The sequence below is a fragment of the Amblyomma mixtum genome, chromosome 5, assembly GCF_055824585.1.
Source record: "Amblyomma mixtum isolate Tamu chromosome 5, ASM5582458v1, whole genome shotgun sequence".
Lineage (NCBI taxonomy): Eukaryota > Metazoa > Arthropoda > Arachnida > Ixodida > Ixodidae > Amblyomma > Amblyomma mixtum.
The window spans coordinates 168,459,113-168,747,470 of NC_143016.1; the positions used below are offsets into that span (position 1 = coordinate 168,459,113).

At 47.5% G+C, this 288,358-nt stretch overlaps 6 protein-coding genes and 1 non-coding gene across 7 annotated transcripts; 4 read left to right on the forward strand and 3 right to left on the reverse strand.

The window, feature by feature from the left end:
• Positions 1-9,138: 9,138 nt before the first annotated feature.
• Positions 9,139-10,790, reverse strand: LOC149344624 (uncharacterized). Its single transcript, XM_089542642.1, has one exon. It carries the CDS (start codon positions 10,616-10,618, stop codon positions 9,383-9,385), a length of 1,236 nt encoding a protein of 411 aa, XP_089398768.1. The 5' UTR covers positions 10,619-10,790; the 3' UTR covers positions 9,139-9,382.
• A 7,935-nt stretch (positions 10,791-18,725) lies between these two features.
• Positions 18,726-18,915, forward strand: LOC149344625 (U2 spliceosomal RNA). The gene has a single exon (XR_016283356.1). It is a non-coding gene; the product is annotated as a U2 spliceosomal RNA (small nuclear RNA).
• Positions 18,916-32,424: 13,509 nt separating this feature from the next.
• On the forward strand, positions 32,425-173,985 carry LOC149344626 (sodium/nucleoside cotransporter 2-like). The gene is made up of 8 exons (XM_089547270.1): positions 32,425-32,508; positions 39,371-39,535; positions 58,147-58,293; positions 63,858-64,019; positions 163,970-164,095; positions 167,931-168,058; positions 172,726-172,894; positions 173,809-173,985. Exons 1-8 carry the CDS (start codon positions 32,440-32,442, stop codon positions 173,983-173,985), a joined length of 1,143 nt encoding a protein of 380 aa, XP_089403396.1. The 5' UTR covers positions 32,425-32,439.
• LOC149344627 (uncharacterized) lies at positions 90,942-102,837 on the reverse strand. The gene is made up of 3 exons (XM_089542806.1): positions 102,829-102,837; positions 95,793-96,016; positions 90,942-91,356 (listed from the first exon to the last, which is right to left on the reverse strand). The coding sequence occupies exons 1-3, from the start codon at positions 102,835-102,837 to the stop codon at positions 90,942-90,944; spliced, it is 648 nt and encodes a 215-aa protein (XP_089398932.1).
• On the forward strand, positions 114,752-124,168 carry LOC149344628 (uncharacterized). The gene is made up of 3 exons (XM_089542807.1): positions 114,752-115,122; positions 116,303-116,506; positions 124,064-124,168. The coding sequence occupies exons 1-3, from the start codon at positions 114,985-114,987 to the stop codon at positions 124,166-124,168; spliced, it is 447 nt and encodes a 148-aa protein (XP_089398933.1). The 5' UTR covers positions 114,752-114,984.
• A 22,882-nt stretch (positions 173,986-196,867) lies between the features above and the next one.
• On the reverse strand, positions 196,868-197,524 carry LOC149344629 (uncharacterized). The gene has a single exon (XM_089547271.1). The coding sequence runs from the start codon at positions 197,522-197,524 to the stop codon at positions 196,868-196,870; it is 657 nt and encodes a 218-aa protein (XP_089403397.1).
• Positions 197,525-238,019: 40,495 nt separating this feature from the next.
• Positions 238,020-275,807, forward strand: LOC149344630 (uncharacterized). The gene is made up of 7 exons (XM_089542643.1): positions 238,020-238,231; positions 257,254-257,325; positions 261,001-261,143; positions 265,043-265,136; positions 266,521-266,548; positions 270,358-270,606; positions 274,638-275,807. Exons 1-7 carry the CDS (start codon positions 238,184-238,186, stop codon positions 274,904-274,906), a joined length of 903 nt encoding a protein of 300 aa, XP_089398769.1. The 5' UTR covers positions 238,020-238,183; the 3' UTR covers positions 274,907-275,807.
• Positions 275,808-288,358: the final 12,551 nt, after the last annotated feature.

The window sequence follows — 288,358 nt, forward strand, 5'->3', positions numbered from 1 at the left end:
CTCGATAAGAAACAAGGCCGACCACTTGCCCTATCTCTTAGCACACCTTCAACATAGTTTTGATGTGCTGTTGTTCACAGAAACGTGGGCGGTGAATGAAATTGATTTTATAAACCTTCCTGATTATTCTCTTTTCTATTTGAACCGAAGCACGCGTGGTGGCGGTGTAGCCATTTACGTCAAATGCGGTCTTAAAGCAGACCTGCTACCCGAGTTTTCTGTTATGAAGGATGATTTTGAGATACTTACAGTCAAAATTGCTGGCAGTATTGTCTCAGTGGTATATAGGCCCCCGTCAGGTTGCACTGATACCTTTATTGAGTTTTTTGATGCCTTTCTTGACTTTTGCTCTCGGGAAAAATCTACGCTTATTGGTGGCGACTTTAATCTCAACATTGAAGATAATAGTCGTAACAGCAGTGCCTTTTTAGAAGCTGTCTGGTCCAATGGATTTTTGAATTTAATAACCACACCTACCAGATTTACAGCTACTTCTTCGAGTACACTTGATCTTTTGATTGTTGACATCGCTTCGTATGTCAATTGTGCTGGAACTATAGTTTCGGATATTAGTGATCACTGCGCTGTATTTGCTTCTGTTGTTGCCCAAACACCTGCTGTCAATTGTGAACATAACGTCTTTACTTACCAGTGCATTAATGAAGAATCCCTTAACCGTTTTAGGCTGTCAATACTTTCTGAAGACTGGAGCTCAATTTTCAATTACTCTCAGCCGGACGATTGCTATAATCACTTTCTTAATAAATTAAAAGTACACTACACACGCTGCTTTCCATGGAAGACAAAAACTAAAAAATCTAAGATCCGAAAACCATGGGTAACCCCCCTTCACATGAAAATGATGAACCGCAAAAGTAAGCTTTTCAAGCGTTTTATGCTCACTAAGGATCCTGCTGATTTAGTTTCATTCAAAAAATATCGTAATAATCTAACAAGTGAGCTAAGGAGCGCTAAGCAAGCTTACCAGCAGCGCTTAGTTAGTAATAACAAGCACAATCCCCGACAGCTATGGAAAGTTTTGAATGAAGCTTTTGTCCACAAAAAACATAACAAAACACTAGGTGAACTATTTGTCGAAAATGAGCTTTTATCCGGGGCCTCCCTTGCAGAGAAATTTAACTGTTTTTTTACTGCCTTTAAGCCAACCGGAGATGTAAAACCTGCCACTAGTACAATTAGCAATATGCCTAATGAATCACTAGTCTTTTATCAAACGGATTCGGAAGAAGTGTTCTCAGTATTAATGAATCTGAAATCAACACGCTGTGTGGATTATGATGGGCTGCAAATAAAACCGCTGAAGTTTGTTGCAGACCTAATAGCCCCGTATCTAGTTTTCATTTTTAATCAGTCCCTTTCATGCTCTATTTTCCCTAATGAAATGAAAAATGCCAAAGTAACAGTTATCTTTAAAGGAGGTAATAAAGCCGTATTAACCAACTACCGCCCGATTTCCGTACTTCCGGTTTTTTCGAAGGTATATGAGAAGATTATTCTAAAAAGAATGGATAGCTTTTTTACTAAACACAGCTTGCTAACAGATTCACAGTTCGGGTTTCGAAAAGGACGCTCTACCGAATCTGCTCTCCTCTCACAAAAAGAATTTATCTTGCAAAATTTTGAACATAAATGTCTAACTCTCGGTATCTTTGTTGATTTCAGTAAGGCTTTTGACTTTCTTAACCACACTATTTTGCTTGCTAAACTAGAAATGTATGGTGTTCGAGGAATGTGTCTCCATCTTCTACGGTCATACCTCACTGATCGAAAACAGGCTGTTTTCTGTGATGGACATGGATCCACTCTTCAGGCTATAAACTGTGGAGTGCCTCAGGGCAGCCTTTTAGGTCCTTTTCTCTTTAACGTATACATAAATGATCTCGTAAATATTGACAGTAACGTTAAATTCATTCTGTACGCAGATGACACCAGTATTTTCTTAACGGGCTCCTCAACAGATCAGTTATTAAATCGCGGTAATGCTGTTCTTAAAACTTTGCATGCGTGGTCCGTTCAAAATGGGTTGTCTATTAATACCAATAAATCTAAAGCTGTTTTTTTCAGGCCTAAAAACGTCAAAATTAACTTAAACGATGATCTTCAACTTGGGAATCATAAAATAGAAATCGTGGACACCTTCAAATCACTCGGTGTAATTTTTGACGCCTGTATGAGCTGGACCGCACACGCAATACATCTTCGCAAGAAATTAGCTCCTTCCGTTGGTTTTCTTGCTCGATACCGCACTGAATTTCCTCCCTGTATAAAACGAATGATTTATCATGCCCTATTCCAATCACACATTAACTATTGCCACATAGTTTGGGCTACCACATCCAAAACAAATCTACAGAAAATTTTAATTCTCCAAAAGAAAGCTATCAGGATTATCGCAGGTGCCAGTTTTACTGCCCATACGGCTGAATTGTTTACTAAGTATGAAGTAATTCGTGTCAATGTTTTTCTTGAGTACCGCCTATTATACTATCTCAAATTTTCTTCACCATCAATATGTAATTTTTTGCTTAATATCGCATTGTTAAAGCCCATAGAAAAGTATGTTCAAACCCGATCAACTGCAAAATGGACACTTCCACGAGCTAGAACTAACTATGGTAAACAAGCACTTAACTTCCTTATACCTAATGTTCTAAACAGCTACGAATCTAACCAGCTGAGCATGTATAACCTCCGACCTCATGATTTAAAAGTGTACTTTGTAAATAATATTCCATAACTTCTTTTCATATATTGTAGTTTGTGTATGTATCGGTGTCATTTTCCCCTTTGTAATCAACCCAGCAGTGTATAACTTTCAAATGCATTTGTTCAGTTTTAATTGTTTTTTTTCTAGTTTCAAACTACATCTCTGTGTACCCATCAGTTCAATCGTAAATATTATAAATTCTTTCTACAGTGTACTCGTATGCGATCTGCCACCGTCGTATGCATGTGTTTATTTTATTATTTGTAATGGCTCTTAGATGGGCCACAGGCATTTTCAAGCTATTTTCTTTAGCTTTTGGCCTGTGGCTCATCCTAAAGACTGTATGCACATTTGTAAATAAATAAAGTTTGGTTTGAAAAAAAAAATCCTGGCACAAATGTCGGGAAAACTGGCGCCATATTGAGGCCAGCCAGTGATGGATTAAATTCTTTAACTTCCTGATGCTGAAATTCTTAGTCAACGCCTCTTTGATTTCAGAGCCAACTAGTTAAGCCAACTTTGGCATGTCAAGCCATTTCCTCCAGCACCTCCCATTGGGCCCTCCTATTGCGTCTGCGTCCTGCCTGCTAAGCGCGAGAGGAGCACAGTATCCCACCAATAGTGGCGTAGCACGGGACATGGGAGAAAAAGATTTTATTCTTTTATTTTAGTTTACTTCGCGAGAAAGAGCCTTCACCATTCATGCCTAGAGTCATGCCAATAGTTCGCGTTATGATGGAACTCCCCAATCCCCTTTGGTAGCGCCGCATTGCGACGAGTAAAGGCCCATCTCCATGGACACATCGGAGGCGCACCAGCGCAGCGCTTACGCGCCCAGCGCCGCACCGCGACAAACGTCGAAAAACACATGCAACTCGATGGCCTGTCGCTGCTGCCGCGTTCAGCTCGGCTCGGCGAAGCAAACGGCGCGAAGGGCCGTACCGGATGCCGAGAGAACTGCGTTCTCTGATTGGTTACACCGACCGCAAACCAGCGAGTCACTTCCGGCGCCGGCGCGAGCGAGGCGCGAGCGAGGCGCGAATATCTGACATGGACAGATATTTGCCAAGCGCCAGCGCCGGCTCGCGTCGGCGCGTCGCGCATGCGCAGTCCGGCTCCGGCGTACGCTGGTACGCGTAGGCGCTGCGCTGGTGCGCCTCGGATGTGTCCATGGAGATGGGCCTTAAAGGAACAAAAGCGTCTACGACGCAATGTGACGCTAGCGATTTGGCTGGCATTGACGCAGATGTAGGATACAGAGCGCTATAAAACAGAGGAGGAATGGGCTTAGGTCTGCGCCCCTCTTTCCTAAGGAACGGCCGCGAGGGCGTTGAATCGAGCGGGTAGAAAAGCCTGCCCTCAACGACATACCGAGTCGACACACTCCCTACTCGTTGCACACAACTGACGCCGCGCCGGCAGAGGCAGCTAAGGTCGCCCAATGAATCATAATATCGAGAGCGACCCCACGCAACTCGGCGGCCCTGATTTGCGAGCGAGTGAAGCGCCGTCACCCCGCCGGCGCACCTCCGCCCCGCTCTGGCGCGTGCGAAGAGTGGTCTTGAAAACGAATGCGGCCTCCCCCTCCTCGCGTGGTCTCGCTTCGCTGTGCTAATGTGCGCAGCGCACGAGGCAAGAACGCGAGAAAACGCGTGTTCCGCGTGGTTTACAGGCTGAGTTAGGAGCGGTAACACGCGCGGTTACGCGTTCAAAACGAGCGAGAGCGTAATGCACCTTCTCGGTTGTTGGCATCGTCGCGAGGCTTTGATGCCAGCGTGTTGACAGCCTTTGACGCCGAAAAGGGCCGCTTGCAAACCGAGGTTCTGCGCTGCGCTGTTCGTGTGCGCGACGGAAACGGCAGACAACTGCACAGCTTCGCTGTCTAATACCTGAGTCAGCCAACTTAGACTTTGCCTTTGATCCGGGGAGTGTGGAGTATGGAAAGCAAAGCTGATTTCCGATTTCAAAATTCATTTCGACGCCGAAATTTGTCGCTTACTGGTTAAGATTTCGCAAACGATGTATTCTTCGCTTCTTCCGTTGTTTATGCTTCAACAGAGAGCAGTCGATTCATACCCACATTTTTCTTTTTCAAGAGAAAGCATGGACGAACCTACGGCGCAACGCACCCTTTATCTGGAAAGCACTCAGCCGTTCTGAAATCGAGCGCTTCGGACAGCCGTGGTCATTCCGGCCCCATCTATCAAGTGTGCGTCCTTACAGCTTCCACCCTTCGGTTCCTATCTTTTGTTGCGAGCGATAATTTGTCCCATAAACAGTTTCCTTCGGAAGATACCTTTCACCCGCATCCCGCACCTTCAGGCCTACTAGCGTTTATTCTTTCGCATCTCCGCCGCCACGGTGGCTCAGCGGTTATGGTGCCCGGCTGCTGACCCAAAAGACGCGGGTTCGATCCCGGCCCCGGCGGCTAGAATTTCTTTGGAGGAGAAATTCTAGAGGCCCGTGTACTGTGCGATGTCAGTGCACGTTAAAGAACCCCAGGTGGTCGAAATTTCCGGAGCCCTCCACTACGGCGTCTCTCATAGCGTTAGTCGCTTTGGGACGTTAAACCCCATAAACCAAAACCAACCTCTTTCGCATCTCTTCTGTCCTTGTCTCTTCGGGCTAGTTAATACGTCTGGATCCAGTTACCAACCAGCCTAATTCTGTGCCTTAGCTCCCGCTCTAACCGCCGTCCCTTGATGTTTACTCTAATAACTAGAGAGTTTTTGGAATCACAGTCTTTTTTTTTATCGTAAGTACTACGCATTACTTGTGTGTGTGATCAAGAAGAGTGCGGTGAGGGGCTAGTCGGTGCGACATTATGAGAACAAAGGATAAGTGAGCAAAAAGGACTGCGTTTGTCCCGTGTGGTTCTTCTTCTCTCTTGTCCTGTTCTTTTTGCGCAGTTATTCTTTGCGCATATATCTATATATATATATATATATATATATATTGTTACGGGGATGTTACGGCGGTAAGTCTGTGTTGGCGGCTGCTCTGAGATGGCCAGCACTCAGCTCAGACACCGAGGGCCCAGCTACCAACGGTCAACGTCGTCGTCGTTCAGCGCACCGCCACTTCTTCGTTCACGGTCCATCGGTAACACTATCCCCCTCGGCTGAAGGCAACGTCCCGGTGCGTGTTAGGCGTGCGATGTCGATATGGTGGGTGATAGGGCTTGAGGCGAGCTACATGAACGACTTCGGACTTCAGTGGAGCGGACGTCGACTTTGGGTGCAGCGGCGTGATCTCATAGGTTACGTCGGTCACTGCCCGTAATACACGATAAGGACCTGTGTAGCGCGGCAGAAGTTTTTCACATAACCCCACACGACGGGATGGGAGCCACAGCAAGACGAGAGATCCGGCAGGGTAGCGCACATCACGGTGCAGGCCATCGTAGCGGTGTTTTTGAGCCTCTTGGGAGGCGGAGAGCTTGTGACGAGCAACCTGGCGGGCGGCGTCTGCTCGGGCGATAGCGTCATGCGCATATGTAGTGACAGGGCCGGCTGTGGGCAGCAGAGTGTCGAAGGGCAGTAAGGGGTCTCGTCCAAAGAGAAGATAGAAGGGCGAGTAACCAGCGGTATCATGGCGCGAAGAGTTGTAGGCGAAGGTGACAAAAGGCAAGCTTATGTCCCAGTCCCGGTGGTCGTCGGATACGTACATGGCGAGCATGTCTGTAAGCGTGCGGTTGAGACGCTCCGTTAGGCCGTTCGTCTGAGGATGATAAGCAGTGGTGAACTTGTGACGAACGGAGCACGAACGAAGGATTTCGTCAACAACTCGGGAGAGGAAGCAGCGGCCACGGTCGGTAAGGAGTTGACGGGGAGCGCCATGGTGTAATATGACGTCGTGCAGAAGGAAGTCAGCGACGTCAGTGGCGCAGCTGGTTGGAATGGCGCGAGTGATCACGTACCGCGTGGCATAATCGGTGGCGACGGCAATCCACTTGTTCCCCGAGGAGGACTCCGGGAAGGGCCCAAGTAAATCTAGCCCAACACGAGAAAACGGGTCGGTTGGGATGGGAATCGGCTGCAGGTGTCCAGACGGCAGGACAGCGGGCTTCTTTCGGCGCTGACAGACGTCGCAAGCGGCAACGTAGCGTTGGACGGAGCGGTACAGACCAGGCCAGAAGAAACGCCGGCGCACGCGGTCGTACGTACGGGAGACACCAAGATGACCAGCCGTAGGTGCGTCATGCAGTTGTTGGAGGATAGTGGAACGTAGGTGTCGGGGAACAACGAGCAAGTGCTCAGCGCCATCAGGTCGCATGTTGCGGCGGTACAGCGTGTTCCCGTCGAGCAAAAACCGGGCCAGAGAAGTGTCGCGCCGGTCGGTGCTGACGCGGTCGATGAGAGAGGTGAGGGCGGGATCCAAGCGCTGTTCGTCGGCAATGTGGGAGAGGTCGGAGATGGAGAGGACACAGGCATCCGACTCACAGTCTGTAGGAGGAGGATCGACGGGATAGCGTGACAGGCAGTCTGCATCTTGATGAAGGCGACCGGACTTGTGAACCACGGAAAAGGTGTATTCTTGCAATCGCAATGCCCACCGGCCAAGACGGCCAGTAGGGTCCTTGAGAGAGGAAAGCCAGCACAGGGCGTGGTGGTCGGTGATAACAGTGAATGGGCGGCCAAACAAGTATGTGCGGAATTTTCCAATGGCCCAAACAAGAGCCAGGCACTCGCGTTCTGTGATGGAGTAATTCTTCTCGGCGGAAGAAAGAAGACGGCTGGCGTACGCAATCACGCAGTGCTGGCCGCGTTGTCGCTGAGCAAGGATGGCGCCAATTCCGTGACCACTGGCATCAGTGCGAAGTTCAGTCGGGGCAGACGGGTTGAAATGGGCCAATACAGGAGGGTTAGTGAGGACGGCGATAAGGCTGGAGAATGCAGTAGCCTGCTCTGGGCCCCAGGAAAAAGGAACGCCTTTCTGCAACAGATTGGTGAGAGGGCGAGCGACGGCTGCGAAGTTCGGGACGAACCGGCGAAAGTAGGAACAGAGGCCGATGAAGCTGCGGACATCGCTGGGCGAGCGGGGACAGGGAAAAGCACTGACGGCACGAACTTTATCAGGGTCAGGTTGTATGCCACTCGCATTCACCAAATGGCCGAGGACTTTGAGTTCGCGGCGGCCGAAAGTACATTTTTTTTGAGTTGAGTTGAAGACCTGCGCGGCGGAAAAGTGCCAAGATGGACGAAAGGCGAAGCAGGTGGGTTTCAAAAGAGGGCGAGAAAACAATTACATCATCTAAGTAACAAAGACAGGTCGTCCACTTGAAGCCCCGGAGTAACGAATCCATCATCCGTTCAAATGTGGCAGGGGCGTTACAAAGGCCGAAGGGCATGACCTTAAATTGGTAAAGGCCATCAGGGGTGACGAAAGCTGTTTTCTCGCGGTCTCTTGCGTCAACAGAGATTTGCCAATACCCGCTACGAAGGTCGATGGAAGAAAAGTAGCGGGCACCATGTAAACAGTCCAAGGCATCATCTATGCGCGGAAGGGGATAGACGTCTTTCTTCGTGACCTTGTTGAGATGACGATAGTCGACGCAAAACCGCCAAGTTTGGTCTTTCTTTTTCACGAGCACGACAGGAGATGCCCAAGGGCTGTTTGAAGGCTCGATGATATCGTTGGCCAACATCTTGTCCACCTCCCGCTGGATGACCTGGCGCTCTGGTAGCGACACACGATAAGGCCTCCGGTGTATAGGTCTTGCATCGCCGGTGTCAATGCGGTGAGTCACTACCGATGTTTGACCCAGAGGAGCAGAAGCGAAGTCAAAAATGTCGGTGCAGGACACCAAAAGGTTGTGAAGATCCTGTGCATGCTCGGGGCTCAGGTCAGAAGCAATCATCGCAGAAATGGATTGCGGAACGTTGGACGGGATGTCGGGCGCTTGAGAGACAGTAGAAGGCGGTCCAGGTGAGAGAGCAGTGACGGTACAGTCGGTGAGAGAAGACAAAGTAGCAAGCGATATGCCTGCAGGAAGAACTTGTGGTGACAAGCTGAAGTTGAGGACAGGGAGGTAGGTGCTGTTCTTGGTGACGCTCACGATAAGGTGCGGAAGAACAACATTGCGAGAGAGAACGACATCGGCGAGTGGGCAGGCAAGATAATCCCCATCAGGAACCGCAGGAAATGGTGACATAGGCAGATAAACGGCAGAGTCGGGGGGCAGGCGAGCGTACTCAGTGGAGCGAAGGCGGGGCGTGGAGCTTGAGGGTGTGTCGGCTGAGCTGAGAGGCAGGTCCAATCGTAGAAGGCCACTGGAGCAGTCGATAAGGGCAGAGTGAGCGGTTAGAAAGTCTAGACCAAGGATCACATTGTGAGGGCAGTGTTCGAGGACGGTGAACAAAACTGGGATGTTATGACCGGCAAGAGTGACGCGGGCAGTGCTCAAGCCAGTGACGGCAGCAGTGCTGCCATCGGCAACGCGAACGGTGGGCGAAGCGGCAGGGGTCTGAACTTTTTTGAGGCGACGGCAAAAGGATGAGCTAAGAACCGAGACTTGGGCACCAGTGTCAATGAGGGCAGAAACAGGAACACCGTCCACAAAAACGTCGAGCAGATTACAGGGCGAAGGCTGGGTCAGTAGAGGATTTTCAGGTCGGGGCACCAATGCAGCATCACCTCCGGGAGCTGCACTGGCTAGTTTCCCGCGAAGCGGCCTGCAGAGGACGGTGAGTAACTGCGGTGCGGAAGAGGTGAGCGGGAACGGTGGGCTGTCGGAGAGGGAGAGCGGCTGGTTCTGCGAGGAGGCGGTGTGGACTCGGCGCTGGGTGGGTCATTCCGAGGCGTGAAGCGACGGGGTCCATAGTCATAACGACGGTCGACGTAGGGCAAAGGTCGGGGAGGTGCGGACCAACGGCTGCGGCAGTGGCGAGAGATGTGGCCTACGCGCGAGCACGTAAAGCAGATCGGCCGGTCGTCAGGAGTACGCCACTCATCGGGATTGCGATACCTTGTGTAACTTGGGACGAAGGTGTTGCGGGCCGTAGCAGAAGCGACCACGGGAGAGATGGGGCTCGCACTCCGTGGTTCGACGGGACGATGGCTGGAGGGCATGCCCAAGTTGGCGACCTCCTGGCGGACGACAGCTTGAATAAGGGATATTGTGGCCAGGGTGTTGTCCGACAAGGGCGCGTTGGTCGTAACAGGAGCCAGGGCCTCCAGTTCACGGCGCACGATGCGAGTCACGTTGTCGGGGTTTGAAGGCTGCCTCAGTGTCGGCAGATCCTCGCACGTGGAACTGGCAGCGGTGTTAGGCAGGCGATCAAAGCGGTGTGCAATGCGCCGGTGCTTGGCCTGCTCGAAGCGTCGACACACCTGCAGAACGGAGTCAACCGTAGAGCAGTCCCGGCATAGAAGAAGGTGGAAGGCATCGTCGGCAATGCCTTTAAGAATGTGGCCTACCTTATCGTCCTCGGTCATGTTGGGATCGACCTTTCGGCACAGTGCCAAGACGTCTTGAATGTATGTAATATATGATTCGGTGGCCGTTTGGGCGCGAGCTGAAAGTTCTTTTTTGGCAGCAAGCTGACGGCCAACTGGTTTCCCAAACAGGTCGCGGAGCTTCTGCTTGCAGGCATCCCACGTGGAAATCTCTTCTTCGTGGGTTTCGAACCACACGCGTGCTGTGCCGGCAAGATAAAATATCACATTGGCCAGCATCAGCGTGGCGTCCCACCTGTTGTGCTGGCTAACACGCTCATAGAGCGAGAGCCAGTCCTCGACATCCACGCCATCTGTACCGCAGAATGTGCCCGGGTCGCGAGGGTGGGCTACGACGACAGTTGGCGTGGCAGGCGCAGACGGAGGGGCCGGGTCGGTAGTCATCTCGCCCGTTCGGCCCGTCGCCTCGTCGGCTCGTCGGGTCGTCGGCATGTCGGCTCGAACCCGCGACCTCCACCAAAAGATGTTACGGGGATGTTACGGCGGTAAGTCTGTGTTGGCGGCTGCTCTGAGATGGCCAGCACTCAGCTCAGACACCGAGGGCCCAGCTACCAACGGTCAACGTCGTCGTCGTTCAGCGCACCGCCACTTCTTCGTTCACGGTCCATCGGTAACAATATATATATATATATATGAAAGAAGCCAACAGCCACAGAAACCAAGGGGCATAGGGGATTTTTTTTTAATTAATTGATTTATTTTGTGGTGTTGATCAATTTAGAATATTACTGAACATGTTATATAACATGTTCATTCTTGAAAAAGACCAGTCCCTGGTCGAAACGTTGAATAAATCTGTTAAGTTTTTCAATGTGACTTCCCCAACTTATTATATATATATATATATATATATATATATATACTTTGCAATACCTTGCAGTCGTGCAGCGTGTGAAAAGTACAAGCGCGGGAACACTAGACTGCCTATGCTGAGCCACGAGATACCAGGTCTGTCATGGCAAGTAGTAGGGCTTGATATTTTCCATCACGATGACCAGTCCTACCTAATCCTCGTGGATTTCTACTCGTTCTTTTTCGAGGTTCAAAAGCTACGTCAGACAACAGCGACAGCGGTAAACAGTGCATGCATGCTCGTATTCGCGACTCATGGAATCCCGGCAAATCTGTGCAGTGATAACGGCCCACCTTTCATCAGCGCCTGTTTCCGCTCTTTTGCTGCGCAGCTAGGAATTGCCCACGTAACGTCTAGCCCGTACAGCCTGCCAAATCTTTAGCTATCGTGCGTGACGGCCGCTTTTTCTGTGCTCCTGCTCTTTACAGCGAAGCAAACTTGCGGAAAGCTCAATATTAAGCACGCGCTTAGTGAGCCTGTGCTTAAATTTGATATTTTCGCAAGTTTGCTCCGTCACAAACTCTAGGAACACGGAAAACGCGACCGTCACGCACGCCAGCTAAAGATTTGGCCGGCTGTACTATCCTCGTGGTAACGGCATGGCGGAGCGTGCAGTGCAGGAGGCGAAAAAACTGCTAACGAAGTGTCCTTTCGCAACCCTGGAATTTTACAGCGCCCTGCTGGAGTGGCGAAACGTGCCAAAGGACGCGCAACTGAAGTCGCCCGTTCAAAGGTTGATGGGCCGCCAAACAAGGGCCCAGTTGCCGGTTCTCCCCCAGCACCTCGAACCGCAGACTGTGCCATCATAATCCGTTCGCAATCGCCTTCAGGAAATAAGAGAAAAGCAGCGGGTCTTCTACAACCGAACGGCTAAGCGTTTACCACATCTTCGCAGCGGGTCTCCAGTATCAGTGTACGACACCATACACAGAACCTGGTCGCCAGCTGTGGTTGTAGGCCCTGCAGGCACACCTCGGCCATACACCGTACGTACAGACAGCGGACAAGAGCTGCGGCGCACCAGGGAGCATCTCAGTTCCAAAGAAATGCAACCAACGTCGGACCCTGAAGCGACCATTTCTGCGGAGTCGGTATCCCAGCCTGACCAGATGGTGGAGCTACAACCTGAGGGCATCCTTCGTAGAAGTGACCGTCTGCGTAGACCGCCACAACGTTACCCCCTGCCAGAGAGACCGCAGCATTAGGTCCCTGACATGTGAATTTGGAAACTTTTTTTTTCCTTTTTTCTTCTTTCTCTTCGAAAAGAAGGAAGATGTAAGTATTTGCACTGTCATGTTAACACGTGCTCTTACGGCACCGAGTGCGCATGTTCATGCTTGTACCTGTCCTTATATAAGCAGCCCCTTGTCTGATAATAAACACACTTTGTTCCCTGCTGGTGCTCAGCTGCTGACCCGAAAGACGCGATTTCGATCCCGGCCGCGGCGGTTGAATTTCTTTGGAGCAGAAATTCTAGAGACCCGTGTACTGTGCGATGTCAGTGCACGTTAAAGAACCCCAGGTGGTCGAAATTTCCGGAGCCCTCCACTGCGGCATCTCTCATAGCCTTAGTCGCTTTGGGACGTTAAACCCCTTAAACCAAACCAAACTTTGTTCCCTGCCTCCTGGCCGTTCAAAGTTTGGTCTTTCCTAAACGCCTTCACCAGAAGGCCTTTGACCTTAGGACATCACCGAAGAGGCCTTTCATACATTAGTACTGCTTACTAATAGTACTAGCTAGTCAACAGATATAGTTAACTAGTAACCCACGATGACACACAAATTACTTCGCATTCACGGCATATAATGTAATTTTCCCGAAGGTCTCCCCTACCGCACCTTTCTCTCTTTCTGCTTTCTCTCCCACCTTCTCCCCTTCCCTCGCAGCGTGGTTGAGGTGCCCACCGAGATGTGAGACTGTTGTTGCGCCTTTCATTTCGTGATAACCAATGGTCACATGTGCCTCCTGTTACGTTGGCCGCTTTCGGGTGGGATGAGTGCTGTACCGTGATTTCGTGTCCGTCATGCACGCAGCCCGTTCTTCCCGCCTCGAGGACGCCGCCAGTCGCTTCCAAACGCATTTCGAACGCTGCAAGTAGCAGCGAGGTCGGAGCCCATAAACAATCAGCAGGTCGAACACGCACTCGGGACGCTTCCTGATAGCACTCGAAATATCAGAGTAATGCCAAAGTCACAGAAAAAAATTACTGGCGGTTTATCATTGGTATAAACGAAATATTGTACGGAAGCAGGTTTTTGTAAGGGGACAACTATGCCACGTACCTGAGAGCGAGATTGAAAGCGCGTTTCCTCTCTTTTAGATCCCCGCCGCGGCGGTAGAATTTCGATGAAGGCGAAATTCTAGAGGCCCGTGTACTGTGCGATATCTGTGAACGTTAAAGAACACCAGGTGGTCGAAATTTTCGGAGCCCTTCACCACGGCGTCCCTCATAGCCTGGGTCGGATTTGGACGTTAAACCCCAATAAACCAAACCGAATCAAACCGGAAAAAAATTTCTTACACAGCCTATAGCCTGACCATAGATTTTTATCGATAAAGTCTATTGGCTTTATATACAAAAATTCGATAGAAGAGTGTACAGAAAATACAGAAAGTCTACATAGAATGTATAGATTTATGGGCAAGCAGCTTTAGTTTACTTTTGCTGCAGCTAGGAACAAACAGTTAAATGTCTATAGAAAGGCAATAGAACCTGTAGGAAGTCTACAGGAACTGTCTAGAATATTTTTATAAGGGCAGCAACATAACCGGAAAAGACAATAATAAGACTCTTAGGCATGTGGGTGCAATTCAACCAGCGCAGTGCTGGCACTTTCATCCTGCTCAAATCAACAACGCTACAAGTCGCACGCATGATCACCCGCATCACCAAAAGGCGACACGGCATGTGTGAAGAGGACACACTAAAACTAGTCAGAAACCTGGTAGTTAGCCAAATCACGTATACAGCCTACCCAACCAGTGCCTCAACAAGAGCGAAATACAACAAGCGGATGCCCTGCTACGCAAAGCATGTAAGACAGCGCTCCGACTACCGCGTAACACGTCTGCTGAAAAACTCATGGCTCTGGGATTGCAAAACACCTTTGAGGAGCTACGAGAGGCGCAGCTTGAGTCGCAAAAACTCAGGCTGTTGCAAACAACGACTGGAAGAGCGCTCCTCCAGAGGCTTGGATACCACGAGCAGATGCTAGAAATGACGAGGACGGAAACGATCCCCTGCGAGCTTCGCAAATTCGTCAAGGTAGCGCCAATGCCAAGGAACATATGGACCCCAACCTCCACCGATGCAGAAGAGAAGCGAGGGCCGAATTCATCGAGAAAACATAAGCGCGTCAGGACACGACCGTGTATGCAGACGCGTCCTGGAGAGGAGGAGACACTAAAATCGCAGTGGTGGCGGTGGTCGATTCATCTCTACGCGAAATTACCAGCGCGTCTATGCGAGACTGCACGGCTGCAGAGGCCGAGGAAGTAGCCATTGCTCTAGCAGTGGCGGAGGGCTATAGAGCCGGGCGGCCGCTAACAATACTCACGGACTCTCAGTCTGCCGAAATTACATGAATGGCAGGATAGGTCGTCACGCGCTCCGTATACTCCTCGCACCGAGCGACAGAATTAAATATCACGAAGAAGAAAACGACAAGACCACACGCAAAATTGTGTGGGTACCGGGACACACGGGGGTGGCAGGGAACCAAGAGACATACAGGAAAGCTCGAGGATACATTACTTCCCGAGCATCCGACGAGACCGCGGAACTCGCGCCAGCACCCAGGGAATACTCGACCATACTACAAAACTATAGAGGCAGAAGAATGCGATATCCCCCGCCGCACAAATCGCTCAACACAGGGGAAGCTGTCACTCGGAGACAATTGCAGACAGGCTCTTACCCAAACCTACACATACTAAACAAAATGCACACTACGATATACGCGGATCAATGTTCCTGGTGGGACGAAAATGCCACTCTATATCGCATCACATGGGCCTGCCAAAACATAGACGTGGTCCCCAAAATACAAAACCCGAGTGCGGAGCAATGGGAGACTCAGCTGTCCAGCGACCGCTGTGAAGACCAACAGGGTCCGGTACAGCGAGCTCAACGGCCGGCAGCGGCCAGCGGTGCCCTTGACTGAGGGCAACCGACCATTGTTTAGAGGTGGACGACGTCGACAGAGAAGGCTCGTAGGGTTACAACCAAGGAGAGAACATCTCTGAAGATGCCCGAAAACTGCAGAAAAAAGAATCACTAGAGTATAATGAAGTTTTCCTTCCTTCCTTCGTCGACTACACGACCTGTTTCTACAGCTATGGTTACGCAAATTTAATTAGCACCCCTACGCGTTGTACTGACCATGGCTCGCATTCATTACTTGATCATATTCTTTAGAATTTTCCCACTGCTCCACCGGTTGGCGTGATAGAATGTGATGCCACTGATCATTTTCCGGTATTTCTTTGCGCACTATCATCTCGCTGTAGTAACAACGTGTCTACAAGGAAGTCAGTTTTTGATAGCGGAAAATATTTTGAAGCCATGTCTAATACTGATCTTTCATACATTTTGGGTCTCTCGAACCCAGAAGTGGCTGTACTTGAGCTGTCAAAAATAATTTCATCAGCAATCAATAAATGCACATCGCTCCAATCATCCACGAGAAAATCTGTTACTCCCATTTCCCCATGGATAACTACTGCTCTGTTAAACTCTTTGAAGAAAAAAGAAAACATGTATAAGAAAGCTAAACACCAGCCGTTCAATCTGCGTCTTAAATTGAGATATAAAAGGTATTCCAGTGTACTAACATCGCTTCTAAAGAAAGTTAAACGATGTTATTATGAAAACCAGTTATCCAGACATACTAACAATTCTAAACGAAAATGGCAGCTGCTTGACAAATTTCTGAACATTCGTAAGTCACCTAATGTTGTTAAATCTGTTTTCCACGGTGGTGTTACTTTATCTGATCCCAAGGAAATGGCGAATACGTTTAGCAATTATTTTTTCAATTCACCTAATTATCATTTCTCTTCGTTATGCACACCTTCTCTTGAGCGCTTCCCTCACTCCTTTCTTCTCAACCCCACGTGTCCAGACGAAGTTCTATCTGTAATTGCTAATTTAAAGACGACCGGCCCCGGCGTTGACAATATCCATGGAAAGCATGTGAAAAGTATCCGATCATTGCTTGCACCAGTCCTCAGCCACATCTGCAATCTCGTTTTTATATCTGGCACTTATCCCAAGCAGCTCAAGATAGCGAAAATAATACCGGTCTTCAAAAAAGGTAATCCAGCTTTGCCAAATAATTATCGTCCGATTGCAATTCTTCCTTTTTCTGACAAAATTTTAGAAAAACTAATTGAAGTAAGGTTGTCTAGTTATATTGAAAAATTTAACATATTGACAGATAGTCAACACGGCTTTCGGCGCGCACTATCTACAGATACTGCAATAGCTTCTCTCATAGATTACGTTAGGCTGGCAATTGATAAAGGAATGTTCTCAGGAGCAGCTTACATAGATTTTAGCAAAGCATTTGATTCCATTGATCACTCCATCTTGTTTCCCAAATTGGAATCCTATGGTATCACTGGACCTCCCCTAATGCTTTTGAAGAGCTTTCTCTGTGACCGAGAGCACATAGTCTCTATTAATGACCATACATCTAACATAGCTTTAATTAACAAGGGTGTTCCACAAGGCTCAATTCTCGGCCCTGTATTGTTTTTACTCTACATTAATGATTTACCATCCTGTTTAAAGAATTGCAATAGTATACTATATGCAGATGACTCTACCTTGCTATCATCGCACCAGGACATTAATCAGCTGATACTTAACCTACAGAATGATCTTAATTCTCTTGAGCGTTGGTGCCACATTAACCGCCTGTCCGTGAACGTCACTGAAACTTGTTTTCATATTTTCCGTCCCCCTCAGAAGCCATTGCCCATCACACCACTTCTATGCCTCAATTCTGCTGCTATTTCGTCGCAAGATCGAGTTTCTTTTCTGGGTGTTATCATTGACCCTCACTTAAAATTCCATCATCATGTAGCTGAAACGTGCAAGCAAATTTCTTATGGGTTACGCGCACTAATTAAAGCCCGGAGCTATTTTCCAGTACAAACTTTATTATCTCTTTACTACGCATTCATCCACAGCCACTTAAACTATGGAATCTCATCTTGGGGTAACGCCTATCATATTCATCTCTGGCCTTTAATAAAACTGCAAAAGCAAGCCATGCGCATCATAACCTACACCCCTCGAATGTCACCCTCCCGCATTTTGTTCATAGATTGAAACGTTCTACCTATCTCGGCCCTTCATTTTTACAACATTGGCATCCTATTCTTTAAGATTCTTCATCATCGTCTCCCGCTAAGCATATTTTCTCCCGGCACGATCATGAGCAACATCGTCACACGTTTTGCGCTGCGTAATAACTTTTTACTACCTAAGGTCAGAACTAACTACGGGAAACAATGGCTTCATTTTTCATCCGTATCATTTTGGAACTCTTTGAACGTAGACATCAAACAAACTAATACACTTTCTTTATTCAAGGTCAATCTAAAGCTTTTCCTTCTTAATTTGTAACTTTTTTTTGTTACCGATCCTATGTATCGCGGCATCTGTCAGTGTTTTACTGTACATTATCCTGCCTTACATTGTTTGTATTTAAATATTTCAGTAACTAATATTACACTATGTACCTATATTTATTCTGTGCGGCACTAATTAATGTGCTGTGTATTTTATATTATGTTGCATATTGAAATTTATTTTCATGGGAGGTCCCGCCCGCGGTCTTGTACCATGGGACCTCTCGCTGTATACAATTGTAACTTTGATTGTATTCAATAAACTTTCAACTTCAACTTCCTTCCTCCCTGCCTTCTTTCCGTCCTTCCTTCCTTCCTGCCTTCTTTCCTTCCTTCCTTGTTTCTTTCCTTCCTCCCTGCCTTCTTTCCGTCCTTCCTTCTTTCCTTCCTTGTTTCCTTCCTTCCTCCCTGCCTTCTTTCCGTCCTTCCTTCTTTCCTTCCTTCCTTCCTGCCTTCTTTCTTTCCTTCCGTCCTTCTTTCCTGCCTTCTTTCCTTCCTTCCTGCCTTCCTTCCTTCCTGCCTTCCTTCCTTCCTTCCTGTCTTCCTTCCTGCCTTCTTTCCTTTCTGCCTTCCTTCCTCCCTGCCTTCTTTCCTTCCTTCCTTCCTTCCTTCCTTCCTGCCTTCTTTCCTTCCTGCCTTCTTTTCTTCCTTCCTTCCTCCCTGCCTTCTTTCCTTCCTTCCTTCCTTACTTTTTCCTTCCTTACTTAATTACTTTCCTTCCTTCCTTCTTTCCTTCCTATGAGGGCAACAAACAAGATAAGCAGGACGCGCCTGTGCGCCGACAGGTAACAGCATCAGCACTTTTTCATAATCAACCGTAATTGTAAAAACGCGACTTTATATTAGATTATGCTATTTATAAATGAACAGAATACCGCGTTTAAATAAACAATTTCGGCGTACCTGAGCGCAGTATTTATCACAGCTTTCAAATATCAATGTGATAACGTCATTGCTTTCATAAATGTTGACTTTTCGCCAGCTGTAACCTGCATTTGTTGCCGGTGCGTTCTGGATGGGGTCCAATGTCGCGACCGAAGGTCGGCATCGCTTCTCGGCCTGTTGGCTTAGACCGTTGCGTAGTTTCTGTTCTTATCAGCTTAATATCTGATATGGCCCTTATCGGGTCCTAGGTATTGAACTTATTTTTGTGAGTGGGCGCTGTTGCGGGGCTTGCTTCCACGGCGCCACGGGTTGCCCTGGCATTGCACTATCGCCAGGTTCAGCCCACCCCCCTGGGGGCTTGTGCAAAATCAAAAGAAAGAATCTGTATGCACATATTTTACTCGCCGAATTCTTGTGACTTTTGTCGTCGTATAATGACTGCTGTGCTGTGCAGTTTAATACTTCGGTTAACGAGTTTCTTTTATGCGAAGCATATTACTAGAGGTACACTACAGCCCTTCGCCGTGGTTACGCGCCGTGCACACCACGTGGTACAGTGACGTCACACCACGTGACACATGACGTCACGACAGAGGAAGACGGAGGTACACTACAGCCCTTCGCCGTGGTTATGCGCCGTGCACACCACGTGGTACAGTGACGTCCCACAACGTGACATACCACGTGACACATGATGTCACGACAGAGGAAGATGAGGGTCCACCTCGCGCCGTCGCTGTGGTTGCACGCCGTGCAGACCACGTGGTACAGTCACGACACACCACGTGACACATGACGTCACGACAGATCGCCGTCACGCGCTGGGAGAGGGAGAACGATGCCATCGCACAGACACCGGAATGTCCTCGAGCGGCATTCCCGCGCATTTCGAACGCGCGTTCACACTCGGTGTAGGTGAAACGCTCGCTCCACCGGGCAGGCGGACGCGGCTTCCGTGGCAATCCAGGCGCCCCACGACGAAGGCTTCTAGTGGTTGTATTAAAATGACCAAGTATTCAACCAAGGAAAGTCATGTATTACCAAGCCTAGCCATCAATATGCTTCGCATCTGACTAGGGTTAACCAAGTTAAGCCTCAGCCATTTTTTGTATGAGTTCACTGATAAACTGTTTCACTGATATTAACTTCTGTTTTTGCGACGGTGTAAAGCGAGGCCTCGTCAAGCAGTCTGCATGAGAGCTTTTTGTGCAGGCCTCCAGCATCCTGTACGTTGTACTTGATGCAAATAAACATCGTTAATATCAAACAAGGCACGACGTCGACTGTCTTAGTTGAACAGCATGCTCGGCTCCTTTCGCCCGTTTTGGTGTGCAGCGCCAGAACGCACAGCACAGAACGCTGGGACCTTCGTCTTGGCCGGGCTCCTCGTCTTCGGCTCTTCGCTTTCCTCGTGGCTCGGTTGCGGTGTCCACCGAGAAGTGGACAGTTGCATACTGCGCCTTTCCTCTTCTCAAAACAAATATATCGAGGCCCAGTACGAAGAGATGCAATTGCACGTTAAAACCAGGATCGCATCAAAATGCAGATCTTGAGGAGAGAAGGCAGACCTGTACCATATGGTTTCCGCCTGCCAAAAAAAAAAGCCAAGTCATTGATATTATAACTCAGCCAACGCGGGAGGGGTGCGAGACGGCACGGTCTAGCTCGGGATGAGGAGATCAACGTCATCGCATCGAGCGAGCAAGGGCAGCAGCTTACGCCCATGGAGTCCCGGACTAAGGACACCACCCTCCTCTTCCCCAGCCTGTACCTGTACTACTAAAATTAATATTTTTATCATCATCATCATCCCTACCATGCGGAGCAGTTCAGGTGTCCACTGAAAAGTGAGCCAGTACCGGTTCCTGTCAGTTCTTCCGGCTCAGGTTCAGCTACAAAATGACGAAGAAAATGCGAGTTTGGCTCGGTTCCGGCTGCCGCAAAAGCGCAGGTTCGGTTCGGTTTCAAATCTGGTTCAAAACGGTGGTTTTAAAAATGCCGAATGCGCGTAATTGAGATCGAAACTTATTTCCAGGGTGGGGGTGGTGGTGACAACTTTTTAATGAACAAAATGCGAGTTTGCAGGCCCTAAGTGGAGTCCTTAGTCCGGGACCCCGCTGGACGAGGCCGCTACTCGCTCCCGTTGGACTAGAGCCCTTTGAGACTCCAGCCCCGAGCAGTTGAGCAAGGCTGCCCCCATGCCTCTCAGGAAGGGGAAGGGTTGGGGGGAAGGGAAGGATTATTCTGACAGGCCCAAACCATGTGGAAGGTATCGGATACTTCCCCACAGTGAGGGCAGCGCCCATCAATTTTGGGGTCGAAATCTTTCGCTATTGCAGGACACAACAGAGTGTGGGTCTGCAGGCGCCTCAGAGTTCGCTCATCGGCTTTACTCAGGCCCTTAGCAGGGACCGGGAAAAGCCGATGGAGTTCGCAATAGTCGTCCAGAATTTCCCTGAACCGCAGAAGCGGTTGCACAATCTATGAGCCGGAAGAGCCTGGATGAGGTGCCCGGTAGGTAAGCCGGGGGTGCAACTATGTGTCTCTCATATTCGCTGTCTCATGAATTGGGTGGCATTTTCCACCGCTTAGCCGTGCTCTCCGTGTCTATAAATATCCGTGGTATTACCTCTCATTTTGTCTGCAAAAAAAAAAGCCAGGAAAGATAGGCATGCTGTTTTGCGCAAAAAGTGGGGGCTGAACCGTGTCCTGAACCGGTTCGGGTTCAGCCCCAAGATGGCGAAAAGTATGCTTTCGATTAAGTTCCCTTTTTTGGCGAGACATACGGATTCGGTTGTGGTCTCTGGTTAGTTTCCAGTTCTGGTCCGACTCCCTGATTAAGACAGATTCGCATCTACCCAGTTCTCGCGATTCACATTACCACTCTGTCCGTTTCGCCGGCTTTTTCAGAAGCTAGAAAGACCGATGGCGGACTCGCACAGCTCTGCTCGCTGTGGCGACCAACAGCAGAACAGAGGCACCGCAAGTGCTTTGTGGCAGGCGTAGATTGGCAGACTTTCTTTTATCTTATGCGAACTCGAAAACTACGCGCAGTTCACAGTCGCAATCACGCACGGGGCTCATTCGGTCGATTTATGTCGTCATAGGTCTCGGGCGCTCCTCTGCTGCCCGGCTACCATGTTGCAGCGACTGTCGCCGCCACCGCGTCTGTGGGCACGAATCAGCCCGATAAAGAGCTCGTTTTAGTGACGCCTTTCTGCTCGTCTGTCGCTCCTGGCGTTCTCAGTACCACGTGACAGTATCGTTGAAGAGAAAGTTTAACAGTTCAATTGAAAAGTATTCGCTGCACCAAATAGGCTCCTATTTTGCCCAGTTGATCCCAGATGCATAACGAAAAACATGGAATAAACAGCCTGGGCCTGAAGAAAAGTGTCATGGACGCTTAAGAACGCCCTAAAAATATTTCGTGCTTCGAGACATCTGGGTCAGTGCAGTCCGAAACCGCGAATTTAATCATCACTTCGGAGAGTTTTCCCCGATACAATAATGACAAATATTTCCGCAACATATGTCAGCCCTCAAGATATGCAGGTTTAATAAGGCACAGCAAGGGGGGAAAACGTGTGATGCGCAACAGTGACGTCCTCTCATCCGCGCACTACAGAGGTTCCCGCAAAAATCTCGCGTATGGCATGTGGTATTTAACCCACTCCCCCCCCCCCCCCCCCCCCCCCCCCCGAGCTGCACGCTGGCTTTGAGACGCCGTAGATGCGAGCCGCGTATTACTTTCGACCGCGCTGTTTTTTTTTTAACGTGCTTTGTAATCGCAGAGCCCATAGGCACCTTTTACGATTTATTTTCACCTAAATGCTGGAGCCCCATGCGGGATACAGTCTCGTCGCTTTAGTCTCAGTGCGAACTCCAAATCCAGCTAGCCACTGCCGTGGGTTCCATGAGAATTTGCCTGCGCACCCTGTCTGCAAAACGTAAGTGGGCGTTGAAATTTCTCTTATTTCCTGCCTTTGCGCTATGCGCAGCTAAACGCAAAAAAAAAGGGGGATTTATCAGTGAGCAGTGAGAATACTTGTTTGTGAACGCCCCGAGGATACCGTGCCAGGAGCCCCTCTTTCTCGAGAACCCGGCTGAATGAGGCCCTGATCTCTCCTGCAGTACGTAGCACTTCCTCCTAAACACTTGCGCTCCGCATCTTCCCCGTACTAATCCTCTCAGCAACAGTACGCAGATGCTCCTACCAGTACGCCAACCGTTTTTTCTTTCTTCTTTTTAGAGCGCACATGGGCGTCCGGAGGGGTGGGCAAGGGGGGGCGGCTGCACCCCCCTGGAAAATCACTCACTCGAACCGTGAGTGATGGCCGCACGCCAGGGGCGGTGGTGCGCTCAGTCAAAAGGGTAAAAGCAGCCCCGCATGGTCACATCTGCGAAATGCCGCGTCCGGGCGTGCGTCGTTCCGCCGTTTTCAAACCACGCCATCGTTAGCTCTACTGAAGGGCGACCTGTTCCAGACATACAGCGGCACCGGCGAGCATGTGTTTCGAGCCGCCTTGAGATGGGTGTCTGTTTCTTTGATCTCTAGAGAGATAGCGACACGGAGGCAGACAGTGCACGGGGCATCTTGTTTTCGCCTATCGTTACGCCGGTCACCGATGAATTCTTAAGGAGGGAAGGTAAAATCAGCCGTGTCCACCCCCGCTTTGTCGGGCTGCTCAGGGGCAAGCGGGCGATGAGTTGGCGCCGCCGCCGCTCGCTGTCTCCTCCGATCCACGGGTAGCGCAGTTCGGTAGAAGCGCCGCTTTCAGAATCTCCGGCAAAGGGGATTAGCTGCTTTTGTTCACGGCGACGCAGTCTCCCGAGGCGCCCCCACACCAGCGTTCTTTGCGTCTTCTGCGAAAACCAGCGCCTTTGGTCAACGCAGCCCGATGGCGCCTGCCTGGCTCGCCTGTCACCTCTGGCTGGGCCTCAAATCACAACAGCGCCCATGTACTGTGCGTGTCAGTGCATGGTAAAGAGACCCAGGTGGTCGACATTACCCGGAACTCTGTACTACTCCATCCCTCATAGCCTGAGTCGTTTTGGGGCTCTGAACCCCATAAAAACACAAAAACAAATTTTCCGACTGAAGTGGCGAGTGTCCCTTCCCCTCGGAAGTTGCGCGGCGTTCCTTTCACCCCCAAAGTGCGCATTCGGGGATACTGCGGCAAGTAAGCCCTTGCACGTGTGCGCGCCTCTGTGTTTGTGCTTGGGTGTTTTTAGTGGCCGGTTGTCAGCGAAGCTGAGAACAACCAAGACAGCGGACGAGAAAACGACGAGCGGAGAGCAGTGTGTGTGCGGTTGCTCGACTGTGCGGATGCGCAAGCAAGATGGAGCGAGGTGTATGAAGCGGCGAGCGTGCATTTATCTTGTAAATAAGTTTTCGTTGTATATATAGTCATCTTTTGTTTTCAACGTACGCGTTCAACAGTTTTTCCAATCAATGTGTATGATGAGTGTGCACCGAGAGCGTGTAATGAAGCACAGAAGTGAATTTATCACACGTGTAATTACGCAATTCGCCCAGAAAAATCCGAGGCGCCTACAGTTGCTGTTCAAGGAAGACTGACTGAGTGACTGTAGTTGCGTGTTTGTGAACATATTGTGCTGTGTGCTGGTCATCAATCCGGGTGAGTCGAGAACCCGTATGCAGCAAGACTGAGCACTCTTCTCCACGAAGTGATTAGCATCTTTTTGCATTTTTATTAATTTTAGTTGTTTCTTCGTTGATAAACTCCAATGTACCTCTCCTAGCCGCGCTTTAATTTGCTGTTTGTAATTTTTCTTTCATGTGTGCATTTTGTTTAATTTTTATTTATATATAAATAAATAAATTTACTCCGCAAATAGCGCCTTTCTGCTACGAACATACCCCCCCCCCCCCCCGGGGCACCAACGGGCCCCCCCCCTGCAAAAAATTCTGCGGACGCCCTTGAGCGCAGCTCTTTGGCGTCCGTTCCTGGGTTTCGCGTCGTCGTCGGCGTTGTCGTCGGCTTCGTAACCAGCTCCGCCCCCCTTTCATCCCCCCAGCGCTAGCAGCGACCGACTGATACCGCTGGATGCCGCTGACGCCGCTAGAGAGTCAAGATAACGTGACTGCATAGAACACCGTCGCCGCCATGCAGAAAGAGGAGGAAAGGGTCCCCCCCCCCCCCTGTTCTTGTGTGGCGGATAGGGTGCTCTTCAGTTGCCGACGCGCCGGTTATTTCACGTAGGCCCCGGCACGTCGACGAATACGTGACCACCTTCCCACGGCTAGGCCTGGTTCTTAGCGCTGCGGAAGCGAGGGTATCATATTGTTTGTGTCGGCATCGGCGGCGTTGTCCCTGAAACCAACTCCGCAGCTGGGGTTGACTCACTATCGGCGTCAGCGGCATCAGTCAGTCGCTGCTATCTCTTCCCTCCTCCCTTTATCGTGTTGTCCGCTTGCTGCGCGCGCTTCTGCCCCCATCGTTTGCCGCTGGGTGTACACGCCGCCCCCCTCCCCCCTCTTCCTGCGAAAAATAAAAAAAAATTCTGTGATAGCGCATACATGTGTTGCTCGATTTCTTTGCCTCAATATATCGAAAAGGTGAAACAGCTTATTTGCTGCGCTCAAATTTCGCATTAGGAAGTAACGTAATCGTCGGTAATTTTTTCTTCAGAGAGTTTAACAGAGCAGTAGTTATCCATCGGGAAATGGGGGTAACATATTTTCTCGTGGATGATTGGAGCGATGTGCATTTATTGATTGCTGATGAAATTATTTAAACTGAGCAGCGTCGTAAAGTAGGATGCCTCCGCAAACAGAAAGAGGGAATTCACACGCGCATATCAACCAAAGTAGCTTGTGCTCAAATCAGATCGATGTGCGTGGACTCCGGTGATTTCGGAGCGAGTTCTTTCATAGCAAGGACCACAAGCAAAGAATGATAATGCAGACAGATTTAATGGACCCGCTGCCCCTGCTACGCCACGCGTTGGGATCGACGGCACAGCTCGATCGTATCAATGCTTGCAGCTTGTTTTCGTGAACGCTCGGTACACGTACCTGTACGGGAGCGCGTATCTGTGCGAAATTATATTGTCAGCCGGAAGGCGTTTAGAGCGAGAAAGAGTGAAGTTCGTGTGCAATTTACGCGTAGATGTTGGATAGAAAGAACGCGATAAAGTGGCATCGTGTCGACGTTTTTTGTGCGACACTGAGCAGTGCATTCAAGTTTACTGGATGTAATAAATCGAATCGCAACCTTTCAGGCCTTACCAAAGCAAAGCATTCGTATTTTATTATTTTTTTCTGGCGCAGTCCTTCTCACTATAAGCAAGAAGATTTAAGCGCCGCGGAAACTGTTTCCCAAAAGTGCTTAGCGTCGTGATTCTCTTACGTTGGCCACACAAAAGGTCATTACCGCACATAGTGTTTTTGGAGCTTCGACGCAAAATGATCCTGCGAAGAGCGAGTAGGCCCGGAACCCTTTTCCAAAGCATTTTATCCCTCACAAGCCGAGCACCCGGTCGGGGGACCCTTATAAAAATTGTCTATAGACAGACTATAGACTTCTTATTGACTCTATTGACTTCTTATATATATTGCTTTTTGTCTATTGATTGTCTAAAGACTGTCTATAGACAAAAGTCTACTGAAAGTGTATGGCCATAAATCTATAGATTGTCTATAGACTGTCTATGGCATTTCTATTGCCTATAGACTTGTCTATAGACAGTCTATAGACTTTGTAGACAGAAGTCTATAGACACTGTATAGACTGCCTAAAACTTTTTTCGTAAGGGGAAGCTTATAACCGGTGGGTACCCGGCGACACAGGTATCGAACCCAGCACCTCCAGCATGCGAGGTGGTTGCACGAAAATCTTAAGGCACAGCTGCGGTAAAGCCTCGATTACCAGAGCAACAGCATCAACAGCATTTTCAGTGTTGTTGATGCTACACTCGTTAGTCCGGTGTTAAAGTAGAAAACGTTTGACTCTAAAGCCCGTGTCTTGTCTGCAAATACTGTGGAATGAAAACGATCTCCCTTCACTATTCTGTAGTTGGTGCTGTAAGAAGTTGTGCACTTATATGCGTGCTGCCCTCGGGCTATATTCTTGTGATTTTGCAAAACCCATAAGCACTTTCACGTTATACGTCTTAGCTTTTAGCCTGTAGTCTATTCTGAGCGTGTATACGCTTCAGAATAAAGATATTCAACTTCAAAAAAAAAATCACAGGAATACGTAATTCCTTGTGTTGGCAATACGAGAGAGTTCGATGCTGTTGATTCTTTTGCTGGTGGAGCTTGAGAGAACCAGGTTGCTGTACCCGAGCTCCTCCCGTGCAGCCCCTGTCACGGTTGGCAGGGGCCAGGTGACACAACCCGCCACCTGATAATTAAGTAATGCTGCTTTTTTTTCCTCATGAGGCCTTTACTGCTACCATTAAAGAAAGGAAAGATACGATGAGGCCGTTTCCATTCCACGCTCCTGCCAGCGCCATGCTGGTCTTGCTGCCAGGGCAGCTTCTGAGGTCATATACAAAGCATTTGCGGTCACGGCTTCCGACTCACGCCTCCCTGGAATGTGTGAACATCTTTTGCGTACCGCACGCTTGAAGGCCACGACGCGCGGGCCGAGTTGCGGTGTCCAGCACAAAAGGAATGTTTCCTATCGCGGAAAAGGCACGCTTTGTTATGTCCCCATGAGTTAGGTATATAACTAAGGTGACGTGCGGGCGACAGTGAGTGCCTGCCCTTCTAACAAAAGTTGTCCGGCGTGGGCGTCGGCAACCGTTTGAAGCCTTGCAGCCGGAGCGGCCACAGCACGCAGATGGAATGCGGTGCCTTGACTCTGAGAATGGGTCCACCACCATAATATTGCCGCACTTATTTTAGACACTCTACCGCCGCCCCCGTGTGGTCTGTTGTTGTTGTTGTTGTCCTCTAGATAATGGCGCGTACCCACTGCGGGGGATTGGCCAAGACACAGGCGGCAACTGATAGGTGCACAAAATGTTAAACAAGAAAATAATGGTTGGGAAAAATAAAATAATTATGAAAATAATAGCAATTAGGAAATAAATGAAAGGATCTGTCTTCGTCCTTTGTCGCGCGCCGGACTTCGTCCTCTTCTGCTCGGTGCTAGGGTTGGTCGGCTGCGCTCTGCCCAGTGCGCTTGCCAGGTACTGTTCTACCAGGGAGAACGTTCTACCGGCGTCCGGTGACATTTTGGTGCAGCTGCTGTGTAGCGATATGGAATGCAAAACCAAGCAATGTGCGCCTGTTGAAACACGCTAATTCTTTGGGAGCTTCCTCTTCGTCAAAACTGGCTGCACAGTGCAAATCCTGTCTATGCACTCCGTACTTTGACAACACTGTTGTGCTGTATCGCCATAAAGAGCAACTAGTACGGGAAGTAGTAGAGGCGTATCATATCTGCACAGAAGTTGGCTCATGTGTGAGGAGCACTTCGGTGGCCTTGTCTAAGCGCGAGATATATCTGTTGGAAAAGCGGGGGAGCCTGTAGGTGCTTACATTTCGGCAAAGGTTATTTCCCTTCTTCTTATGTTAGTAGTTTGCGATGACGACGTGAGGCTGTGACGCAGCGATTAAAGATTATTTATATGCGGTTTTCCGATTAAAACAGTCATTTGTAAGTCAACGCGTGTTCGTGTCTCTCTTTTTCTGGTCCTTCGTTTTAGTTGCGCAGTTTCGTTCCTTAAAGATGCTATACCAACTCGCCCACTATGCTATGTTGCTTTAATTTATAGCCCCTCCATATGTCAACCTCGAACGTTCGACCCCGTAGGTGTTCTTGCACGATACGCAAGTTGCGAATGTTCCTTTTCACAGATATGACTGACGGTCAAATGGACTCCAACCCGTTCTTATTCTCTTTGTTTCTTTCTCATGATCTCAGTCGGCCGTGATTCATTTGGCTTGGCAGTGAAGGGAAGTATGCAATGCAAATGTGAACACGCTAGCTTGTGCCGATACGACTGCATCTCTTCTACAAACTGAACGCATTAACCATGAAATTTTTACTGGGCTCGAAAATGGAGGAATGTACCAGTTCTTTTTTCCTTTTTTTTTTTTGATAGACACATTAGCGCGATCGCAAACCGTAACTGGAAAGCCATAGGTGCGATGGCAAACGTAGCAATTAGATCCGGCAGAGTCAAGTTAGCGGAGGAGACTGGGCAGTTCGACCAGAAAGGGTGCTCATGGCTGCTGCAGGGCAGTGTTGTTTGGGCAGACAGGAGAGGTCCTTGTCCTGCAATGTGCGTATAGTTAAGGTGACGATGATGACAGGCGCGCTTTCGGCCCGCACCGACACGCGCCGGCACGTTCGCTTTGATGCGGCTTGCACCTTTTCTTGTCAAAGGAGTATAGACGCCTAATTTTGGTGGCTTGTTTTCTTCTCTACAGTAATGCGGAAGACACTGCTATGCGTGAATCACCACGTGGAATTCGCCTACGACTGCTAAATAATTTATAATCAAATTTTTCTGTCATGCTATTTTGGTTTCAACAGGTGAACGATGACTGTGACGTCAATGCGTGCTTATAGGTCACCTTATACATACAAAAACTGAGATATAATCACTGTTTCGTCGTTTTAATTCTCTATAATGCTACAGTTCTCCAAGAGCCAGAATGGCAAGAAATTTACAAGCAGCGATTACACTGCAGTTTTTTTTTGTGCTTCACGTCACCTATAAGCATCCGCCGACGTCTTATGTTCATCGTTCGGCTGTTTAAACCGTAACAGCGCAGGAAAGCATTGCATTATAAATTATTTAACGGTCGTAGGAGAATACCACTTCGTAATCCATGTTTAACAATGCCTTACACATCGTTGCGAAGAAGAAAACATGCATGCAAAAGCTAGGTGTCTATTCTCATTTTACTACTTTCGATATGTTTTGCCGATATGGTTAAATTTTCTAGCGCTAAACTGATGATGATTAGGTTACATTCACTAAGCCTACGCCGGCATTTTAAGTGGCCTTAGTGCGTGCGCTGTATTAAACTGGAACACCTCATTAAGCCGGAGGTGGAGCAAAGCAAACTTCGAGTCAGAAATGCGGCATCAGTTCTGTCTGTATGAGCTGCTCATGCCTTCGTAAGCGTTCGAAGTGCTTGCAGGTCGTTAGGAGGACAGAGCCCGCCCTCCCCTCAAAGCCCAAGAGCCTGGAAGAGCGCTCCGTGCTCTTTTAGCGCAACGCAACTACCGGCACGATTTCGAGCGGTGGGCTATTCCAACCAAGCCTTCCATGCATGGACATGGCTGACTCAGCCGCTGACACTGCTGAATGTGTTGTTGCGATTTGGCGCAAATGAGACCTGCACAGATCATCACGGCCCATCCGCTTCGATGGCTGTAGCGCGCTTTGATGCCAATGCGCGCACCGCTGCCCGACTGAACCGGCGCAGAGACGCGTCGTCATCATCCACCGAACGTGAAAGGGCGCTCGGGGTCAGACTTGACGCGCTCGATCCTTCGACGGATCAAACAGAGGTCAGAGGTCACGAGCCGACTGCGCGCAGGTTCTACGCGTTCGACGATCCCCGCCCACAGCTGCTGCCGGGATTCGCGTAACACGTACGTGCGCGGTTTTTGCAGGCGGGCGCGGCCCCGGCAGCCGGTTTCCACGTAACCGTCTTGTCGAGAAGCCGTGCGCGACCACGGCCGACTCTCACGTGTCGATGTAACTACCGCTCCTATCTGCTCTGACCGATCTTCCTGTCAAGAAGGCCGAGAGACGGGTTAACCGGTAACCTTGCACTGAGCTTCAAGCCGCCTAAATGGGACGGAGGTTTAAAATGGGACGCACGAGGGAGAACTTATACGCGATCTGCCTCGGAGCTGACGTGCATATATATATATATATATATATATATATATATATATATATATATATATATATATATATATATATATATATATATATATCGAGTATTATCGGGTCTGTATTGACTGAACATATCCCTTGTTTGGTAATTTGTCGTCTAAAAGTTGTGCCGGATTTAATCACTTTTGAAGACTACATCACTGCTGCGAGATATCACATTCAAGTGGCGTTTTGGGGGCTCCACACTACAGTTGGCAGTACTAAGCAGCTTTTTGAAAAAAAAAATGAAAAGTTACAGATTGATTAGCATATTGATTACTTTGCTAGTTCATTGCTCACAAGGTGTTTACTGGGGTGATCGCCGATGCAATTGTTACTGCAACCTTCCCTCGGCCAAGGGGCCAGACCATGGCTGTATTCGACAATTAAGAGACCACACATTGTCAATCCGTTTATAGAGAAGCGCACCGAATATAACCAGCCGTTATATAAAGCCTTCAGAGATCACGTAAAATCATCTGATTCACTCGAAACATCAGCAGCCATGCAGGAATTGCGTAACCAGGGTGTGCAATTTAAACGCGCTGGAAAGTAGCTACACTGCACAGCGACCGTAGCCAGTCACAGAAAAAGTGACTTAACAGCTATCAGCAGGACCCCATCGCAGTGTCTTAGTGCTTCTGACGTTCAGCTGCTGTTTTTCCCAAGGACGCGCAGTCGATTCCCGGCGTCTGAGTCAGCATTTCGACGAAAGTGAAATGTAAAATTTGAAGGGGACACTTGAGCTCCACCTTAAGGATATGACGACAGCGTTAATGGATTAATGGCGCATATGAGGAATTGGTCATTGCCTATCCTTCGTAGATCCCTGGGAGTCCTCATACCTCTCCTGACGCAGTGCTGCAGCTTTAAACGATGCGCCATTGCTCTGCGGTGGCAGGTGCTGCCACGGTGGTCACTTTGCTCACAATCCGGTGGGGGGCAGGTTGTGATGACGCCACAAGGTCAGGTGACCTAGCTGGCCCACCTAGGTTGCTGCTGCGGGGATTTTTCGCTCACAACACCGACGCCGCAGGATTTTCTACAGAACGGAATCCCGCTGTCGCGTTAAAACCGTAGGCGTGCTGTGTGATGCCTCACGTTAAAGGACTCCTTTTAATCCAGAGAAATCTGCAATGGGCGCCTCTCGTAGCCCATGTACAGGTGGACCACCCCATACCACCAATCAGGAAGGGTGTCAGGGAGGAAGACACAAGCTCTCTGTTCACCGTGTGTTCGTAAGAAGTATTCAGAGAGTTGCATTGGGAAGAGCCGAACAACTCAAGGGAGGAATTACTGTTCATGACTGAGGACTTAGACATGCAAAGCAGTATGGTGCGGCTAAAAATTTGCATGAAACTATGTGTTCAAAGTTATGGAAAGGGAACAGAAGTTTACAATTGGCAGTGAGCTATTGGAATTGGGAAGAGAATACATCTACATAGGGCAACAATTGGCTGGAGGTCGGACCATGAGAAAAAAAAAATAGCTACAGGCGAATAATAATAGGGTAAAGTGCATATAAGGCAGGTACTCCGGGGTCAAGAAGAGCAGCTGACCAGCACCCATCAAGGCGTGAATGGAGTCATGGCCAATAGTTTACAGGACGCAAGGTCGCGAAACTGATTTCATTTGCTTTACGGCAGATGCGGCAAATGTGGCGAAGTTAATTGAAAGCCTGAAATGTTCTTAATTGTTAGGACCAGCTGAAACTAGCAAACAAGCTCTAACCAGAAGATTCTCAGTTGGAAAATTTCACCTGGGTGGCATCGCACAGCACACGAGCGTCTTTTGCGTGTCGCCTCTATCGAAACGCGGACTGCATGGCCGGATTCGAACCCGGGTAGTCTGGCTCAGTAGCCCAGCGCCGTAAAAGCATTCGTAAAAGCAGCATATTAATGCTATCGTAAAAGCGAAACCAAAATCTGGCAAAAACTCTTCTTTTGGCACTTGGTTAAGTCGGAAAGAGTCAACGCTATCCAATCCACATTAAAAACAAGCATGGCGCCGTCTGCTAGTGCCGATTGTCTCAGCTTGCTCTCGAAATTCCCTGTGGAGAAAGCTGAAAAGGTGAGATGCTCAGTTTTATTCTAGCAAGAGATTCTATGAGACTTATTTAGTTGACTGTATAAATTCGGTGCCTGTTTAAGGATGCCATAAGTGTGTGCTGTCGAGTTTCGTTGGCGTTGACATCGCCGGTTTTAGCGCCGCTGTCGATTACCTAGTGATCACAAAGCTAGCTGTTTACTGGCGCGTTCTCACCATTTAAAATGACCCAGCACTTAATACTAGCTTTAGAGCCCTTGTGTTGCTTCTTTATTTTTCGCTTCGGCTTTAATGTTTGTGTGGAGGTAGCCTATGGAATAGGACAGGTTGTGGGCGTTGCTGATCTAGTTAAACCAAGTGCGCGAGCATTGCCACTACACTCCGCCACTTCTTTCTGTACGGCTTCGGGCAAAGTATTGAGTTACCAGCAGCAACAACGCAGTAAAGAGGAATGGCTGTCGTCCGTTGGTACCGTTTTGCTGGAGGATCTTTGTTATTTTACTTGCGGCGCAGTGGGGCTCTGTGGACCTCGAAATTAGCTTGAGAACTGCACGAAGAGCTTTTCTGCTTGTCGCGATTGTAAGACACTTAGCGGATGTAGTACATTGTCTCAGCATTTAATTGTTTGTAAATACTGCTGTATCAGATCTCAGTCTTTACTGATGTGATTCGAGAGTTAAAAAAACAAAAACAAATGAAATCAACATGACACGGAGCGTGAGACTCACTTTGCGGGCTGTGTATGTGGTAGACGCTACAGCGAACCATCAAGGCTATGCCGTGGGACAACTGTGCTGAACCTAACCGTGGTCTGCTGTATGTACTCCCTTTGTCAAAAGTATACAGCACAAGGGGTTTGCTTCTTGGCCTTACTTTGTGATTCGTGGTGCATCGTGAACTTTTCAATTCTTTTTAAGGCTAGAGGAATCCTTGTACTATCACCTCTGCTAGTCAGTACTTCTACAGGTGCTATAAGAGCTTTGGTATATCACTTAGAAGCAAACCCCTTATGCTCTTTACTTTTGGCAAAGGCTGCAAATACTAAAATAAAAATTAAATAAGAAGCTTATGTTAGTCAAGAAATGAACTGAATGCTTTGTGTACCTTCCTGGCACTAGTTTAATGTAAGATCACAAGCATAGAGTCACCAAAGCCCAGCTCAGTTCTGCACATTTTTGTAGTCGTGCAGCAGCAGAGGACTGAAGTAGCCAAGACGTCATCATCCTCAGGTCGAAATTATGCGTCTCCCTCCATATGTGCCCACTTCCTCACTGGTAGACATCCGTGACAACTTCATTGTGTACGTAGCAGTCGTCATGGATTTTATGTCATCAGGACAAAATAAATTCCTCGCCTTGACCACTGCATGGTGGCACCATCATCAGAGAATGCTCACTACACTTCTCGTGAATGGTCCATGCTGCTAGTGTGATAACTGGAAGATCAGAATCAGCCATGGGAGGCATGTCTAGAAGCTGAATTAAAGTGCAGCTTGTCAGTACTGAGGGCCCGTTTCATGATGAGGATAAGGTACTTTTCTTTGATGGGCTTAAAAGCATTTATGAGCACATACATAAGTAGTACTTGCTTGGCAGTTTGTTACCTTATGATGAAGAAAGTGCGTTGAAAGCATAACAAGGTATAATATAACATTACCTGCTACATGTATGTAAGTGCACTTTTACATGTGTGAACAGGGAGATGGGCTCGAAGCTGTCTGTTTAACTTGATTCTGTTGTGCTAGATTAGCTTACAAGCTGCTCTTTAAAGCAACACATCCAACTGAGCAAGGCATAAATAACATGATATCCATTAACCTGTTATGTTATGTGATCATTGCACTGGAGAGTTGATGGAGTTGCCTAGGCTTTCTCAATTAATGTATTTTGCAAACCGGTGACCACTCGGAGCCCTGCCAAATGGTTTAGGAGGCTCTATCAGCTTATTGTAAACATGCAGCTGTAGTCTAGAATAGATTCAGACTTCTTCAAGCTACAGGTCTTGTCATCATCATCATCATCCTGTCTACGCCCACTGCACAGCAAAAGCCTCTCCCATGTCTCGCCAATTAACCCTGTCATTTGCCAGCTGCGACCACGATATCCCCTCAAACTTCTTAATCTCATCCACCCACCTAACTTTTCTGCTGCGCTTACGTTCCCTTGGAATCCACTCCATTACCCTTAAGGACCAGCGGCTATCTTGCCCCTTTGCATTACGTGCCCTCTGAGAAGTAGAGTCTTGTCATATAAGAGTACGACAGCATCAGTGAAATGCGTGTTGGGCGTGGGTGCTTGCACAAGGGGAGCCTTTTGCTCCATGTTTGGGTCGTGTACTCTGTAATGGTTGTCTTTTTATTTATTGCAATTTATTTATTTATTTATTGCAAGTACCTACAGCGCCCATGAGGCATTACTGTAGGGGGGATATTACTACATACAATAACACATGCAAAGAAGATATTGGGAAACATGTCAGCAAGGATAGCACAACATACTAAAAGAAGACTAAATGAGTTCACAAGTAGTATGAGTGATAACACATGTGTGATTAAAATGATTGGGGGCTCTCATTTTAGTGAATCGCTGTTGGTTGCTCTGTTTATTTGTTCCCTTGGTCCTTCAGTCTGCGTACACCTGAAGGCACCTGCCACTATATGCCCATAAAAAAAACTTAAGGGGCACTTTACTCCACCTTAAAGATATGACTTGATAGCGGTAATGAGTTAATGCCCATATATGCGGAATTGGTCATCCTCCAGTTTACATTCATGTACTCCGTTTCATACATAGCAGTCAACGCTGCCAAAGGTATGAAAGTAGTCCGCAGCAAAAAACAAGTGAAATGTGTCTGTCCGCCTCACGTCGTGGCTGAGTGGTACAAAGCGTGCGCCTGTCCGTTCATTTTATGAGGGCTCAAGGTTCGACTCCCGGCTTGGCTGTATTTTTAAAATTTTTTTTATTGGTCTTAAAAGATTCATAAGGTAGAAATTCGAAACTGTCAAACTCTAATACCTACATTGAAAAACACAGCGCTGTTTACTTGTTTCGAAGGGAAAAGGTAGTGTAGTGTACGGCATACATGCGATGTAACTTGAGTCGGATGGCATTGAGTGCAAAGCTGTCATATTTAACACTGCGAGAGCTAGATATTGTCACCTTGCTAGGTCGTTTTTGCGGTGCAGTAGAGAGACCTTCTTTCTTGAACCTCGCAACTGTCCGAGGGCTCACCCCCGTCATCTCGCCCACAGTTTCGAGAACTTCACGCACAGTGTTCTCCGGGAAGCGCTTCCTTACGCTAGAGTAAACGTTGACAATCACCTGCTAGCAGTCTCTCGAAATTTTCTGAGGCTTCAGCTTGGAGAATAGGCGAGCAGGAGATGTTTTTGAAGGCGCAGTGGGCGAAGAAAACAAGCGAGTAGGAGATAGCGGTGCATTTTCGCAGACTCAGAAACCGAAAGGCGAAAGCAGACGACATCACCGGCTGCCCTAGCAGCAAAAACCTGATAAAGGAGGAGCCGGAAAAAAACCAGAAAAATAAGGCACTCTGGTTTGAAGAACATAAAAGAAAAAGCAATCTTTTTGCAAAATAAAACACTTTTATTATTATACTACAATGTCAACCAACATTTACTTTAATTTTAAGTTCATTACTCTTTTCATTTTCGACGCACTACATAACGATGCGGACGAGGAGCGCGAACAGGCGCCGCAGCCTTTGCTGCATTGACTGCTATGTATGAAATGGAGTATAGATCCCTGGGAGTCCTCCTACCACCCTGGTACAGTGGTGCAGCGGTTAAGTGATGCGCCACTGTCCCTACTCTTCCCGAGCAACCTGTTGTGATCAGTCGTTAATTTAACAGCCACCTGCCACGGTGGTCAGTTTGCTTATAATACGGTGAGCAGGTTGTGATGACACTGCAAGGCCACATGACCTTGGTGGCTACCTAGGTTGCTTCTTTGGTGGGTAGCCACTTGGGCCACCTGACGCCACCCTATTGTTCATTCACAATGGTGACAACGCCGATGCCGGGTTTTCTGGGTAACAGGGCCTTTAATGCTGTCGCGTTAGAGACTGGAGGGTGCACTTTAGCTCTGCGGCAGCGTTAATAGGCTGATGGCTATATATGCGGAATTAGTAATCCCTGGCGTTACATTCATAGATTATAGCTGGGAGTCCTCATACCACTCCTGGCACAATGATGCAGTGGGCACTAACATTCTTGCATTAAGTCACTCACTCGGAGCATGGCCTTGAGAATGGTACCTGCAAGCTGTTTTTGCATCCTGTGCATTCACTTGGAAACCTGGCCTTCGCCAGTTGGGCAGTTTACATCTGTGTGTGATTGTGCATCTGTTGCATTTGGCTTCACGTTCGGGACACAGCATGAAGGGCTTTTACGAGCACCTTTGCATGCTGCCGGTATTGTGCAGAGTGCCTTCCTGAGGCTTCATCTGACGGCTATTCTTTAGCTGTTTGTTGTCATTCAATGCCCCTTCTGGTGCGTTAGAAGGGGGTGGGGGAATGCTGTGTCACCAAGGGAGAAAGACATCACGATTTCCATCAAACTTGGCCCCTGCATGCTGGAATTGCAGCATAAAAACATGCCTGTAGTGATGCTGTGTCTCATCTTTTCTTTCTTTTGGAGACACAAAGAAGAAGAGAGGTTTGCATCTGGAGGAAAGAGACAAATATGGTTATTCTTGTTGGCCACACAGTAAATCATACACACCAGTACTGCAGTAGTTATCACTTTATTTAGTAAAGACCCCGCCGCGGTGGCTCAGTGGTTACGGTGCTCGGCTGCCAGTCCGAAAGACGCGGGTTCGATTTCGATGGAGGCGAAATTCTAGAGGCCCGTGTACTGTGCGATGTCAGTGCACGTTTAAGAACCCCAGGTGGTCGAAATTTCCGGAGCCCTTCACTACGGCGTCTCTCACAGCCTGAGTTGCTTTGGGACGTTAAACCCAAAATAAACTAAAAACTTTATTTAGTAAAGATTAATGAGAATAATTTGAAAGCTTAGAACCTGACAGCTAATAAATCAGTATTCATAAATATGCCTCGCCAAGATGTCCAGTGGGGCAGGCAGTCCAGCCTGAGAAGCAGTGCTCTGTATTTGTGGTAGAATTTTGGTAAAAGATCTGCAGTGATTAGAATAAAACATCTGCTATGCATATGCCCTATGGGCTGAGAGGAATATAATAAAATTTGTGCTTTTTACCAGATGCTGCCACAGCTGTTTTGCAGAAGCACCATGAACACGTTGAGGTACAGGATGCAGCCTAAAGAAAAGCATTCATGCGTAGCTTTAAAGTTGGTGCATGTAGCTGGGTGGTGGTGCCAGAGTCTTCTTATTTGGAGCACCAGAAAATCTGGATGAATGTTTAGGGATCAGAACAGAACATCAGAACATGGCTGCATCTTTTAGTACGTGCCACTGATTCCACTTCCTGAGGCCTCATCTGACAACTGTTCTTTAGTTGCTTGTTGTCATTCACTGCCCTGCATTAGAAAGGGGTCCTTTCTAGTCAATGCATGAAGGAATTGAATAGAAGCGTTAAGACATTGCAGATGCAAGACATTCGTCACGCAGAATTAGAGTGTGTAAAGGCGTCTCTGTTATGCATCATCAGTTTATACGGAGAACATTTCGTTGTTGCAAACGCGGACTCTCACAGTCTCGTACGGGAGTCGACATCAGAAGGAAAAGAAGATTGCAAGTATTTTCAGTGAAAGCAGATTTTTTCCATGAATAAAAGTAAATGAAAACAAATGTTGCATCATGTGACTTCAAAGAAGTATTTGTTTGCTGTAGCATGGGCATATTAAGTGAGCGTGAAAAATATTTCTCCAAAACAAAGGTCTCCCCTGTGTCTTTAAACTGGTGCACTGAGAGCCCTTGTTTGAACTAACTAACTAGGGTAGAAGGATTTGTCTCATGACTTGGTGAGATGAAGAAAGAATTTCATTGCTTTCTTGGCGATTAGTAGACGATGGTGCCCCTAGTGGTGATGTCTCGGAACTCGCAAGACGTTCTGGATAGGTTCCCTGGCCATTAAAACTTAACTGCAGTCGGTGGGCCTTAGTAACACAAACAGGCAGGAGTGATATTATGGCGGAACCTTCTGGATCCCCATACAACAGGAACCCACAGTTCCAGGACACCCATCAGACTGCTTTAGAGCATTGTTAACTTTTCTGTCATCTGCCATGCTACTGCCCTATATATCTTGTATATGTGGCGATTTGTACAGGCATCAAGGGTACCAAGTCACACTAAGTCGCATCGATGTAATGTGAGACATCAGAGAGAGAGAGAGAGAGAGAAAAAATTTATTGTTTGGACAGGCTGGCCTTAGATAGCAAAATAATGTAGTGCTCTCTCTTATCTGCTACATCTTGTTGCACACCTCTGGCCATGTCAATTTATGCGGTCATTTTTCCCCTTTCTCTATTTCACTCCCCGTAATCTCTTGTGCTGATCGTTTTTTTCTCTTCTCTTACCTCTTCATCCTTACTCTGGACGGTACATATGTCTTTTTTTTTCACTTCTTTCTCACGACAAACAATTATTTGCTTTCGTGATTGGTTATTGGTCTAGTCTGGTTCACTTGCAAGCGTTCATGAACAGGATTTGCACTGCACGTTGTTGTTCCGTGAGAAATAGCATAAGTGCCCATGTTTTAGTTCCTGCCTTTACAGAGGTGGCATCGTTCTTTTCTTTATAAGAGATGCTTGCAGCATAGAGTGCAAGGATGGACAGGCTCCATCTTGTCCTCTGCACAGATGTGCTGAGGCTTGCTAATGCTATATTGTGCCAAAAGGCCTAAGCAAATGTTCTATTATCTTGCTGAGCTGTCCTTTGTTGCCTCCTGTCTAGTACCTGGACACAGTGGTGAGCAGCCTGTGTGGGCAGAGGGGGCCGTCCTTCGACCACTGCTCCAAGGTGTGGTCCCTCACCGAGTTCTGGGAATCCAACGATGCCTGGAGGGCCTTCTTCCGTTCGCGTCCCCTGCTGACGGCACTTTCCGAAGGCGGCGATGCGGTAAGGACGCACAGCGGCGCTCTTCTCCGCCAATCTTAACCCTTTCAGGCGCTTTGTACACAGTCGTGTATACAGCAAACTCGCAGCTTTTTCTGCGAGACTGGTGCACCTAGCAGTGATTTCATTGTTCCAGTCGAATTGAGCACCCTTCTTGTCGCAAATAAGTTGGTTTTTTGTGCCATGTAGCGAATGCAGTAAACAATGTTTCACTCAACGGGGAGCTGGGTAGCACTCTAGCCACCATTTTGTGCTGATGGATTTTGCTGGGAGTGAAAACATTGATTGTTTTTGCTCAGTTTCGGGCGTAATGTGAATCTTTGAAACGCAAAGTCATTCCGATTCCTTGGGTGCCTACCTGACACATGAGAACATTTCGATGTTACTATTTCTAACAAATGTGAGACTTTGTACGGAATTCTCCACATCGTTGCAATAACTTACCCTCTGGTCTTTCACCCTCAAAAACTAACAAATTCCCCTTTTTGAGGCCTGAATATACTACATAGTTGAAAAAAATAACTGATTTCGATAAAAAAAAAAAAAGGGCACCTGAAAGGGTTAATACTGCTCTCATGCTTCGTGACAGGCACAGCAGCACTGTTTCAAACCCTGTATGAGCAGAACAGCTGAAACGAAGCAAAGGACACAAAAACACGCTTATTCATTTATTTTTTAAATACCCTCAGGTGTTACAGAGGGGAGTGGGAGGACATAAATGGATAACGTACAGTGCAGCAAGAAGAATATTGTTACGTGGCAGGAGGCGTTCACAGCCCGCAGAACACTGGTGCACTCACACTGAACAGAACACAAGCACAGGGCGCACCGGACATCAAGACACAGGCCACTGCACAGGATTCAGAGCCCGAGCACGCGCCAAGCGCCCTCTCACTTCGTCTGCCTCATCGTCTCTGAGTCGACCCGTAGCATGACCCCCGGGCGTGAAAGCACCGTCGCGGTGCGGCTCAGCGAGGGTCAGAAGAGGGTAGGTGGTAGGGCTTAAGGCGCGACACGTGCACAATATCGGAGGGTGGAGTACGGAAATTGCACTCGGGGAAGGCAGGCTCAATCTCGTATGTGACGGCTGTGACTTGGCGCAGCACGCGATACGGGCCCACATATCGAGAAAGAAGCTTTTCCGAGAGCCCTACATGGCGAGAAGGCACCCAGAGCAATACAAGGGACCCAGGCAAGAAGGCACTGTCTAGGTGGCGGCGGTTATAGTGCTCTTGCTGAGAAGCTTGGGAGGCTTGCAAGCGGGAACGGGCGACTTGGCGAGCATGGTCAGCATGGGCAATGGCTTCACGGGCGTATTCAGAATGTGCGGGAGGAGACGTTCGATACAATGTATCAAGCGGCAGTTGAGGCTCACGGCCATACAAGAGGTAAAACGGAGAGTATCCGGCAGTGTCGTGGCGGGAGGAGTTATATGCAAATGTAACGTATGGGAGTGCGACGTCCCAGTCTCGGTGATCAGAGGAGACGTACATGGCGAGCATGTCAGTGAGCGTCCGATTGAGTCGCTCAGTGAGGCCATTAGTTTGGGGGTGGTAAGCGGTCGTCAACTTGTGCTTAGTTGAGCACGCGCGAAGAATGTCGTTTACCACAGCGGAAAGGAAGGTGCGGCCACGGTCAGTGAGCAGTTGGTGGGGTGCTCCATGATGAAGAATGACGTCCTGAAGAAGAAAGTCGGCGACATCAGCGGCAGTACTCGTGGGGAGCGCACGCGTTATCGCGTACCGGGTGGCATAATCTGTGGCGACTGCAACCCATCTGTTCCCAGAAGTGGACTCAGGAAATGGGCCGAGAAGGTCCAAGCCGATACGGTAGAACGGCTCCGGAGGGATGTCAATGGGCTGAAGAAAGCCAGTGGGAGCAGACGCAGGGCGCTTGCGACGCTGACACTCATCGCAAGCACCAACGTAACGGCGCACTGAGCGGTAGAGGCCAGGCCAGAAGAACCGACGGCGGATGCGGTCGTACGTGCGAGTAACGCCTAGATGGCCAGCAGTCGGGAGGTCATGAAGTTCGTGGAGAACGACTGTTCGTAAGTGCTTCGGGACGACGAGGAGAAGGTCAGGACCAGTTGGTTGAAGATTCCGGCGGTATAAAATACCATCAACGAGAGCAAAGCGGTTCAGTGAAGGGTCGGTTGGGGCGGACGTTAGGCGATCGATGATGGAGAGAAGCTCCGCATCCCGACGCTGTTCTTCGCCGATAGTTGTAAACGGAGTTACAGAGAACAGGTCAATGGTGCTTGCGCTCGTCACAGTATGAGAGTGGGCAACAGGGTAACGAGAGAGACAGTCGGCATCTTTGTGCAACCGGCCAGACTTGTAGATCACAGCGTAGTCATATTCTTGGAGTCGTAGCGCCCAACGACCGAGGCGACCAATAGGATCCTTCAGAGAAGAAAGCCAGCACAGTGCGTGATGATCTGTCACAACTGTGAATGGCCTGCCATATAGGTAGGGACGAAATTTACCAACAGCCCAGACGAGGGCCAAGCACTCTCTTTCGGTAATGGAGTAGTTCTTCTCGGAAGGGGATAGGAGACGGCTAGCATAGGCAATTACACGATGTGTGCCGCATTGACGCTGGGAAAGGATTGCACCGATGCCATGGCCACTAGCATCAGTACGGACTTCCGTAGGAGCGGACACATCGAAATGGGCCAAGACCGGTGCAGTGGTAAGCTTTCTTATAAGGTGGGCAAATGCTTGATCGTGGGAGGACCCCCAGGAAAAACTAACATCCTTTTTAAGAAGATCGGTGACCGGCTGAGCAATGTCGGCAAAATCTTGAATGAATCTACGAAAGTAAGAGCAAAGGCCCAAAAAACTTCGGACGTCATTGCTCGAACGGTGTACTGGGAAGTCTTTTACTGCTCGGATCTTGTCTGGATCGGGACGAACCCCCGTAGCATCGACGACATGGCCTAATATATTGAGCTGGCGACGCGCGAAACGGCATTTTGAAGAGTTGAGCTGCAGCCCGGCATGGCGAAAGAGGGAAAGTACTTGTGAAAGGTGGCCCATGTGGGACGAAAACGAGGTCGAAAACACAATTGCATCGTCTAAATAGCACAGGCAAGTGGACCACTTAAATCCTTGCAGCAAGGAGTCCATCATGCGCTCGAAAGTGGCTGGGGCGTTACATAAGCCGAAAGGCATAACCTTAAACTGGTATAAGCCATCAGGAGTAACAAACGCAGTCTTCTCCCGGTCCTGGTCATCCACAGCAATTTGCCAATAGCCAGATCGGAGGTCTATGGAGGAGAAGAATTTGGCTCCGTAGAGGCAGTCTAAGGCATCGTCGATTCGAGGAAGCGGATAGACATCTTTTTTAGTGATCTTATTCAAGTGACGGTAATCCACACAAAAGCGCCACGAGCCATCTTTCTTCTTGACCAAGACGACGGGCGAAGCCCAAGGACTGTGAGAGGGCTCAATGATGTTCTTCTCCAGCATTTTTGTCACTTCCGCCTGGATTACCTGTCGTTCGGCATGGGAGACCCGGTATGGTCGGCGGCGGATAGGAGGAGCATCGCCGGTGTCGATGCGGTGCGTAACGGTAAGAGCTTGGCCGAGGGCGCTGTTATGGAGGTCGAAGATGTCGGAATAGGACTCGAGAAGCGCACGCAGCTGAGAAGATTGGGCAGGGAGCAAATCGGAAGGCATCTATGCCGTGATCGCGTCAGTCGAAGTGGGATCGTGAGCAGGGTCTGCAGGAGCTGATGCATGGGCAGTGTCCAATGGGGCAACTTGGCAGGAGCCAATAGGTGCGAAAGTTGCCACGCATATGCCAGGTGGAAGGACCAGGTGCCAGGTGGAGATGGAGAGCGGGAAGAACGACGTGGGCGGGAGCTGGTGAGATCGTTGGCCGAATCTGATTGGTCATGAGGTGGTCGGGGCGGAAAACGGCGGGGAATATCTGAACGGTTGTCGTAGGAGAGCTCGGTGCGAGGAGTCGGAAACCATCTATTGCGGCAGTGCCGGGAAATGTGGCCGACACAGGAACAATTGAAACATATGGGGCGATCATCAGGCGTGCGCCACTCTGCTGGATTTCGGTAGCGACGAAAGGTCGGAGCCCTGGTACGGTAAGCATTCCTGGTTGGAGGCCGGACGCTAGAGTTCCCGATGGAACAGATGGCAGGTGAGAGATTCAAATTTGCGAGTTCCTCTCGTACGACGGCTTGAATAAGGGACACATCGGGCAACGGGTGACTGGGGATGGTAGGTTGGAGGGCCGCAGGTGCACAGGCCTCCATTTCGCGGCGAACGATCCGGGTGACTGTGTCGTTGATGTTGTGAGGCGAAGTGGGAGGTGGGCTAGTTGGCGGCTGCTGCAAAACACACGAAGATGTGGCGGCCGTATGGGGAAGTCTTTGAAATTGTGGAAATATGCGCCGGCTCTTTACTTGCTCGAAGAGACGGCACTCCTTAATAAGGGCATCCACGGTATCACTGCCTTTGCAGAGAAGTAAATGAAAAGCGTCGTCCGCGATCCCCTTTAGGATGTGGCCCACCTTTTTCGATTCCGACATGGAGTTGTCAACCTGGTGACATAAGGCAAGTACGTCTTGAATATACGTGATGTAACTTTCACAGGTGGACTGAGCACGCGAGTCAAGATGTTTTTGGGCTGCGAGCTTCGAAGCATCTGGAGGTCCGAAGAGAGCGCGAAGCTTTTCTTTAAAGGTGTCCCAACTCGTTAATTCGTCCTCATGGGTTTCGTACCATTGCCTCGCTGTGCCAGACAAATAGAAAATGACGTTGGCCAGCATGACGGTGGGGTCCCACCTGTTATGGGCGCTGACGCGTTCATACATCAAGATCCATCTGTCGACGTTTTCAGTTGAGGCACCGGCGAAGATGTCGGGGTCACGGGGATGAGCCATGGCCATGAATGTAGTGGCAGTGGGACTTGGCGAGTCGCCGGGCTGCGTCATTGTAGCGGTCCCGGTGTAGCGACCGCTGCGAAGCTCCGTGATGGAATAGGCCAGAACGAGAGGAAGGGGAAAGTCCTCACCTCCACCAAGATGTTACGTGGCAGGAGGCGTTCACAGCCCGCAGAACACTGGTGCACTCACACTGAACAGAACACAAGCACAGGGCGCACCGGACGTCAAGACACAGGCCACTGCACAGGATTCAGAGCCCGAGCACGCGCCAAGCGCCCTCTCACTTCGTCTGTCTCATCGTCTCTGAGTCGACCCGTAGCAATATTAATTGATTTAAGGCTAGTATTGTATTAACTGGTGCAAGGTAAAAAAAGAAAAACAGCTAAGCCTAACAAGGCAAAAAAACACTTTTGAGGTGAAAAATAATGACACTGAACACAAATGCAAAGGAAATTGACAAAAAATTTATAAAGGGACATTACATACAACAGTATTAAAAGTATTAAAGTCAGTGATGTCACCTACATTCCTGGGAAGGTGGTTCCAACAGGTGTCCTTCCACAAGATTGGAAAGTTGGTAAGATCATTCCAGTCCCCAAAAAGGGCTCACCTGTTTCATGCAAAAATTACCGCCCCATTTCCCTCACAAGCGTCTGTTCGAAACTAATGGAACATATTATTTATTCACACATAGTCAAATTCCTTGTCTCCGTAAAATTCTTTCATACTAACCAGCATGGCTTTTTGAAAGGACGTTCATGTGACTCCCAATTGGCTCTCTTTATTAATGACCTAAGCTCCAACCTTGACTTAAACATTCCTACTGACACTCTCTTCCTTGATTTCGAAAAAGCTTTCGATAAAGTACCGCATAAAAGACTGCTACTAAAGTTATCGTGTCTAAATCTTAATTCGTTAGTATTAGAACGGCTTTCTAACTTTTTCACTAACAGAGAACAATTTGTCTATGCTAACAATCATTCTTCTGCACGTAACCCGGTCATTTCAGGTGTTCCCCAAGGTACAGTCCTAGGACCTTTGCTTTTCCTCATATATCTCCCTTCCAGTATTTCCTCTACCATCCGTTTATTTGCTGACGATTGTGTAATTTACCGCCCAATCGCTAACGGTACTGACGCTGGCATTCTTCAGCAAGATCTTAACCGAATCCAAACTTGGTGCGAACGTTGGTTAATGCCTCTCAATATTTTCAAAACATGTTTAATCTCATTCCATCGTCGGCAGATGCATACTCCTTATAATACACTCTTTTCGGTTCAGAAGTATCGTCCGTCTCTTCCTGTAAGTACCTGGGTATTACTGTAACGCAAAACCTAACATGGTCATCTCATATCACGAACATCACTAACGAAGCTAATCGTACCCTTGGTTTCATACGGCGCAATCTGTGTTTTGCCACCCCATCCATCAAATCATTAGCATACATAACTTTTGTCCGTCCTAAACTAGAATATGCTTCGGCAATATGGGATCCTCACCAGTCTAACCTCTCTTTAACCTTAGAAAAAATACAAAATCGAGCTATCCGTTTCATTTATTCTGACTATTCGTACTACACTCGTGTGTCTGCCTTAAAAACTAAAGCTAACTTACCCAGCCTTGAAACGCGACGAAAAATTTCTCGATTGTGCCTCTTTCATATGTTTTATCATTCATCTTTAGGAGAATCAGTCATATCACCTGCTTATCGCCTCTCAAGCCGTATTAACCACCATAAGGTCGTCTACGCCCCCACCGCAAGAACTACCGCTCATTCTCGATCTTTTTTCGTCACGTCATCCCGGGACTGGAATGATCTGCCACAGGACGCCGTGCATCACATCAACGCCATCCATTTTAAGAACGCCATCAAGACCATTATTGTTTAACTGTCATGCCCATCCCTCATGTAATGCCCCATACCAGAGGCCTTTGAGGTATCAAAAAAAAAAAAAAAAGTTGTGTGGACAAATGAATAAAAAGAATGCCTAGTATGACAAGAAGGAGCACCTACTTTGTGCAGATGATCAGTGGGGCCTGAACCATATGCAAGGGTAGTTAGTAGCCAGCCTTTTAGGACAGGATTGTTATAGTAGATCTTATGTTGTTTTTATAATAATAATAATAATGCTTTCTTTCCACCAAATCAAATACAATTTGATGGAGGAGGGGAGAAAAAAGCGGCTATCCGCTTGACGGAGTTCTCCTCTCCTGTTCAGACGGCAGTGACAGAAAACGAAGAACTAAATTGAACATCAAGTCATCATGTCAATAAGAACATCAAACGAGGAACTAAATTGAACATCAAGTCATACATGAATAAAAACATCAATATAAGCAATGTCTATAACCGAACAGAATACGCAGAAATCAGCAAGGGGTATCAGCAACGAATAAGGGGTATCAGCACAGTAGACGGCCAGTCATCAAATAACAAATAGGGTGGAGAGAAATTCATAAAACAGGAGTTGATGTATTAGCATTTAACCAAATGAACAATCATACCACGCAGAGAGGAGATGGTGTTTGCACGGAGGTTTACGCCTGCTTCAATTAACTGGTTTTGTAAATACGGTAGTTGGTAATTAATTCTTTTACGACCGTAGCTAGTTCTTGTGAATGGTAAAACCTATTGTGGTTTGTGGCGATGCGGATATGGTGAGTCGGACTGATGCAAAGGAGCCATAGAGGAAATGGTGTCAATATGGCGCTTTTGCTCAACTGTATACACACGCAGCAGTCTGTAAGCATAGAGGTTTAATATGGTAATAATGTTGAGGTTAATTATCAAATCCTGAGTTGTGTGTCTAACGGGCAAGTTGTAAACTATAAGAAGGATTTTTTTCTGAAGCACGAATACCTTGTGTAAGTTAGTATGTGTTGTTGTTGCCCACACTAATGTGCGGCAATTTAGGTGTGAACAGAATACGGAATTATATAAGACAAGTTTGACTGTCTGTGGTAAAATATGTCTGTGGCGTGATAGAAAACCTATAACCTTGGATGTCTTCAACATGACATGACTGACATGGTCATCCCACAGCATATTTTCGTGAAAGTAAACACCAAGTGATTTGAATGGTTTTACTATATAAATTTCTTGTGATTTATAAGAGAGAGCTATTTCTGCACTACAAGTTTTATTCTTCGGACGAAAAATTACAGCTTTGGATTTTGACACATTTATTGAAAGAAAATGCCGCTGCGGTGGCTCAGTGGCTATGGTGCTCGGCTGCTGACCCAAAAGACGCGGGTTCGATCCCGGCCGCGGCGGCTGGAATTTCTTTGGAGGAGAAATTCTAGAGGCCCGTGTACTGTGCGATGTCAGTGCACGTTAAAGAACCCCAGGTGGTCGAAATTTCCGGAGCCCTCCACTACGGCGTCTCTCATAGCCTTAGTCGCTTTGGGACGTTAAACCTCATAAACCAACCAACCAAACCATTGAAAGAAAATATGAGTCTGACCATTGCTCTAGATTGTTTAATATGCGATTAGCATGCATGTTTAGATCGTTACAGGTATCACCAGGTATAAGGATAGTAGTGTCATTGGCATAAATGATAAAGCGGGCGGAAGTGTCAATAGTTACAATATCATTAATGTAGAGATTGAACAGCAGAGGGCCGAGGATGCTGCCCTGAGGGACACCGGTATTAACTGAGCGTTGTGATGATTTGAAGTTTCTAATCTGAACATATTGTTTTCGAGATGAGATTTCAAGAGATGCAAAGCTTGTCCTCGTATCCCGTATAGTTCAAGCTTTTCCAAAAGAATACTGTGACTAATCCTGTCTAACGCCTTCGTGAAATCCACAATTATGCCTAGTACTAACATTTTGTTTTCAAAATGTTCTAATATATATTCCTTTTCGTGAAGAAGGGCAAGCTCTGTTCATTTATTCTGTCTGAATTCATACTGTGAACTAGTAATTATGTGCCCACTTTGCTTGGTTCACTACTCACTTTGTTTAGAGTTGCCCTCTTTCTGATCTGGTGCACATCATATTGCAGCGCAGTACTTGTAGTGTTACGAAAGCAAAATTATTTCCAACTAAGAACACGGAGTTTAGTATTTTTATGACATCACATGTATTTATTAACGCCACACCTTTCTACAGGGCCACCGCGGTGGCTCAGCGGTTATGGTGCTCGGCTGCTGACCCGAAAGACGCGGGTTCGATCCCGGCCGCGGCGGCTGGAATTTCTTTGGAGGAGAAATTCTAGAGGCCCGTGTACTGTGCGATGCCAGTGCACGTTGAAGAACCCCAGGTGGTCGAAATTTCCGGAGCCCTCCACTACGGCGTCTCTCATAGCCTTAGTCGCTTTGGGACGTTAAACCCCTTAAACTAAACTAAACTAAACTTTCTACAGGGCACCTTCATTTAGAATGACATGCTCTTGACTGCCGGATGTTTTTTGGTTCAGTTGGATTGCGTAAGCATATTATTAAGGCGGAAGCCTTTAATGTCTCATCGTTGTAAGCAGCAGTTGTCGACAGAAAATGTCACGCTTTTCAATTGGTGGAAACGGTCGTGACGTCACAGTGCGCGAATTTCAAACGGGGCCAATTATACTTTGGCTAGTAACCATGCAACCAATTGAAGGGATCGTATAGTGATGCTCCAAGTAAGTGGGACTGAGCTTAGTTAATTGGTTAATTACCCAATTAGCCTAATTAACTTTACTAGTCAGGCCATATAAATAAATAAAACCGATTAAGAAATTGGTCGAGCTCGGGAATCGAACCCCGGTCTTCGGCGTGAGAGACGAGCATGCTATCCACTCCGCCATGCCAGCTCGACGGTTTGGAATGAACAAAGGCGCGTCTAGTGAATACGGTGTCTTCACTCACTCTCATCCTCCTCCATTCCCTTCAGGCGAGGTTTAGGTGTCCACCGACAAATGAGAGACAGATACATTTCCTTTCCTCAAAAACCAATTTACTGACGAGCGAGGCGTAGAACCGAATGGGCGATGGCGTTCTGTGGACTCCCTGGCAGCGTTGCAAGACGCTGTCGCGTTCCACTCTTAGGGGCGAAGCTTAACATCTTAACCACACATCAGTTCATGATGAAGTTTAGCGCCAAAAACGAGGACAAAGAAGGAGTGAAGACACAACACGAGCGCTTTTTCGCAACTGAAACTTTAATGGAAGAACACATAACATATATACCCATCTCGTGAAGTAAATCAAAAAGAAGAAACATATATGATATGGTCAAGATAAACCTTAGAGGGCGATACATCTGAAGAGTGCTGAGGGTGCAAAAGGTACATAAAGGGTGCAAAAACAGGAAACTTCATGGTCACAATCACAATCACGAAGGCGAAACCAAAATACCAAAAAAACCAAAAAAGGGGGGAAAGGAAAAGATATTAATTCCACGTGTGATCCAGGTATGCCAGCTCTTTTTCTGTTAAAGAAATGGACGGTGCGCTTATGCATGAATTTCCCTGTCGCGAAATATAAAAAGCCTCGGTAATTTCGCGCTGGAGGCGTTCTCTATGATGTGACAGAATTTCAGCCTGCGCATAAAGTGGATTGCATTTTTTCTTGCACACTGGGCCACATTCCGGCACACAATCCGGCTTGCACTCCTTACATTCTTGGCAATGGTCAACCAAATGCGAGGACTTCGACCCAGAGAGCGATTTCTCGTGTTCTTTTAGCCGCACGTTTACACAACGCCCTGTCTGACCTATGTAGGTCTTGCCACAGGAAACAGGGAGTTCATATACCACACCCGTTTTGCACGGGATGAATCCCGAAGGATGGCATGTCTTCTTCTTAATTTTATTTTGTCCTCTCTGATTCCCTATTGTTCTGCTTACTAGGCCGCACACTTTCTTGAGCTTGTTTGGGGCCGAGAAGATTACCTGTACGTCAGAGCGCCTGGCCACATTGGCAAGGTTGTGCGAAAGTTGATGCTTATATGGTATCACCACTTTTTTCTTCTTTATCTTCTCGTCCTTTTCCTTCTTTGGGGCAATACCTTTTACCCAGCGGATAAGTTTTTCGCATGCAAAACCAATTGCGCTGTCCGGATAGCCTGATGTCTTTATTCTATTTACTTGTTCATGAAAACTTTTAGCCATGCCGTGCGTGCAGGACTTTACCAGGACTGAACGTAGGCATGAGAGTACAATGCCATTTTTTACAACTTTCGAGTGGCCTGAGGCGCAATGCAGTAGGGGTTTTACTGATCGCGGATGATAGCGCCAGCAAACATGAGTCTGGTTGAAAGATAGCAGCACATCAAGAAACTGAAATTTATCTCCGGCTGGTAATTCGAATGTGAAAACGAGACCATGTCCACACTCCCGGAAGACCTTCAAAATATTCACAACCTTGTCGGTGAAGCGTGCACTGTCCACAAATACCAGATAATCATCCACGTACCTAAACACATGAGAACACATGTCGTTCACACGGTTTTCAAGACATCTGTCCACGCTACTGAGGAAGATGTCTGAGAGTACGGGCGCCACACATGAACCAATACATACACCTGACTTCTGTATGTACGTTTTGCCTTCCCAGGTGGCATAGGTAGACTTCAGGTAAAACGAAAGCAATTCAAGGAAAGACTCCACCGGGATTCCTGTACTGTTTCTGAATATTAACTCATCATTTGATTCACAAATACAGTCCTTCACGCTATGCATAAGGGCCGAGTGAGGCAAAGAATAAAAGAGGTCGGTTACATCAATGCTGAAAGCTTTGCTGCTACCAGGGTTACACTTCAGCAACACATCTACCAGTTTTTCAGAGTTTGGAACCAAATATGGGTCATTAATATGTAGGCCGGACAAGAACTTTACTAGATAGCTCGAGATGGCATGTTGCCATGTGTTTCTTTCTGTAACAATCACACGGAAAGGGATATCTGGCTTGTGCGTTTTCGCCGAAAAGAACATATCTAAATGAGTTCTTTTCGCATTCGTGACTGCTGTGGCAAGTCTGTGCAGGTTCATGCCTTTAAGTAGCTCAATAGCTTGCTTTTTAACCTTCGAGGCTTTCACGTCTACAGCGTTGAAATTCTTTACGATCGCCTCCTGTCCTTTGACTGCATGCATGCTCTCGGGAATAACAACGAAGAAGCCTTCTTTATCCGACAGAAGTAACCGTAGCCCGGAATTGACAAGGAAGTTAGCTAAGCCATAGCTTGGATCAGACTTACAAGGTCGTGTCCCCGGGTCAGTTCTTGCAATCACGTCGCTCGTGTTCTTGCAATCAAGCGCTCGTGTTGTGTCTTCACTCCTTCTTTGTCCTCGTTTTTGGCGCTAAACTTCATCATGAATAAGATTCAACTCGCCCAACTTTCCACCTTACTACTGTATATTTCTTCTACAACGGGCTCTCTTGCGTGTTTTAACTCCCACTTTTCTAGTCCGGCCTCGGTGGCCACACTAATAGCTGTCTGTGTGGTGAAGGCAAGGATTGCTTCATGGTACGCAAGATCGGGCAGCTGCCTTCCGGAAGTCCTCAACCTGAGCGGTGGCCTCCCACTTTCAACCGGGCATGCCCGACGGGTGAACCGTATCCTAAGCTCGGAATTTTGGAGGCAGGTCAGGTACTACAAGGACCGGCTACGTCTGGCGTGTGACCTGAATATTCCACGAAGCCAACAAGCCCGGTTGTACAGGGAGTGGTGCGACACAGCACAGCAGACCGCGGAGTTTATCTGGGCAACCATCCGGCATCGCTTACCACCAAAGAAAAAACGAGGGCCCCAGCCCCAAGAAAAAGTCCTCGTTATGGGGAACCAGTGCCTTCCAGACCGACACCTAAAGACCCTTCAGCAGGGACCGAAGTTCGCCTACCAACCGTCCTGGACACCCATCGACAAACTGTCATTTGGTAGAACCATCGCCCAGTGCGTGCCTGAACAGACTCGCCTCAGGTGTGTAGAGGAATGTGTCGACGTGATTGCAAGAACTGACCCGGGGACACGACCTTGTAAGTCTGATCCAAGCTATGGCTTAGCTAACTTCCTTGTCAATTCCGGGCTACGGTTACTTCTGTCGGATAAAGAAGGCTTCTTCGTTGTTATTCCCGAGAGCATGCATGCAGTCAAAGGACAGGAGGCGATCGTAAAGAATTTCAACGCTGTAGACGTGAAAGCCTCGAAGGTTAAAAAGCAAGCTATTGAGCTACTTAAAGGCATGAACCTGCACAGACTTGCCACAGCAGTCACGAATGCGAAAAGAACTCATTTAGATATGTTCTTTTCGGCGAAAACGCACAAGCCAGATATCCCTTTCCGTGTGATTGTTACAGAAAGAAACACATGGCAACATGCCATCTCGAGCTATCTAGTAAAGTTCTTGTCCGGCCTACATATTAATGACCCATATTTGGTTCCAAACTCTGAAAAACTGGTAGATGTGTTGCTGAAGTGTAACCCTGGTAGCAGCAAAGCTTTCAGCATTGATGTAACCGACCTCTTTTATTCTTTGCCTCACTCGGCCCTTATGCATAGCGTGAAGGACTGTATTTGTGAATCAAATGATGAGTTAATATTCAGAAACAGTACAGGAATCCCGGTGGAGTCTTTCCTTGAATTGCTTTCGTTTTACCTGAAGTCTACCTATGCCACCTGGGAAGGCAAAACGTACATACAGAAGTCAGGTGTATGTATTGGTTCATGTGTGGCGCCCGTACTCTCAGACATCTTCCTCAGTAGCGTGGACAGATGTCTTGAAAACCGTGTGAACGACATGTGTTCTCATGTGTTTAGGTACGTGGATGATTATCTGGTATTTGTGGACAGTGCACGCTTCACCGACAAGGTTGTGAATATTTTGAAGGTCTTCCGGGAGTGTGGACATGGTCTCGTTTTCACATTCGAATTACCAGCCGGAGATAAATTTCAGTTTCTTGATGTGCTGCTATCTTTCAACCAGACTCATGTTTGCTGGCGCTATCATCCGCGATCAGTAAAACCCCTACTGCATTGCGCCTCAGGCCACTCGAAAGTTGTAAAAAATGGCATTGTACTCTCATGCCTACGTTCAGTCCTGGTAAAGTCCTGCACGCACGGCATGGCTAAAAGTTTTCATGAACAAGTAAATAGAATAAAGACATCAGGCTATCCGGACAGCGCAATTGGTTTTGCATGCGAAAAACTTATCCGCTGGGTAAAAGGTATTGCCCCAAAGAAGGAAAAGGACGAGAAGATAAAGAAGAAAAAAGTGGTGATACCATATAAGCATCAACTTTCGCACAACCTTGCCAATGTGGCCAGGCGCTCTGACGTACAGGTAATCTTCTCGGCCCCAAACAAGCTCAAGAAAGTGTGCGGCCTAGTAAGCAGAACAATAGGGAATCAGAGAGGACAAAATAAAATTAAGAAGAAGACATGCCATCCTTCGGGATTCATCCCGTGCAAAACGGGTGTGGTATATGAACTCCCTGTTTCCTGTGGCAAGACCTACATAGGTCAGACAGGGCGTTGTGTAAACGTGCGGCTAAAAGAACACGAGAAATCGCTCTCTGGGTCGAAGTCCTCGCATTTGGTTGACCATTGCCAAGAATGTAAGGAGTGCAAGCCGGATTGTGTGCCGGAATGTGGCCCAGTGTGCAAGAAAAAATGCAATCCACTTTATGCGCAGGCTGAAATTCTGTCACATCATAGAGAACGCCTCCAGCGCGAAATTACCGAGGCTTTTTATATTTCGCGACAGGGAAATTCATGCATAAGCGCACCGTCCATTTCTTTAACAGAAAAAGAGCTGGCATACCTGGATCACACGTGGAATTAATATCTTTTCCTTTCCCCCCTTTTTTGGTTTTTTTGGTATTTTGGTTTCGCCTTCGTGATTGTGATTGTGACCATGAAGTTTCCTGTTTTTGCACCCTTTATGTACCTTTTGCACCCTCAGCACTCTTCAGATGTATCGCCCTCTAAGGTTTATCTTGACCATATCATGTATGTTTCTTCTTTTTGATTTACTTCACGAGATGGGTATATATGTTATGTGTTCTTCCATTAAAGTTTCAGTTGCGAAAATGCGCTCGTGTTGTGTCTTCACTCCTTCTTTGTCCTCGTTTTTGGCGCTAAACTTCATCATGAATAAGATTCAACTCGCCCAACTTTCCACCTTACCACACATCAGTGACCACACTTTAGGTCAAAAAAGTGCCCCCCTGTTTTGTGAGACAGTTACTGCGTAATTTTCTTTCTATACGGACGCCTCCATGTACGTACATGCAGGGAAGCGCTTATCCGCTACGGTGGTAGTTAATAGCACAGGAGACATGGCCACATGCGCCTCAGTGGAGGTCGTGGGCATAACGGAGGCCGAGGAAATTGCCGTCGCGCTGGCGGTAGCAGAAGGCTATAGGAAAGGCCGATCCCTAAACATCTTAACAGACTCGAAAGACACGTGTAAAAACTATACGAAGGGCAGAATTAGCGGCATGGCCCTCAGGATAATCAGTGGGGCAGCAGCCTCTGCTGAGAAGACACCCATACAACACATAATCTGGGTCCCAGGCCACGCAGGCGTAGCGGGGAACGAAAGAGCAGACAGCCTAGCTCGAGGGCTTACATACCGAGCAGGCATGTCAGATGTTCTGGAGCTTCAGCTACTAGCATGCGAGGGGGGATACACAGAGACATTACAACTATACAGGGGGACTAGATTCAAGTACCCACCACCACACAAAGCCCTCACGAGGGAGGAAGCAGTCGGCTGGCGTAGGCTACAAACTCCTTCCCCAACTTGTACATCTATAACAAGATGTCACCAACACAATACAGAGCAAACTGCCCCTGGTGCGGCGACACACCCACACTATACCACATCACATGGGAGTGCGAACGAAATAAAGCATTCCACCAACACGAATTCCCGAGTGCGGAGCAATGGGAGAGCCGGCTCACCAGCAGCGAGCTCGCGGCCCAAAGGGCCTTAGTGCGGCACGCTACTGATGCAGCGCGACTCAGTGGAGCCCTGGACTAGGGGCCCAACCTTGCTGAAGAGAAGCCTCAAGTCGCCGGCGCCACGAAAGACGACGGAGGCTTCGAATCCGCGAATCTCTTAAAAGATCTCAATAAAAGTTTTCTACTACTACTTTCCTCAAATACAATTTTCATTTTCTTCATTACGGCTCCTCTTTATCTATCTTCTTTCACTCCCACTTCCTCCCTTCCTCTACGGTGCGGTTCAGGTGTCCACCGAGATGACAGAGAATTACTGCGCCATTTCCTTTCCTCAAAAAGCGTTGCGTTCAAAGGGCAAGGCATCGCGCCGAACGGGTCGTGGCGTTCCGTGGACTCCCTGAACAGCACTACAACGCGCTGTCCCGTTCCACTCCTAAAGGCGAAGCTTAAGTGTCATTAATTAGCAGTTAATTAGTATTCACGCATTAATCAGTAATTAACAATTAATTACTCATTTGTCATCACTTAGTAATTAGTACTCAATTATATGTGACGCCACCAGTGCCACAGAAACAGCGAAGGTGGTGCGGAAAACGCTTCCGCCTCTACCCACTTTAGACATTCAAAGTGCCCCCTGAATTTTTCTCCTCCACCGAATGCTTGTGCAAAGGCAGATGATGTATTGCTGCACTATGAATGAAAGTGACCTAAAGGATTCTGTATGGGTGGCAGGACAGTGTTTTTAGCCTGTGCTTTAGGGTGCACAGTATCAGGCTAAGGGCTTATTTTGCAGTTGCTATGCTTATTCCTGTTTACTTATTCCTGTTTAGGTATAATTTTAATGACTGTGGCACTAGTCACAAGGACAAGAGCCATGCATGGAGTTGCATCGCATCTAGGACCAGCAGTTCTTCCAGTGTGAGCTTTTAACAGAATGTGCTCTCATTCTAATCAAGCATGCCTTTCATATTAAAGGGAAAGTAAACAAGAAATCTGATTAAAAAAAATTATAGTTTTGGCACTGCGGGTAACCAAAATAACACTCTTTTGCAACCGAAATGAGCACAATATAGTTATTTCAATGAATATTTTTCCAACTGCCACATGTAGCGGCCGCCTGTGGAAACTCTCGCAAGACAGGATGTGACATCAGCCTTACCTGTCTCAGGCTATCGCCAGCACGGACCGCACAAAAGTCAACATGTTTTCGCTTCATTGTACAGTTCATTTCATTCAGCTTTCTTGCGTCTATGCTTAAAGGTTCCTTGCCTGCACCTTGTGGTTTACTTTGGGTGGCTACTTGCCTGGTTTGGTTAGAATTAATTGGAAACCCCAATGTCTGCAGCGACAGCGAGGTATAAAAGCAACATTTTGCAGAGGTGATACTGGTAGTGCCATCTTGTGCCCACCAGAGGAATGAGCGGGTGGGAATTCTTGAACTGCACGTCTCTCCAATTGACCCTGTCCTTCGCCAGTTGTGGCCGCTGTAGTCCTGCAAACTTCTTAATCTCATACGCCCACCTAACTTTCTGCTGCCCCCTGCTACGCTTGCCTTCTCTTGGAATCCACTCCGTTACCCTTGAGGACCAGCGGTTATCTTCCGTTCGCATTACATGCCCTGCCCAAGCCCATTTCTTCCTCTTGATTTCGGCTAGAATATCATTAACCTGTGTTTGTTCCCTTAGCCACAAAATATCTTCGAGTATTTTCTCATGAGACTCTTCTACGCCCTGACTCCACAATGGCTGCATGACTGCTGAGATCTCCACTGAGTCAAAAGCACATTTGATCAGTTCTTGTGCGTGAAATCTCAAGGGCTCTTATCAGACATGTCAGGAGTGGTTTTTTTGCATTAATCCCTTGTGTGCTCTCTTTGTCCCCCGTCTCAGATGCGGGGTAACCAGCTGGACTCATGCCTGTTCAACCTGTCTTTTTTACTGCGCACTGTTAGTGTGCAAAATGAAATAGGTAGCCATATGGAAGTGCGAGTCAGGCGTAAAGCTTTGCAGCTAGCAAAATATGACTAGTGTAGCAGTTGAACCTCAAAAAAATTTATGCGTCACAACAGTTTTCAATGCCAAGTGCATACTGTTCAAGCTGTTTGCATGAGTGGCTCCAGTAGCCATACAATGACGGAACAAGTTTCACTGGAGTATGTTTTGATGAGCAAGTGGTTTACCATCTGAGGACTGTCAGCCATAGATGTATACGACATATGGGATTTTGGTGAAGATGTCACTTAGTGGTGAGCATGAACTAGTCATGAGCGGTGCAAGTTGGAGACTGAATGATGGAGTTTGCTGCAAAGCCATGAAATACACAAAGTATGCAGTTTACTCATTTGAATGCAGAAAACAGGTCATTTTTGGAGTGTCTCAACTGTTTTCTTTGGCATTTCGGGGCAAAAGCTTCTAGCATCTAGCATTTAGGAGCATAGCAGGGGGCGGCAGAAAGTTAGGTGAGCGGATCAGATTAAGAAGTTTGTGGGGATAGGGTGGCCGTAGCTGGCAGAGGGCAGGGTTAATTGGAGAGGCCTTTGCCTTGCAGTGGGCATAGTCAGGCTGTTGATGATGAGGATGATTTAGGAGTTAATGTTGCTGTCATTTTATTCATTTTTCTTGCCACGACATCTCATTCTCCACTGCTTGGTTAACAAGCTTAGCCTTTCAGTATGCGAAGAAAAGTTGCGTCCAAAAGCTCGTTTGATTCAGTGAGCAAAGAAAACAGCACTTACGCTGGATGATATGGCTACCATGTCTAGCTGGCCATCCAGCCCTGCCACACCCTTTTGCTTCTTCTCTTTGTCAACCTGCCCAGGAGGTCTTGGAGTTCCTTCCCGCCAGCCACAGGTCTGTCGTGAAAAAGGTCGCCGTGAATCGGCAGGAAGACATTGCCCGTCACCTGCTGGACGAGACGGATGCCATTGGTGGTGCAGTCCTGGCCGACTTTGACTGGAACGTCAAGGTGAGGCTGCCACACATCCACGTTAAAGGTGCACTGAAGAGGAATCTGAACTCGTCTTTTTGCTGCAGGAACTCGATCTGCACGTTCCAAGCATTCTTAGAAACTTCGATTTATTACAATGTGCGGCCGATTTCCATAATTAAATTGAATTAACATCCGGCTCCCTCTTTTTCTTTTTAATTTTCTGCATACGGTGGGAGGAGTCGACCAATGCATGCAGTGCCTTTCAGGCAGTCGCGTGGCGACTTTGCTTTTATTTTGTTTCTTTTGGGTTTCCTTGAATAAATAGGTCTAGAGACTACATAGCAGCAAATTAGGCCCACAAAAATAAAAATGCGTGTGGAATCTTTGCTTTCGCCAATCACCACATATCACTCCGCCGATGGCAGTGCAGCGAATATGCTCCGACGAATATGCTGCAATCTCTATGACTTTGACTGCCATGCTGAGCAACTAAAGACAAATCTTTTGCTGATGGAATATCCCGCTTGCATGGTGGAGGACGTTATCCTGAAAGCTCGCAGTCTAGACAGGAATAAAATGCTCAGTTCCCAAAAATTGTAGCATGGTGAAAGGCAAACCAACCTCGTTCTCACACATTCATCAAACATGCTACGTGTGAACAGTATCCTCTCTAGGCATTTTAACATTACCTAAGGAGTCACTTGTTTCTCAGTTTTAAATAGCCACCAAGAGCGGTATACCCGCGCAGTGGGAACTTCAAGGACATTTTAGTTAAATCCGAAACAATGTCGAATACTAACCATAACCCTGGGTGTCCAACATGTCGAAAACCATGCTGCAAGGTTTGCAGTCATGTGCAGACAACAAACATTGCAAAAGGTGCCTTCTCTGTCTTTACCTTCAGGATCAAAGGAACCCTAAATTGCTCCAGTGCAAATGTGGTCTACATGCTTCACTGCGGTGTGTGGGGCATACATTGACCAAACAGAAACGCTCTTCAGGTTGCAATTTAACAACCACAAGTCCCACATTCACGCACTACCGAACCTGCCCTTTACTGAGCACCTATGTCTGCCACAACATACATTCGAAAGCATCCAGGTCGTTCCCTTCTCCAGTCAGGCTTCAAATAAGTGGCCAAAGAGAACAAAGAGAGTCATATTTCATACACATATTTCGGACATTAACCCATGCCATCAATGAGAACTTGGGCAATTTTGTCTTCCTCAAAAACCTGTCTAACTGAAAGAGACGAAAGAGGCTCCTGCCTTTTCCACTTTCTACATAGTTCTGCAGTCTGCTTCTTTTCCAATGAATGAATCCAGTGATTCATTCAATGATTCAAATGCAGAAGGTGAATGAATCCACCTTCTGCATTTTTTGCCCGTCATTTAAAGCTCTTTATTTTTCCCATTCTTGTTTTCCTGCATACTTGCTGGTCAGTTTGCTAGACCTTTTCCGCACTTTTTTAGCCTCCTAAACAGCCAGCGTGCCCAGCGAGATGAAATTCTGGCCAAGGCCACTGCAATGTGAAGCCTCCAACTGGAGCTTAGGCCTGTGCTTCTGGCCTCTGCCCACCTCCACGTCATGTCAGCAACCCAAATTACCATCCCTGAAAATGCGCTTTTCAGGAGAGTGTTGTGTAACAGAGTGGAGTTTCAGGGAGGCCACAATGGGTTCAACATCCTGAGCTTGTCTGCAACACAACGCGAAAAATGGCTTGCGTTATCCAGTAGGTACTCTAGTAGGTATGGCTTAAGGGGGGAGCCTGGTCTTGAAAAGAAAATTTTATTAATCTAGTCATAGTTATGAAATTTTCAGGGCACATGTATTTTTGTGCGCTGATTCGAGATATGTCATTTGATTTCATGTAAAACAATTCCTTGAGCTCTCCTGCACTTTTGGTGCAAGTATTTTGAGAAGAGTTTTGAAGGAAATTTGCTGCAGGAAACTCGCTGAAATGTATGCCATTGGGTTCCCTTGATACCAAGGAATGCAATAAGGGTAAAATTATCATCCTGGCTATCATAGAACTTGAGTAATAGGGTACTGTAGCTGCCTCTTCAGGAACAGGAATACGCACTTTTCTTCTCATTTCTGAAGCAGCAACTTCAAAACTCTGTAACTTAAGTTCTACGATAGGCAGGAAGACAGTTTTACCCTCATTGCATTCCTTGGTGTCAAAAGAACCCAATGGTATACAATTCAGCAAGTTTCCCGCAATAAATTTGTTTCAAAGCTCTTCACGAAACACATGCATAAAAATTACATAAGAGCTCAAGGAATTGTTTTACATGAAATTAAATGACATATGTAGAATCGGCACACAAAAATACATATTCCCTGAAGATTTCTTAACTGTGACTTCATGAATAAAGACCAGGCTCCCCCCTTAAGTTGCCTGCCAATGTGGTAGATTTAACAAGGGCAGGATCAGGGATTGGTGGGAGCCACATTTAATTTGGCTGCATTTTAACAAGCTCCGCAGTAGTTTTCATTGAAGTGTAAAGATTCTCTTTTATATTAGCAAGCACCTTCTGGTGTGAGATCATTTTTCCAGCATTCTCTGGACACACAGATGGGGAGGGCCAGAAGTTCCCCATTGATGGCTTTCTCTCTCCGCCATCATTCCTAGCTCACTGGAAGCTGCAGCTTTCCACTGGAAAAGGCATTGCTTTCCCCAATCACATGACAGTTGCTGGCATCTCACTTTCTCACGCAACACACACCTTAAGCACTCAGCAGATACATTTTTTTTTTCACCCCCTTGCTTGACTGTGTGCTTTACGCTGTTCTCCGTTGTGTAATTTTTTTAATTGTCTGTTACTCTGCTTGCTTTGACCCCTGGCATTCGTGAGCTAGCCTGTGGCATTGATCGATGCCAGCCAACAACTGTTTAGACTCATGTGCTCACTCGTGTCACTCAGAGATGGCCGGTAATTTAGATTACATTTTCCTTGCGCTGTGCAGGGGTGTTGCATTTGACTGAGATGCCAGTGACAGATAGTCTGCTGACTGGGCAGGATTATTTGCCATCTTCAGAAAGTGTATCCAGACCTCTTAACCCTTTCAGGCGCCATTGTTTGTTTTATCAAAATCAGTTATTTTTTTCACCTATGTTGTATATTCAGGCCTCAAAACGGGAAATTTGTTAGTTTTTGAGCATAAAAGACTGGAGGGTAAGTTTTTGCAACGATGTGCAGAATTCCGTACAAAGTGTCACATTTGTTAGAAATAGTAACATCGAAATGTTCTCGTGTGTCAGGTAAGCACCCTAGGGATCGTGGAATCATTTTGTGTATCGAAGATTCACATTACGCTCGAAATTGAGCAAAAAGATTCGATATTTTCACTCGCGCCAAAATCTATCTGCACAAAAACGGTGGACAAAGTGCTACCTAGCTCACTCTTATGTGAAATATTATTTACTGCATTCGCTACATGGTACAAAAAAGCAATTCATTTGCAACAAGAAGGGTGCTCAGTTTGACTGAAATAATGAAATCACTGTTAAGTGCTCCAGTTTCTCAGAAAAAGCTTTAAGTTTTCCGCTTACGAAATTGTGTGCAAAGCGCCTGAAAGGGTTAAGAAAGGATGCGAGTTTGAAATCACGAAAAATGACCGAAAAATTGGTTTCTTGAAAATTATTGTATCTCCTTGTATGACTCATTTCATATGCTCTCCCGAAGTTTCATTGCTGAAATCCTCCGAGAAATACTCTAAAGATATTTTGTTTCCTGAACCACGGGGGTAGTGCATATCAGTGAAATGCTCAAAAAATAGGCATTTTTTTGCATCGCAGTTTTCTGACTAGATGCTCACTTTGTGCAGCAGATTTCTTCTCATCTAGTTTGTCTATTTTGGCGCGCTTGTTTTACTCACAGAGCTCTGCTTTATGCAGTGACGTTATTGCTTTTTCACTTTGATGGCTTGTAGATTTTTAGTGTGACATCTTGTTTGCAGTTTAGACATGCCCATGCCAACTGCTTTGCATAAAATGAAAAAAAAAAATAGGAAATTTGTTTCGCAAAAAAAAAAGATTGAAGATTTTCATCATACATAGCATGCATTCAGAAATGCAGCAAATGTTGAACCAGACTTCTACCGCTTTTTATCTAGTTTGTAGGCATTTCACAAGGTGTAGAAGAGAAAAGATTTGTATAAAAAGAGTTATCTAGATATAATGCTGCTACTTTGTGCGCTTTACTGTGAAAGCATTAGTAACATGCAAAAAAAGTTTCATCGGAATTCATCTAGAATAAGAAAACTGATGTTGAAAACCACATCTCCCCTTAAGCAGGTTCATATCGATGGACTTTTACTAAGCTGATGTGACTTTTGTGGTGTTTGCTCACTATTACTTATATAATATGTAGATTTGTGTCAGCAGTGTGGCCATAATGCTCTGGAGAAGCCTCACTAAGAGCTATATTATGTGTTCTCTTTCTGTCTGATGCCGTTTCCAATGTGCTGAGGTGAACAGGTGGAGAATCATTCTGCCCTGTTGGCACGGATTGATTTTGGACACATATTATCCACATCCCTTTTGTACTAGGTTTGGGGGGCTGGAGCCCTCTTGCCTGTCAAATCTAGGGATCCAATTAGGTAAACCTGTAATGCCCAGTGTATCACCTGTAATGTGGGGTGTAAAAATGGCAGTAATTTTCACTTGAGCACGCAGAACTACATGAATTGCCAACATATGCACTAGCAGTAAAGGCCTTTGTTTCTCAATGCAAGGTCAAAGTGCCAGCTTCAAGATGTGCAGGAGGTCTGCTGAAAAAATAAACTCTTGCAAAAGTTAGTCGTAATGCCCAAAGAGTATAAAATTTCTTTGGTCATAATGCCTCATATGCAGGTGACTTAGCAGTTTTGAATTTTCCCTCAACTTAATCTCTGTCCCTGTGTGTTAGTGCACAGATTTATTTTCCGCAGACATTTATAAATCATCAATATTAGGTAATTTAATTATGCTGTCATCTTTTCTTCATAAACCTCCCAGCTTTTTACGTTTCTGCGATGAATGGACTATTAATGATGAGATCCTGGAAGTCTATATCTTATCCGATGTTTTCAATGCCTGGCCATTACTGAGTTAACGCCCATGTTGATGCTGGTGTAGTTGACAGCAAGAGGAACATTTCTGTAACATTTGCCCCATCCTGACCAATCACTGCATCTGATAGAGTGAAGTGGCCACTTTTAACGCGTCCTAGGTGGTTTATGTCACAGTTGTGATCTATCTATGACTATATTTATTATGTCTCCTTTCTTCCTTTAAGCTCTATCCTGTTATGGTTCTCTGCCATTATAAATAACCTATCAGATGCGGTTTCGATCTCGTCCACGGCGGCTAGAATTTCTTTGGAGGAGAAATTCTAGAGGCCCGTGTGCTGTGCGATGTGAGCGCACGTTGAAGAACCCCAGGTGGTCGAAATTTCCGGAGCCCTTCGATCACTGCGGCGTCTCTCATAGCCTTAGTCGCTTTGGGACGTTAAACCCCATAAACGAAACTAAACCAAACTAAATAACCTATCTTCTTCATTCTGTTGCCGTGAGCTGTGTTGTGTTGATTTCTCTGTGGTGGTCTCTGGTCACAGCTGGTGCTGGGCAGTGACAGGGTGGCCACCCTGGGCATCCCCCTGGCCAACCTCACCCTGGCACTGGGTGAACCGGGTGAGCAGAAGCGGCGGGAGGTCTCCCTCGAGATGGGCCTGGCCGAGGTGGAGAGACTCATTGCCGCCCTGGAGGTGGCACACAAGGTGACTGACTGACCTTGTGACATACCACAAATGTCGTCAAAGACTAGCATAGTTGGGCTGAAGTGACAGGACCGTCTTTTTAAAATGACTCATCTCTCGCTTTTTGCATATGCAAAGCTCTAGTTGTCTGAAGGACAACATACAGAAGAGTGACTATTACTGGAACAGAATTTCCGTAACAGCATTTCGTTCTTCACCGATTACGAGAACAATGGACATAAAAAAACAGGTGAATAATTTGGATGTTACTTAGTGATTTATTATACGATAGCATAGAAGCCTTGCCGAAGCAAACACCCGGCACTGTCCAGCATTGTCCAGAAAAATCCCGATTGGCTGATGAGCAGTGATGTCACCAGCACGGAGGGTGCTCATTGGCCGGAAGAACGCGACGTCACCAGACCAGATGCATCTGTGGGAAGCCTCCTCGCGGCCATGGCAGGGGTGTTTGGGAAGAGCAGCATTGGTCTCACAAGTCACACGAGTCAGTTCTGGTCAAGGCGTGAACAGCTCCGGATGCTATTGCATTGCCAACACATAGTGGAATTAGGTGACCCTGAGTTTTTTTTTTTTTTATCTCTTTAGTAGGCTCTTTACAAGTTAGGTGGTTAAAAAGGGCTGATTCTTAGTGGCACCATTGGGGGGTCGATGTATTTTCGGTGTCTGTCGGTGTGGTGGTGTCATAGGTAATATTGGCCTGTTGTGTCCTGGGCTGTTGCGAAGTCTTGTGTGAAAAATCCTTAGCCCAGGCAGCAGTGGTTTGCCCCACCTGCGTAATAAAGACAGGTTAGTTGCTGAGTCTACACTGGTTATACCATTGAGGGATGGATTAGGTACATTATGAACTTGACATGTTTATTGCCATAGATTCTTTGTGGCATGAACTGACAGAGGGCAGCTTGGCCTTGAAATATTTCTCTGCTGAGATGGCACCACTTTTAACCAACAGTGCTAAAATTGTAGTAGCAACTATTTTTAGTTTGTTCTTGGGGATAGTACTGTAAAATGGTTTTGGTTAGGTGAAGCAAGATAGATCTGTTTTTTCTAGGTATGTGTGGGACCAAGAGTAACAGGACGCAACATAAGGCCATGGTTAAAACACCTGGGCGTGCAATCTTGCATGGGAAGTGATGGGAAGTAACTGAACCTTGATGTCCTCTACATTGCAGTCTTCTTTGCAATTTGTTTAATTACGGTACCTAAAGCTGTTTAACAAGCGGCATTTCACGAGGGCTGCTTTAATGTTTACTTGTGGAAGATGGGCCACGTTCTGCACCAAAAGATGCAGTTAGGGAGCTGCATCAGGTGAGCAGTAAAATGTGTAAGAAAAGGGAAAGCCTCATCCTTTTATGTCATGACTTGAGCTTTGCATGATTTGAATCCTATTGCTCAGTTTGTGTCCTGATAGTGTCAGATAAGTTTTGAATTCTGCCGCAGACAAGGCAAACTGCATGCTGCACTTAACACTATCAAGGATGCAGCTTCATTAGTGATATCATCAGTGGGTCATGCGTACCAACTCAGGTTGTGGCATGACGCTGGATCTGGCCACCAAGTTCACAGGACATTGGAGATCGCATTGCTGAATCTCAGATGTTCTTATTCGTTGAGTGATAAGGGCGCCCCTGATATGAAATTCTATTGACACGCCGGAAAATGAACACTCATTGTGTGCACTGCACCGCAGTTGTTCAGTAGCTGAGGCGTTCAGCTGCTGACCTGAAGGTCATGGCAGTAGGCTACATTTTTGATGGTGTGCAAACGTAGTATATGATACCCATAGCTTTGAGAACCCCTGTGGTGAAAGTTAATCTAGAACCCTCCACTGCGGTATCTATATAATGGCCGACGTGCAGTTTCGAGACAATAAATCCCACTTACCATACCAATACGTACCATTTTTTTTTGTATGAAAGCACAATTCTGATGGGTAAACCCCGAGCAAGATCTTGCGAGTTTGTGCCAAGTATCTTGTGATGTTTGTGGGTTTGTGCCAAGCGAAATAAATAAATGAAAATAAATCAAACAGATATTGCCATTACTGGGATTCAAACCCGCAGTGGCATGAACAGATCAGCTTTGCTGGCCAGTGCCTGAGAGCATAGGACTATTGCTGCAGTTGAGCACTCTTCATGTTAATTTGCAACGCACTCTCACACTGTGCATTGCACATGGTCGTCTTCATCAACTTTAATCTGTGGCGGGAGAGAATTCTCTGTCTTTATCATCGTCATTTGCATTCATGCAATTCTGCTTTCGCATGTTTACGGAATTTAGGCAAAAATTCTGTCATTTTTATTTGCACCATGCATCCACGTGAGGAAACTCATTGCAATACTATTAACTAACAAGTTTTATTCAAGGTAAGGGGTATGAGGGGCTCGTTATAAGAGAGAAGCCAACAGCCACGGAAACCAAGGGGCACAGGGAATTTTTTAATTAATTTATTTATTTTGCAGTGTTGATTAGTTTAGAATATTATTGAATATGTTATCGCTTAAAGCTAATTGATTAGAAAAGCAGAAGAAAAAACAACCACATGCCGCCGGTGGGTTGGCTTCTCTCATAGCTCTAAAATGCTGGTGCACCTGCCATGCACTACAGCTCCCACACTGGTGACCACCATCATCATCATCATCAGCCTGACTACACCCACTGCAAGGCAAAGGTCTCTCCCATGTCTCTCCAGTTAACCCTGTCCTTCGCCAGCCGCGGCCACCATATTCCCGCAAACTTTTTAATCTCATCCGCCCACCTAATTTTCTGCCGCCCCTGCTACGCTGCCTTCTCTTGGAATCCACTCCGTTACCCTTAAGGACCAGAGGTTATCTTGCCTTTGCATTACATGCCTCGCCCAAGCCCACTTCTTCCTCTTGATTTCAACTAGGATGTCATTAACGCGCGTTTATTCTCTCACCCACTCCGCCCGCTTTCGATCTCTTAACGTCACACCTATCATTTTCCTTTCCATAGCTCGCTGCCTTGTCCTTAACTTAAGCTGAACCCTCTTTGTTAGCCTCCACGTTTCTGCCCCATAGGTGAGTACCAGCAAGATATAGCTGTTTTATACTTTCCCCTTGAGGGATGTTGGCAAACTGCCATTCATGATCTGAGAGAACCTGCCATATGCTCTCCACCCCATTCTTATTCTTCTAGTTATTTCCCTCTCATGATCTGGATCAACGGTCTCTGCCTGCCCTAAGTAAACATCTTCTTTTACTGTTTCCAGCACCTCGCCACCAATTGCGAACTGCTGTTCCCTTGCTAGACTGTTGAATATTACTTTGGTTTTCTGCATGTTAATTTTTAGCCCCACCGTTCTGCCCACTGGTGACCATGAGGCAGCATATGTCAGATGGCAAGATTTACCGGGCGGCAATATGACTGGAGCAGCTTAGGGCAGTGCGTGATTGCATTATGAGGAGGTCTATTTGCTCACTGTGTCCAAATGGAGCTGAGTGATAGTCATCAGCTGTCCCGCTTCCATCTGTTAGTGTTTCACTTTGGGGTAAATAACGCGATGCTATGAGAACAGGTAACTCACAGTAGTAGTTAACACCAAGGCTGTATTTGCTGATACTGGCAAACTTTGCACTTAGAATTGCTGTGCTACACAGGTGCACAGACTGGCACACAAAGTCGCATTCCCAGCCCCCTTGGCATCACTCAGTTTACCTGATGGGTCTCCCCATCAGTCTTATTTCTTCCACGTGCACATACAGAGGACCTACATGCACACGCACATGCTGGTTTCCCCGAACGTTGTGAACCGTCCCAAGGTCGTGCGAACTTCATGTCTGTCCGTGATTTGAAACCAGGCCTTGGTGATGGATGCAAGCCTTAGCAGAGCTTTGTTTTTCTGGCTTGAAAAAAAATAACACAACAGAATAAGGGAGTGCTTGCTTGCACATTGAGAAGTCTTCACACAGTGCGTCTGGCAGGATAAGGTATGCTATGTATATATCTGCATCTCTTTATCCTCTTGGACTTCTGTTTCTAATAATTCCTTTATCTGGCTTCGATGGCACTACACAGCACGGTTGCGCCGCCGCGGTGGCTCAGTGGTTATGGTGCTCGGCTGCTGACCCGAAAGACACGGGTTCGGTCCTGGCCGCGGCGGCTGAATTTCTTTGGAGGCGAAATTCTAGAGGCCCGTGTACTGCGCCATGTCAGTGCACGTTAAAGAACCCCAGGTGGTCGAAATTTCCGGAGCCCTCCACTACGGCGTCTCTCATAGCCTTAGTCACTTTTGGACGTTAAACACCATAAACCATCTTTGCTTCATGAATGGCACATGTTTGGCATAACATTCCTGTAGCGACTGAATGGTAATCTGCATTAACAGCCAGTCAAGTTAGGCTATTTGGTTCGATTCTGGAGCGTTGCCCTTGTCGTGTGTTGTTTTGTATTTTAATGTAAAGTGTTTGTTACTTGTCTATAATTTGAGTTGTTTAGCAGAAATTTTGTTGCGTACCTGCAGGCCTTCTTTTTTTCCTTTTTTTCATTGTTTCCTGTTCACAAAGCACTGTGGAATTGTATCCCCACTCCTGCCTTGGCCACCAAAAGGCGGCTGGCAGTATTGAATAAATAAATAAATAAATAAACGGAGTTGTTTGGAATCAACAAATGTTTGAGAGCAATGGAGGAAAGTGTTGAGGTTATCTCCATCCCAGACCCTGAAGGACAAGCTGTATCAGTTGTTTTACAGAAGAGTGTGAAACATTGTAGCTGCTGCCTTCACACTTGAGCTGATTTGCTCAGATAGAGAAAGCGATTGGAGCATGCTGAGGTGTTAGTGGAACCTAATATGTAACTATATTACAGCTTTCACAAGAATTCACAGCATTACATCAGTCACATTCTAATGATAGCCTCGTTACCCCTTGGTGGTCTCTTTTCAGAAAAAAAAAAGAGAAAAAATGAAAATACGAATGAAACACTGTGGCCGCTGACACACAGTCTCACGGAAAATGTTTATTTCTACCATTTTAAACATAGTCGCTGAATCTCTGAAGACTAGGGTCAGTGGGCATGGTTTGCTGTGTCTAAGCTTGCTATAAATGAGTGCACTGTAATCATGGGGTAAGTGCTGAGCCACCTGACACTGCATTGTTCCTTTTTTGCAGGCTGTGGTGCAGTTTAAGGCGTGACAGGCATGTGGAACCCTGCTGCCTAGTAACCGGCCATGAGTGCACGTGAGAGTGGGTGGATCATTGCTGCTGGAAGGCTTCCATCAACACTGTACAGAGACAGAAAATATACAGCATAGCTCCTTGATATTACCTGTGAAGCTCTCTGAACCCCTTCTTTCAAAATTTTTTTTTTCTCTGAGAAGTGTGAAGTTTTAGTATTTGCATTCTTTTGTTCCACTTGTTTCCGCATAATGAACTGCTGTCAACTCCAGTAGGTAGAACGGCACCATTAATAGATAACACTAAGGTTCATAGGCAGTGGCTCTGTCATCTAGGCTTTCAAATCTAGCCATCAAAAACACCCATATCACAAATTAGAGTTCTGTGAGTGGTGGGTTCGAAGGTGTTCTGAACTTCCTTCCCTTGCCTCACCCCCCTTTCCCTCAAGCTTGGTAAGGTATCTCATGGGACATGTAGACTGTGCTGCCATGAATACATCAGCCGGGACCTAAATACTGTACATTTACTTCCTACATTCCTGTGGAACGTTTACAAAATTTATTTCAAAATGACGTTGCTTATAAGCTGCACTGTAGTCTTCAAGGTATTTCCCAAGGTCTACAAGAGGGTCGTTCAGAGCTCATTTGAAGAACTGTGGATGTATAGAACATGTTTCTATTCCTTTTTTTGTTACCATTGTCACTGGCTTTTCATGTAAGCTTTGTACCTCAATTGCCAGTCATGTCACAGAAATGCTTTTGCCTATTGTGTGCAATGTTTTGTATTCAAAATGTTCAGCAGTGGCCTGTCTTATTTTCTGAAACCAAATGATTAAAGGGCTGGTAGCATCAAAATTCTCACAGTTGCTTTTTTCGCTTATAGTGACAGAAATACTTTTGCTGAAAACCCGATGTAATGTCAAGCATCTGAAAACACACGAGCCAGCTTGTAATGGACACGAGCATCAGGGAGCATTTATTTTCTACCGTATCTCAAAGTTCACAAGAAATGACCGGCCGCACACAAAGCCGGCATCATCAGTTCCAACATCTTGCTGTGTACAGCTGGTGACGGCAGGCTCAAGTTCTTTTAATGCCACAACATGCTCCCCTCCTAGGGCCTTATGTGTGCAAAATTCTTAACCCTTTAAACGCCACATTATGAAGCAATGTTTCAATTGCGAAAATTCTTAGTGCCGATTCTTATATGCTTTCTAAAATAGCCGTGAAAAAAAATGTCATATTAACTACGACTAAGCATGTTTTTTTCCATGTTACATTTTTGGAACATTGGCATTTCCGATGTACAGAATGCAAATGGTGTCTGAAACTGGTCTTAAGGTTTGCACAGTGCCAGTTTCTTCTTCTTACTGTAGAAGACAACCTTATAGCTGCCTGCATTGTCGTAGTAAATTATAGAGACCAAATTACAGTGGAATTGAGCGATGCCGCGAAAGGGCGGGCATTTGTAGTTCAACGACTGATGAGCACTTTTGTTGCTTACGCCGCCACCGAGTGATTCAGCTCTTTATTTGGGCTGACTAGCGGCCGCAACAGAACTGAACAGCACGGGAGCGGCGTAAGCAACAAATGTGCTCATCACTCATGGAACTACGAATGCCTGCCACTCGCGGCATCGCTCAATTAAAGGCGGCAAGGAAACTTCGCGATGACAGGTCAAGATCATCTACAGTAATCTGGAAAAACATAGATGCAGCTCTTCATGGCTGCGATCAATCGACATTAGTCCGGTCGCTTCTCGCGTCACAAACAAAAATGATAACACCCCTTTCCTGGGGCCTTGAACGCGAACAAACGGACGCTGCAATTACATTGGAAACCACTATGATTGAATAACGTTTTTTGTCACTGTGCGAGCTGTATTGCATTCAATGCTTCAGAAGCCGTTATAGGCAGGAACACATTTCCTGAGCAATGACTTTTATAGCACAGCTACGGTACTCACATCCCTCGACGACCCACATCTGACTCTCTTCTGTGATCACATGACCACACACTGCATGTGCCTTGTGCTGCCTTCGTCGTCTTCAGGTGGGGTGCGTGCTGGGGGGAGGGGTGCTACACCTTGCATCATATGCCCTGCCTTTTGCTTCGGGCAGTCTTTGCCACCAAGTCATCAGGTTAGACGCACCAAACACTTCGAAACCCCTCTCAGATGGCCGGTTGAGAACCCGAACACGTGCGGCGGGTCCAAACATGGCCCAACATACATAGCGTATGCTTGGGATGGTGCCCACGAACACGCTGCCGGACAACATCCTGAAATCTATGCCCACACATCTCATAGACAGAATGGGAAACTGTTTATACTGGCCGGCATAATGTGGAACTCTAAGATAGGAATATCGCCTATCTTTGCATTTTGCTACTGCCAGATGCCAATCTTCCGTAAAAGGAACATTTTCTTAAACCGCACTGCCAGTGAAAGTAGCATAGTATTGAGCTCTTTATTTTTCTTTCATGCAGTCATCAACTGTTTCTCATGACTTTGGTTCTGCTTTGTTCATTTCTACATTTTTTTTGTTCCTACGAAACAGCTGCGCAAACACTTGGCTGTCCACCATGTGCTGTGCGATGTTAGCGCACGTTAAAGAACCCCAGGTGGTCTAAATTAATCAGGAGCCCCCACCACTACAGCGTCCTTTGAAGCCCACGCTTTACTTCAGGACATTGAACTCCAGTTTACAATATTGGTTACCACTGCATAACACCAGTTTCAGCAACAATTAATATGAGCTGGTGAATATATTGTTTATTCATTATTTCTCTCTTTGTTTGGTACCGTGTGCGTGACGTCACTATGTTGTTACCAGAGGTGGACATCCTCACGAGGGCTCGCACTCGTGATGACTTGCTCACCCTCGCCTCATGAGGATTTCACTCGGTGAGAGTGAGGGAGGATGGGTGCATGACAATTCGTGAGCACGAGGGTGAGGGAGGAAAGACGTGGTGCAGTGAGGGCGAGGGAGAGAAGATATGATGAGATGAGGGTGAAGGAGAGCAAAATGCTGTGTCTTAGGGCAAGGGTGGTGGCCTGAACCGTACTCCAGACTATTGTTTTTTGTCTGTGTAGCCCGTTATGAATTCCTGTTTAAAAGCACTAGTTCTTAGGGTGAAGGTTCCCAGGCAAGACATATTTTGTGTAGTCTGTAGGTACACGAGGCAAACTTGAAAGGCGGGGTGCCACATGCCTTCTCGGTCGCCACGATGTATTACGCCGCTGACACTGCTATGCCAAAAAAAAAAAAAGCTCTTCTAAATCCAAAAGCCTATTTTTTAAAATTGTGTAAAGTCTTAGGCGAAACACCCCGTATAGTGTGCTAACAAGGGGGCACTGACTGGGCTGTGCGGGTGGCCACCGATTCAACAGGAACTGAGGTACCACAGTCAACATTTTCATTATCAGCCCCAAGTCTGTCAGATGATCACAGTGTAGAGCAAAACATGCAGAAATTGTACCTAGTAAGGCTGTTGGATTCCGAAGTTCTAAGCCTTGTTTCATGGAACGAAGTCCGTTTTTAGCTCCGTGAGGTTTCAAAGAACTGGCTGCAGTGCAGAAAATGCTTCTGGGAAATTCCACTGTCAAAGCCCATTGGCGTCGTTGGTGTGGAATTATATTGGTTTGGTTTGGTTTATGGGGTTTAACGTCCCAAAGCGACTGAGGCTATGAGAGACGCCGTAGTGAAGGGCTCCGGAAATTTCGACCACCTGGGGTTCTTTAACGTGCACTGGCATCGCACAGTACACGGGCCTCTAGAATTTCGCCTCCATCTAAATTCGGCCGCTGCGGCCGGGATCGATCCTGCGTCTTTTGGGTCAACAGCCGAGCACCATAACCACTGAGCCACCGCAGCGGCATTTACACTCAGAATAGTTTAGTATATATGTATCCTCTTTCTATTTCTATTTTCGCTGGAATTGTGGTATAGGAAAGTGGTGCCACAGTGTGGTGGGCAAAGCCAACCACTGTAGTCCTACCATGGAAATAAAGTAGCAGCATAGCCACCTTGGTCTGCTTCGCCTTGCAGTGTATGATGTGCTAAAAAACAAAAAGTTGTATTGCTCTCCAAATAACAGGAACATCTCTTGGTTTATTTCTGTCTCTGGTCAGACGTGTGACCACGTAATCGCACGCCTGATTTTATGAACGAAATTTCTTGCAGGCATAGTAGTAGTAATAGTAAAAGACCTTTATTCGACCATAATTTATTGGCCGAGCATGTCGACCGCCTGGGCGACCAGTCGAGCCAGGTGGTGATGGATAGAGAGGGTGGGGGTAGGAACCTGACTGCTGAGCAGCCGGGCAATAGAAGAGGAAATTGGCCAGGTCTGCATAGATACAGGGGCAGTTGGGACAGGAAGGGTCCGATCGATAGCGATAGAGAAAGAGGCGAGACAGGGTGATAACTGCATCCATTTGGATGTGCCGAAGAAGGCGAGACTCCGGCACCATGAGTGATGGATGAGGGGGAGGGTAAAGGCGTTTGTCGAGGCGGAGCTCAAGGTAAACCTCTTTTATGGTGCGGCGAAGGGTGTCTCTCTCAGCGTCCTCCGAGGGCTTGGGCCAGGGGTTCAACGGTGCCCGGAAAAGTGTGTCGCGGGCGAGCTGATGGGCCAGCTCATTGCCGTCAATCCCTGAATGCCCAGGGACCCAGCGGAGGAAAACGATGGAAGGCTGCAGTGCGGAGACCGCTCGTTCGACCTCCTGTTGGAGAGAAGGGGTCAGGGTGCGTTTCTGTATGTTGTGTATAGCGACTTGTGAGTCTGAATAGAATGTGTACTCTTGGAGAGAGGGAAGGAGGGCAAATGACTGGAGGCCATGCGCAATGGCGAGGACCTCGAGGGACAATGCGTCCGGAGGGTGTAGATACGGCCCGCTGGTGTGGGTTTCAGGAGCAGGGAGGTGTGGATGGTACAGGGCGTAGCCGCAGGAACCTCGAGGAGCCACGAAGGAGGCATCCGTGTAGGCTACACCCTGGGTATCAAAGAGAGGGGAATGGTGCTGCACGGCCGCATGACGACGGCCGGCGTGCAGGACGGGGGACATATTGGTTGGTAGGGGGAGAATACGAAGATTGGGAGCGGGGGTGGGAATAGGAGAGGTAAACGGGGAGATTGGAATGGGCGAGATACCTGCTTGAGTCAATAACCACTGACCCTGACGGGTAAGGGAAAGCCGGGCAAGCTGCGAGTCACGATGGAGACTGAGAAGAGAACGAAGAGGATGGAAGAGGCCTGTGGCAAAGAGCTTAGCGGTAGAGGTAGTGATAGGGAGGTTGAAAGCTGCCTTGTAGAGGCCCACAAAGGGCAGTCTCGAGAGCGTTGAGTCTGAGTGAAGGAAGCATAGGGTGCAGAGTACAAGACCTTGTTGAGGGCCAGCGCATGGGCAACTCGGACCGGGTGAGCCTCGTGGAGACCTGAGCGTCGAGTGACCACGCGCTGCAGGAGGTGAGTTACCGAGTGGCAGGTGGTGACAGCGCGGTGGAAGGCTTGCACATTCTTGGCCGCATGCAAAGGGAAGCCAAGAACTTTGCACTGTGTGACGACAGGAATGGGAGAGCCAGAAAGGTGGAGAGAGACGATGTGGTTGTGTGAGCGCTGGTAGGAGGAATGGAGAAGCTCGGATTTCCCAGGAGCAGGAGAGGCCAGCGGTGGTGAGAAAGGAGACGATGAGAACTAGGCCACGTTGCAGGGTGTCCTGTACGTGACCGGGAGAGCCAGATGAACATCAGAGAGTGATGTCATCGGCGTAAAATATATGATGCAGGTCGGGAATTTCAGCTAGCTGGGAGGCGCGAGGGGCCATAGCGAGATTGAAAAGGGTTGGAGAGAGAACAGCACCTTGAGGAGCGCCACGGGTGAGGTGGTGTGGGTCAGTCAAGTGGGTGTCTACTCAAAAGCGAGCCACACGTTTAGAGAGGAATGAGCAGATATAAGCGTACATGCAGGAGCCACAGTCCAAAGAGGCAAGTTGAGAAAGGGTGTGATCGTGGCAAACACCGTCGAAGGCCTTGCGAACATCGAGGGTCACAAGTGCGTGAATTTGAGTGGGTATAGGTGGCAGGAAGTTTTTCTGAAGAATCAGAAACATGTCCTGTGCATAGACGTGGCGTCGGAAGCCAATGAGAGAATGGGGGAAGAACTCCCGTGCCTCAAGAAAATCAGAGAGGCGAGTCAGAGCCATTCGCTCAAGTGTCTTGCCAATGCACGACGTCAGGGAGATTGGGCAGAGGTTAGGGAGAGAGGGAGGTTTTCCCGGCTTTGGAATCATAGAAATAAGGGAGGATGTCCAGGAGCTCGGCAAGGAGCCGCTCTCCCAGGCCTCATTGTAGGTTTGAAGGAGGAATTCTTCAGGAAGGTTACGAAGTGTGGTGTATGTAATGGCATCCTCACCGGGAGCCGAGCGTGTAGCATTAGCAGCCAGAGCAGATTCAAGCTCCTGGAGAGTGAAGGAGTGGTCCAGATCGAGGTTAGGCCCACCTGAGTACACCGGGGCAGGAGAGGGGGCGGGAGGTAGATGAGAGAGGCGAGTTGATCAAAAACGTCACAGGGCTGAGTGAGGGCTTTAGCTAGAGTGGGAGCAAGGGCAGGCTTAGTGCCAAGGAGGGATTCAAAGAGAGACCATGCGGATCGCGAGTGCAATGCAGAGTCAAGGCTATCACAAAGAGCACTCCAACGAGAGTGCTCGAGGGAGGCGCAGTGGGCGACGATCTCGGCCCGCAGAGCAGTGATCCGGGAGGAAAGTTGGGCATTGTGGGGTTGGGAGCGAAAGGAGCGTTAAAGACGTTTACGGCGACGCCATAAACGGAGAAGGTGAGGATCTTGGTCTGGGACTGGGTGACGAGAGCGAAGGCGACGGCTACTGGACGTGAGCGCTGCAGAGATGCGCGGCGTCCAGTCGTCGTAGGATTGAAAGGAGTCGGAGGCGAGATTAGTGCGAAGAGCATGCCAGTTAGTGTGAATAACCAGATGACAGCGAGGGGTGTGGGAAAGAGAGGTGGTAATACGGATAAGAAAGTCACTGAGAAGAGTTTCGGCTGTGCCAGTGAAAGGAAAGTGAACCCCGAGAGAAAGTGAGGTCGGGTGTCGTGTGGCATTGTGAGGCAGTGCCCGCTCGAGTAGGGGATCCAGTAGTATTAAGAAGGGTGAGGTGGCGTTCCTGGGCCAGACAGTGGAGGAGGCAGCCGGGTTTGAGGGTTTATGGGTAGCCCCTAGCATTTGGCAATGCGTAGATGCGCAAGCAAAAAAATCACAAGTGGTTTAGCTTGGGGTTACCACGAATTCGTGCGCTAGCACCATTAGCCGAGGTTTTGTGTGGTTTATCTTAACTTGCTATGCTTTTGCTTCCCAGTCAAAAGAAACCATTGGAACCAATTGGATTTACAATGGGTTCCACTTGGTTCCAATTGGACGAGTTCAGTTTCCAGTTGGTTCCAGTTGGAATGGTGTTCCAATTGGATGGTCCAAAATGACTATCCAATTGGACCATTTGGGTTCCCAATTGGTGAGCCCAATTGGTGTTACCCATTGCATCCAATTGGTCCGCCGAACTGCACCCAATTTATCCAATGAATGTTTGCATGCTTGACGAAAAAGGTAGAACTAATATGGTACTTACAATAAGAGTTATCAGCAGCTTAGCCTAATAAATTGTACTCATCACCTACACCACCACTGGAGCTGAAATTAAATTAAATATCTGCGCTCAGTGGGCAAGCGCCACCGGCCCCAGCATGAGAGCCTCATGAACTGGGTATATAATTTGGAGCAGAAGTGTGTTCTCTGGATGTACTGTCAGCAGCAAAAGTTTGCGGGATCTCCAGCGCGTGGCGGAGCGACGCAAAACTGCATTGCTGCGCCATCTGCCGCAACCGCGCCTGATGACGAGGCTCGCGGCACTTCCGCGCCAGTCATTCTTTGCGCATGCCTGTCCTATCTTTGCTATCAGGCATGTCTCATCGCTGGCTTCCCCCGGGGTGCGCTTTTGACGCTCGTCACAGCCGCTGGAGCGTTGTGGAACCGCCGCCGCGCGTCTGCTTCGCCTGCTGCGATGGTGGACGTAGCGCCTGAGCATCTTTTGCACGGCGCGCTATATTCCCTGAATAAATGTTATCTTCCAAGACGCGTTGCTGGACTAGCAAGCATTATTTTCGACTGATAACATGAGCATCGATAAGATGTCATTGCGACCCCCAATTCCTGTTCGTCGTGCATTATTCCTGAAACCAGAATTGAGGTTGGTGTCTGTAGTGCAACGATGGTGCCTCGTGTTCCGGAGGATGAAAGACGATACATCGCACGCCTCTTCGTGGAAGGTGTGCCCCAGAAAGAAATATGTCGCCTGACAGGAAGGCCTAAATCGGCAGTAACACGAGTGGTGAAAGCATTCCGAGACGATCAAGGACGAATTGCTGACGCCCACCGCAGTGGACGACCGAGGGTCACTGAGGAAGAAGACGACGGACTGATTATTGCCGCTGCTGTGGTTGATCCCTTCTTGGGCGCCAAAGAAATCAAGAAAGAGCTCGGCATTCATGTGTCATGCGATACAATTAGAAGGCGCCTCAAAGAAGCGGGATTAAAAAATTGTGCCGCAGCACAAAAGCCCTATTTGACAGAGAACCAACGCCGGCAGCGGCTGGAATTTGCTAAGGCGTACGAGCACTGGGGTGTTGAAGACTGGGGCCAAGTCATCTTTACTGATGAATCCACGTTCTGCACCAGGTGGGACCAACAGCAGCGTGTGGCGGCCTCTCAACTGCAGGTATGACTGAGGTTCATGTTTTTAACATAAAGTATTTAAATCTTAGATACAAATCCGTACTTTAAAATGAAGAGGAATCCGCATTTTATCTTTGGCGAGCAGCTTACTGTCCAATGAAGTGTTCAGAATATACCAGCCGGATCTGTTCACCAGCCATCCTAGAGCAACTGAGTAACTCATATAGCAGCATTCTCGTCACGTGAGCTTTCTTTTTTTAACTCGGACATTTTTTCTCAAAAGCCCTATTTCTTATAAGGCAAACAAACATAACAGTTTACAATATTTTAAGTTTCCTTTTCGTGCGCCGATTCGGTTTTCGGCAACTTATTCTCAGTGATGACAGCGGTTGTACTTGCCGCAGGTATGGCGTAGCTCATAATGATAGTTCTTTTTCTCGTTTGTTTTAGATACCGACCGGAGTACACGCAGTGCGTGCTATCGAGTGGCCGCTGCAGCGTTGCCGTCTGGGGAGCCATCAGCAAAGATGGACTCGGCCCTTTGGTCCGCATCGATGGAACTTTTAATGCTCCATCATACTGCGACATCATTAAGAAGACACTGGTGCCGTATGCCCTGGACGGCCCGTTTCCTGACGGCTTTTACTGGCTGCAGCACGACCGCAGTCCAGTACATACTGCGCGCCTTACGGAAGCTACACTTGACTCTTGTGGTGTGCTGCGACTGCCGTGGCCTCCGAGCGGCGCGGACCTGAATCCTATCGAGAATTTGTGGGGACTAATGAAAAGGCGCCTCGCTGCCCAAAGGCGCCACATCCCCAACGCCGATGCTCTTTGGAGAGCAATTGAAGAGGGCTGGAGCGCACTGAGCACAGAAACTGAAACTGTGAGGGCTCTGTACGCGTCCATGCCGCGGAGAATCGCTGAAGTGATAGCGTCAGAAGGCCACTATACCGGCCACTAAATGGTACCTGCCCTAAAGCTCTCTTTATGATCTTTTGTTCGTTTTTGTTTTTCAGGAAAGCACCTCAATTTAAATATATCTCTTTTTCACCACCATCGATTGCGTGCTTCTTTTTCATATTTTCATAACCCTTGGTGTAGCCTCTTGTTCGAAATCAAGCCTGGACACGTAATTTATACCATTTCTCATCGAACGCCACCATGTAGGTTTGGAGGAGTATACATTCTACAGTTAAGCATGGTGACATGATAAATTACAGTGGCAGTATTCTTTTTGCGGGAGCGGAGGCGAGAACCCATGGGCCATGCGATGACATGAAACGACTGTAAATAAAAGATATGACTCAGAAAACTGCAGACTACCTCCACGTTCATGCTCATAATTGAAGCAAAACTCGGAAATGTCACGCCAGGCAAGCAGCCAGCAATTGTTTTTCGGGAAGGAATCAGGGTGATTTTTGGGTCAAGCAAGTTAGGTGGTACCATTGTGTGGCACGTGTCCATGAACAACACTGGCAAGCGAGCGGGAGGTAGAAGCTCGATTTCGGTGGTTATTTGGGGCCGAGGGGGGGGGGGGGGGGGGACGACACGCCTCTCGTATACGTTCGTAGGAAATAACATCTCAATTCGTGTTAGGTTTTTCCTGTGTTAACGGAAAGGTGTACTCGTTGTAAATGGCTGAACACACATCTTAACTGAGTCGAAAGGACTCGAATTACATTTAACGCTCAAGTCATTTATTCAGAGAATATAGCGCGCCGTGCAAAAGATGCTCAGGCGCTACGTCCACCATCGCAGCAGGCGAAGCAGACGCGCGGCGGCGGTTCCACAACGCTCCAGCGGCTGTGACGAGCGTCAAAAGCGCACCCCGGGGGAAGCCAGCGATGAGACATGCCTGATAGCAAAGATAGGACAGGCATGCGCAAAGAATGACTGGCGCGGAAGTGCCGCGAGCCTCGTCATCAGGCGCGGTTGCGGCAGATGGCGCAGCAATGCAGTTTTGCGTCGCTCCGCCACGCGCTGGAGATCCCGCAAACTTTTGCTGCTGACAGTACATATTGAGCTAATGTATGCTACTAGTGCCTGAATGTGCAGGGTTGCTTGCGTGTGATGCAAGCATGGCGTGTGATGCATGGCTTTGATTTCCATAAAAGCATGTAAATGTTGATTGGCACTAGGCAGAGTGTCTCCCCGCAGTCCTCATAAATCAGTTTTCCTTTTGCACGTTACAATGTGTTAAGTTGTAGAAATATTCATCCAAGATCCTAGAGCATATTATTCAAACATTTAGCTACCTTTCTGAATGAACGTAACATATTTTGTGAATATTTTCTGGGTCAAATAACTGCCTGGCCTAATGGGTCCAATTGGCTAGTCCAGTTGGATCCAATTGGTTGGGGGCTAAAAACACAACTGGAACCAATTGCATGCAATTGGGAAATCCAATTGGAAGCAATGGGAATGTCCATTTAGTTCCAACTGGAATGTCCAATTGGTTCCAATGGATTTTTTTGACTGGGTTGACATGGATGGTTCTTTGGTTGACACTTGAAGAAAACAGCGCAGCAACAGGGACAAGAGAGAAGAAGACGGGACAGGTGCTGACTAGAAACTGAAGGTTTATTGCAAGGAACACGAAAAATATACTCTCCTAAAAACTAGGAGCACGCATGATCTACCCCAACAACACTGATAAGATGTCAAAGTCAGTCATGATGGTCAAGATGCGATATTTCTCTCTTGTCCCTGTTGCTGCACTGTTTTCTTCAAGTATGTACCAACTCGCTCAACTCGCCGTTTTACTTTGGTTGATATATCATATGATGTAAGTTTGCATGATACTGCATCATTTCAGACTTGGTCATTCTCTACATTAACAGATCCCTGGGAGTGGTGATTCTGCTCGTGGCGCAGTGTGCGGCAGTTAAACTACGCGCCACTGCCCTGAAATGGCAGGTGCTTCCATCGGTGGGGCTTGTGAGACCCATGTTGCTCCAGAGGAATCTCTTGTGACTAATCATTAATTGAACTGCCACGGTGAGCAGTTTGCTTGCAATCTGGTGGGCAGCTTGTGGTGACATCACAACGTCACATAACCAAGGCGGCTCACGTGCTAGAAGCAGGCTTCGGGCAGACAGACAACCGCTTTTCAGCGGAGTGGAAGCGCTAGGGCACTAAAATGACAACCACAGGAATCGTGAACTGAGACTCGGGGAGTTAGTGATTATAGGGACGACCATTATTCAGCCCAAATGCTGCATTTTAGTGACTCGTTTGATTTTTAAGTGGCCTGAATGATGTTGTATTTCAAGCGACAGCAAAGAGCCTCACTGCACTGGTAACCCGCATCGCACTGGGGGAAGACACTAAAGAAATAAACACTTCATATAGCTGGGGGAGCGGGATCTGAACCCACGGCAGTGCTAAAAAATCAGTTCCGCTGGCGGGTGCTTCAGGCTACTACGTCATCGCCACAGCTTTTTTAAAGCATGGTATTTATTACTTTGAAAATAGATTCTATTTACATCATCATCATCATCAGCCTGACTGCGCCCACTGCAGGGCAAAGGCCTCTCCCATGTCTCTCCAATTAACCCTGTCCTTCGCCAGCCGCGGCCACCATATTCCCGCAAACTTTTTAACCTCATCCGCCCACCTAATTTTCTGCCGCCCCTGCTACGTTGCCTTCTCTTGGAATCCACTCCGTTACCCTTAAAGGGACACTGAGGAGAAATTGAAGTTGACTTGCATCGACAGAATACCAGCTCCTGATTACAAAAACGCCATTCATACTGACAACAAAGCTCCTGTAACATAGAAAAGAGCAAGAACCAAAATACAGGTATCGCCGCCACAGGCCAAACTCGCAAGTACAAGCTTCATGGCGTCATAGCACAAAACAGTGTTGCTAGAACCAATAGTTCTAGCAACACTAGGACACGAGAAGCTACGAATCACTGAGGCGCAGCAAATGCATGCGCAAATCTCCTTGACGTCGCCAGATGGCGCCACGTACCCGATAGCTACGCGCGCTCCTGCAGCGCCGGGACCAATCAGCGCTTGCTCTCAGCGGTATGGGGGCTCCCGGTATTCCGCTAACGGTAACAAGGTACACGTACGGTATGCTAAAGGCGTCTATTTGCGAGAACTTCGTTGACGACTTCGAGAACGGGATCCATTGTAACGCTGGCAAAACGCCGGTGCAAATGTAAACGAAGCGACGGCCGCAATAGCCGGTAGATGCCTTCAACGTGCGGCCGGCGGTAGCTTTCTTTTCGGCTGCTGCCGCACTGCTGGCTGCCAGAAATCACGGAGTCTGCGTTACGTCATGTGAACGTCATGTTTCACGTCACTTAGTTCTGTGTCGTCATAGCAGAATCCCAAGTTTGAATCAAAGCGGCGCGAAAAACTATTTCAACTTCGAATCCAAATTTCTTAGAAATAAATGCACCTTTCGCTGCCGGCCAAGTGGCAACAAAGCCATGAAATGCCGAACTATCGGATTTTGCTATAAAAAAAAAATATTAATAGTGCTCTCCTCAGTGTCCCTTTAAGGACCAGAGGTTATCTTGCCTTCGCATTACATGCCTCGCCCAAGCCCACTTCTTCCTCTTGATTTTAACCAGGATATCATTAACGCGCGTTTATTCTCTCACCCACTCCGCCCGCTTTCGATCTCTTAACGTCACACCTATCATTTTTCTTTCCATAGCTCGCTGCGTTGTCCTTAACTTAAGCTGAACCCTCTTTGTTAGCCTCCACGTTTCTGCCCCATAGGCGAGTACCGGCTAGATACACCTGTTGTATACTTTTCTCTTGAGGGATATTGGTAAACTGCCATTCATGATCTGAGATAACCCGCCATATGCGCTCCACCCCATTCTTATTCTTCTAGTTCTTTCCCTCTCATGATCTGGATCAGCTGTCACTACCTGCCCTAAATAGACATATTCTCTTACTACTTCCAGCACCTGGCTACCAATTGCGAACTGCTGTTCCCTTGCTAGGCTGTTGAACATTACTTTGGTTTTCTGCATGTTGATTTTATGCGAAGCATACTAGCCGCGCACAACCGAGCTCTTCCTTGCTGCGCCGCGCGCGGCCGAGCACTTGACCTACATCGGCGCACCACGTGATATGACGTCACAACAGCTGTGAAAGCTGGGGCTCAACTCGTGCGCTCGCTTGCGGACGCGCAGCTTCGCCGGCGGTATGCTTCGCATCCTAGGCTTAACCATAAGCTAAGCCAGGCCATTTTTTTAGCCCAACCATTCTGCTCTGCCTGTCTAATTCATTGATCATGCTTTGCAGTTCATGTCCTGAGTGACTTAGCAAGGCAATGTCATCAGCGAATCGCAAATTACTTAGGTATTCTCCATTAACTCTTAACCCCAACTGTTCCCATTTCAGGCCCCTGAATACCTACTGTAAACAGGCAGTAAATAACATAGGCGAGATCGTGTCTTCCTGCCTGACATCTTTCCTTATTGGAATTTTATTGCTGACTTTATGGAGAACTATGGTAGCTGTGCAATCGTTATAAATATCTTCCAATATTTTCACATAACACTTCTACACCCTGCATGATTCCGCAATGCCTGTATGACTGCTGAGGTTTCTACTGAGTCGAATGCTTTCTCGTAATCAATGAATGCTAGATATAGGGGCTGGTTATACTCTGCGCATTTCTCTATCACCTGATTGCGTGAATATGTTCCATTGTCGAGTATCCTTTACGAAAGCCTGCCTGGTCATTTGGTTGATTGAAGTCTAAGGTTGTCCTGACCCTATTAGCGATTACCTTAGTAAATACATTGTAGGCAACAGACAGTAAGCTGATTGGTCTGTAATTCTTCAAGTACTTGGCGTCTCCTTTCTTATGAATTAAGATAATGTTAGCGTTTTTCCAAGCTCTAGGTACGCTCGAGGTCACAAGGCATTGCGTATACAGGGTGGCTAGTTTTTCGAGCACAATCTCTCCTCCATCCTTCAACATCTGCTGTGATCTGATCCTCACCAGCTGCTTTCCCCTTTCTGCATTGCTCCTAAGGCTTCTCTACTTCCTCCGTTACTGGCGGGATGTCCCATTGCTGTGCTCTACTGCCTCTCTCAGTAACATTCTGATTACATTGGCTACTGTATAGATTTGTGTAAAACTATTCGGCTACTTTAACTACCATATTGCTAATGACATTGCCCTCTTTGCCTCTTATCGCATCCATCTGGTGTTTACCTATGCCTAGTTTTCTCTTCGCTGCTTTTAGGCTACCTCCGTTCTTTAGAGCATGCTCGATTTTCTCCATGCTAAACTTCCTGATGTCCCTTTTCGACTGCGTGTATCGGTTCGAATGGGTCAACAAACTGCGGGTATCCATTTCCGCGCGCTCTTAATTGTTTAACCAATTCACGTCGTAATGCTCTTTTTCATCACATAATTCATTCCGAAACTGCTTATATTAAAAGCACATCATTACCTCTAAGTTTGTTTAGGGCTAGATATTTTTGGAGAAAGGAGGAAAAATATGACAGAATTTTTGCCTATAAACTCTATAAACGTGCGAAAGCAGGAGCGTGAACGATATCGACGACCATGAAGATGGAGAATTTAGTGTCATCGCGCCGTAGATGGAAGTAGATGGAGACGACGACGTGCAATGCACAGCGCGAGTGTGTGCTGCAGTTTAGTACGAAGAGTCCGGCTGTTGTGATAGCAGTCTGATAGCATAGTACGTGCTTTATTTCACACTAATATGTGTTCAGAGCTAATAATGTTCACTTCTCAGCCCTGTGCACAATATTTACAGCCGAACGTGCACTCGCGTGTGATCGCTGGACGATCGTCCAGATAATATTTTATTCTCCGTTAACGTTCCGGCATCCAAAAGAAGACAACATGGACGTTGTTCAAAACAAGCTCTCTTGCTAGTTCTCTTGCTAAGCTCTCTTGCTAAGTATAAGACTGAAAACTGCTCTGGAGTTTAGCACCCGCAGATACAGCCAGCTGGAATACGTTGAAATATACAAAGTCCTGCCATGATAAATTTCACTACTGTCCAGTTCATTAGAGTACTTCTGTAGACCTTTGCATCGAGCGAGGTCGAAACGCCCTCTGAGGATCGACTGTCGCAAACCAGTTCCGCTGCCGCTTCCCCAGTGAAAGAGTGCTAGTGTCAAGTGCGCACAGCAGTGTAGTGAGCACTATGCCGACGCCGAGGAAGCAGTTATTGCAACGGTCTAAAAAAAGCATCGGTTATATTCGATGTATTTGATCAGTGTTTGTCAAAAGTGAGCAAGGTTACAGACATGCATTGACTTTCCTCCTTCGCACGATGAATTATGAATGTGGTCCGTACTAATAGCTGCAAGAAGATGCTGTTTAACTACGCAAATAACACGGTGACGTCGCAACGGTGCAATGTATGTTGCTGTAGAGGTATCCTATCAGCTCGATCCGGCATTCCTGAAGCTGCTGCCGGCACTGAAGTAAGCTGGTGCGTGGGGTTTGTGTTGTTTCGTAGAACAACACATTAATGTTATGTTCTTCTAGAAAGCAGCACGAAATCGCGGGACACCTAATCGAGAAACCGCGGCTTGTACCGTGAAGTGCGCCATATTAAACCCCGTACGTAATAAATATATGTACATCTATTTTTCCGCTAATAGACCACAGAGACATCAACTCTATATATTAATTCAACAAAATGCGTGACATCCGTACAACAGCTGGGTTTATATTATCACTTGACGTTCTTACATAAGCTGCGCAGCAGTACGTGTTTCGCACTGCGCCCCGATGCTGTTAGCAACGGCTTCGAAGGCCAGAAATGGCAGCCTAGAGTTCTTGGACAGAGCAAACTGCTCACTGTAAACGGTCTATAGCTGAGCCATACAAAATAGAAGCAGCAACGCGTTTCTGTGAGCAAGTCATGTGTTGCCTACACGACAGTGCATTTGCTTCCACGTGCCTTTGTTTTTTTTTTTGCCTCGGGGTTTTCCATGCAGTGGGCAGGTGTGATTCGTTGACATATAATCTATATCGAATAAATTTCACTTGATTGCTTAGCGATTTTAGTGTTTTTTCTTCTCCTCGTCATTAAATACTAATATGCGATTCTCTGAAAACTATTTTCGTTGCGCATGAGAATTAAGGTGTATTGTTATCTAGAGCGGGAGGGGTAAGAAATGAGAAAAGCCGTGCCAACGGATCGCAACGAAGAAACAAAACTTTCAAGCCTATCTCTCAATACGTAGCGTGGTTCTGTTGCCTGCCGTTCCGACTAATGGTCAAAGCTACGAACCCGCGGCCTCTGTGAATGGACGAATGCTGAATGAACGCACTGCTGCTTCCAGGGAAGAGTATCAGCAGTGGGTGGCACGCTGAAGAGGGACCCTCTCCAGTTCAAACGAGCAGGTATTCGTAACGGCCGCTCCCAGTCACAGGCGAGCCAGTACAAGCGTCACATCGCAGTGGGAGCGGTGCCGCTAAGTCGAGCCCGGATATTTCGTCTTACTGTCTGTAACGAACAAACATATCATCCGCTTTAAAATCCCGTGTAAAATGGTACGAAACTCGCGCCTTGTAACGAAATGTGATTTCGTTGGTCGTTCGAAATATATCGAACTTCACTCCGAGCTCCTGCAAGCGGCGCTTCTCCTAACGGCGCTCTACGATCACTTTCCGCGCACCTAGACGAGTCGGCTGCACGGCCTTGGGCTCCTCCTCGCAGTGCTAACGCTGTGAAACCGCGTGGCGACGTGCACGTATGCTGTGCTTGAGGGTGGTCTTCGTTCTTTTGTAAAACGAGCTTCTGGGCAAGTTGGTTGCTTAGCTTGGACGTAACTGCAGCGCGAAAAAAGACAACTGTTTCGTGCCTGTCTAATCTAGGATGACTCTAGTAACTGAGGACTTCTTTTAGTTGGGGATTATTGAACGTTTATTACAGTCTGGGCTACATAGGTCTGATTAGGAGGAATACATGGCTGGGTCTGCTGCGTAGCTGTTCAAGTGGGGGCGCCGCGGAATCCGAGTCGTCTGCCACTTGTCCATAAGAGGGTGAGGAGGACGGCGGCCGTCGGGCCCGTGCGCTCGGCGCATCGGCGCATTGCCTGCGGTGGTGGCAGGCTGCTTCTCCGACAGCGGAGGAAGCGGCGGGTGCGTTGCCGGTACGGCTGGCGCCATCTACAAGAGCGTCTTGTAACATCCTCCCTTTTTTGTAGCTTGCCGTCATCCAACCAGGTAATCGTGAAGTCGCTTTGGGAGCATTCTTGTTCTTTGAGGTCGTGCCGGCGTGCGAGTCACATCAGGGCGCTGCTGGGTTTCTTGCTGTTCAGTGTCATTGGTTTGGTTGTCTCCCGTTTCAGCATTTCCTTCTTCGGACTCAAGCTCTCTCTGTTCTTGTTCCTTGTTGCTGGTTGCACTCTTTGGTGGGCTTCTTATAAACACGCGGTTCCTTCTCAGAACGCTGTCTCCCACGTTGACTTCATACGATCTGTCATCAACTCTTTTTGTCTCGGTTCCTTTAGACCATGGTCCGCTTCTAATCGGTCGGACAGTCACACCTTGTCCTTCTTTCAGTGTTGGCAGGTCCTTGGCATGTTTGTCATGATAAAAGATTGTTCGTTGTCTTCTTGCCTGCCTCTTGCCGGTCACGTTTATCGTTTCGGGTTCAAGCAGCTTTGCTGTGGTCGGCAGTGTCGTTCTGGTGCGGCGACCCATGAGCAGTTGTGCCGGGCTGGCGTTTAATCCTTGCAATGGTGTATTTAGAAAATCTAGGAATGCCAATTGCGGTTCTGACTTGCTTTCTTCCGCTTTTTTGAATAGCATTTTTGCCGTTTTTACCGCTGATTCGGCCATTCCATTCGAACGTGGATAACCTGGACTTGACGTTTTGTGTTCGAAGTTCCAGCTTTTCGCAAACCTTTCAAACTCCTCGCTCGCAAACTGGGGTCCATTGTCGCTCACCAGAATTCTTGGAATCCCGTATCTAGCAAAGTGAGCTTTCAGCTTTAGGATCACTTGGGTTGAAGTTGTCGTCTTCAGCTGATCTACTTCCCAAAAGTTGCTGAGATAGTCGACTGTGACGAGAAAGTTTTTCCCCTTATACTCGAAGATCTCGCATCCGACTCTTTCCCACGGATAACTCGGTTCCGGATGAGGGATGAGTGTCTCTCGTTGTTGGGAATGCGCATGCTTCTGACACACTTCGCACCTTGCGATGTAATCCTTCAGTTCTGTGTTCATCCTGGGCCAGAATACACACTCGCGTACCAGATGTACTGTTCCCGGCAGCGTCCCCAGTGCTTCTCCAAAGACGTCTGGGAATTTTTCCACTATGCGCTTTGTGAAGTCTTCCTCTGGAGCGTTAACTGTAGCTACCAGATCATAATCGATTGTTATGAGACCCATGGTTTCTGCTGTATTCCTTCCAATGAGAGGTGTGAGCTCATCAGCAACAACTACGAATTCCAGGACATGCTTCTTTCCATTTTTGGCAGTGACCTCAAGTTGGGCTTTGCCTTTGGAGCAAACTTTGCTTCCGTTCCATGTCCGCAGTGTCGTTGCGCTCGCTCTCAGCTGCTGTGGCTGGACGTATTTGGCTGTAATCACATCAACTGCCGCTCCACTGTCTACTTGAAACTTTACTTTGTTTCCGTTCACTTCCAACAGCGTGTAGACTGAGCTGGGCTTTTCGCTCTTAACTGCCAAAATGTCCCCTTCGTCGCTATCGACCTCCAGACTAGCCACTGCCCTGCTGCCTTTGCACACTGCTGCGAAGTGGTTTCGCTTTCTGCACTTAACGCACACTTGTTTCCAAGCTGGGCAGGCTGTTCTTTTGCGTTCGTGGCTCCTTCCGCAGTACTTGCATTTCGGAAGATTCGCCATCAACGGAGGTTTCCTTTCTTCTTTTAGACTTTTACTGGCATAGTTGCGACGGTGCTGCTTTTTCACAGTGTGAACTTCGCTGTTGCTTGCAGCTGATCCCTCTTTAAATGCTTTCATTTGCTGTTTTGTAGCCTCATGAGCAAGACACACTTTGACAACTCTCTCGAGGGTTGGGTCATCGAGCTTTAGAATGTCCGCTCGCGCTCTCTCGTCGTAAATTCCACAGACGATCTGGTCGCGGATCAATTTGTCTCGTTCGTTCCCGAACCCGCAGTCGCGCGCTTTCAATTTCAGGTCGGTCAGAAAGTCATCGAACTGCTCTTCCTGTTGCTGCATTCGTGAGCGGAAGACGTATCGCGAGTATAGTTCGTTATGCTTCGGTAAGAAATGCGCGTCGAGAAGGCTTATCACATGCGTGTAGTCAAATTCTGGGTGTGGTCTTGCTCCTGTTGGTTTCCCGAAGTCCAAAGTGTTATATATGTCAAGAAGCGTGGAGCCTCCGACGGTCAAAAGAAGTGCTACTTGCCGGTCGGACGGTGCTTTCGCTGTGTTGGTTGCTTTGAGGTACAGCGTTAAGCTCTGCTTGAAGGCTCTCCATTGTTCCGCTGCGTTGCCAATGGTTTCGAATTTCGCAGGTGGTGGAATCTTCTCCATGTTGAGGCGTTGGCGGTAATTTTACACTTCTGACACCATGTTTCGTGCCTGTCTAATCTAGGATGACTCTAGTAACTGAGGACTTCTTTTAGTTGGGGATTATTGAACGTTTATTACAGTCTGGGCTACATAGGTCTGATTAGGAGGAATACATGGCTGGGTCTGCTGCGTAGCTGTTCAAGTGGGGGCGCCGCGGAATCCGAGTCGTCTGCCACTTGTATATAAGAGGGTGAGGAGGACGGCGGCCGTCGGGCCCGTGCGCTCGGCGCATCGGCGCATTGCCTGCGGTGGTGGCAGGCTGCTTCTCCGACAGCGGAGGAAGCGGCGGGTGCGTTGCCGGTACGGCTGGCGCCATCTACAAGAGCGTCTTGTAACAACAACCACATATAGGGAACAAAACAGTGAGGACCACTAGAAGCATAGCATGTAATGAAAAGTGGTGATAACTACGTAAGCGGTACTTCATTTCACTTGTACAAATCGGAATATGACCTTTTCTCTGCCAAAAGATAAGATGTATCACACAATGTAAAATGTTCGAAGTTGTCGTTGGCATGTTTCTTGTATTTGTAGTGTACTGGGAACAGCCAGGTTTAGGCATCCGCTCCGGAAATTTCGACCAACTGGGGTTCTTTAACGCCACTGCCTAGCTGAAGTCGCGGAAAGGTCAGAGTTGACTAGGCTGCGGCTCAGTTTCCTAGAGCTTCTTACACTGCAAGCAACCTCATGAAGCCTCCTTTCATATCTCATCGTCACGGAGTTTGTCATACTCCAGAACAGTTTTGTATGGATACACAGCCGAGGCTACGACCCTGGTAGCTGCATGTGTCGATTCTTCGTGAGCACATAAAAACAGCCTACTTCTGGAGGACGTATCCTCGCGCTCGTCTTCTATGTATTACATGGTCGCAGGAAGTCGTTTCCCGCCTCTAGTCACTTCGTACAAGAATACCTTTGCACTGCTGGTTCGTCGATTTAGTGCTATCGGTGTTATCTATGCCTTTGTAATTTTGATCTGCAGTGCAAAGTCGTAGAGCACAGGAGCGAATATGGACGCTTACAACCCGACCGTTGACACTGTACCCAGACAGGCGCATAAGAGGAATGCAACTCCAACTCCCTGCTTCCTGATAGTAATTAGGGAGAGGTGGGTCATAAGGATGAAGATGCACATATTTACTTCCATCCGTCGGTCAGCGAACAAACGAATGAAGTTCCTGATAGACCAACCATGCCATTCAATCAATTAAGGCAGTAAATATGGGCACACTTGCAGCTTCTCTTTCCGGTGCAGCCCAATTTTGCTTACTCAGAAGGTTGTACAGGAGGCTCCGTTACCAGCTGCGCCACAGATGCGATGAAAAAGTGCAGGATTTGCAAAAAAAACAGAAATAAAAGACAACGCACAGTTGACTTTCTTTTATTTTTCTTCTTTTGACGGAGAGAAGCAGGCAGTAAACACTTCTTCCAGAGCAGGTTGTTCCGCAGTTACTCCACATCCGGCTGCCCTGAAGGATTTTAGCGCGGTGCACTTGGAGAGCAGCCCTGCTCACGCCTTCAGCCCCTCGTGCTCCTCCACTGCATTGTGGCCGGGAGCTTTGGCGGCGTCCTCGAAGTGCGAGCTGCCTGGTCCACTGCCTACGAGCCTCTTGCCGACGTACTGTTGCGGTGCTGAGCGGCGCCTCCTGCGTCGGCCACCGCCGGCAATTCCAGCGTCTGGGTTGCCGTCGGCGGTGGCGCGCTCACGCTTGCGCAGGGCACCACCAGCGGTGAGCGTGATGTTCGCCGACGTCCCTGTGGTGCTGTTGAGTGAAGAGAGGTGGGCCAACAGACTGCCCTGCCTGGCATCGACGGGACTCCGCTGCTTCCCTGCCAACAGCTGCAGTGTCTCCAGACTCCGCTTCTTCCACGTTGCCTGCTCCATAATCTTCGTGTCCACTTCCACAGCCGCATGCCAGAGCGCGCTGCGGAAACGAGATGCGCTGAAACAAGTGCCTCTGCGGGGTGCACGCTCGGATCGAGGAATAAATAAAACAAAACAAGAAAACACGAACTATGCATGCCCAAGGACATACTGAACCTTGGGCAATAACAATTTTGTTGAGAAAGCAGCACTACGCGAGTCGCCGAGCCATTTCGCAGAGCTGACGAAAGGCCATACTGCGCATGTGCGAGCAGCAGCGACGTCACACGGCGCACAGCTGGCGCGCCGTCGCTACGCGGGTGACTCGTAGGTGCCGCCGCCGCGCTCGCTACTTGCGCATGCGCAGTAGCGGTGCATAGCTAGCGTGCCGGGGCAAAGCCTCCTTTGGGCTGGCTCGCTTGTCCCAAGCAACAAATCCACAAAATCTTTCTCTCGATATACCAGCCTCGATGCTTGACTTGTGTTTCTTAAAACACTGCGTCCGCGGCATAATGCGCGTGGCTAATGTTGGCCTGGTTTAGTTTCAAGAAGAACACAACTTCCCTGTTGAACAACACGCGCAAGCCGTGACAAAGATACATGAATATGGTGCGGCCTGAAGACAACTTTTTTTCCTAGTTGTTTTTACGTTTTTTACCCACAGGGATAACCCTATAGCTTCACTGCTAAATGTTTATAAATATATGATACAGTGAGAAACCAGCAATATATTGCATTAGGTAGCTGTGATATGAGCGACTGCAAATAAATGATTTCTTAAGAGCTCTCGGATTGGCTGCTGCTGGTCAGCAGTCGCAGCCTCGAAGCAAGGACCTGGCAGAATATTCAAACGTGTACTACACGCATATAGTGAATGTTTAGCTTCTGTGGACACGCAGAGACAGGAAAAAAAAAAAACCTCTCGCACTGTTAGTTGCCATCACAAAATATGACTAGAAGACATGCCGCTTTGTGGGGAATGCGCACTCCGACGGTGCCGCGCGAGTTTGTCTCAAGCGCACTTCGTGCTTTAAATAAATCAACACTTTAAGCAGTTATCTGCGGGGCTTTAAAACCGCAGATTTTAACTTTCAAGAATATTATTTAAAAAATTTAGAGGCATATTCTCCTCGCGCAAGAACATCTGCCCTCCCCATGCATATATCACAACTCCCGGCTGCGGCATAACATCAGTGAAAGTTAAGAACCCCCATGATGTCGAACTGATACGGAGCCCTCTAGCCTCTCTTTCATAGGCCACGTGCAGTTTTGGGACATTAAGCAGCACATACCATACCAATTAACTACTACTGGGCCGCCGCGGTGGCTCAGTGGTTACGGCGCTCGGCTGCTGACCGTCGAATTTCTTTGCGGTCGAATTTCTTTGGAGGCGAAATTCCAGAGGCCCATGTACTGTGCGATGTCAGTGCACGTTAAAGAACCACAGGTGGCCGAAATGTCCGGAGCCCTTCACTACGGCGTCCCTCATAGCATGAGCCGCTTTGGGACGTTAAACACCCATAAACCACACCAAACCAATTAAGACATGCACTGGGTATACATATAGTACACGGCCTCAGTGAAAGAACACTCGTAGCTTGTTTCATTAGCGCATTCGTATTAGATATCGATAACAAGCACTGATTTAAGGTCGTAATGTCCCATTTTAAATTCGCCTTCGAAAAAAAAAAGGAAACGCGGACAGGGGCCAGCTCTTTTGCATACGCTGTGCATGCAAAATTTATCTTAACGTTCTTCTTCTGGTATATGTGTTTTCATGGCAGCAGCACTTGACGGCCAGTAAGACTTGGTGCAGTGAAAAATCTGGACACAGCCTTTAAAGCAAAAGCCTGTTATCGCAAAAAGTTTGCCTTGAAAACGAAATGAGTGCAGCGATGAGGTCTCGCTTCTCGTTTCGGCGACCGTCGCCATAATCCCCGTCGCAAAAAAGGTAGGATAGGGAAAGCTATAGTGTATTGCTTGATCAAAATTTGCCGCTAATTCCACATTTTCTTGGGTAAATTTGCTGAGAAAGTAAACTGCTTATCCATCCGGTGCCTTTGAAGGCCTATCGCTGACAAATCGTCTCGAATATTTGTTGCGCCGTTCCAAGTGACATCCAACAATGGCCAAACTTATCCATTATTTCTGCACTGCTGGCTACCCATACTAAACAGTTTGCTACGGCGATGGAAATACACTAGCAAACATTGTAAAGCATTACTTGCCAGTTAAAATAGCCTGCCAAGATTATATACATCTCGGGGTAACATTAGACACGTGTTGGCGTACTCTGGCCGACGTTGCCTTTCATTTGGGATACATTAGAGACCTTTAGCAAACAGTGTATACCGTGTTACCGTTGTCGTTACCGAGAGCCCGACTGCGCATGCGTGGCTACGTACCATATAAAAAAAAAACACTGCAGAAGAGGCTTTTAGCAAACCATAATCAAGTGCTTGGTAGAACAGGCAGTCGGATCAGCTACACAGGCGCCGCTGTTTCTAGCTCATCGGCGTGCTTCATGGTTGGTTGGTTTGGTTTTATGGGCTTTAACGTCCCATTGCGACTCAGGCTATGAGGGACGCCGTAGTGGAGGGCCCCGGATATTTTCGACCACCTGGGGTTCTTTAACGTGCACTGGCATCGCACAGTAGATGGGCCTCTAGCATTATTGAACTCTGACCGCCGCGGCCGGGACCGAACCCACGTTTTTCGTGTCAAGCAGTCAAGCACCATAACCACTGATCCGACATATTTGTCGGTACATTTGTAGCACCATACATCGCCGCTGCACTGACAGCGGCGCTACTCGATTTGTTTAACCCTGGCTAAAGGCACAGAAGATAAAAAATGTTTTGGTGCTCCGTTAGCTTTGTTTTCTGCCTCCAGCTTAGTTTCTTAAGTTTCGGAACCCAGTGCGACCGAACTGGGAAGCAGTCTTCGTAATCGCGAGACGATGGCTTCCGCGCAGTCACTTGTCACCTACTCGGCCTGAAAGCCGAACGCCCTCGTACGGGAAACGCAGCGCACGTAGTCTATGGACCAGTAAAGTTTGTTTCATGCATATCAGGTGCAACGCTCTCAAAGCTAGCGCGTTTGTTTGCACTGTCTACATCCGCGATCAAAAAGTAGTGCGTTCCTTGTGGTGAGCGAAAAGCAGTAAATGCTTTCTCCGCAGGCTTATTGGATGATACATTCGTCATGAGCTTGAGTAAATGCGCTTTTATTGCTGACGACATGCTGTCGCCTTATCGTGCCGTATATCACTCTGCCACAGAATAACCACGGAGAAACACCTCTCCCTTTGGTCAAATCTCTAGGGGAATCCATCAAGGTGGAGTAACTTTGTAATAGGGGAGTAATTACTCATTGGCACCCACCCGAGCGCAGCCATACGGCTACAAAGGAAAGCTAAACAGCTTTCTCAGAAACTTCGTAGTTAAAGAAAAATTCGTCCTGGTCCGGGGTTCGAACCCGGGACCACCGCTTCACCGGAGCAGTCGCTCTACCAACTCAGCTAACCGGGAAGGCAAGCTTATGGTAGGGCGAGAGCGAATTGATCAATAACTCGAAGTGGGAACAGAGTTGGTCAAATGTTTAGGGGAATCCCCCGAGGTGGAGTAAATTTGTAATAAGGGAGTAATTACTCATTGGCATCCACCCGAGCGCAGCCTTACGGCTACAAAGGAAAGCTATACAGCTTTCTCAGAAACTTCGTAGTTAAAGAAAAATTTGTCCTGGTCCGGGGTTCGAACCCGGGACCACCGCTTCACCGGAGCACTCGCTCTACCAACTCAGCTAACCGGTACGGCAAGCTTATGGTAGGGCGAGAGCGAATTGATCAATAACTCGAAGTGGGAACAGAGTTGGTCAAATGTTTAGGGGAATCCCCCGAGGTGGAGTAAATTTGTAATAAGGGAGTAATTACTCATTGGCATCCACCCGAGCGCAGCCATACGGCGAATTTTCTTCAAGGGTGAATTTTTCTTTAACTACGAAGTTTCTAAGAAAGCTCTATAGCTTTCCTTTGTAGCCGTATGGCAGCGCTCGGGTGAATGCCAATGAGTAATTACTCCCTTATTCCAAATGTACTCCACCTTGGGGGATTCCCCTAAACATTTGACCAACTCTGTTCCCCCTTCGAGTTATTGATCAATTCGCTCTCGCCCTACCATAAGCTTGCCGTCCCGGTTAGCTCAGTTGGTAGAGCGACTGCTCCGGTGAAGCGGTGGTCCCGGGCTCGAACCCCGGACCAGGACGAATTTTTCTTTAACTGCGAAGTTTCTGAGAAAGCTGTATAGCTTTCCTTTGTAGCCGTATGGCTGCGTTCGGGTGGATGCCAATGAGTAATCACTCCCTTATTACCTCTCCCTTTATTTTTTCTCGCGGACTACTTCCCTACCTTTCATAGCGTTGCACCTGATGTATGAAACGGAGTATAGTGTTGCACTGAGACTGAACAAGCAAGGCCTTTTGTAAGTGCGTGTCCCTTACTCAAATTCTTCCTCTCTGACTGGCTCGTTCTGTGGGTTGACGTAGATGGACAGGACGACACATAAGATACTCAATATGATGACGAGAGCCAGGAGAAGCCATCTCAGTCGGTCCTCGGAGATGCTGCCTTGTCCGCCCACTTCACGCTGGTGAATGGCAAAAGACAAAAGGAAATAATTACACGCAAAAACAAAACAAAGATGTTTGTTCGTCGCAGATTCGTTCTGGCACCCAGAAGCTTTTTACCACAACTGATCGCTTCAGGTATACTTCTATCGCACACCCTTTATATACTATAAAGGGTGTGCGATAGTAGACAGCTCACGCCATTTTTGTTTTCATGTAGGCGCATTCGTGTTTAGTGTAGTATGGGCACTGAGAAGAAAGTGCCAACCCCAGTAAGTCGCAAGCAAAGCAATCTCGCTCCGCTTATTTCGGCGGTGTCGACTGTGTAGCACAACCTACATGTATCTCAAGCAAAGCATTTTTTTCAAAAAGGAGAAAGTAGCTTCTTTGCCCCGTAACTCCGTAAGATTGCACACCACTTCTGAACAGTGCTAGGGCGCTATGCTGGAAGGCTCGAGTTTGCTGAAACTCGGAATCTTCCCGAGCTCTGGCGACGCCCTCAGATGAGTGAACTAATGGTAGCTAGACAAAATCCCACCCTCGTCACGCCTCCAACTTCATTGGGTTATCTGGATATATTCCGTGCATTATCATCACATCGGCGCCACCTCATCGGCTTCTTGGGCGGTCTACAAAGAACGGGTCACGTAAGCCAACCGCCGGTGCACTTTTCATTTGTGTGTCGCTCCACCAAGTGCACTGCGTGTGCAATTAGACAAACATGGTTTGTTGAATTTTATAATGCACTTAATACACCTTTATAAGCATTTTATAGTGTGCAAGATTTGGATTTAAAGCGCTTTGGAGTGATTTATGCATTATTAAATTTTGCTTTGTACCGCGAGGGAACGCTACCAACGCCCGTGATCAGCTGACGGCCAATGGCGACGAGGTACATGTGCAACGCTACGGAAGTAGCACGCAAAAAAAATAAAGAGAGGTGTATCACTCCGCGCTGTTCTGTGGCCGTGTGGTCTAACGCGTCGCTCCGGAGAGTCGACAGGCAATGGGAGCGCGTGGGTTCAAATCCCGCATGGTGAAACTTTTTTAGCACACATTTTTTTTTTCATCGCAAGTTGAATTTCGCGTGACTTGAATGAGAAAACTCGGTTTGTTCAGAATCGCTTGAATATTATGCCGTGTTCTGAAATGAACTGCATGCATCTGTTCATTTCATGCATACCGCGTTAATGTGAGCTGTCCGAAATTCGTTGTCAATGAGCTCGCACCGGCTTTTGGTCAGCAGTGGCGGTTATCTTCCCGATTCTGCAGCATTGTGACTATACTTTTTAGATGCAAGTGAGAGGTGTGTGCGAAAGATGACATTCATTCGTCGGATTTAATTAATTAGCACAGTGGTGAGTGCTCTGCAGTGGCCCGATTAACAAGTGGCCATCTGCAACTTTCGATTTCGCCGTTGCCGAGGAGCCCACTTTTTTTTTGTGGGCCTCTCTTAAGGTACCTGGCATGTTATGAATTGTTCTGTGGAACCGGTTAGCGGCTGATCCAGTCTTCGCCAAAAGAGTCTGGGACCGACTTTGGCACTGTGCTGTAGAGATAGCCCAAAGGACTTGGCGAGAACAATTATCTTTTTTTACTGATTGCAATGTTCAATGCATAATGTGCCTTCCTCGTGAAATAGTTGGCCTTCACCATGTCAGGGCTCGACTTCGAAGGGGCCTTTACGCCAATGTAGGTCCGGTGGACGCATCCCACGACGTCTGTGATGCCGCCGCGCAGAAGGAAACGCTCCTCAACATACGCACGTTCGGCCGCAGTCGTGGGCAATGCGAGCCACCGCTTCTGCACAGCCGCGTCGATAAGCGCGTTGGAGATGTCCCTCACACAGCGGCTCACAGTGCTTTATTGGCGTCCAATAAAGCGGTCTGCGCCGACGCTCCCCTGGAAGCTCTCAGTCGCGAAGAACCGTAGGGCGCAGAGGACTTGCTCTTCGACCGAAAGCGAATGAAGCCCGGTACGCACTCTCCGCAGGCGTGGGTCGTCGCCTAACTATTTACACAACCATCGTACCGATTTTTTGGAGAGGCGAAAAGGTCGCTAGAATTCGTCGTCGGCCAAGGCAGTAAACGGGTCCAGCCGTCCGTACTGACATTTCCCTTCAGAGGAAGCGATTACCCAGGCTGCTGCTGCTGCCGCCATGACAGTCCCGAGATGAATTCGGGGCACTTCACCGTTCACGAGTGTAGCTCCGAGTTCACCTGTCAATCAAAACCATTGGTCACGCCCCCGGCGTGCCGTACATAAATTATAGGCGTACGCGCTATGGGTGGGCCACTCCCAACATCCCTGCCGGCTACAGGTATGCTGCGCGGCTGTGCTGATTGCTGACAGACATCGACGATGTTGACCATCGAAATATAACAGGCAAAACGGACGTCATCGCTGATAAATCTAAGCACCTCTGCGAAGGACACGCAACGTGGCGAAAGCCGCCGATTTCTTCGCTCGCATACCAAGATTGCACAACACTATAGCCTGTTGCAACCACGTAAGACACAGCACAACGCTGAAGGCGCGTCACACCTGCTTGCAAGGCGTCAAACACGGAGCACGACGATGAACCGGTGCTTGGAGCACGTCCTACTCCAACAACATCGCATCACAGGTGTTTGGCTTGGCCGTCCTTTCATCGGTGATAAAGCTCAGCATCAATGTGTCAAATACATCTGGGATCGACAAACGATCGCTGCTCCAGACCCAGTGCAATAAAGTGTTTGTAATTTCTAGCATGCAAGCACTGCGTACTTCACAACCGTAACACCTTTCTCTGTTATAAGTCCGATTCCATTATTACAAACAGGATCTCTCAGCTGCCCGAATGATATTAATGCGATGTCCCTGCGGTGTACAACGGCGATCGACGTTAGTGACCAAACCAGTCCGCAAAACCTTGAAGTGCGCGACGTTAACAAATACTACGCAGATACGCGCGCCACCCCCTTCACAGCTTTTAGTCAGCGTCTGATGACATAGGATGAGTTGTGTCGCTGGGTAGCACGCTCTTCGCATCCGCAGTGCACTAAAGAGGCGTCACACACAACAGGCATACGTAATGAATCATTGAACACAGCCAAACAGCAATTTTTTTTTCTCACACCGCATCACAGCCGCTCGCACGGCCAATTTCTACCGCTGAGATTCGCCAAGAGCGTACTAAAAGCAATGGTTGGCCATAGCGGGGTGCGGCAGCGGCCGTAGCAGCGGAGAGCTCCACCTGAGGTCACTGCAGAGAGCAGCAGTGACGCGGGGGTGCAGTGAAGCTCAGTTTTTTGCTTTTGTTTATTATGCAAGCCAGAAGATGCATGACTGTTATATTTTGATAAACGACACAATAAAATATATTATCGCAATGGCCGAAAAATAAGACAGATTCAGCGTGTAGTAGTTGCCCAGTCTTTCCAGTCGAAGGCCGCGCTACCGGCGGCGTGTCAGCGCAGGAGCTCTCTCGTTTTCGACACGGTGGGCTGCCGCTCTAGTTCGTATGCAAGCCACGCTGCAAGCAATTGCCTCACTATCGCCTCTAGCGGCAGAAAGTGTCAAATCTTTGTTAATTTCCTAAAGCTATGCTTTTCGACAACGCTTCATTGGATTCAGATTTTAAAATACATTTAGAAATGAACAAAATGTTCACAATATTATCTGTTGCCTTTTAACGTATTCGAGAGAAGAGAAAGGGTTGATACAAGAGTGCACCTAGTGCGCACTGTTCGTCTTCGGAAATGGAGAGACAGACAGAGCTGAAAGAGAAGACACGCCTTTGACGCGCCCGAAAAGGCGTGTCGAACAGCTAGCGGCGAGTGTGCAGATAGATAGCAGAGAAGTCACGATTTCACGATTGCTGATATGGCGCTGATAACTTCAGGTAGCGCTGCGGCCTGGTATTGCGCAGTGTATTGTGTTTGAAGTGTGAAACAGGCGCGCAGGGTGCGCTTGTATCGCCTTTACGTGGCTTTATCTCTACATTTTATTGTCCGCTGCCTGCGCACGTTCCGCGCTATCTTCGTTCACTGACTGCCGTCATCGCAAACTCGGATGAAACTCGGGCGAGCGCCAAACTCGGGCCTTCCGGCATAGCGCCCCTAGACTGCATTTGACATATACGGCTAACTCACTTCTTGTTGACTTTGTATAGCTGATTAGGTAGCTATAGTTTCGGCAAAAGTACAGTGATTTCATGTGCGATGCCTTATAAATGCAGATCAGAGCACTTGATGCACCTGTGACTTCCTGTGGTTTGGTTTCGAAAAACAAGGTGCTTGATGCCCGCTTTTCGCCGCTGGCAATGAGTGCTGCTTTCTACTGTTCCGCTTTTTTAAAGAAAACTGCGCTGAGCAGTACGCGAAAGCCGTTTTTAGGCACGTCGGTTATGCAGACAAGCAGATGGAGAATGAGAGGGTAGTTATCACCGCCTCTTTCTATCTTGATTAGCTAGGCAGCTCTTGGATGCTGGAGCTACCGGACCCGGTACAATACTAGGTATACAATGGATTTCATGCGTTCACCCCGGTTACCGCAGACCTTCGGTTGCGTTTGAAATCGGCGCTTCGTTACTGCATGCAAGTTTGTACAAAGTGTAGACGACAAATGTACAGTCCCCGTCAAAAGTATACAGTCCAAGAGGTTTGCTTCGAAGCTGTTTAGCGTGGCTCCCTGGCGCATCAAGCTGTCCAAACCTTGGGAGGATTGAGAACGCAATGCCTCTCCTCTTTAGAGAGATCACGGTTACTGAGGATGCATAATGAGCCATGCTGAGGGCCTCACAATCAAACCCCTTGGGCTGTATACTTTTGACGGGGGGTGTACATGGTAAGGAGAAAGAAACTTAAAGGTTCTTCTCAGTGCATTTCAAGGAGACAATGTACAGTCTTTGTCAAAAGTAACCAGGCTGCATGGTTTGCCGCTAGCTCGTACAGTGGAGCCCTTACAGCTTCCCTGAAGCTGAAATGGTCGTTAAAGGTAAGGACTGGGGGTCTTATTACCTTCCAATACGTTTTGATCTTTAGGAAAGCCACAAGGGCTCCACTATTCAAGCTAGAAGCAAACCATGCAGCCTGGTTACTTTTGACAGACCGTACATGTCCAGAAATGGGCAAAGGCTTATGCGATGTGGATTAGCGGGGAAACAATTATTTCGGCAAGGCATCGATCTGCAGTCATAAAGGTGGTTCAACAGCGCAAACACACAGTGCGCGTGTGTGCGCTGTTGAACCACCATTATGAATCTACACCAACTAGCCCGATCTGCAGTTCATCTGTAGTCAGTCAGCTGGTATTCTTCCAGAGGATGGAGCAAGCATGCCTCCTTGCACTTCAGTGCTTTTTGTTAGCCTACTTTGTAAGACCGTACAGTAATAATTTTTTTCGCAAACCTGCATCCCGCAAATGTTTGTCTAGTATTGTGTTTCTGCACGCTGCTGTTCTTGCTGCCACGCACACGCGTTTCCACCTGTCCGCCTTCGCAGTAACCCGAATTTATGTGCTGCGTTATAAAGTTGCTACCGTTTCTTTACAGTCTTCAATCTGCTAACGCTGCGCTTCAGATGCTGCTTCAAGCTAGAAGAGCTCTTCATAGAATTTTTCGCGGAGATTTATCGCTCCAGCGTCTCTGAACGTATCACCGAGACACTTTCTCATGAAATCGCACCTCAGCACCACGTAGGCTGTTCAGCTTGCGACCGGCCCGGCAAGACATAGGTGGGACTTGACATAAAGGGAACGGCGGTGAGGAGTGCGAGGCAATGAGACCCAAAGGGAGCGGAAGCAAATTGTTCGGGAAAGGAGATGGGCAGCGGGGCGGCTCTCTCTCCGTGTTTCAAAAGCCTAGGGCTCTCTCAAGGGGCGAGTGCACGAAAGCATTCGAAGTTTCATTAATCACTTTTTGAGGAACCAAAAAAGCATACGTGCTGTACGATAACGTACAATAATAGCAATAACGAGTTCCTTAAGTAATTGTTCTTTTGAAGGTTTAAGAGACTAACGAAATCCTTTGTCAAGAATGGAGAATTCCTGGCCGTTTTGATGGTTGCAAGGAGCAACCGTCGAGGACCAATCGCTATGGCGTCGGCGACATCGACACGGCTGCGCTCACCAAATGCGCAAAGTCCGCATGTCCGGACGTGTCAATGCACTGGCGACCGCATCACATCCGAAGCTCCCCATCACGATGTCTTCTATAGCGCCGGCGTTGTCTCAACGTTAAAGTATCGGTCTTTGTTCTTTCAACGCGACAGCGTAAGGAACCCGCGTCGCAAAAAGTCGTCGTCGGTGTCTATCGTCAGTCGGCGTCGGCGTCGCTGACCTTGAGCAAAAAATCTCCGAAAGACCCCCGAGAAGCAGCCTACGTGGCAGGTGGGCCACCTATAGGCCAAGTGGCCTGATGGCGTCATCACAACCTGGCCTTTGGATTGCGAGCAAACTGCCCAACGTGGCAGGTGGCAGTGAAAATAATGATTGGTCGCGAGGTGCTGCTCAGAAAGAGCAACTCTTGGAGGCACAAATCCCACCTGTGGCAGCGCCTGCCACCGCCGGGGCAGTGGCGCATCGCTGAACCGCTGCACCACTGTGCCAGGAGTGGTGTGAGGACTTCCAGGGGTGTATGAATGTTAAGAAGAGAATGACCGGTATATTTGGGCATTAGCACTACCGCGTCATACTCTGGAGCCGAAGCTTAAGCCTTCCTTCAAATTTGAATACCGTTATATCAGCGATCGCGTGCAAGGTTTAGCACGCCCCTTCCAAACACACATTTTTTTGCCATTCAGCGCACTATCGCCCTGGCCTAAGCGCATTCTTCGCTTACGCATCATGTTAGAGACCGCAGAGGCGGGGTTGCTGACGGCTTGCCTTCCGCGAGCCCTCAAGGCACCAGTTCATGCTAGTGCGGACTTACCCGAGCCATCCTGGACGCTTTCTTCGTCGTCGTCCTGTGTCAGCCCTTCCTGTTCGCATGGCGCCATCCTCTGCGCTTTCATCTTTCTCTTTATTGACTTTTCGAAATAGAACTTTTTCGCCTAAAGATTTGATCCGGTAAAAAAAAAATGCCGCTATCTTAATAAGAAAACTTCACCAAGTGAATTAACCGTGGAGCAGTTATCTTTCAGCACTCAAGACGAAGAAAAGGGGACTACCTTACGACGTCACGGAAACTGCATAATGCTAGACACGGTTCATAATGCGAAATTTTTGCGTTCTATCTCTCTGGCTTTCGGCTTCTTAGCTGAAGATGGAGGGTTTGATAACTAAGGCTGCATTCGGAAGGAACAGAACTGCTCCAGGGACTGCTCCATGACGGAAGCCGAGGAGACAGCGATTGTTCTCGTCATCGCCGAAAGCATAGGTCTCTCACAGCAATTTCCGACTTCCAAACGACCTCCCTTAATTTCACTAACGGCAAGCTTTACAAACTAACACTGGCTATACTGAGTCAAGTCGAACAGGAGGAAGTGCAGTGCACCGTCACTAGGCCCCAGGACACGCCGGCTTAACTGAAAACATAGTAGATTTCCTATAGTATACAGCGAACCCAAATTATGCCTTTATGGAAAGTGTTTTAAATAAATAAAAAAAGCATCCGGCGCCATAGCTCCCTGCAGCGTCAACCGAGCAGCTGACCGCGAACGGCAATCCACTCCGGTCATACACTCTATACTCTACAAAGGAGTAAAAAGGAAGAAATCTGTCCACTAGCGCCCTCCCTTGTATAAAATTGTGCTAGAGGACACCTTACTCCCTTTTTACACCCATATAGGTGTATTCGTGTTTAGGGTGTACAGAGATACGGTGCAATCCTGGAGAATTTCCGAGAAGGCCGCCAATGCTACTTCCCTACTCACTCAAAAGCGGGGAGCAGTCGGTCCGCTGCAGACATTCACAAACCGACGCATTCCAACACTTCTTTGACTTACACAAAACTCATCCTCCCGGAACACCTGCCTTTGGTGCGGGGACTTACCAATCGTTTCTGACATGACGGGGCTGCCACAAATAACGGCAGTCTCTCACCTACCAAACTCCAGAACGTATCAGTGGGAGGCACTGCTGTGTCGAGATCACCTGGGATATCAGTGTAGACTGACTGACCGACAGGGCCAGTATCGCCGTAGCATGGGCAGAAACACCAGATTAGGTGCTCTAACCACCAAGCTCGCTACGACCTCTACCGAGCCGCAAAGTTTTTCATTCATCCATTGAAGCCAGAGAAATGCGAAAATGCCCTTGTGCTGATACTCTGGTACGGGTTGAAAGCCCACACGTGGTCGGAAATGAATTTAGAACCCTTCAATGGACAGGGAGCCATTGGAATCTGAACCTCGCAACGTTTAACGCCAGAACCTTATCCAGTGATACTAGCCTAGCAGTGCAGTTCGAGGAATCAGTTGGTATTGAATGGGATGTCATAAGGCTTAGTGAGGTTTGGAGGGCAGATATACAGTACTACAGGGCGGGCACGTACTGCGTATATCGTGGTTTAGCGGACAGACGAGAACTAGGTGTGGGATTTCTCATAAATGATGATATATCTGGCAACATAGGGGACTTCTATAATATTAATTAGAGGGTGGCAGCTATCGTAATTAGGCTTAATAAGAGGTACAAGCTGGCAAGTTGGTAAATTGGTTTTTGAGGAAAAAAAATGGCGCAGTATCTGTCTAACATATAACGGTGGACACCTGAGACACTCCGTAAGGGAAATTTTTTGAATTTTTGTTCGAGATTTCTTTCATTAATTAACTCTGTATGTTTCCGATCTGTGTGCTGACCTATCTCGTGCTGCCAAATGTCGTCAAATAGGGGGGGCAGTCGCCGCGTCAAGCTGCTGTTTGATGGAGTGAGTGAGTAGAAACTTTATTGATTTCTAAGATTTAGCCTGCGGTGGAGGTCTTCTTCAAGTCTTCTCTTCAAGTCTTGAGGTTGCCTCCTTAGCCTTGGGTGGTACCCTAGTCCAGGGCTCCACTGAGTCTGGCCACCTCGCTTGCGTGTGCTATGAGTGCCCTTTGGGCCTCTAGCTCGCAGCTGGTGAGCCGGCTCTCCCATTGCTCCGCACTTGGTGTGTCGTGTTTGTGGAACGATATGTTTCTGTCGCATTCCCATGTTATGTGGTATAGTGTTGGCCTCGCTTCGCACCAAGGGCATGTGGCGGGGTATTGTGTCGGGAACATCTTGCTTAGTATATATAAGTTGGGGAAGGAGCCTGTCTGTAGCTTCCGCCATTTTGCGGCTTCTTCCTTGCTTAGCTCTTTGTGTGGTGGGGGGTATTTGTATCTTAGCCCCCTGTATAAACTTAGTGTTTCAGAGTGCCCAGCCCCTAGGCTAGTCCAGAGCTCCTCCGGGGCTTGTGACCCCCCAGCTCGGATAGTAAGCCCTCGAGCTAGTTCGTCCGCCCTTTCGTTGCCCCAGACCCCCGCGTGGCCTGGTATCCAAATTATGCTATGTTTTTCTCTCCTCCCCGAGGGTGTCCCCTCGCTGAGGATCCTGAGTGTCGTTTTGCCTACCCTTCCTTTTGTGTAGTTTCGACACGCTTCTTGTAAGTCTGTTAAGATATTCAAGGGTCTCCCCTTTCTATCCCCCTCCCTCATTGCTAGGGCTATCGCTATCTCCTCCGCCTCTGCTACATTTGATGCCCTGGCCGTGAGGCTCGTTATGTGTTCTCCCTGGTGGTTGACGACTACCGCCACCATTTTATTTCCTCGTTCACCATAGTACGGGGAAGCGTCGGTGTATACCGTGCTGTCCCTGTGCCCTATTGTTTTTTCATAGTATTCTGCCCTGGCTCTCCTCCTGCTGGCATGGAGGTTTGGGTCCATGTTGCGGGGGATGGGTTGTACGCTTATGTTTCTTCTTAGTGCGTCTGGTATGTTTGCCCTGTTGTTGTGATGGTTCTCCGTCTCCCGACCCAACCTAGTCAGAAGTGCTCGTCCGGTTCTTGTGTCGCTGAGTCTTTGAAGTTGTGCCTTTATTTGGCATTCACTCAGCTCTTCAAAAGTGTCGTTTAGCCCTAGTTGCATTAGCTTCTCGTTGGACGTGTTCCTTGGTAGATGTAAGGCCATCTTGTACGCTTTGCGAAGGATAGCTTCTGCTTCCTCTCTTTCAGCTTTGATGGTTACGTGGTATGGTAGTGAGTATGTTATTCGACTGACTATGAGGCTGTTCACCAGTCTGATTGTGTCTTCTTCCTTCATGCCATGCCTTTTGCTGGCTACTCTATTTATCATTCGGCCTACTTGCTCCGCCGCTTTGCGTAGCAGGCTGAGTGTGTGGCTGCATTTCCTGCTACCTTGCAGCCACATACCGAGTATTCTTATCATTCTTTGTTCCGGTATGTTCTGCCCTTCTAGTTTCACCTCGAGGTTAGCCTCTGTAGGGTGCCTTCCTACTCTGAGAAGTTCGGACTTTTCGGTGGAACACCTTAGTCCCCTCTTCTTCATGTATCCTTCAATGCAGGTGGCTGCCGCTTGTAGACTTTCTTCTTTGCTTCCTAGCGAGCCTTCGCTGGTCCATATGGTGATGTCATCCGCAGACATTGCGTGTCTGATTCCTTGTATCTGGCTGAGCTCTTTGGCTAGGATGATCATTGATATGTTGAAGAGCACTGGTGATATCACTGAGCCTTGTGGAGTTCCCCTGCATGGTGTTTGAAAGACCTCGCTTCGTAGGTCTCCCAAACCCACCGTTGCAGTTCTGTTTGTGAGGAAGCTTCTCACGTAGTCGTGTGTTTTCTTTCCGCAGTTGGTGGCGTTGATGCCTTCCATGATTGCTGCGTGGGATACGTTGTCGAAGGCCCCTTTGATGTCCACGGCCATGACTACGTTTTCCCCTTTGCTTGGCATTGTTTCTAGTACTTCTTCTTTGAGTTGAAGCAGCACGTCTTGGGTCGATAGATGTTCCCTGAAGCCGAACATGGTGTTGGGGTACCATCCTCCGTCTTCTAGGTGTCTTTGTATTCTTTTAGTGATGATTCTTTCGAAAAGCTTGCCCAGACACGATGTTAGCGAGATAGGTCTGAGATTTTCTATCTGCAGTTTTTTGCCTGGTTTGGGTATCATAACGACTTCCGTGTGTTTCCACTCTTTCGGAACCGTTCCCTCTTCCCAGAGTTTGTTTAAGTATTTTGTGAGCTGTTCTACCGCTTCATCGCTGAGATTTCTTATCAACGATTTCTGGATCTTGTCCGCCCCCGCTGCCGTGTTCTTTGTCGTTGCCCTTATGGCTTGAATAACTTCTTCTCTTGTTATCGGTTTGTCCATGTCCTGGTTTTCTTTCCCTTGGTATTCTTCTTGGTAGGCTTTCACCTGTTCTTTTCCGTAGCATTTCTCTTTTACTGCTTGGATTAGCTGCTCCTCCGTCCCTTCGTATTGGTGGATCAGTCTTTGTATCGATTTGTTACTTTCTGCTTTGTTCTTCGATGGGTCCATGAGCTTCCTTAGTATTTGCCACGTTCTGGCCGTGCCTAGGGTGCCATTCAGTGTTGTGCTGAATTGTTGCCATCCCTGTCTAGCCAGTTGTGTTGCGTATTCTTCCGCTCGCTTGGTGATTTCTGCTATCTTCTTTTTTAGTTTCCTGTTAAGCTTCTGTTTCTTCCAGCGTTTGGTTAGGCTTTTCTTTGCCTCCCATAGGCCGAGGAGTCGTTTGTCTACCTCTGGTGCCTGTTCTGTGCGGTTAACTTCTTTGGTATATGTATCTCTTATTTGTTTAAGTTGTTGGCTCTATTCTTCTAAAGACGTGATGTCGCCTTTGATGCTTTTGCAGTGGGTGCGGAAAGCGTCCCAGTCTGTCAGTCTTGCCTTGCCTATTTTCCTTCTGATGCTTTCGGCTTCAATGGCCACTCTGATTATAAAGTGGTCGCTGCCTAGGTTCTCCTGTGTGTTTTCCCACTCTGTTTGTTTAGCTCCTCTGACAAAGGTTAGGTCGGGACACGTGTCTACGCTTACGCTGTTGCCTTGCCTTGTGGGTTGGCTCTCATCCGTAAGTAGCTCGCAGCCTGTGTTTTCTGCTGCTGTACATATGCTCCGCCCTTTTCTGTCCTCTTTTTTGATGCCCCATTGCGGGCTTTTCGCGTTGAAGTCTCCTGCTATAACTAGGGTGTTCTGCCCTGCAAGTTTCTTTGCCTCCGCGAAAAGCTTGATGAAGTCTCCCCTGTTTTTAGGTGGGCTATATATGTTTATAACAAATGTGCTTTTTGCTTTCCTTTTCCTTTTGGGAATTATTTCAGTTATCACGTGTTCTAGGTGTGTGTCTGCTATTTCCCCATGATTTATTGCTGTTATTTTGTCGCTAATGAGTGTTGCTGTTCTCCCTGTTCTTTTTTTTTTTCTGGGGGATTATAAGGTCTTCTGCCTTGTATCCATGCCCGGTGGCTGCAACCACCGCTCGCGCCACTTGGTGTGTTTGCAGCTCTCGCACTGCTAGTCCCTTTGGCCTCAGGATCACCTTTAAATCTTCTTTCGGTAGGGGAGGGAGTCTCCTCTTCGGCGCTCCTTCCCTCTCGCCTTGATTGGTTGTGCTTTGTTTGTCGCCTGTGCTTTTCCCTCCGCTTGAGGGGCTCGGATCCCCCGTCACGTGGCCTGCCGTCGCTTCCTGGCTCTTCCGTATTTTCTTGCGCCGCCGTTGCGACATGGCTACTGTCCAGTCTGAGTCCGAATCGTATTGAGCTTTTTTGCGGTTGCTCCATTCCTTGCTGAGGGAAAATAAACGCATTATTATTTTTATTACTGCTCTTGTTATCAATATTGTGACGAAGACGAAGCTGGCAGTGGCGCGGGACGGAGCGCTCGCGCTAGGCCAGCGGCCATTACCTGATCTCAATTCCCGGTTTGAGCTTATCACTGTGCGGACATTTTTAAGGTCTTTGGAGCCTGTTCCTGGATTGGCTAACCCTATATTTACAACGAACCCAACTCTCTTCTTTGGTACTCCCTGGCCTCGGTATAAGCTCCCTCAGGTGGTGTTCACTAACTCCCTGCTGTCAAATATTTCTGTATCAGTGAGATCTTTAGTACTGGTCAACCACAGGCGGGCTGACACGGCGGTCTTCTTTGACAACACCCTCCCAAGGAATGCTAAGAACCTGCCCGCCAATATGTTAAATGGGCTCATAGAGGAGTACCTAGACAATTTTCCTAACCATATTGCCGTCTATACAGATGCCTCCCAGCAAAATGAAAAGGCCGCTATTGGTATTTACTCAAGGGCTCTTGATTGGAGTTACTCATTTCGGGCCCCTGACTATACCCCTATTTTTGTAGCTGAGTTTCTGGCCATTGAGTTGGCCTTAATAAGGATTCCCTGCAGTGTCACTCGGGTTATTATACTCTCAGACAACCTTTCTGTTTTGGCAGCGCTCGAAACCTCGAGTGATACTCCTATGAGCCGTTCCCTTCAATTTTTTATTCCTCCACATGTTTCAGAAGTTCGCTTTCACTGGGTCCCTGGGCACTGTGGCATTGTTTCTAATGAGAGGGCTGACTTTTTAGCGAAGTCTGCCCTTGATGGTCCTATTGTCCCTTTCGTCCCAAATACTATTTACTTGACTCTAGCACGCTTTCAGCGATTCCAGCGTTTCCACACCTTGAGCCATGAGCCTCTCCTCGCTGCAGCGGATTTTCAACACCTGGCATTTCCTTGGAGTGTGCGGATGTGCAGTTCGAGGCAATGTGAGGTGTCCATGACCCTTTTGCGCTGCAGGATACCGCGGCTAAATCTTTATTTATGCCGATCGGGGCTTTCGATATCCAACCTTTGTGAGTCTTGTGGCGAAATTGAGTCTATAGAACATTTTTTCCTCTCCTGCAGGCGGCTCGCTGCTCTCCGTAGAATTTGCTTGGAGATCCCCCTCGCTCGGCTTGGGCTTCCTCTATCTATTCCAATTCTCTTATCCTTCGGGGCAAGCGCCAAGGGATATGCCCTGAAACCAGTGTTCGATTCTATTCACAATTATATAATTTCATCTGGTAGATTCCTCTGCAAGAATGTGAATTCACAACTTTTCTTTCTCCGTATTTTTTGTATTGTACAAATTCTAGCTCTGTGTCCCAAATTTTAGATTTAATTATACTCCATTCCCTGTACTTGAGTGCGTTTGTATCCGCTATGCACCCTGGCCAATCCCCCGCCGTGGGTATGTGCCATTCAGCCCGAGGACATCATCATCATCATCATCATCATCATCAAATCATCTCATAGCCATGGTTCACCACGTCTCATTCTTCGGCTGGCCGCCGCGTAACATTTGGTGTGAGGTGCTGGGGTCCCTTCATCGCCATCCTGGTCACGGAGCTTCGGTGTCCTGGGCCTGCCGTGGACGTCGGCCGTGAGTACCTGGTCAGCGCCGCACGGCCGTGCCCCAGCCCGCCCGACCTGAACCGACCTCGACGCTCACCCCAGCCCCGTCCCCCGCCCGGACCACACTATACGACGACCCAAGACCCGACGGACCCAAGACCCCACCGACCCAAGACCCCACTGACCCCACTGACCCAAACGTGAAGACACCGTCCCCCTGCCTCTGCCGTTCGGTGCGTCCAGAGACCTCGGCCGTCAGCTCCTGGCACCCTACGGCCCGGATGCTTCGTGGACCGGGACTCATTCTCTCATCCTTCTCATCGTGGCGGCCAGCACTGCACCATCTTCTACATATTGTTCGATCCTTCACTCAAGACCATCGCCATTTCGCCGTCTGTTCGTCACCGATCGGGACGATCGCTCGGAGGCCCCGGGTAGTGTGACGAAGACGAAGCTGGCAGTGGCGCGGGACGGAGCGCTCGCGCTAGGCCAGCGGCCATTAAATCATCTCATAGCCATGGTTCACCACGTCTCATTCTTCGGCTGGCCGCCGCGTAACAATAATAATATTCTTATTACTATTATTATCATTATTATTATTAGCACACTCTTATCACCCGGTGATGATGAGTCCAGTAAGATAAGCCGCTGCGGTGAGTTAGTTTAGTTATGTTGATCGGCTGCTGGCCCGTAAGAAGCATGGTTCAATCCCGGCCGCGGAGGTTCCACTTCTATGGGGGTTGAAATGTTAGATTGCCGTGTTTCGTGCGACGTCAGTGCACGTTAAAGAACCTCAGGTGGTCGAAATTCATCATCATCATCATCAGCCTGACTACACCCACTGCAGGGCAAAGGCCTCTCCCATGTCTCTCCAATTAACCCTGTCCTTTGTCAGTTGCCGCCACTGTATCCCCGCAAACTTCTTAATCTCATCCGCCCACCTAACTTTCTGCCGTCCCCTGCTACGTTTGCTTTCTCTTGGAATCCACTCCGTTACCCTTAAGGACCAGCGGTTATCTTGCCTTCGCATTACATGCCCTGCCCAAGCCTATTTCTTCCTCTTGATTTCAACTAAGATGTCATTAACCCGCGTTTGTTCCCTCACCCACTCCGCCCGCTTTCGATCTCTTAACGTTACACCTATCATTTTCCTTTCCATAGCTCGCTGCGTTGTTCTTAACTTAAGCTGAGCCCTCTTTGTTAGCCTCCACGTTTCTGCCCCATAGGTGAGTACCGGTAGGATACAGCTGTTGTATACTTTTCTCTTCAGGGATATTGGTAAGCTACCATTCATGATCTGAGAGAACCTGCCTTATGCGCTCCACCCCATTCTTATTCTTCTAGTTATTTCCCTCTCATGATCCGGATCCGCGGTCACTACCTGCCCTAAGTAGACATATTCTCTTACTATTTCCAGCTCCTCGCTACCAATGGCGAACTGCTGTTCCCTTGCTAGGCTGCTGAACATTACTTTGGTTTTCTGCATGTTAATTCTTAGCCCCACCGTTCTGCTCTGCCTGTCTAACTGTGATCATGCTTTGCAGTTCTTGTCCTGAGTGGCTTAGCAAGGCAATGTCATCAGCGAATCGCAAATTACTCAGGTATTCTCCATTAACTCTTATCCCCAACTGTTCCCATTCCAGTCCCCGGAATACCTCCTGTAAGCAGGCAGTGAAGAGCATTGGCGAGATCGTGTCTCCCTGCCTGACACCTTTCCGTATTGGAATTTTATTGCTGACTTCATGGAGAACTATAGTAGCTGTGCAATCGTTATAAATATTTTCCAATATTTTCACATAGCACTCTTCTACACCCTGATTCCGCAATGCCTGCATGACAGCTGAGGTTTCCACTGAGTCAAATGCTTTCTCGTAATCAATGAAGGCTATATATAGGGGTTCGTTATATTCTGAGCATTTCTCTATCACTTGATTGATAGTGTGAATGTGATCTATTGTCGAGTATCCTTTACGAAAGCCTGCCTGATCATTTGGTTGACTAAAGTCCAAGGTTGTCCTGACTCTATTAGCGATTACCTTAGTAAATACCTTGTAGGCAACGGACAATAAGCTGATTGGTCTGTAATTCTTCAAGTCCTTGACGTCTCCTTTCTTCGAAATTATTCCACCTTATAGATGTTTAGAGGCTTACTGCATCTTAGGGCTATCGCAAGTAAACTCCCGGCCCTAAGCGGTCTAAAGTTTTCAAAACGTTGAAAATTTTATATGAATCTGATAATTGCCAAACAAAGTGGCAAATTAACATCTGTTTCGAAAGTTATACCTAATATTCTGAATGATACTACGGGACCACGTCTATCGCGTTCATACACCTATTTCATCTTACTCCGTGCTCATTCGTGCTATAGTTTTGCTGTGATTTTAGGAAAATCACTTTCCACTGATTCGCACCGAGCCTACCAACTGAGCAGCAAGAGGTTTTTTACTGCTGGCTACTATACCTCAGAATAGCTTGAAAAAAGTGATGGTCGATATGCGTAGTTATGCGAATTAGGTGAGCTAGCTGTGCGGTTTTCACTTCGTTTCCTTGCATTCAGATCCAATGTTCACGAATGGCAGCCCTTCGGATAGCGATAACGAGTTAGTGTCCATATTGTTACGGGCTCACGGGACCGTACAGCAGAAACCCCTAAGAGATGCAGTAGCCACGACAAAACCCGACCGGTGTCGGCGATTCTCCTAGATCTCTCTCGTGCTCGCACCGTGCGCTCGCTCCGCGCTTTGTTTCGGGCGCAGCGCCCTCTTGGACGACGCGCGCCGTACGCCGCAACCTGCAACATTTATCCACCGGAGGGGGGGGGGGGGGAGCGTAAGGCCATTCCGAGTTCGGCAAGGCAAGCGATGGGCATGGCCGCCTCAGATGACAAGTCCTAGGGCAATGGCCGCAGGCTCCACTGGAGCGGGGCGTGGAATATCTGCAGTGGTCACGTTATGGCTTTGCATATTATGAAGAAGGCATCGAGGTCTTCCAGGTAAAGGATGAGGCATTGTGGGTTTAGGTCCCTCGCCGACACGTAGCTTGGTGCGCTGCAGGCATCAACGCGTAGAGGAGACATGAAAGTTCGGTCGGGCACCAAACTATTCAGGCAAAGTTCAAAGCAGCTCCTGGGTGGCCCTGCGGCACAGATGCAGGTAGCACAAGCGTAACGGGCGGGAATCTGCGCCACCTCACCGGACAGTGTTCCTGAATCTTGAGCGCTGCTGACACATCGCTTGATATGCGAAACATGCTCCGAAAAGATTCGAGAAGTGAGGGCATAACGGAATGAGCCGCGGTTTTTCCTGCCGGCTCTCCAAATGGGCCCATTCACTTCAAATAGATCACCGCCAGCCCTCTTGACCAGTTGAACGCTTGTTGGCTTGCGAATAAAGACGACGGTCAGGCTGTCGGCATTCGGACCCCTAATGAGCATTGACCCCCAACACCCGACCATTCCTTGCGCCATAGCCTCTTGCTCAAGCGCCACCGGGGTCCCACATAGGGAAGATGTCGCCGGAGATAGCGCCCCTCCGGAGACGCGCAGTGCACTGTCACAACAAGATCGCAACGGAAGAGCAGTTCACAACTGGTAGCGAGGTGCTGGAAGTGGTAAGGCAATACGTCTACTTAGGGCAGGTAGTGACAGCTGATCCGGATCATGAGAGGGAAATAACCGGAAGAATAAGAATGGGGTGGAGCGCATATGGCAGGTTCTCTCGAATCATGAATGGCAGCTTAGCAATATCCCTTGAGAAAAAAGCATACAACAGCTGTATCTTACCGTTACTCACCTATGTTGCAGAAACGAGGAGCCTAATGGAAATGGTTCAGCTTAAGTTAGGGACAACGCAGCGAGCTATGGAAAGAAAAATGATAGGTGTAACGGTAAGTGACCGGAAGGGGCAGAGTGGGTGGGTGAAGAAACGCGGTAATGACATCTTAGTCGGAATGAAGGGGAAGATAGGGGCTTGGGCAGGGAATGTAATGCGAAGGCAAGGTAACCTCTGGCCTTTAAGTGTAACGGAGTGGATTCGAAGAGAAGGCAAGCATAGCAAGGGGCGGCAGAAAGTTAGGGGGGCGGATGAGATTGAGAAATTTGCTTGTATACAGTGGTCGCAGCTGTCAAAGAAGGGGGTTAATTGAAGAGGCCTTTGCCCTGCAGTTGGTGTAGTCAGGCTGATGATGATGATGCACATCCATCCATTATGTGGGTCAGGGTGAGTAAAAGGGCACTTGGTCGACAACTCAGAATGCTACTTGTGCACGTCAGGGGCTCCTTTGCCTATCTTAACCTTGTAGTCCAATGATTTTCGCTGATGTGCGGATTTTTAAGACTTATCTGTGTATCGACGTTTGATGTTGCATAAATTGTCGCTAATAGATCATGTAAAACACATAACCCAGCTTCATAAAATGGACTTTCAATTCACGACGCCATACAGTGGCCCATTTCGCCGGCTTAATTTCAAAGGCATATTCGAAGCAGTATAACGATATTTAGAAACACAGTAGCGCTGTCGGGTGGCTTGCGTGCATACCGCGTACTCGACGAAGTCGAAGAATAGGAGGGCGCGAGAAGTACTGTGGAGAAGAAGAAGAAGAAGAAGGAGAGAAGTGACATCATCCATGTTCTGAACGCCTCCGTCCAGGGCAAGAACTGTGCTGGGGCAGGTGCGGACCACCCCCGATTGCCTTGTGCTCGCGAAGTTCCTGGAACCCGCATTTGTGCTCTCCGTGCCGTGGCGGTGAGCAGGGGTGGCTGCGAGCGATGGCGAGAAAGAAGAGGGGCAAGAAGAAACCCCACGTCACGTCTCGCCGCAGCGATGAGAACACGCAGGTCCAGCAGACGGAGTCTGCGCCTCCCAGCCCCGCGACTACCACAGCCACTCCCACACCATCCAGCCAGGTACTGGCATCGAGCTGTACTCTTCCTTACGACCGGTCGCGGAGGCATTGCACGTGTGGCTAGATTATTTTTCCTACATAATTCACCGCTGAAGTTCACGCAATTGCAAGGTAAAGAAGCTCCTATACGTACCACTCTCTCACGACGTGAATATTGATAAAGATAACCTCATGACAACCGCTTCCCTGCTTCCTCAAATGGAGGGCCTATTTCTGAGCTCGAAACTAGCGTCGTATTTGACTAGCCTGAGCTGGGATAGGGATAAAAGTTAGTGAGCAGGAAAGGGCAGGTGATAGGGGCAGGAATCAGCTTAATTCATGATTTTCAGGTGATATAACAGGCATTGATATTACGGGAGGCGTTGTAAAGACCTTGAAGCGTAGCATGTCTGGTTATACTGAGTCTCACCTCAGCAAGCGGACAGTCTCCGGATTCGTGACAAAGGCGGCGCCGGCTTCTAGGCGGCCATAGATTTTTAGCACTGCATGAATCGCCAGAGGCACCCACTTGAAAGAACTCTAGGTGGTCGAAATTAACCCGCAGCCCTCCACTACGACGTCACTTATAGTCCATGTCGCTTTAGGACGAACTCTATATACCATGCCATATCATACTAGAGAGATTTAGCATACCGGAGACGTATTAGCGTAGACGTATACCGGTTTACCGAACGCCGGTCGCGCACGCGCACTAGAACCGCCTGGCCGCACACTTGCCACTGCGCATGCGCAGCCGGCGTCCAGTAAACCGGTATACGCCTACGCTAATACGTCTCCGGTACGGTAAATCTCTCTAATATACCGTACCGCACCATCCCACGCCATTCCGGCAACCCGATAGCTTGCGCCACTTTGGGATGTTCAACCCCACAAAAAATTAAACCCAACCAAACCAATCCGAACCATGCCATTCCGTACCATACCATACCATACCATACCATACCATACCATACCATACCATACCATACCATACCATACCACTTGACCAGGGAGCCAAGAGTGCATGCGCAGCGGCATGTGTGCATTAGCACTCGTCGCCTTGGGTGACCGCGTAAGCGCATGGTGGGGGGCTAAAGTCACCCGCGTGGCTCTCGCCTATTGTCTATTGCGACACCTACGCTGCACTGCCGTCCGTAAGCTTGGTTGGACTACTTCAGTTGACAGGACCCATGCTTTCGCAGGATCCCGCCACAGCCGAACCAACCGACGCACCCCAGGCGTCCAGTGCTGTAGGCGCACCGTCGCCAGTGTCCCTCGCTCACTCCGCCAGCGCCCCGCCCTCCCCTCAACCAGAACCGGACACGGTGCCTCAGACGAAGCCTCAGCATCTTCTCCCTGCCTATGCCGTCCAAACTCAGCCAGAACCATTGCTGCCACAGCCTTCGGTGAGCGCCTGCTCCTCTCCGACTGAACAGTCGCTCTCAGGGCGCACTGAGTCGTTTAACCGCGAATGTATACACTGAGAAACTGTAGCTGCTGCTTTAGTGTGCTTAACGGCGGTTCTCTGCCATCTAAAAACGAATTTCGGCTTGCCAATTGAACTACGTAGACTGCAGCTGATCGCAAAGGTGCGGTACCAAGGTCGTTTCATTACTATCCTTTAGCGCTGGCTGCAGGCAGAGCAGCGCGCGCTGAAGACAGCGAGGCAGAATGGCGTGGAACTCTGCTTATTCGCTAATGCTGGGGCCTCAAAAGAAGCAAAAAATTAACTTGGCGCTACGTCCCTTCATACGCTAAACACCGCAACAGGTGAAATGCATGTGCGCGTTGGCATTGCCTCTTTTGCTACTTCGCGTCGAACCCGTTGCATTCAGCGCGTACACATGCCGCACCTGCTCGGCGCGGACGCTCCGTGGCAGCGTTTGAGTCTTACGTACTTTCCATCAGGCAGCGAAGCGAAAGAAATTAACATAAAGGCCTCGTGACGCCCCCTCGCTCTAGTGCTCCTAAGGACCAGATTCTTTTACCCGCGCACTCAAGCTGCGGCCGCATTCCTACTCTCGACACCAGTCGCCATCTGTCGGCTTGCGCGGCCTGGTGGACTGCGCGTCGCACCGGCGCCGCGCGTAGAAAGCGTGTTTACGTATTCTTCGCTTCCGTCGTTGATGCGCTCCATCACCTACGTACGTGGGTGTGTGCTGTGCTTCACTACTCACATTTTCTCTCTGCCAGACAGTAATGCGGTTAAGCTGTCACGACTCAGCCTGCGACTCGCGTTTGACCACGGTGGCGGCCACAGCAGCGGAAATTTCGAAAGGTCGTTTGACCCCACGATGACCCCACCATAAATGATGGCTGGCTGGGAAGTGGCCGATGGAGTCATGGGCGTCCGGAGGGGGGGGGCAAGGGGGGGCGGCTGCACCCCCCTGGAAAATCACTCACTCGAACCGTGAGTGATGGCCGCACGCCAGGGGCGGTGGTGCGCTCAGTCAAAAGGGTAAAAGCAGCCCCGCTTGGTCACATCTGCGAAATGCCGCGTCCGGGCGTGCGTCGTTCCGCCGTTTTCAAACCACGCCATCGTTAGCTCTACTGAAGGGCGACCTGTTCCAGACATACAGCGGCACCGGCGAGCATGTGTTTCGAGCCGCCTTGAGATGGGTGTCTGTTTCTTTGATCTCTAGAGAGATAGCGACACGGAGGCAGACAGTGCACGGGGCATCTTGTTTTCGCCTATCGTTACGCCGGTCACCGATGAATTCTTAAGGAGGGAAGGTAAAATCAGCCGTGTCCACCCCCGCTTTGTCGGGCTGCTCAGGGGCAAGCGGGCGATGAGTTGGCGCCGCCGCCGCTCGCTGTCTCCTCCGATCCACGGGTAGCGCAGTTCGGTAGAAGCGCCGCTTTCAGAATCTCTGGCAAAGGGGATTAGCTGCTTTTGTTCACGGCGACGCAGTCTCCCGAGGCGCCCCCACACCAGCGTTCTTTGCGTCTTCTGCGAAAACCAGCGCCTTTGGTCAACGCAGCCCGATGGCGCCTGCCTGGCTCGCCTGTCACCTCTGGCTGGGCCTCAAATCACAACAGCGCCCATGTACTGTGCGTGTCAGTGCATGGTAAAGAGACCCAGGTGGTCGACATTACCCGGAACTCTGTACTACTCCATCCCTCATAGCCTGAGTCGTTTTGGGGCTCTGAACCCCATAAAAACACAAAAACAAATTTTCCGACTGGAGTGGCGAGTGTCCCTTCCCCTCGGAAGTTGCGCGGCGTTCCTTTCACCCCCAAAGTGCGCATTCGGGGATACTGCGGCAAGTAAGCCCTTGCACGTGTGCGCGCCTCTGTGTTTGTGATTGGGTGTTTTTAGTGGCCGGTCGTCAGCGAAGCTGAGAACAACCAAGACAGCGGACGAGAAAACGACGAGCGGAGAGCAGTGTGTGTGCGGTTGCTCGACTGTGCGGATGCGCAAGCAAGATGGAGCGAGGTGTATGAAGCTGCGAGCGTGCATTTATCTTGTAAATAAGTTTTCGTTGTATATATAGTCATCTTTTGTTTTCAACGTACGCGTTCAACAGTTTTTCCAATCAATGTGTATGATGAGTGTGCACCGAGAGCGTGTAATGAAGCACAGAAGTGAATTTATCGCACGTGTAATTACGCAATTCGCCCAGAAAAATCCGAGGCGCCTACAGTTGCTGTTCAAGGAAGACTGACTGAGTGACTGTAGTTGCGTGTTTGTGAACATATTGTGCTGTGTGCTGGTCATCAATCCGGGTGAGTCGAGAACCCGTATGCAGCAAGACTGAGCACTCTTCTCCACGAAGTGATATAGCATCTTTTTGCATTTTTATTAATTTTAGTTGTTTCTTCGTTGATAAACTCCAATGTACCTCTCCTAGCCGCGCTTTAATTTCAAATTCAAATTCTTTATTTCTGCCTTGTAAACATACAGACAGCGGAGGCGCAGAAAAAGCTGAGAAACAGCTTGACTAAGCCGCAGCCCCCTTTCGCTTGGCAGCAGCTTGACAGCAAGACTTTTAATACAGAAGGTGATAACAAGTATACAATACAAGAGAAAACGAAAGAACATTATACAATATTGACACAATATTCACATTGGGTAGACACAGGTAATGAAAGCAAAGGAGAGAAAAAAAAAACAAAACAAAAATCCTACATGCTAGCATACAAATCACGCAAAGACCTGTTTGACGAACTGAAAAGGTCAAAATTATTATGTATATACGCGTTTAGCAGGGACGGAAGAGTGAACTGCAGGCGTTCTCTACCCGAGTTTAACCGTGGGGTCGGGACTATCCACGTCTCCGCATGCCTTGTTGTGTAGCTTGCATCTCGGGTATGCAGTTCAGCTAGTTTACGTATGTGGTTTACGTTTCTACGTGTTTCGAGTTTAAACCGGACACTCAAGCGATATTTATACAAGTTGTGTATTTTTAGCACACCACTTTGTAGAAAGAGATCTTTGCTTGGCGAGTCCCAGGGGACATTGTAAACATGACGAAGGAACTTTTTCTGAAAAATGTAGATACGCTGAAGACAGCTAACCGTAGCTGTGCCCCACACTAGATGGCAGTAGTTTAAATAGGAGTAGAAAAGTGAATTGTAGAGGAGTAACTTTACTGTTCTTGGAATGACGTATCTGAGCCGACTTATGACTCCGGTTATTTGAGCCAGTTTCGTGACAATATGGTCCGTGTGGTGTACCCAAGACATGCTGGAAGAAAAAACTACTCCAAGGCATTTAAATTGTTCAACTATGTCTATACGTCGTGAGTTTAGTTTAATCTCGATGGGGGAAGGAAGTACTTTGTTTTTAGGACGAAATATGACAGCTTTTGTTTTCTTCTCATTTATACGCATGTATCTGGATTCGGACCACTTTTGTAATTCACTCAAGGTGTCATTGCATTCCCGAACAAGGAGATCAAGATCATTTCCAGTAAAAAAGATGCTAGTGTCGTCAGCGTAGATAATAAATTTTGCGGCGGAGTTAATGTTGGAGATATCATTTAGGTACATATTAAAAAGTAATGGTCCCAATATACTACCCTGGGGAACGCCAGAAGTAACAAGTTTTAGTTCAGATGTCACATTGTCTATGCTTACAGCCTGTTTTCTATGCGAAAGATATGATTTCAGGATCATTTGAGCCAGTCCACGAATACCACAACGCTCCAAGTTTTTCAGGAGTACACTGTGGTTTACTAAATCGAATGCCTTCGAGAAGTCCACGAAGACACCAATAACAAAGGCCTTATTTTCAAACTGTGTTAGTATATATTCCTTTTGTTCGAGTAGTGCTAACTCGGCAGATTTATTTTTACAAAACCCAAATTGATTAGGTGACAAAAGGTCATGTTTATCAATAAAATCAGACAACCGTGTATAGAGAACTTTTTCAAAAGCTTTCGAGAATATTGGGAGTATCGATACTGGTCTATAATTTCCTAAATCATTGCGGTCTCCTTTCTTATACAAAACCGTTACTTTGGCTATTTGCATTTTTTTAGGAAATGTGCCCGTAGTAAAGCATAAGTTAAATATATCTGCCAGAACAGGGGCAATAACTCTTATAACATGCTTGACAGGCCTCACTTGAATGCCGTCAATGTCACAGCTATGGCTGTTATTTAGGCTTTGTACGACTGATATAACCTCCTCTGTCGTAACTGGGTTCAGAAATATTGTGTCCCTATTGTAAGAGCTAAAATAGGTGTTGAAATCACTTGACGGGGTGTTATGGGCAAGAGTGGTAAAAAAGTTGTTGAAGGCATCTGCCAACTCTCTGCCGGATACATCTTTGTTATCAAGCTTTAAAGCCCGCGGGGCAGCCTGTGGTTGCTCACGCCTCAGTAAGAAATTCAACCTTGACCACAACAGATCGTGGCGACCATTTTTAATTTCAAGAAATGTCGCGAAGTATTCCGCACGAGCGAGACGTAGCTTTTTTGTTAATCTATTTCTGTATTTCTTAAAAATGCTTAGGTCATCTGTTGAACGTGTGTTTAAAAAGATTTTGTACAGTTTGTCTTTCATTTTAATTTCTTGGCGCAACTCAGAAGATATCCAAGGTTTGCGAGTTTTACGCTTTATTGCACGCACTTTTAGCGGGAAAGAGGAATGGTAGAGCTGTTTAAATACTCGGAGGAACTCATCGTAAGCCTCATTTGCGTCACTGGTAACGTCAATACTATCCCACTCAACTTGTTCTAGTGAACTGTGAAATGAATTGAGGGTAGCATTGGTTATACTTTGGTACTTCGCTTTCTCCTGTCGGTACTTTACCAGTCTAGTCTTATTTATGCATGCAAACACTGGAAGGTGGTCACTGATCGCACATGATATTACGCCCGACTCAACTATCGGTTGGGAAGTGTTCGTAATCAGCAGATCAAGAAGTGACTCACTTTCTTGTGTTACCCTTGTTGGGTCGTTAATAAGATTAATAAATCCGTTCGAGGCCAAGACTGCGTTAAAGTTTCTAGTAGAGGAGTTATCCTTCAACATATCGATATTAAAATCACCTCCAGCTATTAGAGTGTATTTGTTATCTGTTATAAATGAAAGAAAACAGTCGTAAAATTCCAAAAACCTAACCATATTTCCCTTCGGTGGACGATAGCAAACCGAAAACACGAACCTGCCAGTACAGGCTGATAGCACTTCAAAATCTTCAGTAATAAGACTGTACGAGTCCAACTTGTCGCATTCAATGTCATCTGACACCAGTAAAGCCACTCCACCCCCCCGGAGGCCGGAGCGGTTCAAGTAATAAGTTTTGTAATTGGTCATCCTGAAAACGTCGGAATCATCTGCGCTCCAAGTCTCACTGAGCATGATCAAAGAAAAAGGAAATGAAAATTCGCCAAAGAACTCCTCTAAACACAATATCTTGTTTTTTACAGAGCGTGCGTTCAGGTGAATAGCGTTAAGCGTTGTCAGCGCAACACACGAAGCAGTGCGGTTCAAGTCACTCGGCAGATAATACATCTGCTGCATTTCGATTATGTTTCAAGAAGAAACTCGAAAGATACCATGCTGAGTGCTATAGCCGATCCAAATCGCTCTTTCCCTTCACATGAATGGCACTCATTCCCTCACTTCGCCTAACGAAAACCTTTCCATTGACATACCAAGTGAACTTATAGCCTTTTTCTTTGGCACAGACTTTAGTTGCCTGAAGCAGTTCTCTATTTCGGCGTGTTAAATTTTCTTGCATGAAAATGGGCGGGTCGCTATCTTTTAAGTTCTTCTTATTCTTCAACCAGTTTTCTCTTGTAGCTTGCTTCGCAAAACGCACAATGATGCCTGGCGTCTTATCAAGTTTAGCGGGAAGTCGATGAACAGTTGCTATCTCCGATTCCATCAAGCGAGGCACTCGAAGTTTATCAGCCACGTTATTCAATATGACTGTTAGATCCTCATCCTGCACTTCTTGTATGCCATGCAGTTCCAAGTTCAGCTGCCTGCTTCGGAATTCAAGATCGTGTATCTCCTTTTCAAACTGAGCTTGTGCTGCCTGATTTGAGTCATCCTTTTTCTCAAGCTCCGATATCCTCTTCTTTAGGTCCATGATATCAGCCTCTTGATGGCCGACCTTTTGCTCAAATTCATCAAACTTCGAAGATATGAAGCTAAGAGACTCCTCCATGCTTTCAATTTTTTCTGCCAGGGGCATCAGCCGCTCTAACTTTTGGTTAATTGAGAAGAGCGCAAGTTTGATATCTGTTTCAGAGCCACTACTCTCTTTACTACATGTATTGCTACTTCCTGCACTTCTGCATGATGGGCACTGCCACGCTTTCTTTGTGGCCTCATACTTCGATTTGAAGGTCTTTTCAGTAAGACCAGCACATTTTCCAAAGTGATAGTTGCTCTCGCATTTGGAACATTCCACAAATGGCTCATCCTCAGAGATGATCACATCACACGTGCTACAGGAATCAGACATTGCTTGAAGTGTACAGAAGTACTCGCAAAAGGAATCTCAGTAATGCAAAAAGCATAGCAAATGTCAACAAATGGCAGCAAATGGCAGCAGCAGCAGCAGCAGCAGAAATACTATTAAAATAGATATTATGGAAACATACGCTTACTAACCTGCAAAAGAGCAGTTTTTCAGATGGTGTTCACGGCTTGCTGCCGCTGCTGCCAAGTGACGGGCGGCCGAAGATGCTCCGCTTTTTGTTGGGTCGAGCTGGCTGGGTGCGCATGTGCAGATGACTTCTTGCCAGGAAATCCCTCGTCACTGGGGCGGATCCGTGAAATGTAGAGCCAGAAGTCGACGCAGCGCTTCGAATGCACGTTCGGTGGGGCCTCGAAGTAGACGGCACTGCAAAAGAGCAGTTTTTCAGATGGTGTTCACGGCTTGCTGCCGCTGCTGCCAAGTGACGGGCGGCCGAAGATGCTCCGCTTTTTGTTGGGTCGAGCTGGCTGGGTGCGCATGTGCAGATGACTTCTTGCCAGGAAATCCCTCGTCACTGGGGCGGATCCGTGAAATGTAGAGCCAGAAGTCGACGCAGCGCTTCGAATGCACGTTCGGTGGGGCCTCGAAGTAGACGGCACTGCAAAAGAGCAGTTTTTCAGATGGTGTTCACGGCTTGCTGCCGCTGCTGCCAATTTGCTGTTTGTAATTTTTCTTTCATGTGTGCATTTTGTTTAATTTTTATTTATATATAAATAAATAAATTTACTCCGCAAATAGCGCCTTTCTGCTACGAACATACCCCCCCCCCCGGGGCACCAACGGGGCCCCCCCCTGCAAAAAATTCTGCGGACGCCCTTGGATGGAGTTCTTTCCACGCTCGGCTCGGTGCGAACGACCGTCCATCTTTGCACGTGAGAGGCGACGGACGATGGACGGACGACAGGGGAAGAAGGCATAACCGCGTCTGAGAGGAGCCGGCGCTAATCGGAAAGAGCCAGCCGCAGTGGCGGCGCCAGCGCGGCTCACCTGTGTTTGTTCGAAAGACACGTATGTTGCACCACAGTGCGAAAAAGCTGCGGACTTGCGTTTCCTCCTCGCCAGTTCCCCCACGTGGACTCTGCAACGAGTGCCTCCGCTTGCTGTGCTGTGCCGAACTGTGCCGTCGTGATGAATTGGCCACCGCCTGGTGAAGGGGCGGAGCCTGAGGGTATTTAACCAGCACCCTAAGTGAGAACGAACGCTCTGGGACTTGGCGACAAGGCTCATCCAGTCGGTCGACGCTATGAACGTTTAATTATTGATCGTTTGTTCTTTTGTACAGTATGTAAATAAGTCCACCACCAGACGGGCCTCGGCGGGTAGCAGTCACCGCTGCTGCACGAAGACTTAGACTAATTGCCTGCAGAAGTATGCCAGCAGCTCTCTTTTGCTCACAACGTTGTCTTCTTTTACGCTGACCAAATACGTTGAGGCGTCTCTGAAGCTTAAACCACATGTCCGAGCAAGCACTCAACTCCACTCCGAGTAAACCAGTTCAAAAGAGGGATACAATCTCAGTACTATAGCTGTTGGAGAACAGCTCACACTGAAACTTCTTAGGACCCACGTAAGCTGAGAAAACCAAATCTGCTACGATGCACATTCCATACACTAAAACGCACGAAAAAACTTAGTAGCAATTTCGGTACATGAAGAGCACCACGGACTGCTTAAAAAGAACGGATAAGTGCGTCCGAGTTTCTATTTAAATTGCCCTTCTTGTACTTTACAAAAGGCAAATATCTTCAAAAGCTGCATAACTGAGCGATAATCACGAAGTTTACAAAAACACGAAGTTTACTCAGCACTACCACTGAAAGCTGGGAACTCGTTTGCCTTCACCCGTGTTTTTACAGTGAGTCAATGCAACAAAAAAAAAGGAAAAAACTTATTCTCCGAATTTGCCATTCTTCAGCCGCTTTGCGCGGTCGTGGTCGGAAGGCCAGTCTACAAGCCGGTGCTTCAAAAAAAACTGCGGGGTTGATTAGTTCCGCCTTCGCGCGACATACTGCGGAAGGGGCGCCTCCTTCACTTTTGGATCCCTGCATGTCGCGTCCCCCTCCGACTCACGCGCTCTTTGCGGCGCCCCTTTGTGTGGCGGTCGCGCGCTATTCTTCATAGCACGACGCATGCGTCACGTGCCCAAGGGCAATGCCGTCTGTGTGCCCTCAATGCAGAAGGGTGCTTTCGGCCCGCAAGGGCAGTCAACTTGGCTTTCATCGTGCGCGTCTGCCTTCGGGAAAATTTCACTGTTGGTTTTCCTTTTCCGTCAACACCTGCCCTAGCATTTCTCAAAGGCTTGTCGCGTTCGCGATTTTTCTTGCGTAGCGACGCTACTTGCGCTTTGCTCACAGTGCTAGGCGGCGGCTCAACTGTCGAATCGTCCACTCCTGAGGTTCCGTCTGAGCACCAAAGCTAATTTCCCTGCTGTCTCCCTATCGGAGCGTCATCATCCCCTTTCCGGGTCTCTGTGGCACTTTCCGGCGAGCGTTGCGCTCTTGCCTGGCGCTTCACTGCTGCCGTCAGGCAATTCCCGTTCACACTTTGTGCCTCTGAGTATCGCCTCAAATTCCTGACTGCCAGTGCTCGCCAGCTGCACCAGCGGTGTCCCTTCTCTGGCTCTGTCATTGCATTCACACCAAACCTCACTGCATTCTTTGTGGCGCGGGACCTCTGCCTTATCTGCCAACGCGCCATCTGTCTCAGGGCTAACAGTAAAGGTGTCACACCTTTCTTCGTTGCCCGTGTTTCGTATCAAACCTTCCACTGTGTCTTTATTACGGTTGGCTGTGCTGCAGCCCTCTTTCTCCACCTCTAAATCCATAAATGCTGCCCCTGCAGCTGCCGAGCTGGCATTCCTTTGTGGGCTTAAATCTGCCCTCTCCTTACTCTCCTGAGCAATTTCTGTGTCCCTAGCTGACCAAGCGGGGTTTCTAGGCTGGTCGCTGACACTCTGATGGGAGCGCTGCCCACTGCCAACACTTCGACCTTCGTAGTCGGCCTCTACACGTATGCCAAAATACTCGTAAAGAGCGCTTTTCGCTGTTTGATAGTTGCCGAACTCCTCGTCGGACAGGCACCCTAATACTTCACTGACATCACATGGGAGGATGGCCACCAACATCGTTGACCAGTAGTCTGGGTCTAGCTCCTCCTCTGCGCAAATCTGCTAGAAATTTGCGATGAAAGTTTTGAAACTTTCTTCTCCCCGAGAAACTCTCAAACGATCTCTCGCTCTTTCCCATCTCAGCAACTGAACTTTACGCCTGCGCTCCTGTAGCTCCTGTTCGCGTAGTTTATCCCGCTCAGCCCGTCTCTCACTACACTTCGCCTTCCATTGTCTTTCTTTTTCCTCGCGAAGTTTTCGCATTTGTTCTTTCTCCAGGCGGAGGCTTTGCTGCAGAATCGTTTCACACTTCTCGTCTGCCTCCTTGTTGAGAAGAGGTACCACTTGCTGGGGACAACTGCCCGACCTCTTGCTCAACTCCATTTCTAACTTACGGAGCTGGGCAAAGCGCACGGTCTCTGTGGCTGCTTTCACTGCTTCAGGACTCGCTGCCACCAGCTGGTCCTATTCCAGCTGGACAGAGCATTCTGCGCCCTTCACCCGCTTTTGCTGATTCACCTGGCTCTGCCTTCTGCTGTTTATTTTTTTTTCAGCTGATCAGCGCACTGAGTTTCATTAAAGATTCGCTTCGCTTTTTTCGTTCTGCTGCTGTGATGGTGGTCGTTGCTTGTCATAACAGGTATGCCCCGTCTTCTCGCATCGCCGAATAAACACCTCGATTAGGCCAGATTAAAATGAGACAACAATCTGATTTGGTTTAGCCACTTAAATGACAGAAACCGTGCAGCACGCTTGAAAAATAATACAACTGTACAAAATAGAAAACTTGAGCTTGGCTGCACGCTCGACTTAGTGCGGTTCGTCATCCTAAACCAGCGTGCAGGTGGACGTCCGTCGTCTCCTCAGCTCCGACAAGCCGATCGCTCACAGTTTCTTAGAAGGAAGTTATCGACTAGACATACTGGTCGCACGAATAATGTGACAACGAACAAGACACCAATAGCAGAGGAAGGGGCACACCACTCGAGACTGTCGTGCGTCTCAGTCTTTGTTGTTTTTTTTTGTTTGCAGATAGAGGTGATGTAATCTTACGGAAGCTTCGAGTCACTGTTTGACCTTCGCTACGTGCAGGGCGGTCAAAAAAAGAAAGAAACGGCCAAACGCGTCAGTTGCGCATTTCGTCTGCTTGATCTCGTTTTCCTCCTCTCCCATTTCGAATACTGACCAGCTGGAAAGAAAATTTGCCCAAGCAGACCACCTGACGACATGAATCTGGGATCCCTGCTGCACTCTGCAGTAGGAGACAGCCGCATAAGCATCGGGGCCCCGAGCCGGAACGGTTGCGAACAATTCCTGTGGCAACACGCTGCGTATGCGCCAGCTGGCTGAAAGGTCCATTTGAGAAAACATAGTTTAGAGATGTTAGAACAACACGGGTAAGGAAAACCAGTGCTTCCCACATTTGCGCTAAAGAGAGTTTCAAACATTCCACTCGTACCACACGTTGATGATGGATTCACGATTCACTAGACCTTTAAATCAATATGTGCTTAAAGGCTTGCTGGACCTCGGAGATAACGCCAAACTGCAGCGGCGATTGAAAGAACCAAATTTAAAAATTGTGTGCAACTTTTCTTTGGGATTTAGCGAGTCAAAGCCAGAACCAAAGACGCTCTGGCAAAAAGTTTCCACAATTATAATGATTTTTTCGTGAACCTGGGAATTGGCAAGCAGATTGCCAAATTCGTAGCTCTTTCCAAAACTTCTGTAACTCTCATGAATGATACTACACTACCGTGTCTGTCGCGTTCTTTCGCTTCTTTCATTTCACTCGGCGCTCCTTTATCCTGTAGCTATGCTGTGATTTTAGAAAAATCACTTTGAATTGACTTGCGCCGACCCTTCGAAATGGGCGAGAGGCTTTTTACGGCTTGCTGCTATGGCACTAGTGATGCAAAACTATAGATAGTACTATAGGTGCTATCGATATTTAAGTCACTATCGAACTATTGATCGTGAAAGACTATCGATAGTGCTATCGATAGCGCACTATCGATAGTGTTATCGATAGTTAGTACTTTCGATAGTAGTATCGATAGTACTATTGATGGTACTTCCGATAGTTCTATTGATAGTACTATCGATAACCGCATCGATACTACATGTTAAATATAGTAAGTCTATTCTATTGACTATTGATTTCAGTATCGATAGTCTTGCTATCGATAGCGGTACTATCGCTAGTAATACTTTCGATAGTAGAATAGATACTATTACTATCGATAATACTATCGATAGTCTATCGATAGTAGCACTATCGATAGTTTCGAAAAAACTATCGTTGCTATCGATAGTCAATTTTCTGTTAGCTTTGCATCACTATATGGCACACCAGGACAGCACAAGCTCCGTCGTCGTGCTTCAGAGGTGCGATTCCGCATCGGCAGCCGCAGATGTGAATGAGTCATGACGGCGCCGCAGGAGGGGGCACCGTCGCTCTACCGGGAAGACACCGAGGCCGCGGCGAGGACCCTGGCAACACTGTTCACCACTGAACACGGTCGCACCGGGGAGAGTGCGGGTCACGCGACCTTCACAAACCCCAGCGGCACCGGCGGCGGCGGGACGACCCTGCCGCGAAGCGACATCGCCTACGAGAGCGACCTGCCGCGGCGCGTCCGAACCACGGAGGAATCCCTGGCTGCTCGCGCGAGCCGGTTGTTCCTCGGTGAGCAGGGCGCTGTGCCTTGACCCTGTAGTTGCGTCGTATCGGATCGCCTCGACCATTAGCCACTTCTATGAGAGGGTCTTTAAAGTACCTAGAAGCATGGTTTTCTAACATAAAAAAGTTATGTACGTATTCCTTTCGCTCTAAATGTTGCTTACAAGTTACTATAATGGCCTGGTATCTTACTGAAATGCATCCTTACTCCTTACTCAATAGTTACAAGTGGTTGTCAGTCGTTTATTAGCTCTGCAGATATACAAATATTTCAGTTACACGTAGAGCGTAAGAACAAGATAGGACCTAACCGCGCACTTTAGGAGATGGCGTAGTTCCCAATACGCGCTTTGCAAGAAACCCGAAGGCGATTGGGGCTACGGCTGCTCTTGCGCTTGGGTGTACTGCACTAGCTTTGAGCATTAGGGCAACGCCTAGTGGGGGGCGCCTGCGAGATGCGATTGGTTAAGAAGAAGAGCGTTCTGTTCACTTTCCATTCTTCAGGTGCTTTGTCCAAAGCTTCAGAAGACTGCCTAGAATTAAGCAGGTTTTTCGAACTGCCGCTATTGCGGCTTTGTTTTCATGCTGTAAGGCTCAAGATTTTGCTTTCCTAGGTCAACAACACATCTGGCGGCGATATTAGACTCTGGTTAAGCTCTGATCGTGGTTAAGCCTATCTGAACTGATCGCGCCGCAGATGGATGCTGATGAAGACGACGATGTGGAGCAGAATGCGAGAGTCAAAGAAGTTATTTTATTCTATTTTTGGTACTTAAAATTTGTTTAATTTATTAAAATTTTTCAACAATTAATGCAATTTTTTGCTTTCCAGTTTCAGTCATTCCACTATCCTACTTCGCCGCCACACGCCTTTTTTCCCGCTCAAATACTTCCGCGGTGTTAACCACCGTACCTTGACCAATACCCCCCGCGTAGGTATGTGCCATTTTTACTGAGAGAGAAGAAGAAGAAGAGCGAGAGTTTGTTGCAGTTTAAGTCGAGGCTGCGGCGATAGTACAGTGCTCTCGTGCGGTCGACAAGCGAAACTGATCGGGTCGCGCCGCCGCGGGTTGGAAACCCAGTCGCGGCAGTATTTATTTTATTTCTGCCACCTGAACGCCGAGGATGCCACAAGATTTTTGGTTGAGTTTTACCCAGTTCACTAGTACCTGCGCACTGAAACTGGAGGGGACAGTAGGGCTCCACCTGAAGGGTGTGATTCTGTAGAGTTAATGGGTTAATGCCCATACATGCACAAGGCCGCTCTCAAGTTGGCATTCATAGATCCCTGGGAGGGCTCATACCCCTCCTGGCGCAGTGGTGCAGCGGTTAAGCGATGCGCCACTGCCCTGCGATGGAAGGGGCTGCCATCGGTGAGGCTTGCGCGACACCGAGACACATGTTGCTCTTCCCGAGTAACCTCTCGCGAGCAATAATTAAATTCACTGCCACCTGCTGCCGTGGTTAGTTTACACACAATCCTTGTGGGCCAGTTGTGTCGACGCCACAAAGACACGTGATGTAGGTGGCCCACCTAGGTTACCAGATCAGCACGGAGACTTCAAGCGGTCGACACCGACGCCGGAGTTTTTTCCTACTTGATGTCCAAACGCTCTCTTGCTAAAAGAAAATGCGTACTCTTGTTCACAGTGAGCGGAACATAAGAGGCGGAGAATTTATGTGCAAAGAGTATGACGTGATGATCCGGTGTAGATGCTTGGCATGGGGTCTTTGTTCTTGTTTAAAGCTTGTTTCATGGTCTGCATGATTACTTATTCCAGCAGAAACCACGTCGTCAGGGTGCTTTCTTCGGATAATGTAGAGGCGTTGCCCCAGTCAATCTGGCGGCTAGTGTTGTTTGCTGTTGAGTAGCTCAGCGGTTGAAAAGCGACATGTCTTAAGGGCACGATAGCAGAGTTGGCCCCACTGGAGATACAGCAGAACCAAATGAAAACGGCGGTAAGGTCTAGAAAATATGTGAACAAAGGCATGGACTGCCAAAAGAAAGATGTAATGCTTGCAATATCTAACACTGCTTCATTACTTCTCAACTAATGGACTGTTGTAAAGCGTCCTCTGAAGGCGCAGATCTACGTACATGCGTTACGCTTTGTTCATGCTACATGCGCCTAGGTATTTATGCCTTGCCGATTTAGGCGATGTTCGCGAGTCAATATTGGTAGCACAGACTGAGAAAAACGAATGGAAGCGAGCGAGGGCGCTTGCTTCCACCGCTTACTCCAGGTTGTTACGATGAGAAGGTAGATAGCGAGCACAATGAAATCGAAATCACTTGCTGTGGCTCTCTGCGAGTCGAAGGCATGCGCACTACTTAGTTTTCTCTGCTTATTCATTGTTGCTCATTGAATGACATATCGACATGACCTCCTCTCAGTGCTCACAGCTGGACGCTAGGAATGAGAGAGTCTGGATATCATGAGCAAACTTTATAGAAAGACACTCATTTTCGGATGCTTACGCTGTGATCTATACACCCACATAATGCACGTTGCCGAGGTATAGTGCAGGCTTTGCCAGGCCATTCTTTCTGTCAGCGCTACCGGAGGACCATGACAGCGGTCTGAGCTTCTCTTTACAACCGGAGATCGACCATTACGCCGCGTCTATTAACGATGCTCTCTAGGAAAACGTGACGCATGGTTTCTTTTCCCTCCGGTTTTTTCCTCCGGCTTTTTCCCTCCGGCTTTCTTTTTCCCTCCGTAACGCAATTTCTGGAGATGTACCGTACAATTTGTAGGGTGGGCCGAAAAAGTGACTTTTAGCGCCTACAGTTTGTGGCGATATAAAGGGATGTTCTAAAACTGCGTTCATAAAGCTGCCCCTAACGTTGCATTGCACGGTGCATAAGACAGCGTTGCATCACAAACGCATATATTTCTACAGTGGGATGAAAGTTAGCAACAGACCATGGATGTATTAGGTACTATAAGCAATAACACATGTGAAGGAAACTGATGTTTCTGTGCTCTTCTGTATTAAGCGGGTCAGGGCATCCTTATGCGCCTATAATTTCATATTGCGGTTATTTTTAGAAATACGGGATATTGCCGAATCACGGATATTAACGGCCGGAAGGATGAGCAACGGTAATGGATATTTCTATATAACTTTTCCCGTTCGCTCTCTCTCTGAGATTCTTGGCTTCGTAGACGGTTTCTTTGATTGCGGCTTCACTGAGCAGTGGTGTCGGACCCAGGCGCCGCATCCGACCACGAGGCGCACTGCACGCCGCGCCCTCTGCTGGCAGCGGCCGCCGTTTGGACGGCGTGGCTGGGGGCGCACGCCTACGCCGCCGTGGTCGCCTGGCGCTTCTGGAGCAGCCAGGAGTCGGTGCCGCTGGCCGGTGGCCGCTGCGTCGTCGTCTCCATCGTGGTCTCGGTGCTGGTCACGGCGCAGCTGCTCGCTGCGGCCACCGTCCTCAGGAGATCCCGGCTCTGGGACGGGGTGCAAGGGGTGCTTAACGCCGCCGCCGAAGCCGTCGGCCGCCTGCGCCTCGCCATCGCCTTCCTCAGGCCGTGAGCTTTCTCGTCGACCATCGATGCCTGTTGCCGAGCTGAGCACTTCCTGTTGAGGGCTATAGTTCATACATTCCGAAATCAGAGCAGTTACTATGCGCAGTCGTTTGCATGAACAACACTCGAAGCCGTTGTTGAGGCCCATGTCCAGTTATACTTGCCAGCAGCAAGATGATACTGGAAGATCAGCCAGCGATGCGTCGTGCGCCTGTAGAAAACGTACTAAGTCAAGCCGAGAACAATAAATTCTTTACGGCAAGACTGAAGTTGTTTGCAGCTTCTTATCTAACAGTGCGTTTTCTCCGCCATACTACATTTTCTGCTCTCTGTGCTAATCATATATCATCATAACGACCACATCGATCCTGCTGAATTAGACGACGGGTTGTTCGCCTTTTCGTTCACGCTCTATGAACTGCCAAACATATGCACTTACGATAGTGGGAACTGGAGTGAGATGAGTCGACTCTATCACATGAAAACAGGGTCCGTAATTATCACTTCTCTCTCCGTGCTCTAGTCTTCTTGCGCTTTATGTGTGCCCAGTTCAGATTCGGGTGATAATGCATGCACAGGAGGGCGTTGGGGAATGAATGACGCAGAGAACGAAGAAAAAGCTGTACGTGGGGGAGCAGGAGGAATGCATGCGGTGTCCCGAAGTTTCATACGGACTAGGAGGTACGCACCTTTTTGTAGTGCTACGGAGTAATTTCGACCACTTGGGGCTCTTTGACGTGCGCTAGTTCTGCACAGCACACAGACGTTTTAGCTGTTCGCCTCGATCTAAATGCGGTCGCCGCAGTGCTGGGATTGTATTTCGCGACCTCAGGCTCAGTAGTCCAGTGTCAAAGCAGTTGATACTAGAAATTCTGAAAAGAAAACAAACTTTAGTATGGGCACCACAAAATGAAGCGCAAGAGTGTAAAGTATACAGAAAAAGCTCACAGCGTTTTAGCTGCCATTTGGGGGCATAAAACCAAGAAAGTGAGCGCGAAACTCGTACCACATTCGTCCGGCTCGGATGCCCTCAAACGAAACGTCGTCAGAAGCCGTCAGTCGTGGGTCTACACGAACGCACAGGCATTGGATCGCGACACACCACGGCGAGGGCACTTAGAACTGCAAAGTCTGTTATGGGTTTGTCGTTTAAATGGTAAATTGTGAGCTTTAACGTCCCGACACGACGCGTGGGCTAATTAGGGACGCCGTAAGGAAGGCGCCGGATTAATTAGGACCATGAGGGGTTCATTAACGTGCGCTTAGAACGGACTGCACGCGGGCGGGTTTTTCGTTTCGCCTCAATAGGAATAGAAAAGTGGGTTGAACTGTTTGTGGTTAATGGGGGCTTAACGTCTCAAAGTGACCCAGACTATGAGGGACCATAAATCATAGACCGTAACGGCAAACCATAAACCGTAACGGCTGTGATGACGTAGAAACACGGCAATTCTCTGCAGTGCCACACAGACGAGGTTCGCTGTAAGCATTAGCAGCATGGTCACCATTCTTACTAACAACGTGAAAGGTATGTCATAATTTTGTTGCGATTTATTAAACTGCAAGCAGGGGAAACGATGGCATAGAGTTGTAGCATCCGCCTCGCATGCAAAGCGAACGCGGCTTGAATCGTGTACCCGCACAATTATTCACCGGGTAAGCAAAGAAATTCTGAGTACCATGTTAGTGTAAAAGAACAATTCACAGACATTTATTTGTTTCTGCGTCACAAAGGGCGGATAGTTGAGAAAAGGCCGTGTTGCTTCTTCCGTGTCGAACACCCGAGACTATTGTCTTCACGCGCCGCGCGAGCGCTCGTCCTCCTCATCCTCTCATCACATCACTCTCTCCTCCCACGGGCGGCTCGGGTTGCTCTGACTCAAAGTTCGGGTTGCTCGCCCTCCGGCGAAGGATCTCCGTCGGCGGGGATGAGCTGGCGTTCATATTCGGCCATACTGTGTCACCCAATGTCCCAGTCGGAATCTTCCTCGCGTTCCGATTCTTCAGAACTAGTCTCGTTGAATTCCCGGTCCAAAGCTTCAGCTTCAACCGGTGAATACTGCAGCAAGCTCTTCACCTTTGCCGCGCCTGAGGCACGTTCTCGATCTGGTAGCGGTCGTTGGGAAGCCTTTCTCGGACGATTCACGGTCCTTTGTATTTTTCTTTCAGTTTTCTTGACACCTCACTTGCTGCCGGTTCTCGCTCTACTAGTACAACATCTCCGGGATTGTACGTCGGCACTTCTACCCGCTTACTGTTGTTCCGCTCCTGTTGCTGACGTTGGTCTTCTCGGATATTCTCTGCCGCTGCGACTCGCCTGGTTTCGATCTTATGGTCAAATTCTTCGCCGAGGGCGTTTTCCACGGTGTCGCCGTTGATGCCCCGTGGTCTGAAGTTAAAGAGCGGTCCGAACGGTATAGTTTTAGTGGCTTTGTGGAGCGTGTTGTTTATGCTCCACATCATCTGAGGCAACGCAGAATCCCAGTCTTTGCCGTTTGCACCTTTCGGCAAGCTTGCCACTGTCGGGCTTATTATGAGATTATATCTTTCGACTTGCCCGTTGGCTCGCGGTGTGGCAGTAGCGTTTTTGACGTGCGTGATGTTGTAAGTTTCGCACGCTGCTTTGAATTTGGCACTTATATAAGCAGTTCCACGGTCCGTGATCACCATAGCTGGTGGGCCCAAGATTCCTGCCACATCCTGTAGAAACTGCGCCGCTGGTGCAGCAGATGCGTTGCGGACTGTACGCAACAATACGAACTTTGTGAAGGAGTCGACGACTACAATTGTGTAGGTGCTTCCGGACTTGCTTCTTACAAATAGGCCTAGGTGATCGATGTGTATTGATCGAAATGGTTTGTTGCCCTCGTCAATGCTGTTTAGTTTGCCCGGTCTCTTTCCGGATGGAGTCTTGTGGAAAAGACATTCGACGCAAGAAGCTATGTATCTTCTGACGTAACGCTTCATGCTGGGAAACCAATACCTTTCCCTAAGTTTCTTCAAGGTTTTCTCCACTCCAAAATGGCCAATGGTCATCATGACATGTCCTGTACATGTCACATGACACGCTGTACATGACATGTCATGTACAGCGAGTCTGATTTGGAACTACCCACAGCAGTCCTTCGTTCGAATCGGTTTCTTGGTTCTTCTTGAATACTGTGTCGTTAGGCAACCGGTACTCGTTTTTGACGCGTCTTCTTTGGATAGGTCTTCCTTTTTTTTCGGCCGGCCGCCGCGGTGGCTCAGTCGTTATGGTGCTCGGCTGCTGACCCGAGAGACGTGGGTTCGATCCCGACCGCGGCGGTTGAATTTCTTTGGAGGAGAAATTCTAGAGGCCCGTGTACTGCGCGATGTCAGTGCACGTTAAAGAACCCCAGGTGGTCGAAATTTCTGGAGCCCTCCACTACGGCGTCTCTCATAGCCTTAGTCGCTTTGGGACGTTAAACCCCATAAACCAACCAACCAACCTTTTTTTCTAGCCTTTCCTTCAAAGCTTGAACCTTTGGATCATTCAGCTAAGCAACGGCGAGCACGTCTTCTGTCGCTATGCACGTTGCAAGGTCGTGAAGGCCAGGAACAATATCGGTCTCCTCTGGAGAGTCGTATGCAGAGCGGCTCAGTGCACCAACATGAGTCATTGCCGCCGCCCCCTTACGATATTCCATGCCGAAGGTGAACTCTTACAGTCGCAGCCACATCTGCCAATACGGGGAAGGAGATTCCTTCTGCTCATCGTTGCCCGTACTGCGTTGCAGTCCGGGCACGGTAGGCCGCACATATTCGTTGCTCTTCTGTCTTTTTTTGCACCAGTAGGATAGGACTTGCATAATCCGATTTGGAGTCGGCAGCAATGCCAGCTTGCTTTTGTTCTTCAATAATTTCTTTTGTTTCTGCCCGTTCGGCGAAGAGAGTCGGTAGGGACGAAATTTCACTGGCTGCAGCGTTTCGAGCTCAATGCTCATTTCAGCGGAATTTGTGCAGCCAATCTCTAAAACAGTGGCTGCGAAGCAGTCCCCATACTCAAAAATAAGCTGTTCGCGCTTAGCACGTTGCTCGGGAGCAACACTAGGGCCTACTTGAATCCCTTCGCTCTGTATCATTAAGGGCTGAACAATGCTGGTGTCCGACCCAACCTCGCGTGGCGGTGCATTGTCTGGGTAGCAAAGTTCCGCTCGTGCGACCCGCTCGTTCTCTTTGATGGTCTGTTCATGATTGGAAATGTTCATTATAGGGACGTTTGTGTCGTTGGTGCCGTCAACGCTGTGGACACAGCGTGGTATGCAATGCTCGACCTTCCTGGCACCTGAGCTACACGCCCACGAAGACATCCGAGCGTGGTGCGCTACCTGTGGCGTAGAGCTTAACGAAACCCACTTATTTTGGGGGCACAACCGTTGTTTCCCGCGCCCATAGGCACACAGGTCGTTCTGGGAGCTCTAGAATTTCAATGGCCGGAAGCGTGTCGTCGCTACTGTCCTCGTTCCTCTGCTCCTCAAAAATCCGCACGGTGTTCTTCCGCCTCACAATCGTGACGTGTGGTTGCTCGGTGAAAGGTTGGCCCACAAGTAGGGGCATAGACTGTCACGCGTCTGGCACGACCAGCACGGGAACGTCCGCTGTTGCTTGGTCGAACGTGAGGGTGATGCTCGTTTCCCCACACGGTGTCACATGTCCGGACTCGTAGCCCTCGATGGTGAACGGCTTGGTCAACTTCGTGTAATCGATTCCGATTCGGTTGGCGTCCTCCTTCCGCAGAGTTACGCATTGGCTACCGAGATCGACGTATGCACGTATGTCACAGCCGTTCGCTTTCGCCATCGTAAAGTACTTTTCGTTCGCCCCTTCAGCGGATCGGAAGTCAAAGCCCACCACGTTTTGAGCGACGCGCGCTCCTCTCTCCGTTTTTGCCCTGCACAGACTGCAGTCTTTTTTTCCGTGGCCCACTCGTCCGCAAGCGTTGCATCTCGCCTTTCGCGGTGGTGCCGGGCAGTTGAGGGACACGTGACCATACTCGCTGCAGTTGAAGCAGAGAGGTTCTCCTCTTTCATTCCATGGCGGCTTCCTCCTCGCCTTCGGTGAAAGATTCTTGCGGTCGGTAGTGTACAAGGTCGACGCCATTGCTTCGTTTTTGTTGTCGTGGGCGTTGGCACATGCGGGAAAACGACAACAGTTCGAGGGACCACTTGATTTAGAACTCTTGGAGACAGTGTTTCCCAGTCTCTCTTCAAGGCGTTTGAGGCAGTGAAGAAGGTCTTCCGGCGACTCGTATGTGCGTACGCTCACTGCTCTAATTATCTCGTCGACGTATAGCCCCGTGATGAGATATTCAATGCAAGCTTCATCTGTGAGGTTGCAACGGCGAGCTTCCGAGAGCTTGTCGTAGTAATAACACTCGATGGGCTCACCGCGCTTTTGTCGTCGCTCCTCCATTTCTCGATGGAGTCGTTGGAATCCCGCTGTCGTGGGGAAGGCGCGCTTAATTTCTTCTTTCCATTCCGGCCATGTTTTGTTGTCGGAAGAGAGGGAATGTCTTCGCAGGCCCTTCCAACCTCGAGAGTGCGTTGCCAGATGCCAGCCGGTCGGACCAATGGTAGACTTGTGCCAAGCCGTCCACGCGTCGTATCCACGCGTCTACTGTTGGTGAGCCGGATGACACCGGATCAAACGATGACACTAACCGAGCTGTCTCTCCCGCGCCAATGATGGGTGTGGCCGCTGCTTGTGCGTCTGAAGGAAGGAAATTCCGTTGATCGCTTCTCTCACTGTGGCCTGAACGCTGGCCTGCAGGATTTCCGCCGCGTTGATCGTTGACTGAGGTATCGGAGGTAAGTTGCCACTTGTAACCGCGTCGTCGGATCCGCGTTGGCTTGTGTCGTCGGCGTCGTCGTTCTCGCCATCGCTGCTCGGTCGTCCGCCATCTTCGTTTGCCATATCCGTTGAAGATGCTCCGGTGCGGGTGACGGGCATGGTGGGGCTTGCCGGTTAACTTCGTAAGTTCGGGAGAACGTTGACTCTATCCCCCGTCTGAATTGTTAGAGTAAAAGAACAATTCAGAGACGTTTATTTGTCTTTCCGCTACAAAAGGGGCGATTGGTTAACAAGAGACCGTGTTGCTTCTTCCGTGTCCAACACCTGAGACTATTGTCTTCACGCCCCGCGCGAGCGCTTGTCCTCCTCATCCTCTCTTCACATCACTCTCTCTCTCTCTCTCTCTCTCCTCATGCGGGCGGCTCGGGTTGCTCTGACTCGAAGCACGGGTCGCTCGCCCTCTGGCGAAGGATCTCCGTCGGCGGGGATGAGCTGGCGTTCACAATCGATAGAATTGAATAACGAGGTCTGTGGCGCGGCCCAATGACGGCGACCACAACCGAGAGTGAATTCCCTCGCCATGAAAGGGTATGGCCACCCTGGTGCAGTTCTCGGCCACAGCCTGCTGTAGTAATCAACAGTTAACTCCAGTCCCCAGCGGCTGAGGAGCAAACTGATCATGGCGGCGGTGACATCTGTGAAGCAGCGGATGGGGCTGAATCCGGACAGGCCGGCGTTGGAAATTGAACCTGGCAACGTTAAAGGCTACAACTTTGTCTAGTGAGGCTGGCGTAGCAGCACTGTTGGAGCAACTAGCGGGCACTTAATAGAATGTCATAGGGCACAGTGAGGTTGGGCGGACACATGCAGCACATACAGTGTTAAAGAACGGGCACCCACAATGCTGTCGTGGTTCAGCGGACAGACGAGAGCTAAGTGCAGGATTACACTCAGTCAGCACAGAGCTCGAATAATATTAATAATAATAATAATAATAATAATAATATTTCACAAATTACAAATACAATGGCAGAAATCAGGCTTGCCTAAGCCATCACTAGCTTGTCTCGCGAAGCCTGTCAGTCAACAGCAAGACACTGCCGCAAAATTGACTATATTGAGAGAGAGAAAAGGGGGAAAGCACTAAATAGAAACCAAGCAGGTTGCGAACACTGTAATACTACAAAGTAAAAAGCAGGCAGAAACCAAGATGTTTCAAACTTGCACAGAAATGAAAGTATGTAATACACAATTATTCTAAGCTGTTTCGTCAGGTTTATGCGAATATCACGAATAAAATCGCAGAAATTAATTTCAGGGGGAAGAGCATCAAATAGATTTTGTACATAATAAGCTCGAGCATATTTGCCAAATCTGGCACGTGTGTGAGGAATTGAAAATGCGGGCACATGACGTAAAGGCCGGAAAGCACAATGGGGACTTTAAATGCATCGCTGCAGAAATGTTTCAGTACCGTTGTATGAAATAAAAGAGATCGGAAATTGAGCACCTTTAGCACCTGAGAAAAGTTCACATTTTGCGAAGTACATACGTCGTAAGACTTTTTAACATACATTTTAACGACCTATTTACTCGTCAATGCCAGATACCAGAACAATGAACAAATGTTGTGATTCGATACCTGAGTACACTTTAGGATAATGAATGAACCAATAGTTTCCTGACCGAAATGGGTAAATACATTTTAATACAAGAGAACAACGAAGTTTCCACAATAATACAACGAAGTTTTGCACATATGTAGGATAAGTGAATACGAAAACGAAGATCGGAATTAAACCAAATTCCCAAATACTTCACCAAATACGAAAAATACTGTAGGGCAGGATCAGTTCATCGATCGAGATGTGTGCAATTAAAGGAGTACGAAAGTGAGACGTTCTTGACTGGGGCTGTGGAAGCAAACTAACCTAGATTTAGAATGATTAATATCAATTAAATTCATATCAAACCAGCCTATTAATTTTCTGACGTCATTCTGAAATTCACGTGAGTAGCTGCAAGTGCAGTATAATCTGCATATTGAAATAGATTGCAAGTAGGCAGCACATTGCACATGCATGCCCTTAACGTAAACATTAAAAAGTAAGAGAGACAATATGGAACCTTGCGGTACAGCATTGAGTAAAACACGGGAGCTGCAAATGTTTGAAATGTAAACAAATCGGGAATGATCTGTAAGAAAATTTTGCAGCAACTGAAAAAAGCACCACGAAAACCAGAACTGTAGAGCTCATCTAACAGCATAGCACAGCACACCGTGTCAAACGCTTTTGCGACGTCCAAAAAAAGTGGACATGACACAAGATTTCTTTAAAGTGAAGAAAACAAATGGTCGCTCATTTCTTCTAATAAGGCTTGAGTGCCTCTTTTTTCGATACAACCGTACTGACATTTGGAAAACCCCCGATTTCTAAATGAAGCTGTTCATTACTAAACATATATGTGTTTCTAGAATTTTCGCTAAACGGAGGAGGATAGAAATGGGGGGATAATTATGTGTACACTTAGCATCACCACTTTTAAAAAGGGGCCGAATAACGTCTGTTTGTAGACGTGCAGGAATGCTTCCACTTATAATTATCACGTTTAGGCTTTCTAATAGGGCTTTGTTCAGAATGCCGCATTTCCTGTAAAGATGAAACATGCGGATTTTATCGACTCCTGGTGATTTCTGCCTGCCGAGGCTGCCTAATAAAGAGTAAAGTTCTTCCGTGATAGAGGAAGGCAAGCGGATTCAATTACCGGATTAGTTGTGCTAGCTGTATAACACGATTGCTTGGATTCTCCAGAAAATTTGGCGAAAAATTGGTTAATTTGTTAACGACTGCTGATAATTTGAATCAAAATTATTCTGATCATTGTTAGCCGAGTTTGAAGGTAAACCTCTCACGTCGTTTTTAAGAGACCACGTTTTCTTGGCATTATGACGATATTGATGGAAGCGGTTTCTATTGTACGAACGCTTGGCCGCACAAATAAGGGCATTTACTTTATTTCGAGAAGTTCTAAATAGAGTACGCAGAGAACTATCAATGGGCCTACGTCTGCAGCGTTGCCATATTAGGTCTCATTTCTTTTGATAGCAGACAAAATTATGCCATTTATCCAGGGTTGATTCGAGCGGCTTTGTCTGACGCAAACATTGCTTTCACTCGATTTGTAGATAGATTAAATCGAGCATGAAAATTAGTCTATAGCTCGGACGCATAGGGGGTTTGAAGCATACCTGACCAGTTGCACAAAGCTACAAGTCTATCAAAAGTAACAATATAAGTAACAGATTAGAGCTAGAAATTGATGAAAGAAAAGGAAAGCGCAACTTTTTGTCACCGTCAATAGCAATACAGGTGAGACAGGCCGGTCTAAGCGTTTGGATGGCTTGTAGGACCGTGCCTAAAAAAATACATAGTGACTGAAAAGCATGAAAATGCGTACATAGAGAAAAAAACGAAAAACAAAAATTAAAACAAAAATGAAAAAGAGCACACTAAAAATTAGTAAGTACATACAAAACAAAACTGAAAGGAGCATAAAGGCCCATAATCTGACAAAGCGAAACAGATTGCACTAAACCAAAATCTCTACCATTCATTCTTCAATAATTCTCGAAGCTTGCCTCTAGAACTAGCCGTAAGGGTTTCATTCGGCAGTTTGTTAAAAGTAGCCGGCACATAAGCGCAACGCCTGGCCGCACCATACCTCTTGTTTGAACGGGGAACAATGTAACGACTATGTTTTTTAATATGTCTCGTCGGGGTATATTCCCGTTTAAATTCACTGGAACAGTAATGCTTAAGAACAACTGTATCAATGAACAATGATTCGAAGTTTGGGAGCCCTAGTTGACGGAAGATGTTTTCAGCTGACAAAATGGGTGTTTTATAAGCTACGTTTTTCAGAATATTCTTTAAAATGCAGTCGATCCTGCAAATCCAACGCTCCGAGCAAAAGCCAAAGATAGTAATACGATATCATAACACACTGTACGCCGAAGCATTTACAATTGTTTTTTTACAGATAAATGCACAAAACTTTTGATATTCAACAACAACCATTGCACTGACCTCAATTTAGAACACGCATTAGATAAGGGGTGATGACAGGTTAAGCTACTGTCAAAAGACACTCCTAGATACCTGACACATTCCACATAATCAATAGGTGAACATTTACAAGAAATACAGTTTGAAGTATGAAAGTAAAAAGTGGTGGCTACCGATGATAAGAGCATTTCAGTCGTAAGTTGCCACTGAATGCGGGTGGACATCAGGGGTCAATTTTATCTCCATTGTTGTTTAATATTTTTGTCAATGACTTCCCTTTGGCCATTTCTAAATGCTTGGTGTTCCAATATGCGGACGACACAGCGTTACTGGCAAAGCATTTATCCTACAAAATGGTCTCTAGTTTGTCGCAAAATGACATTTACAATGCCATGCGCTGGTTTGCTGAGAATGGAATTGCTGACAACGCCCAAAAAACACAGCTTGTCTGTTTTCGTTCTCCACTAAAGACAACTGCTATTAACATTCCTATTTTATCTTACTCGCACTAACCTGTGGTTCAGAAACGTGGAGGCTAACGAACAAAAGTTCAACTTGAATTGAGGACATCGCAGCAATCTATGAAAAACAAGGATTGATGTGACGATATGAGAGAGGAAGAGAGCAGAATGTGTCAGGGAACAAACGCATGCTAATGTCATCCTAGTCATGAAGAAATGGGCACGAGCAGGGAGTGAAATGCGAAGCCACGATGACCTGTGGTTGTTAAGAATAGCGGACTGGATTCCAAGCGAGAGTAAGCGAAGCAGGGGGCAGCGGAAAGTTCGGTGTGTGGAGGAGATAACGAAATTTGCGGCCACAAGGTGGTCGCAGCTGGCGTAGGGCATTGTTGGAGGGATATGGAAGACGCTTTTGTCCTGCAATGGACGTAGTTAGGCTGATGATGATTATGATACTGTGAGCAACTGGTACGTGCAGCACTACTTGAGAAGCGCACCGAGGAGCTATTCTCGTGTAATGGCTATCACATCCCTACGGAATTGCCTGTTAGGTTGCGAAGGCTGTTGCTGCACTCAAATGGTCGTTGGCAATCCTTGGCAAGCGCCTCGTCTACGACTACGAGAAAAAGTAGTGCTGATTCAAGGAATTATCCGTGACTAGCGGGTTTATTTGACAGTCATACATGCTAGAAATCAACATCTTGCCTATAATGTACTAAAAACGAGCCTAGCCCACGGCAATAAACCGCAACACAGCTCGAACACTGAAGAAATACTGATGAAATTGAGCTCTCAAGATAAAGGAGATGGGGGGCTCGTTATGAAGGAAACCAACAGCCACCGAAACCAAGGAGCAGAGGAGATTTTTTTTTAAATTGTGTTGGTGATCATTGGGAGATTAAAAGTGTAATTAGTTGATCGCTTAAAGATAATGGATAAAAAAGCAGAATAAAAACAACCATATGGCACCCGGCGACATGTGGCGGCACAAATAAAAAATTTGCCTCCCCTCCTTGGTTTCGGTGGCTTTTGGCTTCCTTCATAACTACGAACTGAGAAGAGTTGTTCATGTGTCAATCAACGTTACTAGATTGCCTGGTCAGTTTACAAACTCCGCTGCAGTTCGGCGGCCAAACGTGGCCCCATTCGGCTCCCTTTCGTAGGTGGCGCTTTCGACGCTGCTGGTCCGCTCCGGCCGGTCTCGTCACACGAACTATCGCTATCAGACGAGCGCGCCGTGTTCCGCGCCACTTTATGCCGGTAATTCCTATTTAACGGAGATATTTCCAAGATAGTGCACAAATATTATTCTGAATGTGCAACTACAGTGTCATTAAGGCTGCGCGAACGGTCTTGGGCGGCAGAGGTGCGATCGGGATGTCTGAATGATTAGCTATTTCGATGAGACGTATGGACCTTGGTCGGGCATAGCTTTTTGTTTCATTTACTTCCCTACAAACTAAATGACTCTTTGCTAATGGCGAGCCACGAAACGGTAGATGAGCCGCATGTTGCCGAAAATATCGAAACCTGAGGTAAAGTACCATCGGTTTGAAGCGAGACAGTCAACGGTGCATACGTGCTTTTTAAAGGGAGATGCAGCAATACCACCATGAAACTTCGACGTTATTAAGGTCATAAAACGCAAAAAATGACGGTAATAGCACAGATCAGATTGTAAGCAGTTTATTAAATTCGTATAGAAAAAAAAACATATAGATCTCAATAGGAGCCACTTACAAGAGACGTGCTTTTTGGTTTGCAACAGCCTCCTTCTCCTTGCTCTCTAAACAGTGATTAACATCTCTAGAGAGAAAGTGCATTCTTTTCGCAATAACAAAGTCCACTATCTCACAAGTGAATGCCGACACGTGCTCAGCACAACCCAAGCGAGCAAGGCTGCACTTCTCTAGCTCTTCCAGCACTTTCCTGAAAATGTTTGTAGCATTGGCGACGGTCGGTGTGAACTGCGGTCGCACATTACGTAGAACGCTGGTCTTGCCTTCGTTTGGGAGCAGACAGGTCGACAGCTCGGCCAGACCGACTCAAGGACGCATAGCTCGGGTGCACCGACGCTGTCGCGCTTCTGTGTTGAGTTGCAGCAGGAGCCAACGCCGCGCGAGCTGCGTCGCTCGAAGCGCACTGATATAAATCTGGCAAGGACAAAGAGGAGCAGCGATCAACTTGCAGCGCAGTTTAACCCAACAAAGAAACGCCTGGCACAAAAACGCTTCGCTATATTCTTCGCTGATGTGGTCAGCGTGGCTACTCTTGCCGAGAAGCCGGTCAAACAGCGACAAGAGCGCCCCCGCTCGGCGGTACAGGCAAGGGCGACATCCGCGGCGTTGAAGTTTGCAAACTGAAAAAGTAATCTAGTAACGGTGGTGTCAATGGCGTATTATGCAGGATAACCACTGGTCCTTAGGGGTAGCGGAGTGGATTCCAAGAGAAGGCAAGCGTAGCAGGGAGCGGCAGAAAGTTAGGTGGTCGGATGAGATTAAGAAATTTGCGGGAGTACGGTGGCCGCAACTGGCGAAGGACAGGGTTAATTGGAGAGACATGGGAGACGCCTTTGTCCTACAGTGGGCGTAGTCAGGCTGATGATGATGATGATGAGATCATCCACACAGTTTCGAGAGCTATCTTCATGTAGTGCCTCGTAATCACCTCCTACCTGGTTGTATAAGTACCCTAAGCCCCGAGTCCTCTGGAGCGAAGTGCAAGTAGCGAAGGGAGAGGAGAGGCCGTTGTGCCGGTACCGAGTAGTGGTGGGTGTTAAAAACTTTGATATTTAGGAAGGGTGACTGGGGGAGTCGTCCTCGTAGACAGGGTCCACGGTCGAGGACTCGGACAGCTGTTTGTGTCCTGCGGGCCTATGCGATCGACCATTGCTGATCACTCAGGCTAGAGCTGGACAAAGTAGCTTCCCATGAGGAGATAGTGGATAGTGGGGTGGGCCATAGTTCATTCCCGGGAGGAAGGGTGGGGGTGTGCTTCTCTTATACCTAATCCCTCACTCGCCAACTAGGAGACATGGTTGGTCAGCTCGAATTTGTACGAACATGGTTGGCTGCTTCTGGGGACCAGGTTCGTTGCTGTAGCCACGCGTTCAGTCACTCATTCAAGACCTTCTTTGCAGACTTACACAGGGATGAGCGGGGCTGATCCTTATGCATTTTTGAATGAAAATGAGCTATTGTATCTATAGACTAAAACATATCATCCATATTTAGTGCAAATACACTGCGTGTGCTACTATGCATATACTTTTTGTTTCTTCAAAGTAACCTTCAGTTGAGAGTGAGCGGTAATGTTGCTTACCCTCTTCCTCCGTCGTCTCTGCGCTGCTCACTTTTAGAATGCCGTACATACTATCTGAGCTGCTTCGGTACCTCTTGTGGTAGCTACTGTTGTACCTAAGGAAACACAGCATAGAAGCTTCGACGAAGCGACAATCGCGTGTGTGCACAACAAGGCGTCATTGTGAAAGGAGATGAAAGTATCACCGAGGATTGAAAGTGTAACATGTCACATCTAACGGCGATGAATACTGGCATGACGTGAAACGCGGATAGTTTAGAACTGGTCGCTACAGATGACACCGTCCATGTCAATGTTTGATCATGACTATAGAGCAACGCTTTCGCGACATTTGGATTTGCTGACGCTTACGCGGGCGACGCAGCCTGTTCTGGGTGGTGTCCTTCGGCCTGCTGGTGGCACTGGCAATGGGGAACGACAGCGGCGCCTTCGAGGGGCTCACGTGTGCCGTGGGCCAGTTGGTTCTGGTGACCGCCTGCTGCATTTACTCTCGGCACCCGAAGAGCATCGACTACGGCACCGCGCTGACCGCCTTGCTGCTGCTGCACCTACTGGCGGTGCTCTTCATCTACTTGGAGGCCGGCCACGAGGCGCTCACCTGCCTCTCCTACCTGGTCGGCAGGTACACTGACTGCCCTAATGCATATGATAACAAGCAAGAAAGCCACGTGCTGTTCGCAAGGCCACGTCTTGCTTACAAAATCATACCTTCCTTTAACACCTAAGTAGCACTTTAGCCTCGAAGCATTTATGTTACGAATAGTAGCTGCTTCGAACACCCCTCCCCTGCCTTATGGTGACATTAAGGGGCGTCTCGTGCTTGACACAGCGAAACAACGTTTTACTGCGTAAGCTGCACCGCACGAAAATGGCGGCGTCTGGCTGTAGCCTCGGAGTGTGAAGCCTTTATTCTCCGGAAGCACCTAGGGGGCTGTACACACGACCGCCGCCGCTCTCGATCCACCTCTTCCCCCTGCAGAAGCGACATCCACCATCAACTCACCTACTTCCACAAAGTCTTCCACAACTACAAGTCAACGCAACGGCGGAACGAAAAAGCGACGGAGTCATCGAATTTGAAGACGAAGTGGGAAAGCCAGCTGCCTTTCAGAAGCACCTCTCACCGTTAACCAGCTGCCTTCACTCCACACATCACCGCCCTCGATCCACGTCCTCACCCCACCATTACTATCCAGAGAAGTTCTGCCACCTCTGCGAAACCTTGGCCTAGTGTAAGATCAATCGTTGGATTAAAAACATTCAAGTATTCCTAGACGGTAAATCCAACTGCTTTCACATAGTTATCGCTCCTATGTCCAATCGCGCCGTAATTTTTTAATCATTAACTGAATTAGACCTTATTGATTCATTACTGCCTCAGTCAATACGGTCTGGAGAAAAGGCGTCTTAGTATAGTTATTTCCTGGTGCAGGAAGCTAGAGCAGGTTATCATTTTCACCTGAACAGTTATGAGCTTACGGCTTGACATATGGATTACTGCTGTAACAGAACAGTGTCTGGTAATTACTAATTAGTGTACATGTGTACAAAATCAAACTGCACTAGTGATGACGATATGGTAAGAAGAAGTAAGCCGAAGCGGATGAAAAAAGCATTTTGTAAAAACCAAAGCGTAGGCGTGCACTATAAACGACCCAACATTAACGACCCGAGTTCATCTTCTGCTGACATGCCTGTAGCGGTCTTTGAGGCTGCTTCATCTGGGCGCCCCATGGTAGCAATGAGAAATGTGTCATTCTCTACGCAGGACAAACGGCTTCTCGCAGGAAGGCGCCAAGCTCGTTCTGGGCTACATGGCCGATGGAAATTTCGTTGATTCGGAACTTTCGGCCCCGCTCGGATTCGCCTTCATGGTAACGAACATCCGCTTCGCGCTTCTCAGCGTTAGAGGCAAAATGCCTAGCCACCAATGCAGGGTGGGTGTTGCGCCTCCCGCTGTCATCTGCTTCGCGTTGTGCGAGCCCGTCAAGACGCCATCTTCAAATCAAATCTTTATTTCCATCAGGTGCTACATATGGAGGGCTACGGAAAAAAAGCTGCCAATTGGCAGCTTGACGAGTCCGCAGCCCCATATATAAGGCAGCGTCTAGACAGCACCAGATAAGGAACAAACGATAAACAAATCAAGACACTTCATCAGTGCAGAATAAAGGAAAAAAGTCCTGAGCTAGGTAAAACAAACATCAGAATAGATGAAAGCAGGTTAGTCAATAGGCAAACACGTCTCTAAGTTTAACAGTGGAACAACTAAATAAATCAAAATTCAGTGACTGACAGTGGTTTAAAAGAGATTGCAGATGCTGGGGGCATTCAGTTCACTCCTGCGGAAACGCACACGCTATTGGAAGAAAGCTTTCACTTGGAAGACGTTGCTACTGCTTCATAAACTGCTCCTTCATACTCGTGCGTCTAATAAATGGAAAACAAAATTAAGAGATAAAGCATATGCCAGCGCAAGTGTCCAGAAGAATAAGAACCTGTAAACAGAAATTCTCTTGAGTTTAAGCATGCATGTATCGATACAAATAGTCATGCAACAAAATTCAGGAGCGCAGTTTTTTAAGTGAGTTTTCAAAGCCTTGTGCTGCCGTGCGTGTCAGCTATATAGAGTAACATCTAAGTAGTCGTAGAACTCGAGCACTAAAACAATCTGCGGACTGGTGTTAAATGTACAGGTGGGCACAAAAGTTTTCGGAGCACCTAAATGACAAAAAAAAATTGTGGGTAATTCAAGCTCCGCCTTAAGGGTATGACGCGTTTGCGTTAATGGGTCCCTTCAGCGGCCAGGGGTTCCCTTTGCATATTACTTCGCAGACACGGAAACTGTCATTTGTTTTATTATTTTTATTTGTTTCTTTCGATATCGATTCTGATTTTTAGTTATCTTTGTTATTATTTACCGGAAGATTATTTACTGTCTGGTTTGTAAAATTTGCACGTTATTACAGTATTTATGGAGGTGTCATGTGTTTTGATAATAATTATCTATTTACTGTAATGACTTTACAAAATATGTAATTCCTAATGTTTCACGCATGTACTGTGTCTGCCCTTGTCCGTATGTAATAAGGGGTGCGAGCTTGTCAAGCTGCCCATAAGGCAGCTTTTTTCTCTCGCCCCCTCATGTCCTTTCAGTGCATCAAATAAATGAAATGAAATGAAAGATACACAAGGCATATATAACAAAGTCGAGCGAATGTCCTTAGTAGCCGAAGGTTAGCGCGTCCAGTTCATGACCGAAGGGGCGGCAGTTCGAGTACTGGCTCGAACGTTTGTCTTTCCAGCGCTGTTGCTTTTATTTGTACAGAGGCACTACGTAACGGTGGTGGAATCACGTCTCGACCCCCTCAACCAATCCAGATTTTCTCGGCATGCCAGCGCCAACTACGACACCGGGTTCTGAGCTGGACAGAATTCTTAACGTAATCCTTTAACAACGCTTAATTTCTTGACAGGTTGTGCATGCTGCCGCGAAGTGAAGGGTCCGCTTTTCCCTTCCCGGCATAACCTGCACAATGAACAGATCACTGCTCGGCGACGCCTATAGGTAGCTGAGATATTGTTTTTTCATGGTTACAGCGCTGCGAGAACCAGTGCGCCAAGTGCGCCAAGTGCGCTTTCACACGCGTTAGGAAATGCTTCGGGAAAAGCTCCAGCCATTGAAAGGGAGAGGCATCCTGCATCAGGAGAGTGTAACAGTGTGGAAGGTGGCAGAGTTTCGGCAGGGTCAGAAACCGTATGCTTTTGAAGTTCAAGAAGTGCATTTTGAAGATGGTGACGAGCAATCTCTGTGGGAGTCCAGCCGTCCAAGGGGGCAAATTTGGTGGCGCTACTTTTGCCAGCTGAACGTCTACAAAGTTCAGAAGCAAAACCGAGGGTGAACAACAGGATAGATAAGCGGGCGAGTTGGTGATACATAATGCAAAAAAACAGCGCGAATAAACGGGGACTAGACGAACAATACACAGGAACAAGCGCTGACTCTCAACTAAAGTTTAATCACAGGAAACACGCTTATAAAAGGAAACAGAAAACAAAAACACCAAAATCAGAACGCATGTGTTACTATGTGATGTCCAGATATGCAACCTCACAGTCACGCAGGAGCAGGGATGGTTTGCTGACACACAATCTTGCTTTCTTTGCCATGTTGTACGCCTCGATAATTTCCCTGGTCAACTGGTCGGGGTGTTTGTACAAAATGTCAGTAAAATGCAACGACGGAAAACATGATTGACACTCTCGGCAATGATCAACTAGATTAGTGGAGCGATTAGATTCTAATGAATTGAGATGTTCTCCGAGTCGTGTGTTGATACAACGTCCCGTTTGCCCAATGTATATCTGACCACAGGATAGGGGGATTTTATAAACTACCCCTTTGGAGCAAGGCACACAACTTTTAGCGTGCTTAACACCACAGGACGCTACAGATTTCTTTGGGTTGCGGGACTTATTTTCTACTGCTGAACAAATTTTACTGAGCTTATTCGGGGCCGAAAAAACCATATCAACTTTATACCTATGGGCCACATTTTTAAGACCATGAGAAAGGCGATGCACATAGGGAAGGACTGCGAACTTTTTCCGTTTCGTTTCTGTTCTTTCTGTGAAGACGGCAGCAATGTCGGCGCTTTAAGCTTTTTAATTATTTTATTGCAACCCAAAGTGATAAGCTCAGCTGGATATCCTGCTTCTTTAAGTCTCTTAGCCTGATTATCAAAGCTTTCTTGCATAGCATGGTGACAAGATTTTGACAACACAGATGACAAGGATGAAACAACAATTCCACATTTCACTACCTTAGAATGATGTGACTTATAGTTCAGCAGCGGTTTGTTGGCCCGTGGCGCGTAATTCCAACACATGTGTCCCTTCACTTCAGTCAAACATAAATCTAAAAATTGTATCTGGTTATCGACCGGTACCTCAGTGAGGTACCTCAGTGAGGCATTATGAGGGTGAACAGGCCGAGGGACAAAGAAGGGCAAAAGGAATTTGAAACGCTTATGCGAGACGTACGCATGCCGGTGGTGTATTGCTCGCTCCCTGAGCTTTCCACCGCGTATGTGACACCATAGTGCAAAGCCCAGCGTGCTGTTGCGCACACTGCCAGCGATGAGGCCATGCTCGATCGCTCCTATACTTCCGTCCGAGGGACTATGAAAACCAGACGACTGTCACCGCAGTGCCTTCCCCATTACAAGGATAAGCGTTTGCTGTATACTTCGCACTAAGCAGCACTGGATTTCTTAGTGATTGGCACCTGCGTAAACGAGGCGATGCTTCTTTCGAGTGTTATTCATGATGCAAAATAGCCTTCAATAACTCCGCAGCGGTGGCTTAAGTATGGCACTGAATGTGCGGTTACCAACCGGAAGAACTGGTATTAATCATTAGCTCTTCGAAGAGGCTTTAATTTATAAACTTTCAATCAAATCCTACTACAGGTAACTGGAGCAGTCAGCAACGTCTTGTTTAACGTCACCCAGCAAGTTCAGATTCCTAGAAAGATTCAGGAAAAAGAACTCCTTATTCTTCTAGGCTGTAACTATATTGGACCTAACTCTCCTACCCAAGCTGCCCCTCCCATGCGCAAACCTTGAGCTCTGATTCTTAGTGTGCTCTGTTACACTATCCACACCAGTCCTTCCTTACCCCTATTCGCCCTCCTGAAGTGCCTGTTTAGCGTCCGCACAAGTGGAGCATAAACTGGTCTTGGTGCTCCAAGCCGTGGAGATTTTACTGCTTTATTCGCGGCCTGCCATCCTTGCCATCCTACCAATTCCATCCTTCCATCGCTCTGGTTTCCTCCAGGTTGGCACTTTCGCCGTGTTTCGGGAGTGACCTTTGGCTAGGTTGGTAATGGTCCAACACTGGTGTAGCACGCCAGCAAATGGGAACAATAAAAGGGAGTTTATTCCAGAGCGCCATAGTATTTATAGAGCTCTTGTAATGCTGACATGCGTAGTATGTGGTTTATGTGCAGATGACCATACACTCAGCCACATCTTCCCTCCCTCCCCAAAAAAAATAAAAACAAGGAAGAAGGAAAAATTGGTTATGTTCGACAATCGGGCAAGGGACACCGTTGTGGTTCCCTGCAGAGGCTCTTACACCTGCGAAGCCCGTCTTCAGGGCTGCCTGAACCGATGTAGAATCTGGCAGTGCTGCTTGGAAAGGAAAACGTGTGACTGGTTCTGTGGCTGTTAAGTGCTTTCTTGTACGCTGTAACTGTCGTACGCTGTCATTATCAATTCTGTATGAACGTGGCGGATGCGCGGAGCCAACCACCATTGCGGAGCCCAGGTTCTGTGCTGGATGTCGTGCAGTGCTACTGAAGACCCGCTTTGACTTTCTGTCAGATTTCTTGAGGACTTTCTTTAGTACTTAGATAACCGCCTACGGATTTGTTTGTAAGTTGTATCGCGAAAAAAAAAGAGTACAAGTCTACTATGATCACGTATTCATTACCACCATGAGTGAAACAAATCCATGTCAACAGCCTGACACAGCAAACTCGACACCGGATGATTGGGTATTTGAAGATTTGCATATCAGTTTCATTTTTGGCATATTGAGCAGGACTTGGCGAGGGCATGCAAGATACGTCTGAATTCCTGCTCGACCAGAACATCATTTTCCTGGTCCTTGCTTTCATTTTTTTTTCCCCTCCGTGGGTTGCGTGAAGCCTTGGTAGGATATCCGGGCGCTTGGTTTGAGGCACGACCAACTTTTTGCTTCGAAGCAGCAGGCCATCCTCGAAATGCAACTCGTCGCGGCAGGCCTAAAATGGCCGTAGCGCATTGCAGTTTCGTCTGAGGCCACTCTGTGCTTGAATCAAGAATCAACTGCGATTGCTTTCCTCGCGAATTATCCGCAGTTGCTGGTCTGAAGAGAAGAGACATTTACTTCAAACTGCCCCGTCTCCTCTTGCGATCGCAACTTACTTCGAAAACGGGAGAGACCGTCAGCTACGCATTGCTCTGTCAATGGTTTGAACTTCACACTGGCTGTAAACTTCTGAAGCACCAGCCTCATGCGTTGGAGGCGCATTAGGGACTCACGCAGATGCTTCTTAAGTATAGTGTCGATTGGTCTATGGTCGTACTCCACAGTTACTTCCGACTGCCCAAACATAATCTTAAGCCTCGTGCAGCCATGAACGATTGCCAAGGCCTCTTCTTAGATTTGTGCCTAGGGCTGTTCTGCTGTGGTTAGAGAACGGGGCGAGTGAGCGATACATTGTCCGTTATACAGCAATTAGGCTCCCCCATCGTACTGGGTGGCGTCAACTGCCAATATCACTGGTTGGTCTTACTGAAAGTAAGCCGTGGCTGGGGTTGCATAATACTAGTTCGGAGCTCTTGAAAATATTCTCCTGTTCGTCTGCCCAACACACCCTGTGTCTTTCTTCAACAGCTCGTTAGGCGTCGCAGATATGGCAAATTTATTAGGGACAAAGCGTGCGACAAAGTTGATTATGCCGCGGAAAACTTCAAGCTTCTTACAATTCTGTGCTGCAAAAAGAGGCAGTTTTTCTTATTTGCCTTCAATTTCGGTTCTCTGCAGCGCAGTAGTTACGTCAAGTTTTTGCCATGCTCTCCTCAAGTTTTTGCTCTAACTTAAACGTGCTCGTACTGACGTCCGTCACAGACTACACAGTCCAAGCCCTCTACTACTCCGTGTATGTCTTGTTGCAAAACTTCTGAAGCCGACTTATAGTGCATGTGGCGGGCTTGGGTCGTAAAACTTGACCTGCCACAACCTCGATTATGCGTCTCTGGTGGAAAAATACTTCACACTAGGAAGACGCGGTACTACATCCCCTAACCTTGGCATGGGGTAGTGTTCATTCAGGATAGCTTTGTTCAAGTCTGACTGGTCTCAGCCTATCCGCACCTTCTCTTTTTTAACCACTACTACCACCATGTGGCTTCACAAGGAACTTTGTTCAGTTTCATTGGCGATTACCCTGTCTTTTCGAAACTCGGTTGCTTGCTCAAAGCGGGACAGTGCGCACTCTCGCGTTTTTCGAAACTGCAACTCAAGCAGTCTTCTTTTTCTTTCATTGCATATATAGCTGCAAAACCTGAGGTACTTACTCTTGCGTCCAGTATTTTATTAAAACATTCCGTATCGCACACCGCTGCAGGACAGGTTTCAACTATGTTGGTGTACTACGGGTTTTCGCAAGAGCAGTCTACCCCGCCGCGGTGGCTTAGTGGTTACTGCGCTCGGCTGCTGGCCCGAAAGACGTGGTTTCGATCCCGGCTGCGGCGGCTGAATTTCGATGGAGGCGAAATTCTAGAGGCCCGTGTACTGTGCAATGTCAGTGCACGTTAAAGAACCCCGGGTGGTCGAAATTTCCGGAGCCCTTCATTACGGCGTTAAACCCTCATAAACTAAACAAAAGGCAGCCTCTGCTGCAGGGCTTTGTCTCTGACCCCTATTATAATTCTTCTTTGCAGCAGCCAGTCTTCGATCTCGGCAAATTCTCACTGTTTTCAAAGCACCCACAGTTCAGTGAGCCCATATTTTAACCAGTCACCGTCTTGCTGGTACATAGAGCTTAAGCAAAATTTGTCTAATGTCATATTTGCGGTAGGCGTGAAGTGCGCGTCAAATTTCTTGGCTATAATATAGCCGTAATATTTGGTTCTCAAAGCTGACAGTGTCGAATGCTCAGCTTGCTTCTTCACTGGGAGCCATTAAAAGCGCAGCGGTTTGAACCTCGGTTGATTCTTAATTTGTGCTGCCATTGCGAACAGGTCGAACCTTCTTCCAGGCATTCCAGCTGATGCTCAACACGTCTCCTGTTATGTCGATCGACTTCAGTGGCGGTGATGCCAAGGTTCGATATGTTTACGGCCGCGTTTTTGGCAGTGCTCTCGCAAGTTAGGTGATTAGGACGGCGACACGAAGGGCGGCACTGCTCTGTGCTGCACTTCTGCCAACATGTAGCACGCCACCTAGTGGGAACGAAAAGAAGGTTTATTCCAGAGGGCCTTAAAACTTATACAGCCCTTGTAGTACTGAAATATACCATGTTGCGCGCTGAAGCAGAGTGCCGCCTTCGTAATGTACGCTGAATAGCTACGCCTTGTGTGCAGGCCGTGCCTCCCCTTCTGTTCTTCGGCTTCCTGGCGAACCTGCTGTTCCACTGTGGCCTGGCGCAAATGGCCGCCACTAAGTTCGGTTGGCTGCCGCACAGCTTACTCGGACTCACCTCCTGCGAGGCCGTCGTTGCCGTGGCTAACGTCTTCATCGGAATGGCGAGTCAGACAGATTTATTCGCACTACGCGCCACTGCGCACCTCTACACACAGATCTAAGTACAAGTATACCTCCGATTATGCTTTCGTGGCTTTAACGCGCGATGCATTTTTTTTTTGTTTCGATGCATTAAGAAATAAAACGCGGCCAACACTTGTCGCCGTTTCTACTGAGCTTCTCCCAACTCTAAACTTCCTTGAGGCGCTTGATGAGAGGTAGCATATTGCAGAAGACTGCCTTTTGTACACTTAAAAATTATACCACGGTCCGCCATCTGCTTCGACGTAGAAGCTACTACCATGATAGGATTGGTTGCCAACTACCAGTCACCAGAAAGTCTGTTTCCAGACACCGGCACTTGCATCCATGGCATGACTGTTTCCATTCTGGGTAGCTGCTTTTATAATGTCCGTAATCGGTGGTATCTGCTGCATGCACTCACTAACGACCGCAACTTTTTATTTTCACGCTTTTGGAGGTTTTGTGGCCCCTACACAAAAGGAGCATTTTTTACCTCAGTTTCCAAATATATTCCGGGCCTGACATTGTATCAGGAACCTGTCAGAATACAATACAGTATGATATTAGGATTATCTATACGTAATAAATTCACGTTTCTATATCGGTATCACTCTCATCCCTTCCCGAGCCCGGCTCCTCTCCGCCCCGCAAATGAAGTCACCTCCGATTCCCACACTGGATTCGAAGTTCCCCTATCTTTGAAACTTGTTACAACGTCTGGGGATACGGCACGTCACGAATTAAAAAAAAGGGCCTCCGCCATAAATGTATGACGGTATAGCGTTAACGGGTTAATACACATATATGTGCGGGATTTGTAAATAAATTAGTAAATTTGTTTCTGAGGAAACGAAAATAACGCAGTATTTGTCTCACACATCTAGGTGGACACCTGAACCGCGCCTTAAGGGAAGGGAGGAAGGTGGGAGTGAAAGAAGAAAGAGAGAGGTCTCTGCAATAGTTTCGCCCACCTAGGGATCTTTAACATGCAGTGACATCGCACAGCACACGGGCGCCTTTTACGTTCCGCCTCCAACACAACACGGCCGCCGCGGTCGGGTTTGCACCCGGGTACTCCGGCTCGGTAGGCGAGCGCCTTAACGACTCAGCCACCGCTGCGGATACGCTTCATTCTCTTCTTTACATCCATAGATCCCTGGGAGTCCTCATACCCCTCCTGGTACAGTGGTGCACCGGCTAAGCGATGCGCCACAGCCCTGCGATGGCAGGTGTAGTCATAGGTGGTGCTTGTGAGACCCAGGTTGCCCTTCCCGAATGACCTCTCACGACCAATCGTTAACTTAGTTGCCGCCTGTCACTGTGGTCGGTTTTCTCACAATCCAGTCGGCAGGAAATGATGACGCCACAAAGTCACGTGACCTAGGTGGTCAACCTAGGTTGCTTCTCCGGGTAGTGTTCGCTGACAACGACGCCGTCGACGACGCCAGATTTTCAACAGAACGGGAGCCTTAACGCTACTGCGTTAAAAACCACGACAAGCTGAGCTGCAGTGATACTCTTGGCCGTCCAATTGCCGTCCCTTCGTGGTCGGCTGCTGCCACCCTGTGCAAGTAGAGACCTCCGCAATCTCCTTCAATGGCGCACAGCTGCACACCCGAGCATTCTCAAACAGGACAGTAGTGATAGAAGTTGTGATCTGGCAACTCCCCAGGGATCGTGTCGCTCAAAAGAAATTTCTACACTCGTGAAACGCAGTTGCTCCTTGGCGGATTTTACTGCGTAAGCCCTAGCAGTGCCACGATGTGGAAAAAAATTGGCAGTGGCTTAGCTGAGCTAGGCCAGGATATACCTAGCGAAAGCAGTTTCACCCACTGACATTTCGGTAGCGACACGCCGTCGTTGTCGTTCCGCAGATGGGCGGAGTCTCTTCGAAAAGCGTTCCTCTCGTTCTTCGGGCGTCTCGACCTCGCGCTTAGCCTTTCTCGCCTCGTTTTCGCGCTGTCGGCTGGCCTTGTACCATGGGACGACTTCTGGATCGGAAGACTCAATTTCACGCAGCCTGTACCGCTGCCGTGAGGAGCACACGGGCACTCTCCTTCTTCCATGGTGCGCGTCTGAGGAGCGAGCACATCGCTTCCGGCTTATACCCCAGCTGCGCGGAGCGCCTCTGCGCATGCGCAGTGCAGCGCAGCGACTGCGGCGCCACAGTTGCCATGGTACTGGTTGCCTTTGGCAGGCACCGCGAAATGCGCGTCTGCTACCCTAGTGTAGCTTTCGCTGCAAAGCCGGCGTCTGGCTGAAGCCTCCGAGAGTGAAGCCGCCTCCCTCTGGAAGCACCACCCATCAGCCACCTCCTCAAAGCCACACCATAGCTAGGGGGCTGCCCACCCATCTACTTACTCTCGCCCTCGACCAAAGTTAGACCACCTTCATCCTCCATTGGATTGGAAAACTATTATTACCGGCTTGAGTAACAAGTGAATTAGTTGATCTTGCTAGGTGGCCGCCAGTGGAGACAGGCGGACATGTACTTGTGTTTCCAGGTCAGAGCTGAGCAGCCAGGTCTCCCACTGGCCCAGGTGCTCGAGCCTCTGAAGCGATATTGGTGGGGAATCTGTCGGACTGTCCCAGAAGATGTGGTCTACAATGGCTTTGCCGCTGCATTTGCTGCACTCCGGCTAAAATCTATCCACGTACATTTGGCTTAGGACAGCGGGATTAGGGAGAGTTTTAATTTGGAGTTGTCTCGACAGTACCTCCTTTTATTTGCTTAAGTTTCTATGCGCAAGTTGAAAGATTAGCCTTTCTAGCCTTTTATGCTGAGTGACCTCACGTTGGGTATTAAGGCAGTCTCTTGTCATTCCGACGTCGGAGTTAGTATCCACAGCTTGGCCCATAGATCTTCGAGGTTTATCGTGGGCTGCTTCATTCTCCGGGTTTGACGAGTGAGCCGGTACCCAGACCAGTCCCCCGTCATTCCTGTCTTTAGGATAATTCTTGAGCATTCTCAAGGAAATGGCAGGTGTTTTTCTGTTGTCAAAATTTTCAATAGCCACTTTTGAATCACTGATAATCACTTGCGCTCTTGGGTTTGTCAGCACTACGGCAATTGCTCCTTTTTCGGCTACTTCTGAAGAGTTTGTGCGTACAGTCGCTTTTGCTACGAGTTGGCCTTCCTCGGTCACCGCGGCTATTGCGTACGCTTTCTCGGATGTTGGGTAAGCGGATGTTGGGTATCTCCCCGTCATTTCCTTTAGTGATCCAGAGGGTTATATTGTCGGCATAGAAAATATGTCTGAAATTTGGGATCGTCTCGAGTTGTTTCAGTAATTCTACGACTTCCAGAGGAAATAGGAACGTCGACAGTACCGAGCCGTGCGGGGTCCCCCGAAACCTCATATGAATGTGATCCGAGATTGTCCTGCGGAGCGATATTTCTGCCGTCTTCTTGTCCATAAACGATCCAGAAACCCAGGTCAGAAATTGTTCCCCATCTACAATGTCTTTATAGCATGCACAACAATGATCAGAATTTTCACACGACATTGCCAACAAGACACTGTGGACCATGGGCGGCAGTGGCAGTGACGGACAATTAATGCCTAACAACAATAAGAAAAGACAAACTAGCCTGCAAATTCAACCAGTTGTATGAGCACCCTTGTGCTGCAACCTGCCTCCGCCATCGCTGCACGGTTTATGAAGGCTGTGGAAGAGTTGCACGGCTTTATAGTCACGAGGAAGAGGCGTAACTTCACGTGATGACAGCACGATATGCAGCCCCACTGGGCGCGTCAGCGAAGCCAGCGGATTGCATATAGCCCTTCATACGGTAGTCTTGCTGGGGACTGCAGCGAAGGAGCTGCAAATTCAAACCGTTGTATGAGCACCCTTGTGCAGCAACCTGCCACCGTAACCACCACCGCTGCCCGATGCAAATGGTGTCTTACGTACAGCGCGTAGCCTACTAAAGCTACATTGCTGCCGATATCGGAACATTATATTTCGTTTTCCTAAGTGATGCGTTTTACCAATATCCCTCAAGAGAATAGTATACAACAGCTGTAACTTGCCGGTACTCACCTATGGGGCAGAAACGGGGAGGCTAACAAAGAGGGTTCAGCTTAAGTTAAGGACAACACAGCGAGCCATGGAAGGAAAAATGATGGGTGGAAGGAGATCGGAAGAGGGTGGAGTGCGCGAAGGAACAAACGCAGGTTAATGATATCCTAGTTGAAATCAAGGGGAAGAAATGGGCTTGGGCAGGGCATGTAATGCGAAGGCAAGATAACCGCTGGTCCTTAAGGGTAACGGAGTGGGTTCCAAGAGAAGGCAAACGTAGCAGGGGACGCAGAAAGTTAGGTGGGCGAATGAGATTAAGAAGTTTGCGGGGATACAGTGGCTGCAACTGGCAAAGGACAGGGTTAATTGGAGAGACATGGGAGAGGCCTTTGCCCTGCAGTGGGTGTAGTCGGTCTGATGATGATGATGAAAGGATGCGTATTCAGCCACTGTGATTAAGCCGTCGCGACAGTGGTCACGGCGCTGTGGACCGATTTTCAGTAGAGTCACTGGAATAACTCTAATTTTTATTTCTCAGCCGGCCCACACACAGGCTTCTTCGCCGACACAGAGCCCCCTGAAGCACTCTAAAATGTTTAACGTTTGTGGCGACGCGCTTCCCTGGCAGCGTAAGACTCGCGAACCGGCAAAAGTGTAGTGGCGGTACGAGGAACCATGCGGCGCTGAAGATGCGGCGAGATGCGGCGCTGAACTTCAAAGATCTTTTTTCCTCGCTTAAAACAATAAATGTTCCGATGAAATTCACTGAGAGAAGTTTCAATGAAACTGGTTATCAATTGGGCTGCATATCATATTTTTACTAAAAACGCCTCTCTACAAAATCTGTGGTCAACAGCGCGGCACAACCACCTTTTTTTTCAGCCAGGCAGAAATTTGGGCGAGTTGGTACGTATTCATGATACTGTTCACAGCGCAACAAGAACAGGAAAAAACGAAAGACGGAAGAGTAACACAAACAAGCGCTGACTATCAACTAGTTTTTATTGAAGAACAAAAGGGGTATATATAGAAACACTTATCAAGCAAACAGACGTTTTCTGGAAGGCACGTGGGAGTTCAGATACCTCAACTCCTCAACTCAACGTGGGAGTTGAGGTATCTGAACTCCCACGTGCCTTCCAGAAAACGTCTGTTTGCTTGATAAGTGTTTCTATATATACCCCTTTTGTTCTTCAATAAAAACTAGTTGATAGTCAGCGCTTGTTTGTGTTACTCTTCCGTCTTTCGTTTTTTCCTGTTCTTGTTGCGCTGTGAATATCACCTTTTTTTTCTAAGTTCGACATTTTTTCAGAAATATACTTGTTTGTAATATAGCTTTAACCATTAATTGAAATCGTACATATCACAGAAGCGCCGAAACATATGATGCTGCTCACCAAAGTCTCGAATGAGTATTAAAAAAAATAGCGAAGACGGTATTGCTTAGGGAAAAATAGCAAATTAAAACATTCACAAAAACATAGTGCTGAAAATTTATTTCCTGCGTGATAAAAACCCCAGTGAATATGCATTATCTTTAAAGACTTTTCGACCGCAAAAGTAAACTATTTGATTTTTGTAATTCTTTTTTAATGAGACCAACTTTGCACTCCTCTGAGACATTCGAAAGGTTGTCACATGACCAGGAATTTTTTCCCCCCAAAGTTATTAAGGGTAATTACTTTAGACCTTTCAGTAAAGAGCCTCAAAAATATGAGGGGGGGGGGGGGGGGGTTCTTGCGCAAACTCTGGTAAGTTTGGCATGAAATGACTCATATAGAACATGTACTAATGTGACCTAGATCTCTTTGAGCACTCACAACATTCTTTCCGAAATTAAGTCCACATGGTGCTTCTGATTTTACCTTCAATGTATAGCTCCTTACCTATTGATCTGATTCGGAGACGCTGTACCTTGTAACCTAGTTTTATTGTTCCATTGCTCTTTGTAATCTTTTTTTCGCTGCTGCTTTGACCCTGTTTTTTGTCTGCCCTTGTATACACTGCGTCCCATCTTCACTTTCTTTATCGGTCCTTTGCATTGTCTTCATTTTTCTATATCGCTACTGTTCCTTATGTCCTAATTTTCTAACCCTATATTGTTATCCGCGATTTTATGCTCCCATTCGTCCTGTGTAACTTCCATGATGTATTTATCGTCTTCATTATTTGTATTGTAACCTACCCGCATGTATTGTATTTGCGCTGTGTTTTCCTGAAGTTTTTCCCCTCTAAAAAAGGGGCAGCACAGAGGCTCTCGTTGTTCCTGGGCACTATAAATAAGCAATAACTGATTTGACTGACTGATATATTGTTTGGCTCATGGATTTACTAATTGACTGATGGTTAAAGACGGTGTAGGGTGTTTGGTTCATGGATTTACTAATTGACTGACGGTTAAAAACGGCGTACTGACGAGTGCATAGCGAGCCGAAGGGGTAAGCAAGTTACGCAGGGTTTAACAATGGTTATACCCAAAGGTCGAGCGATAGCTCTGGCATGGCTAGACAGACGGTCCTGACTCCTCTTCAATGGGTAATGAGGCAAGGGCGGCTGCGCGGCGCTTATATACGCACCATACTCTGACGTCCCGTCATGGACCTCGCAATATCGCCACCTCGACGAAACTCATTTAAGGTGAAATGCCAAAGGTCAAGGGCCCAAGGGCAAGCCAACTATGGTGGACATAAGGCAACATGGTTTCCCTTTTGCAGACATGGTACACCAAAGAGTTTTAACTTGGTTAAACCTACGATAATGCGAAAGCATTCCAAAATCGCCAAGGCCAAATTTCAGCAATGGCCGAGGCCAAATTTGGAGGTCGCCATCGTGTCAGCCTCGCTCAGTTATGGTTGGACATGGATTTTTCTTTCTTTCTTTATTTGTTCCTCAGACAGTGTCTAAGAGGAGGCCAAGGCTAAAGGCTACGAGCTTGACGAGGCCTTGGCCCCTTGTACAAATTTTTGCATCAACGAACAGAACTCAGGCATAATACTTCGGCCAGTAGCAGGGAAAAAATGTAAACAATTCTTTGAAAGGCAAAATTTTATCGTCCTGTACATCAGTCTCAAACGATCCAAAGTTGTAAGAAAACGCGGATTCTGTAAACATATCCAGGTTTGCATACGAAGGGCACAGACAATAGGAACATCAAGTGCAAAACCGGCACTACAAACATCAAAACCAATACACAAGAAAAGCAAAGCCGAAAGTTGGGCGAATTAGATAACGTTCATGATGAAAAGATAGCGCAGAAGGAACACGTGTCGTTCACTTTCCGTTCCTCGTGCTGCCCACCGCGCCATCTCCCCATCATGAACAAAAGAAAAGAAAAATAGAACACCAAAAAAATTTTGTATCCAATGGCAAGCGTTAGGTACCACATTCCATGTGCAAACCGCAGAACACGTATTGTCGATTAAATCGATTTGATGAGGCTCTACTAGAAACACATATCATTAAGTTGTGTATGAAATTGCTGAATTAACCAAGAAGTGTCTGCATTCACATTTAAAAACAGTAAAAGGTTTGTTGAAATCCATGTGCATCCCAAAGCTGTTTAACAGTTTAGTAGACTGAAAAGTTAGCGTTTGGCTACCATAATTAGTTCGTATCATAAACACTTTGGTAAAAATCGGCCAAGGTCAAATTTCGCGGTTCGTCCAGGCCGAATTTAGAAACGCCAACGTGTCGGAAACGCTCAATTTTTGTTGGACATCAACTCTAGAAACGGGCCAAGGTAAAATTTCGGGGGTTGCCCGGAACGAATTTTGGGAAGGACCCGGGCCAAATTTGGAGGACACCATCGAGTCGGATACGGTCAGTTATGTTTGCACATCGATCGATTTTGGTACAAATCGGCCTATGTAAAATTTCGGAGGTGGCACAGGCCAAACATAGGAAATGACCCGGGCCAAACTTGGAGGTCGTCATCGTGTCGTACTTGGTTAACTATGTTTGGACATTTGGCGTTTAACTTAAGGCTATGCACGGTTTTGTGGTCCGTTTTCAGTTCTGGCAACACTGTGATTTAGCCCCAGAACATTTCCTATTTGAAGAGAGCGCGTGTTTCGACCAAATTATTGCGCCAGCTCAACTGCACCTGTGCCTTATGAAACCGACTGCGCGGAATGCTTCGCAAGCCACCTGCCTTATCAAAACCAGCGCCACAGGCGTCGTCTGCACCTGGGCAAACCCTTTCAAACGCTGTGCATTGATACCGGGAGCGCTTTGGGGCTGGTGTCACCATCAGCACCTATGTTTATCTGTAAACGACAAACCGTTTATTGCTAAGCTGCTGATCAAGGTCAATCAAGGTCAAGGATCGCACCGACACGGAGATCGACTTTTGCATCTAGTAGATCTATTGCTTAAAAGACGTTCAGGTTGTTAGTAATCTCTAGTCCGGGCTGCATCTGAGCAGGCTTCGTATCGATAGCAATAATAGGTAGCAATTCCGGTGCGAAAGATTGAAAAGCTTTGCCAACAGATGATATAAACCCCGCTTGGTGCTGTGAAGTGCCCGAATTGTGTTTTTAAGGTAGTATTTTTAGTTATATGCAGTCTTTTTACTCTGCATTTTTTCCTTTTCGACGCCATTTCCACAGAGCGAGGCACCCTTCCTGATTCGTCCGTACGTGGAGCGGCTCACCCTGTCCGAGATGCACTGCGTCATGACCGTGGGCTTCGCCACCGTTTCAGCCGTCGTGCTCCCCGTGTACACCGACCTCGGGGTAGGAAAAGCTCCCTGACGCTGACCAATGTTATTTTCTTTATTCTTTTGTTTTTTCTTTTCAATGCGACAGTTCTAGCAGCAATGGCAAGTACATTCACTTGGGCGGCTAAGTTTGCAAATTACCTGCACAACAAACAAGAAAACTGATTCTGAGGTAACACTACTATGAAGAGCCTTGAGAGACCTTGGTGAAAGAGCCCTGCAACACACTATCAAGTAAAGCCACATTACAGCAGTACTTTGTGACCTCCCTACAGGAAGGAAAGAAGCAGGCAAGCTTTATTCACAGTAAAGTGAGGACAGTTAATGTAAAAGAAAGTAAGGCGTCGCCAGTCCTTCCTTCAGGCCGTTAAGGCCTGAAGTCGTTAAGGCCAATATAAAATGAAATACTTTTTCGCGGCACTCGGCTCAAACAGGTGACACTAATAATGGCGTTTGGGGGATCGTCATCTGCGTGATTTTTCATGCAAAGTCAACTGCGTTGCGGTCAAGGACTCCTAAATTCGCGAAGTGTTCTTGGTATGAACGCAGCTTTTCGCGAAAACCGTATTCTGCGGTGAAGCGAGTGTCGGTTTCAGTTTGTTTAGTTGGAATTGGGATAAAAAGCAATTATAAGGTGTACAAATTTATACAGGAGGAGGTTCCGCAGTCAGTGACTGTACGGGGAGCTACTATATCATTAAGTAGAACAGTAGTAAATGATAAAACACAGCAACTGCAATAAAAACTCTCTGAACACTTGTGCAGTTCTCGCGATCGGCAGCGGCACAGTTAATAAAGAAAAGGTGTGTGCAAACAAACATAATCTTATACAAGTAGTACACAGCTGAATAAGTTATACAATACAAAACAATAAACAACATGACAGCAAGAAGAACTCGGTAAAGTTGCTCTTGGAACATGTAATGCACAGTTAACAATTATGCTATTCGCTCCTGTGCAGTTTATTTAATAATTGTATGATTTCGAAAACCAGCTTAATAATTTTTATTAACGAATTCGGTTTTTCGGGTTTTTAAATTCCGCTGGTAAGCTATTCCAGGAAGAAATTGATGAAAAATGAACTGTTTGCTACGCATAATTGGTGCATACTTTAAGCAGAATTAGATTTCTGTTAATCGCAAATCTTACTGTGTTAGCGTTTGTAAGCTTAGGTTGTGGAATAGAAGGAAATGAGGTGTGTATATTAATTAGCTTGTGAATGAAGATATCAAGGTTAATTTGAAAAAGCTCACGTACGGAAAGAATTTTCACAGAATGAAGTAATGACTGAGCGTTTGAATCGAAAGAGCTGAACGATATTATTCGGAATGTATGTAGAAAACCAGCGAAAAGGACGCATTCACAAGGAGGAGAAGTACACAGGACAACGCTGGTGTCACCGTTGTCCTGTGTACTTCTCCTTGTGAATGCGTCCTTTTCGCTGGTTTTCTACATACCATGCACCAACTGGCCCAACAAGCTACGCTTCTTCAATATTATTCGGACTGCTTGATTGTGACCTGCTTGTAAGGATGTCAGTTGAGTACTGTAAGTGTTACCCTAATCGAATGTATGAACGAGTTCTAAAGTGTTAAAAATGTAGGCTGTGTAAAGTCTGAACGGATTCTGAGTAAATCTTTTAAGCCATAAGCAATCTTGGTCTTGAATCTGATGCGAGCTATGTGCGAATGAAATTTCAGTTGGCGATCTAATTGTCCTCCTAAAAGCATTGATGACTCGCTGACTGCGCTGAAGTTTAGTCCAATTGAAATGGAAAGAACACACACTATTTGCCTTTGGGGCAAAGTGAACAGTACAAACTTAGTTTTATCAGCTTTGACCTGCAACATGTGCCGGGAGCACCAGGAATATTTATTTATTTATTTTGAATACCGGTAACCTCGAAGGGGTCCTTACAGGAGTTGGTTGAAAAATGAAGAAAATAACAGAAAACAAATACACATGAGGAAACAAGGTCAGCAATGCGTATAAGAAAGAACTGGCTTTTCAGCGAGTACAATAAATTTTTCCTATGTTGGCTGCGCTGTAGTACATAATTGCAAAGTGTTCCATTCGCGTACGGACCGCGGAAAATAAGAACACCAGAACGAGTTATTATTGCAAGATGTGTCTGGTTTGGCGCGTGTGTCTTATATCTATAAAGACTGAAAAATTTAGCTGGAATGAGTTGTGAATAAGTAAGTAATGAAATTTCAAACGCTGCAGCTTTGCTGTACTTCTCAGAGTATGAAGACTAACGCGCTGTAAAAGCTCTGTGGCTGAATCGAAACGACTGCAGCGGTTAAATAAAGAAACGGACAGCTTTCCTTTGGACGCAGTTCAAATTTTTTTTTTTAGACAATCTGTCTTTGGGCAGATTGGCTAGGTCGCTATTAAGTTTGGACGCAAGGGCTGTTATGCCTTTCTCAAAGTTATATATTGCGGAGTCATCAGCATATAGTATACATTCGGAAGAGGTGTGAAAGTTGGGTAAACTGTCGATATAAATTTAAAAAAAATAATAGTAATAATTGTATTCCAGCTTTCCGCTTTTTCGACTTCAAAAAAAAAAACACCGATTTTAGGGAATTTTACTTTTTATAATTAGAACGATATATTCAATAGACAAACCAGTTTCATTATGTGCTCATTTTCCTTTTAATATGAGGCGTACGCAAGGAAAGTGGCGGGTATTATTAGGAATTCCGGAAATTTCGACCACCTGGCGTTAAAGAACTCCAGGTGGTCGTAATTTCCGGAGTACTTCACTAAGGCGTCTCTCACAGCCTGAATCGCTTTCGGACGTTAAACCCCCATAAACTAAAGTATTGTTGCGTGAGAAACTATAGCTATATCTACCTTCATGAAGATTTGTTTTTTTGTCGGACGCAGATGCGCATGATATATACGCCCATTTATGGCGCTTGAAATGGCTTGACATTGATCATGTGTATATTAGGTTCAGCTCGTTCTTGGGGATATTATTACGTACGCATAGACCGTAGACGTTTCTGCTGGAAAGGATTCATCTGGTTGCATTCTGCGAACTGCCAGGTTACGAATGACCAAGCTTAGTGGATATTGCTCCTGCTCACAAGGAAATACGCTCGCTACTCCATCATCACCGATATTAAATCATCTCTAAATTTAAGCGCACTTGAAAAGCGAAGACTCGTCACCCTGATAAGTCACTTTCACAGGCTTTATCACAGTCGTTCGCCCTTCACAGAATCTCATATCAAACCAGCACATCGGATTTTTCCCCGATTAGACCACTGCTTTAAAGTGCAGCCCAAGATCGCTCACACCAAACTTATGCGCAATTCGCCATTGTTCCTTGCCATTTACCATTGGAATAAGCTTCCTGCAGAAATCGTTTCCGAAAAAAATTACGGCGCATTTGTTAGCAAATTGAAGTGCTTACTTCATGCTTAGTTATTCTTAATACACACTCGCTAGAAATTGAATTTTGTCTCCTGCATTGTGGTCTATATGTGTGTGTGTTCTCAAGTCTTTCTTTGACCCAGTTATGTTCACTCTTTACTGGACCGCGTTTGTTTATGCTTTTCACATTTTCAGATTTCAAATTTAACTTTGTTATCTACCTACTACATTGACTATGGGTTTTTCAACCCCCCCCCCCCCCCCCCCCCCTGTGTATTGCCTGTAAAGGGCCTTTAGGGTATGTGAATAAAAAAAAAATCTGCCACCCGATCGGCTTTATTACCAAACCACTGTTTAACGTTCATCTCTCATTCCTGCTGTGCAGGCGATTTATCTTTTTATGTCCTTGAAACAAGTTGCCTTTCGAACAAGACCAATTTTTTTTTCTTCTCGTGCGTGATTCGCAGCTGGACTCTGTCGACGTCATGGTGGCCTCTCTGCTCTCCACAATTGCCGGCATTGTGTCCTCGAAGCTGTTACAGCCGGAGACAGAGCTCACCGCCTTGGCCTGCTGCAGCGTGAGAGAACAAGACAGGTAACTGGCGCATGCGATGTTCAGCAGGTTTACTAGCAACGGAACAAGAGGAAGAAAGCGGTGCAGGAGGAGTTCGAGGTAAACGTTAAATGGTGTGTGAAAGATGTACGGGTACATTGGCGTTGCCGCGCAATGCGACGAGGCTGACACACAGGCCTTCGATGCCGAGGGTACTTGGCATGCGCATAGCCCATGCGTCTAGACGAACATCGTGTTTACAAACAAAATGGAGGTTTTTGGCAGGCGGATCCGACTGGGGGCTAGCTTAGCGCCCCTAGTAATACATGGAAGCGCAACTTTTCAAAGCAGTTTTCGAATCTCGCAGTGCACCTATGATGTCGTCCCTTCGTGAATAACAACCAAATTCTTCCTAGAACAGGTTCTGAAAGTATGAAATGTTTAAATTCCGTGAGACGTGCGCATGAGATTCATCCGCCGCATGGGGTTACGGGCGGTAGCGAGGCCCATAGAAACATATGCAAGCAAAACTTTATATTCTCGTTTGACTGAGCAGCCATGGAGGCGGCCGTTCATTAACAGTTGGCGGGTGCTTTCAAGAAGAGTGCGGCAAAGTACGCTTCGTCATTTCGACGCTATCTTTTTAAAATGCTGTGCCGGACATACCCCAAAGAAGTGTCTATCCGCTACGTGTTTTCCCGAACCGCGCAAGCTTTTCGTGTCCTGTCATTTCTGGCACACACTCTATATTCTCTCGCAGATATTGCCGTTCGAACGATAGCAAGGTTTGCATTGAAGACACTCCTCAAACAGCACGATAAACGAGCTGCGCACTCGAGCCGACGACTAGCACCCTGATCACACATAGGTAGCGCTGGCGGACGCCGGGGGGTTTTACCAGAGGCGGTAGGGGTTATCGTCTGGAGCGCCATCTGCTACAGTGCGTTGTTCTATTTCGTTCGCTTTCAATGGCGTTTGAGAACTGTTTTATCAGGTGATGCTGTCTAGACTGTCTAGTTTTAACGACTGTATCCGTGAGCAAATTATGGTTTGGTTTATGGTTTATGGGGTTTTAACGTCCCAAAGCGACTACGGCTATGAGAGACGCCGTAGTGAAGGGCTCCGGAAATTTCGACCACCTGGGGTTCTTTAACGTGCACTGACATCGCACAGTACACGGGCCTCTAGAATTTCTCCTCCAAATAAATTCTAGCCGCCGCGGCCGGGATCGAACCCGCGTCTTTCGGGTCAGCAGCCGAGCACCATAGCCACTGAGCCACCGCGGCGGCCGTGAGCAAATTATGACGGATTCATGTCGGATGCAATGTCAGACTACACGAGAAGCTTGTGCGATTCGGGGAAACACTGAGCGCATAGAACGATTTTTGGGAGTAAGGCCGGCGTCGTAAACACGTTTATCGCGGCAAAGAAAGCTACAAAATGACCATACTTTCTAACACTCTTAATCAAAGCACTCGCCAAATGTTAACAGCCGCTTGCATGGATATTCCGTAAAACGAGAAAAATATTTCTGAAAATTTTGCTTACATCGGTTCCAGTGGCCCACGCTCCTGTTCCGCAGCCCCAGCCTGCAGTCACCCCTACGCGCACATAACACGGTGTTTTGAAAATACATCGCCTTCGAGATGACCCTTCGTACTTCAGAACCTGTTCTAGGATGAATCTGGTTGTTCTTCACGAACAGCCGACGCCACAGGTGGTCTGTGAAATCAGAAAACTGCTCTGAAAACGTTTTCCTCCACAGCCTTCTTTTTACCCCCAAGTTTTTCCCCAGTCGTTCCAGCCGGTGACTGCCGCGCCACCGCCTCTTGCTTACGTCACAGGTCGGTGTTGGTCTATACCACTGGGCTGCAGTTGGTCGCCTCGAAACGGAGCAAGGAAATTCAGGGAGGTGGCTTTCCACTGCAGGTTCGCCAGGGCTAGGCAAGAACGTTCTGTCAGACATTTTGTCGCAAGCCCGGTTGCCTAAACAGTGCAACCTGTGTGTGTGTGTGTGTGTGTGTGTGTGTGTGTGTGTGTGTGTGTGTGTGTGTGTGTGCGTGTGCGTGTGCGTGTGCGTGTGCGTGTGTGTGTGTGTGTGTGTGTGTGTGCGCGTGTGCGTGTGCGTGTGCGTGTTGTCATCTTCATATAAATTAATGAGGAAGCTCAGACGTGAGTCAGAATTTCAAGTTGGGCTACATGGCTTGACACTGCTTTGGTTAATGAACAGCCAAAGGGAGGCTCCAACGGCAGCTTTAATGCAGCCCTTATTCCCAGCGTGGTCTGGAGTTAAGAAGGAGGAGATGCGGTAATAACGCAACTTGCTTAATAGCAAAATGAAATCAAGCGGAGGTGAGATATGACTAAATTTCACCTCATGGCACCCTGCTGCGATCGCTACAGGCGGATAATGGCACCATGTCCGCTACGTGCGAACTAGGTAAAATTTAGCTGCAGCATGAGCCATCATGTGAGTTCACGACTAGCGCACTAACTCGCCACCATCTGTCTAGTTTGCAACGCAGAACCGCATCGTTGGGAATTAAGAAAATTAATCAGGTGTATCCATGCATTGGTACGATACATGCAGTAAAGAATTTTGTAAGTAGATATTTAAACAGATATTTTTTTAATGGACAGGCTATACAACCAGAAAAACATCATATCAGTTAAAATTTTGTTTTTCCAGCATAGATATATTTCCATGAATACCCTTTAACTTTGTGCCGATGTACATCAAAATCATAGACTGCAGTTTATCTTAGGCATGTGTTTCATGCATTCTGCTAGAGAAAATCATTTATTATGTTTTAAGATATAACATTTTGTACGTGTAAGTGGGCCTTTGTTTTTTGTGCAAATGTCTTCCAAAAGAGACACGTTAATATACAACATTACAATTGCTCGAACTTCGTACGCCAAAAAGACGCAAAGTGTTTTTTTATTCAATTTTTTTTGTTCCATTTACTAGTTTCAGTATGCGTGTTTTTATATAACCGAGATATGGTTGCGATGAATAGGTTTTGATTTTATCGAATCAAAATTGTGATTTTTTCTTTTTGTCGCTCACCCAACTCTTTGCCTTTATAAGTGTAAATGTGTATTCCAGGCCGATTTCGCGCATCAAGGCCGATTTCATGCCCAATAATGTCGTATACTGAAGCCCGCCAAAAAAAGAATCACAACACAAGGGTAAATGGCCCGAACTCCCCAATGTCTACTCCAGAGATAACGGAAATGATCTGTAGGCGGAATTTTGGCTCGTTACCGTACGTTATCGTTAAAAAAGCAGTACTTTTGCTTCCTGTAATGACAGGCGTATAACATTTCTTACATATCTACAGAGAGGACGCCCACTTTACGTAGTCCGCATAAGCCTTGTGTAAAACTCTGGAGCAGGGAAATTCCGTGCGCATAACTCGAGACCTCATCGTGGCTTGCAGTTTTTACTGCATACAGTTGCGCGGTAGTGGAGCCACATTTGCCTGCAAGCAAGATGGGCGGGAGCACTTCACCCGAAACGATGGGCTGCATTCTAATTTCAATTTTAGTGCGCTTGCACTTATAGTGGCGTCTCCCCGCATTTCGGCATTGTCCGTCCGTCCGTCCGTCCGTCTGTTTGTCTGAAGCCGGTTTTGTGGCAGGCTGCTCACCTGCCCACCGAATGGCGGGAATGTGAGCAGCCTCCCAGCGTGTCACGCGGCAGCTTAATTAATCATGAGAGGGAGCTCGGGAAGAGCAACCTGGGTCACAACCCAACCCAAGCAAGCCGAGTCCCACCAATGACGAACCTGCCATAGAAAAGCTGTGTCGCATCGCTTGGCCGCAGCACGACTGCGGCAGAAGGACCAGGAAGGCTATTAGGGATCTATGATATATAGTGTGGCCATAGATGAACATAACCCATTATCCCTATCCGAACAACTGCCATCCGTGAACACTGGATGGCAGTTGGATGTATGACTGCCATCCGTGAACACCGGAACCGAAGTGAAAGCCGAAATGCTAGTGCACCTAATTCACATTTGGCCTTACTACGCAAATCGGCCATCACTTTTTATTTTGTGGTGCACACTTCTCGAGTGCTCTACACAACGGTGACGCAGGCTGTACTGGTACAATTACAATATGAGTAATCAACACATGGTCACCAGTTCCAGACGTACGTATTTCATTGCTGGCCATAACTCATGTTATGGCTGGCGACGAAACTATGGAGTCACAAATGTTTATCTGGCTTCTTAAGCATGACTGGACAATTCGAAAATAGTGGTAAAATACAAACCAAAAATTATAGTCCGAGATATATCATTGAAAAAAGAACCACCAATTTCACTGCTATCATGCACAAAAACATAATAACTCGAGAATTCTTCAGGATCGATTGTGTTCATAGAAAAATAAATAAAGACAAGACAGCCGTTGTTATAATATCGTGTCTTGCTCATAACTTTTCGGAACATGGATGGTTCGGAAAGAGAGATGGTTGTAGATTAAATTAAAGTAGGTTTAATTTATCCTTGTATACACATTTGCGCCTGTAATATGAAGGGTTACATAATTACAATGCTGCTATTGAAGAAGAGTTTCGTTAATGTAAAACCGACCTCCAGACTAGGACAGTGTTGTTACAATAGCCTAGGAGCTCGCCTTCACTTTCTACCTTTAAGTACCCTCCAATGCGCCATTCTTCTCCGTGTGGTACGCAGCCCCGAAAAGCGTGGCCCGATGTCCGTTCAAGACTGCCTGAAGACCGTGGCGGCTCTGGTTGAGGCCGTCGCTGTCAGTTTGGTGAGCGTCCTGTCGGCCGAGGCGTTCGCTAGGGAGCTTTGTGGGAACGCCACCAAACTCCTGTCCCTGCCAGAACTAACTCCGCACGTGAGTATAATGGCTGGGGAAATCTGCGCTAGTGGCAGGAGGAGCACGTCCGCACTGCATGTCACTTCGGGCTAAATAATGACACTAGTCATGGCAATCGTGGCACAAAATATGTTAGAGCTCATACGGAACTACGTTGGAAGCACTGCGCAGAAAAATTACAAGTAGTTCAAAGCCCTGTCGACAAAGCAAGTTTGTAGAACCTTTAATATTCCCCCTTTCTTCCACCTTCACTCAACTCCAGCGCCCACTGTTGCAACCGTGCAGCCTTGCATTTGCCTCGCATAGGTATTTTTGTTTCCCGCCCACTAAGAGAATGCCAGCAGGTATTTTTGCTTTTTGTTAGGGCAGGCGTTTGCTTTTGGGACCGCGAAATGTGTGCCTTTTTTTCTCGCAGCATTGCCCTTCTCAAGAGCAGGCGTGTGCCTTCTAAACTGAAGTAGCCGCGATGACACGAGCATTTGAATCTTATGAACTAGCGAGCTGCTTGACACGCAAAGCGAAGCGCTTTCGAAATTAAAGGACTTCGAAGGCGCCTCACACTTAAAGCCATGGAGGAAAAAAAAAACTGAGAAGGGAGCGTCCGGCGACAGCCTTAGAGCCTAGTCTTAACAAGTAAAGATATAGTAAAAAAAAGAGCGACAGACTAACGTAGATCAACCTCCTTGCTGTAGATGCCCCGCGCCACAAGCCGCGCATACACGCTTACTGAAGCATACCACAACCAAAACATAAAGGACTGACTCAGAGAGCGAAAAACTGGGAGAGAAAACGGCTTCATAAACACGCAGCTTGCGAACGCTGACCGCGTGACGTCACGCTCTCTCCTTAGCTTTTTTTTTCTCCATGCTTAAAGCGCTCGCTATTCGAGCTCGGCGGGCGTGTCAAGCGGCGCCCCCTATCGGCTCGTGCAGGCTATACTGACTCCGTTCCTCGAGCCCCTTGTTCTGCTGATGGGTGTGAGTGCGGCCGAGGCACACGCGGGCGCCCGCCTGCTGGCCACTGGGCTGCTGGCCAACGAGGTGGTTGCCTACCGGCAGCTGACTGGACCCGCTCTCAGCGCGTCCCTCTCGGTGCGTACTGACACGTGAAGACCACTTACTGTAGATTCATGAAACAGTTTCTTTGAAGCTGTAGCAGAGAAAGAAAATCAGCCTGATGCAATTATGAAATTTGGAGCAAAGAGTGTCAGTCGCAGCCAAGCTGTTTTCGAGCTGTCCGTACTCAGAGCAATGCGCAATAACGCGCAGCAGTGTGAGCGAATGAACGAGCTGGGATTAGCACGAAGGCATGTCTTGAGTAACTCCTTGTTTCCAGAGGTACCGAAATCCTTTCTAATGCCCCACCAGCCTTTGAAGAAATGCGGCCCCAGAAGCCCGATGATTTCAGCTGTAAAAGTACTTCCAGGGCGAATTTTGCAGCATCTGCGGTGTTAGCAGCGACCGTCCAATGCATCTTTACAGCCTACTAGAAACCGTTTTGATGCACACAGATTTCACTTTAAAACAGGTAACAAGAAGTTTATCCGTGGCTTTTATCCTGAATATTGATGCGCGACATAATCGATCCTGACCTTTTCAGCTTTGCAACTCTTTAGCTTGCAAGTGTTGCAAAGGCAAATGAAATAGACAGCACGGAATAAGTCAAGGCAGCGAAAGGGCGCTTACGCTTGAAACATTAGGCGCCAGCTGTGGTACTGCTAATCGCACCATAATGCCACTAAGGGAAACATGGCATGTACATTGACCTTGCAGAGCTCAGGGCTCTCCCTCTAGAGCGGTTGTGCACGCATATTAACACGGGATGCAAGGTAGAAACGTATTGCACGTTACACAAACCGTAGCGCTAAGTTTTACTGCTTAATCTAACTGAAAGCGAACAGCGTGGGATGTTTTTCGCTCCAATGGGGAAATTCTTAGCACTGCCGGTACTGACACACCTGCAAGTGCTGCTCTTTCGTTCTTTGCAGGCGTAGATGCACCAAACATTTCTGGCGCGTTTGTTTGAATGATAATTTATTTCTACACATGGATCACTGTCTGCTGTTCACTTGCGCTCGTTGAGTATTTTCTATCTGGATTTCTACTGTCATGTTCATTAGGTTTCAATTTCAGCAGCCGCACTTTGGCAAAGATGTCTTATTGAGCTTGAGGTATCGGCGGCTCGGGCTTGCTTCCAGCGGTCAACGCCCTTCATATATAGGTGCACTCGGCGTCTGCTCGTTCTTCGCGCCCAGGCAGGCGCGCACATACACACAGCACAGACTGTGTAATTTCCTTCTCATTATTAGCAAAGTGGAGAGGGCATCACTCAGCACGCTCAAAGCTACGCCCTCTCCGTCGGCAATGAGTAGAATTTACTCAAACCTTTTCGATTCTTTGACTGCGCGCGCGGACTAGGGACGGGTGGCTCGGATACAGAAAATTTCGGAAAAAAAACTTTTCTAGATTTTTTTCCCAAGGCATGAAAATAGAAAAAAAAATGAGGGACTGTCTGGTGCCAATCAGCAGAAAGCTCTTGAAAAGTTATGTGCTGAACCATAAAACCCTCCTGAACGGTTGCGTCAGAAGAATCAGAAAAGGTCACTGCTAGACTACCATTCTCCATTTATTGAAATTATTTTTGGTAGCAATTAGCTATGACACCGTTTTATAAGATGGCCTAAAAAACTGAGACGGTTTAGTATGGTGCGTTATTGCATCGCCACTTTGGCACGTCGCTAGCGGGAACCTTACACCGTGAGCACTGCTGAGCTGTATTGTGTTGCACCCTCCCGTTTTACACATGGGAACGTGGGTATACATAGAAGTATTTTAGAAGTGAATTTTCACCGCAGCCACAGGTAACGTTCTGATCAATGTAGTCGCTGTGTACCGCTTATTTACGCGTAAATCAAATTCATCTCTTGACTTAAGAGAAAGAAGATAGGATTACATTTGGCGTTGGCAAAAATATAGCGCTTATCTGTTTTTTATTTATTTATTTATTTATTTATTGAATACTGCGGACATGCTGTATGTCCAAGCAGGAGAGGGAAATACATACAGGAGGGAAAAGCAAAACAGGTGCGATAGTAACGAACGATATAAATACAACAAAACAAGCAACGCAAAAGTACAATTGAGAACGCGGTTACAGCACAGCTACTAAACCAGCAGTGAAAATCAAGAATGATTACAAAACAACGGAGAGTTCTCCGGTAGAGCATCCCATTGAGAAACTGTTCTCGGAAAAAAAGAAAACTTGTAGGCATCTGTGCGTGCAAAAATAGGTTTCAGGCTAAGGGCATGCTTATGGCGCGAGGCTCGTGTGGAATCATTAACGATGTAATTTTCAGGTCGGATACGAAGTCGAGAAAAGTATAATGAATGAAGGAAGTTGAGACGGGCTTTCTTCCTTCTATCTGCCAGTGGTTCTAAGTCTGCGAGTTTCAACATGGCGGAAGGAGAGTCTAGGCGCCTGTAACGGTTGTAAATGAATCGTGCCGCAAGACGTTGCATTCTTTCTAGTTTTTGGATGTCATCTACCGTGTAGGGGTCCCATACAATGCAGGCATATTCGAGACTGGGCCTTACAATAGATTTATATGCTTTCAGTCTTAGGGCACTAGGGCAACCGCTCATCCGAAGCTTCAGAAATCCTAGCTTTTTGCGGGTGGAGGAGCATATATTTTCGATGTGTTTCGTCCATTTGAGCCGTGACGTTATTGTGACACCTAGATACTTATATTCTTTTACAGCTCTGATTGCAATATTATTAATGTTGTATAAAAAATTATGTTGCGTGGTCTTTTTACAGATGCAGATAGAAACTGTTTTGCCAAAGTTAATAACCATTTCCCATTCATAATATTGTAGATTTGCATTCAAAGTAAGCTGGTCAGACACAGATTTGATAGACTTAAATATAATACAATCGTCCGCAAACAGCTTTACGGACACAGAGGGATCGAGAGCTTCTGGGAGATCGTTTATATAGATATTCAATAGTACTGGACCCAGAACCGATCCCTGAGGCACACCTGAGTAAACCTCTAAGAATCGAGAGGTGGCTCCATCGATGTCGACAAACTGCTTTCGCTTTGATAAGTATGATGTGACCCAATTTATTATTTGATCCGGAATGCCTAATAATTTCATTTTTATTACTAGTTTATGATGAGGTACTCTATCGAAAGCTTTAGAATAATCTAAAAAAATCATGTCGACCTGGCCACCGCAATCAAGCACTTTAGCAAGTTCATCTACAGTGACCACTAGCTGTGTTGTAGTTGAGAATCCTCAACGAAAGCCATGTTGCGCTTTGGTCATTATTCCCGTGTGGTCTAAATAATTGTTGAGGTATTTGGTGAGTACGTGTTCTAGCACTTTGCAGGAGGTGCAAATCAATGAAATAGGGCGGTAATTACCAACTTGTAGTCGGCTGCCGCTTTTAAAAACCAGAACCACGCGAGAAATTTTCCATTCATCTGGTACTGTACCCGACTCAAGAGACTTATTAAATATTTGTCGTGTCCGGTCGCTGTGTTGAATGCAGCGAAAGACGCACACGGTACTTTAAGACTTCGTTTATTTAAAGCCGATGAGGGTGCGACCAGCGTCGACCGAGGCAGGAGCCGAACTGGCCGCCCGAAGAAAGGAGGGAGTGGAGAAGCGTCCACGGCAGGGAGTGGCTTCCCAGAACAGGAGGAGGGTGCGGGGGCGCACCGTGGGGGGGCATCCGGCGACAGCGTGCGACGAGGGGCAAGCGGTCGTTAGGAGGAGGATTGAGTGGTCGTTAGGAGGAGGATGCGAACTGTCGTTAGGAGGAGGACGCGGGGGCGCACACACACAAAAGCAATAAGGGGACACAACAATATTATTATCAAAAACTTGGCTAGTATTTCAGCGTACATTTTAAGAAAGGTAGTGGGAATATTATCGGGGCCGGGGGATTTCTTGGGGTCTAGCCGCAGGAGTAGTTCTACTATTCCTTCTCTGCCAATAGTGACACTTCTTTCGAGACTGTTCAGAGAACGATCGTTTAACGGAGTGTTAGATTTAGTGAAAACGCTTTGGAAATAAGTATTAAAAGCATCAGCTATCTCCTTTTTATCTGTAATGGTAGAATCATTGACGGTAATCTTGTCAAGTTTTCTACTTCCTTTGTTTGAGAGAAACTGCCAAAATTTACTGGGATTTTCAGTCACGAAACGACCAAGCGTCTCACCAAAGTAGCGCTGTCTTGATTCTTGTAACTGTGAAGCAAGGGTAGCTTTTAGACTGCTAATGACAGAAATGGCAGTGCTTTTTTGTCTCCGATATCGTTTCAGCTTACGTTTAACGTGAATTATATCTCTGGTTATCCAGGGGCTTCTCCTATCTACCTTCTTTTTTCTATCTGGAACAAAGTTATGCAGACAGATGTGACAGAGAGTCCTAAACCTTACCCAAAGTGCATTAGCATCACCACTCTCGAATGATTGCAATGAATCTTCTAAATAGGAAACAATGCTAGAATGATCCGCTAAAGCAAAATTTTTTACCGTTACGATCCTAGAAGCAATCTTCAGGGATTGGCGTGGTAGTGAGGAATAAAAAAAATACCAATTTATGGTCCGAGATTCCATCATGCACTTCGGTAGTACAGTTTGTTATGCTGTTTGGACAGAGGATGAGATCTAACACCGAAGCTGATGATTCAGTTACACGAGTGGGGGCTAGAACCACCTGCTTAAGATTATAAGCTAACAGCATGTCCAGGAGAGTGTCTGCACTTGGTACTTCATGTGTGCCAGCAGTCAGCGATTCCCAGTCAACATGTGGAAGATTAAAATCACCTGCTATTATCATGTTATCTCTTCGGTATCTACCTAGCTGATCGTAAAGTTTTAACATAAAGTCATGGTGAACTCCGGGCGCCCGGTAGACACCAACGATAACAATAGGATTACCACAAAAGTCAACTTGGCACAGCACACCTTCATGGTCACTGTCGATGGGAGGCAGAGCATGAGATGATAATCCATATTTAACCAGAATCGCAACTCCGCCTCCCCTCGATAAGCGATCCCTACGGTAAGCAGTGTAAGAAGGTGGGAAAATGCAACTGTCAAGCACATGAGGCTGCAGCCAAGTTTCAGAGATAACCACTACATGGGGATCGTAAGAAAGTAAAGCATGCTCAAGAAGTTCCTGCTTATTGCACACACTCCGCGCATTCAAACAAATAAGGCGAAAATCTTTCTGCTCAGTCAACTCGTTATCAAGGCGTCATGGCTCTTCCGGCTGCTTCGTGCTACGCAACAGCACTCTGCAGTTCTTTTCATCGTCCCACGCGTAAAGATCATCGTTTATCAGCAGTTTGTCATGAACGAGCTTTGCTTTATCGTTAGGGCGACGATCGTCTACGAAGGACTGCCACAATTTCTTTCTTTTCTGTTGTGTGACGTATGAGTAATCGTGCGACACCGACACCCCAGAATCCTTGAGCTTGGAGCAGTTTTGAAATATTGCATGCTTTTCGTTGTAGTTAAACACGCGAAAAATTACTTGACGAGGCTTATCCATATGGGGTTTGCCAATTCGGTGGATCCGTTCAACTGTGCTCACCGAGACGCCTAGTTTATCTTGACATACTTTCTGGAGGACTTTTTCTTCTAAATCAGCTCTCGTTTCTTTTGGGCTTTCTTTTACACCAAACACTACAACGTTGTTCCGGCGAGCGCGGTCCTCATAATCCACCATCTTCTTGCTTTGCGCTGCCAAGGCTTTTTGCAAATGCTTTACCGATTCCTCAAGTTGCCGTATCCTTCCTTCGTTAGCTTTGCATAATTCCAGAACCTAGTCTAGCTTTGTTAGCTTTGAGTTTATCTCAGAAAGGGTTGCATCGCGACTCTCGTTGCTTGCCTTCATTTCCTGCAATTGTTCCAGGATTAAGCTTAATGTTTCCTTCTGTCCGGGACCTGGATTAGGCTCAACGTCCCCGCACACAAGAATCAAGAGAGCTGACCAGCAATCAACAATCATGCAAGGACACTTCTGAGGGCACGGCAGGACCACAAGTGCGTAATGCCTGGTATGAAAGCTACAATATGGATTGTAGAAACTAACCTGCACAACCAGCCAGGCGAATTTAGCCATGCTGCTCTGAAGAATGCTGCCGTGCCCTCTGAAGTTCACAGGACGGTCGGGTGGTTTTAAAGCGTTGTCTGGTGACGTCGCTGGCTCAGAAGCCCGGTGATGCCATCTGATGATAGCAGCTTGAATTGCGTGTCGGTCATCTTGAAAAATCGCTGACTTGAGGCCCAAGCATCCGTTGTCGCACGGCGCATGCCCAGCCAGACCAGGCTCGGTCGGTCCAGGCGGCGGCCCGGCGAGGCAAAGAACCTGCACAACCAGCCAGGCGAATTTAGCCATGCTGCTCTGAAGAATGCTGCCGTGCCCTCTGATGTTCACAGGACGGTCGAGTGGTTTTAAAGCGTTGTCTGGTGGCGTCGCTGTCTCAGAAGCCCGGTGATGCCATCTGATGATAGCAGCTTGAATTGCGTGTCGGTCATCTTGAAAAATCTCTGACTTGAGGCCCAAGCATCCGTTGTCGCACGGCGCATGCCCAGCCAGACCAGGCTCGGTCGGTCCAGGCGGCGGCCCGGCGAGGCAAAGAACCTGCACAACCAGCCAGGCGAATTTAGCCATGCTGCTCTGAAGAATGCTGCCGTGCCCTCTGATGTTCACAGGACGGTCGAGTGGTTTTAAAGCGTTGTCTGGTGGCGTCGCTGTCTCAGAAGCCCGGTGATGCCATCTGATGATAGCAGCTTGAATTGCGTGTCGGTCATCTTGAAAAATCTCGAGCCCAAGCATCCGTTGTCGCACGGCGCATGCCCAGCCAGACCAGGCTCGGTCGGTCCAGGCGGCGGCCCGGCGAGGCAAAGAACCTGCACAACCAGCCAGGCGAATTTAGCCATGCTGCTCTGAAGAATGCTCTGAAGAATGCGCCTCATGCCGCTAGTTGAGTTGCCGGAGTGCGGCTCAGGGACCCATCGCGCACGTACCCCGAGGCCGCGGCAGCCTGGCCCCCTTGGTTTTGTGTGTGTTGGCTGTTTGTCGGGGCTCCTCGAGCAGCGGCCATCCCGGCGCAGACGAAATGAGTTTGTTTTGAGACAAACGCGGCAGATGGCGGCAACGACGGTTAACCGGCAGGGAGGAGGCCCGGCCTTGCAAGGCCGCGTTCGGGCCGCAAGACGCAGCCGACGCGCGCACCCCTGGGGATTCGAGAGGGGGTCGCGTGTAAATTTATTGGTTTCAACGGCAGACCGCGTGCCGTACGGGGTGCCGCAAAGACGAGCAGCGGAGCGGGAGAGCGCGACCGGGGCAGTGCGCGTGGTTCGCGCTGAGTGTTTGCCTTCCCTGTGTCGCCGCTGGCGATTTTGTGTGTTTGTGTGTGTCGGTGCTGTAACGAAGCGGAAATGCGTAACGTCTTGGTTTAATTTGCGCGGTGCTCGCGTAAACAACAACGCCGTGAGCATCGCCGTGCTATTGGCTCTTTCAGTTTGAACAAAATTCTCCTGATTGGCTCTGACAAGCGTATTATCTATTGGTTACAAAAAGGGTCCCCAAAATGCTGGGCAAAGGTATTCAAGGGTGAGTTTCTGGCGCGAAAAGGGGGAGTTCGGAGATCGGCCCGGGGGAGACTTGGAGATCGGAGCTTGAGAGAGTCCGGAGACACCGGCCGGCAACGGAGGGGGGATCGGGTGAGGTCCGGGAGAGATCGGAGTAACGGTCGCTGGTGATCGCCTGTGCTATAAAGTATATAGTGTCCCGAAGAAGTTGTCCAGTCTGTTCCGCAACGTGTCGCCGGATCACCGAACCATTAGAAGACATCGATTTCATCATCAAACATCAAAATTAACTCCGCTGATTCTCAAAAATGGTGACAGCAGATGCAAAAAGGGCTATTGTCAACATCAATTACGAACTGTGCCGTATTATGTGCCCTACTTTGAAGATATTGCCGCTAGTGGGAAGAAATTATCACATCTTTCAGGTCAATCAGTTAAAAAAAACGTACGCAGAAACGCAAAATGCAAAGAACGATATATTTTTTTCATATTTTATTGAATATTTTTGGTTAAGTCATTGCTTTATTGCCACAAGGTTGCTTTAAGGGAAAATGCGATAAATTTTCTACCTTAAAAAGTAATTCACTGAGAGCACATATGGACTGACTAGAACGGGATCAGAGGAATAACACAAACAAATATGTTCAGAACTTGCTGTCAGCTCAGATTACTCCGAATCGCTGGAGCAGTCATTTCCATCGTCACCTATCAAACCACAGTTTTTAAGCTCTAGGTTGGAGCTGACGAAAACCAGCTTCTGCACTCTATGCGCCTTGAGCCTATGCCTGTTCTCGGTGTTGCCACTGCCGAACGAACCTTGACCGGTTCCTTTCGCAGGCAGCCGTGGAGGGTTGCAGAAGGCGAGACGCAACTGGTGTCAGAGGTTCGGTAGCTCAAAGGCCTTGCCACCATGTGCATGGCGAGAGGTGGTGGCGAGTTCAGGAGAAGTCAGGGCACCTCGCGAATCAAAACTCACTCCAATGTCGCTGGACCGCTCTCACAAAGCGCGCACAAGCGTGCAGCGCGCGTTTACGTACTGGAAGGCGCCATTTGCTAACACTGTTGCCAGATAAGAAATAATAAAAGGGCTTAAACCTACAAAGGTGCAGCTAGGACGTTTGAAATCAAGAAAAGTGTTGCACTATACTCCTTAACGACAAGAAAGCATGCAAAAAAAAACATCGGTATTGAAAATTCAGTTGTACATACTGTTTTATGGGTGTTTGTGGTATTTTTCAAATGTTTCCAATATTTCCGAAAAACTTTTTCTTCTTTTTTCGGCATTCAAAATTTACAGAAATTTTACATCCCTAGCGCGGGCACGTTTCCTTTGGCTCCACGCCGGCGAGAGAAGTGGAGAGGGCAGCAACACGCACAAGTCTAGGCACTCTCTAGGAATTCTTTCTCCACTGTTCTAACGGCGTGCGCTGGCGAGATTGCTTCCGCGCTGCCCTTGTCTTCCGAATGTGCGCCGAATTTTGTGACACTGACACAAGGTAGGACATGGGATACACATAAACTGAAACGTCGTTCGAGTTTTAAACACATCACTTTGTTTAAATCATGTCAAAATTTGGAAGAAAAGAACTTCTATGAAAAGCTGACATTGTTGTCCCTGAAGAAAGCTTGAGGAGACATTTGCTAGTCCCTAAATCGTGCTGCGATAGCCAAGTCGCAGCATGCTCTGGTGTACGCACTGCAGCATAGTGGCTATACACAGTCAAAGTGATAGAACACTCACTACAGCACTACGGGAAATTTATCACTCCACCTAAGTGCCTAGATAACTGATGACTGTCGCTAAATTTAAACAATCGATCAGACGAAGGTCCTTACGAAACACCGAATCCAACAGTACGCGATAGACGGTAGTTGGTTTCATGTCAGCGTTGTGCATGGGAAGTCCAAGCTGGCTACTCCCGTAACAGCGCCTTCATTCAGCAGCTGAGCACGAGCACGCAGGGTGAAATTCGCTTTGCTCCCTTCTGCAGCGTTCGCATAGTGACCACAAAACGCTGGATGCAATCGCCAACGTGGCGCCCGCGATTAGCAGGCGAAATGCGAAACACGCTCGTATGCTGTCTGAGCTGGTCGTAATTATCCCGGTGGCCTTCATTATAGAAAACTACTACGCCTCCACTACGGCGTCTGTCTATTTTTAATGAGAAGGCGTTATATAGCTTATCAGCAAAGAAACCAGGTGGCGTTCACCAAGCAAATTGGTACCGAAATCTGATGACGTCACCATGGTCTCGCATATCGTGAGCAGTTGACCATAATATAGTAAGGGTGATCATAGTCAAGGAAGACGTTAACTAAGACAGTAGTAGTTAGAGATAGCTATAGGGACAGTGGAGCTTTGTATTTGAAAAACAACGTTACTAAATAGTGAATGTCATTAATGGCAATGGCAATGATAAAGGCCTTTAGGCTGAAGACCTTTCGGTCAGCGGCCTTTAACGTGAAGACCTTTATGGTAAACGACTTTGTAGTAATGGACTTTAGGTGAAAGGCCTGTACGGTGCGACCTTTAGTGCAAAGGCCTCGGCCTCAAAGGATGCTTTCGCATTCACAGCATGTAAGGACCTTAAGTGACAAAGGTAACTATTGCTCTTCTTCCTTCCCTCACGGCGCGTTTGAGGTGTTCACGATGGTTGGGGTAACTCAGCTGCTGAGCCGGAGTAAATGGGTTCGAATTCGGCCGCAGCGGGCGCGCTTGGATAGAGGATAAACGCAAAGGCGCCTAAATCCACAGGGGGTCGAAGTTATTCCGGAGCCTACCACTGTGGCATCGCGATCTTTTATTGCGGTAAAATTTAGGTTTTAGTCTTGCAGAAACCACTAGTTTCTCCGTAACGTACTTTCCTGATTGTTCGAGAGGGTCGTGACGTCATCAGCTCCACCAAATTTGAAAATCTGAGGACTAGAATGTTCATGCACCTTCAATTGGATTATCATATAGGATTATTCTAACCCATCTTTACTTATACACATTGATCCATCTTAATTATCTACTAATACCTACTAGTGCACCTTAATCCACTCAATAATCCCCAACAATGCAGCCACAACTCCCCACTGGTCCACATTGTTATTATTATATTATTATTGCTATCCGCCCACTAATCCTTCATGATCCTTCTTAATCCACCCACTACTGCGTTTTCTGGGGCGGGCTTACTTCCAATATTTCGGGAGTCGTTTGGAATTTTTAGGGGTGGAACAACTTCTAAATGCTATCGCATGTTCTTTAAGAATGCGGTCAAGAAGGCCCCTAAGTTTTTTTTCATTCCTTCCTTATCCCTTCCCTCACGGCGTGGTTGAGGTGTCCACAGAGCAGCGAGGCAGTTACTAAGCATTCCATTTCTTCGAAACCAATTTCTCAGGTAACATAATAAGGTTAAGCGAAAAGCTTCACTACGCGGGTCAGAGCCGTGCTTCGCGTGAGCCCGACTGGTGAGTTATGCGTATGCGCGAAATTGAGTGACGTCATGCGCCGCGCAGTTGGTCGTTTCTCTCCGCTGCCGCAGCCGTCGCCGCCGCCGACTCCGTGCAGTGACCTTTCGGCGCAGGCGCGCGCTACTGCGCATGTGCGTCGCCTCCTCGCTATCGCTACAACTGCGTGCTTCGCCTCCTATCCCACCGTTTGACCTTTCGTTGCAGCCGCTTGTTGCTCGCGTCGCAGCCGGCAACCGCCCTCTCCGCATTCCTGCGGGCAGTTTTAACCGCGCCTATTTCCGTCTCTTCCTCCGTACAGGCAGTGTGTGGACGGCCGAACACCTCCACCGCTATCGTGGTGCTCCCAGTGCACTGTGCGCGAACGCGACAGCCATGACGTCAAACCAAGCGTAACTGAAGCTTTTCGCCTGTATATCCAGGATTAACCAGAGCTGACTGCCTAATTTTTTCCCTCTTGATAACCGCATCCGTATGCACACAGTTTCCGTCCGTGCGTCTGTGCCGCGTGGTTCTCCCTCCTTCGCCGACCTCGCTGTTGCTCGCAGGTCCGCACCCGGCGCGTGTTCACGTATGCGCTGTGCGGCTTCACCAACGTGGGCTCCCTGTGCATTACACTGGGTGTCCTGAGCGCACTCGCGCCCAGCCGCTCCGAGGACGTGGTCTCGCTCCTATTGCGGGCCCTGGTCGCCGGCGCCGTGGCCAACGCCCTCACCGCCTGCGCCGTCGGTAAGCCCTTCTCCACCTTTGGGCGATTATGGCTGGCTTGGCGAAAATGCATGCGCAACGTTGCACAACAGTTCTCGTGAAACCCACCTCTAATAGGTCGCAGCTGACCGGCATAATTTGCTTAATGCTTTTTACATAAAGGGCGTACTCATCTACTTTCGAGAACTCTTTTTTTGTGTGTATGTCTAAAAGTCTTACATGTCATTGCTCAAGACTGCAGCTTGAGAAAAAAAAAAGAGCGCGTAGGAAAAGTAATTCTCTATGCCCCAAGTTTACTTGCTTCATGGGTTCAGTAAAGTTCAGTTCTACAGCTCAGATAGGTAAGCCCATCACAGCGGATAACAATGTTTACCTGCTCAGCGGTGCCTACACATTACAGTAATGTGGAGGAAAGCGCAAAAACTGCGTAAAAGTTTAAAAGCAACTGGTTGGCTGTCTTCGTCTCATGATTGCGGTTCGTTAGGGCTGTGGCGAGCATTATCGCCATCATGCGCATCAACGACGTCATGCGAGCAGCATAGCGACAATGGTGGGCGTGGAGAAGAAGCGAACCGAACGTCGCTTAGACCGGCGCTTCCGACTCTTCTGCTGATTTGGTAACTAAGAGCGTAGTACCTTTTGCGCCCATCGCAAGGGACGCAATCTGAGGAGAAAATCGGCCTAGCTTCTGTTGTAGCACATCCGAAAACGAAAGGATACGGAGACACATTGCAGTGGTGGCAGCACATCACGGTCCATGTACCAACTTAATTTCGAGCACACTCTGGGCTGCATGGTAGATTATTCTTTAACAATGGCTCACTTGATCACAGCTAATAATAACTTGTTCAAGTGCACTGGAGCTAGGGTTGAAATGCTACGGGAGCAGCGATGCCACAGAGGAAGAGCATCCGCCACGCGTGCAAAAGGACCATGGCTCGAATGCCGGTGGAGTGCAATTCTGTACCGGATGAGAAGGAAATCCGCGTATCAACGGAATTGCATAATCAGGCCTGGGCGTAGCCTGATTTCGGTGACCACTTCTGACGACGCACACCCTCACCAGAACATGATTTGGCCAACCTGGTGTAATACTTAGCCACAACCTGCTATATAAATACCCCAATTAACCGTCCCTCCAGCGGCTACGGAGCATCTGACCAAGGGGCGGCGGTCAGACCTGTGAGGCAGAGGATTGTTCTAAGGATCTCTGGATCTGGACAGGCCACCATTGGAAATTAAACCAGGCAATGTTTAACTCTACAACCTTATCCAATGAGGCTAGTCTAGCAGTGCTTATCGAAGAACTAGCGGGCATTAATTAAATTCAATGTCATAAGGCTTAGTGAGGTTAGAAGGACAGATGAAGCGTATGAAGTGATAAGGGCAGGCATGCACTATGCGGACAGACAAGAATTTCATGTGGGATTCCTTATCAAAAGGGTACAGCTGGTAACATATTGGAATTCGATAGCCCTAGCGAGAGGGTGGCAGTTATCGTAATAACGCTTAAAAAGGAGGCGGCTGAATATTAGGTAGGAAGATGAGATTAGGAAGTTTGCAGTGACAAGACGGCCACAGCTGGCTCAAGACCGGGTTAATTGGAGAGACACGGAAGAGGCCTCTCCCCTGCACTGGGCGTAGTCAGTCTGATGATAATCATGAAATGCGCTGATTGCTCAAATATTCCTCCATTTGTGCCGTCCTTTTCGCACGGGGTGTACTGTACAAATCTTGACTGTATGCACCGACCAGTGCGCGCCTCAGGCAGTACTCATGCGCACTGAAAACAGATCGGGGCTTCTGTTTTGATTTGAGCGGGTGTCGCGCCGAAATTAAAGTGAATGCGGTATATGTGAACTCTCCGAGAAGATTGCCTCTTCGTCTGAAAGCCGCGTGCATGCTGCTATGTGTGTAAGTCGCTATTTGTTTTCTCTGCAGGGGCCATGATCAAGACAAAGGGGAAGCCAGTCCTCACGGCGTTCAATTCAACAGAATTTCTCGACGGCTAGGGCTGCGTACGCAGTAGACACGCCGCTCCAAGTTGACCGTCAGTTCGAGGGCCAGACAATTACTCAGGCTATCTATTCGTGACCCCCTTCCCTGCATGTCGCAAGCTCAATAGTTTTCGCAAGCTTTCCCATCGCTCAAGTCTGCCGAAAGAAGATACTTTGTTTAGGATTACCCGAAGCATGTTTCCGTATGACCCTGCTACTATTAGGATAAACGTGTCTAGTTAACACCGCTGACATTTAAATGATGTTTCTCCATAATGAGTAGTTCTCGTATTTTTGTGAACCCTTCAAAACACGAGGCCCTGTGATAAATATCACACTTCTCATTACTTCAGCTCCCCGACTTAAATAAACTACAAAAAAAATTGCTGTCATGGGATTGTCTTATTTTGCTTTTATACTTCTGTCGCGATATTTTTGAATTGAAGGTCAAGCCGGATTTGGTTACATCTTAGGTAAAGGAGAAACAATGATCCACAGGGCTTCTAGGTGTGTTCTTGCCAATCTAAGTGTACTGGCCAACAGGCCTTCAGAGGCCTTCAGCTTATTCACCTCTGAGATGCAGCTAAGATGGATACTCGAACGTGACCTTTCACGTTACTCGCCGCGGTGGCTCAGTGGTAAGGCACTCGTCTACCGAGCCGGAGTACCCGGGTTCGAACCCGATCGCTTCGGCCGCGTTTCGATGGAGGCGGAATGCAAAAGACGCCCGTGTGCTGTGCGATTCCGGAGACCTCTCCTACGGCGTCTCTTTCTCTCTTCTTTCACTCCCACCTTCCTCCCTTCCCTTACGGCGTGGTTCAGGTGTCCGCCGAGATATGTAAGACAGATACTGCGCCATTTCCTGTCCTCAAAAACCAAAGACCAATTTACATTTTATGTTTTAATATAATCACACCCGACGGGACGAGTTTGTCTAACTCTTCACTTCAAAAACTATATTCCTTTTTCTTAAATGAAGTCGTAAACTTTATCTTTCAATCTTTGGGCCTTACTGAAAAGTGCGCTGTGCTTTGTGTGCGGAACAGCGCTAGACTGGTTACCACAAGTGCAGTTCTTTTCAGTCCAGCCCGGTTATCAGCGCAATGAACAAAACTATCCCCCGACTTTCGCCTTGTTAGCGATGGTCACAGTCACGATTCTCAGTGGCTCATCATCTTCTTCAGGACACCTCCTCAGTTCCACAGCAGTTCGGACTCCACGTAGTGCTCCTGTAGAGCTGGACGCAAGAATACAGATTGAAAACAAGCACACCAACAAAGACGAGCAATTGCACTCCCATAACGTGAGAAAACCATGCTAGCGCTCGCTCCTACCAAAAGTCATATACAGTTTCTGAAAATCGAACGGTCCCAAAAACGATTGAGGGACCTTTACGTACTAGGGTGCGGGTGCCGACCAGCTGTTGATCCATGACGAACAATTGCAGTGCAACAGCGCTCGTGCGTCACCTTGCCTCTGCGTACCCTTTCTTCTTTTTTGAACTGCAACTTTTTGTCTCCGACGTGTATACCTGATCTTGCCTGCTTTGCGCAGCTGCTTGGTGATATGCAAGCTGAGAAACTTTCTACTCAACGATGGTGTCCGGTGACATGGGCAACGCTGCGTGGGTCGCTGGCATGTGTCTGAGCGCTCTCGAGCGCTACCACTAATGCAGAATGAGCTGAAGCCAGTGCACTCCTACAAATTGTCTAGTTCAGTCAGCAGAGACAGCAATTGCACTTCGAATAGCATACGAATGCGTGGCCTTCAGATAAAAAGTTTCATGCGTTCTACAGGGCTTCATTCAACGTCGGCTTGTCCTGCATTTTCTCTCGCCAGTGAGTGCTTTCTGAGGTTCGTATTTTTCGATTCTGTGTACAGTTTATGGAGTCACTCTGCGTTCAGCCGTATGGGAAGGCGAGCTTCCGTGCCAGCTACACGCAGGCGTTACACGTACGCGACACGTTTCCCCAACCCACGGTGTAGAGTTCCGGCTGAGTAGGTTCGGACGAAACAGGCAACGGCAGAGCACGCTATGAAATTGTTCATTGTCCTAGCGCGAGGTAAAGCACACTGCGGAAGACTGTTCTGTCCGATAAAATAGAGGTTCGGTAGGCTCACAAAGTCGACCGGCATTGGGTCCGTGAATCGGCAAGCAAAAGAAAGGGTCCTTCAGGACAGATCGGCAAGAGGCAAGCAGCAAGAGAGACTTTCCTGCCACGAGCTCCTCTTAACACCTCGGGCATCGCGTAAGAGAAATAGGCAACGCAGGGAGCTATGGAAAGAAAAATGGTAAGTGTGACGTTAACATACCGGAAGCAGGCAGAGTGGGAGTGGATTCTAAGAGAAGGTCGACAGGAGGTTATGTGGGCGGATGAGATTAAGAAGTTTGCGGGGATATACGGTGGTCGCAGCTGGCAGAAAAAAAAAAAACAGGGTTAATTGGAGAGACATGGGAGAGGCCTTTGCCCTGCAGTGGTCGTAGTCGGGATCATGATGATAGGAATATACCCTTCCCTGAGTGGCCAGCGAGCTGCCGTGACGTCACGACATTGTTGGGAGCGGGAAGAGTAGTAGGAGTTCTTTCTCTCTCCATTCCCGATGGAGCGCGCACTCCGTCTTGTGACTCTGGCGCGCTCGCCACTGACGCTGGGGACGAGGGTGGTACGCTGGTACCCACAAGTTATCTTGGTATTTTTTTCTTGAAACGCGAATATTTCGGCAGAGATCTGCCTGGTCGGGAGGCGAATTAGAAAACAGTGACACTCCGACCAAAGCCCCATAGGAGAATCATGCTAGTGATGTGAACAGGACCTCAATGGGCATTCTACGTCTAGAGGAAACCCACTTACCAAGGCCGCTATTGAAATTTCACTTCAAATCACCCTACTGGTTCAAAGTAACCGTGCCCTCTACTCTTCTGTCGATTGCCACAACAACCGGCTCCTCAGACATCGAGCATAACTCTGAGGAGGAAAGCGTCATAACTTATCCCCGCCGCAACGGCTGTATGAACTTCATACGACGGGTGACCCGACAGCTTTAAAGCAAACAAAACCGACAGCAGGCTGCGCAAAGCACCAAAACATCCCGCATCACCAGCCCGTGTGTCAAAGTTACAAGTGAAATGCTGGCCCGCCTCTTTTCTAATCCGGGAATACACGTTTGTCACGAACCGTCAACCCTCGGGTGCTCCATGCCTCGGCCGAAAAACCGCGCAATAAAGGAACGAGCACCCGGAGTCTTCTACAAAATCCCCTCCTCTAACTGTTCCGTTACCTCCATCGACGAAATGAAGAATTATCCACAAAGGCTTCGCTAGCAAAGGAGCGGTGTCCGAAGCATCGAACAAGAGCGCAGTGCTGCCGCGGAGCTTTCCCAGTACTTGGACCATCTCATCTACTTCGAGCATGCCAGGGTTGTTGGCGCTGTACCAAAGCAGTTTAAGCGACAGCTAATCGAATCCTGGTACATGAAAAATACACCTGTAAGTATGAACTTGTACTAAGACTCCTTTCCATCAGTGTATGTACCTGGCCTTCGCGACGCCTCAAAGTTGACCCGCTCCGACCTCCCGCCCCGCGAAAGCGTAGTGTTCGCACCTCAAATAAGGTGATTTACACGGAAGCGACCCCCTTTCCCAGAACAGCGGCAGTTTGCCAATAGAGTGTTAAAACCGCGTCTCCTGCTCTCACCCAGTCAACCCTGAAGAAAGTCTCAAGACAGCACCGAAGCGTCTGTTATCTCATGACAATTTCCTCAGGGTGTCAGTCTTTACACTCAACCTTTTTTTTCCCTCCTCCAACTCCACGTAGTAGCACCGACACAGCAGGGGTACAGGTGCCTGAAAACTTTCTGCACCCAATCGCTTCGCCTCCATTTCCCTCAACCGTTCCTCATACTGAGCTTTATTTTTTCCCATTCTTCGTTTCGAACGTTTGCCACCCCATATCACCCTTTACTGACTGATTGGTATGTTTAAATGTCCACCCAGAAAGAAATCCTCGCCATTTTTTTGCTGCCTTATTTCAAGTAAAGAATTTGTGGCGGATCCTGAGCACGCATATGCTTTTGCAAACGTCAACCCCGGTACCTCTGAGCCCTTCCAGAACCTACGAATCGTGTGATATCTGTTATATCCACCGAGCACCCGATGTTTTATGACTGTTGCATTTCTTTTTGCATTTTTTTTACTACAATGAGAGCTCTTATAGCTCTGGTCTAGCCACTCAGCTGTGAATTCTACCGTGGAATCTACAGCGTCAGCCAAAAGACCTAATTACTTTAGAAATTAATTTGAATTTGCTCAACTAATGCAACTGAATTTAAGGTAAATTATTTAAAATCAACTTAAGCGATGAACTAAGTTTAGTTTGCCAGCTGCCAGCACTGGCAGGTGAGAAAGTTCGGAGAGAGAAATCCCCCTCTCCACATTTAGGCAAGAAGCACAGGGTAAGTGCGAGAGCGAAGAGAGGGTGGGAGGTGACAGGTGGCCAGATCAGATTGCGCTGATTCGCATTAGCATGGCTAGGCTTTCTCTGACGGCTGACGATGTACAAGGTCTGTCCTGAAAGCAGCAGACTGAGTAAAGAAAACACACATCATTTCGCAAAAGCTTTGTGCATCTCCACGCAGCGAGCCCAGCGAGTTTCGCACTATTTGTAGGCATCTTGGGAGGCCTTTTCTGGAATCTCGTTGAGCCCCTTCATTGCGGCCCTTTGAACTCCTTCAACCGTGTCATATCGGCGGCCATTGAACGCGCGTTTCATCTTCAGAAACGGGAAGAAGTCAGAGGGAGAGAGGCCGGAGATCTGTGGTGGTTGCGGAAGTCTCCTTATGCTTTGTCTGTTCAAAAACTCCCTTAAGCTAGCGACGTGTGCGACGGAGTGCTGTCATGGTGCAGAACCCATGATGCCGCGATCTCTCGACGGCCGCCCAAGGTATCATTCTGCGTATCTGAAGGACTTCCACGTATAAACTTGCGTTCACTGTAATCCCGGAAGGAAAACAAGTCCTAGTGGACGATTCCTGTACAGTTGTGCCACACGATAAACATGGCATTCTCCTTGAATTTGGACATCCGCGGCACTCTGAGCTCTGTCATTTAACGCGATAACTTTGAAGGCCGCGTTCACCAGAAAATCGGTGTCGGCATTGTGAGTGAAAAGCCACGGCCATGGCTCTGGAAGGCGGTTCCCAGAGAGCAACCTAGGAAGCAGGTGGGCCGTATAGGTCACGTGACCTTCTGCCGTTATCACAACCTGCCCACCAGATAAGAGCAGACTGTTCAGTGTGGTAGGTGGCAGTTAAATTAATGATTGGTCGCTCGGGAAGAGAAGCCTGGGTCGCAAAATTGGTCCACCGCTGGGAGCAGTGGCGTAGACAGAAATAGTTTTAGGGGAGTGTTATACGACACCTGTAAGAAAAAAAGAGAGAGAGCCTATGCCCGAACAATATCTGAGTCATTTTTCTGCTGTAATAAAGCTGAAAGGTTAGTTGTTTCGTTCACTGTAATATCTACATAATACGAGTGCACACAGGACTCGGAGGAGTTGATGCGTAAAGAACGTTTATTTTCTCACAAAAAAACACTCGTACGAAAAATCGCAATTTGCAACAGCGAGCGAATGGCATTTATCAAAACTTCTACCCCATGCATGGCAACCTGCGCCCGGATGCTGAGGTTCTTTAAACGAAATGCATTTTTTATTTATTTTCGCGATAGTTTATGATCATTTGAGAACATTGCACAAAATGAAAACCACATTTAGTAAGGCTGAGATCTGGGCGAGTTGGTATGCATTCAACTGGTGAACGCCTTTTTTGCGCTGTGCACCAGTACAAAATGAAAAAAGTAGGCTGACGTGAAAAGGTATGTCTAATTGGGTGAACTGTGACTACAATTAAAAGGAGTGCCGTGCGCCGTGCGGTGGCGAAGAAGAGTGGCAATTTTCTGCAATAGCTTCCGCTTCCTGTTAGAACAGGAACTATTTGTTTCAAGAAATCGGCATTGTTCTTATTTTAGTGTTTACATTCTAGTATGTCGAAGAGGTATGAATAGCACGGGCTCACAAAGGGCCGGTTAGAGAGAGGGGGGGGGGGGGGGGTGGAATGCAGCGCCCAGAAAATTTCAGGGGGGGGGGGGGGGGTGATCTTAGCCAAAAGGACGAGAAGCGTTCGTTCGATCCCGGCCGCGGCAATCTAATTTCGATGGAGGCGAAATTCTAGAGGGCCGTACTGCCGTGCCGTAATGACAAAGCAGGTACACATTCTGCCAGGATGTGCCACAGAGCTTTCATTGGAATTTTCAATCGGCAAATATCATTTCCCTCAGAAAACTTCCTGAAGACACTCTGTCAGCCCTCCACAAGGCTCACAACTTCGCGTCTAAAATAGGTTAGACTCTTTCCACCACACACGTACTCTTCCATTTGCACAAGGGCGTGTTCTTCTCCTACTTCTGATGCAGTAAGTGCATCTGTGAAGACAGTACAGGAAGCTGTAGTTGACAATACCGGCCTCACCAAAAATCCTGCCATGTGAGCCGCAATGATGCTTTGAAAATGAGACAGAGGTTCTATATCTTCAAAATCATTAATGTCGACCGGATTTTCTACCTGTACCTGCATACACTGAGCAATAAGCTTGAAAAAATCCCAAACAGAGCTGCAAGGTTAGCCCTACGTCGATACTCCAGAGGTGATAGCTGCACCAACATGAAAAACGAATTAGGGTGGGAAAGTATTTCTTCTCGAAGAACAAAATTGTGCCTTAAACTGCTGCACCAAATATTTCATGATAAAACCGACATTCAGAAGAAAAAATACTTACACAGGCCCCTTTACGTCTCTTCTCGTATTGATCATTGCTTTAAGATTTTGGAATACCGTACCAGAACTAATATGTATGCAAATTCATTTTTTGTGCCTTCTATCGAATGGAATCGCCTTTCAGGTCAGCAAGTGTGCTGTCTGAATGAAGTGTTTTTTTTCATCATTGTAACCCCCTTGCTGTAGCGCTTTCGGGCTAAGCGGGGCAAAAACTGAATAAAGAATAATATCTAATAGCTGCAGGCGAGCTTCTAATTAACTTTACAGTTATATACACTTTCATTTTTGCGAAGTAAACAGTGAACACATGTACATTGGTTAACCTAGTGCCACTTGCAGCTGATCATTATCTGTCTGTTCTTCTGCTACTGCTGCCTGAATGGATGGTAAGTTAAACCGTGAGGCTATCTCGCTACTAAGGTGCACTGGATCCTTAAAAAACAAAATCGCCCCTCACGTTCTGCAGCACATGGGAAGGGTCTGGCATGAAAAAAAAACAGTCCGTGGTTTCTATTGAAAGGATATGGCACACTGTACACAGCGACAGCGTTCCGAGAACTACACAAGTTGAGTGACCTCCCCATCGCATAGTTGGAGCTCCTCATGTCCCAAGTGCCGCGTTGCACACAAAGTGCAACGTCTGTACAAAGCTTGAAAAGGAGGAAGATAAAATTGTGGAGTAGATCGCCATTGACGTAAGCTCCTTTGTAACGATAAGTGATCGCTTGTTTCCAACGGCTGCTAGCGCCGCCTTCTATGAAAAGAAGCTCATGCTTGGCTATAGCTGCTCAGGTGAAGGCAATGTCATTCCAAGCAAGGTATCGTTGCGAGGTGTTCTATCCCACTCCGGATTTTCATCACATCAAGAAAAAGAACGTAGTCCTTGTCGACGTCTTACGCTGAAGACAATCACAAAGTTAACAAGGGGGCGGGGGAACCTCAGGCTGCTAACCAAAGTTTCGACAAGAGGACTTGTCGCACCCAAAAAGTATGAGGCCGGCTCGATGAAGGAAATGATTCATTTACTGGCCGCAGTGCTAGAATGTCAGATTACATGCAGCCGAAAAGCGCGTGACGCTGGCACGAGAACGGAGCTCAATTCGGAGGAAATTCGGCGGCATCGTCTTTGGCGGCTGGTACTGGTCCTACTGCGTAAGGCCGCTGCTGCTGCTACAGTAGCCCCCCCCCCCCCCCTCCCCACCCCGCTAGTGAAGGAGTCCGGTGAAGCTGGGAGCCAGAACGATACCTTCCGCTGCTGAGAGGTAGTGGGGAAAGATGGCTGAGGAAAGCAGCCGGCCGGTTGGGGCAGAGAAACCAGGCTCAGTGGACGGGGCGTCTTCTGTGAAGACTGGCTTCAAGCGGTCGATTGAAATGGTGTCAGTGCGCCCATGAATGTCCACGATGAAATTTCGAGTACACGGAATGGGCCGTCGTACGGGCGCCGAAGCGGCTTGCGTACAGTCTCGGCGAACAGAGACGTGTGTGCAAGTTGCTAGTTCGAATGGAACGTGTGAACATGGCCGAGACTGGCTTCGGAGATGTGGCGCTCGGAGATGACGGCAAAAAATGGCGGAGCTGCGTCACGCAATCGGTACGGTCGGGACTTGTGGTCGAAATGGTGGATTTGAAAAATTCACCAGGAATACGCATGGGCAAGCCGAAGAGAAGGCGAGCGTCTGTGGGCTGGCCAGTGGTCGCAATGTGATGCATGACCTGGTGTTTGATGGGCAGTAAGAAGTTGGAAGGATGGAGGGGAGAAGGATATTCATCCAGGAGGATCTCGTAGGTGGACTGGTGAAGGGCTGGGTATACTGGCAAATGGTGCTCGAAGACGGAGGCCCTGAACAGAGAGGTTCGTCGCGGCGCCCACGAGACACTTATTGTGCATGTTGACAAGCAGATTGTAGTGGCGCAGGAAATCAGCTCCGAGGATTGGGTAGCTTACGTCCGCGACGAGGAACATCCATCGGAACACACGTCGGAGGTCCAAATTGAGTGTAAGAGCATGTTCGCCGTAAGTAGCGATGCGGGTGAAATTTGCGGCATGGAGCGATGGGCCAGTAGTGCAAAAAGATGATGATGTAAGGCTGCAGGGGAGGACACTCACCTCTGCTCCGGTGTCGACGTGAAAACGGAGGCCCGAGATGTGGTCGGGAATGAAGATTAAGCGGCTGGTCTCGGAGGTGACACCACTTGCCGCTTCTAGTGGTGTCGTGGGAGGTTTCCCTGGAAGTGACAGGGAGGGGTACACCGATGCGCTGCTTCATCAAAGGTGCGGTGATACCAGCACTCGCTGCCTGGAAGAGGTGGGGTAGCACTGCGTCGGCGAGGTGAGGACTGGCGACGGGAAAGCGAAGGAGAGCGGGCATTCGATAGTGCGGCGATTTTAGTCGAAGAGGCGTGTGATCTGGGCGTGGAAGTTGTCACGGAGGCTCTGAAGGTACACGCAGGACGGAAGAGATGATGGCGGGGTGGGAGGCGGCGAGACTGCGCCGAGAGAAATTGCGGAGTACGAAACGTCAAAGACGGAGTCCGCCAGCTCAGCAAGCTTCTCGAAAGACAACCCCCGGGCGGGCATAAGAAACATGCCGACCAACGACGGCAAGCGCTGAAGGAAAAACTCACACAGAAAGTCTTGGTCGAAGGTAGCAGCCTTGTCGCCCAGGAGCTGCTGGGGCCGCCGCAGCAACTGTGTAGGTTTGCGGTTTCCCATTTCTTCGGAGGAGATGAGCTGCTGTAGGCGGCGATGTTCCGAGACGGCTGTTCGCTTGATGAGCTCAACAGCCAACGTGTCACTTGGGGCCGAGGCGGGCAGAGTTATGAGGAGCTCGTGGACTTCGGCGGCAATCTCAGGCGGTAGCGACGCCGCGACGTGATGAAACTTCTGCGACTGGCTGATGATGCGGCCAATAGTGAACTGGCTGTTGACCTGAGCGAGCGAGAACTGAGGATTGGCTGCCGAGAACTGAGGAAGGCGGAGGCCGCCATGCCCGGTGACGGACCCTCCAGCGCAGGCGGAGGCGTTGCCGTCGGCGTTGGCCATGGCGGGAGCGGGTGTTCTGGCGGACGTCCGGAGTCACCAGTTTGTCGCTACCAAAAATATGAGGCCGGCTCGATGAAGGAAATGATTGATTTACTGGCCGGAGTGCTAGAATGTAAGATGGCGTGCAGCCGGAAGTCGCGTAACGCCGGCACGAGAAGGAATCTCAATTCGGCGGAACTTCGGAGTCATCGTCTTCAACGGCTGGTGATGCTGCTGCGTAAGGCCGCTGCTGCTGCTACAGACTTGTCTTCGTCTGGACAAAGCATTCATCATTGACGGGAATTAAATAGGGTCGTCACTCCGCGGAGGAAGACCCGGTGAGGAGGAGGGTGTGAAGTGGAAAGGGTGGTAGGACGGGGAGGGAGAATCTCGTACAGGCATGATGGCAGCTAATAATCATTAACGGGTTGACCTGCATAACTGAAAAGAAAATGACAGCTCAGCAGAAAGGAATCCGGGCGTGCGGAGCGTGGAGAGATCAGGAGCGTGACAGCTCCTGCGACAGGTGGCTTGGTATGACTGGCTGCACTGACCTAAAAAATTCAGATCAGGAAGGAGTCAGCATGGTAGAACGAAATACCAAAAACATTAAAAAGGGAATGAAAAAGAGAAAACATGGGGGCCAGTTCAGCGAAAGTGTGAAAGGAAATGGGGTGGGGAGGAATGCGGAAGACAAAAGTTCAAGCGAAATGATGGCAAGAAGTGCAAGGTGCAGCGGTAAAGATAATATGAACAAAGAGACAGAAAAAAAATTTTCACTGTGGGGGAAAGTACAGGTGGGGGCGGTAAACTAAGGTGAAAGAAACGATAAAGCGGTGGTATGAAGTACTTGGAAATGCTCTGGCCATCTGCAATACTTATGTAAAGAATTACGCCAGTGCCGGAATGTACCCTAGCGATACTCAGTTTTCTCTGGGTATGTTGATTCGTGCTGTTTGCAGGCTTTAAATTTGTGGATTTGGAATGCATCTCTGTATTATCTGTGCCTTGCAGATTTGAAACCTGACTGAAGAATGAACAGTTTAAGTTCACTGAAGTTGTGACTGCTTTGATTAAAATGTTCCGACATCGCCTTCAGTGCGTTCCTTGCTGTATCAGCTCCATGAACATTCAGTCTGGCGCTCATTGGTTGCCCTGTTTCTCTGACATATTATTTCTGGCAAGAATAGCATTGAAGCATGTCGATAACATTAGACGATGCGCATTTTTAAGATAGTCTTTATATCGGAGCTGAAGTCGCTTGCCGCTTCTAACAGGAATGTCGCTTTGTAAATGCTTGCATGTCTTGCATCCAGGTCGAGAGCATGGGCTTTCTTTCGGCAGCGGCTTCTTATCAAGCCTAACGCGTACTTGGATGTCTTTCAGGTTTGTGTTGCGTCTGTATGTTACCTTTGGTGCGTTGGTAAACATTTTCTTGAGACGATCGTTTGGAGTTAAAATAGAATATTTCTGCGTTATATTGTTTATCTTAAGAATGGCGTTGAATTATTTCGTTATAAGTGCAGAAGGCTGCTCACTGTTGCCTTTTGTTCGTGTTTGGATACCTCGTTTCGTTTTAGAGTGGTTGCTCTTTGGAAAGCGTTATAGGGGGGTTCTGAAGATGGTTCCTATAAGCTAAGGTATTTTTTTAGTGAGTGAAGGTGTTTCAAAAAGTAGTCGGTAAATATTCTTCTGGGGAGCGTTGCCAGTCACACAAATATGCCTTGTTCAAAATGTCTTCGATGATGGCGTGTCAAGTGCAAGTATTGCTGTTGGTCTGTAGGCTTCCAGTAGTGTGTGATTTTATGGTGACTATTTTCTAAACGGACGGTAGTGTCGAGAAAATTGACGCGTTTTTGAGTAATGGAAGGTAAATTTAATGCTATAGTGGAAGGAATTAAGGTGCGAGAGGGATGCTTTTGGTGTCTCAGAGCCGTGTTCCCATATCACAAAAATGTTGTCTATGTAACGCAGGTATATCACCGGTTTTTACAAAAATGAATTTAGAAGTTTAGACTACAGTAGCCTAATAAAAATGTTTGCAATAGTCTGTGCGAAGGGGGTGCCCAAGCTTGTTCCAAATACTTGAAGGTAATAAGAAAAATGGAACTCAAAATAGTTAAGCGTGAGTAACAATTTAAGTAGCGAGAGATACAATTCAGTTTCATCCTGGTGTGGATTTTGAGTTATCGCGTCGGAGAGCGCGTGGACCCCTTAATTTATCGGAATATTTGTGTACAAAGCGGCAACTTCAAGTGTAACAAGTATGCTGTCTGCTGGGATAATGGCTGCATCATTAAGCGACTCTGTTATTCGTAGCAAGTGCGGTGCGTCCTGGACAAAGGAAGGAAAGAGGGTTGGAATGTCTGGAAGGTGGTGGTTCAGAAAAATTGACAGGTTCTCTGTAGGCGTGTTATTGTTCGAAACGATAGGCCTGCCAGGGATATTTGCCGTAAACAAGTCTTCTGCGGCAACCTTATAGATTGTACGAAGTATAAGCTTCCTGCTTGTTTGTTTGGCGGATTAAAGAAGTTGTAGAGTGAGTGCGTTATTAGCACCTTGGAAAATAAGTCTGCCAGTTCGCTCAGAATTACATTGCAGAACCCTAAAGTGGGACTGGAATCAAATTTCTTGTAATGACAACGGTTGTTGAATAGCCTTCTGGCGTCTTTTTTGTATTTTTCGGCTAGCAGGATGACTAAGCTACCACCTTTCCTGGCTTAATGACTATGCCAGTTCTAGCAGCTAACTAGTTTAGCCTTTTCTGTCGAGGAAAGGTTTTTCCCGCTTTCGAGCTTTGCTTTGTTTTTTCTATAATTTATTTGGAGACGGATTTAATATACAAGTCTAGTTCGGGACTCGTACCGTGTCTGGTATCCACGCGCTGTGGGGTCTGAGAGCGATGAAATCAAGGCTGGCCGCTTCAGTTTGGCCAACACGTATTATGCACGTGTCAGAGGCTGTAGGCAAATTAAGAATCGGTTTTTCTTTTTTTCTTTGGTAAAATACTCCTAAATACACATTCTACGCGAAAATTCTGTGAGATCTCGGTGAAATTCATACTTGTTGAAATTATTGTTAGTTCTGTTAGTTCAGCAAAATGTTCGTCCCTGTCAATAAGAGATTCAGAGATATCAACTACATTACTGTTATCGTCCTGGAGTGTCAACGACGTATCTTCTGGCTCAATCGAAATTGAAGGGCGGTTTTTGAGCTGCCTAGGTATCTCTTTTTCTAGGGAAAGCTTATCTTGAATGTGTTTACGGTGTTGTTTATCGTGAAGCTTACGTTCCTTTGTCGATATAAGATGTACTAGTGCTTGTCTTTCGTTCAGATTTGGTGGTATAATGCTAAGTAAGTCTTTAAAAGAATTAAGCTATTCTTCACTATGTTCTTCAAGAAGTAGATATGAAGGACAGGGATGCGTCATCTGAAACGTCTTTCCATCGAGCTAGCAGATCAGGCCTAAGCGCACCAAGGGAACACCTGACATTAACTTTAAGGCTTTTAGGTATTGTACCGTGCTGCGAGTAGGAGTTGCAAGTCTGTGAATGGAATCTGCAGGTGGTTTGTTTCGTGGCTAGTTTTCTGGCAACCAGGAAAGTCCTTTCGGGTTCCGGAAGGCTAGTGCTAGCATTTGCGAGTCATTTGTGCCTGTTCCGAGCGGACCTTCCAATGGGTTTTACTTTACGTGTTTAGGGGACTTCTGCTTAGGGCTTGTGTCGGTGGCATGGTCCAAGTCGCCGTCTGCCTGGGAGCTAGGTGGGTCTTTAAACCGTAGGTGCCTGAGTAAAGGCAGTGCGCTGTGACCTAGTGACTATGCTGTTGTGTTTCTACGTGCGGTTCCGCTGGTGTGGGATCCACGACCTCTGTTTGTGTACAAGAGTCGTGAGTCTGTGGAGCGGAGGGTCGTGGGTGTTTCGGGGTGTTGTCGCTGTTGTTCAGCGCTGGCCAGAGCGACAGAGGGAGTATGTGTGGAATGTTCCGCCGGCTTAAAAGCGTTTCTTATCCTGTACTACATGCTGTTTGCCAATACCTGGACGCCTCTGAAAGTGGGGTGGAGTCCACCTCTGGCCAGGTGTGCCTGAGAGTCATAATGAATTTTGACGCCTTTTTGATCGCGTTCCGTGTACAGCAAGAAGTTAACTTGAAATGAATCTTGTGCGTGAGCCGAAAGTTGACGTGATTGGTAAATGTGCACGTGGTATTAGTGGACTCTCCTAGGGAGCACAGTTGTCAGGGTCACTTTCGTGTTTGGTCTGTTGACATGCACATCGTGTACCAACGTACAGTGGTGAGCAGCCTTGTCTAAAGCGCTTGAGCAGTGCGCACTTGGTAACAAAAACCGAAATTAGAGAGCAGCCCCTCATTATAGGGCAAAGGTTTCGTGCCTGCTTTGTTTACGAGGCTATCTGGCGCTACTTCCGTGCAAGCGTTGCAGCTGGACCCTAGAGGCTGGCACAAAATCTGGAATTGTTTGCAAGGAAGTGCACCGCCCGAGCGCTCTAGACAAGGCTGCTCACCACTGTACTCACAGCCTGAATGGTCTCCTCCGCAGTGCTGTGTTTCAGGTCATTAGTTCCGCAGTGAATGATGAGGTGCGATATGTCCTGTGGTGCTGCTGCCATCAGTTCAATTATGTCATGAGTTTTGGCGCCGCTTTGAAACTTAATATATGATGCGTGTTCTCGGGGAGTAAAGTGATTGTGCATGTCCTTGTACTGACTGTCACCTATCAAAGCTACATGTGCCAATGAAAGAAAAGAAATGAACAAAAGTGAACCTTATGGAATGGTAATGAGTAGGTGAGTCTATAGAAATTCAAAGCACGTGAGAAACCTCCCGTGCACTCCGTACATTTTCACTACCACACTTCTCTTTTTTCCAAAATTTTTCATATAAGGAGGTGGTAACAGTTTCGTAAACCCCTTCAATCTATAAAAACGCCATCCACAGTGGTTGTTCTTTCTTTGTAGCAGTTTCAATACACCGAGTGACTGCAAATGGAAGCCTTGGTCTAATTGTCGACCTTTTTCTGAAATCAATTCTGCAGTTATCCCTATACCTCAGCTTCTTCAATGTCTTGCCCCTAATGCTTAATGACTTCCACTGCTGTTTTTTAAAGCATCGTGTAAGAACCAAATACCTGTAGGACTTAGTGCGATCTATTTCGCCATCTATCGCTTTTACGGGGTACCGTGCGACTGCGAACAGTACTTGCATTCATACAGCACGGACGGACGGCAGAAAGACACCATAAAGCGCTGTATTCATCATCATCATCAGCCTGACTACGCCCACTGCAGGCCAAAGGCCTCTCCCATATCTCTCCAATTAACTCTGTCCTTTGTCAGTTGCGGCCACCTTATCCTTTAGCGCTGCATTATTATTAGCTAAATTATCGGCATTCGATTCGGTTTTCAAAAAGTACTACTCGCAAGACCCGGGTGGTGAAGCAAGGCATTCTCTTGCAATAGTCGCAAGAGGGCTCTTACGGTGCGCGCCTGCACTTCGATATCGAACTAAAATTTTGTGTGTACAAAACGGACCTGAGCTCGCATGGATACGAATGCTGCCACAGTAGACTTCCATTCACGTTGCCACGACGTGACACTATTGCGTGCTCTCCGTGACGCTGCTGCTAGGATATTGTGCGCACTTCTGACTTGTGTCTGCTTGTCATGCCTTATTCTGATCACTGAAATACAATCTGAAATGCAGCCTGCATGATTTATGAAAATGAAAGGCGATATTATCAAGGTCATTAGATTGGAAAATAATGTTCCCATGTCTTACTTTGTAGCCATAGTTATTGCCATCATTGCAAAATGGCACTTTTCTTCGCCGCGTAGTAGCGCGCAACGAAAGTGTCCCTTATTCGGATAGAGATCTCTTTTTGAAAGTGACACTAAATTTACCACAAGCGTATCGGTGAGGGAGTCAGCTGTTCGCTGTTTTGTTTAAACAGGAAGGCTGGTTGTAGCGCAGCAAGCTCTGAGCACGTGGCTCTCACGCTATGTCCTACAGGCATCATACTGGGAAGCCAAGTCACGTCGATTTTATTTCATTTCGTTCTGTCATTTCGCGCTTCTGTCCCGCACGCTGTCCAAACTCTCTACATCCGAAAAGGGGAGCTGGCTGGACGTCAACTGTGGGCCACTGATGGTCCTGGTTCTTGCAACAGCCATACGCGAAGAACGCAATTATTGTCCTTGAGTAGTATTTTCGTTGCTTTCTAGGAGTCATCAGAACTGTACGGTCGGACAAGCAGGAGACCCCAAATCAGGATTATTGCCCTTTTCATCCACCAGCGCATACCGGTCCTGCGGTCACGTCGCCGAAGCGTCGCCGAACAGCCGCCCACCCCGCAATCTGGGGTGATTTACTCAGACGTACTTTCTACGGGGACGGGGAATCATCAGGCCGAGTGCCACCGGGCGTCGTGGCCGTGGAAGCCAATAGACTCTCCGAACTTCCACTTGCGATCCGCGATGGTGCGCAGTGGGCGATTCGTTCCGGCTGGTTACGTCCGCTGGTGACAGCTTTCTCGGTCTTCGCCTTTTGTTTCTGTGGGCGCTGAATCATGGTTGCCCCTGGCAACTAACCCCGCACAGCTTCGACGTCACCTGGAGCCGACTATCTTGGGCAGGGTGCAGTGTTTGTTTCTGGTAGTTCAGTGCAGCCATCAAGGCAAAACGATACAGAAGTTATTTCCCGCGCATTGTGATATAGGTTTGGTGATATAAGCGTTGATTTAATTGTTAGGGTAGAAGGTGTTTAGAAGCTACAGCGTATGCACAAGTTTCTCCGATGTATCTCCTAAGTGATACTTTACTCGAGCACACCAGGGAGCTTTGAGTAGTGTGCCATCTGCGGTCGCGGAACTTTGGTGGTGCCCAAAGAAGATTCCGTCACTGGGATGGGTGGCGCAGCAGTCTATCACTGTCACTGCTACGCTGTGGGGGAATCGCGACGAATCTGATTGTTTGCTTTCTCCTTCCGTAGCGAAACACTTGCCTACCACTTCTACATAGACAGAAGCCCATGAGGGCAACAGTCTAGTTCGTCTCTAAAACAAAGGTCGCAATTAAGAAGAGCAAGAAAATCACCTCAGAATCGTTCGGAAATGTGACCACCTCATAGCCTGTGCTTTCGTTATCGTTGCAGTAGTCTTGTTCCGGCCAAAGTTTGCGGACGCAGTCAGCTAATCAGTCAGTCAACCAATCAATAAATCAGTTATCTTTAAGACTTCGAGAAGCACCCTTATGTACCGTGTTCGATCTCTCAAGAGCTAGCACTTTCCTTTTTTAGGTAACGTCTGGCGCCAGGTCTCTTACACTACGGGTTTCCTGGTTATGGCAAGATGAATGACGAGGCCGTTCACCCTGCAGTTGTTTGAGATCCATACCTTGTTAGTACCACATCCGTTGGATTGGATTTGGGTAAAAACCTAAAAAAAAAGCTGGATAAGCAAACCATGCATCGTGAAACGGTCAAAGGCGTCGTTATTTCGCAGAGGGCAAGAAAATTCTGCGGATTCTTCCTAACAACTTGCAGACGTGGTTGTGCTGCGATTTTGCTGCTGCTGCTGCTGCCTGCCAGAAAAGGATGTGGAACGAGTTCCTTTTTATTTTATTTCTCACAGAACACTAGATGAAGGCGGGAAGTGTAAGAAAATTTAATGTTTTTTTTTTACGGCTGCAATCTCCGTTTTCTTTTACACACCGTCGTATTTGAAATCCTAGGGAGGCCTCCACGGAGTTTACCATTTGCATTAGCCTTCAGCAAAATAGCTGGGCACTTACTGTCTACAGGTGAAGACACCTTACTCATCATGTCCAAAGTAGGCAAGAACATTAAACATTCCTAAGTTAAGACGTAGGACCTCCCAATGTCATTAGGCAGCCAGAATGCCTGAACGCACTAGTCCAGTCTTTGCACTTTCATCTTCTCTTAGCTGAAGAAGATTTCAACAGGAACGACCACGGTAAACTTCAGCCCAAGCCTGGAGCTTGCTGCACGATACTACCATTGTGTGACGAAGCACTGCATGATCGCACACGCACCCGCAGTTCCAAATCGACGACGTGCTTCGCAGGAACTGACCTTGGAGGACACCGTCCCGGTCGCTTTTGGAGATTGCTTCTGGAGTCTCGTGCTTTGTATTCTTCTCGCTCTGTCACCGCTAACGGCGCTCGCCTGTTGCTACGGCCACGACCGTCCCTCATCGGCGGCGGCGTTGCTGTTGCCCGTCACGTCAGGTGCGCTCAGGGCTGCCGACGGGGGAGTGGTCGTCTCGGTTCGGGAACTGCCCTTTGCAGCTGGATGGCGGCGGGATCGAAGAAGGAGCGGTGGACACAAATGTGGACGCGTCCATGAGTCGCTTTTACCTCAGAGCTGAAACTCGCACTATGTGCTATACGACTGGAAGCTTTTCAACAAAATTAAACAAACAGGGAAGATTTCTCATAAATAATATGAGTCTTCCGTGGTACAGATGCCACAAGAAATTATGTAAAACTAAACTTTTCGTCTTTTTTTGTGATCGCCAACTAACAGGTCCGATGCGAGATAACACCATTCGCCAATGATCTTTGCTTTTTCTTAGCTCAGGCCAGCGGCGGCTACACTACTGAAAGAATCTTATAAGTCCATACTATGGTAGGATTTCGAGCCCATCTATCGGCACAGGACGCTCTGCTGCAGATTTCACACGCTATCCTCAATAACATGTTACATCACACCAGAAGAATCCTGGCAGTCGACCTCACCAAAGCATTTGACAAAGTTACGCACAGCGCCATCCTGCAGGGCATCCAAGAGCTGCAGTTGGGACCTAAGACCTACAACTATATCCGGGCCTTCTTAAACGGCCGCACCGCCTCCCTGCATATAGATGATATATAGACCCCCTCTTTCACGCTTGGCAACACTGGTACCCCGCAAGGGGCGGTGTTGGCTCCCTTCCTCTTCAACTTCACCCTCATCCCCCTGGCCAAGGCTCTCAGCCGCATTCCGCACTTAGGACACACTTTACGCGGATGATATAACGGTTTGGACCACATACGGCTCGGATAGCGACATAGAATCGACCCTTCAGGAAGCAGCCACAACTATAGCTACTCACGCGGCAAACATTGGGCTTGAATGCTCCCCCACAAAGTCAGCACTCCTCATGATCCGCCCGCGGCGCGTCCCTACCTCCCCCATCACGATTTACCTGCGTGACACTCCCATACCGCAAACACCTACCCTACGCATTCTTCGCCTGCATTTACAGGACACGGGGAAAAACAACCTTACCCTGAAAGCACTAAAACAGTCCACTTCCTCTGTCATCCATCTTCTTAGAAGGGTTTCACATTCACGAGCCGGTCTAGACGAAGCAGACAATCTCAAGGCGCTGCATGCCTTTGTGCTTAGTCGCATTCTTTACGCCACTCCTTACCTGAACCTCTCCTGTGCGGATAAAGATAAGATCAATGCTCTTATCCGCATGGCTACCAAAGCAGCGCTCAAGTGGCTCAACCTGCCAAAGAGCACTAGCACGGACAGGCTCTTAAAATTAGGAATGCACAGCACTATATAAGAACTTATAGATGCGCATCGCTACACAAAGTACCTTCGTCTGGCTGGAAGGGAAACCGGACGATATAGTATACTCGATTCTCTGGGAATTCGCATACCCGCACACACTACAGACGTCATCTCTCTCCTTCGCGCCATCTCTTTCGGCGGGTCTTTTTCAATTCGCTCGGAGGAATACCAACTGGCCAGGATTTCACTTGAACTGAGATGCGCAACAGCGCACGGGACCGAGGGTGAGGGGATGGTGTCGTCTGCAGGGGCAGAATTTGTGGTCATTGAAAAGGCTCTTAGATGGCTTTATTCATGTGAACCTCGAAGTGTAGTGATTCTGACTCAAAGAATGGTCTCGAACGTCGCGGATACCGGACTCCCTCGAACAAATTCAGCCATGAGTCGACAATCGGGTTTACAAAACTACTGCACAGTGGCGTAAATCGAGGGGGCGACGGGGTGGTCCTCACCCCTCCCTTCGCTTAGGGTGGACGGGACATAATATCTAAGCCCCACCCCTTGAAATTCGTCCCGGAACAACTCAGTCGGCATCGAATGATTCGAGCAGCCCACTCAACACAGACAAGCCGCAGGTGCGAGGAGGCCTCTTCCCTTCCACAGAATGACTGAGCAGAATTGTTCAAAAAACAGTGGTGTTATAATTACAATCTGCCAACAATCAAAAGGCATGCCATGACTAGGTGTGAATGTATTTCATTTAACTTCAAGACTCTGCTTTCATCGAGTCAATTTCTGATTGAGACAGAGATGCTAAAAGGTAGCCCTGCGTGTTCGAGGGTCGGCGCCGAGCAAACTCTCGAAGCTTTCTTCGGGGTCTTTCTCGTGTTGGGACCTGGCGAACAATATAACAGCGCGCGAGACATGCACTGGCAGATGCGAAACTCGCCTTGGCGTTATGCATAAAACTGCTTTATGTCAACCGGCCATCTTTATTGAAAAAGAGGAAATAAGTAAAACACATTGAGCAATGTTTACCGCCGTCACTTTTAGTTCGATAAAACTGCCTGTCTGATCAGAAAATCGCGAATGTCCCTTCCACTATCTCGGGCCGACGCCTCCTGTAATCCGATAATAAAGGAACATGGAAGCTGTGATTATAGAGCGAGAGAGCGATGCTGGTTAAATGCTGTAAAAGATAGCATAACTGCTGAATTGGATTGCTTAAAGGGCTCAACACAGGCTTTAAGCACGAAGAAACCTCTAGTTATACCCCAAGTATGATAACAACTCGCCCAAAAGCTAGTTTTGCACAAATTTATTATTCTGGGAACAAGTCACCGCAGCGATTGCGTAGTGGTTTGAGCACCCGTCTCGTATGCGCGAGGTGCGGGGTCCGGCCAACGTAGCCGCCGGATACCCACCGGTGATACAGCGGGTACAAGCTTTCCCCTCGTCTTGGTGATCGGCTTCTATAGGGTGAAATGCTTGGGAAATGGGTCTTTAAAACTCCGCCATGAGTAGAGCGGAACACATCGTGCCATAGTGCTCCAGGGCCAAAAGCTACCCTTGGGCCATAAAAATGCATCATTATCGCACAAGTCAGTGTACTTCGCGTACTTTAGTGTTTTTCACAGATGTCTCCTAAGCACGTGTTTTAACTCAATGTTGGACGTCAGTGGGCAGTGAACCGGGGCAAGGGGCGCTGAAGCAAAAACCGATGCTTAACGTAGATTTGAAGAAGTGTGGCCAGAACTGACCTAGCATTTAATAGGAGCTGTGATATAGCCTTAAACCAATAGTATAATAGAGCCTAGAATTAATGAAGAAATGCGCAATTTACCCAAGACGCAAAAAGTTAGTGTAGGTGAGTTCAGTTTAAATTAGCTTCGTTTAGTTTACTTTATTTTAGTTTAGCTCAGTTTAGCTTAGTTTATCTTAGTTTAGCTCATGGGGTTTAACGTCCCAAAGCGACTCAGGCTATGAGAGACGCCGTAGTGGAGGGCTCCGGAAATTTCGACCACCTGGGGTTCTTTAACGTGCACTGACATCGCACAGCACACGGGCCTCTAGAATTTCACCTCCATCGAAATGCGACGTCCGCGGCTGGGATCGAACCTGCGTCTTTCGGGTCAGCAGCCGAACATCATAACGACAGCTCCACCGCGGCGGCTCAAGACGCTAAAGTTGCATTAGGTCTTTGCTGTTGTATGTATCACAGTGCCCACATTGCCAAGCTGACATTACTGGAGAGGGGAAGGGGTTTTACAAAAAAAAAAAAAATCTCAGATGAGCTTTGGCATCTGTGGTAACATTATATGCACCAACTACGAACCGCAAGAAAGATCTCTAAGAAGAAGGAGCAAAGAAAAAGCAATGAAACATACCTAGCAGGGTCTAGTTGCTACAAAAGAACACTCATCAAATCAAGAAATTAAAAATATTTATCATACACGTAAACAGCATGGCATTACAGAAAGAATAAATTAAGTGAGACACGGAATTTTAAATCTCACAGTCCTGCACTTAATTTCTCTATATTATTCGCACGTTCCCGTCGTGAAGAAATCTCATCGGGAAGAAGATAATTCTCTTTTTGCCCGCCGCAGCTGCATTTCTACAGCGATGTGCGAAAACATGCGTGTGCTCTGCTCTGTCAGTGCTCGTTAAAGAACCCCAGGTGGTTGAAAATTATCCGGAGCCACTCACAGCGACCTCTCTCAGAGCTCGTGTTAAGCTTCGGGAGACACCCCAAATACCAACCAGAGAATAACTGACAGCGAATAAATCAAACTAAACAACTCGACTGCCAAGGTCAAACAGAAGTACAATGAGGCTTTGAAGAAGACTTCAAATCAGCTTTTACCTGTTTGTGTGTTATTCTCTGCATACTTAGGGAACACTTGGCGAGTAGGCGAGAAGAGCGAGGTAGGGATCTTGAGATTTAAGTACGAGTCGCTGTATTGTTTGCACCATCCTTTCCACCTCACGCTGCTCAGTTTTCATCAGCAAACGCGAGGCAAGTGCTATCGGGCATAGCTCATCGTTACGCTGCGTTTGGGAAAGGACTGCGCCCAGGCCGAAGACGAAGCGTCTGCCTAATGAATCATGGGAAGGTGAGGGCCGTACAAAGCCACGCATTTCGTGGAGCATATGAGAGATTTCAAGCTTTCGATTTGCAGCTTTTTGCGCTCGGCCCCAGAACCAAACGCTTACTTTACACAAAAGCTCGCGTAAAGGAGCCATAGTGTGGGCCAAGTGGGGCAAAAAGCGCCACAAATGGTTTCCCATGCCCAGAACGCTGCGCAGTTCGGCTGCATTGCTCGGTAGCTTCATTTCTTTAATGGTGTTTACCTTAGCCGGATCGGATTGAGCACCTTCCTCACTTAAAACATGACCCAGAAAAGTGAGCCTTTTAACGCCGAAGACACATTTAGAGTTGTTTAACGTTATTTTAGATTGAACAACCTGCTGAAGACGTTAGCAATTCTGTAATCGTGTTGATGCTTGTGGTCACCAAAAACTAAAATATCGTCCATCACGTTGACGACCCGGGGAGGTCTGTGATGAATTCCGACATTCTCTTTTTGGAAGTACACAGGTGCCGCAGTAATTCTAAAAGGTAACCTTGTAAAACAGTACCTCCCGAACGGAGTTATATAGGTCGTAAGTTCCGACGAGGACTTGCTTAGCCATGCTTGATAGAAACCAGAATTCGCGTCCCGTTGCGAAAAGTATTTTGCCCTGCTATATAACCCAGGGCTTTATCCATTGTGGGGAGTGTGAACCTCTCTCATAGAACGCACTTGTTCAGTTGTGTGAGGTCTACAGAAATCCTGACATCTCCAATCGGCTTTACTAATGGTACTATACCGGCACATCAATCTGTAGGCCCATCAACCTTACGAATGACGCTAATTTGCAACATTTTCTCAAGTTCACGTCGGACGCGTTTCCTGAGCGGAACTGGAACTCTGCGTGGTGCGGTCATAGCGTACGGAACCGCATTTGGGTGCAACCTTATCCGGTACTCCCCTGGCATGGCGCCAAGATTACTGCACACGTCGGGGCCCGGTTCGTTACAAGTAGACCCCTTCTGCGCGACTGAGTCGACAAACTGCAAGGCACCTAGTGCCTCTAGAGCTCGCAAACCGAGACGGACATGTCGCAGCGGGCCGACTACATAACATGCTTGGCGAGAACATTTCCCTTTCCAAGCGATTTCTGCTTCGAATTTTCCCAAAATCTTGAGGCGCGAACCACTCGCGCCTGTCAAAACCTCGTCGGCTTTCATTATGCTCGTAGAGAGAACGGAAAAAGATGACGGGACCAGGGTAACTTCAGTGGTAGTTCAACAGCGCAAACACACACAGACCAAGAAGGAGACAAGACACACACAGCGCTGAACTTCAGCCCCAGTATAAACTTTTGCAAACACCGGAACAGAGTTAACACACTTGTATGTACCGCACTTTTGCAGCTGGCGTTTTTATCTCTCCCCCGAAAAATTCTCTCTTGCCCGCTTGCACGGAAGAAACTCGTACCTGCGTTGGTTGCCTGTCGTCACCATCTTGATGCATGCTTTAAGCAAAGTGCCCCTTTACGCCGCAGTAGTTGCTCTTCACTGCCTTCGCTCGGCAAACAGTTCGGGGTGCAGGAAGACACAGCAGTAGATGCGGCGTTTGTCACAACGCAATTAAGTGGCGTTCCCGCGTTGATGCTTTTGGGGACGTCCCAAGGCGTCTACCGATGCTGCGGAGCCAACTGCAGCATTCTCACACGGATGAGGTACACTCGAGGACTGGTCTGGAGTCGAGTAGCGAAGGAGTTCCTGGCGCTGCATAACAGTCTCCTTGAGGCGTGCTTTCGAAAGGGCGCTCGCAAGGGACAACTTGGAGTCCATTTGCACAGACTCGGAATTAGAGTTTTTCGTCTCTCAGCCCACCGACGAACCTGTCTCTGATAAGGCGTTGCTTGGACACGCCAAAATCACTTTTGTCCGCCAAGACATGCAGCGTAGTCATGAACTGGCCGATTCGCCCGGCATTTTATGCCGCTTGTTGAAGCAAGCGCTCTCGTACTCGACGTTATCTTCTTTATGAAATACGTGTCAAACTTCTTGACGACGTCAAATTTCCTTGCGTCTCCCTCCGAGAGATTGAAGGTGGCAAAAACGTCCCGAGCTTGTCGTCTCATAGTGTAGAGTAGCGTTCGTACCTGTGCCTCTTCTGAGCGTTCGTTGAGGCTTGACGCGAAGCGGTAGTTGCCGAAATGGAATCCATGCCGGCCACTCCGATGTATTCTCGAAGTCCAATTGTGGAGGCTGTTCAAAGCCCGGTGGGGCGAAGATTTTGACCCATTCCATCTTCCGAAGCTTCGCTTCTTTTGCAGGTCACTGTGTTATAGTCTGACACCATGTCGTAGCGATGCTATCAGCTCGAGCGTCTTAATAGAGTGCAGACGCAATCAGGGACGCATCGACGAGCAGCATGGTCCGTGCACAGGCAAGCCCAGAGCGAAAGACGCCCCTCCATTTGTTCCCCGCTTATTGCAGCCAAATACATACAGGGACGATGACGTCACGATTGTCCCCGACTTGCTTAGAGACGCATACCAGCACCTCGCCCCTGATTGTGTTCGAAAATTAGGATATGAAACATTCAGCCATACCAGACTTGATTATGCAGCTGCTATATGAAACCCTCAGCAAGCATACTTAACACTTTAGAAGCCATTCAAAACCGAGCAGCCCGTTTCGTATCCTCAAATTGCAATAGCCAGGGCAGTATCACCAGGAATAAATCTACGTTCAAAATTGAGCCAAGAACCCCAACGAAAAACGCCCGACTCTACCTCTTTCATAAATTGTATTACAATTTTACTAACCTTCGTGATGCATTATTACTAGCTCCCATCACAACATCGTGCCGCCTGTGTAACTCCCTCAGGATTCAAAGTGTACACGGATCAACATTACCATTTAATAAATCTTTTCTGGCAACTTCAAGAGAAAACTGAAACCAGCTACCCGACTACATTGTGAACCAGCGCAAACCCACTAAGTTTCGACAGGCATTGATCAATCGCTGTACTGAATAAAAGATATTGCACAATTCTTTCATATTTCTTCAACCAGTTGCATCTATCCTTCTTTCTTGTTGTTACCGCCTAATACAGCCTTTTTGCCAATCAGCATTGAGCAACGTCGTAATGTGAATGTATCGCTTTCCTCCATTTTATTGTATGATATTGTTTTATTGTATTAACCTTTTACTCTACTTATTTCTATTGTATCTACTTTGCCCCCCCCCCCCCCCCTCCTTTATGTGATGCCTGAATGGAGGCCTTTAAGAGTAAAATAAATTATGGTGATGATGATGATGAAGTCAACTTCCATGATGCGACGCAACACTCGTCGGGTCCAAAGTAGTAGGATAGGAGTTTCTCCGGCAAGCCTGGGCGACGGTCAGGGGTCCACAACCACTCTTGTTGGTCGAGTTAATACTCAACATGCTAGTGTAGTTGCAGCGGCTTGCATCTGTGCCCTTTTACCGCCTGATGTGCATGCGCGCGAGTGGGCGGGTTTCCTCCGCGTTTTGAATCAATTCCTCGGCCCGTGGCGTGAGCGCCTGGTCGTCGGTAGTGTACGGAAACATGGCATCCAGCATTGCGTCCACATCACGCCCATAAATGAGGCGAAATGGCGTAAAGTTAGTTCTTCCTTGTACGACCGCATTGCATGCGAACGTCACGTATGGGAGGATTTTGTCCCAAGTCTTATGCTGGACGTCTACGAGTACGTACATTGCGAGCATATCCGCTATAGTTTGGCTGAGTCGCTCAGTGAGCCCATTTGACTGCGGGTGGCAGACGCGAAGGCTCATGGGACTCAACTTGAATACCTCGTGCATGAGCTGCGCTGTGAAGGTCGTTCCTTGATCGGTGATTACGTAGGACGGGGCGCCGTGTCGTAAAACAATGCGGTGCATGAAGAACCGCGCAATTTCAGACTATGTATCACGTGGCGCCGCCTTTGTGTCAGCATAACGGGTCAGATGGTCAGTCGCTAAAATGATCAGCTTATTGCCGGCCGACAATAAATACAGAGAGTCCAGAAGATTCATGCCGTCTTGGTCAAAGGGTTCGCGTGGCGGAGCAACTTATAGGAGCAACCCCGGGGGCTTTAGCGGAGGTGAATTGCGCAACTGGAATTCAAGGCTACATCAGACGTAGTGACGGATGGTGGCCCCAAGTTTTAGCCAATAACAGGCATGCGCACTCGAGCCAGGGTGCGTGTAAATCCCAAGTGGCTAGAGGTGGGCTCGTCGTGAGAGGAAAAAGGATGTCGGCGCGGAGGCCGGACTGGGCACGACGAGAAGATAGTCGCGGTCACTCTTGCTCGAGTTTTTCTTGAACAGGATGCCATTACGCATGCAAAAGGAGGAAAGGTTCCGAGAAAACTCCCGGGTAACGCTAGCAGTGTGGCCCTAAGAATGATCAATGACAGATCGTAAGTTCATGTCAGCTCGCTGCCTCGCCATTGCGTCGAAATCGCTAACCACTCCAAGGAAACGACTGTCGTCCTCCGTGCTCTCACCAGTTAGCTCGACCGGCGCGTGGGAGTGTGTGGGGATCTTCGTGCTTGCGTCCAAATTTATACACAGTTGTGTAGCAAATTCCTGGAGGCGGAGGCTCCACCTTGCTAAGCGGCCAGATGGGTCCTGTAGATTGATTGGCCAGCCAGTGCAAGGAATGGTGGTTTGTCACGACTTTGAAGTGGTGGTCGTAGAAGTAGGACCGAAATTTCATCGTGGCCCACACAAACGCGAGGCACTCCTTTTCCGAGGTACAGTAGTTGATTTTGACACGAGACAGAACGCGACTCGCATACGCAATCACTCGTTCCATGTCATCTTGATGTTGGACTAGGATAACACTCAGGACGATGTTGCTGGCGTCGGTGTGGATCTCGCTGGCAGCGTCCTCATCAAAGTGAGCAAGAACAGGGCTTGTGTGCAAGCATCTGCGTAGCTCTGTGAAAGCTTTCTACGAGAACTAGTCAAATGAAAGTGAGCCAACCCACCCCGCTCAATAGTCATTCAGCCCATTATCTGTGAGATATGCGCGTCGAACACAGGCATCTCTAATTTACGCAAGTGACACACAGGTGTAAGGATAATTGTTCTTTAATGCTCTTCTCATACTCTGGGTTGAACACGGTTGCGTGAGGTAATGGACGCTGGAAAAGTTGAACAGCGTGGTGTCGTGAGGTTTTTGACAGCTGAAGGTGTTTCCCAACAAGAAATTAGTCGGCGTACGGCTGCTGTGAAGGGTGAACAGTGCATTTCATTGGCCACCATAAAATGTTGGAGCAAACGGTTAATTCAAAGAAGCACGTGAAAGTTGCAAAGACGATCCAAAACTGGGCCAAAGCCACTGCTCAATTAGCCCCGACACAACTGCAAAGGTTGGTGAGCTGATTAGACAAGAACGGAGGATAAGCATCGAGGAGCTGGAAGAGCGTATGAACATCAGTCACGGTGCGGCTCGCACCATAATTCATGACCGTCTCGGTTATCGGCTCCTGTGTGCGCAATGGATGCCCAAAACTGGGAATGACCACCAGAAGCCGGAGTGGTTCTGCGCCGCCTTGACTCACCTCATCCGGTATCACAATTAGGGTGGCGAGGATTTGCGCTCGTCCTGTCGTGTCTTCTGCCTTTGAGTCGTCCTTTTTTGCACATAACCTTTCATGACGACCTAAGCAGTTTTATGAGACGGGAATCACGCTACTAGTTAGAGTAATGTCTAAATGCCCATGAAGACAACTTTTAAATAAAGCGCCCCGTTTGTCACATGCTCTCATTGGCTCACTTTCATTTGAATCGCCCTCGTATTGCTCGGCTCCAGACGAACGGGGTATCATCACGTGTTAAACGGGTCAGGGGTTCGGTAATCTGGGAGAAGTCGGCGATAAAGCGATGGCATTAGTCCACAGACCAAGGAAGCGTTTGAACGTTTTCTTTGCAGTAGGAACCGGAAATTCGGCTACGGCGACAGTTTTTTCCGGATCGGATTAGACACCGTCGGCGCTCACAACGTAGCCGAGAAATTTGAGTTATTCGTAGCCGCAGTGGCATTTTTCAAGTTGAGCTTTAAATTCGCCGACCGCGGAGCATCTAATAAAGTCCGCAGGCGTTCAAGATGTTCGCCAAAGGTTTCAGAGAACGCGACCACATCATCGAGGTGAACTACACAGGTTTGCCATTTCAGGCCAGTGAGGACAGTTTCCATCATTCGCTGAGGCGCCGCCGGTGAAAAAAAAAAAAAAACTACTGCGTCATCTACCCTAAAATAATTAGCCTTATAGATTCCTGTAAGCTTCAAGACGATCTGGATAATATTTCAAATTCATGCAAGAAATCACCAATGAACCAACACAGTTCAACACAGGAACTGTGTTGGTTTTGACCAACACAGTTCCCACTTCGAGTTATTGATCAATTCGCTCTCGTCCTACCATAAGCTTGCCGTCCTGGTTAGCTCAATTGGTAGAGCGACTGCTCCGGTGTAGCGGTGGTCCTGGGTTCGAACCCCGGACCAGGACTAATTTTTCTTTAACTACTAAGTTTCTGAGAAAGCTGTACAGCTTTCCTTTGTAGCCGTATGGCTGCGCTCGGATGGATGCCAATGAGTAATTACTCCCTTATTACAAATTTAACATTACATTACTAATCCACCACTTAGGCTAACCCACCTCACTTAAACCACAATTAGAATATTCTTGAGCCATATGGGACCTGCTCATACTAACCTCGCCATTTCCCTTGAAAGCCTTCAGACCCGAGTCACCTGTTTTATTCTCTCAAATTATTCACGGCATTCGAGTGTCACGTCCATAACAGAAACACTCGATCTGCCTGACCTTTCATTACGCCACAACGGTCTCGCCTTTGTCTGTTGTATATTACCTACCTCCACAGCCTCAACTTGTGGCAGCACTAACTTGACTACGGTCCACAGTGCCTTATAGCTTCATTTTTAGTAATTGTCTGCAAATTTGTGTAATTAGATCACCGCTCTTTTTCGTGCGCCTGCGGGTTTTGAAAGCGTCTATAATAAATCAATTAACTAATAAACAAATAAATAAAAAGTAGCAGACAACCGAATAGGAGCACTGGGAAACCGCAGTACTAACAACCAAGAACGCGTGCACAGTCCCAGCGTGTGAAAACACTGAAGGCGAAAGCCGATGCGAGGGGCGTTTCATACCAAGGAGGGTTTCTCGCTTCGCCGCAGGGTGGCAACACTGCTCGATCTTGCTGCCGTTTATTGCCGTATGCATCCAAAAATATGACCTGTCCGAGCGCCACTAGTGTGCATCGCCAATCGAGCACTGTTCTTTTACAGCAGAGCTTTATCTACGACTTTCTTCAGTACAGTGTTACTGATGTGATAACCCTGAAGGCCCTGATGATATCAGCCCTGTAAGGCACCGGCAGTGAAAACGTCCGAAAAAAGTGATGAATTTCCAGGAATTCATCATTTATGGTCCCTCAATTTCAAAAGTGTAAAACACTAAGAGGTATGTGAAGGAAAAAATTACAGCGCCATTCAAATGAACTTATTTTGATAATTTCTGAATGTCTAAGCCAATAAAACTGCGCGCTGTGCATATGCCTCGTATGCGGGAAGTGTGGGTTTCATTCCCAGTGCCATCAAGTATCCAGCGGTGATACAATGGGTACAAGCTTTCCCTTGTCCTGTTTCTCCGCTTTTTCTGGGTGAAATCCTTGAAAAACGAGACTTTGAAATTTGTTCCCAATTGAAGTCATGCGAAACATCATGTGCTTATGGCCCTCATTTGCAAAGCTGCCCTTCTGACGTACAATCTCAACATCATCAGTAGTACTGATCAACATCAGTAGTACTGATGAAGATGAGCCCGCAAATAGTGATGATTATGAGCGCGCAAATACTGATGATGATGAGCCCGCAGGCTGCCCGCAGGCTACCCGCCAATGCGAAGGCGCATGCAGTGCGTGGAGAATAAAATTCAAATTAGCTCCATCATCTTCCAGTGCAACAATGCGACCTCAAAACTTTAAGGCTGTTTTTGCTATTAGGGCTAGCCTCTGCGTGAACTTATCTTTCAACATGCCTGCTGCATCTCTGGCAGCGGACACTTTGGCCTTGCGTTGATAAATACGTTAGAGGAGATGGTATCTGCGATTCCGTTAGCAATTAATGTGAACATAAATAAAAGTTAATGAAAATTTGGAGCGCTGTATTAAAGACGATATGTAAGGACTTACCGGATTTAATGCACGATGAAAATCGGACGAGTAGTCGTACAGTATACTAATGTGCAATAGCGGCAGTTTAAAATTAAATTCACATCACCGGGAGCCAGCTTCGTGTTAATCCTTTCTTGTCTGATGTATGGCGTGCGTTTTGCAGTCAATGAGCAGATTTGTCCGCAGGGAAATGCCGATATCTTAAAGGGCTATCAGAACTGGGCAGTAACTGTGCTCTCGGTCTGTGTCTCGTAGACAATGGATACGTTCGACCCCTGTGGACGCGTGAAGACGGTTTCGTGCGGCAAGATAAAAAAAACTGCAGAAAGTCGCGGTGGACTTCAACGGTCGTAATAGGACAAGAATTCGAACGCTTATATGTTGCGAAGGCGTTTTCACAGTGGAGGCTTCGAGGTCATCGCCTAAAGGTGTCATATCGTTTCAGGAAGGACGACATTTCTAAGATGGTCTTCTTTTTAACCTACCTCACTGATCAGCGGTATCACTTGTGCCTGTGTCGTTGTCAACTTCCTTCACTGCCATTGAATATTGTTATTCAATGTTATTGAATCTTATTCATTGTTGGTAAATTAAATAGGTTTTTGAGGAAAGGAAATGGCGCAGCACTTGTCTCACATATCTCGGTGGACACTTGAACCACGCAGTCATGGAAGGGAGGAGGTGAGGTAGGTGGGACTGAAAGAAGAAAGAGGGAAAGAAGTCATTGTTATTCATCATAAACGGTACATTATCTTTGATCGACTACAAGAAATCGATAAAATACGAGAAGACAGGACAGAAGAACAAGTTGATTAAGAGGTTAAGAATAAAGCGCAACCGAGCACTTATAAAAAAGAGGCAGAAATTTGGGTCAATGCTGCGACCGCCCACGCAGGTTGAGCGAGAGCGCAGCCATCCTCTCCATCTAGATGGCGTTGGCACAACACGTGACCGCGCGGGGCAAAGTGGACGCCGTCCATTGCAATATTTTACGTAGGCGAAACACCAAAGCGCCGGATAACCTTGTTGCGCGCACGTTGTTGCACTATCTCTCCGCGTGTGGACTACGTCAGCGCCACCCTCGTTTTACTTTTCCAGAGCACGGCCGCGATGCAGGCCCGCTTTTCGCTTTTCTTATCTCGCTGAGCACTAACTAAAAGGGCCCAGTTGTTCACCCTGACCCAGTCTAACCAAGTCGTTCCCATCACTCGATGGAGCGGCGCTTCGAGACGTAATTGCGCAAAGGCCCGAATGCTTTGTTTGAAATGCACCGGACGTGCAGGACGCCGCGCGGCAAGTCTTCGTGACTAATTTGGCGTTTATTAGAGCGCACGTGTGCGTATTTATGTACAAACATACACAACAGCTCGCATTCGTTGTGCGCTTCTCTTCATCTGAGAGAGGGCCGTCCTAGCAGCCGCTCGTGACCGTGACGCCACGTGAGCGCGTGTCGACCAGGAGCTCGCCACTAGCGACGCAGTAGCGATTTAATCACGTTTTGCTTGTGTTTTTTTGCTACCTCGCTCTTTTAACAAAAAGGACCAGAAAATAACCACAGAAAACTGAAACCTAAGCGGTGGTAACAGGGATGACAGTGATATAAAAAAAAAATTGACCACGCCCTCTCACGTTTAAACAGTCAGTATACGACGCGAAGGCTTCGCAAGGTTGGCATTGTTTATGTAGGCCTTTCACAAACAGCTCGACGGCCTACCGGGTGTTCGACATCGTCCTCTGGGAGGCACGTGAGCTTAAAACCAAGTTTAATTGAGGTGCGAGACTGCCACGCATGGTTGCTAGTTCTAAAGCCGCGTCACAAAACCTGTCCTTTCGGACGCGCAGGCCTACTGGAAAACCAGTAAAAAAAGTAGGAAAAAGGAGACGGGAGCTACGCGCATGAGACTTGGCAGCATATGGTAGGGTATCAGAGCTCTTATTTACAAAACTTCCCGTCGGGTTCATAAATAAAAATTTGCTGTCCGAGGTGGCCAAAAGACGGGTGTTCATACTGAATGCCGCGCCGCTCACGGTCAATAACGTACATATAAACTGTGTTCAAGTTGCAAACTTATGAGATGTTTATTTAACGTACAATAGCCTCACAACAAAATCAGTGCAACAAATACATTAACAACAATCCATAGATTGAACAGTCCGAAAGATAAATAGAGACCTAAGAGAAGCCAGAAAAAAAAAAATTTTGCGAAGGCAATGACGACATGTGGCAACATGTTTTATTGGCGCGCCTAGATCACGGCGCCGTCCGTACGCACCCACTGTTTTCATGCGGGGAACAATTACTTTTCTAAGAGTAGTTTCCCAACTCCACATACTAGGTGCCGCCCTCCATAAATATCATGTCATCACCTTGGCCCCAAAACACGAAGGCCTAGGAGGCAAATTGAAGGCTGACACCCTAGCTCCTGATTGCACCAACCGAGCGGGGACAAACAGCCCAGACATTTACCCCCTTTGGACCCACTACTCTATGCGCGTTGAGACTTTACGACTCGTGTGACACGTTTACCCCCTCCTCAAAAACTCATTTCTTCACAAGCAAGGTGTGTTGCTGGGCAAGTTGGTTAAGGAGCGTATTGAAACACACAGCGCCGGCATACAACGGACGAGAACAAGGTGGACACACAACTGCGCTGACTAACTGCGCTGAATAGGGCGGCCTTGACAAAAGTGACGGTTGAATCTTGATAAGGTTTCCCGCTCAATATTGGATAGCAGTAAAATGTCCCTCAGCACGTTTTTGCGCCAAACACACATAAACCTGAGTGCCCGCTCCGCGTAATCGTTTCAGAAAATAACAAGTAACAAAACTTGGTTTCTCACTTTCTTCAAGGCAAACTCAGCGTCCTCGCACTCTAGAAGAACCGTTTGTAGTGAAAAATTCAAATGAAACTATTTAATTCTTACAAGAACATAGGAGCAGGGCCTACTTTGTTCTGTATAAAAGGTGCGGACCGTCTGCCTTCCGGAATAAAGTTGTTAGCGCAGTTGCGTGTCCTTTTTGTTCTCCTCCGTTGGCTGCCGGCGCTGTGTTTCTCAAAACGTTTCTTCTCAGGATGCCTACATACTGCGCCCAATCAAAACTCTTACTTTCCCTAACCTCCTACCTCTGCACCGCCTCCACCCAACGCTATACATGGATGCACGCCATAAACCACATCGCCTGAAGTCGCCCAATGCGTCCTTGGAACAGTGCGAGGTGCGGCTGACCAGCGCCACCCTGGAACACCAGGTGGCGCTCATCGCCATCTCCACGGCTTCGGCCACAGCCGCTGGGTTCTTGGATTGAAGGCTGTATCTGCCTTGCTTCAATCTTTTTCATCCGTCTCAGTAGAAGTTTAATCCGCCCTTCCCAACTGATGCCTCCCCTTGGTGCAGCGTTAGTCTGACATTCTTTCATACATCTTGGGGGATTCAAGCTAAACGGCACAGCAACATTTACCGACAGCGGACACGTCACCATACAACTCACCAGCCTCACCTTGAAGAGCCAACGAGCGCTCATACAACTGGTGCGCTCGTCGGCCAAGGCCATTGGGGCACTGAACTGAGGTCTTCAACACCAGATCAGTGTCAACACCCTGTTTCTAAGCAAAAAAAAATCATTTTTTCCCTCCTCCCTTTGGCCTGATCTAAAGGCTCTGGTGGTATGGTATTGTAACGTGGCGGCCAGCCTAAGAATGAGGCGCGATGAACGATGAACAAGAGGTGCTTTAATGGCCTCTGGCCTAGCGCGAGCGCTGCGTCCCGCGCCATTGCCAGCGTCGTCGTCTTCGTAACATTACCCGGGGCCACCGAGCGATCGTCCCGATCGTAATCTGAAGAAGACGTGGACGAAGGGATGCGTGATTCAGCGATCGTTTCCAGGGCAGGAAAGAAGTGGCAAGGTGATGAGTGATGAAGTGCTGGCCGCCACGGTGGATGAGATGATAGGCGGATGAGTCCCGGTCCACGAAGCATCCGGGACGCAGGGTGCCAGGAGCTGACGGCCGAGGTTCACGCACCGAACGGCAGGGGCAGGGGGGCGGTGTCCTCATGTGTGGGCAGGGTCTTGGGTCGGTCGGATCTCGGGTCGGTCGGATCTCGGGTCGGTCGGATCTCGGGTCGGTCGGGTCTTGGGTCGTCGTGTCTTGTGGTCCGGGCGGGGGATGGGGCTGGGGTGAGCGGCGAGGTCGGTTCAGGTCTGGCGGGCTGGGGCATGGCCGGGCGGCGCGGACCAGGTACTCACGGCCGACGTCCACGGCAGGCGCAGGACACCGAAGCTCCGGGACAAGGATGGCGATGAAAAGACCCCAGCACCTCACACCAACTGTAACGTGGCGGCCAGCCTAAGAATGAGACGCGATGAACGATGAACAAGAGATGATCTAATGGCCGCTGGCCTAGCGCGAGCGTTCCGTCCCGCGCCACTGCCAGCGTCATCTTCTTCGTAACAATATTGTATGGTATGGTATGTGTTGGTTTCGACGTCCCGAAGTGATACATGGTCTATGGGGAACGCCGTAGTGGGCTCCAGTGGGCTTCGCCTGCATTGAAATGCGGCCGTCGGACGCCTCGCAGCCTATGTTCCTGTGCTAGCCCAGCTGGCATACGAAGTTGATTGTGCGATAGCCATTCTTTCCGAAGCATCGGAGCTACAAAGAGATCAGCCAAACACCTGAAAGCAAATGCCGCCGCGGTGGCTCAGTGGTTATGGCACTCGGCTGCTTACTCGAAAGACGGGGGTTCAATCCCGGCCGCGGCGGTCGAATTTCGATGGAGGTGAAATTCTAGAGGCCCGTATACTGTACGATGTCAGTGCGCGTTAAAGAACCCCAGGTGGTCGAAATTTCCTGAGCCCTTCTGCCACCCACACTTCGCGCACTTTTACGTGGGAAGCTCCCAGACACCCTTAGAGCGTGTGGGGGTAGCGGTCTCGGACTCGAAGGAGATGCCCTCGACTCAGCGTGGCAAACTCAGCGGAGACCAGCCACCAAGTGACAAGAGGTTTTTGGGCGTTCGGTGCCCAGCTTTCGCTGGTCGCAAGCCAGAGAATGGGTCGGAGCCAAAGGATCACAAAACAAAACAAGGTTTATATAGCAAAGAGACGATACAGATATTTTCACAATCACTAGTACAAACACATACAAAGTGATTAACCAAACAGTGCAACGCGTGCAAACTTAAACTCGAGAGAGAGACTACAGTACAAAGGCAATATTGCACATAAAGTGCACTAACACACGAGAGAGAGGTAAACAAACAAAACACAATTTGTTCACCGGGCACTGCGGCAGTCCGACGACCAGAGTTCCGCGACGATGCCGTCCCGGAGACAGGCGAACGTTGCCTCGTTGGTCCGATGCTGGCCGAGTGGTGTTTTCCCCGGGAGTCGAACGGGCGTGCTTCGATGAAGCTTAAACGGCGGTCCGGACTGACTTGACAGCGGTCAACGTCCTTCTTTTATAGGCTCGCTCTCCCGTCTGTTCGTTGTACGCGCCAAAGTAGGCGCGCACATACACGCAGCATCTCCCGTGTAGTTTCCCTTCCTTTCTCTCGCCAGCCGCGCGTGCTTATTGGTTAAAGTCAGGAGACGTTTCGCGAAGGTTCTGGCTAGTTCTGTCGTGGCGCCGCCGTCGACGGGCGAGGGGGACGCGTCTTAGTGCACGCAAGGCTACGTACGCCCTTTTCCCCCGGTCAGCAGTAGAACCGACTCGCATGTTCGAGAGAAATCTTCGGCGTGGATGACTCATTTCCTCGGCGCACGCCGCGTCGGTGAGCGGTGGTGGAGGGGAGAAGGAGCACGCGCACACAAGCTAGGCGCTCCGCGGGGGTTTCCTCCTCTGCCGTTCGTCTCGCGCCGGCGAGACGCGTCCGCGCGGCGCTGTTTTTCTTTGTTTGCTTCAAAAATGCGCCGAATTTTGTGACACCTTCACTGCGGCATCCCTCATAGCCTGAATCGCTTTAGGATGTTAAACCCCTATAAGCCAAACCAAACCTGAACGCAAACAATACTTCAGCGCTCAGCAGTGGAGCATTCTCGGTGTGAGGAGAAGTCGATATACAAATCACAAAGACAAAAATCTAAAACACTACAGGAGACGACAATTACAAGGTGGCAACAACGCGAGAAATTCAAATTTGCAAATGCCTGCCTCCCCCGAAAGTGTGAAAAACGCCGCAGGACAATTACCACCGGCAGCTTCGGCGGGAGGCACTGACGTATCTGCGCCTGCGTCATAAGCATCGATGCCGCGGGCACGGAGTACATTTCGATTTTGTCTTCTCGATTTCTTGCTTGCGGCCTGCGCTGAAAGTGCTGCTGAATCTTGCGGGGCTCGGCGCCTTTCTTCGCGATATACTGTCCACAAACAAAGCTTTTGCGTCAGCAGTGTGCGGTATGTCCATGCTGGCTGAGGCACTGACTTAACGCCTTGAGCAAATGCTTGAACAATACAAAATCTCAGTGAGTAGCACTCAGTGCTACTGAGGGTTACCCACTGGGCATTTGTACTGCTCAAGCGGTTTATTCTTTCTTCCACGACACGTCGTCAACATCTTGGTCGGCTGTGCCGCTGAAGGGGGAAGGGCCATACCAGAACAAAGAACAGTAGTGGAAATGGCCGGCGGTGTTGAGGCAGGCTCGTCTGACAGGGTTGACGCAGGGGGAAGCGTACGGTTCCGGAGTTCCAGGTTGGTAGGGGATGTAACCAGCGCCTCCACCAATTATAGGAGTGCGTTCATTATGTTTCCTTGGAGTGAACGAACCGCTGTGGCTGACCTTTCAGCGTATTCAGCCGAAGCTAGCACCAAGAAAGCGGGGCGACTTCTTCGTGTTCAGGCGCAGCGTAGTGTCGACGCCTGCCGGTAGCGGAACCCGTGACAGTTGGTACACTACAAAGGAAACACGTTCAACTACACTGTTCTCAAAAGCAACTTGAACTTCAGAATCGTCACGCTTGTTGCCTACTTTAAATAAAATAACGTTCGGTTTACTGACGTTCTAGTTTATTGATACTCAGGCACTTTGATAAATGTTGTAGCCATGTGTTAACCTCAATAGGAATATCTCTAAGATGCAGACCGAAAAAGAAACGATGTTATAATCTCCTAACAGGTTTATTTTAGGAGCTCGCGGAATGAGTATTATATAATTAATATAAATAATAAAAAATAATCGACCTAAAATCAACCTTTTGTGGAATACTCTATATTCAGTGTTTTAGTTGTGAATGATGGTCATGCAAGCATGCATACTGTACGCGACCTGAAAGATAACTACGAAGCAGGTTTATGGCAACTCATCGAATGTCATAAAACGGTAGCTTGAAAAAAAAAGTCAATGTCACGTTTAAGGAAATCAAACCCCTTTTTTAAATCTAAAAAAAAAACCGACTGTGAATTATTCGTCATCAATAATACAAATTATTTTTTGCCCTATACTAAGTAGTGCCATTTCAGTCGAACTCTTCTCATGAAAGCCGAACTGTTCTTTCACAAAAATTTTTCGTCAAAAATCTTATAAGACCTCATTTATATTAAATATTCCAGTACGTTAGAAAACAGGTGGAGGAGTAAATAGGTTTATAGTTTTTTTATACTGTCGTATGTGCCAACTTTGAACAAAACAACCATTCTCTGAATTTTCATACCACCAGGAAAAATACCTTGTTTTAAAGCATTTTTACATGGATGCTGCAAGGGCAAGCAAATTAGATCAGCAACAGTAATAATTGGTTGGGCTTTAATTTCATCAGCGCCCGTCGCATTAGATTTATCGACGTTTCTAAGGAATGTTACCACTTCACGTTCACTGCACGACTTTTAAAGAATATAGAACTTTCTACCGGAGATGCAATGTACTGATCAATTTCATGCCTTCTATCTCGTTTCTGAGACGATTCATCGCAGGATAGGAAATGCACCTTAAATTTGTCTGCCAAAGCAGCGCCCCTGTATCCAACGTCATTAAGTATTAATGTGCTAGGTATATGGCAAGTAGTCCTTCCCATAAGATGATTAAGGCAATTCTAGATTATCTTAGGGCAGTTAGAAAGTGCAGCAAATTTATTCTTGTAGTATTCTTTACGCACTTTCTTAATAAAGGAACATTATTTATTTCAAATTTTTTGTGTTCGTTAAATAAGACTTAAGTTTTTTAATCCGATGATTTTGTAAAACGAGTTTGTCGCGTGCCTGAATCACCTTATAAAACTTTCTGTCACCCAGGACTTTCGAGACTTTTTATAGCTTTCTATAACTTTTTATTACTTTTTTTGTGGCCTGTGTCACTACATAACACCGCATTCTGATATCAAATACTCTACTTTTACTGAAAATGGAGTTTTAATCAACTATAAAAGGCAAAAACTGAAATTCATGTGCCTCCATAACCAAATGATTTTGCAAGTTATGATATTGTGGGCGGCTTGACGGTTGGTTGGCGCCGAAGTTATAATTAATCGGGCCAACCTGCCCAGCACTGCACTCTCCGTAAGTTCGGAGGGGGAGGAGCGACAAACCTCTCCACCCCGCGTGCGAAAGATGAGGTTCGACTGCTGACCGGCGATAGGGACCACTACTGATTAGCCGTTGATCGTAGGCATGAGGTGTACGCAAGTTCCTTAACAAAACCTTTTGGACCAAAACTAGACAGAGCTATTCTTAGTACACCGATAACAACCTGAAATAGAAATATCTAGAACAGTGATAAGGAGCGAGGTGAGCACTCAAATAACACCTCTCAGAGATTATGCTTGTGAGATGAGAGACCACTTTAAACGTAAAGGAATTCTTTTAGCCAGAACGAATATCTCTGATTATGACAGAAGGTAATCGGAACCGTAGATTTAAAGAGCCGAGAAGTGACATCATCGTGAGCCTGAGACAATATATGTCCCATAATTTTTACACGCCAGAAATGACTTAAGCAGCACTTTCTTCCGACCACACCGACATTCGGATTCTGCACTGCAAGTCAACATGCACAAACCGTGCTGCGCACTAAGGACAGAAGGCATTCAGTTGCACCATGAGAATATTGTTTTGGGGAGATCAACTGAGTTCGGCCGATGTCGGCAGTACGCTCAAATGTTTGACCAGGTTTAGGCAAAGCCAAAATCAGGAACAGGGTCGAATTTACCCCTGCACTGTGGCGCGTGCCCGGATGCTGCGCGCGATAAGCCATGCCTGCCTTTGCTGGCTGATACCATAGTTTTGAGGAGGAGCCGTGAACAGATGGCGCGTGAGTTGGTTGAGGCGTTTTGCAGCAAACAGAAGGAGTGCAAACAGTGTAAGTGACCCTTCTATCAAAATTTATCAGAATGAAGACAGGTTATTGGTTCGCGCATGTGTGTGATGTGACAGTTTGAACCTATAAAAGGAGTGTCGTTTTTCTAATAAAGTTAGTCGCGAGTCTGCGCTTGTTGTGTTACCTTCTTGTCCGTGTCTTTTTGTGTGCAGTACCCCCTTTTGTTTACCAAGTGAGCCTAACCTTTTTTCCCAGAATATATTTAGGACCGCCGTTTCAGTGTAAAACTTCTGCAGGTTTCTAGAGGTCTTGTAACGCAAAGAACAACATTAAAAAGCTCCGATGAATAAATATCAAATAAAAGCCAAATAATGCTTTTAGTGAGCCAGGTCCCGACGGGTGAGTTGCAAAGACAACTTTTCACAGTTTTCGTAGACACTTCGACAAAGTCAATAACGTTAGGTGGAAACGACAAATTCCAGGAGCAAGGCGACGAAACGCGAGCACTAACCCTCAAACAATTGCATCCAATGGAATTGCCGTCCCATCAGGGCTGAGCACGATAGATGGGCTGCATGGCCTACGGCAGGGATTTCCTGTAGATATCAGGCAGGCTTTCGTAAAAAATAATCGACAATACACCATATTCACTCTATCAGTCAGGTGATAGAGAAATGTGCCGAATATAAACAACGCCTATATAAAGTAGGCTTCACAGATTACGAGAAAGCATTTAACTTAGTGCAAACCTCAGCAAACATGCAGACAGTGGAAGATAGCTATAGCGACTGCACAGCTGCCATAGTCCTCCATAAAGTCCGCAATAAAATTCCTATAGGAGAGGGCGTCAGGCAGGGAAACACGATGTCGCCAATGCTATTCACCGCCTGTTTACAGGAAGTATTTAGAGGCCTGGATTGGGAATAGCTGGGGATAAGAGTTAATGGAGAATACCTAAGTAATCTGCAATTCGCTGATCACATTGCCTTCCTAAGTCATTCCGGTGATGAATTGCAAAGCGTGATCAATGACTTAGACAAGCAGAGCAGAAAGGTGCGTATAAAAATTAGTATGCAGAAAACCAAAGAAATATTCAAGAGTCTCGCAGTTTATACTTGGTAGCGAGGGGCTGCATGTGGTAAGGGAGTACGTCTGCTTAAGGCAGCTAGTGACCTCAGATCCAAATCACGAAAGCGGGATAACTAGAAGAATAAGAATGGGGTGGAGCGCATTTGGCAGGTTCTTTCAGGTGGTGAGTTGCAGTTTACCAATATTCCTCAAGAGAAAGTACACAGCAGCTGTATCTTACCGGTACTCACCTATGGGGCAGAAACATGGAGGCTAACAAAGAGGGTTCAGCTTAAGTTAAGGACAACGCAGCGAGCTATGGAAAGGAAAATAATAGGAAAGGGACAGGAAGAGGGCAAAATGGGTCAGGAAACAAACGCGGGTTAATGACAGCCTAGTCGAAATCAAGAAAAAGAAACAGGCTTGGGTGGGACATGTAATACGAAGGAAAGATAACTGACGGTCCTTAAAGGTGCACTGAAGAGGAATCTGAACTCGTCTTTTTGCCGCGGGAACTCGATCTACACGTTCCTAGCATTCTTAGAAACTGCGACTTATTGCCATGTGTGGCCGATTTCCCTAATTAAATCGAATTAACGTCCGGCTCCCGCCTTTTTTTTTCGAATTCTGCCTCGTACGGTGGGCGGAGTCGACCAACGCGTGGAGTGCCTTTCAGCCAGTCCCGTGGAGGCTTTGCTTTCGCTTCATTTTGTTTGTTAGGTTTTCGTGAATAAATAGTTTCATTTGCAGATAATATAACCGCAAAATAAGCCCGCAGAAATAAAAATACGCGCGGACTATTTGCTTCTACGGACTACTACGTATTACTCCACCGATGGCAGAGCGGCAAGCCGCCGCGGGACTGGGTGAAAGGCACTCGCCGCGTCGGTCGACTCCGCCCACCGTACGAGGCAGAATTCGAAAAAAAAAGGCGGGAGCCGGACGTTAATTCGATTTAATTAGGGAAGTCGGCCACACATGGCAATAAGTCCCGGTTTCTAAGAATGCTCGGAACGTGTAGATTGAGTTTCCGCGGCAAAAAGACGAGTTCAGATTCCTCTTCAGTGCACCTTTAAGGGTAACGGAGTGGATTCCAAGAGAAGGAAAGAGTAGCAGGGGCAGCAGAAAGTTAGTTGGCCGGATGGGACTAAGAAGTTCGCGGGAATACGGTGGCCGCAACTGGCGAAGGACAGGGTTAATTGCAGAGACATGGGAGAGGCCTTTGCCCTGCAGTGGGCGTAGTCAGGCTGATGATGACAAGATATCTAAGAAGAGAGCACCGATTGCCTCTACCTTATAGAAACGAATGTACTCCACCTTTGTGATCCTACTCCTCCGTTGCGACTAGTATTTTAAACAGGGCAACACCACATCTGGACTAAATATCTACAGACTGCGCCGCTACTAGAGGGCCGATTACACAACATACCCGAAAACTGTAACTTTTGAATTGGAGTCGCGCAGCAATGAAGCCACTGACACTGCTAGTTGATGCTTGTCAGGACCAGGCAGCGGCAAAAGCCAAGAATGCAAGGAAGACTCATGGAGCCCGTAGTTCACAAAGCCGCTTCTGGATATATATCCTCACTTGAATGGATTAAGTCAAGAGCAATAGGCTAGCGCTCACTCCTCAACCCGCTTATTGAGGTAGCCTAGGAAGATGCAGAAACGCTCCTGATGTTGAGAGAGAGAGAGAAGAGACTTCATTGAAACACGTCGCATAAGTGGTCAGCGACACACCTGATGCCGGGAAGCACTGCTCACGTTGCAAGGTAAGTGAGGCAGTGATGACCAATATCATTAATTCAGTCCAGTTATCTTCCCTCTGCAAGAAGCTGTTTTATGACCCCAAAAAATGTGAAATTCTCTGCCGGGAGAGTACCCTGATTACGGTTCCTAAGCACAGAATCAAGTGCTCTTTTTTAAACGAAAACAATTAGGAAATAGAACCTTAACCAATGTATACGGCGCAAGGTAGCAAGAAAACTAAGCTCCGCCAAAGCAACCAACATGAAGACCAATAGTAACCTTACGGCACATTCTGACGATAAAAGCAGCAATATAACTTCTTTTTTGGCTGGTTGGTGCATTTTGAACCTAAGAAAAAGAGCAGCGCCAAAGCATGCAACCACAGACGGAGAAAGGAAAGAACATAAGCGCTGTTTTTTTTACACCTTGAATAACGCGAGGAACAGTTGAAGAAGAGGAGAGCGAACAATAGTGAAAGAGAACAGCAAGCCCAAGCAAGCAAGAAGAAATAAAAAGTTAAACGTTAGCTGCTTCTAAAAAGTCGACCTCTGCTAAAAAAAAAAATGATAATGAGGGAGTGCTGATCCAAGTGTCGCCATATCTCTTAATGTAGTACGCTTCCAGGCTAACACGCGCAGTCTTGTCGGCACTCTTACCTCGAATCCTTGTCTCAGCCAAACGAGCCACGCATCCTCTGCACTTACTTACGTGCGCAACAAAATGTGCGTACTTATCTTTAAGTTGACTTAAATTTCGGGCATATGACTAGGATTCTAGGCAAGAGTGCCGACAGGACTGCGCGTGTTAGCCTGGAAGCATACTACATTAAGAGATATGGAGACACTTGCGTCAGCACTCCCTCATTATCACTCTTTGCAGCAGAGGTCGACTTTTTAGAAGCAACTAAATTCTGACTTTTTATGCCTTCTCGCTTATTTGGTGTTACCTTTCGCGATTGTTCGCTCTCCTCCTCTTCACCTCTGTTTCTCGCCTTATTTAAAGTGTAAAAAAAATTAAAAAAAAACGCTTGTGTCTTCTCCTTTCTTCGTCTGTGGTTGCATGCTTTGGCGCTGCTCCTTTTCTCAGGTTCAACAAGCAGCAGGCAGCAAAACTTACGGCCCTACTCGAGCAATCTAGGTGAAAAGTGACATATGAGAAAAAAAAAATTGTTGCCGATAGCAAGAACACTTGAACTAAGATAACATGAAGCTTTAACCTGTGAACAAAAAGCAAGAGGCCGTTTTAACCACTCGAGATTGGATAGTCGCTTCCCTGCAAGATTCTCAAGCATCCCATAGAACTCCGCAGAAGACATCGACACACCGAGCACAGGGTCTTCGTATTCTAAACCCATTCTCGATATTTATTTTGAAAGGCTGCCAGGAGAATATTGCACCGGCAGACTCTTACGTACGCCTATTGAATATTGCAATCCGTTTTTATTTTTCAAACACTTGTCATGTGGCGTAAGAAGAGGCTGTCGTTAAGATGAAGTAATTCGTCGAGGTTATTCTCTTCCAGAAATCTGAGCAGGCACAGACTCCTGTCGTTTTACGTTAGCTACAAGGGCAGATGTTCCTCCGTTGTTGCCGTCAGTCCAACTTCCAGTAATTTTCTTGTTTTTGACTCCTGCATACCTGGGCGAAAATCCACTTCAGCGGCCGGCATAGAACATTGGGACATATTTCGGCACTCTAACTTTTTGAAAGCTCCATCGGCACGTAACCGACAGGGTAAGGGCCACCGGAGCCTATATACTTCTAAAAAATACCTCCTCCAATCTTGCTAAGTTTTGAGGGACTAAGTTCACGGGAAAATCGGGGCACATGTACTTCTCCTCATAGAGGACGACAATTGGGAAGAGCGGAGGGAAGATAAAAAGGAAGGATTGTGGAGGAGGCATTCGTCTCCTGGGCTTGGTGTGTAAGGACTTCGGATTTCCTCTTCTCAACATTCTCAGTATCTTCTTGTGTCCAGTGTACCTGGATGTGTTTAATTATTTTGTATTGAAAGAACTGAGACCCGGAGAGCCAGACAACTCGACTGAAGCCGAAGGATGCAGTAATGACCCATCGACGTACCAAAAATTCAACCCGTTCGAGAAGATGGTCACTGTAGGATCTGTAGCCGTGATGGACGACATGGGCTGCATAAGGTTTGGTAGGCGGCAGCATCTGTGCGAAACCCTTCACAGAGAAAAGCAGCAGCCGCTCTTTGCCAACGGAAAAGGCATTTACATGACCCCAGGTAGCGCATAAATTTAGTGTTAAGTAATGCACAAAGTCGTGCTGTCGCAGGGACGAATTCTGAGCTCCTTCACCACCGATACCGCCTCATTTTGAGGGAAGTGACGCCTTTCGGAAACGCCAAGAGTAATCATCTCGTTGCAAAGCGCTCTACAGAATTTATATTGTAGTGTAGCAGCCGTGCTCGCTCACTGTGGTGAACTGTAGTAGTAAAAGAAGACGACGATCCTGAGGTGTGACGCTCGCTCGCAGCTTGGCCTGCACCTTTGCTGAACGTTGCAAAGCGACCTAGGTTCTGCTCAGCCACAACCCCATCCTACATTTGGTGGAGGCTGCTGTAGGTTCCCCCTCTCGTCCTCATCCTGGAGCTCCGTAGCCGCACGTTACCTTCGCCGCCAGTTATGCCTGAAGTCACCAGCCAGACAGCCCCCATCCCGTCGCCTACTATCCTGTGTTCTGGCGGGCTCCGGCAGCGAGATCCCAGCGTCTTCAGCGGTGCCGACGACCACGATGTTGACGACTGGTTGGCAACTTACGAGCGTGTCAGCGCCCACAACAAGTGGGACGATGCCACCAAGCTTGGTAACGTACTATTCTATCTCAGCGACGTTGCCAACTTGTGGTTCCGCAACCACGAGGCCGACTTGCCTACCTGGTCGTCCTTTAAGACCAGCTTCTCGGAGGTATTCGGCCGCCCAGCTGTGCGCAAACTGCGCGCCATGTAGGATGGGGTTGTGGCTGAGCAGAACCTAGGTCGCTTTGCAACGTTCAGCAAATGTGCAGGCCAAGCTGCGAGCGAGCGTCACACCTCAGGATCGTCGTCTTTTACTACTACAGTTCACCACAGTGAGCGAGCACGGCTGCTACACTACAATATATGTTTTCAAGAATATCACCGTCTCATTGTATCGGGGACATGGTTTGAATAGGGCGTCGCATTAGAAAATAACAGCAAAATCGAACAGCATCGTTTCTGAAACCGATTAGTCAGCAGTACAGGCTACAGAATAACACCATATGTCGGGCTAATTGGTAGCGATTCATATGTATCAGCAGCGCGAACACAACACAGGAAGAAGAACACCTTCTTCTTCTTCCTGTGTTGTGTTCGCGCTACTGATACATATGCAGGCTACAGATCAGATAAGTTACTCCGTAATGTGGCAGTCTGAGGAAGAAAAGAGAACATAAAACAATACTACAGTACAAAGACGGAAGCCAGCGTGAAACTCACCCAAGAGAGAGTACATAGGCTCGACTGGCCTACACCTAACGAAAAAGTGGGGACCGCCACAATTCATGCGCGTACAGCTTCAATCCTTCGTGAACCAACTCTTAAGATCGCACAAACACCATACAAGATAGAGAAAATGATAAGGCAGCATGGAGGACGTCAGTTAAGCAAAAATATGCAGAACAAAACTCAAATTCATATTTACTGGCCACCAAAAAAAGAAGCAAAATCAAGTGTCAGACGTCACGTGGACATATTCCGAAGCCTTAAAAGTATGACATCCGTATGGTTGCTTTCATTTCAACAGGCCCCGTGGCTAACACATGAACCTCGTACGAGAGCAAGCCATCCGTCAGCATCTTGAACAGTGTACAGTCAAATACGGCACCGTAAGATCCTAGCTGTGGCAGGTCATTTGGTCTTGGCACAAGGACCCCACCAGCGACCCCGGCCGGTTGCAACAATATCCTTAACTTTGTCCACGAACTAGTAGGCTGACAACAAACTACAGGGTCCGCAGTGTCCCGAGTAAGGCGCTGCAGTTGAAATTTCTACTTTGCACTTAGATTCTACAGACAAAAGGCAAGAAGATGCCCACAGCAGGGAAGAAACAAGCCTCGTTTACATGAACCCGACAGCGGCGGGTCGAGTCAGGGTAACAGATGAGCAAGGTCAGCCCAACTCGACGATTCTGTTTACATGAACTCGGTACGAGCTAGTCAACTCTAGTGGCGCGCCCTGCGAGGCGCGGCCGCATATGTAGTAAACCGGCTCCCGCTTCTGTTCTTCCCTGCAGAAAATGCCCTCCCCAAGCGTGAAGGATTAAGGGGGCCACGAGTCAACCCACCCCTCGCGGCGGAGTTTACTCCTCGACCCGACTTGGCGGCATTTACATGAACCGATTGACAGGTTTTCTGCCCCAGAACTAGACTTAATCCGGCCCTATGGGGTACAGGTAAACGCCGCTAAATACGACGCAAGGAAACTACAGTCGTAGCTATCCAGAGATTCATTCAGCCGGATCTATCTACATAGCTACGGCGAGTGCAACTCATCGTCTCCCCACACGTCCCCAGCTGGAAGCTCTTGTCAGCGGAGGACAACGACCGTCGCAGAGGCGAGCACATGCCGGCCGAATCCACGGTGAAACGCGGCGTGTGCGGACCTTGGCATCGTTTCTGCGCCTTTTGTTGGCTTTTATGCCGCCGTTCGCCTTTCCCTAAAAGGGACCAATGTCGTGCTAAGTGGAGCAAGCGCCCGGCGACCTTCACGGCCACGGCGACGACATGGGGCCGCGCGTGAGCCAGCGTGTGACGCGGGCCGACCGCGACGCGAGGCACGTCGGCGCCATTAGCAACGGCCGTTCCCAGCGAGCGCGGCTCATGAAGTGACTTGAGCGCTCACTACGGCGCTTGACGCCTGCCGCGCGCCATGCGGAGCTGAACGCGCTCTTGTGGTGGCACCGAGATCACTTGCTGCTTGATTTTAGCCTGACGGCGAAATAAAAAAAAAAAAAACGCGCCTAGCATATATGATGGCTTAGAAAAGAATCCTGCGAGGAAATTGAAACCAGTAAAGGGGCAATGTACGAATACTCTCACTCGCACCTAATGTTTGTGCTATATTGGTTCTTCTAGGTTAGAATGATGCCGGCCGCCGCGGTGGCTCAGTGGTTATGGCACTCATTATGAAAACTCCAGGCGCTAACAAACCACGACACAGAGGGGACACAGCGCTTACTCGTAACTACAAGAATTTTTATTCAGAAGCTTCTATATATGCAACAAAAACCAAAACAAACCCAGAGTAATCGCACTCCACATGCCAACGATATGGCACTCGGCTGCTGACCCGAAAGACGCAGGTTCGATCCCGGCCGCGGTGGTCGAATTTCGATGGAGGCGAAATTCTTGAGGCCCGTGTACTGTGCGATGTCAGTGCGGGTTAAAGAACTCTAGGTAGTCGAAATTTCGTGAGCCCTCCACTACGGCGTCTCTCATAGCCTAAGACGCTTTGGGATGTTAAACCCCAATAAACCAAAGAATGAAGCCACCAAGAATGAAGCCACCACGTGACTCGAGGTTAAGCACACAGGGCGCCTTACTTAACGTTAACCAGAGAAACGGGCAAGAACAGAAGTGAACAGAAGTCGATCTCAGGTTTCTTTGTTAGTGGCCTTACTCGCAACACTTCCGAGTTTTTCGTTGTTTTTTTTCGCAATATGAAAGGAGAAAACGCGTGGAATGTATCAGCCTCTTCAACACCGGATAGCGTCTGGAACAACAACTTGTGTACAGCATGGCAACAGCAAGGCAATGCTGCGACAAACGCAAGGTTTTCGAAGCAGGCGGTCGACCATGGCGGAAGACATCCGAGCTTACTCGTTTTGTGCAGAGCACGGAGCGTCAAGAACAGTGCAGCCACTCCAAGCATAGCAACATTTCTGCCTCTAGCAGTTTGACACCTTTGTGATTTCAATATTTTGCGTTCTTTCGACGCCGAACAAAGTCGTAACAAGCACCGACGGAATGCAAGAGTAGGGGTATGTATGTAAATTATTAGGTTAAACTTGACAAGGTAAGTTGCTGGGCGAGTTGGTTCCGATATGCCATAACTACAGCGCAACGAACGGGACAAGAAGAAGGAGCTGTGTTGTGCCCCTGCCTATGTCCTTCTTCTCCCGTTCGTTGCGCTGTAGTCATGGAAAATAGGTTAAACTATTAGGGCAAATATATTGGGCTAAACTACGCAATAATATATGCACATCAACAGCATTGTTCAAGTCCAACATATATGCAGCGTGCAATCTCCCTTTTTTTTTTTACAGGCTCGACTAAAGTTTCGTACGGTACCATGCACATATGCGCTGTTATTCTCCCGTCAGCGAGACAGCCCTCAGAAAGCGTGACAATGGTTACAGTGTATCTCTTTTTCACCCCACAAAAGTTTTACTGCGTCGTTCTAAATGCAAACAATAAAAAGAATTAGAACCATTTCTCGCTACTGCTGAAGTAAAACCGTTTAATATCTATCTTACAATCACTATAGGCTCGCAGGCATCATGTCTGGACATTCTTCAAACGCAATAATGCTTTCAAGATGAATGGTTGACGGCTTGCGCAGCATGCTGTTCATGAATACAGCAAATAATTTCTTTGCAATGCATGACTAAATTACAAAGTAACTTTTACTTGTACAAAATGCCTCGCCTTGAGAAGCGTCGAAAACGCTATCTTGCAGGGAATGGTTGCACAAGGTTCGGTTCCTGGTTTTCATGGACCATAATTTTTTGCCTCCAGTGTTTCATCACACGGGCGAAAGAGAGCGTTAAGTAAGCTTTTTTTTTCTTAAAGATAAAGAGCGAACGCTGATAAATACTGATTCATACATAACCGTTTTCAATGCGCTCACAAAAAGTGGCCGGAAGAAAAGTAGATTAAAGCGCGCTAGAACCTGCAGGGCTAGTAAAGAAAGCCCGTAAAGGTAATGAAATCGTTCACATAACTGTCTGTAACGCCAGATTCTAAGAATCTTATAGGTATAGCTCAAGATAAAAAGCAGGCCTTCCAGAGCCAGAGTACTGCAGCATGCAGCCTCATTGCTATGTCATCCAAATGTCTGTTGTTACTACTAGTCCCTGCTAAGTTACCATAACTGATTCCAAAAGCCGCACAAAGTCTACACATATGACGTAATAAACAACTTCCACAAGAATGAATGGTGCTCTTGTTCCAGGATACGCTACTTCATTACAGCTTGTCGCTTTTCTTTTTTTCTTACTATCGGTTCTGAGCCGTTGTATTCTTTATTTCGCACGAATCATTTCTCCTTAAAAACGAAAAAGCTCGCATCGGGAAACACTGCGTGACTCGGGGGGAGTAGACACTCTGATCCACAGCAACGCTCCAAGATCGACCAGTTCTCCAAACAGGGTGTTTTTTCCAGTGTAGAGGGTGGCAAGCCCAGCGCGAATCCCGCTGTCTGCGCGACGCTGCCAAGCGTGGCTTCCACCCCCTTCCCCCAGTGCCTCGCCACTCCCCCTATGGCCTGCGGACACGGCCACGTGCTCGTTCAGTCGACGACGCAGTGCGTGTCCGCCGACGAAGCACGTCATCGACACGGTCCGCCAGTCGCGCGGACGCCAGTTGGACGCCGTGTCCCGACCGCTGCCCGTGGGCCAATGGCGCACTAGCCGAGGGGTCCGAGGGGAGCAGGGTCGGCCGCGAGGAAAAGCACCGTCCAAGACGCGGACACGAGACGGACTGCAGCTGCCCTTGGCTGCACGCCTCCGAAGTCTCCAAGATGGCGTCTTTCAGGAGTAGGACTCCGAGGTATCCTATCACGAAGCCGGTGAGTATGGCACTGTGAGCGTTTTTTGCGAGCTATAATGGATTCTTGGGAGAAGTACATGCTTCTGCGCCAGGTGATAGCGGCGAAAAGAACACTTGCATTAAATGTAGGTGTAAATCGTTCATTTTCGTTGCAGCACCACGGTAGAAGTTGTAGTGGCCGTGAAGGAAACTATTGTCAGCGTATAATAGTCATTCAACAGCCTCGAAGGAAAGAATTTCATCGACTTAGGAATAAAAACACTAACCCAGAAGTGCGATATGCCACCAGTGTTACAGCGTACAATTGGGCCGTCAAGAGTTTTGTATGCATGTCAACAGAACGCGGATGTCTTCCGGCATGACGAAGGGCGTTTCTATTCTTGCAGTGCGTATAAACAGCCTAATCTTTATTTTTTGCCCTTACATGTAGAGACTCTGTCGGCAATGTTGACATTATTTTTTTTAAGATTTATGAGCAAGAATGAAAGCTCCTCCAGGCGGCACGTCCAATCACTGAAAGACCGTCTCTTTACGCTTTAGGCAAAAGGTTCAGTCCGCGCAGTAAAAAAATTGAAAATTGGTTTTGGGGAAAGGAAATGGCGCAGTAACTGTCTCAGATATCTCGGCGGACACCTGAACCGCGCCGTAAGAGAAAGGAGGAAGGTGGGAGTGAAAGAAGAGAGAAAGGTGCCGCAGTGGAGGTCTCCGGAATAATTTCCATTTTTCGTTATTTATTTCATTGCTTCACATTTTGGGCCCGTGTCAGTCGCCTCCTGTGTCTTCGCCAATCCTCCCCAGTGGGTACGCGCCAATATTTTGAAGACAACAACAACAATTTCGACCATCAGGGGATCTTTAACGTGCACTGACACCGCACGGCACACGGGCACCTTTTGGGTTTCCCCTCCATCGAAACGCTGCCGCCACGGTCGGGTTCGAACCCGAGTACTCCGGCTCAGCAGCCAAGCGCCCTAACCACTGAGCCACCATGGTGGGTATCCGCGCAGTGCCCGAACAGGAACTGGCTAAACGGCTTCCGAACGATCCATTGGCAATTACGGTCAATAAACACCATAAGATGCATACCCATGGAGAAGGCATAAAGCATACACGATCTCCTTATTTGCTCCTAGGCCCTTTCTCGGGGATTTCAGCTGCCGTAGTTTAGCATTACTGCTGATAGTCGTAGCAGGGCACTTGTCCTATGCAGACAGCGTCCGCGTAAAGGTCATACCATGCATTCACCGAAAGCTCTCGAAAATGAATGTCGTTCGAATGGGTGCTAGATGTGAGGGACATGGGAGCGGGGAGAGGGCGCATTCAGTCGGCGGGCTTAGGCAGCGGTACTGCTACGCACCTTTGTCCTTAACCCTGGACGAGGCCGGAAATTCTGACAGTTTCATGACCAGTTTAAGCATGGCGTAGGCTGTTTCCGAACTGTCATTCCCTATCGCGTCCCCCGTTGTGTTGTTCGCCAGGAGTGCTATGTTACGAGAATAACGAGGCCTATACGCGTCAGCTGACTCACGTCATCCGTAGCTGCAGGTGAGAGAGCCGAACCGTTCGTTGTCATCTGCTGCTTTCGGCTTGATTTGGTCAATCATAAATTTTTCGTCGCAGATAAAAACTTTTTGTGGAAAAACTGGATGAAAATATTTATTGCCAATCATACAGGATTAAAATCAAATATATTTCGAAAACATTTCTGTATCAAACCCTTTTCATTTTTCATTGTGCCCAAACTTACCATTTTCGAACTAATATATTGTTCTTCAAATAGCAAAGCTGCATCTCTTTTACGAAAATCTGCTGCAGCAACAGTGATTTCTTAACTTGAGGCGTATTTAGCGCTTTTGATGTTCCAGCAGGGGCGCATATATTTACGCTTGCTTGTCACCACATGAAATATTTCTTTTCAAAAGGCATCCTTCAGCACAATGATGTAGAGAAATAATTTTAACGGCAATATCAGTTTCTTCCTGCTTTATAGCGTCATATACATCTTCAGAAAAAGATATGTGATCCCACTACCCCAGAGAAGATATTCGATGAAAGCTGATGTTCCACTGCTACAGTTTCCAACCATCTCACGCCTTCCGAAAATCACTTTGTATTTCATTTTTGCAAAACCTCATTGGCTTTCCTAAGGCCTTTGTGGGCTTTTAGGCGGACCACTATTTTTAGAAAAAGTCAGCGAGCGACGTCTGCAAAGCTTACGAACATTCCGCTCCAAGTGCTTGAAATGCTTGAAATCGTTGAAAGCGCTAACTTCCGTTCTCTTCCAAATAGGCGAATCCATGAAAATAGGGACAGTGTCTTGAAGTTCACGTGATAAGTTTATGAAGCCGTATTCGTTGAGTGGAAGTCGTAGGAATATCTTGTATAGAGCCGGGTGCCGCTTCAAAAAAAAATCGTCATTTGCCTGCGAGCAGAGAGCGTTCTACTTGTTCTCACGTCCGCTGCAACCGCTGGTCTTCATTCACTACCCGGAACCGTTTTTTATGAATGTGTGCAGCTCGTTTGTAACATTTCAGGTATGATTAATGAAATGCAATATTGCTTATGACGCGGCAAGAAGTCACTGAAGAGGTCACATTACAAATGCATGATTGCACTTACAGTATAGCATGCATCATCAACATCATCAGCCTAACTAGGCCCACGTCAGTGCAAAGGCCATATCTCTCCACTTAACCATTTCCGGAGCCAGCTGCGGTCACCTTATCCCCGCAAACCTCCTAATCTCATCCGCCCACCTGACTTTCTGCCGTCCCCTGCTACGCTTGAGTTTTTTGGAATCCAATCCGTTTCTCTTCACGACAACAGGTTATTTTGCCTTCCCATTACGTACTCTGTCCATGCCCATTTCTTCTTGATTTTGACTAGAATATCTTTAACTCGATTTGGGCTTTGCCCCACTCCGCTCCCTTCCTCTCTCTTAACGTTACGCCTACCATTTACTTTCCATACCTCGCTCCACTGTCTTCAATTTAAATTCAGCTCTTTTCGTTAGCCTCCCCTTTTCTGCCCCATAGGTGAGTACCCGTTCGATACAGCTTCAGTATACTTTTTTTCTTGGGGGACACTGGTAAACTGCCATTCATAATCTTACAGTATCTGCCAAATGCACTCCACCCAATCTTTACTCGGCCGCCACGGTGGCTCAGTGGTTATGGCGCTCGGCTGCTGACCTGAAATACGCTGGTTCGATCCCGGCCGCGGCGGACGAATTTCGATGGAGGCGAAATTCTAGATGCATGTGTACTGTGCGATGTCAGTGCACGTTAAAGAACCCCAGGTGGTTGAAATTTCCCGGGCCCTTCACTACGCCGTCTCTCATAGCCTAAGTCGTTTTGAGACGTTATACTGCATAACCAAACGAACCAAAACCATCCTTATTCCCGTGGCTATTTTATTCTCGTCGTACAGACCTGCGGTCACTGCCTGTCCTAAGTAGATGTATTCCCTTACCATTTTCAACGCTTCATTGGGTGTCGTAAACTGTTCTCCTTTTCTGAGACTGCCGGACAATCATTTAGTCTCCTGCATGTTATGACATGCATCCGGTTGAAAAAATAGAAAGAAAATTTCGCTTGAATTTCAGCGGTTATCCACGTGTCTCTTGTTGTACACACTATGGTGATCTGAATGCCGACCCAACACTCAAGATGAAAACTTTTTCTTTTTGCGGATAACCCGCAGAGATAGAAAGCAGGTTGTGTGCTGCCTCCTTCTCAATATTCCCTCCACTGCATCTTTTTTCTAAGCGTCTTTTCTGTCAACACTGCTTTCGAAGGTTACGACGTCTGTATAGGTAAAGTACTTAATCGCACTTTTTCGGAAAATAACTGTATTTATAGTTACCTAGAAATCAACTCCATCTCGTTCAAAACAAACTCATCGAGAAGTGATACAGCGCTTGAGATGTTGTTTCCACCCTTCATAGCAGTACTTGAACCTGTTCGGTACAGCCAGTTTCATATTTTCTATGGAAGAAGGATGGATAGCTGGGCAAGTTTGTAATAATTCATCGCGCGGGCTACAGCGTGAACAAGACGAAAGACGAAGCCAGAAGACTACGCACAGCGCTCGTCTGTGTAGTCTTTTTGCTTCGTCCTTCGTCTTCTTCGCGCTGTACCCCCCCCCCCCCCCCCCCCCTTTACGAGGATTGATATTTTCTGTCGTACCAAAATAATACATTTCGAAATACGGTTTCAGTCTGGGGATGAGACAGTGGTCGCACGGCCTTCTGTCTGGCGAATACAAGTTATGAAGAACAGCAGGGAAATTTTTCCGTGTAAAATCTCCGTAACCAAAAGCGCCGTGTTACAAGGCGCATTAACGCGGTGCAGCATCCAGGGCTGTTCGATATTCAGCCTAACGCGAGCAACATGCTTGTGAAGCCTTTCAAGAACCACACGATAAAAAAGCTGGCTTACAGTCTGCCCTAGAGGCACGAATTCCTTATGCATGATTTCATTGCTGTAAAAAAAAAGCAAATCAGCATGCGTGTGATCTTGGAATTGCTCTTTGTCGCTTTTTTCGACTGTGAGGTCGCAGTGTGCGCCACCCATGAGTGTGTCACTTTTTGTGTGTCACAGTTTGGCATTCATTCTGGTTCGTGCCCAAATATTTGTGTTTCCCCACCAGTAATGACGTTTGTGAGAAAATCTGAAGAGAAATGCAGCACATGGATAATATAAGCTTTTATCGCATATTTCACCGTGACTACAATGCGAACTCCACTCGATTTCTTCGTAAAGCAGGTTGCCCTTCATTATTTTTGCTTTGTTCTGTTTCCCAGCACATAATACGAGAAGTTTTTTCCCTAAGAGTAAGTGCTGTGTAAGATCTCTGACTGTTTCGCTTTTACCTACACATGACCCTCGATACAGACGCAATTTTTGTCGATTTTTCTAAAGCCTTTAATTGTGTCCCTCAAAAACGCTTATTGCTAAAAATTAAAGGTCTGCAGCTTGACGATAAAACGACTAGATGGATTGCTGGATTCCTGACTAATCGGTTCCAGTCAGTTAAGATAAACGACTGCGTCTCTAACCCTACACGTGTGAAATCAGGCGTCCCACAAGGGACAGTTCTCTGGTCATTGCTCTTTTTAATTTACGTAAATGATATAGCAGATAGCATCGCCCTCATCAATTCGCCTTTTTGCAGACGTCTGCGTGATCTATAGAAAAATGACTAACTCGAATGATGTTCTCGCTTTTCAGTCTGATTTAAACAAGCTATCTGAATGGTGCCATACGTGGCAAGTGGAAAGTAATGCAGAAAAAACTAAACACATCAGATTCTCTCCTGTTCCTGGACCGTTATGTAACATTTACACAGTAAACAATAGAAGTGTTGAATCTGCCTCGTGCATAAAATATCTAGGAGTTCATTTGCATGCTAAACTTTCACTGAATATTCACATAGATCACATTACCGGTAAAGCATTCAGGAAACTTGGCATGCTAAGACGCTGTTTACACCTTGCAAATTCTACCATAAGATATCAAGCTTATACTTCATTGATCAGAGCATCCTCAGAACAGCCCCGCCGCGGTGGCTCAGCTGGCTACGGCGCTCGGCTGCTGACCCGAAAGACGTGGGTTCGATCCCGGCTACGGCGGCTGAATCTCGATGGAGGCGAAATTCTAGAGGCCCGTGTACTGTGATATGTGCACGGTAAAGAACCCCAGGTGGTCGAAATTTCCGGATCCCTTCACTGCGGCTTCCCTCATAGCCTGAGTTGCTTTGGGACGTTAAACCCCAACGCTAATTCATGTCTTCACTAAAATGTGTTGTCGCGAAACCTAAGTTTTTGTGTTGTTTCACCGCAGAAGTGTTTATTCTATAACCATCATTCTGTGTTTATATCCTCATCACCCTCATCAGGACTTCCTTTCCAGTCTTCTCCAATCTGTTCAGAACAAAGCAGCAAGGCTCATTTCATCATCATACTCACGATTTAAAAGCGTAAAGAAAATTTGGACCTGTCATCTCTTGCGACCCGGAGAAAATTTGCCCGATTATCATTTTTTCATACCTTATATTATAGTAATTCGGAATCCGCCCGCTCCCGTCTTTTTCCCGCTCCTCACGTTTCATCTCGCATAGACCATGCAAACAAAATCTGCCCAATTTACGCACGTTCAAAAAAATATCAAAATGCACCGATAAATTTATCAGTAAACGAATGGAATTAATTGCCGTCTCATATCGCCGTGTTAACCGATTTATCATCATTCCAAACAGCATTGCTAGCTTTTTTAGGTGCTTTGTAATTTGATTGTGCTGTTTTGTTATAGATTTTCTTTCTCATGCTTTTGGTGCCATCGCTGTGTCTTTGTCACGGTGACACCGCAACATCTTCGCTTTTGTTATTTAGTTTCTGTGTTACTTTCATTATTTCTGTTCATTCGTGCTCGATTTAATTTGAGCGTCTAGTGTTAAGCTGTCATGCACTGTGCACTTGTTTTTAAAACTTCCCGAAACCAGTGTTACCTTTCTTTTATGGCAGTTCTGTTATCTTATTTCAGTTTTTTTTGCCTATTTCCCTTAATTTTATTCCAGCTTACTTGCAATCTTATTTGTTACTCTGTCTTTTCCTGACAACACTATATCTTATGTTCGTAGTTATGACTTTGTTTTGCTTTCATGCACCCCCCCCCCCCCTCTTGTAATACCCTGCTAGGCCTTTAGGGTACTTCAATAAATAAATAAATAAATAAATATCACTCCAGCAGCCCAGTAAATGCCACAGCCTGGAAATTAATCTGGTTGTGCTTGTGGCTACTGCTGGCTTGTGCTGGCTTGTGGTTTTCGGAAGAATGCGCGCAACTTCTGCACGCAACATAAAATCATTCAGACCGACTACGATAGCATCTTTTTTATACAGGTTGGCAATGCAGGCGATGAAATGAAAGATGCAGTCATGGGTAGAAAGTAATAAGATGCTCGGAGAACTTTAGAACGGGTTCAGAACTGGTAGGCGCTTAGATGATAGCTTGTTCGTGCTTTCCGAATGCATAGCTAAAGCTGAAAACAGACTTCTGTATTGAGTTTTCCTGGATATAAGTGGTGCGTAGGATAACGTGAACAGAGAACATACTGAAATATGAAGGCATCGGTCCTAAGATAACTGATTTCCTGCGGGAACTATACCAAGATAATAAGGTTGAAATTACATAGAAATTCGGATAAAAAGTACGGCAACTGTCGATGTACGCAAAGGATTAAAGCAAGGTTGTTCTCTATCACCGCTGCTGTTCATGTTTTATGTGGTAGATATGGAAAGAAAGCCCGTAAGAAATCATTTTTCTCGAGACCCACACCTTCATCTTTTAATATGTTCCACAGGAGTTCTCTGTTCACGTCATCGTATGCCCCGCTTATGCCCCGGAATGCTAAATACAGAGGTCTGTTTTCCGCTTTAGCTATTTCTATGCATTGGGTAAGCACGAACAGGCTATCATCTAAGCGTCTGCCTCTTCTGAACCCGTTCTCAAGTTCTCCAAGTATCCTACCACTTTCTACTCATGAATGCATATTTAATTTCACCATCTGCACTGCCAGCCTGTATATCACAGATGTTATCGTAATCGGTCTTCGAATTCATTTTACTCCGTGGCCAGCTGTCCGGAATTTTCTTTTTGTTAAGAATGCTTCCAATGCTTTTAACAACGTTTCCTTGCTTATTGGACCAACTTCATTCATCAGCTCGATTAGAATCTCGTCCTTTCCTGCAGATGGGCATTTATGAATATTTGCTTCCGTATTTTCCAGTTAATATTGCTCAGTTCTATGCTGCTTTCTATTATGCTGTCCTGGTTGCTCCTTCCCTGGTCAGATTACCCTATCGTCGCTCCTGAATGACTAAGCTATAACTGATGTAATGTAGTTTACCGCGTCGTCTGCCTCTAAACATTTTCCGTAGGCGTTTTGTAACCGTTTGTTTTTACGCAGCCTGCTTATATGGTTCCGGAATTTTCTTGGCCCGCATTTAGTTGGATCGCAAACTTCAGCCAACCAGCGATCAGTGGACTGCATTATTTTACCCTGGACGAGGACCTGTACTTCAAGTTTCGTTTGTCGATTTAAGATTCCCATTTCTGGTACTCTTGAGATAACTGCGCCCATCTTTGCTTCTCTGCGTCCCCTTGAAGCCACCGTAGTTGTTCGATGGCCTTCTTGTTTTCCTTATTTTACCAGCTTCCTGGCTTCCTCTTTTACCAGCGGTTTGCCACTTTTACTTGTTTCGTTTTCGCGCTGACCAGCAGTTGTAACAAAAATTAAAACTGCACATTGAAATAAACTTTGGCCACGGATTTCAACTTCATCATCTGTGAGAAGCAAGGTGGTTTTGCTGATGCGAGTGTTCCGGTTTTGGTGATGTGATCGCTTCAGCTGTCTCCCGTGTTGTCTTGTCTAAGAGTTTGTGCAGCACTCTTCTGGTGCTGAAACTTGGCGAGCACCCGTCACACGCGAGGCAGTGGGCTGCGATGCGTGAATGTTGGTCTTGGTTTTCTACATTCTTTCCGTGCTCTCGAAGGTGTGTATTAAAATAACATGTCTGCCACATCTACTGGGCTGCGCATGATAAATCTAGATCAATCTATCTCACACCTTCGCCGCACACTACAAATGGCTCGTCATGACAAATAGTACAGCCTTTATGAGCACCATGGTTCGGCGTCTCTAGTTTTCGATGCTTGGGGGCGGCAAAAAGCACATCCACCTGATACCGCTTCGCCACGTTCTTGATACTGCTTCTAATAGGCTTATGATCACTTCCCAGATTTCACTCCCACTCTTCGTCTATTTCCTCTTTTTCGAGCTTGCTATAGACTCCCTGCAACATAGGCAGTATAGTCAATGGTCAACTGCCTGTTACGGAATTCCCACGTGATTTATCCCTTACATTCAGTATCTCTATTTACAATAAATAGGTTGCACCGCTCACAGAAGTCTAGCATTAACTTCTCGTTACAATCTGTGTATCCGTCCAGATCCTCGATGGGGCCATTCATGTCCCCAGCAGAACAATGTCGGCACCGTCTCCAAACTGTTATATATCTTCATCGAGGCACTTATCCAGATCCATATTCCTGCCTGCATCTGTCCCTAAATAAGCTACCCCTAGCCATGCCCTTTTTCCGGCAATTGTTCCTGATTCTCAGACATGTTCTTTGGAAGATGATTTTATTCTTTGCCAATTTGTTCTATGGTGTATCAGTATTCCTCCCCCTCCCCTTTATCTACTTTGTTGTTCTGTTGCTCCCTTCCTAGACGTAGCCATCAATAAGCGGTGGATCTTCAATACCCCTGAGATGTGTCTCGCACAGAGCGTACACACCTATTTCATCGTCCTTTAACTGCTGTTCTACTTCTAACCATTTCGGTCTCTTTTTACCTGTTTGACTGTTTACGTTACTTATCCCGGTGTTAAATTTCTTTCTTGTAGTTTTCTTCCTGTGCCTCGCAGTCGTCATTTTTTTGTGCTGAGCCTCCATTATTATGATCTCTTCTTCACTTTCACCTACCCCTACGCTCGGAGCACCCGTGGACCCCCTAAAAATGCTAGTGCCCGTCCCGCTTGGCGCCAGCCAATCTTGGTTCCTACCCTTCTACTAACATGGATGCCATCTCGTTCAAACACTCTTCCAAAGCCTCCTCCACGCACTTCCCTGTTTATTTCAGCCACTTCGAGGCCTCATGATTAACAGCAACCACGTCATTGTCAAGATCTCCGTTCTGTCCTGGCACCTCCGGTACTGTGCACAATACGATCTGCACTTGCCGAGCTATTGCCCCTATATGGTCAACTCCCTGAGCTTGTCTTTCCGCCACTTGTGCGGTGTCACCACTGAGGACATCATTTAGTCCCGCCGCTACCACTACTAAATTGATGAGATTCACTGGTCTTTCTTACCGTAGCGCCTTTGCCGTAGCACTCCCGAAACGTCATTTTTGTTTTTGTTTGACCATGGTCAGTTACCAGTGAATCTCATCAAGTCATGATTCCTGACCAGACGGTATGCCGTCGAACCCTTGACTACACTACTAAATTGCGCCCTGCAACATCCTCCGAAAGTTAGCTTTTCGTCTCTTTTAGCAGCACGTTCATTCGCGCCTCTTCTTCTTTGAGTCACCGGCAATAAGCACCTGGGTACTCTCCCCCTTCCCCTTAAATTCCAGTTTCTGCTTCCTCTTGTCAGTGACTGTGACCTCATTTCTGGGAATTACCTTGCTCCTTTCCTTTCAACCGCCTCCATACTTCCTAGCTGCCATCTGTGAATAGCTGTCCCTGTACAAACATGCTTGACCTACTTTCCGATCCCTACTCAACCACCTCTAGACTTCCTAGCTGCCACCTCTCAATAGCTGTGCCCGTACGAACATACGTGACCTACTTTCTGATCCCTGTCCACTCCAGTGCAAGCCCCATACACGTGGATCGCGCTGAAATGACCGCCATTATGGTTTCCGATGGCGATGTCCGCCATTTTTGCTTCTGAGCAAGCTGTTCCTAACGTTACCGCTTCTCTACCTTCTCTACCTCTAGCTCTCTTTACATGGCATCCATACGTGACGCTTGTTGGGCGTTTACTTGGTCAACCCTGTCCAGGCGTGCAGGTATTACGCCATAATTGGAACATAAATCCGCGCCTTCCGCCTCCTTTAAGGCCGATTCACACGACGGTCCGTTCGCGCGCGGCCCGTGCACTACATGTTCATGCGTCAGCGCATTGAGAGGCGCGCTGTCAGCCGCCATCCATTCATCCATCCGTCCAGCGCGCCTCTCAATGTGCTGACGCATGAACACGTAGTGCGCGGGCCGCGCGCGAACGGACCGTCGTGTGAATCGGCCTTTACCGATTCAAACCACGTTTCATACAAAGTCACCGAAGCCTGACACTCTGCATCTCACCTTCATTTGCTTGACCATCTTATAACCAATCAATTATCGCTACCACAAAATGCTCAGAATATGTACAGGCTCAACAAACCACTGAAAATACGCGCTCAAATAGAATTCTGCGCGTTTCGATAGAAGTGAAACACAAAAGGCGCCCGTCTGCTGTGCGATGTCAGTGTAAGTTAAAGATCGCCAGATGATCGAAATTATACCCGAGACATCCACCACCGCACCTCTTTCTTCATTTCATCCTTCACTCTCTCCTTCATCCATTCCCTTACGGCGTTATTCGGGTGTCCACCGAGATATGTGAGGCAGTTACTGCATCATTTCCTAAAAAAAAACAATTAACTGCAAATTCCGATCTCCTAGAAAAGGATTAGCAAGCTTTCTGAAATATCCCTCCTTCATCCATTCCCTTACGGCGTTATTCGGGTGTCCACCGAGATATTTGAGGCAGTTACTGCATCATTTCCTAAAAAAAAAAACAATTTACTGCAAATTCCGATCTCCTAGAAAAGGATTAGCAAGCTTTCTGAAATATCCCTCCTTCATCCATTCCCTTACGGCGTTATTCGGGTGTCCACCGAGATATTTGAGGCAGTTACTGCATCATTTCCTAAAAAAAACAATTTACTGCAAATTCCGATCTCCTAGAAAAGGATTAGCAAGCTTTCTGAAATATCCCTCCTTCATCCATTCCCTTACGGCGTTATTCGGGTGTCCACCGAGATATTTGAGGCAGTTACTGCATCATTTCCTAAAAAAAATTTACTGCAAATTCCGATCAGCTAGAAAAGGATTAGATAGCTTTCTGAAATATCTGACACAATAATAAAATAATTAATTCATAAGTGAGCGCTGAAAATCCTATCCGCCGGTACAAACAAACCTGGCCGCTGGGACACTAAACTAAATTATGCTCTCTAGCCTGCACCTAACCGAACTAGCCTAAATCTAAATAAAGCAAAGAACTCATCTATTTGACGGTGACGTCACTCCTGTAGTCAGAGTCCGTCTGGTCCCGGTTTTCCACGTGTAATCTCAAGAGCACTGAAACATGCGTCCCATACAGAGGAACCACTTGTTTCCCTTATCGACTAATATTCGACTCGGTTCCAAAGCTACTCTTATACATAGCCATTGTCGCACCAGTGAGAGAAGAAAGAGGTGCCGTAGTGGAGGTCTCCGGAATAATTTCGACCACCTGGGGATCTTTAACGTGCACTGACATCGCACAGCACACGGGCGCCTTCTGCGTTTCGCCTCCATCCAAACGCGGCCGCCGCGGCCGGGTCCGAACCCGGGTACTCCGGCTTTCCTTTCCTTTTGGGATTTTTGCGCACAGATGAAAGTTAACACAAGGCGTGATCGGCCGTGGCGATAGTAGTGCTCTTGTGCAGTGGCTAGTGAAGCTATCTGTTCGCGCCTCCACGTGTTCGAAACCCAGTCGCGGCAGTATTTGTTTATTTCTGCATGGATCTGAGAGCTTGAGACAGAGATCGACAGAGGCAGAGATCGCCCTCCCCCACACACACACACCGGTGTATGACGCCACCCGGAATGCTTCTGTACGACGAACGGTTGCATCACAATGTTCATAGGAAAGTCTTGGAAGGCATACAATTGATGGTGCATATGTCGTCGGAGCGAATCTCTGTCGCAAGCTAGCTTCCAACTTGACTCGCACATGTAAAAGCTCTATGCAAAGAGCAATCGCATGACACCTAACGCTGCATGGCAAACGTTTGCGTTACAATTTTGGTACGAATGTAGTCGGGAAAACAGGCGCCGCATGGGGGGGGGGGGGGGGGGGGGGGGGGTCGGCTACTGAGGAGTATATACCGATAAGTTTATGGTTTATGCGGGATTAACGTCCCAAACCGACTTAGGCTATGAGAGACACCGTAGTGCAGGGCTCCAGAAATTTCGGCCACCTGGGATTAAGTATATATAAGAGAACATGTGCATGATTGTGTGAAAAAGCGGTGCTCAACTTGCTGTGCGCGGACGCTCGATGACGTAACCGTATTTTTCTTGCCATCGCTGGAATTTTCTGTACCATCTGCGTGTCCACAGGCACGCAACGCACCGCCAGCTTTTCTCATAATGGGACTATTACGCATTGAAATGCAAACAAAGCAAGCGTCCCCACCTGATCAGCGACACTGCAGCGTAGCTATGCAAACGCGAACCCTTGCACCAAGTACTGCTGTGCAGAGGTTGGGAACCTCATGAGGTCGACCTCAACCTCGAAATGACCTCAAGGTGAGGTCACCGACAGCTCGAAATGTTGTGAGGGAGGTCAGCATATCGAACCTGAACCTCACCCGTGAGTTTGAGGTTGAGTGAAATCGCCGTTCAGTGACGTCAAATTTTTGAAGTCGAGGCTTTTTATAGCTGCCGCGGCTTACTCCGACGAGCGGCCCTTCCGAAGCGGAGTCGGAGCGCGCTGCCGGTGGTGGTGGTGGTGAAAACTGTTAATTGCTGAAATAGAGTTTGGGAGCCACAGGGTGGCCCCGCTACATGGTCGGCGTCCTTAGTCCGGGACACCGCATGACGAGGCCCCGTCTCTCGCCCGTTTCACCTGAGCCCTTTGGGACTCAAGCGAGGAGCAGTTGAGGAGTGCAGTCTCCCATGCCTCTCTGGAAGGGGTAGGAGAAGGGGGAGGTATGGATTTTGAGTACATGCCCACACCATGTGGAAGATATCACAGGTCTCCCCACAGTGCGGGCATCGCCCATCCGTGTAAGGATCGTAATGCTTTAAGACTGCAGGACAGAGTAGAGTACCTGTCTGCAGGCGCCTTAAAGTTCGCTCCTCCGTCTTACTCAGCCCCTTTGCAGGGGCCGGGAAAAGGCGATGGTTGTCGCTATAGTGCGTTATTATATCCCTGAATCGCAGCAGCGGCTGGTTAGTCTCCGAGCCAGAAGAGCTGGGATGAGGAGCCTGGTGAATAAGCGCTCGGGCAGCCGCGTCAGCGGCCTCATTACCTTGAAAGCCCTGATGGCCAGGAGCCCAAATGATTCTTTTCGGTGTTGGATCAGTGGCAGTCCGTCTTGGAATGCAAGCAGCTAAGGGGGAGATCTCCCGTGCCAAGTAATGATCACATGCTTTTCGGGAGTCCGTAATGGTGATTCTCGAATTGGCGTGGGCGGCGGCAAGCGCTATCGCTACTTCCTCGGCTCGCATTGAATTCGGGGCTCGAAAAGAGAGTCCATCAACGTGCATTTCCTGGTGAACGGCAGCGACCGTGTAAAATCCCGTGGGCGATGGCCCTGCTACGTCTACATAACATACACCGGGTCGGGAGCCGTGTTGTCTCTTAAGAGCCCGAGCCCGCGCTTGTCGCCTGTTTTCGTGCACGTCGGTGTCCATGTTACGGGGGAGCGGGGAGACCCATAGCATACGGCGCCACAGGACTGGGATACGCTCCGCCTCTTCTGGAGTGCAGTCGTGTTGGATGTGTAGGCGGTTTAGCAGGCGGTGCCCAGGGGCCGTCTGCATGAGCCGCGTGTATTGGTTCACGAGGTGGGCCTCCCGCAGCTCCTGGTAGGAGTTTAGCACCCCTAATGCCTTGAGGCTGCCGCTGTGTTCATGCAGTGAGACTTGGTGTTCGATTTCGTCGTTTGTACAACGGATGTCACAGCCCACTCTTAGATTTCTGCGCACCACTGTCATGTCCGTTCAGCCCGAGTCTACAGGAGAACGCTCCCCTCTGGTCTTCCTGGAACAAGTGCTGCTGCCACGGCATTGAGTCACCCCCGTCCCTTCCTGTTTCTCCGTTGGCGTAGCCGTAGCTGCCTGCCGTCAGCTCAAACACCCGAGAGCACGTAAAGCACATAACTCACGGTGACCCGCGGCAGCTTCGTCTGGTGCCGCAAACAGATGTGTTCAGTCCAACAAGCACGCAAGAAATTCGTCGTAGAGCGGGTGGCTCAAAGCAAGACTGCCTCGTGTTCATGCTCGTCCCCGGAGCTGACGTCACGGCTGTTGCCTTACAGTTGACTAAAGGTGATCCAGCAGTAGATTACACGGAGGAGGAATAAACAAGTTCATTGTCGGTGTACAGGGTGTTTCACCCAAGACTTTACGCAATCTTTAACATAGGCTTTCTGAGTTGGAAGAGCGCTTTTTTCGGAATAGCATTGTCAGCGGTGTAGTAAACTGTGTAACTATTACTGTTAGGGTCCCGGCCTGAACTGTAACTGGAAATAGCCAGAAAAAATCCAAGAAATCCAAGGACAAGAAAACCAACGGGACAAGTGTGGGAGAGGAATGCAGGGAAAACCAAGAAAAAAAATTGCTGAGGCTCAGCTTGGTTAAGCCTGGGGAATGCGAAGCATATTAGTGGCTAGGCTTGGTAATACATGGCTTTCCTTGGTTGAATACTTGGTCATTTTAATACAACCACTAGAAGCCTTCGTCGTGGGGGAAGACAACGGCATGGCTACAGCGGAACGCCGACTAACCCCGAGACGCGCGTTGGGTGAGCGCCTGGATTGCCACGGAAGCCGCGTCTGCCTGCCCGGTGGAGCGAGCGTTTCACCTACACCGAGTGTGAACGCGCGTTCGAAATGCGCGGGAATGCGCGGGTGTGACGGCTAGGGGTCCCACGGCGACGGCGCGAGGTGGAGGCCGGCTCTCTCATCCGATGTCACGTGGTGTGACGTCACGGTGTCACGTGGGGGTCCCACGGCGACGGCGTGAGTGGTAGCTCTAGCAATATGCTTCGCATAAAAAGTGAATAAGCGCCCCTGATGGCTGACACGTTCCCTCGGCTGTGGTCGCTAGTGGTAGTCCTTTCTTCTATATTTCCCCCTTTTCCCAATCCCCAATCATTTTTCTCCTCTCACCCGCGGTACATCAGTAGAACGGGAGAGGTTGCACTCTGAAACCTCATACTATATTCTGTTAGGCTCCCTAATTATTGAGAGGCGTCTAGTATACCGTAATATCCTATCAGTTTTTAGAATTTCGAAAACACGGTTACCCTCGGCGCTGAGGCCTAAAAAATCGTTAGTGAAGCAAACATAATTGAAAAAGGACCCTCCGAGGTATTGGTACATGGTCACCGCGCAAGGGCCACCCCGGCCCGCGAGCAGTTAAGGCAGCGGGTGCTGCACGGCTGGCGCAGTATGCACGAATCCGTCAAGCAGCCGCGGAAGATGCTGATCCTATACACGTGAAAATCATAAACTCTCCGAGGGCTCATCCCAGAATATCTGCTTTTCCTATCGCTTACAGTTCAATAGTACCTGTGCAGCCCATATTAAATTATTACACACCGCTAAGTACAGCAGTTGTAACTGCCGGTTATAATGCTATAATCATCATTTCGGCTTTTATGTGTCACAGGATTCTCAGAATTAGTTTCAATTGAAAGTGTTTATTTTTTTGCTGTCATGAGGTTGACCCCCTCACCTGTACCTCAAAATTTGTGGTTGAGGTGAGATTGAGTGAGGTCGCCAGTGGCCTCAGGAAAAGTGAGGTTGGGGGGGGGGGGGGGGCTAAGACATCAACCTCAACTGTTGAGGTTGAACTTGAGTGAGGTCGGCACTTCTTTATTAGGTAGAGGTCAGACAGAGATCACTGAGGTGAAATGATCACTTCTGCTACTGCGAGGCACTTCTTGCCACTTCCCCAAGAACTGCGGCCAGTCGCTTCCGCTCGAGTGCGCTAGACGTCCCGCGACTCGCCAGTCGCTTAAAGAAGAAATTTCTCACCAGAAAGTTGAGAGAAGTTGAAACCAAATATAAGGCGGCTAAGAACGAATACTTTTTAACAGAGGACACCGAACACAGTTGGATTTTTATTGTACTATGATTTTTTTTTGCTATATCGTGCTTTCTGTGATTATGACTTCACTCCGTATTTTTATTTTGTTGCTTAGAAAATTTCACCCTAAAATGCACATAGCGCCACGTGTTTTCTACAGACACAAATCACCTGCGGGTACTTTTCTCTTACGCTGATATTTTTTTATTTTTCTATGGTGTGGAAAACTTTGTAAACATTGTCTTTGTTGTCACTATAGGAGGTCTCAGTACACTCCTTGCAATAGGGAACCTCCTTTTGTATAACCATCGAGATATCTGTAGGTTTCGTATCTATAAACCTCAAATATAAAAAATAGCGAAAGCTTTTTGCTGCGAACAATTCAAATATTTTTTGCCACCGCGGTGGCTCAGTGGTTATGGTGCTCGGCTGCTGACCCGGAAGACGCGGGTTCGACCCCGGCCGCGGCGGTTGAATTTCTTTGGAGGAGAAATTCTAGAGGCCCGTGTACTGTGCGATGTCAGTGCACGTTAAAGAACCCCAGGTGGTCGAAATTGTCCGGAGCCCTCCACTACGGCGTCTCTCATAGCCTTAGTCGCTTTGGTACATTAAACCCCCATAAACCAACCATCAAATATTATTCAGATAATATACGCGCTGCATCTCTTGAGCTGCTCTCGCAGGGATCTATTGAGAAATTATTTGCGGCCTTCCTTAGTGAGTGAAAAAAACATTTATTGCACCGAATAAATTGATGTTACTTGGGTGGGCTCTCATTCCAGAAGCCCATTCGCTTTTTCCGCCGCTCTTGCCCGGTTCAGCAGCGGAAGCTGGTCTTCCGAATGTGAGCTGGGCAGCGCCGACTCCCAGTCCACAGCCGTTCGGTTATTGACTCTTTGTAGAGCTGAGTTTTCCTCACATGCCCATGCCTTATGGTACAAGTCAGCCACTTCACTGCAGAAGGCGCAATGCGTATCCTACGAATTCGGAAATATCCAACTGAATTTGACTGGGCTGATAAGTATTTGATTACCATTTCCTGAGGATGACCGTTTGCTTCCTGATTATATTTTTGTGCTCTTCGGCGTATGATTTCCTTGTTAATCGCAGATGTGGAAGTAATTCCCTGCAGCTTAATAGCGGCTTTGAATCATTATGTTTCTGCGAATGTTTTCGGACCCGAAGTAAGAGCGCGTGGGCAGCGGCGTGAGCGCCTTCGTTTCCAACATCCGTAGAGTGTCTCGGGGTCCGTATGACTATGGACTTTGTCTTCTCTACTTTGGAGTATTCTTCTTTCGTGTTTTCGAATCCTTCCTCTGGTATAGCTTTGACGTGCATTATGGGGGTCCGTAATTACGCATGAGGGCTTCCGGTAAAATACTGCCAAAGCTACCTTCCTGCTCTAAAACAACTTGTACGCAGCTGTCCATACTTAAGGGACGGTAAATTTTTCTTCTTTTTTATTTTTTGTTCTGCGCAAATGTGGTAATGGTTAAGCAGTAAAAACATTTATTACAGACCATAGCCCGCTTCATACATAACCGGCAACGCTTCGGAGGCCGCGGAAGTAGTGAGGTAGCGAAACCATATGAATGGCTGCGCTACGTATCATCTGTTCTTCTCGAAACTTCGGTGATTTTTGGACGAAAACAAGGGGAAGTGTTGCCTTCACGGTTGAAGCTGCGAGGCGCTCAGTGTTCGGGCCCTCTGCCTACAATTTTCACTGAGTGTTGACAACGTTTTGGGTGCGGATTGAGAGTGATCCGCACTGCCACCCGCGTATCATATTGCCACATGTAATTCTTGCTTCTCGAAGTCTCGATGAGTCACAGGAAGAAATTATGGCAAAAGGCAAAACTAAGTGGAGGAGGTGACAGCCATGTCACTTAAGGTTGGTCGCAACGAAATGCATTCACTCTGGTTGTACGGCGAACTACTTTTTGGGCACAAACAAGCGCACTAGTTTTGGCAGCGTTCCCTGCTATATATGAAACGGAGGGTAGATCAGCTTTAAAGTAATTAATTTCGCGAGCCTTAGAACACGCAAGTGCTTTTCAACGCAGTTTTCGAGCGTCTTGCGTCTGTCTTCGAATTTTCCTCGTCTCGTTTCGAGACCGGGTAAAAAAAAAATGCAGAGACAACAAGCTCACAGCAACTCGCTTTAACCAAATGCAAATCTGAACATGTGCCTACACCTGCTCCGCTGTTTTTAACTACAATTCATGCCTGAACAAAAATCGCTAACATTGAAAGCCGTAGAGCAAGCCTCAAAATGTAGTGCACAATGCGTTAAGTTCGCAGAAAAAATATTAATGCGCTTCTTTTCGCTTCGTAAACCGCAGGTCGGCAACTGCTGTTCTCCAAGATTTCTGCTGAAGTGCGCCATAGCGACTACAGTCATGGTCGCCTACTTTGTGAGTACGCCTCGTATTTACAGCCTGATTCCCCTCATTGCCTAGAGTGAACAACAAAGGTAATGCAAAGTGCGATAAACTTATCCGGAATACGTGTCGCAAAAATTTACCCCACAGCCTGGCCCCTTCCTCCTTTCGCACTACTAGAATCCGTTAAAGAAGGTCGACGACGTGTGTAACGCCGCATCCTGACAGCTGCCTGCAGAGGCGTCACTAGTATGGTGCGGGAGGTGCACCACGCTGAGAGGAGATGCAGCAGTTTTATGCGATGTTTTCCTGGATTATTTGTCTCCACGGTGGTACTCCTTCAGTACTTCCACTATAAAGCAGGGCATCAACATAAAGTGGCTGATGAACGAGGTGGGCCATCACACCGGGTTCTGCCGACCCTAGTGACGCCCCTGGCTGCACGAGTTACTGGAAAGACATGCGCTTAAGGTACAGGGGTCCCGTTTCCAGCTGGTAGACAGAAAATCACTGCGCCTATGACGGACGGCTCCTGCCGTTCTTCTCGAGGAGAGAGAAACTAGTGCAGTGCTCGTGCCGTCATTACAAAAATTATTAGTGCATAGCGCTGAGAGAAAATGCCAAAGTGGCAGGTCACTCGGCATGGTAACCATGATGAAGTACTTAATGTACAGTGACCGTGATATAGCTATCACCGAACACCCTTATAGCTTCTTTTACTGAGGTTTTTAGAGAAAATTTGTCAGCACAGCGCTTGTATAATTACCAATGACAGGTGTAATTTACGTTCTGTATTCTATATTTTGTTCCGTACGAAGATTCGAAGCGCAATAACTCGTTAAGAACGCAGGAGTTCTGTTTGCAACAGTCACCATTAGTGACTGCCTTTCAATAGCATTAGCATATGTTAAAACATGCCCAAAGTCGTTCTTCATGGGAACATATCGTCACTTGCTGATGCCCGCGTGCTGCCCATCCCCAGTGAACACAGAAGAAAACCAGTTATTTGGATGTAAATCTAGGGGTCCCTGTGAATCATCTACTTTCCTTACATAGATCAGTACACACGTCTACAAACTTCAAACATGTAGCAAAACACGTTTTTGGTCAAGTTGGCAACAATCTCGATTCATACCGGCAGCGAAGAAGCACAAACAATAAGAGAATGAACACAGCGTTCGTCCGTGTTTTTGCATTTTCCTTCTCGTTGTGTTTGTGCTTCTTCGCTGCCGGCATGAATCAAAAACATGTAGCACCCGTCCTGGGAGATTGTACGAATATCGCCAATGACGAGTCACACTCGTCCGGCCCGATGCTGCGTTGCTTCCACCGCCAAAGACGAGTTACGGTCAGCAATTCCGTTGGTTGCAATTTCTAGCATTGGGGACACTTATTGTGCATTAAAACACGCATTTCGCGCATTTAGCTTGAGTTTTAATCCTGACAACTATCATTTTCGCCAGAAATCGCCAAAAAATTCAGAGCTTTCTTCTGGAATCGATTTGGCGGTTTATTTACTTATTTATTTTGCCCTCGAGGGCTGGGGCACTAGAGGAGAGTGGAGGAGTGGAACAAATACAAAACACACAAGGAGACGCGAAGTAGACAAGTCAATGGTCAACGTATACAATGTTGACTAATGCGGTTCGAAAATGAGGAATGTCTTCAATGTTGGCAATCGATACGGGAAGGTGGTTCCAGTCTTTGGATCTTCGGGGAATGAAGGAGTCGCTGCATGTTTTTGTCCTGAATGGTGCGATTCCTACCCTGGTGTGCGTGGTCCAGTCGAGATGAGATGTGTTAAGGCGAAGGGATAAGTTCGCTACGAACCTTAAGATAAATTTGAAAAATTTTATACAATAAGCAAATGCGAGAAAATTTCCGACGAAGAGCTAATGAAGGTAGGTTTAACATGCGTTTGACTGATATGCTAGCAGTAGGATGATAGCTTTGCAGAATGAAACGAAGGAAGTTATTGTGAACAAACTCGTGGGCTATTAGCATCGTTGATTATGGTGTTAATGTGAAAGGACCAAAGTAAGACCATAAGAGATTTCGATGCCGAGATAACGATATGAAATGACCAATTCGAGAGCACAGTTATTTAGGTAATAAAGGCTAGGATTGGAAGAATTTCTAGACAAGTAAGGCTTAACATTTAGTTGGATTAAGATCTATTTTCCACAGATCACACCAATTAGTAATAGCATCCATATCATTTTGCAAGGATTAGTTTCATCCGAACTGTTAATTTCACAAAAGACAATACAATCATCCGCGAATAAATTTATATTAGAAGATACACAATCAGGTAGGTCATTAATGTGTATTAAGAGCAGCAAAGGACGCAACACAGAGCCCTGAGGCACACCATAGTCTTCGGAACATAATGAAGAGCTGCGACTGCTGGCTGCTACAAACTGGGAACCATTTAAAAGAAATTGTTTAAGACAAAGGAAAAGGTTAGGCTCATGTTTTAGCTTGGAAAGTTTGAAGGGAGAAGTCGATGACCAACTTTTTCAGTTGTGACCAATGCGCGAGACCTGGCTGCTTAACCACCTTTTTGAACTAACTGGACATCGCGCTGACGCTGCCTTGATCGCTTGAAACCATTCAGGAAGACGTCAAGGAATAGAGACAGCTAGGTGTTAATAGCCTTGAAATGAGCTTTGTCGTAGTCCCACATCGATTTAATTCTCCTGTTAATTTTAAAGCGTGGGGCACATATTTCAAAATAAATAGCTAAATGGTCACTTATCCCGGACAGGTATGTTACATTGGAGATGAGATCGGGGCATGATGTTAGTATTAAATACAAGGTGTTAGCAGTAGCTTCAGTTAACCTAGTAGGTTGTGTGACTCAGGGAAAGAAAAATCTTAACAAAGATTCAAAATTCGTTACTAACACAGGAGAACGGATTAAGAATAGGCGGATTGCAAGAAATGTTGGGGAAGTTAAAGACACCGAGTAAGAAAATATCAGCATTAAGACGTCGGAAGTGAGCGCTGTTAACAGCATTGTGCAACTGTTCGCAGAAGTTTGATGCGAAATTCGGGGGGTGATAACATAGACCAAGAATTATTTTACGGTAGTGGATTTCGACGCATGCCCAGATGTTTTTAAAATTGGTATCAACGTGGATTGGATATGACCTAATGGCTTTATAAACAGGCAGCAGTACACCGCCTCCTTGGCGTTGCGTGCGGTCGCAACCAAAAGCATAAAAGTGTTATCATGATAAATCCCTCATCACTTCGCTGTCTTGAATGTTACTATGAAGCCATGTTTCGATGAGCGCGGTGATGTCAGGGTTACATGTGTCAATAAGGGAATGCAAAGAGTCGCGGTTATGAACGCTTCCTACATTACCTCGCAAGAAAACTGCGGATTATAAAGAGTTAAAGTTGAGGTATGTTTGCCTTTCAAAGCGACATCACTACTACATGGTACGCTGTAGTGAGGGGCGTCCGGGCTAGTATCGACCACCTCGGAGATTTTAAACATGCTCCTGCACCTCAGTATTAGGGCATTTTTGCGTATCGTCACAAAATGCGGTCACCGCATACGGGATCTAACCCATGGCATTGTGCTCGGCGTCAGAACGCCGTAGCCCCAGAGCCGTCTCCCCGACTACTACATGGTAGTGTGTATAAGGCTCGACCTGAAAGAAATGTGCGCGGTTACTTATTTTGGCAACACCCTGGCAGGCGAGCAGCGTGCTGGGCGAGGGCTACATGACCACGGCCGGCACCATCCGCCACGACAAGAAGGCGGGACGCCTGCCCGACCGGCACAAGGTCTACGACTGCCTCAACAAGTGCGACAAGAACCCGCCCTGCGCCTGCGTCAGGTGAGTGGAACCGCGTCACGGTGCGCACTGATTCTGTCTTCTGGGCACAAAGTGAGTAAAGTGATGCAGATTCGTGGGTAATCCAAATGAGCAGGCGTCGTACAATGATTCACAGTTTCAGAGCCGGACTACAGTTACACCAAAATCAAATTACGTAGAAAGTACATCGTGCAAAAATGTATACGCTACTGTCACCATGCTCAGCCTGGTCATGGACGCATGGTGGACCGCAGCTCCGGCGTTACGTGAAGCGTGTTTGCACGTAACTAGCTCACAAATGGCAGGCGCCCACTGGCTAAGTGTGGCAGTTATGCGCATTTTTTTCCCTCAAATCCAGACTGTGAATAAAGGTAGACACTGGTAATTATAATAAGCGTATTCGTGGTCTAAACACGCCACCACATCCATCCAGCTATCTATCCCTGCTCAGGTAGTAATTCCTGCCCGGCCAGAGCCAACCTCGACTGCATCATGCAGGACTATGTTCGTCCTCCCCCCCCCCCCCCCCCCTCCGATCTCTGGGTGGGGAGAGTAGTGGAGGCCAATCTAGCCTAGGACCTCTCTCCCTCCACCGCTGTCATCTTGCCTTTTGGGATAAATAAAGTTGCCACTCACTCACTCACTCACTTCGTTTCGAGGAAAGGAACGGCGCATAGCTGGCTCACTTCGTAGGTGGACACTTAAACCGCGTGGTAAGAGCAGGGTTGCCAGATTGGGCTATTAATAGCCAAATTGGGCTACTTGTTGTCCGTGTTGGCGTCAGAAATTTCGTTTCGGCTATGTGGCTACTTTTGGGCTACATCTTTTTCGTGCGTGAAAAAAAAAGTTAAAGTAGTTATAATGTGCTCTGTTACAATTATACAGTGACAGAAATAAAAGGCATGCTGGAATCAAAATGCAGGCTATAGAAGGTTAAAGAAATTGAACGCGTCTGCTACAAAATGACAATTTGTAAACGCTGTGTTCGAGAAAACTTGTACTTCAGGCGGTCAAGGATCATGGCCTTTCGATTTCTAAAGAGTGGACACTACGTGAAAGTTGCCCCCCGGAAACACTTCACGGCCTATGGATTCCACTTAATCCGCGAACTAACGCCACCCCCCCCGCGCGCGCGCGCCACCGAATATAGACTGTTGCCGTCTGGACATGTGAGCGTTCTCCCGTATTGACGGTGCACCTCGGGTGACCATGACAACCATGGTACCAGAATAGAGAGAAAACATTAAGAGAACTTAAGTCTCCCTACGTGATGCGAATGCGTAAGCATTAAATGCTACTATTTCGCTTCTGTTGCCTGGTTTCGTGATCCTCACGTGTTAACCGTTAACCATAGACGTGGCCTAGTGGTTTGGGCGTCCGCTTCGGCTGCGGTAGGTGGCTGGTTGGAAACCCACCGGCAGGCATGTTCTTTTCTTGTATTGTTTATTCTGGTTCTGTGGACACATTCTGCTCAAGACACGCATGAGGCAAGTAATGCTTACGCGCATTAATAAGGTCTTTTTCTGTTTCTTCCTATTCTCGTGGTGGACACAGCAAGCGTGCCACTCGCAAGAGCCTACGCTTTTTCTGCAGCCTCAAGAGGCACACGTGCAGCCCTCGAGATTCATTTCAAGCGACGCGAGAGCGCCGTGTCCGTTGCGTAATCTGCGTGCACTCATGCGGAGCCATCCTTCGGCGCTGCGCGGATCCCACTGTAACTATCGAAGGCGGCGGAAGTTAGTGGCATGACATAGCATTAGATCCGTCGCTACGAGAACTTTCAGAATGGGCAAGTGGACGATGTAGGTGCATCCGGAACTACAAAAATAAATAGAAAAAGGAGCCGGAATTCAAGGGTAATTGTTTTTCTCATTATTGTGAACATGCTGTTAGACTGAAGATAAAATCGATATAGATTATCATCTAATGGCATATCTCCTTGATTTATTCTGAGCTCATGCATATCGTAGAATGTAGCTTCAAGAAGGCGCATGCTCGATGCTTTGAGGCGACGCTCTCACTGAGAACCTTTCTCTTAAAGCATAAAATTGAAATGTGAGGCTGCGTAAGTATACAGTAAGGTATTTCCATTGTCGATGTGTCTAATCTGCGAGCGAACATTTAAAAGGTGAAATATCCCTAAACTAGAGCTGCAATTGCGTTTTTTAGCGCCGCCTTTCTTTTCCGCATGCAGACTGGCGGGCGTCACCCGCCTCAGGTGATATGGCCTACTGCCGCGCCTGCAAAGTGGTACTGCGGCTCCGTATTTAGGACCTGGTTAGCCGCACCTGTTAGCCGCACTGGTTAGCGCGCATTACGGATGGGAAACGTAACAACGCAAAGAACAAGCCGTGCGCACCCCCTCAGACATCATCTGCGTGAAATAAATCTAATATGTAAATATTCTTGCCGAAAATTAATTCAATATGCTTAAGAAATGTCGTCAAAAAACAAATATTTTTGGCTACTTTTGGGCTACGCAAAAATTTCGCTTTTGGCTACGTTTGGGCTACTACGGAGGCCAATTTGGCTACCTGAGGTCGGAGCCATCTGGCAACCCTGGGTAAGAGAAGCGCGCTCCGCCAACCGTTACCACAGCGACAAGGAGGCTTTCACTCGTTCCTAATTTTCCGCAGTCTCCTTGCTGCAGGATTTCCTCCTTTCCTGGCTATAACGCGCGATGATGCGTGGTGTGTGCTGTGCGATGTCAGTGCGAGTTAAAGATCCACAGGTGGTCCAAATTATTTCGGAGGCCTCCATACGAGCTCACTGAACCAGGGCTTGTTGGGCCGTTAGGTCCACGCAGCCAGCGAGCTCGTGTGGCGTCCAGACCAATGGGATCCCTGAATAAGGGACTCCACCTAGTATTCTAAAGTGAGCGGCCCACCAGAGGCTGCTGCCTTGTCAACTTCTCTGTAAATACTATTAAATGCTTATCATCATCATCATCCCTCCACTACGGCACCTCTTTCTCTCTTTGTTCTTTCACTCCCTCCTTCCTCCCTTCCCATACGGCGCACTGCCGGTGTCCACCGAGGTGTGCGAGACAATTACTGCACCGTTTCCTTCCCTCAAAAAACGATTTATTATGTGACATTGACTCCGCCGTTGTATACCCTACATTTGGCTTTCTAAGCTATTGCAGGTTTCACTGTAAAAAAAATATGTTCTTTTCATATTGCCCGTGCATAAACATGTGCATAAACACATGCACGAATGAGAATGAGGTAGCTGGATGAATGCACTTAAGCACGGCTTTGCACTTTGCCCTCACCTCTTCATTATCGAGACAACAACGCCTCAACAAGAGAAAAGCTGCCATCCCTACAGCTAGCGCGCCAACTAAACACGGTGAGAAAGATGCGGTCACATAGGTGTTGATGCAGACAAAACTAATAGGTGACCCGCCCATGGGAAGAGGAAATGAGAGAAAAAATATAAAGAAACAAGGGTCTTTATGTCAAAACCGGGAACGATGGATAAGTGGAATGCAACCGTAGCTAATTCCAACTGCTTCTCAGTAGGCTGCCTGCTGTCCATTCACCTCAAAGGCGACTCGGCCATTGGCACTGTTAGTGCAAGCGCTGTAATAAGGCAAGTCTGGTACATCATTTTCCGTTCAAAATGCCGCACGTACGTATCTCGTCAACGTCTAACGTGTCTGGCCAGTCCGCCACTTACGCCATGGACAGTCTCCTAGTGGTCACTACGAAGAGATCGCGTCGATTGGGCTTCTTGAGAGGCTTGAGAAGGCGGAACGTTTTCGAGAGCGGGATGAAACGGAGCGTACTGGTCCGAACTAACAAAACGCACACGCAGATTCCGCCTGAAGCTTAGTCATTGCTGCTGTATTCAAATTACTTTTTCAAAGCAAAGCACTTTGAACGCATGCACAAAGAGATGTGTGTCCTGTTACGCAGGATATCCAATACCAAGAAGTACGCGTGCGACTTGATGACGCCGTTTCCGCATGGCAAGCCTCTCACGAGTAAAGGATACGTCTACTACGCCGCGGTAAGTGGTGCCGACTTTGATCTCTTCTCCAGAACAAAGTAGCTTTCGGAGGCCAGCACAGATTGCACGGCGGCGGCGGAGGCATGCTTTACACACTGCTGTGCCGTTGACGCAGTTTCTTCGCTCTTTTTCCGGTAGCGCAGCAATGTTTTCAAGGTGGTAAAGAATTACAAAGTTATTAAACCTATTTATGATAACAAGAATTTTCTTCTAACCAAGCCTTAGATAACTAAGGTATCATGATTACGAATAGCAACCTTTTCTGGAAGGTTTCCCGGTAAAATGGTGCCATTTCATGCCTACTCTAATACACGATCTTCAATTCTGAAGTCAAAGCGCTCAGCGGCCAAGCAGACGTCATTTATCTCTGCGGTAGAATTTTTTTCTGTCAGAGACAGAAATTTCCCTTCGAGCCAAACAATTCTTGAACAAATTCACAGTTAATATTTTAAAGATAGCGCTCACCAATGCGGTAATGTAATCACACCAATAAAATTTTGTCACTGCGCTTCTGCTGATATTTATCATCTTTATTAACATCAAACTTTCGTGAAAACCCCACATTCTCTCTCCTTCTCTCAATACATGCTGTGTGATCACGACAGCGAAATCTTTGTAAAGTTTTTAGCACACTCAGGCAGCAGTTACGCAAAGCCAAGAAACAATTCAGTCCATGTGTCGATTTACGTGCAGGTAATCAGGTTCAGTGAAAAGCTACAAGTACTAAACGTGCGATTGCTAAATCTGCACCACGGTGTAAATGATCTGCACTTTTCGCTTTCTTTTAAGTTTTTCTCTTGCTCACAGAGAAAAAAGTTTGCAAACCGTTTTGAAACTTCAGGAGAACACCAGCTGAATCCGGTGCCCTGCTCCAACGGGCAAGCCGCGGCACTCGGACATTGCACTGGTCCGAACACAGTTAATAGATTAAACACAAAGAGCCTTACGAGCGTGCCGTGAGTCCACACATGGCTAATCTAAAGCCCTTATACAAGCGAGGACTTACACGTGCCACTGCATTAAAATGTAAAATTCCGTGTATTTTTGTTTTTGCGTCCCAAACGCCTGAATACCAGTTTCTGCCCTCTATGCAACAGCAACGTATTCATGGCGAAACTAATGAACCTGCTCTACAGTAGCCATTTCTCGCGTTTTTTTTAAACCTAGTCTTCGTTGAAACTTGCTAGTGGTTATAGAAAATAAATTAAAGGTTTAAAAGTTTGAAATTTACAATCAATTTTTCATGACCTCATTTCCTTCGTCACATTTAAAGCTTGGTGAATACCCTTGCACAGCACTCGAGTGTAAGCATGAGTCGACGCAGAATTATGCAAACGTGGGTTGTTGTTTTTTTTTTTTCTCCCTTGCTGAATGACGCTTCCAGAATCGCTACAAGGACACACTGTACAATGGTGAGTGCATTTAATGCTTTGTCGATCACTCTCGCGAGCATCGTATCGATAACTAACTTGCTCAAGACGTGGAGGTTGAGGAACAGAGAGATGCAGTCCTCATTAAAAATTGCATATTGAGATGAAAAATGAAATGAACGCCAAAACCGTCGTACCATGGGGAAACAAAGAATTTCAAAGAAAGAATGAGGCCGTACAAAGGGAACGTCAGTCAAATTAACAGTGAGCGAAGCGTGGTGCCGTAGCGCTTCGAGGCGTGTGAAGACAGGATTGACTTTGACAAAACCGCTGTGTTGCCGAGCCAAACCCTCGCTTGGGCGATGGAACAATCAGCAGACACGAGGGAATATCAATCGCTCGCTAGGAACCCTTCCCTCTTCCTACACCGACTGTCAGAGACCGGACAGTCGACTCTACGTGTGTTTAAAAGTCAGGCCACAACTCAAGCTCAGTGAGGCCTTGTAGAAGAAACCGAGTAGATTTAGAAAGGTGTGTTTTCTTACAAGAACTTCGTTGGCGTTTATTTCATATTAACACAAATTTACATTCCGAGTCAGACAGAAATCTGCCAGATGGTTCGCCTGGACATTTAGATCGGTTAGTCAGCTAAGATGGTTTCACTGGCAAATGTGACAGCAAACAAGGCTCTCCTTCGTCATCGTCCTCAGCCGGATTACTTTAACAGCAGTGCAAGGGCATCGCCCATTCTTCTCCACTTATTGTCTTGCGCAAACCTCGTCACCCTACGAAATTCCTTTTCACATTCCTCCAAACAGCTTTCGGCCGACCCGGCTGGAATACACTCCGTGCCTCTAACCCACCATCAGCTATTTGTTTGTCGCATTGTATGCCCTACCAAAGCCCATTCTTTTCTTGTATTTTCGTTTGGATAACATTTGTAGCAGTTTGTTATCTAATCTTGGTGCCATGTTTAGGGGTGTCCTCCAAGCTTGGTATTAAGGGAGTAATTAGTCGCTATAGCATCCACTCAAGCGTGGCCTTTTGGCTGCGAAGGAATGCTCTACTGCTTCCAAAGAAACTTCGTAGTTGAACAAAAATTCGTTCTGGTATGCCGTTCGAACCCGGGACCGGCGTCGCACCGGGGCAGACGCCCTTCCAACTGAGCTAATCAACACGACTAGCATATGGCAGGGCGAGTACGAATCGATCAACAGCTCGAAGTGGGAACGGTGTTGGTCCAATCTACATCATTTTGAGCCATTTCTCTAGACATTGACAAATTATGAAATAACGACCTAAATAGCGGCGCAAACAATGCGGAATATTGAAAAAATAAATGTTAAACTACCGGAACACTACCAAAGGTCAATAGGTCAAAGTGCCACATTTCGGTTTTACTAATGAATATTAAAGGTAAAATTCCTAAAAAAATTAGAAATTCCAAAAGAAATAATTTCCCAGCCACAGTTGGCACAAGTGCAAGGCGCGCGCCTGAGGTCCTTACTTCGCGTTTGCAGACTTAATTTCGGAATGTAAATTTCCTAACTCATTGAAAAAAAATAATTGTACTGTTTATATAATAATGGATGTTCGATTAGATGTAGAGTTTTATGAATGATGTAATATAAAAACCAGAGATTGTGTATATCTGTGAAAAATACCGTTTCCGGTGATGCTGGTGGTTGTTGTATAGTCAAGTAATGCTTGATAATTTTGTTTCCAAACCAATCGCAATAAAAAAGATCGCGTTTTAATATCGCCCCAATACTCATCACTGAAGAATCTAATTCTATGTTCATCGAACCGAGCGCAGTTACGAGTAATAGTTCCTGCGGGTTATAGCGAATTTTTTGTCTCAAAATAACACTTTCAGAATGAACGCGTTATTCGAAAACCGCGTAAACAAGGAATGACGGGCTAAAATGCCAGATTCCGTTGCGCTAATGCTAATGCACTGAATGTAGACCCCGTTTACAAAATTCGAAAAACAATATGTCTATTCCTAACGGCCAATCACCACCATCTAACTACAACCAAGGTCCGAAGTGTATTAGTTAAAAGCTAATTATTATAACAGAGGTAATGAGCGTTCTAGATAATATGATTCATGCTTCCTTAGGTCCACCAACGGTGCCACAAGAGTGTCACAAGACCCATTTTTTGTACTCCAAGAACGCTTTTTGCTTTCATGACTGGCATGTTTCGCTAAAACACCTGGTTAGCAGGTGAATGCCGGAATTCTCGGTTCAGACGGAGAAGTCGAATAGGGAGACAGTATACCTCGCTCTAAAACAAAAATAATGTCATTTGCTAAGAGCAAACTATATGTTTTCAAAAAAGCTATCGGTCTCGTATGCATCTCCTTTCCGCACTAACCTGTGCTTTGAACATTATTTTAGCGCGAACAGGGAACGCGCCTAGAAAGTGCAACTTCAACTATACTTGCCAAAGAGGAGGCAGTGCGCATGAGCTTCTTTGTTATCATTTTCCATGAACTAATAGAAGTTGAGCGACGCATCGTCAGTTGAGGCCATAGTACGCCGGAAGTACTGAAGCACCGAGACATTAGTATTCCAGATTTCTGAAGCTAGAGCCCGCGAGACTCTAATGTTACCCTATTATTTTGCGTTTAATTCGTTCAGTGATGCATTGGATTCTGTCTTGTTCGCGATACAGAAAATAAATAAGTGATTACAGTTACAATAACTTCATCTGAAATTAACTGATTGCAGTAGTAAATTACAGCTCCAGAAAAGTGACTGAATAATTGCAGAAATGTAAACGATTACAATTGGGTTATTTTCCTCAGAACTTTGAGGTCCGTAAGACAAGTTTACACATACTACGATGAACTACCGCAGCTTGCTTGACATTTTGTTGCGTGGTAATTTTGAAGAGGAGTTGTTTTTCAAATGTGTAGCTAATATCACCACATTTTCTCGTAACGTTATCAGCAGTTACATTAAACACTTTCTCAATGTATGCGCTATAGGGAAAGGTTGTATTTTAACGTATTAACAACTTGAGCACCAGCTCGTATGTGCGCAATGCTTTTATGCTAGTGTATAAGTCCTCTATGAAGAGCCGCGCTTCTTTGTTGCTCCATGCCTTGTGTGGAAGCCTCCGAGTTTGGTGCAGTGCGAGGAAAGTTGCGGCGCCATCTCACAGGACAAGCGGGGTCCCAACAGAGTGGTCACGTGATATTTACCGGTACGAGAACTGCCGTAAAGGTAGCGGTGATCCGTTTGTTGTCTGGACATCATAGCGCGCGAAGCTTCTCCGCAGCCCGCACTTTGTCGCACGGTCACGAAAGAAACATCTTCGCTAGCCCAGGGCTTGCCGTCAGGTTGAGGTTCTCAAAGCTGCACCGTTGGTTACAACTTGTTTCTGGAAAAAAAAGTTACTGATTACCACCAACAGATTGCAGAAATAGTAACTGAATTAGCTGAAACCTTATCATTCGAAACCTTATCAAACAATCCCTCTGGGGATTAAACAGTATATTTAAATTTTAAAAAATTTGAAAAAGCAATCGATGATTAGAATTTTTACAAAAATAATTGATACGAATAAGTTACTTAAAATACGCTACGTACAACTCTGGGTGGCTTCTTATTGGAAAATTCAATCTAACAGAAAAAACTTTCAGGAACCTTTGTATTATGCTTCATGTACCATAGTGGATGCTCTTGTTGTCGTAATTTCTGCTTACTCCATGCCGCCTGCTTTTTTCATTTGCGTTTATTTCTTTGTTTTCTCCTTTTCTCAAGATCCTTCAATGTAACTGCAGCAATGGCGCGGAGGTATACTGACAAACAAATGCAATCGTTCTCGCGGGGCACGCGCAGAGACCGGGACGGGCATCAACTACGCCTACAAGAAGAAGACCCAGCAGAGCTCGACGTACGAGCTGTACGGCATCCAGTACACGTCCGACAAGGCGGTGGACGGTTCGCACAACACCGACGGCCTCAAGCCGCCCTACTTCGCGCACACGCTGGACTCCTACTGGAACGAGCTGTTCCCCTGGTGGATGGTGGACCTGGCGCAGGACATCACCGTCACCGGCATCCGCATCCGCAACCGCAAGGAGTGGGGTACGCGTGCGACAAGCGTCTATCCGCGTTATTTACCGTGTATGCTGGCCTAGAACGCACGTACAGTCGCCATCAAAAGTAAATATAAGGCAACTTTGTCAAAAAAACTTAATTTCGTTAAATCTGAAGCATAGTGGTCCGTGTTTGTTGGTGCACAGTGCAATTCGCAAAACTACAATTAGTCTGCACATATGTATTCAAGGATGCATGAATTGAGCGGGCAATGATTAAATTTTTCCGTTAACATTGCCTTCCATTTACTTTTGACGGCACCTGTACATGTTGCACATACGCATGTGGGCAGTGCATGCGGAGGTATTTCAAGAGCGCATAACTCATGCATTGAAATTCACCACTCTTAATGGTCCACACGAAAGTTGTGGGTTTTAGGAAGAAAACTAAAAACTTCCTCAATGAGCATTACGATTTTAACTTTACAGTACTTTAGTAAGACATCTACTAGAATACGCTTCGCCTGTATGAGACCCGTATATCGGGAAAGGAACTGTGCAGCTTCAGAGAGCCAAGTAGAAAGCAGTTAGGTTTATATTTGGTCAACATAAAACAGCAGACTTCCCGTCTCGGTTAATTCGTCGAGATAACCTAAAAACACTCGAAACGCGGAGAACAAAAAATGATATATTGGCATTTCTTGACAATAACTAAACAGCATATCTGGGAAAATAAATGAAGGCATCCAGAGTGTACTGAGGAGTCGTATAGTACATTAATATTCACTAGCTAACATTTTCCCTGGAACTGACACTTTTATGTGCAGTTTTTCTCCAGAACAGCGGAAGATTAATATCGACGAAAATAATTCATCAAAGCACAACGGGAGTACACGCAACACCAATTCCCTTTTATTGTAATATCGGCAATATCTGCTAATGTATTCGAGAGAAAAGGCGCCTATTTGACGCCGTTGAGGCCATCACGCACACAAAATCAATCAATCAACCAATTTTATTTCCTCAGAGACCCCTTTTCAGGGGCATTACATAAGGGGTGGGTACAACGTTTGGTGAGACAAAGTAATCATGCGTTATGATGATGACAAAAAGCTGTTAGCTCTGCGTGCGAAGTTCGCGGGACAGGTTATTGTTGCAATGTCAGCGGGAAGGCCATTCCAGTCCGCGGCGGTGCGTGAAAAAAAAATGAAGCTGTGAAGGTGACTGTGCGTGCACTTGGACGGCTGATCTGGAGTTGGAGAGTGCGGTGAGATATGCGTGCCGGACGGACCATGTAGGGTGCAGTTCGTAGATGGCTGTAAAATAACTTGTGAAATAATAAAAGACTGGCTGTGCGGCGGCGCAGCTCGAGTGACTGTATGCCTGAAAGCGATTTCAGATACGTAACACTCGTGCTGTAATGGTATGAAGAATGAATAAATCTGACGGCGCGGTTTTGCAAAACTTCTAATGCGTTCGTCAGATAAGCTTGATGTGGATGCCAAATGGGTGATGCGTATTCTAATTTCGATTTCACAAGTGCTTCGTAAGCTAATAACTTAACATGCATGGGCGCATCGTGGAGATGACGTTTTAGAAAACCAAGGGATTTGTTAGCTTAAGAAATGATGAAGAAACGGCAAAGGACAGCAATAATCTTTTTCTGAGCGCTTTTTTTTTCACCCCTAATCGGAAAGGGACATGAATCGTAACACTGGTTCCAAGAATAACAACGTAACGCTGAAAACACGGCTGGACGACAAAACGTCAGTTCATCAAGATAGAAATAAAGTAGAAGATCCAAACCCGGTACTTTATTTGAACAAACAAACACAAACAAGCACAGAAATAATACAGATTAAACAGAACACCAGCAAGGAACTGCCAGCAATCAAAGAACACATTTTCTATCATTTAGTCTACAGTGCCCGCAGGGTACATTGAAAGAAATGAAAAAGGAGGAGGAGGATGTAGAAGAGGAAAGGCAGGGAGTTTAACCGAAAGAACATTCGGTTTGCTACCCTACACGGGGGGAAAGGAGTGAGGGGGTAAAAAAAAGAAAGAGAAAGGAGAGTAACAGAAAGTTAAAGTCACTCTAAAACGTCACTTTTCGTTAAAGTCACAGCCTATCCCGCAGGCCAGAAGTTCTCAAGAAAAGGAGCAGTGCCTTGGAGGCCTTCTCCGCCGACGACCGCCGCGGTCAGTGGCCGAGAATTTTCATTTCCGTGAGTGGGCGTGTATCTAGGCGCTCCAGCGCACGGCTGAGAGACTGCCTTTCGGTGGTGTAGGCAGGGCAGTCACAAAGAATGTGGGTTATAGTCTCGTCATGCCCGCAGATGGCACATGCAGGGCTATCAGCCATACCGATTAAGAATGAGTAGTGGTTGGTGAAAGCTACACCAAGCCAGAGGCGACACAGCAAAGTTTCTTCTCGTCGTGGTAGGCCTGATGGTAGCCGGAGCTTCAGATCTGGGTCCAAGAATTTTAAACAGTAATTGCGAAATTGGCCGGAATTCCACGCGGCAAGCGTGATGTCCCGCGCAAGTGCGCGAAGCCTGCTCGCTGCGTCTGATCTCGAAATGGGGATCCTCACAAAATCGCCGTCGTGGTGAGCAGTTCGCGCGACCTCATCCGTGCGGTGATTGCCTGCTATGCCGCTGTGCCCCGGTAGCCATTGGTAGATAATGTCATGTCCTTTGTTGATGGCAGAGTGATGTAGTTGTCGAATTTCTGCGACCAGTTGTTCATGGGCTCCACGGCGAAGAGCAGCTTGTAAGCCTTGGAGGGCAGCTTTAGAATCGGTGAAAATAGACCACCGCTGAGGGCGCTGCTGACTGATGTAATCAATGGCTACAAGAAGAGCGGTGAGTTCTGCACCCGTCGAAGAAGTGGGGTGACCTGTCCTAACTCTAATTTCTGTAGTGCTTGCGGGTATGACCACGCAGCCAGATGAAGTGATAGGGTTCTCTGAGCCGTCGGTGTAAACGTGCACCCGGTTTGCATGCATGGTGCTCATGAAAATATTCAAGAGTGACTTGTTGTAGTTCTGTCGGCGATAAGTCTATCTTCTTCCTGATGCCAGGTATCGAAAAAAGCACACGGGGATTGTGCAGGCTCCAAAGTGGCGAGGACGGTCAAACTACAAAATGTGCAGGGTGTGACACTGCGCAGTGAAAACTGCAAAGAAGAACGATTACAGATAACGGACTACTCTACTTTAAAAAAAAACCGTATGATGCAATAACCTCCTACCCTCTTCGTCATACACCCTGCATAATATTGAATGAATTTGTACGACGTATGTATGATTTTTTTAAGAATGTATGACATTCGTAAAGCATTGGTACGATCATTGTATGATATTTGTATGACCCCCAATTGGTGATCTTTCTGCTCAAGGCCGTTCATGTGTAAGCAACTCCACTTGGATACTGACCACTTAATGAAAGGAAACGTTGCGAAGTAGAAATGTGCTCTTAGTATTTTATTGCATTTATGCATTTCCTATTTGAGCAAAGCATAAAAATGCAGATATAAAAATCCGCCGTGGTGGCTCAGTGGTAAGGCACTCGTCTACCGAACCGGAGTACTCAGGTTCGAACCCGACCGCAGCGGTCGAATTTCGACGGAAGCGAAATTCTAGAGGCCCGTGTGCTGTGCGATGTCAGTGCACGTTAAAGATCCCCAGGTGGTCGAAATCATCCCGGAGACCTCCTCCACTAGGGCACCTCTTTCCGTCTTTCTTCTTTCACTCCAACCTTCCTCCCTTCCCTTACGGCGCGGGTCAGGTGTCCGCCAATATATGTGAGACAGATACTACACCATTTCCTTTCCTCGAAAACCAATTTACCAGTTTTAGATATAAAAATAGAAAGTACAATCAAAGTTGCTGCGAATTCTAACGCCATCCGGGCGGTTAAGCCCTTCTCATTACGACGTTAATTATGGGCAGAGAGGAGAAAGCTTGCAGTTACCAAGAAATTCGCAGCATCTCTGAGAGTCCATCGCACACGGAACGCGCAAATGTCGAACGGTTCGGCGCACAAACTCTCAGCGACAAGTTCTGCGCCTTCTTCGCAGGGGACCGGCTGCACGACTTCGACGTGCGCGTGGGGCCGCTGCCCATCACCGCCGAGTTCAACGACGTGCCTTTCAAGGGCAACACCCGGTGCCACTACCACGAGAAAGGCGGCATCGAGGAAGAGGCACTCGCCTTCCTCGAGTGCAAGCCGTGCCCCGTGCGCGGCCGCTACGTCTCCATACAGATCACCCAGAACTGCACCGACTGCCAGGAGCCGCTCAAGAACGTCCTGCAGCTCGCCGAGGTCGAGGTGTTCGGCTTGCCGTAGGCGGGGCTGGGCGTCCGCCACGGGCTGAACTGACCACCACCGGCGTTGGCCCATCGGAGTCAAGTGGGAGGAGCCTTTGCCCTGCAGTGGGCGTAGTCAGGCTGATGATGACGATGATGATGCCCAGCCACGACAGGGAAACCGAAACAAGGCATTTCCTAGTTGGCCCAAGGTCAGCAATGGGCTGTCGAGCCCGACCTTGAGTCCATCCAGTGGACTTGGCGAGACTCAACTATGATGGAATCTGGGAACCTTCGATTTGCAAGGCCACGCAAATTAGCCTAGATGCGAAGGTGTCGAGGTGTGACCGGCTGTGTCGATAATCTCTTTCACTCAGGTCTTGCTTGTTTTTATTTTTGATAGGAGCTGTTGTGGACGTAGGTGTCGCGATATGTTGAGCGGATGGCACGCTATTGTCACTGCAATTCACTGCACTCCACTGTAATAACATAAGCGTGATAGATTGATTAGATCGAGGACCAGTTCCTCTTAATGGGCCTTTAACTCTGCGCCAGAGTATGCTTACATTGTTCAGTACGCCGAAAGCTTTAGTTACAGCCAGAAAAATTAAAAACATTAGTTTTTTTGCTAATCAGTGTGCAAGGGCTGTATAGAATTATTTTAACAGTACAAACTGCAAATAAGATCTTGACAGGAGTGCGTCATGAATAGCCTGGCAAACTACACAGGGCTGAAGTCGCGGCGCACAAGCGTGGCGGTGTTTTACCTGCAGCGCCAAAAGAAAATTGCCTCGTATTATATTGGTTTATACTCCATCGAAACGTTTGGATTAAAATGCGCTGACATTACAGGACTCAAGGCAATTTAATTTAATGACACCTCCTTTGCGAATGTTCCTCTGTACGGATGTGATGGACTATTAAATACACGAAGTACTTGAGGTGACAATGTTCTTGCTTTTTTACATTTGTCTGCTATCCACGAACAGGTCCCTAAAGTGTGTTTTATAACATAGTTATGGACTACTACTCCTTAACATACTTATGAAGCAATCATTAATTTAACGCTCAAACTCTATTCCCTTTCGAATGGAGAGACCCGTACATACCTTCAGACAGTGCTAAAGCAATAAAGAGCTTTCGAAAATTGGTGGCGGTTTAACATTGCTAACACGAAATATTGTGCGAAAGCACGGTTTTGTGCAGGTAGACAACACCGCCATGCACCTCAAAGCGCGACTGAGGTGTCCACTCACCCAGGCAGCCTGTTATACTTGTTACTCAGAGGTTTTACAGAGCACCACTGAAACTCGGGGAGTGCAGCTAGTAGTGAATTCGCACTAAAAACTCAAGTCAAGTCAAGTAAAGTCAAGTTTATTGAACAATAATACAAGTAAAATTACTAATTGAAGTTTGTACTCTAGGAGGTCCCATGGTCAAAAAACCGTCAGGGGGACCTCCTAACACTAAATAGGTAGTTTAAACAGATACTAAGACAGTGGTTGCTAGTTACAAACAACGATAAAAGACAATCATAAAATCGCGTATGTACAAACGAAGGCAAGAAGCATTAAACAACAAAAGTGGATCAAGAAACGGAAAAAAATACATTAGGGTACACAGAGTTAGTCCATAATTTGCAATTCTAAAAAGTTTTTAATACGATGGAAAAAAATGAAACTGTTGCATGATGATTTAACTTCATGTGGTAAAGCATTCCATATTGAAATACCAGCGAATATTGCGGATAATTTTCCATAATTACTTAGAGCTTTCGGTAGGAGAAGGTTGAGACGCTCAGAAAACCTAGTTTCATTAGCATTCAAAAACAGTTGTTGGGAAAGACTTCTAGTTCTAAGTCATGATGAATAATTCGATAAACAATAAGTAATGATTTTAATTTATGTAATTGGCTAAGTTGTAGAACATGTAGACTGGAGTAAAGCGGCAAGGAATGGCAGCAAAATGGGCTATGAGCCATTAATCGAAGTCCTTGATTTTAGAGACGTCGGAGGGGATACAGATGAGTTGAATATGTGCTGCCCCAGGAGGAAATAAAGTAAGAAATGTGGCTATGGATATAGGCATAGTAGAGTGAACGTAAGATGTGGGGCAGAAAATATGGGCGAGTCTTGACTAAAACTACTTATAATTTCAAGATTTCAGAAGTAGCGTGAAAGGAATAGCGAGATAAAGAAGAAAGGGCCTGAGGGAAGTGGTTGGCCCCCCGGCTACCTCTTCCCCCCCCCCCCCCCCCCGCCTCCCTGCCGCTAACCAATAAATCCTTTATGAGAAAACCATGTTTGCCCTATTTCTTTTTTCTCTTTCTTTGACGAAACTGGATGAGAACACTAACCCGTGGTACAAATAGGATCACCTTCTCCAGAACATACCTTTAAGTCTGCTCTAGCTGAAAGGAAGGTAAAAAAAATAGACTATCTTGCTACGAAACTTAATCGGACCGGCTCACACAGTCATAATCTTTATTTAGAGTGCGCCCACCAAAACAGGCGCTGCACAAGGTGAAAATGCTTTATATAACTCGCTAGTAATACCATCTGGGCCAGGAGATTTCTGACTCAGCAGGTAAGAAATGGCAGGTTTGATTTCGTCCAAAGTGATAGGTCCCTCAACTACTCCCGATGCTCATTGTCAAGTCGGTGAAAGGCCTCGAGTAAGCAACAGTAATCTCATCTCCAATATCTGCTCTCACAATCCTATAAGTCAAAGAAAGCATCAAGAATACCAGGAGCATCGTTGTACGCGCAACCTCTACATTGCTGAATTTCCGGTATTTCCTTTGCAAGAGCAGTCTGCCTTCATCACTCATGACCCGACGAGATGGTTGCTCATCCAGAAACCTACGGCTCCAGGGCCTTATCACGGCCCCTTTGTACTTTTAGGGTTACAAACTGTTTGAGCTCTGCTTTAACTGTATAGCGATACATTCTGCATAGGCACCTGGGTTAATGCTCTCTGGCTCATGTAGTACAAATAAAGTACGCCTGAGCTCACGGAGATGATGTCTCTTCAAAAACGGATCTCTTGCAGAGCCTTCAATAGCCAAGTTTTTTGTTTCCATTTTAAATAAGTTCAGTTTTTGCAAAACTGAGAGATCACTGCGTGGCCCTGTGTCCCTGAAGCAAGTAGCTACAGCACATTGAAATATTTCATCTGAGAGCAGACAGTTCATTCAACTTCCAATGCTCCCATCGAGGGTGGAGTATGCGCCGACTGTACCTCCCTATCTGAAGAGACACCGTGCAGTGATCGCTAAAGAATATGGGCCACACCCAGTTACTAAAACCCTGGCTAACGCGTCTGCTAAAACGTAAATTCTGTCAAGCCGAGCACTATCTTATCTTGACTATCAGTATCTTGACACTATCTTATCTTATCTTGACCCTTATCTTGACCAACATTCACGAGGTTGTATTCACATGCCAAATCGGTAACTAAAGCAACATTAGGGTGATAACGCTTATCAACACTGCTCGGTCATCATCCCTACAAACAGAACTGAAGTCTCCCTACAGTATGATTTTACGGTTCTTGCACAAATGTCAATTGATGACAGAAATAATTACCTTCCATCTGGCTGCTTTACAGGGGAATAAACATAAATCGTCGCTGTACACCCGAAAGTCAATGCTTACGTCGCCCGTCATCATCTATGCGATACCACGCTGCAGTAATGCCCAGTGTGTTGGCAAGGAATAGCATGCAACCTCCTGATAACCCTCTGTAGTGGTTAATGCTGACAATGAATTCAGCGAAAAAAAGGCTTGAGAACAGTTTCAGTCTCCTCATCACAGGGCAGTTCGGTTTCCTGGATGGCTCTTACACTCACACTCCATTTATTTAAAATATTCCACAACTGATGTTGCCTTCAACGATTACGCAAACCCCCAACGTTAAGCGTAGCGACTTGAAATTCTAAGACGCTCGCCATTTTTCGTGACTTCTTAATGAACGCCATCCCCTCGAACGGGGTAGCCCGCCTGCAATTCGGCGTCTGTAGAGCCGACATTGCCCTTCGGTTTAAAGTTACCCTTCTCATTGCCACCACACCGGATGCCTTCTGCTCATCGCCACCGACACACACCTCCTCATCTGCAAGATACTTCAAAGGCGCGCTGTTCTGGGATAGCCGAGGCTTCAGCCCGTGAAGCTGAGCGGACCACGTCACTCGCAGCCACGCTGACAGCCAACGGAGCGCCAAACACACTAGAGGATAACACCGCACTCGGCACACTTCTGCACTCCGGCGACGAAGGTGGTGGTGGTGGAAAACATTTATGTACAGATACACTTCAGGAAGTTATGCATGAGCTGACACAGAGGGGGCCAGCCTTGACAAGTACTAGGTGGAGGTCCCTAGTTCGGAACCCCAGTGGCGTTGGCCCGCCCCCCGGACTCGCGCGACCAAGGCCCATTGGGCCTGCAGGTCAGAGCAGCCGAGCAGGGTCGCCTCCCAGTCCTCCCGGGTTGGGTTGGGGTGAGGAGGGCATCATCAGCGGAGTAGGCATGTCGCGCATGCACTGGCTGTAGCGCTTCCACTGACTCCACACAAGGGGCGTCCAGCTGTCGTGATCCCTGGATGAAAAATGATCCCTGAGCAGCAAGCGCGGGGTCTCCGAGTGGCACGTTCTGGCAGACCCGGATGCGGTGGCATTGGGTCCGGAGACGCAGATCCTAGATGGTCTTGCAGGCGGTCCCTTGGTGCTGTCAAGTGGAGAAAATTTTTGCCCAACTTCTGTTGGGAGCCCACCGCTCAGTTCACCAGTCGCGCCCTCAACATCGGACACATCCATAATATGTTCAGACGCTCTTGTATATGTGATTTAGTTCTGCGCCCGCTTGCACGAACGTTTAAGTTCCTATCTAACTTAAGTTAACGATCATGGACTTGAATAAGGTGAAGTGAGTCGTCAACTTAGCCGAGCTAACCTAGCTCGCCTCATCCAGGGAATATAGGGACGATCTGAATTTGGTTGGCCTTAATGTACGGAGTTCAACACTGGCTTACCCAATAAGCCCAAGAGGCAAAACGAGCTCGGCGAGAAGTCGGCCTTACGTAGGCAAGCCGGTCGGAACTGCACGGGCCGACCTTACTGAAACACCCTGGGTCGAGGTTGAGGATTGACATCGGCCCTCCAGAGGCCGACTTCGTAGACCCGATGTGTTTTGCCGACTTGCCGACGAAGGCCCGAGCAGGAGCTTATACTCAACCGAGACCGAATTTAAATTTTTTGGCAAGTGGCCCGATATCATCTGCCAACAGCAGCCCAGGTAAGAACCAATCACTTTGAGGCCTCTGTGCAACCATCTGCCGAAGTTGCCCTGGTAACCGATAGAAAGCTATATTTATTTATTCATTCAAGTTACTCACAGGCTCCTTTTACATAAGAGCATTGTGTGAGTGGGGCAGTACATATGAATTTGGAAAACATTAGAGCAAAAAAAAACGATTGAAGAGAAACGTTATACAGTAGGTAGCAAGAGATACTGAGCAGAATAACGGTAAATTTAAAGAAGCGTCATACAAGTTTCAAAATGCGGCAAGATGTGAATGGAACATGATTTGCAATTTTGTCTTGGGGCTCTTTTCTTTGTTCTTGTAAACTCGTGAGCTTCGCGGATTCATTCAAGACATACATTCATCGATTGATGCTGGCATTCAAGTAGACTCCATATTTCTTGATTTTTCTAAAGCTTTCGACAGAGTACCTCACAACCGGTTATTAATGAAACTAGCACTGCTTAATATTCACCCTCTTCTCATTGCATGGGTTAAAGGTTTTCTCTTTTCCAGGTCTCAATTTACAACTGTCAATAACCACAATTCGTCTTTCAGCCAAGTATACTCTGGCGTCCCACAAGGAAGTGTGCTTGGCCCCTTACTTTTCCTAATTTTTATCAACGATTTACCGGATTCCATTTCTTCCCATATCAGACTTTTTGCCGATGATTGTGTAATTTATCGCAAAATTTATTCTAACACCGATTGCCAATCCCTTCAATCTGACCTGGATTCAGTAACAGCATGGTGCTCAACCTGGCTTATGCAACTTAATCATTCAAAAACTAAATTGATGTCTTTTGCAACCGAATGTCTCGAATTCAAACAGCATACTCCTTAAATAATAGCTCACTCGAGCTAGTCACCACGTATAAGTACTTAGGACTTCACCTTCATTCAGACTTAGCATGGAACCACCATATTAACCTTATGCTTGCATCTGCTAATCGGTCATTAGGTCTCTTAAAACATAACCTAAAGCATGCTCCTCCTCACCTCCGTGCTCATGCCTATACCACTCTAATTCGACCTAAAATTGAATATGCCTCGGCTATTTGGGACCCTTACCAATCTTACCTAATAAATAACATTGAATCATTGCAGAACCGCGCCGTTCGTTTTATTTACTCCGATTATTCACGTAACACCAGCGTCACAGCCTTAAAGAAACGCGCAGGTCTCCAGGATTTATGTCTCCGCCGTAAAATTGCACGACTATCACTTTTTCATAAACTTTATCATCATCCATCACTTCATAACAACTTTTTTTCTTTGCCTCCTTCAATTTTTGACCGCCGCGATCATCCCTTTAAAGTTAGACGTTTCACGTGCAGAACATTTATCTATGCGCATTCATTCTTACCACGCACAATATCTGACTGTAACACTCTGCCTTCACATATCGCAACCACCACTGATCCTGATAAATATTTTAAACTTATATCTTCAATAACTACTGCGTAACTCTTCGCATACATTGTTATTTTATTTGTTCATGGCTTCCTTTTTTTGCAGGGTTTTTTACTAAAAAGATTCATTGTATTAGTGTTCTGTTTGTATGATTTTAATACTGCAATCATCTTCGTTCTTTGCCGCGCTGCCATTCTTTTGATTCTTTTGCTTACTTATATGTCATGCAAAGTGTCTTATTTGTGCTTTTGATTGATTATTTTGCTTACTTATGTCATCCAAAGTGTCTTATTTGTGCTTTTGTTGTTTGTTTTATATTTGTGGTTTTTTGTTTTTTATTCTGTTCAATTGCCTGTGCCCCCCCCCCCCTATGTAATACCCTCTCGAGGGCCTTTAGGGGTATTCTGTATAAATAAATAAATAAATAAATAAAAATATTAAGCAGTCGCTACACACCCGCGCCCAATGGCCTGCCGCTGGCTCACGGATTGCTCGGTATTGAAGGAATGCCAACCAGTGTTGAGCAAGCCCTGAGCCAGCTGAAAGCCACTGGACGCGGCTTAATATTAAGCAACCGCTTAATATTCGCCGTGAAACTGTGGCACTTGCTTCAGTGCATAAGAGCTGCGTGAAAAACAAATAGAGCAATGCAGGGCGAACGTCTACGTAGCACTAGAATGTTTTATGGCATGAAGAATGAAGAATACATCACTGTTGTGCACTGTCTCTATTTATGCAGGTAATGAACTCATCATGGCAATATCCTCCACTCTATCACTTCGTTTACTCTGCACACGGTTCAAGTGTGATTTTTTACGCCGCACAGAAATAATTCGTCTTTCTTTGCATGCCAGCATCAAAAGCCAGCCAGAATAAGGTGAAGGAGCAGGCACACACGTGGATGGTCCAACCTAGTGTAGTATTCTCTACAGCAGAATAGTGGGAGCACATCCTTTTATGGAGAGTAAAACTTATAAGGACGGTTGCTCCGAATAAAAATCAGTTGCCAGTCACCGCCTGTGTTGCGTGTTTTTCTTTCGTGTGTACTATCTTCCCGCGCTATTTAACAATGAATCATTACCAACTCGCCCAAATCGCAGCCTAATTAACATACGAAGATTTTTGTCCAAATCAAAATATCACAACTACAGCCATCCAAGATACAAAATGATGTTAGTTTATCTTTAAACGCAGCCTAATAAGCAAATGAATATCTTAGCGTGATAAAATAACTGAAAAATATATGGTTTATTGGATTTTAACGTCCCAAGGTGACTCGATCTGTGAATGACGCCACAGCGAAGGGCTCCAAAAATTTCGACCACATGGGGACCTTTCGCGGGCACTGACATCGCACAGTACACCGGAATCTAGAATTCCGCCTCCATCGAAATACAGTATGAAGCAGAGTACAGACCAGAGTAAGTACAGAGCAAAGTACAGAGCAGAGTAAAGGTAGGTCTTTATTCTCCAACTCAAAATTTGATAATCTGCTCCCACTCAGCTGAAGGACCAGTCTCATCACGTGAACGCTGCTGCAGAGTGCACATTTGAAGTCACTTCTACCTTATTTGACAACCACAAGTGCTAGGTGCAAGGTGTGCAGCCTTTCGGATTGAAACAATCTTGAGACTGTTCAGCATCCTGATTTCCCTTATGTAGCAGCTCGCCTGAGGAAGGTTGCTGCGAAAGGTTTTATAAGGCCATCTTACTCACAGGGTCAAAGAGAAAAAAAATGATATCTGTAAGTGAAGCAGCACCACAGAAAAGTAGCCCCAAACACTAGCCCCCATCAAATTTACTCACATGAGCGACAGCAACACGTGCAATCTGCATCACCCTTGTGTACAACGCGAAAGCAGCACATTGCCCTGGAAACAAAGAGACACCTCACTACAGCTGCCAGATTCTAGAGGAAATGACTTCCCGGAAGTAAAACAGCACAGGCCAACAAAATAAGTCGTAATAACCACTTAACTAAAAAACTGTCGGCTACTGTCTAATTTCAGTTTTTAGAAATTGATGTACATTGCATGACACCTGCACACGTTGGGTGCCGCCGACTGTACAGTGCATTGAGAACAAAGCTTAACAGACTTGAATGAACATTCGTACCTACTAATATGCATTCTTACAGCGATGGAATGCCATGATAATAATAATAATTTGCTATGATTGTCCTCAACAATTACTAGACTCTGCTTGAGTACATACTCACACAGCTAACTTAAAGGGCCATATACACCAAAATTTTGCTTGTGTCTTTCCTTCTTTGAAATGATGTGTTAGAGATATGGATCACTCTCTGGTATTGTTATGTGGCCGCTAAATTTTTTATAATTCAATTTCTTCTCGGTAGTTTTCGGTTTCAATAACCGAACACTAGCTGTGACGTGAAAAGTGTGCTTAGGTCACCTGAGGTATGAAAAAAACTGCCATACTAAAGTCATCACACTACAATCCAATTCAATATACAATCACTGCAATACAGCCGTGATGAAGGAATTTGCCTCCTAATGTTGTCTCCCTTTCCCTACACACACTCTCCAGTGAATAGATCTTTGAGCAAGCTCCATTTAATAAAGATTACTCAACAATCACTGGTACAGTTTTAATTCACTACAATCAGCCCACTTCACGAGCAGGAATGATAAAAATGAACCGGCTTTTATACAGCATATTTTCATGCCTCACATGATCTAAAGCCACCTTTGCCCTCACAGTCATCGCTCGGATGATGAAACCGAAACAGTATGAGAGAAAAAAATTTAACTGGTAATTCTTCAGCCTCCGTAGGCAGAAAAGCCACCATGGTGGTCTATGCATTCTTATGAATGTGGTCTTATGCATCATTGCTAACTAAAATTAGATGTCTATAATCCTTTGTATTCAGTGACTGTATGATAGTAGTGCATTTATATTCCTGAAAACAAATATGCGCTTTTATATGTGCGATCATGAAGGTTCAGTTTCTGGAAATTAATGCCTCCGAGGCATGAAGCAGGCTGCATGGCCTAGCCTCTCGCTGATCTAGATAGGCAACATGTAAATGACTGCACTTTTATTGCGGTCAGTGCAGTAACGAGTTGGGTAACTTGGTCACTGTCAAGTGCCTTGGTCGTGGAAAAAATGATCACACTACTGAAAATAAAAACCCCAGGTTTTAGTGGCAGCCGGGATCATACTGCAGTAGTGGTTAGGGTACTATCACTACCAAAACAAAAACTATTTTAGGTTATGAAGAACTTCAGCACATGAGTTCGAAATTTGAACTTTTTCTTCCATATTGCATGAGCCTTGTCGCGTGTACTCATCTGCTATTTGATGGTGGTGGTGTGACATTTTTATTCGAACAACCTTTCTATTAGGCGTTCAGTACATCCTGGGCCAAGGCGACGAGGGCACGTTGCAGTCTCAGATCCAGGGAGGCGAGCCAGATGGGCCACGGTGGGGGTGGGGGGAAAGGATAGGCGGGGGACTGGAAGGCTGCGTGGCACTGTGCAAGGCAGTGTTCTATGTCTGCATATGTGTGTGGACAGTTTGGGCACTGAGATGTGGAAGTGTACCGGTATAGGTAAAGTTTGGCTGGTGTATGTAGGAGATTAAACTGTATTCGGCGAAGAATGCGAGCTTCACGGATCGATAAGGATGGGTGCGGTGGTGGTAAATCAGCTAAATCCAATTTTTGCTGCGTGTAGTATTCGTCGACAGTGCGTTTGTAAGCCCTGACCGCCTGCTCCGTCGGTGGGCTCGTCCATGGGATCCCCGGCGCCCGGTGTATAGTTTCGCAGGCAAGCTGGTGAGCCAGCTCATTGCCGGGGATGCCCATGTGACCAGGAATCCACCGAAGGGTCACCGGTCGTGGGCTTAATGCTAAGAGGGCGGCATCTAAGGCCGATCGAGTAGGGAAAGGCACGCAGAGCTGCCTGCGAGTCTGTATAGACAACATAATGTTGCTGCCTCACGCAAGTATTTTTATTACTCTGGTCAGCATCTGGTGGCCGCAACAAAGTGTTCGTTGCCTCGTGCGCTTAGGCAGAAAACTTATTAACTCCATCAAATAACCAACCGCCCCCCGATACGTTGGCTATTTGGTGGAGTTAATAAGTTTTCTGCCTAAGCGCACGAGGCAACGAACACTTTGTTGCGGCCACCAGATGCTGACCAGAGTAATAAAAATACTTGCGTGAGGCAGCATTACGTTGCTGCTTACACACGACAGTGATCTTGTATAAGCAGCACTCAAGGTCACTTCACACTGGTCGCATTCCAAGCATCATGACTAGTAAGCTCACTTCTCTTGAAGATTCCCGTTAGACCAGAATTCCCACCGATTAATAATTCATAAACAACGTAAACTGCAAGTGTGGGGCGAATAAATAGGCCATCTAAACTTTGTTACAAGGTTGTAAACTTTTTTTTATTTTACCATACTCAACAATTCGGCACAAAAGCATTTTATGCCTAGCATATTGCAATCACTCAGTTCAGACCTTGGGCGCGGCCGGGCAGCCACCAAACCACGTGACGTGACGTCACGTGGATTGATGACGTCACGTCACGTGGTGACGTAACGTCACCAAACCACGTGAAAAAAAGAAAAGAAAGAAAAAAGAAAAAAAAGGCAAAAAAAAAGACGGCTGAGCATGGTGGCGGTTGCCACCGCCCCGTTTCAAAGGGGGCACTCCTATCCATCCATCCATCCATCCATCCATCCATCCATCCATACGTCACGGAGGAAAAGCTGCTGAGAAACTCGAGTGCCGCCAAGCAATACGTACCTGGCGCAAAAAGACCGCGCAATATGCAACGCATTCTTGGCTTAACCAAGCTAAGCCTGGGCATCTTTGTTTAAGTGGGAAACCTTTTATGAAAGCCATTGTTTCATGTAACGTAAGATTTCGCATTAACAGTCAATGTATCCAGAGGTCACCCGACGGTGGTCTTGAATTTTTTTTTCTATTAACGTTTTTGCTATTGTGAAAAGCGTTCCCCATAGGTTTTCTATGGGAGTCTTAACAGTTCGATGTGATAGATGTAAACACCTAAAAAAAAGATTTTACTATACATGTGAAGAATGGACCATTACTTTTAATATTCCGGTAAAAGTGTCTTGCAATTTTTCAATTTTCATAAATTTTATCCGATATTGTTTATCCGAAATGACAGAAGATGACTACACTGTTCCAACGTGGTCTTAGACAGTGACACAGACTGCGGTTGAGAAGCGTCGGATGTTGCTGGTAGGCGTGCTTCGTGCTCTGTGGGATAACACTTTAATGCTGAATACGCTACAATTGGACGACATACTCTAGACACTGCCCTTAATTAAAAGCAGTGGCAATGAAGAATCAGCAGTTTTCTATTTGTGATACCAAAACGCCCCGCAAAAGAAATTATTTCGTTTTTATCTATCCTCCGTTTATGCAACCTAATGAAAATTGCTTTGTAGGCAGCGCTTCCATAGATGTCAGTTTTTTTTTTTAACACATTTGTTGAGGTTATTCAAGAACAAGTATTGCACTACTTTCGCACACATGTTCTTGCGCACCATATTGCAAACAGAGCAAGAGGCAGCTGAGAATGACGCCAACACGTAGACAATCACATTTGTGAAGAACGATGCAAATAAATTATTTTCATGACAAACCTGCGTGTTAGCCAAGTAAAAAAACAATGATGTATACGTTGTAAACTCAAGCGGCATAAGTGCAAGTGCCTGAAACATGTAGAGGAATTTTTCCTTCCAACTCCATGCAGCGTGGCGGGAATTAAAAAAAAAGGTAGCAGCTGACAAAGTGTTAAGTGTGCTACAACGTGCACAGTAGTAACGAGTCCTACAGTAGCCGGCGACCGTGAGCTGGCAGCCAGCACGACGACAGCAAAGGCTCAAGTAAGACGCAAATGGTTTCCATGTGTTAATGGTCTGCTGTATGTAACGAGAGACCAACTCACGCCGGTATAACCTTCCATAAGACTGCACGGTTTCCGTGAAACTACTAGAGAAAACGTTATCAAAGGAACTTTTTATAAACCTAGCAAGCGCAAACTGTTCTTAGCATTTTGCCTCCATACAGAATACAAAAGGCTTAATGCAGTGCTTTCAGTCAGCTAGATTTCGCACCCCGCGAGCGCATTGGTTTGAACGGCACATTGACGGCGTATGACTTAATCGGTTCTGGGTGAACGCCTCGAAAAAAATTTGTCGCAATTGAATACTCGCTATTTAAGAAGTGATAATGTGCCACCCACATTTTCAATCACGGCGCCGTGAAAGTTACGCTCAAAGGGCGTTTCACACTAATATAATATCGTCAGCAAACAAGACATTAGGTTTCCTAAAGCGCCATCTTCATCATGCTCCCCATCATGTCAAGTTATTAGCTTACAAGTCATTAGTCAGGTCCAAACTAGAATTTGCATCGCCCATCTGGAATCCTCATCAAGCATATCTCATCAATGCCCTCGAATCTGTTCAGAATCGCGCAGCTCGTTTCATTCATTCATCCTACTCTTATGACATCAGTGTTTCATCCTTAAAAACAGCATCCGGATTATCACCCTTATCGCTCCGCCGTCGCATTGCCAGCATGTCTTTATTTCACAAATTCTTCCACAGCCCTATGCACAGCGCACCTTATATTCTTCCACCCGCACGCATATCTCACCGCACCAGCCATCGCCTACAAGTTGCCCGTCCACGATCACGCACCGTCACTTTTTCTAATTCCTTCTTTCCTCGTGCAGCCGCAGACTGGAACGGCCTTCCGAACAACGTTG

What these genes read in the sequence shown, in the direction of transcription:
- LOC149344624 (XM_089542642.1), bottom strand. Translation starts at nt 10,618, where the DNA reads ATGCCGACGACCCGACGAGCCGACGAGGCGACGGGCCGAACGGGCGAG.
- LOC149344626 (XM_089547270.1), top strand. Translation starts at nt 32,440, where the DNA reads ATGGCGCCGTCTGCTAGTGCCGATTGTCTCAGCTTGCTCTCGAAATTC. An exon ending in CTGTGGAGAAAGCTGAAAAG is followed by an intron (nt 32,509 to 39,370) that starts GTGAGATGCTCA and finishes CCTCCTGTCTAG; the next exon opens with TACCTGGACACAGTGGTGAG. An exon ending in CCCTGGAGGTGGCACACAAG is followed by an intron (nt 64,020 to 163,969) that starts GTGACTGACTGA and finishes CCATTTCCACAG; the next exon opens with AGCGAGGCACCCTTCCTGAT.
- LOC149344627 (XM_089542806.1), bottom strand. An exon ending in GTCAGAGAGGAAGAATTTGA is followed by an intron (nt 91,357 to 95,792) that starts GTAAGGGACACG and finishes TCGTTTCCGCAG; the next exon opens with CGCGCTCTGGCATGCGGCTG.
- LOC149344628 (XM_089542807.1), top strand. Translation starts at nt 114,985, where the DNA reads ATGGCGAGAAAGAAGAGGGGCAAGAAGAAACCCCACGTCACGTCTCGC. An exon ending in CTCCCACACCATCCAGCCAG is followed by an intron (nt 115,123 to 116,302) that starts GTACTGGCATCG and finishes ATGCTTTCGCAG; the next exon opens with GATCCCGCCACAGCCGAACC. An exon ending in CATTGCTGCCACAGCCTTCG is followed by an intron (nt 116,507 to 124,063) that starts GTGAGCGCCTGC and finishes GTTGCACCACAG; the next exon opens with TGCGAAAAAGCTGCGGACTT.
- LOC149344629 (XM_089547271.1), bottom strand. Translation starts at nt 197,524, where the DNA reads ATGGCCAACGCCGACGGCAACGCCTCCGCCTGCGCTGGAGGGTCCGTC.
- LOC149344630 (XM_089542643.1), top strand. Translation starts at nt 238,184, where the DNA reads ATGGCGTCTTTCAGGAGTAGGACTCCGAGGTATCCTATCACGAAGCCG. An exon ending in GGTATCCTATCACGAAGCCG is followed by an intron (nt 238,232 to 257,253) that starts GTGAGTATGGCA and finishes CGTAAACCGCAG; the next exon opens with GTCGGCAACTGCTGTTCTCC. An exon ending in CAAGGACACACTGTACAATG is followed by an intron (nt 266,549 to 270,357) that starts GTGAGTGCATTT and finishes GGGCACGCGCAG; the next exon opens with AGACCGGGACGGGCATCAAC.